The sequence below is a fragment of the Hylobates moloch genome, unplaced genomic scaffold, assembly GCF_009828535.3.
Source record: "Hylobates moloch isolate HMO894 unplaced genomic scaffold, HMol_V3 SCAFFOLD_1, whole genome shotgun sequence".
NCBI lineage: Eukaryota > Metazoa > Chordata > Mammalia > Primates > Hylobatidae > Hylobates > Hylobates moloch.
The window spans coordinates 13,551,416-13,815,699 of NW_026652276.1; the positions used below are offsets into that span (position 1 = coordinate 13,551,416).

At 38.6% G+C, this 264,284-nt stretch overlaps 1 protein-coding gene and 1 non-coding gene across 6 annotated transcripts; one reads left to right on the forward strand and one right to left on the reverse strand.

Annotated features, from left to right (window-relative positions):
• Window positions 1–15,952: 15,952 nt before the first annotated feature.
• On the forward strand, window positions 15,953–210,546 carry SPHKAP (SPHK1 interactor, AKAP domain containing). Of its 5 annotated transcripts, none has more exons than XM_032754081.2 (13): window positions 15,953–16,405; window positions 49,483–49,561; window positions 66,376–66,481; window positions 89,575–89,682; window positions 164,060–164,119; window positions 166,070–166,204; window positions 169,574–169,829; window positions 171,382–175,135; window positions 194,854–195,039; window positions 195,392–195,418; window positions 199,217–199,269; window positions 199,359–199,543; window positions 208,659–210,546. In XM_032754081.2, exons 1-13 carry the CDS (start codon window positions 16,378–16,380, stop codon window positions 208,800–208,802), a joined length of 5,121 nt encoding a protein of 1,706 aa, XP_032609972.1. In that variant the 5' UTR covers window positions 15,953–16,377; the 3' UTR covers window positions 208,803–210,546. The 5 variants fall into 5 exon arrangements, with proteins under 5 accessions (XP_032609972.1, XP_032609968.1, XP_032609975.1 ...); XM_032754077.2 differs by lacking the exon at window positions 195,392–195,418 and adding an exon at window positions 196,918–197,004; XM_032754084.2 differs by lacking the exon at window positions 195,392–195,418 and having other exon boundaries at window positions 15,954–16,405.
• Window positions 28,109–28,211, reverse strand: LOC116809791 (U6 spliceosomal RNA). The gene has a single exon (XR_004369976.1). It is a non-coding gene; the product is annotated as a U6 spliceosomal RNA (small nuclear RNA).
• Window positions 210,547–264,284: the final 53,738 nt, after the last annotated feature.

Consider the following 264,284-nt stretch of genomic DNA (forward strand, 5'->3'; position numbering starts at 1 on the left):
ATTTTTATTGCTATATAACATTTTTATATAAATCAGTGTTGAATTTAGACTTATTTTTCTTTAGAGACTAATAGCAGCATACCTGTTGGCCATTTATATGTCTTCTTTATAGAAGTCTCTATTCAGGCCATTTGCTCATTTTTTAATTGAGTTCTTTAATGTCGTTGCTGTTGAATTATAGGAGTTACTTACGTATTTGTGAGATTAACCCTTATCAGATATATGATTTGCAAATTTTTTTTCACTTAGGATGTAGCAAGCTGAAAAGAGCCTCATATCCATTCTATCAACAACAAAGCAGACAAACAGTATGTTTATGGCTTTCTTTGAACCCCTCAGAGATCTGAGAGCAGTGGATCTTCAACTGGTCTGAAATCCAAGAGACAGTTGCCTGAGAGAGAGAGACAGGGAGTGAGTATTTGCTGACCTGGACCAGAAGCTGCCAGACAGAAAAGTTCAGCTAGATAGTTGTGGCATTGGTGGAGGCTAAGTAAAGTCTGGCAAGAGAGTGAGTGTACACCCTCTGGGAACACAAATATATAGAAAATTCTCACCCTCTTGCACGCTTTTATCATGGATCCCTTAAAAATGTTTGGTGAGAGTCCTGAAAAAGTTACCCTATATGCAGGCCTGGAGGAGAAGAACAGCAGCTGCAACATTAGGTGCATAAAACCCACCTACACACTTCTCCCTGTCTACTGTAAGAAACAAAACAACCCCATCAACAAGTGGGCGAAGGATATGAACAGACACTTCTCAAAAGAAGACATTTATGCAGCCAAAAGACACATGAAAAAATGCTCATCATCACTGGTCATCAGAGAAATGCAAATCAAAACCACAGTGAGATACCATCTCACACCAGTTAGAATGGCCATCATTAAAAAGTCAGGAAACAACAGGTGCTGGAGAGGATGTGGAGAAAGAGGAACACTTTTACACTGTTGTTGGTGGGACTGTAAACTAGTTCAACCATTGTGGAAGTCAGTGTGGCGATTCCTCAGGGATCTAGAACTGGAAATACCATTTGACCCAGCCATCCCATTACTGGGTATATACCCGAAGGATTATAAATCATGCTGCTATAAAGACACATGCACACGTATGTTTATTGTGGCACTATTCACAATAGCAAAGACTTGGAAACAACCCAAATGTCCAACAATGATAGACTGGATTAAGAAAATGTGGCACATATACACTATGGAATACTATGCAGCCACAAAAAATGATGAGTTCGTGTCCTTTGTAGGGACATGGATGAAGCTAGAAATCATCATTCTCAGCAATCGCAAGAACAAAAAACCAAACACCGCATGTTCTCACTCATATGTTGGAACTGAACAATGAGAACACTTGGACACAGGAAGGGGAACATCACACACTGGGGCCTGTTGTGGGGTGGGGGAAGGGGAGAGGGATGGCATTAGGGGATATACCTAATGTTAAATGACGAGTTAATGGGTGCAGCACACCAACATGGCACATGTATATATATGTAACGAACTTGCACGTTGTGCACATGTACCCTAAAACTTAAAGTATAATAAAAAGTAAAAAAATAAAAGAAACAAAAGCATTAATATCGGGGCTGAGGGAGAGCACCACTATCATATTCAGGGCACTGGGTAAAACCCATCCCAGCTGGGAAAGTAAGCAGAACAAATGATTTCCCCTGGAGAGAGAGCTATTCATTTTTTGCTATTGAATTATAGGAGTTCCTTACATAATGACGACATTAACCCCTTATCAGATATATGATGTGTAAATATTTTCTGCTATTACACAGGTTGCCTTTTCATTCTGTTGGTTCCTTGATTGTGCAGAAGCTTTTTAGTTTGATATTATCTTACTGGTTTATTTTTGTTTCTATTGTTGATGCTTTTGGTGTCATAGCCATGAAATCATTGCCAAGACCAATGTCATGAAGATTTTCTCACTTTCCTTTAGAAGTTTTACAGTTTCAAGACTTAAATTTAAGTCTTTAATCCACTTTGAGTTGATTTTGTATCTGATATAAATAGAATGCATCATTTTATTTCAAATAATCTTTTTAAAGAGGATTTTAAAAATCAACAAAAGCCATTTTTCACGACATGAAACATCTGTAAAATAGTAAATTAAAGCTAACAAAGAAAGAGGAAACAAATGGCATCAAGTGTTCATCAGTGAACTTTCCATACATCTATTTTAATTATTCTGCATAAATAAGAAATGATAACAATTACATAAATATATAAAAATTTTCACTATCTTTTCTGTATATATCAATATCACACCTACATAGTTTTTCCATCTGGATCTACAATATTTTATGGAAATTACTTCACAGATAAGAGGGCTTTTTTCCTCACTACCAGATATATCCTTAGCTATTGCACATGTATATGTGTTTCTAATAATTAGAATTAAACATTCAAAGTGCATTTCATCTCATAAGACAATGTAATATTCCAAATGCTAAAGAAATAATATCTTTCTTATGAGGATGAATAATTCAAAACCACAATTCCCAAATTAATATAGAAATTCAGTGCAATCCTAAATCATACCAGCAGGCTTTCCCATAGAGATCTGTTAAGAACTGAATATTTGTGTTTCTTCAAAATTCATGTGTTAAATACCTCCAAAATGCATGTGTTAAAGCCCCAACTAGCAATGTGACTATATTTGGAGTCATGGCCTTTATGGGGATACCTAATGTTAAATGAGATCATGTAGAATTGTTGTCCTTATTAGAACGGACACCACAGAGCTAACTTTCTCTCTCTCTCTCTACCATGTGAGGTCAGAGTGAGAAGGAGCTTTCTGTAAGCCAGGAAGGGAGCCCTCACCAAAAACCAAATCAGACAGCACCTTGATCTTAGACTCTCTCAGAACTGTGAGAAATAAATTTCTGTTGTTTAAGCCACCTAGTCTATGGTATTTGGCTGTGGCTGCCAGAGCAGACTAATACAGTATCAATCAGCTATCTCTAAAATTTTTTGTTGAAAGAACTAGAATAGCCAAAAGAACTTTGATAATGAAGAACAAAATTGGAGGGCTCACACTAACTGATTTTAAGGCTCACTATAAAGCTACAGTAATGAAGACTGTCATAGAACTGACAAATGGATAAACACACAGATGAGTATAGCAGAATAGAAAGTCCAGAAATAGACATACACAAATATGGTCAACTGACTGTTGACTAAGTTACAAAGACAATTTAATGGACAAAGGATATTCTTTCTAACAAACTGTTTTGGAACAATGAAACATTCACATGAAAAAGATAACGTCAACCAATATCTTATTCTTTATACAAAAATTAATACAAAATGGATTATAAACTTAAATGTAAAATGCAAAATAATAAAACCTTTAGAAAAATAAGAAAATTAGGCCAAGGAAAGAGTTCTTCAAAATGACACCAAAATCATGCTTCATCAAAGAAAAAAATTGACAAATTAGACTTCAACAAAATGAAAAACTTTGTTACTATGAAAGGCCTGTAAGAGAATAGAAACATAACCTACAAACTGGAAATAAAATATCTATTAATTATATATCTGAAAAATTTGGTATTATATTTAGAATGTGTGTGTGAATGAGTGTAAAATCTCAAAATTCAACAATGTTTCAATTTTAAAAAAAGGAAAAATGGGTAAAACTTTGAACAGACAAATCATTAAGGAAAATGTGTAGATGGAAAAGAAGCACAGAAAAGACGTTAAACATCAGTAATCATTAGTTAAATGCAAATTGAAACTACATTGGCATACCACTACACACTCATTAGAATGGTGAAATTAAAATAAAATTGATACTATCCAATATTGATGGGAATGTAGAGCAATAGAACTCTCCTAAGTTGCTGGTAAGAATTCAAAATGGTACAGTCACTATGGAAAATAGTTTGGCAGTTTCCTATAAAGTTAAACCATAAACTTACCATATGACCCAGAAATTGCACTCCTATGTATTTACTTTAGAGAAATGAAAGTGTATATACACACAAAAACTTCCACCTTGGTTTTATGACAGCAAATTCTTAATTGTTAGAAAACTGGAAATATACCAAATGTTCTTCAGTAAGTAAATGGATAAACTGAGGTGCATTCATACAACAAAATACAATTCGGCAATTAAAAAATGTGAATTATTGTTAGACACAATGTCTTAGTCTGCTTCTGCTGCTGTAGCAAAATACCTTAAACTGAGTAATTTTAAAACCATAGAAATTTATTTCTCACTGTTCTGGAAGGTGGGAATTCCAAGATCAAGGCACTAGCAGATTTGATGTCTGGTGGGTACTGCTCACTGCTTCCAACATTGTGCCTTCTTGCTACGTCCTCACATGACAGAAGAGGGCAAAAAGGAAAGAATATTGTGTTCTCACATGGCAGAAGGGATGGAAGAGCAAAAGGCACTAGAACACTCCATTCGAACTCTTTTATGAGAGCACAAATCTATTATGAGGACAAAGCCCTCATGATTTTAATCACTTCCTTTAAAAATAAAAAAAGCCCACCTCTTAATACCATCACCTCGAGGTTTACGTTCCAACATAAAAATTGTAGGGAGACGCGTACATTCAAACCATGATATGCAACAACCTGGATAAATTTCAAGTGCATTGTGCTAAGAAAAAGAAACCATACAAATGATTTCATACTGCATACTTACATTTATGTGACATTCTGAGGAAAAAAATCTACAACAACAAATTTTGGAATGGAGAATAAATCACTAATTGCCAGGGGTGAGGGGTGGTTGAAGATGGTTGAAGGATTACAAAGGTATAGTATAGGGGAAGTTTGGAGGAGAAGAGGGAATGATCTTGTATTCTGATTAGGTGGTGGTTACCTGACTTGATAAGTTTGTCAAAACACCCAGAACTCTACACACTCAAAAGAAAGGAATTCTACTCTGCGTAAATGTTTTTAAACAAATTTTAAAATTACCTTTAAACAAACAAAAAAATATCTTCAGAATGTTCCTAGTTCTCACCCCTGCCCTGATGCTCCCATAGATGGAGCGCTTATCTTCTCTCCTGCTTCTGCGGACTCTATTCCCACATCACAGCAAAGCTAATCTTTTGACAACATCAATCACATTTCACTTCTCTGCTCAAAACCCTCCAAAGGCTTCCCATTTCATTGAGAATAAAATCAGAGTCTTTAAATGGTCTACAAGGGCTTTTATGATTTGCTCCTCCCCACCCTCCTTCCTATCCTGCAACTTTGCCTTGGAACCATTCTGTCTGTTCCCTCTGCCTGGAAAAATCTTCCCCAGATATTCACTCCCACTATCCTTTCCTCAGTGATCACTATCTCAGTAGGGCCAAACCCCACCACTCTGCTTAATACTAAAAGTACCCAGTACTCTCAACACCTCTGCTCAACTTTTCCTCCTTAAAAGTACATATCACCTTCCATTAAACCAATTCATGTACTTCTATGAGTGTTATTGATTGTCTGCCTTCTCCAAGGAGAACATATAAAAAAAACAGGAGGGCAAGGGTCTGTGAATGTTTTATTTGCTAATGGAATCCAAGTACCTAAAAAAAGATCAGCTATTGAAAAGGAACTCTATAAGTATGTGTGGGCTGAATAAATTATCGAACATTGTGAAAACCTATAAAGTTTGCTAGGAAATACAAGGATGTATAAAGTAACCCCTTAAAGACTTGTAAAAGCAAAATTATATTTGCCCTATATGACCTGGCACTTTCACTTGAACGGCCATGGCCTCTTCTAAATGGCAAGATTTAGAATATTTCTATTCTAGGCCCAGCAGTGCGTAATGTCTTAAGCAAGTTGTCTTTTCCCTAGGCCTGTGATCTGTTCTATGAAATAAAATATTTGAAAACATATCATTTCAAGGTCTTCTGTAGACTTAGTAAAGGTTCATATAGACTTTGCACATTAGATTTACCTCAGAAACCTTTATAAAATACAGATGCCTGGGCATCATCTCTAAAAATTCTAAGTCAGTCTTTGAAGGGCTTAAGTATGGATGTATAGACAGGGTTGAGACCCATTGGCCCAAAGACTATTGTTCAGCCATGCTCAAAAGCCATCTTCCAAAAGTGTACGTTAACATATTCAGGTGCTTACTGTTAAAGCTAAATGTTGATCACTAAGTTGATCATTTTCAGATGTGTTCTGTTGACTTGATCAGTGTCATCAATACTGCAGACACTAGGGAGGGATATTAGGAGGCCGCATGGATAAGAGTAGCCATAACTAGACTATGTAAGGGCTTCTTCCCATTTCACTGCTGCCTCTGAGCATACTGGCTCCTTAAGCTGCTAAATAAATATCACATCTCACTTGTTTCTTCTCTATGCCTATATCTTCAAAGCTAAGTAGGGCATTTCCTTATGCCCACACAGGTAAATCTTAGTCATTTTCACCTACTCTTAGAAACTGTTCAGGCCCTGTATGGTAATCCCTTCAAGTTCTATGACTATCATTGAATCTTTGATATGAAACTTCAGAATTCTTACATTCTAGCTCCTCACAACTCTTCCAGAAATCAGAATGAAATCTACTGACTTCTGACTCTGTTTTGAGACCACATTAAGAGAACAGCACCTGCCACCCTCCCAAACCTTGAGATGCTCAAATTCTGACAGCTGCCAACCAGAATGATCAGGCTAATTGCATCACCCCTTCCTGGTCTCAGAATTGGTAGAAGCTTACATTTTGGAGAGCAGTATCACAGGGACTATTTGAGAACTTTGCAAAGCTGAGAAACTCGAAAGAAAAAATTCGGTCAAACCAATGATTTGAAGAGTTCCATAATGCCCTATTCTCCATTTGCTTTTTTTTAAAAAATAAATTTTCCAACTGTTTATTTTAACATGTTGCACAAAAAGTTGCAACTATCTCCCATTAATTTGTTTGAACCTCATTGCTTAGTTGTTTTGGCAGGTTCAGTGATCATTGCAATTGTGAAACACAAGAATGTTCTATTTTGTTTTGTAAAGTAAGGCTCTGAACCTCAGTAATCAAAAATTTTTTAGGACTTGGAATGTACAGACATTTTCTTTGTCTCTTGGTAAGGACTATACTCTAATGTGTGACATGTAAATTACAGACTGAACCACTTCCCTACAGCTGTGATTTCTCTCCTGATATTTTTTCTTTCTCTTTTATTTTTAAGTGAAGATGTATATAGTATACCTGTCAGATATCTTGGGAGAAAAACCTCAGTGTTAGTCAGTGATCAGGACTATTATTTGAGATAGTCATGAGGATGCCATGAGACTTATGGAAAATGATGGGGAGAAAGTGAGAAGAATACTATGATGCTCACTTCTCAGATTTGTACTCAACCTCAGAATGGATTGTGAAGTGCAAGCTTTAGCTGGCCAAATCCTACATATGGAAGAGGAAAACCATCACAGAAAAAGACAATATGCACCAGCCTTCTTTGTACACGCCAAGACATCAAGTTCATCCTTCAGTTAGGCCTGATTCAGAAATTATTCCAGTAACTGTTTGTTCCCTCTGGCTATTGGCCACATCCTTCCCTCTAGACTTGTGTACATCTTGCTTTTTCTGTCTGGAATGAGTGTAAATGTTCCCTTTTGAGAAATATGTTCCCCACCAGCCAATCCACAGTTACCCTGCTGTCCGTAATTTATACTGTACATCACTGTCTAAAAGTCTCCCATTTACTCTGCCCTCTCCTTGAGAAACTAAGCTCTGGCCAGGCGCAGTGGCTCACGCCTGTAATCCAAGCACTTTGGGAGGCTGAAGCGGGCAGATCATCCAAGGTCAGGAGTTCAAGACCAGCCTGGCTGATATGGTGAAACCCCATCTCTACTAGAAATCCAAAAATTTAGCCGGGCATGGTGGTGGGCACTTGTAATCCCAGCTACTGGGGAGACTGAGGCAGGAGAATCACCCCAGGAGGCAGAGGTTGCAGTGAGCTGAGATCGCGCCATTGAACTCCAGCCTGGGCAACGAGAGCAAAACTCTGTAAAAAAGAAAAAGAGCAAGAAAACGAAAAGAAAAGAAAAAGAAAGAGAGAGAAAGAAACAAAGAAAAGGAAAAAAAAGAAAGAAAGAAACTAAGCTCTGTGGGCATAGGCAAGGACTTGGCTGCACCTGTTATTAATACCTCTTAGTATGCACATCACCCACAATAGTACCTGAACCATGGAACACACTCAGTGAGTACTCTGGTCTGAATATTTGTTCCACTCCTCACCCCTACACACAATTCATATGCTGAAACCCAATCACCAATATACTTAGTATTAGAAAGTGGGGTCTTGGGAGGCAATAAGGTCATTCCTCATAAATAGAATTAGTGCCCTTATAAAGAGGTCTCAGAGAGATGCTTTATCCCTTCCACCAATGTGAGGACGCAGAAAGAAGGTATCATTGTAAATGGAAAGCAGGCCCTCACTAGACACTGTATCTGCCAGCACCTTGATCTTGGACTTCTGAACCACTAGAACTGTGAGAAACAAATGTCTATCATTTGTAAACCACCTGGTCTATTGTATTTTGTTGCAGCCACCTAAATGGAGTAAGACAGTGAGTATTCATTGTTGAATAATGAAAACATGAATAGACCAAGGAAAGGAGTGAAAGAAATCAACAAGTGCAATCCTTTAGAATCTCCAAAACAGGGAGATGTGGGCCCAGAGACAACCTGGGAATAATTGCAAAGCAGGGCACGTCCAAGAAACAACAATCCTGGCATGGCTGTGCAATTGAGACATACGGCCTTCCTTCCGTACCCACCATGCCAGCCCACCAAAATGGCTGATCATGGCAGTCAGAATAACAGAACCCAAAAGACAGTCAGACACTCATGCCTCAGTCCCCAAAACCTGTGAATATGTTACCTTATGTGAGCAAAGGGGCTTTGGTGATGTGATCAGATTAAGGATTTTTAGATGAGATTACCCAGGATTATCCAAGCGGCCCAATCTAATCATGTGAACCATTAAAAGTGGAAGAGAAAGGCAGAAAAGTGGGCCTGAGATATAGTGTGTATGAAAGACTTCACCCACTATTGCTGTCTATGCCAGTGGAGAGAGAGAGGGCTAGGAGCCAAGAAACGCAGCTGACTTTAGAGGCAGAAAGTGGCCCCAAGTTTACAGCCAGCAAGAAAATGAGGACCTCGGTCCTACAGCCACAAGGAGCTGAGTTCTGTCAACCATCTGAATGACCAGGAAATGGATTCTTCCCTACAGCCTCCAAAACAACATAACCTGTTGATACCTTGATTTTAGCCTGATGAGAACAATAATGAACTGACCTCCAGAACTGTAGGATTATAAGTTTTATGTTGTTTTAAGCCACTACATTTGTGATATTTGTAATAGTCTGATGAGAACCATAATTAACTGACCTCTAGAAATGTAAGATTATTAATTTTGTTATTTTAAGCCACTAAATTTGCGATAATTTTTTATAACAGTAATAGAAAACGAATACACCGATCACAAAAGCCTTAGATCAGAAAAATATAGTAGAATGAAATGTAAGTAAAACCAGTGTCCCCATATGGTGCAGTGTGTATACTTAGCACCGCACTCTACCCCTCTGTTGCCAAGATGTCTCTTAGGAAAAAAAAAAAAGAAGAAGAAAAAAAGAAAGAAACAGACCTGGATCGTTTCGCATTCAACTTACAATGGCGCTGATCTTTCAGAGAACTTCTCCAACAAAATGGAGCAGTTCTATTATTATTATAGTCAGGATTGATTTCATTCTATTATTCTATTCAGGATTGATTTTAAAGCACTGAAAGCGTTTTAAAATATTGATGATTGTTTTGTTAGCAGCAGTTATGCTACCACATCTCTTTATTCCACTGTGGCTAGGAGGGCTTTGCATCAGCGTGCGCGCGCGTGTGTGTGTGTGTGTGTGTGTGTGTGTGTTCCCTTTCTACTTATCTCTAAATTCCCATTGATTGTGGCTACTTGGAAGGCAATCATTTTCTTTCTTTAGTGAAGACACATAATCTAGAGAAAAATCTTTAAATTTTTGTATAGGCTGTGCACTTAATCTATGTAATATACTAGTTGACAATATAAAAGCAGTATTTTCTTTCTGTTTTTTAATTCAATTTTTACTTGAAATTACTATTGTTTCACATGCAATTGTAAGAAGTAAGAAAAGCAAACTTATATACCCTTTACTCAGTTTACTCCAAGGGTAGCATGTTGCAAAAGCTATAGTATAATATTACACCTAGGATATTGACATTAATACAGTTAGGATATACAATATTTCCATAACCACAAAGATCCATCAATCATGTTGTCATTTTATATCCACATCCACTTCCCTTCTTCCCCACCTCTCCTTAGTTTCCAGCAATCATCAATCTGCTATTTCTAAAATTTTATTTTCTACAAATGTTATATGTATTTACATAATATATACATATATTATATATATTTACATAATATACACATATATTATATATATTTACATAATATATGCATATTATATATTTACATAATATATACATATATTATATTTACATAATATATACATATATTATATATTTACATAATATATACATATATTTATATATTATTATATATTTACATAATATATACATATATTTATATATTATTATATATTTACATAATATATACATATATTTATATATTATTATATATTTACATAATATATACATATATTTATATATTATATTACATAATATATACATATATATTTACATAAAATATACATATATTATATATTTATATAATTACATAATATATACATATATTTATATATTATTATATATTTACATAATATATACATATATTTATATATTATTATATATTTACAATCATATAACCACCTGGATTACTATTTTCACTCAGCATAATTTTCTGGAGATTCATCCATGTTATTTCATGTATTGATAGTCTGTTGTTGTTTTTAATTGCTGAGTAGTATTCCAAGGTATGGCTATACCAATTTGTTTAAGTATTTGCCAATGAGGGATGTCTTTGTTGTTTCTAGGTTTTGATTATTACAAGTAAAATGGCTATAAACATTGGAGTAAGAATATTTCACGGACAGGCTTAATTTCTCCGAGATAAATGCTCAGGAGTGCAATTGTGTGGTCGTATTCTTCGAGCACGTTTAGTTTTTTTATGAAATTGCCAAACTACTTCAGAGTGATTTTGATATTTTGTATTCTCACCAGTAATGGATGAGTGACTCAATTTTTCCCACAACTTTGTCAACATTTGGTTGTGTAAATATTTTTAATTTTAGCTATTTTGAAAGGTATAAAATGAAATATCATTGTCTTTCTAACAAGAAACAACACAAAATTAAAACTTATCTAATAGTAATGTTGAACATCTTTTCTTGTGCTTATTTGCCATCTATAAAACCTCTTCAATGAAATGCCTGTTTATATCTTTAGCTCATGTTCTAGTTGGATTTTTGTTTGTTTGTTTTTTCTTTTTTTGAGACAGTCTCGCTCAGTCGCCCAGGCTGGAGTGCAGTGGCTCGATCTCCGCTCACTGCAAGCTCCGCCTCCTGGGTTCACGCCATTCACCTGCCTCAGCCTCCCGAGTAGCTGGGACCACAGGCGCCTGCCACCACGCCCAGCTAATTTTTTTGTTTTTTGTTTTTTGTTTTTTTTAGTGGAGACGGGGTTTCACCATGTTAGCCAGGATAGTCGCAATCTCCTGACCTCGTGATCCGCCCCCCTCTGCCTCCCAAAGTGCTGGGATTACAGGCGTGAGCCACCGTGCCCGGCAGTTTTTTTTTTACAGTTGAGTTTTGAGAGGCTTTTAAAATATATTCTAGATGCTAGTCTTTTGTCGAGTATTTAATTTCCAGAAGTTTCTTCTTAGTGTGTAGCGTAATAATGTCCCAGAGATTTTGATATATTTTATCTTCATCTTCATTGAATTAGATGTATTTTTTAAATTTTCTTTGAGGCTCCCTCTTTGACCTATGGATTATTTAAATGGGTGTTGTATAGTTTCCAAGTATTTGAATATATTCTTCCTATCTTTCTGTTCTTGATTTCCTTTTTGTTCCCATTGTAGTTGGAGGACACACTACATATATGATTTCAATTATTTTTAATTTGTTGACATTTCCTTTTTGCCCCCAAATATGGTTTATCTTGGTGTATGTTCAATGGACACTTGAAAACAAAAGTGTTTTATATTTTTAGGTGGTATATTCTATAAATGTCAATTTGATCCTTTTGGGTGATGGTATTGCTGAGTCTTTCAATATTTTCAATAATTTTCTGACTAGTTTTATCAACTGTTGAGAAAAGTGGTTAACATCTTCAGATGTAATTTTGGATTTGTCTGTTTCTTTTTTTAGTTCTATTATTCTGTTGTTTTATATGTTTTGCAGCTCTGCTGTTTCTGTGTATACATTTAAAGTTGCTATGTCTACTTGGTAGATTGACCCTCTTATTATTAAATAATCTCCCTCTCTGTCTCTGGTAATTTTCCTTGCTCTGGGGTCTATTGTATGTTATATAAATATAGCCACATATGCTTTCTTTTAAATAATGTTTGCATAATATATCTTTTATCACACTTTTACTTTCAATCTTCCTATAGGGCTATATTTGAAATGTTTGTTACAGAGAGCACATAATTGGGTCATATTTTTAATCCACACTGCCAATCTCTGTCTTTAAATCATTCTATTTAGACTCTTTACATTTAATGTAATCATTGGTACATTAAGCTCAAAATTGACAGGGTTTTATTTTGTCGTTTCTGTTTGTTTTCTCCCTTTTTTGTTTTTGTTTCCTTTTTCCTCCTTTACTATGAGTTAAACATTTTTAAAAATTTTTAAATGATAAAAATCATTTAAAATGATTAAAATAAAAAAATTTTTAAATCAGTAAAACCAATTTTGACTTAGCCTATATTATTTTTGAGTATATCTATGTGCATAGCTTTATAATTTCTATACATGTTATATATATGTGTATGTATGTGTATATATGTATGTATATATATATGTACATATAAATTTAGTTTATTGGTGTTGTCAATTTACCAGTTTGAGCAAAATGTGTAAACTTTGTCTTACACTGTTTACCTTTCTCCCTTTAAAATAATTGTCTTAAATGTTTTCTCTATCTATATTTAGAAGGCTATCAAATATGCTTTTAAAGAAAGTCATAATCTTTCTTTAGATTTTCAAATATAGTTTAGGAAACTCAAAAGGAGAAGAAATTCTGTTGTATCCTTCAAATTTTTTCTTACTGTTTTCTTCTTTCCTGATATTCTAAGATGCCTGAGACTGTAAAGACAGTTTCATTGGTGTCTAGAGAATTTCCTTTAATCATTCTTTTAGGAGAGCTCTGCTGGAATCCTATACCATTTTCATCTTCATTTCTAATGAGTATTTTTATTAGACATAAGATTCTGTGTTCATAGTTGTCTTCCTCCACACTTGAAAAATGTTGTCAATTACTTCAGTCCTCCATGGCTTCTAGTGGGAAATCCACTGTTTTTGAACTATATTTCCCTTATGGGTAAAGTGATGTTTCTCTCCAACTAATAAAACAATTTGTGTTTTATTTTGGTTACTGTATTTTTCACTTCTAAAATCTCCATTTAGTTTTTCTCTATATCTTCTACTTATATGTGCTTAGATATCTTAGGGGCTGACTTTCTATTTTTTTATTTGTTTATATTACTTATTAAATTATTTTTATCATGGCTGCTTTAAAATCTTTGACAGATACATGTAACATCTCTGTCATTTCCATGTTATTAATAGTATCGATTGATTGTTTTGTTTTGTGTTGATTCTCATTCAGATCTGGTTTTTAATATGACAAATAATTTTCTATTAAAGTCTGCCTATTTGGGGCATTATGTTAGAACATTCTGAATTTTATTTAAAGAGCTGTTTTAGACGGATTCTCTTGACACTTCTCCTATAAGGCAAGGAAAATAAGGACAGCACTTCCTCATCACTACCAAGTGGGGGGAGAAGTCTGGGCTCCTCACTTGGCTTTTGTTGACACCTGACAAACAGGTAGTGGTATTCATTACTGTCAAGCAAGGGCAGGTGGGAGTTCAGGGTCCTCACTAGGCCTGCACTGATATCTCTCTGGCTAAGAGTGGTAGGAGTACCTAGTTCCTGCTTCCCATGTGGCCTTCTGTGATTGGGAGTGGGGGGCAGGGGATACACACAGGGCCTTATTACTTCTAAACTATGGTTTTTGACTCTCCACAACAATTCCTCTGACACTGCCTCAGTGTAGAGTGGAAGTGGGGCGGGGGGGTGCCAATTACTGCTCTGTGGATGTGAAAGTACAAGCTCCACTGATACCAAGGTGAAGAAGTGGTGCTTCTTCATCATTTTTAGGATTAAAAGTCCTGGATCCCATGGAACCAGCCCAAATGCCCATCAATCAACGAGTGGATAAAGAAATGGTGCTATACATATATATGATGGAATACTACTCAGTCATAAAAAGGAATGAATTAATGGCATTTGCAGCAATTTGGATGGAACAGGAGACTATTATTCTATGTGAAGTAACTCAGGAATGGAAAACCAAACATATGTTCTCACTCATAAGTGGGAGCTAAGCTGTGAAGATGCAAAGGCATAAGAATGATACAACAAACTTTGGGGACTCAGGGGAAAGCGTGGGAGGGAGGTGAGGGATAAAAGACTGCAAATTGGGTTCAGGGTATACTGCTCAGGCGATGGGTGCACCAAAATCTCACAAATCACCACTAAAGAACTTAAGTAACCAAATACCACCTGCTCCCCAAAAATCTATGGAAATAAAAAATATATTTTTAAAAAGTCCTGGCTCCCTACTTTGCCTTAATGCCACCTGTATGTGTGGAATGGGAAGGGGACTTCATTATTTCTGTGTGGATGTGGAAGTTCAAGCTCTTCTTGGCACCATGATGGGGGAAACGAGACATGAAGAGGAGAGTGCCGCCAGTGTTTGGAGGGGATGAAAGTCGTGGTCCCTACTTAGTCTTCTCTGACACCACCTGGCCCAGGGGACTGACTTACATCCTTAGAGCCTACAGATGGTGAAACGCAGGCTCCCTACTTGGCCTTTGATGGTGTAGTTGAAAAAGGGCCACAGGTTTTTTCTCATGGTGTTTGGCTCCATATTATTGTGTGTAAATTTTCCACCTTGCTAAGCTGCCTCTTTCCTGATCCTTTGGCTAGAAAGAGGAGTCCTTTGTCAAGGCTTTTCCGATCTCTGCCCCTTGACATTTCCGGGTTGTCCTCTTCTTTAGCCAAAGTCTAGGAGAACCACAGGAACCCATCATCATTCCATGCCTTGAGTCCCAGGATCTCTAGCTGGTCTGCATTCTTCTGTCCACCTTTTTCTCGTGCCTGTTTCATAGATAATCTCCGGGGTATTTAGTTGTACTTACTAGGAGGAATAGCTAAAAGTACATTGGCTCAACCTTCCCATTTGTGGAAGTCCCAAATTTTATTTTTAATTTGTTTTTTAATTGGAAAAAGAAGCAGATTCAACAGCGCCCTCATCTTAGCAGATACTTGCTACTATCCGTGTCTTTCTTCTTAAAACAACTGTCCATTTTGCTCAGGGAGATACCCAGCTGGCAGCTGGGGAAGTTTGTGACAGCTCTCCCTCCCAGGTTCTGAGTGCTGTCCTAGGATGGATGGCTGCTCTCATAGGTTTTGAGATTTCTATGTGCGTACACGGTTCTAACAGAAGAGAGAGAAGACTAAGTCACAGTTAAGCAAAATGAGTTAAAGAAACGTGAAAACCAAAACCAAGAGAGAAAGTCCAAATAAAGGGAAAAGACTTACGAGGTCAAAGACAGCATCATTCTGAGTGATCGACCATAACATGGTAGACCACAAACAAAAATGAAATTGAGACAGGAAGCCAGAGGAGTGGCGCGCGACCACTGGGGAGTGTGGGCATTGCCAGGAGTGAGGGCGTGAATGTGGGAAAGTGGGTGAACAACTTCAGGGCTCAGACCTGCTGTACACCAGAGAGAAAGGGAGGGGAGACCGACGGCAGTTGGGGAGAGAGGAATTTTGTCGGAGTCACCTATGCTTCTGGGCACGAATGAGCGACAGAGAAGGCTCCTGGAGCAACTGAGACTGGGGCCCGCCCTGCAGGAGGCAGGAGCCAGGCAGAAAGGTGGGAGCGTTGGCCAAGCCCTCCTGCAAGATCAGAGAGGACAGCGGGAGGGGACAGCGGGCGGTCGCAGCGCACAGAGCTTGCTGGCCAGGGAGGAGCGAGTCTCCGTGGGCGCCGCCGCCGCCCCAGCCTGCGCGCCTCTCTTCTGGCGCGCGCCAGTCTGGCACTCTGGGAGCTGGGTCCTAGCACCACAGACTTATCCTTCGCCTGCACTTTCCGTCTTTCTTCTCTAGGCGCCCATCAACAATGGATGGCAACTCCCTGCTCTCGGTACCAAGGTAAGACTCGCTTCTTTCTATGCCCAATACCATGCCTATCAAACTCCGTTCCGCGTTATGAGTCGCTCACCAACTTGCCCCAGAGCGCTTCGGTTTGCACCCGGCTCCCAGCGAGGAGACAGGGTTCACTACACTTGTAAATAAGTCCAGCCCAGCCTCGCTGGAGCTACAGGGGTCCCTGTCAACTGCCCCACAGGGCACGATGCTGAGTGGGGCCTGTGCGCTGGAGTGGCACGGGTTGGGGGTCAGCCCCGTGCCCGCCTCTAAGGCCCAGGGACAGAGGTCTGCTCTGCCCTGGGTGGACCCAGGAGCCGGACTTTCCGCGGACACAGCTTGGAGAGGTTTCACACCTTGTGGGGAGACAGATTCCAAGGTCTAAAACAGGAGGGAACCGGGCTAGGGCAAAGTACCCCCGCTTTCCTTCCACCTTGACCTGGGCAGGTGTCTGGGGCTGCTGGGGTGGGGAAGATTGTCCCTCACCCCTGACCGACACCTAGACTGCCCCCAAAGCGAGATCTTAACACAGGGCAGAAAAGACCTAGGTCCCCTGCAGTCCCACCGTCCTCCGCCGTCCCCACACCCCCTGCCAGTCTGCGAGTTCCTTCTTTAACACCTTTGGCTTTGCTCGTCCCCCACACCGGGGTAGGTCACGGACGCCACCCCAGGCGCTGCCGGGTGCGAGTAACGTGTTTTTCGGGGTTTCTTTCTCCTCTTTTTTGCCCCTGTTCCGCACTCCTTCTAACTCAGTCCTTTGAGAAATTAAGAACCTGAGATTTTTATGTCTTTCCCATAAACGTCTGGGTAAATCGGGGCGGTGGTGCTGGTCCTGCTCCCCCAGCCGGGCAGGTGGCCTTTGGGCTCTTTGCGCGCTCTGAGCCGAGGATGCTGTTGCTCCCAGGGACAGGGTGCCCTGGCTGCGGTGCAGCCCCACCTCTCCTCGGCAGCGGCTTAGCGTGGCTCTTCGTGCCATCCCTACTCCCTCTTTCCCCCAAGCAAACAGGTAGGTAGCTTCCAGAGGAGAGCACTAGGCCCTAGAATAAACACTTTAAGTTCAGATTCTTGGAGAGCAGCAAAACCCAATACCCACTGGCCAGGGCACACATGGAGTGATACTACATTGCTAAGGAGCCGACATGCGGTGGGAGGGGAGGTGGGGGTGGCGGAGGAGGAGAGAGACTGCTTTCCAAAGGCGTTAAAGGCTGCCATCTAGAGACCTGAATTATTTGTATTCCGCGATGAAATAACGCTTTCTCAGCTCCACAGGCACTTCCTCCTTAACCGTCCCTTCGCCGCGGGGGTAGCAAATGGTTCAGAAAAGGCCCGCGGTGGTTTCTGTGCACCCCTTGAAGCAGCTCTTAAGTGAAGTCTCAATCCCCACACTCCGGATCCCTGCCCCAGCGGAACAGGGTGAAACGATCACCACTGTCTTTCCATTTTGGCGATTTTTTTTAACTTAAAAAAAAATTGCCAGTGATATTTAAGCAAAGGCATTAAGGTGTTTGGAAAGTCATGTAAATTGGAAGCTCACTTTCTCCGCCTATCTATTCTACTATCTAGGGCAAATGGTCATTAGAATTGAAACGGTGAATTGGGTGGTCCTAATAATCTTCCAATAGATAACAGATTGATTGCTTTAATCCGGTTTTACAGACCAATATAGCTGTGCCTGAATCCTGACTATATTTCTATTCAAATACTGGAACATTTTCTATTTTAGACAATTACTAGAAACACATTGTGCCAGTAATTTATTAAAATTATTTGTCTCAGTACTATAAAATGACCTTATAAAGAGCAAAGCAACTCCGATGATATTGCTCTGTATCTTGTAGTAGCCTGTCAAAATGTTAACATAGGCTTAATATCAGCTGCAGCAAACTAAGCTTTATGAACCTGACTTTTTATTCACCAATTTCCACAAATCAGTGTAGTAATTTCGGGTATTTTATTAGCCATCTTAATCCACAAATCAGCGTAGTAATTTCGGGTATTTTATTAGCCTTCTTAATCCACAAATCAGTGTAGTAATTTCGGGTATTTTATTAGCATTCTTAATCATGTAAATTAACTCCTGTACATGAGTTAATTCAATCCTCTATTTCATTGTATGCAAGAAACACCATTCCTTTTCTATAAGACTTAATTGAAAGCCATAGGGATTGGTATGCAAAAAGTAAATTAAAATTTTTAATGGTGTAGACAAATCATGTATTAGTCATGCTACTTGTTCACAAAACATTGCATTTTAAAGAATTGACTATTGAATATTCCATGTAAGCTTTTCGAGGAAAACAACAATGATCAGCAAATATCAAATTGTTGTTGGTCAAGGCTTGTGATGTCCAAATCTGAAAACATTTTTGGTATCTAATAAAATTAAGTTGGTGGTTATAAATCATTGTTTATCTTAAGAATTAGAAAACAACTTAAGACATTCTACTTAATCATTAGAGAAAACAAAATGATTTAATAACATATTAATTATAGAATTTTTTTATGTTGGCTTTTCCATTTTCTTAGAATTTTCAATTAAACACAAATATAAATTACTGAAATTTCAATCAAGCAATATTCTGTGAAGATTGATATTAAAACTTAACTTGACTCATATACTTCAGGAACTGTAAAACATGTTGTTTTTTTTTTTTTAAGGAAGTGTTTTGGGTTCTTTGAGTTATTAAACTGTATTCCCTTCCTTCTGTGAAAACTCTAATTTATTTTTACTATGAATATTTTCATTTTTAAAGGTGCAGTAAATTATATGGATTGCATCACAGATTTCTTAAAATCACTTGTTATCAAAGCTGAAAGATATCTTCCATAAGGAAACCAAGCTGTGCAGAGATTAAATGTTTCCATGTTAGTTGCATTATAGACCCGGAATCCAAGTGTTTTCTGACTAGTAGTCCAATTCAAGAAAAAAAAATTTAAGACGGATTTTTTTTTTAATCTAAAAGCTTTGATAGAGGTTCTTTAGTCATCTGTTTTATGGAAAATTGATTTGATTTGCTAACTCGCAAAATTAGATATTAGAAAACCAAAAAAAGAATCAAAGGACTTCCATCCAGTGTGTTCTATAGTACACTGTATTACAATGCCGTAGTTTCCACTTACAGAAAAAAAATCAGTCTCACTTTTATATTGGTAACTAGTGTGTGTTTAGTAAGGTGTTGTCAAGTGTTATCTAATATATTAAATTATTTGATCATCACATCCTTGTAAGTCAATCACGACAGATATTATCATCTCCATTTCCTAGCTGAAAACTCTGAAGGCAAAGGAAATTAAATAAAGCAAATAATTGTATTAAAAAATCCATATAAATTGTATGGAGCAGAGCTAGGTCATCCACAAAATTTTTCTGCCTTCAAGTCCAGTTTTCTCTTGTGTACTGATTGAAAATCCATACTTTATTTTAAATGGAAGGAAAAAGAATTTCTGGTACACAATTTGGACACTGATACCATCAGAACAGATGGGGGCAGCCTAAAAGCAAGGAGACCATCTTTTAAAGCCAGCAAGTGCTAAAAATAATCTTTTTTAGCAAACAGAAATAGTTTGTCACCTTGACCATATCTAAGCTTGAATTTGAATGTTAAGAGAGTTCCCTGTTTTCTAAACGTTTGCATTGTTATACTGTATTGTTTTGTTCTTTTTGCTTGGTTTACTGGATTCTATTTTAATAATAAAATTTTTATATGGCACTTCAAATGATAAGATCAAAACTCATCAAATGTAAACTTTTGAAAAAACAATTTAGATTGATTTTCTCCATGTGTAATAATGTATATAGGCTTCCTGTCATTTTGTTTCAACCAATTCAAAGTTTAACGCAGACACATTTCACTAAAACTCATCAGAATCTCAAGATTTTACCTCTCAGTATGTTAGTTCCAGGAAAAATAAAATTGATTTTTTAAAATGGAACAAACAACCCAATACTGTATACTGGACTATGATCTTCCATCACCAAGTTTTTATAGAAAGGTTAACTGATTTTAGATTTGCACAAAGGGAGAAATTTAAGAGTATATTTAAATTTCTTTGTCCTATTTATGAAAAACTTTCAGAAAAGATTAATCCATTACTCTTAAGTTGAGGAACAGGGACAAATACGAAATACTGCCTTAAGAGTACACTTAACTTCATTCTCGGTCTTGGAATGCACACTGTCCTCAAGGCCAGCACTTAGCTGTGGGCACATTCCCCAAGTCTCACTCTCTTCTCAGGGTAACACTGCCCAAGAGGTACAATTTCCTATAGAGAAAGGAACTGGGAATTAGAAAGTCCTGGTGCCTCAAACTCTGAGAGTCCACGTTGTTGCTGGGTTGTGGATAGTTGGTTAAGAGACTGGAATTCTGAAGGCAATTCCCAATAGAAAAACAAAAAACAAAAACAAAAACAAAACAAAACAAAAAAACAAAGGCTTAAAAGACCAACATTAAAACTACACTTCGGATACTGGCAAGTTTTATGGGCCCTTGCTCCATCATCTTGTAAATGGGCCCTTACAATCATCTCATAAATGAGTGATTAGGATATATTTTGTTTTACAAGTGGCCTCCTTTGGCTAGTGCTACTCATTTGAATTGAGTTTTTTCTTGGTGTTACAGAGTTACAGCTACAAATAATTGTAAGGAGGGGAAGAGGAAACAGTGATGTATTTTTTTGTTTGTTTCGTTGTTTTGTTGTTTTGTTTTTGTTTTTGAGACGGAGTTTCACTCTTGTTGCCCAGGCTGGAGTGCAATGGCGCGATCTCCGCTCACTGCAACCTCCACCTCCCTCTGGGATTCAAGCGATTCTCCCGCCTCAGCCTCCCAAGTAGCTGGGATTACAGGCATGTGCCACCACGCCCGGCTAATTTTGTATTTTTAGTAGAGACGGGATTTCACCATGTTGGTCAGGCTAGTCTCAAACTGATCTCAGGTGACCCGCCTGCCCCGGCCTCCCGAAGTGCTGGGATTACAGGCGTGAGCCACGCGCCCAGCCCTGTATTTGATATTTGGAGACCTGGTGCTTAGTCCTGTTCTGAAATTAATGGCTGAGACTGTCTGGGCAAGTTACCTGACCTGTTGCTTCTCTGCCTCCTCGTGGATGTGCTGACGTGTATCTTGGATATACTTATCTTCTATGTCCCTCTTACTTTAGTCTTCTATAATGCCACAATCTGTATTGTAGCAGGTACTCTCCCTTGGGTATGATATGGATAAATGTCTTACTCTCTTGAAAGAGGTAGGTGAAATCAAGGCATTTAAAAGAACTGAAACAACACCCATCCATCCAAAAGAAAGCTTGTCTTCGAGAATTGGGCTGTATTGTTTTTAATGTTCCCCCAGAGGTGGAAAGCAGCATTATACTTACAGAAACTCTTTTGTAAAGAAGACAGCATAGTAATTAAGATCCCGGTTCTGTCACATATTAGTGATTGGTTATCCACTCTGGGGCAAAATGCTTACCTACTCTGTGATTTATTTTCATCATCTGGGAAATGCAAAAACGACTTCAAACATTTGAAAAGAATGTGAGGCTTGAGATAGTATTATGAAGTAAAAGAAATAGTCTTTAGCGATTGCTTCCCTTCATACTGAAGGAACTCCTCTAAACATGATGGTTTCATGATAGATTTTTAAAGTTAATACTAGTGAATAGCTCGCATAACTCAGAGATAAAGTTGACTTTATCTGATATTAGTGTAGATACCCTTTCTTCCTTTTGGCTTATTTTTTTCTATCTTTTTTTTTAAATCTATCTATCTCTTCAAATTTAAGTTGTTTCTTATAGATAGGGTATTGTGTCTTACCTTTTTATCTCATTTAAAAATCTCTTTTTTTTTTTAACTGATGTGTTAAGACCATTCGCATTTGTTAAGATTGTAGATGGGGATAAATTAACTTGCTATTTTCTATTTGTGTCATATGTTTTTTATTCTTTTTTAAAATTTCTGCTCTGCTTGGGTTAAATGAGAACTTTTTTGGGATTCTCTTTTACTTTCTTTATTGATTCATTTTTGTCTTTTGTTAAAAAATGTGTGGTTGCTCCAGGATTTAGAAGATGTTTTTTATTAAGCAGAATCTACCTTCAAATTTTAACATACCACTTCACATCCAGTGTGAGGTTTTTACAAGTATACATTCCAAATTATCTCGTCTGATCTTTTGTGCTAATATCATCACATATTGTATTTTTACAAATGTCATAAACACACTATCTATTTTGCTTTAAATCATCAGATATTTTTAGAAATATATTTCTAATTCTATAATTAGAAATATGAGAAAAAACCTTCATTTATTCCATTTCTGACATCCCATTTGCATAGAGCCAAATTTCTGCCTGTTATTAACTTCTCTTCTGTCCAAAGAGCTTCTTGGATCTGTGATTTCATGCCTATTATTAATTCTGAAAAAAAAATTCAGCCATAATTTCTTAAAATGGTTTTCCTATCCTGTTCTGCTTTTTGCTTTTCCTTCTAGAATTTTAATTGCACATATATTAGAATACAGCTCTTGGATGCTCTCTTATAATGTTTTTTGTTTCCTTTTTTTTTCTTTTTTTTCAGATGGGTAATTTGTATTGACATATCTTTAAGTTCATTGATTCTTTCCTTGGCTGAGTTCATTCTACTGACATATTTATCAAAGGCATTCTTCATCTGGTTACCATGCTTTACATTTTTCACATTTCCATTTAGCATTTAGTTTTACCTTATAGTTCTTATCTCTCTGCTGTAACTACTCTACTCATGCGAGCTTGCATGCTGTCTGCTTTTTCCATCAGAACCTTTTAAATTATAATCATGATTTGTAATTCCCTGCCAAATAGTTCCAACATCTGTGCCATGCCTAGGTCTGGTTCTGTTGGTTGCTTCATCCCTTGGAAGTGTTTTTCTTTTTTCCTTGCTTTTCAATAGGGCTCGTAATTTTTTGTTGAAAGCCAAAAATCTTGTGTAAAATAATAATGTCTCCAAATGGAAACTGGGAGTCAGCATCATATTCCCATGTTAAAGACGAGGAATGAAGCGGAGAAAAGTTAAACGACTTGTCAAAGGTTACTCATGTAGTGAGTGACCGAGACAGAACTTGATCTCTAGGATTTCAAACTCAAAGTCTAATGTTAACTCCATCACTGTTCCTCTCAGTTTTCTAATGCCAGTACATTTCCACTCTGGAGTCCTTCAAGACCGTCTCATGCCACATGGCTTTGTTTATTTCAGACATTTTTCACCTCAAATTCTAAGAATGTCATTGAAGCATATGAGAAAAAAAAAAAAGATTCCTGCCTGTGATTATCTTACTATGTAATCTCAAGATATCACCTTCTTTCTGAATGTCTTTTGATTCAGTCTTTCTCAAAATATGGTCTCTGAATCAAAAGCAGCTACAAAGATGGGTGGATGCTATAAGAGGCTTTGACACAGCCACAGGAAGCAATGGAAACACAGGGAGTGACAGCCAACAAAGTTTAGCATGTGAATTAGAAAGTTTGTATCTGTTCCCAATAGAGCTAAGAATTCAGACACTAAAGCCTCTACCTGCATGCCAAGCCACATTTCTCCTCAAGGTAGAAGAGGTGGCATATTCTGCCACACGGTTTAACAGAGTTTTTCTCCAAAGAAAATAATAATAACATGCAGACCAATGTGCCTCCTTTTATTTCTTTTAACTACGTATTACAGAGCCAAGTTATTGAAATAGTGTATGAACTTGTTAGAGTAGACATGGTTTTTGAAGTACAAGTTAGTTCAAAAAACATAAAGGCATCGTATTGTTTTTCTATTACTGCTTTTAAAAATTGTCAGAAAATGAGTGGCTTAAAACAATACATTTATCATCTCACACTTCTGTAGGTCAGAAGTCTGACATGGATCTCACTGGGATAAAATCAAGGTGTGGCCAGGGCTGAATTCCTTTCTGGAGGTTTTGTAGGAGAAATGGTCTTATTGCCATTTCCAGCTTCCGGAGGCTGCTTATATTGCTTGCCTCATGACTACCTTTCTCCATCTACAAAGCTAGCAATGGAGGGTTGAGTCCTTCTCTCCCATCACACCATCTGACTTCTGACCTCCTCTTCTGCCTCCCTCCTTCACTTTTAATAAAACTTGTGATTACATTGGGTCACCTGGATAATCCAGCATAATCTTTCTATATTAAGATTGGCTGGCTAGTAAACTTAATTCCATCTTGAACCTTGATTTTGCTTTGTCATACGATGTCACATATACTACACATTTCAGGAATTAAGATATTGACATCTTTGAGGGAGTTCATTCTTCAGTCTACCACAGGCATTAACTGAACAAAAAACTGATCATTCTGGTCATCAAATGACACATGAAATTCTGCTAGGACTAATTTCTTTCTCGTTTCTTTCCCCTTGTTTCCTTCTTTCTTTCTTTACTAAATAAAAGGGAAGAGGGACAAGACTATTTGTTCCTCCTCTGTGAGACGTGAGTCATTCAGTCATTCAGTCATTCAACTAAAGATCATTCAAGAACCTAAAACCAGATCAGGATGGAAACCCTATTCACTCTTTGGAGCGTGTTTATTGCAGTGGTCATTAATGCTATTCAGCAAGTTTTCCAATTGTACTCCTAAGCATAGGGCAGGCTTGTACTTGCTCTTCTCCTTGATATAAGACATAGTGACATGATATGATTTGGCCAATGCAAAGTGCATAGAAGGGATACGTGTCTCTTCCAATGTAAGTGTTAAAGATCTCATGTGTGACTTGCTTCATTTCTCTTACTTTCTGCCATGGTGACTAACAGATCTCAGGTTGTGGCTGTTCCAACAGCCTGAGTCTCAGAATGAGCTTGAATTGGAGCACAGCCCCAAGCCAGTCCATGATGGACATGTAGCATGAGTAAGAAATACAAATAAGCCTTTGTGGTCTTAATCTCCTGGGGTTTTGTAATTGTGTGATATTGTAGTATAACCTAGCCCATCCTGCCTGACCCGGCTACCCTCGGGGTTGAAATGGTAGGTGATCAGATGGGCTTTGCATTGGCTTGTGAAGATTTCCAAAGGATCTCACAGAACTCTTTGTGCTCTAGACTTCCAAAGACCCTTATCACTACCTAACAACATATTCCTGGATGTATTGCTATGAGGATGAAGTTGGAAAAAGGGAGAAATGAGTCTCACCCTGACCAGTTGTGCAAGTAGTCAGGAGGTATGTCCTGTGGACCAGCTCCAGATAATAACAATAAATACCATGGCCTGTAGGCTTCTCCTAGAGACATGGAGTGTGAACTGGGAATCATACTTATCCTGTTATCAATTCACACATTGCCCATTTCATAGTCCACAAGCTAGCTGCTGCTATTTAGGGATGGAATGGTGTTGTGTCATATATGCTTTTAACTCTTGCAAATATGGTGCTACATTATCATTTTCCTTTTTTTATTCTTTCATTTCTCTTTCATCCTCATATGATTAAAAATATAGTAAACATATTTAACTTGTACATTTATTATATATTATACATCCTTATATAGGATATACACACACACAACTTTATAAGATTTTTTCACAAAATCCAACATACCATAATTTATTGCCCCTTAAGAGATTTTCAAAGGTTATTTTGACTCCAAAAATTTTCAAGATAAACAATGACATCAGATGCTAAATCTCACTTTAGATACATCTGTGCTGCACAGGGGTTGACAAAACACTGATTTTGGTAGCAGGTCAATAGGAGTAAGAAGAAGATTGAAGAGTCAATTGTCAGTCAACATTTATTGAGCAGACACTCTCTCCTGACACCTTCAAGACTCTCAATGGAGTAAGAAAGACCCAGTTCCTGCCTTCCTTACATTAACAGTGTGTGGGTCCAAGAAAGTGAGTACAGCTGGGACCACAAATCAAAGGATGTAAAGAGACATGCTAGGAAGTAGATACCCAGTACACCAGGAAGTTGATACTCATTCCACTCTGAAATTAACTTTTCATTTCTTGAGTGATCTCTCGCAAACAAGCCAAACTGATCAGTCCTTCTCTTATTTAATTCTTAGGAGCATTCGACATAATTGACAGGTGACCCCTAACTTAAAACTATTTCTTCATAAGAAGAGACTCACCTATACAATATAGGCAAACTTATAAAAAGGCAAACTTGGCTTTTTAATTAGCAAGTGCTATTCTCTATGTTGGGAAAATGGGAACCCATTGGATATGGGATATTAGAATTACAAAGGACTTGAGTGCAGGTCATCTTACCCAATCCCCTTCCTTTACAGATGAAGAAACCAAAGTCAAGAAAAGTTAAATGAATTACTCAGATCACACAAATATTTAGAAGTTAAGCCAAGAATAAAATGATATGCAACAGATTGTACTTAAGACTGCACTGGATTTACTTAAAATAATAATAATAAATCTCTGAAACAAAATTGGAAGCACTTGAAATTTTCTGGTACAGAAAAATATGTCTATCATCCACGTCTAAATACCTTCTTTACTTTTCCTTAAGAACAAGTAATATCTATACAATTTCTCACCTACTTATTTCACTTCAGCTGCCAGAAGTCCTAGTAACAAATTCAAAGCTCAATTATAACAACAGTGTAGAAGTTTATGACCTGAATATTTGTGTTGTTGTTAACCATGATATTGACCTCTTATTATAATTTCTAGTATTTTTAGCGCTGAGTTCTAACTTGTGTTTTCCCACTTTATTGCATATATCTTTTCTGTTAACGATCACAAATTCCTAGAGAAACAAGATGGAAAGGAGATATACCCCAGCGATATGGTAGGCTTGGTTCCAGAACAATACAATAAAGTAAATATCATAATGAAGTAAGGCACAAATTTTTTTTGGTTTTCCAGGGAATACAAAAGTTATGTGTACTCTATAGCATAGTATATAAAGTGTGTGATAGTATTATGTGTAAAACCATAATGTACATATCTTAATTTAAAAAACTATATTAAAAAAGTGGTAATGATCACCTGAACCTTCGGAGAGTTCTGATCTTTTTGCCAGTGGCGGGTCTTGCCTTGATGTTGACAGCTGCCAACTAGTCAGGGTGATTGTTGCTGAAGATTGGGGTGGCTATGCAAATTTCTTAAAACAAGAAAACAAAAATGCTTGCTCCATAGATTGACTTTGCTTTTCGTGAAAAACTCCTCTGTAGCATACTATGCTGTTTGATAGCATTTTGCCCATAGTAGAACTTTCAAAACTAGAATCAATCCTCAATCTCTGTCACTGCTTTATCAGTTAAATTTATGCATTTAGAACACCTTATCAAATTAAGTTTTCTAAACTCTTTGTGGTCATTTCAACAATGTTAACAGCATCTTCACCAGGAGTAGTTCCATTGCATAAAACCCAATTTATTTGCTCATCCATAAGAAGCACTTCCTCATTCGTTCAAGTTTTATCATGAGATTGCAGCAATTTAGTCATATCTTCAGACTCCGTTTTTAATTCTACTTCTTACTATTTCTATCAAATTTGCAATTACTTTAGTCACTGAAGCCTTGAACCCCTCAATGTCATCCACGAAAGTTGAAATCAACATCTTCCAGACTCTCATTAATGTTGATATTTTGGCCTACTCATGAATCATGAATGTTCATAATAGCATCTAGAATGCTGAATTATTTCCAGAAGATTTTTAATTTACTTTGCCCAGGTCCATCATAGGAATCACTATGAATAGCAACTATACCCTTGTAATTTTTTTTAATTTTCAAAAATATGGAATGCTTCAAGAATTTTCATGTCATTTTTGTGCTGGGTCCATGCTAATCTTCTCTGTATCATTCTAATTTTAGTAAACATGCTGTGTAAGCAAGCACAAAATGTACTTTTTAAATCATAAGACTTGAAAATCGAAATTACTCCTTGATCCTTGGCCTACAGAATGGATATTATGTAAGAAGGCATAAAAACAACATTAATTTTCTTGTAAAACTTCATCAGAGCTCTTGGGTGACAAGGTACATTGTCAATGAGCAGGAACATTTTGCAAGAAATATTTTTCTAAGCAACAGGTCTCAGTGGGCTTAAAATAAACAGCAAACCGTGCTGTAAACAGACATGCTATCATCCAGGCTTTGTTCCATTTACAGAGCACAGGCAGAGTAGATTTATCATAAATCTTAAGGGCCCCAGGATTTTTGGAATAGTAAATGAGCATTAGCTTCCACTTAAAGTCACCAGCTGCATTAGCACTTAAAAAGTGAGTCAGCTTGTCTTCTGAAGCTTTGAAGCCAGGCATTGACTTCTCCTCTCTAGCTATGAAAGTCCTAGAGAGCATCTTGTTATAATGTAAGGATTTTTCATTTACATTGAAAATCTGTTGTTTATTGAAGCCACCTTCATCAATAATCTTTGCTAAATATTCTGGATAATTTTCTGCAGCTTCTCCATCAGCACTTGCTGCTTGACTTTGCACTTTTATATATGGAGAGAGTTTCTTTCCTTAAACCTCATGAACCAACCTCTGCTAGCTTCAAACTTTTCTTCTGCAGTTTCCTCACCTCTTCCAACCTTCATAGAATTGAAGAGAGTGAAGGCCTTGCTCTGGATTAGGCTTTTCCTTAAGGGAATGTTGTGGTTGGCTTGATTGTATGTCCAGAACACTCAGACTTTCTCCATATCAGCAATTAGGCTGTTTCTTTTTCTTATCATTCATGTATTCCCTGGATTAACACTGTTGATTTCCTTCAAGCACTTTTGCCTTTGCATTCACAATGTGGCTAACTGCTTGATGCAAGAGGCCTAGCTTTTGGCCTGTCTCATCTTTCAATATCCCTTCCTCACTTCATCACACCCAGTTTTAGAGGTAAGGTGAGATATCTGTGACTTTTCCTTTAATTTGAAGACCTACAGGACATTTTAGAGTCATTAATTGGCCTGACATCAATATTATTTTGTCTTGGGGAATAGAGAGACCCAAGGAGAGGAAGAGAGAAGGGGTAACTTCCAGTCAGTGGAACAACAATCAGACCACCATTTGTTGATTAAGTTCGCCTTCTTGTATAGCCATGGTGTGTGGTGCCCCAAAATAATTAAAATAGTAACATCAAAGATCACTAATCACAGATCACCATAATAGCTGTCATACTAATAATGACAAATTCTAAAATATTGCAAGAATTTTCAAAATGTGACACAGAGACATTAAGGGAACACATGCTGTTTGGAAAAATGATGCCAATAGGATTACTGGATGCACAGTTTCCACAAACCTTCAATTTATAACACAGTATCTGCAGAGCACAGTAAAGTGCAGTAAATTGAGGTCTGTCTATATCCATTATTAAATCAATCAGTCTATAGATCAATCATTTTCTTTAAAACAACAGAAAAAATAATTTTCTTGTGGCAAGTTGAAGCTCATAAAAATTATGGTCTATTCATATTTAATTTGACTTTAATGATAAACTGTATATAAAAAGTTGTAAGTAGTTTCTTTGAAATGATTAGTGCATTAAAGTAAAATCAAGTGTTTTAAAATAAATATGTAATAAGATAGAATGCCAAAGTTTTGTTGGATATTTTCCTGAATTATTCATTAAGCATAATATTACATATACATTTTAAATATGTGTGCATATATATCAGTGTATACTGAAGGTATTAATGTATGAGAATGTCTTTTTCAGTTTGTACATTTTATACTTTAGTGTATTTTTCTCAGATATTACAATGAATTAAATAATATGATAGAAACTTTAAAGTATCTAATACTACTTCCAAAGATACTAAGAGAATTGATTATTTCCTTTCTACATACTTCAGTATTAATATAAGTTACATAACATATCTTATTTCTTTTTGTCCTACAAGCCTATAATTTTGAACTAAGAACATAAAAAGAATTCAGTAAAGTACTTTTGGTAGACTGCATATATGAATAGACTTACCCATTTATTTTCACTTGAGTACATAATTCTTCCACTTAATTTACATAGACAAATACATTAAAGAATTTATCTGGGTAATTCAAACCAAAAATAAAACTCAGATAAAAATAAATTAAGAACCCATTGAAGTCATTTTTCTCTAAGCAAAATCTTGGCCCCATATAATGTGTTCATTGCTGACTCATGGATTTAATGTATCATGAATGTTTTTAATTTTTACTTCAACTTTTTTAAATAAATGAATCAACAGTGCTTCAATATAGTGATTAAAAAGGTACATTGACTTCACTTGTGTTAATTATCGGTAGATTGGTGATCTGATCTGGCATTCTGTTACACTATTAGTATTTCTGTCTTTGCAAAGGTGAAAAAAATGTGGTGACTTCATGAGAATCAGATAATATAGAAAATTAGCTGTAGTTTCATCACATGGATCATTATAAAAGTATCAAAGAAAGAGATTCACTATTCAGAAAACATCCTAACTAGATAAGTTGTTATCACAATTGATATAGTTTGGATGTATGTCCCCACCCAAACCTCCTGTTGAAATTTAACCCTCAGTGTTGGAGGTGGGGCCTGGTGGGAAGTGATTGGATCATGCGGCCGGGTTTTTCATGAATGGTTTAGCACCATCCTCTTGGTGCTGTCCTCATGATAGTGAGTTCTCGCAAAATCTGGTTGTGCGAAAGTGTATGGCACCCTCCCCTCTCTCTCTGGATCCTGCTCTCACCATGTGATGTGCTAGCTCCCGCTTTGCTTTCTGCCATGACTGTAAGCTTCCAGAAACCTCCCTAGAAGCACATGCCAGTTCTATGCTTCCTGTACACCCCGCAGAACTGTGAGCCAATTAAACCTGCTTTCTTTATAAATCACTAGGTCTCAGGTATTTCTTCATAGCAATGCAAGAATGATACAATAACCATAATAACACTCAGCTCTTATAGATCATAGTCATTCATCATGCAGAAGAAATGTGTGAAAATATTAATGAACATTTTCCTCAGTATTTCTATTGTGTCAAAGACATTTTCCACAGGATAAATAAGAACATATATAAAGAATGAGGCAGGAAAAGAGAAGATATGATCCAAGTTTTAACCTTGAAAATTAATTATGTAGGATAGGTATGGATGATTGAGAGTGGGCAAAAAATCAGGGGAACACCTTACTTATTTGAAAGGAAGAGATAAAACCTAGTGACTTGAATGTAGTCTTCATTATGTGAGGGTACAAAAACCTGGAAAAAGGTATGTAAAGTAAATTTACTACAAGGAGGTCTAGGTGTCATATTAAATGGTGAACCAAGTTAATATGTTTGGGCATTTCTCTTTCAAAATAATATAAGGGAAATTAGTTCATTTTGTCAATAGTTTTTAAGTAAATATGAATTATGTAATAAATAATGAATTAGGTGTTGATTAATAGATCATAATTTTCCCTTCAAAATTGTATGTAAACATGGCCCTTGTGTCACAAGATCATAAGCACCTCATAAACAGTCTCATCAATTTTGCCAGCACTCCCTTTAATTCTTTGATTCTCAGATCTGTCTCTTTGAGGCACCTATCATGTCATAGTCCTCATGGGTTTTCTCCTCTTCTGACATTAACTGTTCTCACTCTGCCAGACTCATTTGGTGGTAGTTTGACACGTGATTAAAGAGTTCTCTAACTTTACTTTCTTCTTTTTTTGGAAATCCTTCATCTTCCTCAAAGTTTGCCATTCCAGTTGATTAGCATTTTACTTAAATAAAAGTCACAACCTCTCAAAGTATCAACAGGCAACAACCACCAATATGTTGATGCAATGGACAGAGAGACATTCAAGGTAGGTGGGGTGAGAACTTTACTGGAAACTAATTGTTAAATGTTCAGTACATTAGTTAAGACAACTCTTGCTTTCTTACACAATCTTGTAATTGCAGAGACTGGCTTAACAATAACAAGGACACCTGATCTTTTGGGGGATCATTTGCAATCACTTTAAGTTTATCAGATTTTCTCCAGGGAATGACATTGCCAAAAATCATTTTTATTTTCACAAAGGTTATCTGTAGAGGAGTGAGTTATCTCACTAAGCAATGCAGGTGCAATTGAATATTTCAAAAACTCAATCCTCTAAGAAATGTTCTAACGTAGTTAATATTACAGAGGTCTTTATGTTTCCAAAATACCTTACAATTATTATTCTATTTTTAATGCACTGGTAGTTATTTCAACTGAATGTATGAAAGGCACCAAATGGTGTTCCAGGAAGAAAGTAGGCCCTTGATAAATATCAATACCCTTCTCTTCCCTTTGGATAAGACCACAGTGTTATTCAAAGTCTAAAAGACAGCACATAGATCAATTGGATTAGAACTGTGTAGTGGGACTTCTAACAGTGTTTGAAGTGACAAGGACTTTGGGGAAATGGATACATGTCTAGTCTCTCAGAGTTACCAAGTCACTCATTGACCCCTATAGTGGGTTCCAAATGCCTGTGAGATGGGTAAAAAAAAAAAAAATGCTGCCACAGAAACAAGTCTCTTTATAGAGAGTTAAGGTCAAATGTAAAATAGATATAAGCCTTGGCAAAACAGAATCCATTCATCCTTTTATTTATTCAGTATTCAGTACCCATATTGATCCTTTATTGTATATCAGATAATATCAGCTGAAATGCAATAATGAACACAAGTAGAGTCCACCCGCTTCTCATGGTACCAATGGAGAGAAAGACAATGACATCAGTGGACATACAGCAAATTGACATGTGTGCGCCAAGGAAAACGAACATGGTCTTTAAGAACATATGACAATGAACAAGACTTAAGCAAGAGAGCAAAGCAGAGTGCATTCTCATGAGGAAGAGTGCTCTGGCAGCCAGACCAGCAGCTGGAAGAGTCCAGAGGCAGGAGAGTAATTGAGCATTTAAAGAGCTCTAGGTGTGTGCCTGAAGTACAGGAAATGAGGAAGAGATGAGTGACAATGAGACCTGAAAGGTAGGGGCCAGAAGAGGTTAAGTCTTGGGGACCATTGGGTATTCCTTCTAAAAACAATGTGACGTCATTGATGGTTTTCAATGTAGAGGTGGCTGGAAGCCCTAATTCATATAAAGGTTGTAGCCCAGTTTGTGGCATATTGTAAATGCTTCATAAACAGAAACTGTAACTATTGCAATAATCACTGTTGAAACTATAATTTCAATACCACAATGTTTGGGGGCTGTATTAGTCAGGGCTTTCCAGAGGGACAGCATTAATAAGACATATGTATGCATGAAAGGGAGTTTATTAGAGAGAACTGGCTCACACGATCACAAGGCAAAGGCCCACGATAGGCCATCTGCAAGCTGAGGAAAAAAGAAGCCAGTAGGGGCTCAGTCAAAGTCTGAAAGTCTCCAGACCAGAGAAGCCAAAAGTGCAGTCTTCAGCCTGTGGTTGAAGGCCTGAGAGGCCCTGGCAAACCACTGGTGTAAGTCCAAGAGTCCAAAGGCTGAAGAATCTGCAGTCTGATGTCCAAGGGCAGAAGGAAGCATACAGCCCGGGAGAAAGAAGGAAACCAGAAGGCTTAGCAAGCAAAGTTATCCCATCTTCTTCTGCCTGCTTTGTTTTTGCTGTGCTGGCAAGCCAATTGGCTGGTGCCCACACACACCGGGAGTGGGTCATCCTCTCCCAGTCCATTGACCCAAATGTCAATCCCCTCTGGCAACACCCTCACAGGCACATCAAAGAACAATACTCTACCAGCCATCAAGGCATCTTTCAATCCTATCAAGTTGACAGCTAATATTAACCATCACGGGGGCATTCCTGGGGAGAGCTAAGATTACAGGATCACCAGAATAGGATTATTCAAAAGTGGCAGCTGTCATTAAGATGACATTTTAAAAGCATCTTATTGAGTATAAGGACATCTGGAAACAGTCACCCAACAGGTTGGTCATATGTCATGCAAATAAGAAGGCAACCCAGAGTATCCCAAAGGGCTTCTTCATAATATTTGTTGCTATATTTCCGTGTTCTCAACAGCACATAGCAAGGGAGGTGGAAATACTGCCCACATCTGCAAACAACCATGTTGACCTGTGTAGGTTATAAATAGGTACAATCATTCCTCTTCAATATTACGGAGGAAAGGATGGAGTGGGATAAAATAAGAAGGAGTAAAAGAGAGAGAGAATATGTAGATGGGATGAGGAGGAGGAGCTGGTAGTGGGTCACTTAGTACCTTAGTCTGCATCTTGCATAGTGAGCATAAAAGCTATTGGAATTCAATCAAAAAATTTTTGCCCCTAACATTTGATACATGTATAATAAATATTATTTCTTTATTCTAATTAAATCTCTCTCTCATCTCTCTGTCTCCCTGGATCCCCATGCCACTCAGTTGGCTTAATAATTGCAGTCATTCACTGGGGTAGTGCAAAAATCTAAGGCCTACCAGAAAAACACTGGGTTGTATTGGTAATCCCCAGCCTGTCATTGCTGCTGCTGATATCCAGTTGCTCATTGACACGCAATTGCTTTCTCCTCGCTTTAAAAGTGGGACAGCAAGATTTTGTCTGAGAGCCCCGGTGCTTAATGATTCTGTTTCTGTGGCTGTAACAAAGCTGTTCCTCCCAGTTTTGCTACCTCCTCATGGCACTGGCTTTAAGAAGGGCTTTGCGGCCAGGCGCGTGACTCACACTTGTAATTACAGCACTTTGGGAGGCCGAGCTGGGTGGATCAACTGATGTCAGGAGTTTGAGACCAGCCTGACCAACATGGTGAAACCCCGTCTCTACTAAAAATACAAAAATTAGCCAGGCATGGTGGCATGTGCCTGTAATCCCAGCTACTTGGGAGGCTGAGGCAGGAGAATCACTTGAACCCAGGAGGCGGAGGTTGCAGTGAGCCAAGATCGTGCCATTGCACTCCAGCCTGGGCAACAAGAGTGAAACTCCGTCTAAAAAAAAAAAAAACCAAAATAAAAACGAAGGACTTTGTTTCCTCTCCTATGTATTCTGCCAACCTCTGTGTCCCTCTCATCCTTTTACCTCTCAAAGTCAGATTAATATAGCAATATATAATTTATGTGTGCTATACAATCCCTGTTGTCAGTATTAACAACTAATTTCACTGAACACTTTTCATTGTATATTGACAACTTTTGAATAGCTGCATGAATATAATGTTTTTAAAATGGCCAAACCACTGGTCTTGTTCAAGTTTAAACTAAGATAAAGCTTACCAATCAGTAATTAAGGGGAAGGATCCACTTGATTTGGCCAATTAGAATGCTTCAAATATAAGAGACATTTCCACAAGATATTACTTATATCAGAATTGATACCTGAAATTTAACTATTAATAAATTCTCAAATTTAGCTCTTTTGATTCTGAAATGCAGATATAAAAAGGCAGGAAGCATCTGAAGAGTTTCTCATTCTGGAGATCAACCTGCTTCTCCAACCTCATTTGTTTGGAAGGACAGTACACAGAAGCAGCAAACCTCAGCCTCTGAAGGGGCCCAATTCCTGACTCTACATGGCTCAAGGGCTATTTCTTAGCAAAGAATATGTATAGGTTACAACCAACATCTATCAAAAATAAAAACAAAGCAAATTCCTAGTAATTGGTAAATGTCTTCTATTTTCTATTGACTCCTTCCTCTGGGCCATGATTTTTTTGTTAATAAATTGTACTTCTGAAGGAATATGAACTTGAACCATGCTCTGATTTAATAACACAATAGATAGAAAGCCTAGGAATATTTCTGAATCTAGTACTGGCAGTCCTATAAACAAGGCATTTCAACTGATTGCCACATACTTAATAGGACATAAAAGCTTGGAGTCCAAGGTGGCAAAAACAAACAAACATTTCAATCAAGGGCAATTCGTAAGAGTGGATTAGATGTAATGTAGATTTGTACTTCTAAACAAACATCTATTTTATTTTATTTTGTTTTAAGTTCCGAGATGCATGTGCAGGATGTGCAGGTTTGTTACATAGGTAAACGTGTGTCATGGTGATTTGCTGCACCTATCAACCCACCACCTAGATATTAAGCCCAGCATGCATTAACTATTTTTCCTGATGCTCTCCCTGCCCCCACCCCTATGACAGTGTGTATTGTTCCCTTCCCTGTGTCCACGTGTTCTCACGGCAAAGCTCCCACTTTTAAGTGAGAATATGCAGTGTTTGGTTTTCTGTTCCCTGAGCAAATATCTTATGAACACTTTTTTCTTCATTGATGGCTGAAACTCATGTAGCAAATGAAAATATCATTGTTTCTAGATTGGGCCAACTCAGTAGCCTCCCACTTACATCTACTCTGAACACCTCAAAGGTCTCATATGAGCTCACCTTGTCTTCCTATCCAGGCTTTTCCTGACTTTCACATTCTCTCACTGTCTATGCAGTAGCTAGACTGACCTACTTTTAGTTATTCCTGTCCACTGGGTCTCTTCACCTAGCTAATTCCTGTTCATCCATTATAAGCCAGATTCCCAGTGAAGCTTTCCCTGGACTTCCTTTACTAAGTCAAATCCCTGCTAAGTGTCAGTGCCTCACAGTTCATGACACTTATACATTTGTATTTGTTTATGTGATTATTTGTTTAACACCTGCCTTATCCACTCACTGTGAGCTTGTTGAAAGGAAGATTCATCTAAGTTTTGTCACTCTTGCATCTACAGCGCCTCATCGCATTTGACACAATGTCAGATCTAACAAATGTTTGTTAGACAAATAAATGAAACATAAATGTTATCTGGGCCAAGTTTACCTGTGAGTGCAGAGAACTTAGATGCTAATATCTTATTTGGAAGGCCAAGAAAGTCAGTATAAGGAAAGGAACACTGAGTCCAGAGCACTGAAAGTAAGTATTTATTAACTCACAAATATGCAGAGGTTTAAAATATGTTGAAAAAGTTCACCTAAAAGCAGTCATTGTCCCATCAAGTATCTTTGATTGGTGAGATGATTTAGCTGTGTCCCCACCCAAATCTCACCTTGAATTGTAGTTCCCATAATCCCCAAATGTCATGGGAGGGATCTTGTGGGAGGTAATTAAATCATAGGGGCGGTTACCCCCATGCTGCTGTTCTCATGATAGTGAGTGAGTTCTCACAAGGTCTGATGGTTTTATAAGGGGCTTTTCCCTCTTTGCTTGGCACTTCTCCATCCTGCCATCATGTGAAGAAGGACATGTTTCCTTCCCCTTCTGCCATGATTGTAAGTTTCCTGAGGACTTCTTCAGCCATTTGGAACTGTGAGTCAATTAAATCTCTTTCCTGTATAAATTACCCAGTCTCAGGCAGTTCTTTATAGCAGAGTGAGAACAGACTAATACAATTGGTATATAAAAGTTTACCCCTAACCAAGTAAATATATTAAAGTATTTCGTTGAGAAGGTACTCATAGATCTAGCTAAAGAACATTTAAATTTTATAATCATGGGGAAGATGGACATGATTGGTACAGTGTTCCACCTCCCCTGCTTCCATGCCGGATTCCACTGACAGCATCAATTCTCAGGTTCATTGAAAACACCAAATTAAGCTGAACTTCCTCCACTGTAATTTGTATTTTGGCTGGTTTCTGTCTTCTTCAAAGTGATGGAGGTTTTTCTGTTAAAGACCTTGTTTGGCAGCTGAGGGTAGGGAATGTCAGGTTCCCTTGACTTCCTCTCCAAATGAACAAGAAGCTCCTGGCTCCAGGCTCCTAGCCCCAGACCAGATTCCTAGTAGCAGTCAACAAACCACAGATTGGTCTGGAGGGAGATTGCAAAGATGCCCTCACATAAAAATTAGTTCCACAGAGATAGTGATGATGACACAGAGGCAAAATACATAGTTCTCTGTGGTGAGAAACTAGAGCAGAGAGGAAGGGAAGGGCTTGATTATTGAAGCCCCCTGTAGTCTATAGAAGATGACCTTAATATGTCCCTCAGTTTGGCCAAACTTCACATATACTTCCTGACTCTAGGCCCAGACCTCTATTTTCTTAAAGGAGTTTCTCTAGAAAATGTGTAACTGTAAGTTATTTCTTTAACCTGTTGTGATATAAATCCTTTTAAAAGCCTCTTTTCAATTTTTTTTTCAGCCTATGTCTATGTGTTTGTTTGTTTGTTTGTTTGTTTGTTTAATACTTTAAGTTTTAGGGTACTGTCTTTCTTTAAAGACCCTGGAGCCACCTCCTTGAAATGCAAACATGCAGGGAGATAACACCCCATCTCCCAGTTTCTGTGGGAGGGTAGGAGCCTAACTTCCGTAGGTGCGTTGTTTCCAGTTGTAGTTTTGCAAGCCCCTCCTCTCATGAAGATATGAGAAAGTTTACTTTTCCTTTAGATAAGGCCAGTTAACAAATACAGATGGCCTATGGTTTTCATTCTTACCCCCAACCCTGCTCTTAAAAACTCCCCTGCTCTTTGTTTAAGCAGAAATGAGTTCCATTTCCTATTTAAGAAATGGAGTTCTCCTCCATTGCAATAGCCTCGAATAAAATCTTTCTTATCCATTTAACTTTGGTGCAATTTTTGCCTTCACACCATATTTAGGAACCTGGACAGTGTCTGAGTTAGTAGAGGCAGGGTGGGACAGCAGGGGAGAGCTCAGACAGGGGAGAGGATGGACCCTACAGTCCAGACCGGAACCCTGACTCCATCACAGCCCATTGGTAAATTACTTCATCCATCAGTCTTGGTTTCTTCATCTCTGCCACATAAGGAGGGATTGAATCCATTCAGTGATATTAAGAACAGAAAGAAGGGGATGGAATGCAAGACATATTTGGAGAGAAAAATTGGAAGTATTTGATATTTGACTGGGGTGAGGGAAAAGAGATTCAAGGGTAAATTCAATTTTTCTTTAGTTTAGATAACTTGGGCTAATTGTAATGCCAAAAAATGAGCAACAAAGTCCTAGGGAAAGGCAGAGCAGACTGAAATAAGTTGTATTTGAAATAGATGTGAAATATATAGACGTAGCCATCCAACAGGCCATTGGGTATTCAAATCTGAAGCTCAGGGGAAAGATCTGCAGTGAGAATATAAATCTAGACTGAAAATCTTAGAGGTATGTGATCACTTAGGTGAATTGGTTAAGAATAGCTCTCCCTTTTTCATTCCCAATTCTATTCTTCTTGAATTTTGAATCTTTTTACATTTTTCTTATTTTCCCAGTGGGCCCCAATTTCACTCCATAGAATTGGCCAGAGAATTCAGTGTCTAAGACTTTGACCTTTCATACTCCAAGGACACAACATAAACTTGTCTCTGGTTCTTCCCACTCCTGGCTACTTTAACCACTTTCAGACTGGAGCTGGGATGTAATTGCTCTCTTGGCACTACTCTAAGAGGTAAAATCACATAGACTATGCTAAAAAAAAAAAAGAGAGATAAGTAAATTACAATCACAATTATCTTATATATGTGTATTGTATTTTCACACAGCCTCTCTGGTCTTAAAAAGAGCAAAGTGGGTAAAGAATGCAGATAGTGGAAAATTTGGGCAGTAAATTGGAGTTGTTTGAATGTATGGTCAACATTGAACAGAATGCTGATGAATTTCACTGAATAATGGCTCAATTCTCCATGCTGCTTTGCTTGAGTGCACAGTCATGGAAGAAATGAATCTGTGTGTTGTCCATTCTGCTGCACACTTCTTGACCTTTTCCAAGTGTGTCAGTCACAGTGAGCTTCATTAAGCTTGACATGCTGTTGTGCCCCTGGCATTTCCACATTGGTCTCATGCATTCTACAGCAGGCTAATAACCATGGCTTAATAAAAAGTAAAACTATCTAAAACTTGGTGCCTTGTTTTCTTGGTGACTTTTTTTTAAGACTCATAATGATCCAACTTAAACAAAACAACTACTACACCTCTGTGGCCACCTAAACAGTCTGAAAATATTTCACCCTCCGTGTTTTGCTTCTAAAACTCTCCAATGAAGGCATTTCCTGCAATTGTAAAACAGACTCATGTACTATCCCTTAGCTTTCTTCCGTAAGCTTCCCTGCAAAATCACACCTCCTTTACTCATACTCATACTCATAAACCAAGGTAGTAGAAGTGCCTGCAATGAGACAAATAGACTCAGAATCCCTCTGAAAGAGAAGTCTATTAAAAAAATGACAACTAAAAAGGAGGAATAACAGGTGTTCTATTGCTAATTATCCAGCTGCTCCATTCCATTCTTATTAATTGGGTCCTGCCTTTTTCTTTTTTGAGGCTATGAGTAGAAAACCTTGGAATATTCAGATATACATTCAATATTTCAGATTATTTGAATCTTTATTTCCATGATATTCAATATTCACCTCTCTGGAAACATGTAATTTACTTTTGGTGCTGTGTAGGCAGTATTTTGTAATGGAAAAATCCCAAGGCATAAAATTGAAAGACCTGGGTTTTAAGAGCATATTCTATGACCTACTGTGTGACTTTGGCAACATTAGTTGACTACGAATGTGTTTATTAATGTTTCCTGACCTGATTCTTATTATTTGTGTACAAACTATCAACTTATGTGAAAATATTTACAAGAGTAATATTCAAATGTTATTTTCCTTCATATCTTACATATTTTACTTTTATTTATTTTATTGCTTTTCTGTCTCTCTTCTCCAGTACAACATAAACTCCATGAAGGTAGGGATGTTTGTCTGCTTTATTTACTGCAGTATCTTGAGCTCCTTGCACAGTGCTTGCTGTCCAGTAGCTGTATTAATCTGTTCTCAAGCAGCTAATAAAGACATACCTAAGACTGGGTAATTTATAAAGGAAAGAGGTTTAATTGATTCACAGTTCCATATGGCTGGGGAGGCCTCACAATCATGGCAGAAGGCAAAGAGGAGCAAAGCCACCTCTTAGATGGTGACAAGCAAAGAAGGCATGTGCAAGGGACCTCCCCTTTATAAAGCCATCAGACCTCGTGAGACTTAGTCGCCATCACAAGAACAGTACAGAAAAGACCCACTCCTATGATTCAATTACCTCTCACAGGGTCCCTCCCACAACACATGGGAATTATGGGAGCTACAATTCAAGATGAGATTTGGGTGGGGACACAGCCAAACCATATCAGTAGCTATTTGTTGAAAGAATAAAAGAATGAACATGCATACAAATTTCTACTTGGTTTTACAATTGCTTAGGAAGGATTATGTTCTTTCTGATTGTTGTACTTTTAAGTTGTTTATGGAACTGTTAACAAATCATTAGAAAGACATCCCATTTTGATTGAGTGTTTAAGGAGAAATGAAATGCTTGTGTATTTATAGAAGACTTTACCTCAAAAAATGAGGAGCTTAGAAATAAATTTGAATCAGTGACAAGAAGGCCCGGGACATATAACCATGATGATTTATTGTTGCACTGGTAATTTTGCTTAAAGCAATAAACTTCATTCCATCTACAGTGGAGAAGAATTGAGCCAGTACATTAGGAACACTAATAAAAATAAAGCATCCTCTCAGTTCCTGTGGCTATTCTATCACAATTGGAATGTAACTACATGTGAAACATATATGTCGGATTTGGGGGTCAATTTTAATGTCAAAACTAGAAGTATATATAAAAGATCTTATTACAAAGTAGGTCTTGAGGGAAAAATAAAAGAGTCTTGTTCTCTTAGTTGGCACATCTTAGTTTAAATCCTTCACAAGGGAAGACATTTCTAACCACAATGCTCTTCTATATAGGACACATTCAGTTCCACTCTGCCTAGAAGCTGGCTAATAAACTGGATGGCCTGCTGAGCTTTCTCCCTGAGCTACAACAAACACCAGCTCCTAAATTTTGAGGTTTTTCTTTGCCCTCTTTGCTTGCATCACATAGAAGCTCTCTTGCCTGTTTGCAACTATAATTTGCAATAAATATTACATTTACAGGATTTCTCTCAGAGACATATGTATAGCACTTTTGGACATTTTAGGAATAAGAGAATCATTGTTTTAAAGTACTAAGATGCCTGGAAGTCTCTTTACATAATCACCATAGTTGGACTTGCTCACGTTTTGCTCTTAGTTCAGTTTTCTCAGTGGCATCTAATGAGGCAACAGCATAAACCTGCTGTGCCAATGGCTAGATTGTCCTAATAATGATGAAACACCTCATCTGCTCAGCCTCAGGAAAATTTCATGCTCTGCTTCCTCCAGAAAAGATGAAATGTGTTTTCCAAGAACAAGTCAAAGTTTCTTGAACCTTGGCTATTTGGAAATATATGGAGTTTTAAAACCTGAAACACATACTTATATTATATTTGGTTTATGGTCTTCTTAGTGAGTAAACTTTTTCTGTTTTTATGATTTATATGGGGCATAATGCTTAAGGTTGCCATTAATAATAGTTGCATATAGGTTATGGCTGTTTAATTATCTCCATTTCAATTATTTTATTACTCAATTACTTTATTAACGATCTACCTTTAGCAAGCAAATAATTCGTACTCCATGAACTTTTGTCTCACCCAAAAAAAATGAACAGTGGTAACTGCTGAATGAATAAAAAGGGTAATCATTGTTAACCATTAAACAGACGTACTGGTCCCATCTCAGGTATTGATTTCATCTTCTGAAAGAAAATGAATTGAGCAAAGGTACAGCTAGGAACTAAATAAGAAAACTTTCAGTGAAACCACAATAATTGAGATTAACTTGGATGAAAAAGTATAATTAAACACCTTGCTAAATGCCTAATGGTACCTGGGAAATGCATTGTAATTAGAAATATAACTTACACAAAAAGGAGGAATGTTGCTGTACCATTTTTTAAAAATGGTTTTCTTGGGTGAGTTAAATAATAACCCTTGTGAATGGGTAATGGGCTTAAAAATAGTTTATTTACGGCTGGGCGAGGTAACTTAAGCCTGTAATCCCAGCACTTTGGGAGGCCAAGGTGGGCGGATCACGAGGTCAGGAGATCAAGACCATCCTGGCTAACATGGTGAAACCCCGTCCCTATTAAAAATACAAAAAAAAAAAAAAATTAGCCGGGCATACTGGCGGGCACCTGTAGTCCCAGCTACTCGGGAGGCTGAGGCAGGAGAATGGTGTGAACCCGGGAGGCAGAGCTTATAGTGAGCCTAGATTGTGCCACTGCACTCCAGCCTGGGCGACAGAGCGAGACTCCATCTCAAAATATATATATGTATATATAAATATATACATATATAGTTTATTTACAAATTTTGCAAAAATAGAATTTAATAAGTAATATTGACTATTCTAATTTCTAAAGTGCTGTCCAAATTAAAACTACCATTCTTAACTAATTTTTTTCTTCAAATATAAAAACTAAGGGGAATCCTATAAAATCTCCCTAATATTCTTCACAAGTTAAGAATGTTTTCAATGTTGATTTGGCTCATATACTTTTTTTTCATGAAATGGAAAATGCAGGTATGTTTTCCCCTTGTAAGCGCAATGTCTTTAAACATTACAGTTTAGGACTTACATGAAGATTTGCATTTTGTCTGTCGTTTTATTAATTATTTATTTATTTATTTTTGGTTGAATTTATGTGAGAAAAGAGAAAGTAGATGGTTGATTCTATTTTTCATTTTTGCATCTCATTCTAAAACCTGATCGTTTTTAAGTTACTTTTTTAACTGAGTGAGAGTGAGGAGTCATCAAAGATTGACATCCTATTTGCCATTCTTCCCTATCCAACTACTTCTGATTCTTTCTGGGAAGCTTTTCAGGCAATAGGCCAGTTCTGTCTAATTTAGTCTTTTCTGCTCACAAATATTATTAAGTCTCTCTTATGCTATCCACATTTTTCTTTAAGCCTGCTGGTGTTATCCTTCTCTGTGTTTTTCCCAACACTGTCAGATAAATGTTAAATGCCTGTGAATTTCTGTTCCAGAAATATGACAAAATTATTCATCAGTCCTCTTGCTGAAAATGACTAAAATTGCAAAAAAAAATTTTTTAACATTTTTAAAGTATTGAAAAATTGATAAGAAAATAAGGAATTACCGGCTAAATATCATCAGACCACCAAAGATAAACAGAAAATCTTAAATATCAGCCAGAATAAAAGACACATGACCTTTTAAAAAAATAACTAGACTCATACTTGACTTCACAGAAATAACAATGGAATTCCAAAGTTAGTAAAGTGATACTTTCAACATGCTGAAGGAAAATAATCGCAGTTTAGAATTCGGTATCAGTGAAGAGATCTTGCAAGAATAACTAAAGATATTTTTATATAGACAAAAACTGAGAAAGTTACTTCTCACTGAAGAATATTACACAGGATTTACTTCAAGCCAAAGAAAGACAATCTCAGATATGATGTCTGAAATACAAAAAGAAATAAAGAATGAAGAAAGTTTTAAATATTCAGCAAATCTAAGCAAATAATGATTGTATAAAACAATATTAATAATAACCTATGGGGTCAAAAATAATAAAAATGTAGGCAATAATGTAAGTTAGGAGGGTGCATTAGTCCGTTTTCACACTGCTGATAAAGACACACCTGAGACTGGGTAATTTAAAAAGAAAAAGAGGTTTAATTGACTCACAGTTCCATGTGGCTGGGGAGGCCTCAAAATCATGGTGTAAGATGAAAGGCACATCTTACATGGCAGCAGACAAGAGAGAATGAGAACCAAGTGAAAGGGGAAACCCCTTATAAAACCATCAGACCTCGTGAAACTTACTACCACAAGAACAGTTACAGGGGAAACTCCCTCCATGATTCAATTATCTTCCACTGGGTACCCCCTCCAGAGACATGGGAATTATGGGAGCTATAACTCAAGATGAGATTTGGGTAAGGACACAGCCAAACCACATTAAGGGAGTTAAAATGTTCTAAGATCCTTGTATTTACCAGGAGGAGGATAAAAATGTTAATTAGTTTTAGAACATGATAAGGTAAGTATACATATTATATTTTTAGGATAACTACTAAAAGAAAAAAAAGAAGGTATAACTTCCACACTAGGCCAAAAAATAATAAAACTTGATTAATGAACTGAAGAAAGAATATAAAGAAGAGATGGGATCGGAGGAAAGCAGACATTAAATGGACCCAAATATATCAGCAGTTACATTAACAGTAAATGAACTAAATGCTGCAAATAAAATACAAAGATTATCAACTGGATTTTTTAAAAAATTAAACAAAGTAAGACATATTTAAAACATGAAATACTAATAAGTATGGAAAAATATATATCATCCAATGGCTAACCAAAGAAAACATTCACCTGGGCAAAATGAACTTTAAAACAGAAAGACATTGCTAGAAATAAATTATAATGGTAAAGGCCTACATTGCCAGCAAGATATGTTAAGTTTCTATTCACCTAATAAAATTCCCTCAAAAATAAAATAGCAAAATCAAACAGAATTACAAGAAGAAATTATTCAAAAATTCAAGGACTTCATGTCTAAAACACCAAAAGCAATGGCAACAAAAGCCAAAATTGACAAATGGGATCTAATTAAACTAAAGAGGAAACTACCATCAGAGTGAACAGGCAACCTACAGAATGAGAGAAAATTTTTGCAACCTACTCATCTGACAAAGGGCTAATATCCAGAATCTACAATGAACTCAAACAAATTTACAAGAAAAAAACAAACAACCCCATCAAAAAGTGGGCAAAGGACAGGAACAGACACTTCTCAAAAGAAGACATTTATGCAGCCAAACAAACACATGAAGAAATGCTCATCATCACTGGCCATCAGAGAAATGCAAATCAAAACCACAGTGAGATACCATCTCACACCAGTTAGAATGGCCATCATTAAAAAATCAGGAAACAACAAGTGCTGGAGAGGATGTGGAGAAATAGGAACACTTTTACACTGTTGGTGGGACTGTAAACTAGTTCAACCATTGTGGAAGTCAGTGTGGCGATTCCTCAGGGATCTAGAACTAGAAATACCATTTGACCCAGCCATCCCATTACTGGGTATATACCCAAAGGACTATAAATCATGCTGCTATAAAGACACATGCACACGTATGTTTATTGCGGCACTATTCACAATAGCAAAGACTTGGAACCAACCCAAATGTCCAACAACGATAGACTGGATTAAGAAAATGTGGCACATATACACCATGGAATACTATGCAGCCACAAAAAATGATGAGTTCATGTCCTTTGTAGGGACATGGATGAAACTGGAAAACATCATTCTCAGTAAACTATCGCAAGGACAAAAAACCAAACACCGCATGTTCTCACTCATAGGTGGGAATTGAACAATGAGAACTCATGGACACAGGAAGGGGAACATCACACTCCGGGGACTGTTGTGGGGTGGGGGGAGGGGGGAGGGACAGCATTAAGAGATATACCTAATGCTAAATGACAAGTTAATGGGTGCAGGAAATCAACATGGCACATGGATACATATGTAACAAACCTGCACATTGTGCACATGTACCCTAAAACCTAAAGTATAATAATAAAAAAATAATAAAATAAAATAAAAGAACTTTGAAGATTTGTATGTCACAACCAGCTTAACTTAATGTACCTATATAGAATACTACAACCAAAACCTTTAGAAAGTATGTAACATTTACAGAAATTGGCCATGCATAGTGGAGAGTAAAGCAATTCTCAACAAATGCCAAGGAGTAATGTCATGTGAAACATGTTATCTGAGTACAATACAATTCAACTAGAAATAAAGACAAATTGAAAATTTCTAAATGGATAAAAAATTTTAAATACCCTTTTACTAGCATACAGAACTACAAAACTGTAATGAAAAGTAGAAAGTAATTTGAATTTAAGGATAATAAAAATTCCACATTTCAAAACCTGTAGAATGAAGATAAAGCCATTTTAAGAGAAAAGCATATAGCCCTAAAAGTGTACTTTTTTAAAAAAAAAGGCTAAATATAATACTAAATATAATAAGCACCTATTCTCTGAGATTTCCAAAACAACAACAAAATAACTCCAAAGAAAGTAAAGAAAGGAAATGATAATAAGACCTGAAATTAATACAAGAAAAAATAACCAGCCTTGTAACAGAGTGAGATCCCATCACTACAAAACAATTTTTTTAAACTATCTATGCATGGTGGTGCTTACCTGTAGTGCCAACTACTGCGAGGCTGAGGTATGAGGATCGCTTGAGCCAAGGAGATCGAGGCTGTGATGAGCCATGATGGCACCACCGCACTGCAGCCTGGGCGACAGAATGAGACCCTGTCTCCAAAAAAAGAAACATAGACTATGGAGAATAAATGAATCAAAAGTTGGTTCTTTGAAAATACAAATCAAATTGACAAATGCCTGGTATCCTTAATTTTAAAAGAGGGGTGGAAGCCCATAAAACAATGATAAAAATGAAAAAAGTAAACATCATTATAGATATTACAGACAAAAGTATTATGAATAATATAACATTATTAAAATGTTATGCTGATACATAAAAATAAGATTTAGATAAAACAGGCAATTTTGAGTACAAATATAACTTACTAAAGTAACTCAAGAAGAAATGGAAACCACGAATAGTCTATAGACATTAATTTGATTCTGTGATCAAAAACCTTCCAACAGAAAATTTCTTCTCCCAGATAGCTTTACAGGAGAATTCTGCCAAATATGTGATAAATAGGTAATTCCAGTAGTGTACAAATTCTCCCAGCAAGTAGAAAAACAGAAATGTCCTGAATTAGCTTGACAGGGGAACAAAGGAAATATAGCAAGTCTCATTCATGATCAGAGGAATAGCTGCCCAACCAAAGTATTAGAAAGTTGGGTTCCACAACGTGTGAAAAAGATAATATTGTTATAAAACTGAGTTTATCTCAGGAATTCAAGCCTGGTTTAACATTAGAAAATCAACTATTATAATCAATCAAATTAACAAATAAAATTAAAGCACTAGAAAACCACAGACAGACAAGAACTTCCTTAACTTAATAAACAGTATCTACAGAAACCTATAGCAAGCATAATACATGGTGGTACAACTTTAAGGATTTTTGCATTACTCTATTCAACATTTCCTGAAGGTCCTAGCCCAAGCAGTAAAGCAAAAATGAGAAACAAACAGTAAAACATTTAGAAAGGAAGAAACCAAATCTGAGCATTTCCTGTTTATTTGATTGTGCACATAGAAAATCAAAAATAATCTGCAGATAAATTATGCATTATTAGACTGAACAAATAAATTTAGGATGGTTGCTGACTATAAATCAGAAAATTTACATGAATAATATTTTTTCATATGAGTCACAAACAAAAAGGGAAAATTTTAAAAAGGAAACCATTTATAATGCTATCAATAAATATGAAATTTCTAGGAGTAAATCTAAAAAAAGCATGCAAGACCTTTCCAGAGAGAATTATAAATGGCTTAGATTGGAGATCCTCTTCTGTGACTACAGATGGTTGCTCCTTCATCCCTAGTGCTCTCTTCCCCAATCCCTCCACACAAGGCAGGTATCCTGCCTTTATGTCTCTGATATTGTACTACCTTCTCTGGCATTCTCATTCACAAGGTAAAACTGTATTGAATTGTAATGATTTACCAGTGACTATCAGGCAATGAGATGCAAAGATAATTTCGCTGACTACATCTTATTCACTTCTTGCTTCTATATACATTGATATTATTGATTTTTTCATAATTATAATGACTTTTTAGCTTTTGAGATTTGAAGTAATATCCTATTGATCTGCATGATTTGCATTGCAAAAAAGAACCAGAGCATGCCTTACAGGTGAGCTTTGTGTAGAGACTTAGTTAAAGTAAACAAGTCATACAAAAAGCTGAAATAAATGCTCATAAACTATGTGGTCTTAAAATTCTCTCTACTAGAATATTAAGCCTGAGAAACACAAAGTGTGTTTCTTACCCAGATATTCACAAAACAAATTGGAAGGCCCTGAAAGTTTTAACCACATGATGTAAATTACCTTTTTAATGCATCAATTATATGAAGCTCGATCAGATACAAATCCAGTGTATTACCCAAGACAGATGATATCTGGAAATAATCTGCAAACTTTCAACTCTTTCCTGAGTTTTAACAAAATTATTACATCCTCACCATCTAGCTACTTGTGTTCTTTTTAAAACAGCATGGTGAGATCTGCATCTTTCCTCTTAAATAATACTAAAACTTCTGTTTCTTTTTTTCCCCCTACCCTCTCCTCTCTTGCTTCCTCTCCAAATCTGCTGGTGTTTGTAACTCCCTTATTGTGGGTGTGGTCCTCTCCGTCAGCCATGTGGGTAGTTGAACCAAACTCACCTACCTGCCTCTCTGCTGCCTTGCCCACCAGGAGACACTCCCAGGAATCCAGGTTGGTTGTGGGGTGTGGGGTGTGGGGTCCAGGGAATTACAAAGCCAAGTCGTGATTAGAGCCTCCTCTTCCATTCCAGCATCCCATGAGCCCTCTGGGATCCCGGGTCTCAGGTTTTGGCCCTGCCCTTGCAAGCTTCCTTGTTTAGGGAACTTCAGCCAGACAGCAAACTGTGCTGCACACCTTACCCCTTCTTTACTATCAAATTTTACCGATTCTGTGTGATCCTACTACCTTCAACTAGCTTAGATGACTGTAAGGAATTAGGGATTTCAGCACAAGACTAGACAGGTGGCAGACATTTTCAATTAGGCAGAGTATTCCTCATTCCTCAAATGTCAAAAGGTGGATGGTTTTCTACTTGCATGGAAACCTAGGACTGGTGGTGTGTTTGGGGGATACCCCTCAGTGACCCAAGTATCCCTCTTCTCTCAACAAGAGTAGCCATACAACCTGGTGCAGCCAGAGAGGCAGCTTCTTGTGCTAACCCTCACTCGTGTCTGCATTGCTCTTCTCTGGGCTCCAATATCTCAATAAAACCAGAGCCCCCCAAAGAAAAACAGTTCCAAAGACAGTTAGTATGGGACAAAAGTACCTTGTATTCTGTGAGGAAAACAGGGCGTCCAGGAAAGAGCACAGGCTGGAGTCAGTTTCGTCTACGTTCGGATTCCAAATTAAGCCTCTTGATTAAATGCAACTGAGTAAACCAAGTTGCACTTGATTAAGTGCAACTGAGTAGGTTCGGATTCCAAATTAAGCCTCTTGATTAAGTGCAACTGAGTAAATGCTAAGCCTGAGTCTCAGTCTCCTTAGAAATGTAACAGTCGAATAGCACCTCCCCTCCTGTGATGCTGTGAGGATTTAAAGTGGCAAATATAAAAATCCTGTCACAATGACTGGGGCAAAATAGGTGCTCTATAAAGTATGTTTATTACCATTGACTGAAGTTATCTCCCTTTGGTAACAACAAATCTTGTAAAGTGAATCATATGAGTCCCGTTTAACAGATGAGGAAACTGAAGCTCCGGGAGATTAAGGAATTTTCCCAAGGTCAAACTCTTAAAAGTGACAGTCGGGACCCAAGTTCCAGTCTTCTGACTTCTACATAGTAGCATCTTCACCACACCTTATGGCATAAGAAATTTTCAAACTTTGACGTATTTACATTAACTGCCAGTCTTCTCAGGTGGCATATATATTTAATGTGTAGATACTGTTATACATTGCCTCATTAATTCTACTGGTTTTAAATATTGCAATTGTAAACTATATCATCTTGTATTGATTTTTAGAAAACAGAAAATATGAGATTTCCACTCATGGTTTATATATATGATTTCTACTTATCCGATAGATTCACTAACATTGGTATCTCAGGACTATAGACTCTCACAGACAAAAGCATGGAGTTATAATTAAAAGTTCATCTTTACTAACTTACTTAAAGATAAATCACAAGATTTTTTAAGTGGTGCCATTATTGACCCTACCACATTTATGGAGCACTGACTAATTGTCAGGCATTGCCCTAAGTATATTGTGGAGTTCAGTAGTGAATCAGATATTTTCATCACAAGAACTAAATAACAAATTTAGAAATAAAATATGGCAATTTTAATTCAACTCCACCTAAATTGGAAAATCCCCCTTCAATCTAAAATGCAAATGTGCCTTAAGATGGAGATTGGTACATATTAACATTGAGGGGTGAAGATATACTTACTGAATTTTATTTTTATAGATATTGTCTCCAAGAGGAAGAAAATATCCAATTCTTTGTCAGATGCATAAGTAGCTTGCTGGCACTATTCACAATAGCTAAGACATGGAATGAACTTATATGCCCATCAATGACAGATTGGTTAAAGAAAATGTGGTACATATACACCATGGAATATTATGCAGTCATTAACAAAGAAAAGGTCATGTCTTTTGCGGGAACACGGATGGAACTGGAGGCTATTATCCTTAGCAAACTAATACAGGAACAGAAAAACCAAATACTGCATGTTCTCACTTATCAATGATGAGAACACATGGACACAAAGAAGGAAACAACAGCCAATGGTGTTAATTTGAGAGTGGAGGAGGAAAAGGAGCAGAAAAAATAACTATTGGGTACTGGGCTTAATACCTGGGTGCTGAAATAATCTGTATACAAACTCCCATGACACAAGTTTACCTATGTAACAAACCTTCATGTGTAACCCCAAACCTAAAATAAAAGTTAAAAAAAATAGTAATAAGTAGCTTGCTAGAGAATTTGTAGGACAGTGAAAATACTCTCACTCTGTTTAATACTATAATGGTGGATATATGTGTCGCTTTTCCAAACCTATAGAATACACAAGGCCAAAAGTGAGCGCTAATGTGAACTGTGGGCATTGGGTGATTACGATGTGTCAGTAGGGGTTCATCCATTGTAACAAATGTACCACTATGGTTGGGGATATTGACAATGGGAAGGATGTGTGTGGAGGAGCAGGGGGTACATGGGAACTCTCCGGACCTTCCTGTTAAATTTGCTGTGAACCTGAAATTGCTCTAAACATAGTTTTGAAAAAAAAGAAAACCAAACAATTTCTCTAATGCGAAAGGCAAAAACAAAAGCAAAAAAAATCTGAGGGGAGAAAACCTAAGATGAAAAATACATCTGGGATGTTTGTTATCCAGGGATCATGTAATTAAATATTTTCCAGGCCAATGATTGTAATGAAAAGGAGTAGGCTCACAAGCCACACTTTAGAGGGGTCCCGAGTTTGCCAGTTACTGCCCAGTGTAGCCCCATTTGCCACATTTTCCAGAGAAGACAGAAACTCAGTATTTTTTAGGTACATTCTTTCAGTCTTCAATTGTTAGCTAATTTAAAATATTTAACACTGTGCAGGCCAACATGGCTCCCGCTTTCTCAGTTCTGTTTATACTCTCATTGCTAAGTGTTTTTGATATAAAACTACTTCTATTTTAAGTTTACTATATTTTTATTTATAATTTTTAATATCTAACAAGCTGTACTTTTTAAAGTCCTAAAAGGAAAATGCATTCATGATGGGAATTTAAGTTAACTAAATTAAGTGGAAATAATGTATAATTGTAATAATAGAAACTCCAGGTACATTCTGGAGAACCATTCATTGAATCCTAATATGCCTGCCAAAATGAGAGCCAAAATCACCTGGGCAAGCTTAGCCTCCCAACCCTTTCTTAACGAATATTCTTTAATCCCATTTCAGCATGCTACATGTTTGCTTCTTCTTTAACAATTTTTCTACAGGCTTTAAATATTTTCTAAATATTCCCCATAATATATACTAAATGTATAGAAAATATAGAAAGGGACAAGAAATCCAATAAAGGGCTCAATAAATCCTGGAGTCCACTAAGGTACTTAAAGAAAAATGAAACCAGTAGTATTGGCCATTCTTACACATTAGGACATTAGAAGATACTGCTTTTAAGAGCATTCCTTGTTGTGGTATGATGATGTTGTTGTTTTAAACTATGTAAGAAACTCTATCCAGCCGATTCCAAGAGGTTTGGCTCTTGGTTTAAGTCTCGTTATCCAGAATCCGTGAAGTGCTCCATAGTCAGAGATATGGGGGCGGCAAGATATAGACTCATAAACAATTATCTGTGATAAAGGATCCTTCTCAGGCAGGACTAAAGCTTTTGCCATGGGATGTTATCTTTGGCTTTAAGGCAGTATTTGCTGGCTTTATTGGTCTTGTCGCTTTTTCTAGTCACATCAGTCCCCTTTACTATGGCAGCTAAATTATCTGTTATCTTTGGTGGGACCCATGACAACTCATCATCAAAGCAGTAACCTATATATTAAGACTGAAAATTTCATTTGATTTGAAAGGAAAGCATTATTTAATAATCAGAAAATTTCCTCAGAACTCTTATGTGTAATAGAATTTCACATTTCCTGTTTGTTCATTTCACATGCCTATTTGTTTATATGCACTAGATTTCAAAATATCTTTGTATCACCCATTTTAAAATAAAGAACTTTTTCTAGTCACAAAATAATATATATTAAATATATAAAAAATATAGAAAAGGGGCAAGAAAAAATATCACAAATAGCTACATTATCCAAAGATAGCTGCTATTAACATTTTCATGGTTCTATGTATATGAAACTATGTATGTATTTGTTTTAATGAACTCATTGATTCAACAAACATTTCCTGAGCATCTACGATATGCCAGGCATTATTCTTGGACTGGAACTACATCGTGGAAAACCAAAAAAGGTAAGTGCATTCATGAAATTTATAATCTGTAGGCCATGGGGTGGGAGCAGACAAGGACAGGCACATAAAATAAATAATAAACACAGGAAACAAATACATTCTATAGAACATTGGAACATCGTACTGATACTCAGAAAAATACATCAGGGTAGGAGAGACTGGGCAAACAGAGATAAAGAGCCCTGCGTGGCAATTCTAGTTAGGGGAGTCAGAGGAAGTCTCATTGAGAAGGTGACATTTGAGAAAGAGCTGAAAGAAATAATGAAGTAAGATGTGCAGATCACAAGGCACAGAGCATTTCCAGCAGAGGCAACAGTTAGGGAAGGCCCTAAGACAGCAACTGTGCCTGGCCTGTTTTAGGAACAGCAGAGAGGCCAGTGTGGCCAGAGTGATTTGATAGAGAAGGCAAAAAGACAAGGTCACAGAGGTAACAGAGGGTCCATGCATGCAGGACTTGGTAGTCCGTGGTAAGGACTTACAATTTTGCTTGAAGTAAAATGCAGAGCTTCTGCAAGATCTTAAGAACAGAAATGACCTGAATGTCTGGGCGTGGTGGCTCACGCCTGTAATCCCAGCACTTTGGGAGGCTAAGGCGGGCAGATCATCTGAGGTCAGGAGTTCGAGATTAGCCTGGCCAACATGGTGAAACCCTTGTCTCTACAAAAAAAAAAAAAAGCCAGGTGTTTTGGCTTGGCGTGCACCTGTAATCCCAGCTACTTGGGAGGCTGACGCAGGAGAATTGCTTGAACCTGGGAGGCGGAGGTTGCAGTGAACCAAGATCATGCCACTGCACTCCAGCCTGGGCGACAGAGTGAGACCCCCATCTCAAAAATTAAAATTTAAATTTAAAATTTTAAAAATTTTAAAAGAAAGAAATGACCTGAATGGACTTATATTTTTATTGTCATTATTATTATTTTAGAGACAGGATCCAGCCCTGTCGCCCAGGTTGGGGTGCAGTAGTATGATCATGGCTCACTGCAGCCTGAAACTCCTGGTCTCATGTGATCCTCACACCTCAGCCTCATGAGTAGCTGGGACCATGCCATGATGCCCAGCTAATATATGTATATACATATTATTTCGTTTCACCATCTGTCTGCATAAACAACTAGAAATCATTTGACAGCCTCATCCCTCAGAGATATGGGGGAGGCAAGATATAGACTCATAGACAATTATCTGTGATAAAGGATCCTTCTCAGGCAGGACTAAATATATATATATATTTTTTTTTTTTTTCATAGAGACAGGATCTCATTATGTTGCCCAGGCTGGTCTTGAACTCCTGGCCTCAAGCTATCCTCTTGCCTTGGCCTCCCCAAGCACTGAGACTACAGGCGTGAGCCACTGCACCTGGCCCAGTCTTATATTTTAATATTACACAGTGTAATAGTTACACATATCAATAGTTACACATATCAATAGTTACACAGTGTAATATTTTGCACTCACCTGTGTTCAGTTAACACGGGAACGTTTTCCCATAACATTTTTGAGGGCAAAGGGGCATCGTCTTCATGTCTGCATACTAACCTTATCAATGTACTTATTGGTGAACGTATTTCTAATGTTTAGGATTTTTTTTTCAATTAAGAATAACAAATTGAGTATCTCAGTGTGTAAGTCTTTTGTTTGGTGTCTATCATCTAAAATAGATTCCTCGTGGAAAGCATTGCTGACTAATAAGCATGCATGGATAAGAGTTGTGGAAAGTATGGGCAGGTGGTTTTCAAAAATGTCATATGAATGTGTACTCCCAGAAGCAACATGCAAAGCAACACTCTTTTTTTAACTTTTATTTTAGGTTGGGGGTACATGTGAAGTTTTGTTATATAGATAAACTCATGTCATGGCGGTTTGTTGTACAGATTATTTCATCACTCAGATATTAAGCCCAGTACTCAGTAGCTATTTTTCCTTGTCCTCTCCCTCCTCCCACCCTCCACCCTCCAAAAGGCCCCAGTGTGTGTTGTCCTCATCTAGGTGTCCGTATGTTCTTGTCATTTAGCTCCCACTTAAAAGTGGTAAAGTGCAGTATTAGGCTTTCTCTTCCTGGGTTCGTTTGCTAAGGATAATAGCCTCCAGCTCCATCCATGTTCTCACAAAAAAACATGATCTTGTTCTTTTTTGTTTTATGGCTGATAATATTCCAGTAACACATAATCTTTTTTTTTTTTTTTTGAGATGGAGTCGACTGCTCTGTTCCCCAGGCTGGAGTGCAGTGGCGCCATCTCGGCTCACTGCAAGCTCTGCCTCCCCGGTTCATGCCATTCTCCTGCCTCAGCCTCCCATCCAGTAACACCTTATTTTGATTAACAGAATACTATATGTTTTCTTAATTTCAGAGAGCAACAAAATTCATCCCTTCACTTATTTATCAACAAAGATTTCTTAAAATGTACACTCTGCCCGGCAGTCCCTGGGCACAACAGAATGGTGTACGCTTATGCTCTTCACATGCAGCTACGTTTCTTCTCTCTCCTCTTTTACTCCCCTTCGCTTCATTATACCATTTTCATATGACTGCCTTTAACTGTAAATGATCAACATGAACGTCTCAAGCCAGAGTCCCATTCCATGTCTAACCTTCAGTAACATTTCCTTAATTCAGTTCCATTTGGTGGTGTTTGTGATAAGTGAAGCAGGGCCTCCACAGAACCGTAACTCCCGGAATACCTAGAGGGGAGGATTTGCCAATCAAATTAAGAAGGCAAACAGAAAAAGAGAAATAGACATTAAATACAAATAGTTATTATATATTTTTAATGTAATCATTAATTTTTTTCCAGTAAAACTAACATTTTAGCAATACAACTACTTTTCTCTGGAGACACTTTCAATTCATGTTTTTCACTAATATCAGATTAGTCTTCTGTAAGCTTTAGAGCTTTGCTTTAATGATCTCAATATTTTCCCATGATAATTGATATAAAATTGTACGCATGAACAGGCTGCACCTTTGTATTGTCTTAGAATAATTGATTAAATTCTGTGTTCTCTTGGATTTAAAAAAAAACCTTTGTTATTCTTCATTTTATAATCTAATGTTAATAGTTAATAGTCAGCAGAAGAATAGGAATTTCTCATTGTATATGTTTTGGAATCCTAGCTCTAAGAAAAGTGTCACTATAATAAATATTTATGCAATTTATTCAAAAATGTGCATATATTAATGTTGAATATCAAAGTGTGCTGAAAACCTATCAAGGAGTAAATAGATTTACAGGACTTCATGTGGTATTATTTCTCAGTTTCATATTGAGTACTCACCTGTGCTAGGTGCTACATGACTCCTTTACAGGAAATAGCACCATGAAACCACCACAACAGTCTCATGACAAAGCTTCTATTATCATCTGCATTTTACAGATGAGAAAACTAAGGTTTAGAGAGGGTTGAGTAACAGATCCAACTCCATCTCTCTAGTAACTGGTAGAAATGGAATTTGCCCTTAGATTCTTGAATGCCAGCACACTAGGAACTGGCTTTATTTAGACTCATTTAGATGACATGGTCACAGAAGCAAAGAATTTAAAGGAGTGTTAGAGATCACAGTGGAAAATAACATGGTGTGGTGTTGAGAGCAGCAACTGAAATCTTAGGTCTGTTATTTGGCAGCAATATAATCTTGTTGTATTAGGCTGTTTTTTTGCTATAAAGAAATACCTGAGACTGAGAAATTTATCAGAAGAGAGGTTTAATTGGCTCATGGTTCTGCAGGCTATACAAGAAGCATAACACTGGCATCTGCTTCTGGGGAGGCCTCTGGAAGCTTACAATCATGATAGGAGACAAAGGCAGATTGGGCATATCACATGGCAAAAGCAGAAGAGAGCGAGAGGGGGGTGTCATCCACTTTTAAACAGCCAGGTCTCACAAGAAGTCACTCACTATTGTGAGGACAGCACCAAGGAGATGATGCTAAGCCATTCATGAGAGATCCACCCCCATGATCCAATCACTTCCCACCATGCCCCACTTCTAATACTGGGGATTATAATTCAACGTGAGACTTGGGAGGGGACACATATCCAAACTATATCACTTGGATTACATGTTAACCTTATCAATCCTCAGTTTCTCCTCTATAAAATGGGTATAATGAAATTAGTATGTAAAGCACACTATAGAGTGCTCAGCACCTGCTGTGCATTAAATGAGGGTAAATTCTGTTAGAAGTAGCATAAAGAAGATCATATATCAGAGTGAAGCACCTGCTCAAGTGGTTTGATGGAAGAACACAGGAATATGAAGCAATTATGGTAGCATACATTCTGAATGTCCCTGAACTACAGTATAGATTTAGCAGAATGCAGTGATACACATAGTGTGCTTTGACTATCTGAAAACTATATACCTCATTTTTTTTTTTTTTTTAGAAATAAATAACTCTAGGCCGGGTGTGGTGGCTCACGCCTGTAATCCCAACACTTCAAGAGGCCAAGACAGGCACATCACCTGAGGTCAGGAGATCGAGACCAGCCTGGCCAACATGGTGAAACCCCATGTTTCAATACAAAATACAAAAATTAGCCGGGCATGGTGGTGGGTGCCTATGATTTCAGCTACTGGGGAGGCTGAGTCAGGAGAATCACTTGAACCCAGGAGGTGGAGGTTGCAGTGAGCTGAGGTCATGCCACTGCACTCCAGCCTTGGCAAAAGAGCAAGACTATCTCAAAAGAAAAAGAAAAAAGAAAAGAAAAGAAAAGAAAGAAAGAAAGAAAAAATAAAAAAATAAAGAAATAAAGAACTCTAGGGATAAATATTTCTATAGTAACCATCTAGTGGTATTCACGTATAAATATGCACATATTCATGCAAAATTAACTTAGCAGCAGGAATGTGTACTTTCCATCTTACATTAAAATGATGTTTTTATACACATTATTTGTAGGACACACATTTTGAAAAAATTCCCCCATAGCCTTCATTAAAAAATGAAAGAGAAAGAGAAAAAGGCTAAGTCATCATGCTCACTTGCTTGATCCTTTTTCAGAATCAGGGATTATAGTTGGGGTCTTGGGAAAGCCTGAGATTGTGAAACAGCTTTTAAAGATATAAAACTAGTCAATCTATAAAGTAGTAATCAAACCATAGGAAATAACTTGTTATTGTCTCCTTAATGAGAGATAATATATCAATTTACAAAGCACAGATTGTTCAATAAGTGTGATTTTATATTGTTATATAATCTCCAATAATATTCTGTTTGGAAGTACAGCTGTTTTCTTACATTAGGAAGTTTACTATTTGATTGTCTTTTCTAATGTAATCCAGATATTTTATACAGTATCTGTTTAAAAAGAGATTTTACTGCATATATCTGATAGATTTAGAGTTGCCTAAATAAAAAAGCATTAATTGAACAATATTCAATGTAATGTTTTAGAGAAAACATTATATTGGCTATTGCTGAAAAAAGATTTCAGAACTGAAAATAGGGAATTTATCTACTGTTGGTATTTACAAATTATATCTCAAATGAAATAACAATACTAAATAGTGTCTTTGCTTTTCATCTTTTTTTAATAATCAAGATTGAATTAGAGGATAGCTAAATTTGAGGCCACTTTCTTCTAAGAATGGGATACTTGTTTTATGATTAATAATGAATGACCTGTTTATATTTTCTTTATTGCCACTTACCAATACCTCAAAAAGTGAAACCCAAACTCAGGTCTGCAACAACATTTTCACCAATCTGAAGACAAAAACTGTAATAAAATGTTTTCACCCATCTTTTCTTGAAAAGAAATATCCTTCATTCTTGGATAATACATCACAGTTTCTTGCTACACTGTTACAAAGCCCTTTATTTGAAGAATGATGGTTAAAGCAGAAATATAAGGGGTTTTCTTGAAGTTTATTTGGGAAAATAAAAGGCTGGGCCCTTTATAACATTATTCCTGCCATGCTTATTTTAATTTTACTGGTCTAGGAGATGAAGAAGTCTGGAATTTATTTTACAGCTATGAAGCCACCTTTAAGTATTGAAACAGGACATACAATGATGGCTTCTAAATATTTTCAAGGTTTGGTAATAGTTTCCTATGACACATTTTCTAAAATCCTACAGAATAAGTGAGAACTTTGTAGGTCTTTCAGCTACCAATGAGTTGGTGACATATTTAATTTGCATGAATGACATGACATGTCCAACCTAGGAAAGAAAGAAAAAAAACCAAACTTCTTACCTAGGAGATGAAACCAGAAAAATGTACACGGCAGTAAATGAAAAATTTTGCACTGGATACATATTTAAATTGTTAAAACAGATTTTATGCAAGCTATTGCAGCAGGAGAGAGAGCTGTCGGTGCAGAACTGAGGTTAACTCCTAATACAGCAGGGACAATTGGGGATTTATACCCCACAGGCAGAGTGAAGGCGTCAGGGTCAGTGAACAGAAAATTACTAAGAGGGGATGTCAACAGCAGGGGATTCTTACTAAACTGTCCTAACGAGGTGCTTACTACACAGGCCAAGGACTTAAGTATCAAAAGTGGGTGGATGAGGAAGTTGATCAGATATTTGGATGTGAGAATTCTTTCTAAGCTGACTTAGCAGGATCCTTCTCTACAGCTGGGCTCAGCAGGCCAAGGTCCAGGCCTAGCTGAGAAGATGTCTTAAAGGAGCTTGCCTAAAGTTTGGTCAAGAAAAGAGTCTTTGTCAAGATTGGTTAGAAGAGGAAGATAGGAGACACTAACACCTCACATAATGTTTAAAACAAGTCAGTTTTTGAAAAATTGACCTAAACCTCTGGGCTTCATGTAACAGGTAAATTACTTTGGGTAATTTAAGAGGGTAAAATAAGGACATTCACTTGAGAAAATTTTCATTTTGAACTGAAGTGAAGGCATATTTTAAAATCCTCTCAATTTTTGGTTGTCATACGTTGTTAAATTCATTTTAATGACAACATCTCAATTCGTTGCTCAAGATCTCTTCTGGTAGTTCTGAGTTTTAATTTTTTTTTCTAGTGTTGGGATTAAAGGATTTAATATAAAGCTCAAGAGTAGATATCCCTAATAGGGTTGAGACAATCAAATGAATTATAATTACTACATTTCACCAAGAGCATTCTTTAAGGAGGGAGAAGACAAGAGTGAATCTTAATCTTTTAGAATCTGTTAAAATGGTTTAACTTTACACTGTGTTTACTTGACATTTTAGCAAGCATAACAGCAGAATCTCTTTTCATTAGAACTATCCTGGGAAATTCTTTAAATTATCTTCTCAGATGTGGCTTATCTCACCATCTGTCAGCACTGCAGAAAATTTAGCATTAAATTCAAACACTTGTTTGTGCCTAATTTTTGAGGTTAACCAGGATGTTCAGAAAGATAAGAACAAACAACCTCAATAAGTGCTTGTTGGGCATCTCCCACTGACTGGCACTGTCTTGTGTCCTAAGTGATCCCCTGCCCTTTTAGAACTTACAGCCTAAACTGGAAAGAGACAAATATTACAGAATTGCATGCCTTTTGGACAAGTGCTAAAACAAGATATGGCTCAGAGTGCTGTTGGAATACACAAGAAGAGTGTCTCTCTCACTTCCTGGGTTGGAGTGGGGTGGGAATATGTGGGTGGAAACGAGACAGGAGCGTAAGTGTGTTTGTGTGTGCATGGGGCACTGGAGGTGTGTGGGAGAGGAGAAGTGGCCTCCTTGGCAGGGGGAAGAGAGAAGGGAGGTACCAGAGGTAATTTATAAGCTGAGACCCAAAGGATAGAGTAGGAATTATCAAGAAGGGAAGGTGGGGACTAGGTAGAATATTCCTAAATGAAGTAATATCATGAGGATATTACACCTAAACCTCTTTATCTCTATTTGCCCAATCTCTTTTACTCTGATCTATTTTTCTCAGTATCAGAATGGTGTCCCACAGGCAAATGGAAGGTTAATTCAATTTAATATGTTATGTAAGTGTTTCTCAAACTCTAATGGATGTATAAATTACCTGAGTTTAATGTCACTATGCAGATTCGGATTTAGTAGTTCTGAGTTTCTGGGTGTCTAACAAGCTCCCAAGTGACACCAGTGCTGCTGGTCCCTGGACCAAACTTTGCATCACAATATATAGACAGCTCAGTTTCCAGTAACTGGATACATCTCTCTCTAGGGAAGTAACTGGATATTCCCTAGTCTATTTTCACTATTGATGTGACCTACTTCTTCATACTGCATGAGTCACTGCAGTGGTAGCAGTACAGTGGCAACTTAGCATCTCATTTATTAATATATGAAATTGTTCTATAAAGAAAGCTGCTTTATGGAAGTCTGGTTTAAAATCACTACTTCCAATTTGGTTTTGTGCCTTCTTTCCCATGTTTATCTACATCCTCACTGAAACACACTTAACGGTTTCAGCATGGAACCAGTCTGAAAGGTTGTGCTTAATAAATATTGTCAACACTTGTCAAAATCAAAGGAAAATCTCCCAGGGAAGAATTTGCCGCCTTACCCATTAGGAGCAAGTTATAAAGCTGTACTGTATCTTGACAGCAATTCTTTTAATGTCAATTTCAGCTCATTTTGATAAATGTATGAGTTTCATATCACTGCCATCTCTGCCTCATCCTGTAACAGCAAATGTTCTGCTTCTCTAGAGATCAAGGACAGCATCATTGTAAATACTCTAAAAATTCTTTCTCCATCCAAAAGGTATGGGAACAGACTGGGCCATGTTGTAAAGTTACCTACTAGAAATGCACACTCACGTTACATGCTTTAAAACATAAGCCTACCTACATTTTCTTTGATATTAGGCATCATTAAAGTGATATACAATGTGTTTCACAAGATGCATTTGCTTTAAATATGGGTGCAGTGGAGTTGCATTACACTTGTCATCTAGTAATGCATTAACTTTTGCCCCACCATGTGACTCAACTTCTTCATTTAATACTCACAACGATGAACAACTACATATGTGCATATATATATAGTTAAATTTATTTATGAATGCTATACAGGCTTAGCATTAGAACAAATGGCATCAGCCTTGCGGGCAAGCAAAAAAACATTCTAATTCCCTTCCATACCTTCGTTTTCAACTAGGATTGTACAGTCACCTTAGAGGCAGAAAAACTTTCATACCAAGGTATCTGTAGGTAGACTTGTCATTACTTCCTTCTATTAGATGAGCTCAGCAGTTCTTAAACTTTTGGGTGCATAAAACGTACTGTAGCAGGTTGTCTATCTAAAGCCATCAATAAAAGTGCTTCATGGGCAAATAAGTACTTTTCAAGGCTGACCTTTTAGTTTTCTCTATTTTTACATTACCCCAATTTTGGACCTAACCATCTCTGCCTAATTTAGATGTGATTTCCTTCTAGAGTGACCAGAGGCTGTTGTTGAAGTGCTTTTTGGCTTTTTTTTTTTTTTTTTTTTTTTTTTTGAGATAGAGTTTCGCTTTTGTTGCCCAGGCTGGAGTGCAATGGCGCGATCTCGGCCCACCACAACCTCTGCCTCCTGGGTTGAAGCAATTCTCCTGCCTCAGCCTCCTGAGTAGCTGGGATTACAGGCATGCACCACCATGCCCAGCTAATTTTGTATTTTTAGTAGAGATGGGGTTTCTCCATGTTGGTCAGGCTGGTCTCGAACTCCCTACCTCAGGTGATCCAAGCACCTCAGCCTCCCAAAGTGCTGGGATTACAGGCGTGAGCCACTGCACCCGGCCTCAAAGTGGTCTTTCTACGATATTTCATATCTGGAAGAAGCAGCCTGAGATCTGTGTCAGCCTTTCTTCTCAGTTTGCCCATTTCCTACTCCTGCAGTCTCTAGCCCTGTGAAAAGTCATGGGAGATGTCTTAGCGTTGGGCATAAGTCCAGGGATGGCCTGCATGGAAGGGATCTACTAGCCCATCAGAGCTGCCTGGAGGACACAGTAGCAACAGGACACAGAGCTGTGGGACCCTACATCCTGTCTCCCTGAACTGCACACAGGGCCTTCGCTGGCTCCTAGAAGGAGTCATATAACTTGACTTAGAGGTCAAGTTTTTATAGATCAAAATTAGCTTGGTGCATGGCCTTATCTTCCACATGTAAACTGTTTAGAACCTAACAATGATAGCTGTTTGGCCTTTTGGTAAAAGCCAAACTGTCCTGTGGACAAGAAAGCATTCAAAGAGATGTCCACGCTTGGGTTTGAAGTAAGTGGCAGCCTAAAAAGTTATAGGCCCACATGGTAGGAAACCTGTAAAGATAGGGGCTGAAAACTTAGGTCATCTCTGATATTTCGCCAAGTGACTTCCAGAGCTATGAGGGAACCACAGACTTTAGTCCAAACATGTCATTTATAAATGATGAGGCTAAGACTCAGAAAGGCTAGGTGGCAGAATAGGTCGGGATTGGCAGCCAGGAAATGGAGCTAATTTCTTTTTCTTGCTTTCTTCCTCTGTTTCTTTCCTTCCTTCTTTCTTTCTTTCCTTCCTTCCTTCCTCCCTCCCTCCTTCCCTTCCTTCCTTCCTCTCTCCCTCCCTCCTTCCTTCTTTCTCCCTCCCTTCTCTTCCTTTTTCTCCTTCTTTCTTTCTCTTTCTTTCTCTCTCTCCCTTCCTTCATCTCTCTCTCTCTCCCTTCCTTCCTTCCTTTCTTTAATTCTTTCTTCTTTCTTTCTCTTTTCCTTTCCTTCCTTCCTCTCTTCCTTCCTTCCTTTTTTTATCTTTCCTCAGCTAAGCAAAGATAATATTGGTGTTATCCTTTCATGTACATTAGGTTCACTCTAGCCCTCAAGTGACAATTGCTCAAAAAGTAATATATAAAAAATTTTAACAAAACAGATTTTATTTGAATTACTCTGTGCAGATTTTGCCTGAATCTATGATTTGTTACACAGCACAGTCAGTGGTCATTTTTTAAAATGTCATTCCATAATAATGGAAATGCCAAAAGACTATACTAATGCCCTGTTTGACTTATGGTTAATTGAAAATTGATTAATTTAGTGCTTGAAACATGAGAGTTATAGGTTAGTTAGAAATAAATTGTTTATTTAACTGATCTTTTATTTAGCACTTGTTTTAAGAGAAAACATCTACATGTTGCATTGAAAATTTTATACAGAACTATCAGATCATACTCCAAAAGTACATGTTCCATGTGGTCAACAACAAAAATTAAACCTATAGACTTAAGCTATCAGTAAATTTTAAAAGTCCAAATTATTATATTTTCAGAAGAAGAATATTTAGAAATGCATATAACATTTAGTTTTTTTTATATTTACATGAGGTTTAATTTTGAGTTTCCAGTCATATTATTTTAAAAGTTTGATAATAATTTTCATTTTTATCACATGTTGAAAATGTAGAAGTTATTTATTTATTTATTTATTTTTTTGAGATGGAGTCTCACTCTGTGGCCCAGGCTGGAGTACAGTGGCACCATCTCAGCTCACTGCAACCTCCGCCCCCCGGGTTCAAGCTATTCTCCTGCCTCAGCCTCCCAAGTAGCTGGGACTACAGGCGTGCACCACCATGCCCGGCTAATTGTTTGTATTTTAGGAGAGATAGGGTTTTACCGTGTTGCCCGGGCTGGTCTCAAACTCCTGAGCTCAGGCAATCCACCGGTCTCGGCCTCCAAAAGTGCTGGTATTACAGGCGTGAGCCACCATGCCCAGCCTTTTTTGTTTGTTTGCTTTTGTTTTTTTGAGATAGGGTCTCACCCAGGCTGGAATGCAGTAGCGGGATCTCAGCTCACTGCAACCTCCACCTCCCAAGTTCAAACGATTCTCATACCTCAGCCTCCTTTGTAGCTGGGATTACAGGCATATGCCACCTCACCTGGCTCATTTTTTTTTTTTTGTATTTTCAGTAGAAACAGGGTTTCACCGTGTTGCCAGGCTGGTCTCGAACTCCTGATCTCAAATGATCTGCCTGCCTCAGCTTCCCAGAGTGCTGTGATTACAGGCATGAGCCACCGTGCTCAGCCAATTTTAAATATTTTTAAAATATTTATACAGCTCTGTACATAGTCAAGCCCATTAAGATTTGACACAGATAGGGGAAGGGATATAAGTCTATAATTTTAGAGACAGAGAATTTGAGGAGCTATCTCCAGCCACAGGAATGGTAAAGACATTACCTGCATTTTCTAAAGTCCACATTTTTTTAATGGTACTATTCTGAGTCCAGACTAAAATTATATTTTACCTCCATTTTAAAAAATAAAATGAATATTTTGTTATGTGTTGGTGTTTTCAGAGCTGAATTAATGTGGCAATTGAGAAAAATTTATTTGAGTTTTAAAGCTGCTTGCTTAAGAGAAGATGCTAACAAGAATAGTAGTCAGACAGATGCAAAGATGTCCATCAAAGCACTGTGGAAGGCATTGGGCTGCACTTTTATGGTCACAGTAGGATCATCTGTAGTGGTTCTGCTAATTAGAAAAGTGTATGCAACAAAGAAATGTCCATTTCAGCAGGGGGATTTGCAGTGTTTAATGCAATCTGAAAAAGATGATTTTTGATACACCACATTGTGATTTATTTATTATTTATTTCCAAATATAGATATGACTCACTGGAATGTGTTTTTGTGTTTTGGGTCACAAACAGCAACTTGGAGTCATCACGGATGTATGACGTTTTAGAACCGCAGCAGGGCAGAGGCTGTGGCAGCTCAGGAAGCGGCCCGGGGAACTCCATCACAGCCTGTAAGAAGGTAACCTTGCCCTACGCCACTTTCTTCTTGCCAGTTGAACTTGAACATTCGTTTAATTTGAAATTTTAAGCACTCTTCCTAAAGTAGAAACAACAATAAAAACAAACAACAAAATGGTCCACGGTTTGCTTTCCCAAGTAAGCCTTGATAACATTAAAATTTTAATTCATGGAAATGATGAGAAAATTCAGGCATAGAAAATTATAAGCCTCCACTGCCGTACTACTCAACCCAAGACTTTTCACCAGTAGTTCTTCTTAAACTTAGCCATAAATAACAGTTTCTTGCATCTCCTTTCAGAAAAATGTTCATGCATTTTGAATGACTCAACATATTTTATTAAGTTACTAAATCTGTATCTAAGAAAACTTTAGGGCTGTTTTGCTTTTGATATTTCCATAAAACAAAGGGTATGCTGGTCTTATTTTATTAAGAAAAACAGAATTGTATTTTCTAGAACATAGACTTAAGAGCTGATAAAAAAAAAAAAACTATGCTCTAAGACACTTGCAAAAACCCTTGAACAGCATAAAATCATAGAATTTAACTACCTCATTTTTCCAGCCAATCAAAACTAAGGCCCCAAAACTTGAAGTAGAATGCCCATGATCCTGGTTCCCCATCTAATGCTTTTGTCACTATTTGATGCTGAATTCCAGGGAAGTATATGTTTCTTCTCATCCCAATTCAGAAGCAATCACACTGAGTTATTTCATTTATTGCAAAAATATTAAATTATAAAAAAACTTATAGATGTAAATTAACACAAATGCTGTTACTAAGCATATTGTTATGTGTATGTATTGTGTATATATGTAATATACATTATATGCATGCATATATATACACATATATGTATGTATATATACACATATATGTATGTATATATATATACACATATATGTATGTATATATATACACATATATGTATGTATATATATACACATATATGTATGTATATATATACACATATATGTATGTGTATATATATATATATATACACATATATGTATGTGTATATATATATATATATACCCAGTTAAGCAGCATTAATAATTCTCTGCTTGTGTGACTTTTGTATAAGTTTCTAGTCTTCAAGTATTAGAAAAATTAATCTGTACTGAAAAATATACTTATTACAGAAGGTAGAATTAAACATAATTTTACAAAAGTATTTGCAACCATTCATTCATAACCAAATGTGAAAAAACTGTCTAATTAATTAAGGATTCTTACTAGCACATGTTGTATGCTCTATTATTCTTTCTCCTCTTATAAATTCTTACAAAGGAATTGGTGCTATAAATTCCACTTTTTAATGCAGGGAACTAAGGCACTATAATTCAAAATGATTTCAAGTTATTCATAAAAGAGCTAATAGTTTATAAAACTATTTATAAAAGAGGTCTCCAAGCCTTAGGTATACTATGTTGAACTCTATAACTCCAAATTATAAATGCTTCATCATATGCTGTACATTTTACAGAGCTAAATAACTTTAGCTTATTCTAATTTTTTAAAATACGTATATGTTTATTGATACAAGGTTGTGTGGTATTTAAAAGAAGAATTGAATCCAGAATGCCTGAATTTAACAGCCAGTTTCATCATTATTTGTGTGATATTGAGCAAATGACTTTACTTCATATCTGAATTTCCTCATGTGAAAATTGAAGAAAATAGTATTATCTATTCTGTAAGATTGAAGCAAGGACTCAATGAATTAATAGATGTGAAATGTTTATAGCAGTGCCTGGCACACTTCATGCACTCAAAATAAAGATCCCTATCACTAATATTACTCTACAGAAGAATATTATCAGCAAGCATACAGTCACAGAAAATAATTCCATATAGGTATTACCATTCCTAGAGAGTTAGGGATTTATGATCTGTTATCTCAGCTACAGTTATTTCCCTGGAAAAGAGGTGGCCACATTTATTTCTTTAAAAAAGAAATCCCATCTAGAAGCTACTGAACTGAAAGGGCTGTTTGGGCCTGGATGTCTACTCAGAAAATTAAAACTGGCGCTGGGCACGGTGGCTCACGCCTGTAATCCCAGCACTTTGGGAGTATGAGGCAGGCAGATCACCTGAGGTCAGGAGTTCAAGACCAGCCTCACCAATATGGTGAAACCCTGTCTCTACTAAAATACAAAAGTTAGCTAGGCGTGGTGGCAGGTGCCTGTAGTCCCAGCTACTCGGGAGGCTGAGACAAGAGAATTGCTTGAACCCGGGAGGTGGAGGTTGCAGTGAGCCAAGATCACGCCATTGTACTCCAGCCTGGGTGGCACAGTAAGACTCTGTGTCAAAAAAAGAAAAGAAAAAAATTCAAAGTAAAGCTAATCTTTAATTCTAAATGACTTCATTAGCAATATATATATATATATATATATATATATATATTTGCGTGTGTATACATATGTTTAAATGTGTGTATGTATACATAAACATATACATTTACAAATAAGAATGTAAAATTTTAACATAATCTGACTCATTTCACAATTATTTCTGGAATAACTACTGGGAAATTGAACCATATTGAATTGTCTTTTTTACAGATCACAAATGATCAAACATAGGCAATTTTTAATGGCCCAACCTAAATGCATTCAAAACTCTGTTAGATCTTGGGGAGAAATACAAAGATAGATCATAAATGACCCTCACCCTTAATGAATTCACAGCACGCTTTGGGATATAATACTGGTTTCTCTCATAAAAAGTCATATAATAATTCATAAGTTAAACTATTATGTGAGATAACAGGCATTCCTTATTTTACTCTACTTCACATTATTGGACTTAGCAGATAATGCATTTTTTATAAAATGAAGTTTTATGTCAATCCTGCATCCAACAAGTCCATTGGAACCACTTTTCCAACAGAACTTGCTCACTTAGTGACTCTGGGTCACATTTTGGTAATTCTCTCAATATTTCAAACTTTTCATTATTATATCTGTTGTGGTGATCTGTTACCAGTGATCTTCGACGTTACTATGGTAATTGTTTTGGAAGCCATGAACTGCACCCAAATAAGATGATGAACTTAATGAATAAACGTGTGTGCTCTGACTACTCCAAGGACACGCCATCTTGTTACAGGCTAATGCAGCTGGTAACTTTAAGTGACAGCCAATGCTCATTTACTATTCCAAAAATCCTAGGGCCCCTATGTATTATGCTAAATCTACTACCTGGGTTCTATAAATGGAATAACAAAGCCTGGATTACAGCACATCTGTTTACAGCATGGTTTACTGAATATTTTAAGCCCCCTGTTGAAGCCTACTGCTCAGAGTAAAAGATTCCTATCAAAATATATTACTGCTCATTGACAATGAATCTCATCACTTGAGATCTCTGGTGGAGATGTACACGGAAATTAATAATGTTTTCATGCCTGCTAACACAACATCCATTCTGCAGCCCGTGATCAAGGAGTAATTTTGATTTTCAAGTGTTAATGTTTAAGAACTGCATTTAATAAGGCTATAACTGTCATAGATAATAATTCCTCTGATGAATCTGGGCAAAGTAGGTAGAAAATCTTCTAGAAAGGACTTACCATCCTAGATGCTATTAAGAACATTTATGGTTCATGGAAGAAGGTCAAAATATTAACATAAACATGAGTTTGAAAGTTGATTCCAACTCTCATGAATGACTGAAGGGTTCAATGCACGTAGTTGAAATAACAAGAAAACTGTAATTGAAAGTAGGGCCTGAAGAATGACTGAATTGCTGCAATCTCCTGATAAATCTTGAAGGAATGAGGAATTACTTCTTATGGAAAGAAAGTGGTTTCTTGAGACGGACTCTACTCCTGGTGAAGATGCTGTGAACGTTTTTGAAATGACAACAAAGGATTTAGAATATTACATAAACTTAATAACACAGCAGCAAGTTTTGAGAGGATTAACTCCAATTTTGAAAGTTCTCCTTGGGTTTAATGCTATCGAATAGCATTGCATGCTCCAGAGAAATATTTCATGAAAATAGAGTTCGTCAATGTGGCAACGTTCACTGTTGTCTTATTTTAAGAAATTGCAACATCTACTGTAACCTTCAGCATCCAACACCTTGATCAATTAGTAGCCATCAACCTGGAGACAAGATCTTTCACCAGCAAAAAGATCACAACTCACTAAAGGCTCAGATGATCGCTAGCGTTTTTTTAGCTACAAAGTATTTTTAATTACGCTACATACCTTTTTGGTTATAATGCTATTTCACACTTAATAGACTAGAGTATAGACATAACTTTTATATGCATTGGGAAACCAAAAATTTTGTGAGTCCCTTTATTGTGATATTTGATTTGTTGTGGGGGTCTGCGACTGAATCCACAATATCTCTGAGATGTGCCTATATAAATCCATAGAAAACAGATATTGTTTTCATTAAAAGCTACAAGCCAAGATCGTCCTTATATCTGCAATAGACATCAGCAAGTTCAGCAGAAGGTACTCAGAAGGATGATCAAGTTTTGAATTTAGAAAGAGAATATACACCCAAACTTGGAAAGGGCTGCTGCAAATTAATGAAGAAGTCAGTACCTTTCCTGGTAATGTATTTTTTAATATTTATAGCACATTCCTTTCATTTCAAATATTCTGTCAAGCTTACATAATAATTGCTTTTAAAAGACAATTTAGTAACTGTATATGCCACCGTGGGGCTGTCATTGCTTACCCTCTCTTCAAAAGAGTAGTTCACCAATGTTTTCTTCTTCTTTGTATCCAGAACAAAAGCACCCAATAAAAAGTCATTTAATATTGAATGGTTTTATGCCTTTATTGATTATTTTGTTATGAAATAATATTGCAAGCTAATTCTTTACAATCTTGTTAATCACAGATTACAGAACAGAGAAAGTGAAGGTCCGTGTGTTAAATGCACATGCAATGTATGTTCTGTACAAAAAAGGCAAAAAGAACAGGGACAGTTACATCTGAGAAGTAGCAAGGCAGTCCTGATAAATCACCACTCTTCACAGTCAATCAACCTTCACTGAGAGTAACATGGATAATTGAAATCTGTCGGCAATTCCCCAATCTCATTTCATGTAATCGTGTCATCTTTTTCCTCATCAAATCTTTTTATTAGAACTGACATATTGCTAAATTAACCGGTGGGAGAAATAAAACAAGGGCCCACAAGAGAATGCATTAGTTGGATAATCAGCCTCCAGAAAAATTGCAAATAGACTGAATTCCTTTCACATGTTTCATAGTGAATCTCTAAGGGTTTCGGGAATCCTACCCAGACACAATTGCTTGTGTTCCTCAAATTTCCTCTGTAGTATTGGAGAAATATGGTCCCGGGAAGCCGCAGCTCTGAAAAAGCCATAGCATCAGGAAAGAGACTTTGGTGTGCTTAGGGAGGAACTCTTCAATATATATTTTTGGTAGTGAGAGATGGCCTTTCCCCAGAGCTAAGATGACCATTTTCATATACTGTCCTGGTATTTTGTTAATAGACCCCCATTTGCTCTCAAAAGTGCTTTGGTGTGCAAAATAACTTATATGGTCATCCCATCTCTGGCTTCGGAATTATCTTTTCTCTCCCTCTCTCTTTTTTAAGAGGTAGGAAAGTTAGATAAATTCACACTGAGGTTTTAGTGATTGCTTAATGGAGTGATGACAAATAAATTATGTTTGCTACTACTATTACCCCCCTCCCTTAACTGACATTGATAATTGAGCCTACTGAACCTGGACATGACCTCAGAATTCTACTTATTACAAAGCTCTAAACAAACACTTTCAATCCATCCAGGTTGGAAAGTGAGCTAACCTCTATGTCACCCTAATTAATGTGCACTGAGACACAGGGGCAGTTTTAACGTATGCGACATGATTTCCCAAAATAATGCATTTAAAATTATAGAATCACAAAATATTACAAGAAAAAATGGAAAAGAGCTGCTGGGTAGGGAGCCCTAAAGTTCTCCCCCTAAAATCCCTTGAATTATATTTAACATAAGCATTTTCTGATGCCCCCATCTCATACAACCACTCCTTTTTGTTGTTGTTGTTGTTGTTGTTGTTGTTGTTGTTGTTGTTGTTGTTGTTGAGGCATATCACTCTGTTGCCCAGGCTGGTGTGCGGTGGTGGGATCTCAGCTCACTGCAACCTCCGCTTCCTGGGTTCAAGCATTTCTCCTGCCTCAGCCTCCAGAGTAGCTGGGATTATGGGTGGACGCCACGACATCCAGCTAATTTTTTTTGTATTTTTAGTAGAGATGTGGTTTCACCATGTTGGCCAGGCTGGTCTCAAACTCCTGACCTCAAATGGGCCACCCACCTTGGCCTCCCAAAGTGCTGGGATTACAGGCATGAGCCACCATGCCCAGCCCAACCACTCCTTCTTATAAGACAAATACAACCACCATTGCTAAACTGAATCTTAGGGATTTTACACTGAATGAGCTAAATGATTACAAGTGGCATTCTTTTATATTTGTTTAAAACTAGGTGAAAATTCTTCCTAGTCTCTTTATAATAAATAAAAAACTGTTATCTCCAGGGCAGCATTGGGATGTTGTGTATCAAACCTGGACTTGGAATTGAGAGACCTGAATTAGATCCCAGATTTCTCTTCTCACTATATATGCTTGGGCCAGTGATGTCACCTGTCTGACTCAGATTCTCTAAGGCTAGTGTGATACTTACATACAAAAAGGTTTGTGTACACCATTGGCACATAGTTGATGCTCAATGAATATTAGTTCATTCCAAATAAATAATCTTTTAGACAAGGGAAATATTTATTTAAATGAAATTTAAAAACGGATGTAAATGTAGCATGCAATGTGCCTCCATTATATTAAGTATCTGTTAGATTTTCCTTTCCTCTGAAAGCATTATATTCAGTGTCACATTTCCACAACAGCTGGGCATTTTCAATCTATGCTTTACTTAGACTGAAAGTTTGCTATTTGGGATATAGTGAAACCGAGTCTCTGCGTAGGATTCATGTGAGGAAAAACTTGTTGGAGAAAAATCAACACCTGGAATATCCTTCTCTTTTCATGTCATGTTAATTAAATCCGTCTTAAACTTGGACTTATCAAAGGTGGCAGACTGAAAACACTTCAGGTTCCCAGAGGCAGAGTTTGATCTTAATATGACATCTAAACAGCTTTTTGAAGTTTCAAGAGCATTCTTGGCCATGATTCCCGCATTTAAACAGACTTAAATTTGCTGTCAACAGTGGCAAAGATATATCTGAAGAATGACAGAGTGGATGTCCCTGGATGTTTCATTTTATTCTGCAAAATACACTTTCATCTAAGCTCATATCTTTTTGATAAGATGTAATTAATGAAAGCAATTTAATTAATGTGTTCAGGCACAGGCATACAAATCGGAAGGCTTTTTCACAGTCTGATCCATATTTCTAGAGACATTTTTTTATTATACTTTAAGTTTTAGCGTACATGTGCACAATGTGCAGGTTTGTTACATATGTATACATGTGCCATGTTGGTGTGCTGCACCCATTAACTCGTCATTTAACATTAGGTATATCTCCTAATGCTATCCCTCCCCCCTCCCCCACCCCACAACAGGCCCTCAGGTGTGATGTTCCCCTTCCTGTGTCCAAGTGTTCTCATTGTTCAATTCCCACCTATGAGTGAGAATGTGCGGTGTTTGTTTTTTTGTCCTTGTGATAGTTTGCTGAGAATGATGGTTTCCAGCTTCATCCATGTCCCTACAAAGGACATGAACTCATCATTTTTTATGGCTGCATAGTATTCCATGGTGTATACATGCCACTTTTTCTTAATCCAGTCTGTCATTGTTGGACATTTGGGTTGGTTCCAAGTCTTTGCTATTGTGAATAGTGCCACAATAAACATACGTGTGCATGTGTCTTTATAGCAGCATGATTTATAATCCTTTGGGTATATACCCAGTAATGGGATGGCTGGGTCAAATAGTATTTCTAGTTCTAGATCCCTGAGGAATCGCCACACTGACTTCCACAATGGTTGAACTAGTTTACAGTCTCACCAACAGTGTAAAAGTGTTCCTATTTCTCCACATCCTCTCCAGCACCCGTTGTTTCCTGACTTTTTAATGATTGCCATTCTAACTGGTGTGAGATGGTATCTCATTGTGGTTTTGATTTGCATTTCTCTGATGGCCAGTGATGATGAGCATTTTTTCATGTGTCTTTTGGCTGCATAAATGTCTTCTTTTGAGAAGTGTCTGTTCATATCCTTCGCCCACTTTTTGATGGGGTTGTTTGTTTTTTTCTTGTAAATTTGTTTGAGTTCTTTGTAGATTCTGGATATTAGCCCTTTGTCAGATGAGTAGATTGCAAAAATTTTCTCCCATTAGGACTTCATGTCTAAAACACCAAAAGCAATGGCAACAAAAGCCAAAATTGACAAATGGGATCTAATTAAACTAAAGAGCTTCTGCACAGCAAAAGAAACTACCATCAGAGTGAACAGGCAACCTACAGACACATTTTTATTAGTCAGAGTTTTATTGTTCTTGGACAAGAGCCCCACCAATACTTCTGAGAAGCTAAGAAGTACTTTCACTGTGTTTCAAAGCTAGATATTCACATGATGGAAAATAGATATAATATTCTGTATTTGTAGAAGCTGTTTCTCCCAAAGAAGCAAGGACTTTAAGTACAAATAAATAAAATTAAAGAAAGATCAGCATTATTGAGCTTATTCACATCTCTATAGAAGGAAGACACAAAAATTTCCCCCTGGGGTATAAACCACTCTCAAGTCTCAAATACTCTCTTCTGATCTAGCAGCCTGTCAGTGGTCTTCAGGCTGGTTTCTGATACCAGAGAATGGCCTAGCCAATTTTTGCAAAACAGCTTGATGTTCCGTTTTATCACCATTCTGCAAGAGTAATCAGAAGCATTGAAGAAACGGGGATATTTTTAAGAAAAGAAATAGAGAATTATCCTACTAAAAGTGACATTTAAAGAAAGCTAATCTGATCGTTTTCAAGAGAATTCCTTAAAACAAAGACAGCTTGCAATCTGGGATCTCAGGAGGGGAATACTGGGTGGGGATGGGGAGAGCAGAGGGGAGGGGAGGTGGAACCAGTGTAGGGGTAGTGGATGGAGAGAAAAAGAAACCTGGGGGAGATACATTTGGCAGTCAAGATCAGGAGGACTCTGGCCGTAAGGGCTGAACAGGAGAATGACTACTTAGGCTAAGATGTTTATGAGTGGTGGTACATCTGAGACCATTGGGAAGGGGGCACTGGGAGACAGAGAGGAGAAGCCATGAGTTCAGATTCAGCCCAGTTGCATCGAAAGAGCCAGCCACAACATTCCCTCTGGAGGCAATTTCATTCACCATCTAAGGAAACTTCTGTATGCCCTGAGCCACATCAACATCAGGGTTGTAGGGTTGTACTGAGGACAGAATGCAATAATAAAAGCTTTGATTAAGGGCTCATTTTCTCTTCCTTCAGCAAAAGCAGGTCAAGAATGGCTTCTCTCGCCTTAAAGGCAACCATGTCCACAGAGAAACAGAGAGGTGGACTGCCTGTGTTGCATGGTGAGCTCATCCTCTAGAAGATGTCAATGTGGTGACCCTAGGTGGGAAAATTTTAAGCCACAGGTTATGGTTGTTTTGCAGTTTGAATACAATTCAGCTTCTTATTCCCAGTCAGTCTGTTTGAGGACTTCTCTTCTGGACTCTGAACTCCACCCACTTCTCATTGCCTCCAGCAATTTTTTCTATACAGTGGTGACAGTCCAACATGCCAGCCTCGTTCTGTTCTCTATAGCTCAGTTCCTTGAGCATCCTTTTCACTGCGTGTGAAGAGCCCCTGGAAGGAACCTGCATGCTTTTACTTTTTTATTTAAAAAAAAAAAATCAAAAAGGGGGACTCTGAAAACTTAAAATAGCTTAGAACATTTTGTGGAGTTGAGGCTGATGCTGCACTGCTGGAAGTAGGCAAGTGATCTGTTTTTCTGAATTCCTGTGGTCATTACCCCAAGCCTTTTATATATTATGTATTAAATATACTGTCCAGAAACACAACAGGTTTACATTGAATATATCTAATCTGGCATTAAAAATTCTCCTTTTTATCTTTGAGTACTTAAAAAAAAAGACTAGCCAACCCTGCTCCCTAACACTAGCCTCAAGGTCTCCTCTGTTTTCTTTCAGTCCCTCCTCTAAGAAAAGTTCCCAGCATAGTAGCCTGGAGTAGACACTGCATTCCCCACCTGTCCTCATAGCATCCGTCTTTCTCATATCCTGCCAGACTCACCCTCCTGGTTAGAGTGCCAGTTTTCAGTCCTGCCAGTGTCAAAGTGGGAAGGAATAACATGGCTCAGATAAATTGGAATACCTCTCTACAAGGGACCTTCTGGCTCATGATCCCTTACAGTGAGCCCTCTCTTTTGCACACTAACATTCACTAGGCACATCTCTGCCTCTTGAGAAGGGAACTCACTCTGAAAGACTCGTATCAGGGCTCATATTCTCCAGGATGGAAAGCATCCAAGAAACAGATATATCCCTTCACAGACTATGTGCCCATCTGCATGCATCTTAAAAGGCAGTTGTTTCCTATAGCTTTTTCCCAAGAAGAGAAGAGTCAGAGAAAAGAGAACTGTCTCCTTTTTATTTTATTTTATTTTGTTTTATTTTTGTCTTGCTCTGTCACCCAGCCTGGAGTGCAGTAGTGTGATCATGGCTCACTGTGGACTTGAGCTCCTGGGCTCAAGCAATCCTCCCACCTCAGCCTCCTGAGTAGTTCAGACTATAGGTGCAAGGCACCATGCCTGGCTAATTTTTTGTTTTTATTATTTTGTAGAGACAGGATTTCACAGTATTGCCTGGTCTTGAACTCCTGGCTCAAGTCATCCTCCTGCCTCGGCCTGTCAAAGTGCTGAGATTGCAGGCAGGAGTCACCGCAGCCAGCCAGGTCACTTATATTTTAATTGCCACAGTCCAAAGGCATGCACCAATACTCAAGAGATGTGTGGCCATTAAATTATTTGTCCCTTTGTCTAGTGGCAAATTCTGCTCTACCTATACTTTGCATACCAACACAAAATAATCCAAAGTCAATGGAAGGCTTTCATGCACTTCATATACTTTCCTACGTGTGTGTTTCTTCTTATATTTTCCTTCTCTTAACATTAAAATCACATTCCCTTCACTGATAGTATAAATATTATAGCATCATGCTGACTCTAAATAACAATTAATCAGCTGTCCTCTATTTATGTGTCTAACTTGATTCTGCTTAAACCATTGCTGATCATTCATAAATTATACTATATTTGCATTTCCTGAGTGTATCTGTTTTTGTAACTCTTGCATTTTATACTTGAGGCTCAAACTCAGTTACTGCATTCGTGTGGATAAAGCTCTGATCAACTTTCAAAGCCTTCTTCAGCCAGCTGACATCTGTGTGATATGACAGAAGTAGTGTGGCTTGATACTTCTTTTCCAGTCCTCATCAGTTCCCAAGCTCTAACTCGTCCTCTGTACTCTTATTCTTTTGACAACATTAAGATACAGTGTAGCTTCCAGTAATTGAGTGGCACAAGAAAAATAGGGAGATATCTGAGACTGTACGGAAGCTATGCAGGTCATTTCTTGCCATCTTAGAATGCATCCTGACCCAGGGTAACATACAAAGTCTCTAAATTACATATATGGTGACATAAATTTCCAAGAAAGGAGGGCTTTTATTCATAAAGCATCTCCATTTTGTGCTCAACTTACATCCTTATGTGATATTTGTCAGAGATAAATGCTCCATAAATCAGTGTAATCCGTATTTATTTACCAGAAGCAAACTTAGACCAGGTATATATTGCAAAAAGCATTTCATAGATAAGGACTCCCCTACTAGAAAAACACAATTAGTTTATCTGAAGGTCATTCATTTGTATGTTTATCATGAGATGACAATTTTACCTTTTCTCTTCTCTGGTAGACTTCCCTCCTACCCCCCTTCACAGTAAAGGGAGAGAATGAATGGTAGGCTCACTAATAACCATTTCCTTCCTAACCCTTCCAACCAATCATACCTTTGATCTGGTAAATTTTTCTTGATAACGGAGAATCATTTTGTTCTAAGAGCTAAAAGAACTCCATTATTTTACAATACTTTTAAAATAATCAGTTACAAAATTTCTAAATTTTCTTAGGTGTCAATGGTATAATGCATGAATGCTTTACATCCAACCAAATAGAATTACAGAATATGTCATATGAATAATAAAATAATATTCATACTTTGGAAGTGATTTCTCCTTTTTGTCAAAGGAGGCTAATACTCAAGGACTCAGGCAGTCATCCAATAAGACCATCATTAAGAGAAAAATGTTATCCTAACATTTAATTAAACCTTGTGAGAAATAGAGACTAACTCACTCAGTTTCTGATGCCAAATTTTTTCTTCCACACAATAATTTTATTTCTATTTTCTTTTGTTGCTTCTTCTTAGTAGTTCAGTGTGCTTTAAATAGGCATTTCACAGTTTCCCTGTGAAATAATGGAAAACTATTTATATCCCAGAGTAGAAAACAAAAGACTATAGAATTCTCAGAAAGTTTGCTATGGCGTAAGCTAAATCGGCATGAAGTTAAATGTATAAAATTACATGAAACCTCCTGACTTCTAGTCCAGCATAAGTGTGTGTGTGTGTGTGTGTGTGTGTGTGTGTGTGTGTGTATACTAGGCTTTTAAACTATTATAAAATATTTAAGTCAGCAATTAAGCATTAATTAAGCCGGTGACTAAACTTTGCAAAATTATACTAAAAATGTTTTGTAGACTCTTAGAATGCTTCAGGACATTAAAGAATATCTGGCCCAGCGCAGCAACGAATTTCTTTTCATCTCTGCCTAGGAGGCTGCTCTGCCCTCAGATGGGAGTGTGGCTGGCTTCTCACTTCATTCAGATCTCTGCTTAATGTCATCCTTAGAAAGTCCTGCCAGACATACTTTCCAAAATAGCATCCCTTATTTCCTTATCCCTTTGTCTGGCTTTATTTCTTTTCATAGTAGTTTTCATTATCTGACATATATGCTTATTTATAATTTGTGTGATTATGATGTGTCCTCCTACAACAGAATGAAAAGGAAAATGGTTTTTTTGTTGTTGTTATTCTTGTTTTGTTCACCAATGCTCCAGTTAAATAAACAGCGCCTAGTACAGACAGCAGGTGCTTAACAAGTAGTCGAATGAAAGAACGAATGAAAACTTAATATGGATGGCATTATCCTTGTTTTATAATAGCATTCCAAAGCTAACATTAAATATAGAGTCTAACTAATACTTTTGAATGTGATATGAGCCAATATGGAATCCATGCTTAATTTTTTATTTTAAAACTATCTTCAAAAGAAAAAAGATACCTTAAAATGGAAAGGAAAACAAACCACAAAGAAATACCACTATCACCTGTTAGAATTACTAAAATAAATGTAAAAGCAAAAATTGACAACACCAAGTACTGACAAGGATAGGGACAAGTTGGACTCTCATACCTTGCTGGTGGAAATGGAAAATGGTAAACCCACTTTAAAGGACATTTTTTCAGTTTCTTATAAATTTATCATATGACTTAGTAATTTCATTCTTGGGTACTTACCCAAGAAAAGCAAAACCTTAAATTTAGATATAAACCTGTAGGTAACTGTTTATAGCAGCTCTATTTATATTTGCCCCAAACTGAAACAACCCAAATTTCCTTCAGCTAATGAATGGCTTTAAAAAAAAACTCTGTGTATCTCCATAGAATGGAATGCTACTCAGCAATAAAAGAAAACAAACAACTACTCATGCACATGATAATATAGGTGAATCTCAAACTTATTATGCTAGAAGAGAGAAACAGGTCATAAGAGGCTACATATTATAGGACTCCATCTGCATAACATTTTAGAAAAGGCAACATTTTAGGGATACAAATCAAATCAATAAATTAGAATAAGGCTGTAATATTGTGTAGGGATACAAATCAGATCATATATTAGAATAAAGCTAAAATATTGTCTTTTTATCTCTCAGTATGTCACAGTTTTTTCCCTTAATTTGTCACAATTTTTCACTTATTCAGGTCCTCTTTTCAACGCACCAATAAAATTTTGCAATTTTCTTTATTCACCTTCTACAGAAAAAAAAAAAGGAAAGGAAAGAAATCAGATCACTTGTTGCCAGAGGCTGGGACTTAGGATACATTTAACTGAAAGGAGAAGGATGGATTTGAGGAAGGTGATGAAACTGTTCTATATCTTGATTCGGCTGCTGGTTACACAACCATGTGCATTTTTCAAAACTCATAGAACTTTACACATGAAAAGTGAATTCTGTAGGAATGTGGTATCTCTATCAAGAAAATGTTACCTGGAGTAAAGATGTCATTATGTTGCCAAGTGAATAGGTCAAAGTGTCTTGGTACTTGCCTTCATTCCAATCATCTCTTCTCCATCTTCACCATTCACTATTCAAATCCAATGAGCCACTCACATCGCAGTCTTCTTGTGTAAGAAAATGTAACTGAGTGCCCTAGAAAGAGCCTAGAACTGCAACGGGAGCCTGCAGAGTCTCCTCTGAGTGATGCCCACGCCTCTTCCAATGGGTTTCTCTGGCTTCCTTTATTTTACTGCTCCTCTTGCTTTTTCTCTCCACATCTCCAGCACACATTCATTAATACTTCGTGTCTCATTCGAAAGTTAACATCACACTGTCCAAAGTTATCATCAAGTATAGAGTCTAATAAATGTATTCAAGATATGTTGATAAGAGATTTTGATGTCAAACAGCAAGCAGCTGCTCTGTACCAATGGCATGTAGGGAGAAAAGTGTGGGACACAAATTGAATACGTATATACTTATATAATACTCATATATACTGGGAAGCATGCACCTTCCAATATTTTGAGGAAGAAATTTTGTTTGTATTACAAAGACTTTACAAGAACAAAGAAATATTTATATTGGGACAGGCTCAGTTTCAGTTATATCTTGAGGGTTGGGGAAGAACATTGATGAAAACTTCAGGAAGCAGGTGGAATGATATGAAAAAAAAAATGTGTGCATCATAAAGGCTATATGGTAGAGCTGTTTATTAAACCCGTGGATTATAGCAGAGCATTTATGGAGGGAGATAATCTGAGACAAAGCCTAGGAACGTCTAAATTGGGCAAAATGCAGTATCTTAAACATTGGAGTTTAGTCACTGTTCATCAAAAGATTAGCAGGAGAGAGCTGAATTAGAATCTATTCTGTCTTGAATGCTAGCCTATTGTTTGGCAAAAAGCCCATAAAACTTTGGGCTCACCCACAGCAAATATTATCCTTCTGTCTTGTTTTGCAAAACCTAGCTTAGTTTCTGACAGGATTAGAAGGTCCTCAGTCATATTTATTGCCTCAGTCAGTTAGTCAATTGAAGTTAAAGTCTTATGAGAGAACTATATAACATTAGTAATAATATTAGTAATAAAAATAGCTACTCTTTGTGAGCACTTGAAATAATCAGATACTATATGCATTCATTATTTCTAATGTCTACAACAGATTCCTCATTTTGAGTAGAAATACCACCCTCATTTTTGGGAAAACTGAGTCTCAAAGAAGTTAAGTGACTTGCCTTGGGTTGAACAGCTAAATAATGGAAGAATTAGAATTTGAAACCAGATTTGTCTTCAAAGCTTACATTTTTATTCTTTATTTTGGTTTTAGTAAGCTAGATGGATTTCAGAGATAAGGAAGATAGAAAGATGAGAGAATTTATACAATACAAATACATATGACCTTTTTGTGTGTCCAGACTTCCCTAACTTCCTTTCTCAAGTATCATCTCTGTTTTAGTTTGTGAGAGCTGCTATCACAAAATATGCTAAACTGTGTAATTTGCAAACAACAGGAATTTATTGCTCACAGTTCTAGAGGCTGGAAAGTTCAAGATCAAGGCGACAGCAGATTCAGTGTCTGATGAAGGCTCATTCTCCATAGATGGTGGCTTTTTGCCATGTCCTCACATGGAAGAAGGGCAAAAAGCTTTCAAGCTTTTTTTTTTACAAGGGCACTAATTCCATGCATGAGGGCAGAGCCCTTTAAACCTAATCACCTCCCAAAGGCCTTACCTCTTAATGCCAACACATTGGGGATTCGATTTTAACCTATGAGTTGGTGGGGCGGGGTGGGAAGAGAGGAGGACATATTCAGACCATAACAATCCCCATCCCTTTTATTCCCTATCACTGCACTATGTTTATTTCTTCATGATACCCACCACAGTGTGTAATTAAGTGTGTACTTCAATGCTCCTTTATTTTCTGTTTGGCTCCCATGCCAGATATTAAGTTCCATAAATATGGAGATCAGTTACATATTACTCACTGTTGTATTACCTGGAGAGTAATCCATGGTATGCACTAAAAAATTGCTATTTTTAAGTAATTGAAAGAACTTAAGTAATTGCTAATTGTTAAGTAATTTGCTCTCCAAATTAAACTTTGGAGAGCAGACTATAAGACAGGAAATAGATAAAGAGATGTTCCAGATAGCACCGAATTTTCAAGCCAGGGTAACTGGGAGAATTGTCCTGACATCAACTGCAAATAGGGAAGTCAGGAAGTCAGGTTTCTTTCAGGCACTGGAAGTGGAGAAGGAGGTAGTACGTATGTAGACATGAATAGTCCAAGGTGACAGCAAGAAATCCAAAAGTAATAACTAACAGGAGTGCGAAAAGCCAAGCTCTACAGAAAGGTTAAACCTGGAGCTACAGATCAGCGAGTCATCCCTCCAGGTGGTAATTAATTCCCTGAGACTCCGTGAATGATAAGGAGATAAGGAAAATGATTGATGGGAGTGGAAAGACCAACACATTGATGACCAAACTATAAGGAATACTTATATTTACAGCACCTGGGGAGGAAAACTAGCTAAAAAGAGAGACATGTCATCTCCACCTGCCCTGATAAATCCAGACAACACAGATCCACCTTTCAACGCTCTAGTCAAGGGCAAAGCCCTTTGCCATCCCTTCCCCCAGGGAGAACTGACCAGTCCATCCTTGATGATAGCTGACCTGGATTGTCATGGATCAAAGCACCAGATTTCGTTTATCACAGTCAGGGTGCTTGTTCTTTCTCTAGTAAAGTTATCCCTCAATATTCTCAGTGCTCACATCAGAAGAGCTCAATGAGCATTGGTTGACTGACACTGACTGAAGGAGAGTAGGCAAGCAGGAGGAGAAAAATGAGAATGGAACATCACAAATAATAAATAAAAGAAGAGGAATTGTCAAATGTTGTGAAGATGCCAAGAAAACGTTCAATGAAACAGATACTGTCTAAATTTTCCTGCATTTCTGATACTAATAGCAACCATGTATCAATTGCATACTCTGTTGAGGCTAGCCCTTTACAAACATGTTCTCATTTGATCCTTAGAATAAACTTCTGAAATGCCTTTAATTATCTTCATGTAATAGATGTAAAAACTAAGTCCCACAGAAGTTAAACGACTTGCCCAAGCTCATTCAATAAGATGAAATGGGATTTAATTTCAGTTCTGCCTCCAAACCTCCATGACTAACCACCAGTCACTGTCTTCTCCAATTTAAATTACTTAAAAAATATTAAGACATTGTTCAGTGATGTTTGGGGCTGTGTCCAGGTTACTAAGAGTCTATTTCTCCCTCTCTGTCCAATCCATACTAAATTTCTTCAACTTGGTTCTCTATATAAAAAGAAACATAACTAATGTAGAGCAAAAGGATCTTCCTAACCTTATTTACTGAACTCATGAAATTTGAAAAGAAAATGTGCCATTATTATTTCAAATTTGTGAACACACAAAACATTCATTATTAGCTCTTCATCTAAAATAAGTAAGTCGGTAACTAAAAATAGCAGATAAATAAATGAGCCGTTGAGAGCCTGGTGAGTTTTTCTCCTTTCCTTCTCGGAAAGCGACTCTCTCAGCAGGGAGAATATATTCATAAAGCTTTGAAATTGTTGAATTCCCAAGCACATATTCTTCCTTCAAGCATTCTTCTTTTCCTGATGATTTGTCCAAGCCATGAAACTAAAAGCTTTTCGCAGGCTAAAATTGCTTTACATATGATGCTAAGTGGTTTACTGAAGTCTGCATTTTCATTCTCTTTTGCTTATTTGGCTCTCAATGCATACTATTTGAGAAAGGGAGAGGGAGGAGGAGCAAAAGAGGAAGGGAGGAGGAGACTTACATGATATTTGGTATAGAAGTGGCCTTCAGATCATTTGCTTTAATTGTTTACGAAAGGCAAAGGGAGGCCGGGAGCTAGTGGACTTAACTACACAGTTAACAAGGAGTCAGGACTGGAATTCAAGCCTCCTGAACACACCTGAGCTGAGAGAGAGAGAGAGAGAGAGAGGGATGGGTAAATGCATAGACTGGGATTTGGTAGAACCTGAAAATGAGAAGCCATATAATTTCAATGGAACACTGCCTCAGTGGAGGCTCTAATGTCTGGAAGCCTGACTGAAATTCTAGTTCTGCAAAAACTAGATAACTTATTGATCCCTCTAAGCCTGGGCAAAGGAAATAGTAACCATGATGATAGCTAATGCCTATCGGGCACTTAGGATGCACCAGGCACTGTTTTAAGAACCTTATCTATGTTAGCCTTGAGAATTTACCTCACAAACCTAGAGATTTAATTCAGATAATAGTGTAGGTTAGAGCATTAGCCCAGACAGTTCTCAATAAATGTACTATTATTTGGTCAATAATTAAAGAATATAAATATAAATATAATGAATCATCTAAATGCTAATGAAATTTTTGGAAAAATATATCTTATTTTAATTATTGATATAATCAGATGAACTAATTCTTAATGACGATAAAATTAAAATTTTAAAGTTGCATTTATGTGGCGAATGAATATTCTCACCAAACAAGAAGCTCTCGTCCAAACATTTCTTCTTAAGCACAGCAAGATTTAGGTTTTATTTTCAATTCCGGTTCCTTATTCTGCTGTTTCTGTTTCTTCTAAAGCAAAGATGTGCTTTAGGAAAGATGCACAGCATCCCAGGGAAATGGAAGAGTCAAATGAGAAATCTTTCTAGAATTTTTCATTGAATGAGCAGGTCTCTAAAGCACTTCACATTTTCCTCACTTCTAGGATAGGACAGAGCAAGATCTTTGTATATTTTTAGTTATTTATTTTTAAAATAGGTTCAAAAAATTAATATCTTTAAAATACCTGCTGAGGACTCGGCAGATTAATCTGTCTGTGCACGTTTCTCTGTTAGAGAAGTTAAGTGCAGGTGAAATCCCACAGGTAGCCAGCTCTTCTCCCAGCTAGTCTCATCTTCAGACAGCCCCTTTCATAGCTCTGGAATCTTCTCAGTGGGAGGTTTCAGACTGATGACTTTTGGCAAGTCCCCCTCTGCCTGTCTGTGTTTCACCAGGAAAATGTACCCACCCAGCACACCAATTTTCTGAGAGCACCAAGGGAATTGTATTTTGAACTCTGTCACCTTCCTAAGCCTGATACCGATAAGTGACAGTTGCTTTTCTCTGTTGAAATATTTTGTTGTAACCATGGTATTACGTGTCCTAAATATCTCAGAATGTAGACAAGGTGCAGGATATAATTTTGAGTAGTGAGCTCTAGAATGACTACGAAGTGATTCTTAGTCAGAATATTTGTTAAACTGCATTGTAAGACATTATTAACTACTATATTCATTTGATGCCTGTATTTTGCACTTGATCTTAGCCAAAAGGCTGAGAAGCGATGATGCTTGTATTTTAAATCTTTAATGTTCTTATGACGCAGAGTTAACGAGTGTTTTGTTTTACTGATGGGTGTTCTAAAATCTAGGGATCACAGAAAGGCAAGGAGCAGAAGCATGATAACATCAGTTGGCTTCAAGATAACTCAAGTAGGTGTAAAATCATCCTTTCCTTGGAGAAATTAAAATACTGATAATACTTGCCAAGTAGATTAATTACATTATATAATTTACATCACAAAAAGTTTCCTCTCTTTCAAGAAAATTGTCACCTCAGAATTTCATTAATGGAAAACTAACTAAAGTAGAAGTCCATAAGAAAATGTAGTTTTATTTACAAAAAAAAAATAGATGCAGATAAGATTTTGGAAACCTACCCCGAATCATACCCATTTGTATGGGTATATAAGACAGCCCTCTTCAGTAATTTCACATCCAAAGTCAGGTGCTGAACAACTTGGGGCAGAAATTCAAATCTTTCTGGGACTCAAGGTCTTCATTTTCAACCTGAAAATTTCTGTAAAGATTCGTGTCTTTAAAATAATTCCTACCATATAGCGTTGCAAAAAAGATTAAATGAAAAAGTAAAAAAATATATATATATATAGGAAAATTTTAGCACAACTTCAACATATTCTAAGCATGCAAAAATAGTAGCTGTAACTATTAATACTACAAAATGCATAACTAAAATTACACCTCAAACCAGAATATTTGCTAAAGAAAATTTGCCATCACACATCTGAAATATTTTCAGTCCTGTCATTTCAGACAGAAGGCATCCAATGTTCTATTCTCCTTTTCAGCCACCTTCAAATAGTAACAGTAAAACCCAAGTTCTGAGAGAATAGCTTACCGTTTCCATGGCACAGTGTTTCCCATATATCATCTCACTGAATATCCTCAGTGATCCCATCAGGTGAGTAGTATCCACATTCACAGCTGTGGAAACTGAAACTCAGGGTTTAAGTCATCTGTCTGAGGTCATCCTGCTACTAATGACCAAGTTAGGATTTCAACCCAGTTAGACCACTGATATTGCTGCTCTTAAACTCTGTTCTATGCTGGAAATAAAAGGGAAAGGCATGTGAATGGCATAAAGTGAATATGGATTTAGAGCTTTTTCTGCTTTAAATAAAGTTCATCTAGGTCAATGGTTTTCAATTTTTTTTAACTCAAAATTCTTTTGCACTCAAAATTCTTTTGCACTATAAGAAAAATATTAGGGACCTCAAGAAACTCTTGTTTATATAGATTTTACATATTGCTAATTTCCATATTACAAATTAAAGCTAAGAAAATTTTTATTTTATTTTCAAATAATAAAACAGAATTTAAATTAAATAAGAATTTATTATTTGACAAAATAATTTTAAAATAATAATAAACTCATTATCCTATATAACATATTTTTAAGAAAAATATTTGTTTTCCAAAACAAAACAAAACCCTTTAGTGAGAAGAGTGATTTCAATTCATATGTCTGCAAATCTCCTTAATGTCTGACTTGATATGAGACAGCTGAGCTGTCCTAGCTGCCTCTGCATTCAGTCTGTTGTGCTGTCACACATCATGTAACCTCTGGAAAACTCCATGGAATATACGTGAGACAACAAGAGCAAAAAGAACAAATAACATCTTAGTATTATTATCAAAGTAGTCTGATTGCTGCTCTCTCTGAAAGATTTCAGGAACCCTGAGAGGTCCTAGCCCACGCTTTAAGAACCAGTTTAGGTAAAATATTTAAGAGAACTGAGAAGTTCCCTAGCCAACGTCAGTCTGCAGTAATAGTCCAGGTTTATCATTCAATTACTTGCTCACCCACAAAGGGTCTCTTTGTACTGTTCTGGGAAAGAATGATGAAAATTTATTAATGAAAATTTATCATTAATATAATAAATGGTATTATTTTGATATATGATTATATTTTATATTCTTATAAATGATAATAACATTTATCATTAATAAATTTTCATTATTTTTAGATGAGTAATATTACTCATCTAAAATGTGTCAGAATTAGATATAGTTAACTGTATTCAGAGGCAAAAAGTAATGTATTTCTATCTTTACAGAAAAAGGGAACACAATCTTTTGTCATACAAATGAAATGTAATTGAAGTACCATCCTATTTTAGTGGCATTAACCAAACTGATTAAATCTGTTATGTTGTTTAAGTGAAAGTAGTAGTCAAGTATTAGCAGACATATACCCTAATAAAATAGAGAGTACCAGAAAATCACTGGGAATCTTTAAAAAGATGAAGAAAATGTTATACAATATTTGGCTTTTTTTTTTTTTTTTTGAGACAGAGTTTCACTCTTGTTGCCCAAGCTGGAGTGCAATGGTGTGATCTCAGCTCACTGCAACCTCCTCTTCCTGGGTTCAAGTGATTCTCCTGCCTCAGCCTCCCGAGTAGCTGGGATTACAGGGGCGCGCCACCATGCCTAGCTAACTTTTTGTATGTTTAGTAGAAACGAGGTCTCACCATGTTAGCCAGGCTGGTCTCGAACTCCTGACCTCAGGTGATCCACCCACCTCAGCCTCCCAAAGTGCTGGGATTACAGGTGTGAGCCACTACACCCAGCCAATATTTGGATAATTTAAAGACATTAGCAGTTATTGATAATATTTTATCTTCAAAATATCTCAGCCCCAAAATATGCTTGTTCTTCCTTGCTTTAAGAATCCAAGCCCAAAATAAGATATTTGTAAGTCATATTTGGTTTTGTTAATTCATGTGTTCCAATTATTTTTGCCATACCATGCTATTTCTAAATGGCAAATGGTATTTAATGCAATTTGTTTCTAAGTTATTTCTAACAACTTTTAAACTTAACATAGTACCTTAGGTGTTCTAGAAAAATTGTACACGGTTCAAAGCTATGTTAGCAGAACCAAAGAAGTGAAGAATCGATATCCCATCAAAGGAAAAACCCCACATTTTGTTAATTGAAAATATTTATGGAGTGTGAAAGAACACTATCACTAAACGAAATTTGATCCCCATTGCCCACAGAGCCATACCCCCCAAACAATCATTTGATTGCAAATTATGCAAAAGCTACACAATTGACATTTCTGGGTATTGGATTTGATGAGAGAACATCCGTGTTAACATTAATGTATTTCTCTCAAGCTAATTCTAGGCTGGATATTTTATACATTTTAGAGGTGCTATCATCCTGCAAGTTTTTTTCTAACACGCAGAAGCTCTGAGGAAAAGAAAACACCTACAGGTTTTTTTTATAAGAAAAAGAAAAAAAAAAAAAGCTGCTGTTTAGATAGAAAGCATTGCTGAATAAGAACTGAGTTTTTCTGGGTTCCCCCAGGTTCTTCGCAGCAATAGCCTGCTGGAGTCAACAGACTACTGGTTGCAGAATCAGAGGATGCCCTGCCAAATTGGTTTTGTAGAAGACAAGTCTGAAAACTGTGCTTCTGTAAGTACACAGAATTCTTGGGATGTTGTCTGATAAAGCAGGGAAACGGGCACATGTACCCATGTTTAGGACCAAAAGTTTCATAATTCATTAAATACCAAGTTAAAAAATTCCTTTGAAAATACATAGCTGGTGTATATGGACTGTTAACAAAATAGCATGCAGAGCTAATGTTTCTATCCCCATTTTGCTCATTTTAACAGGTAAGTTATCTAATAGAAAAAATGTTTATATTTTCAAAAATGACTGGGAAAAAGATTCAGAAATAGAATTGTATGATGAGAAGTAAAAAGCCATTCAACAACTCTCTTGTATTCTTTTCAGTATATTTTATATCACCTGCTAGTAGATATTTTCTAATATGAAAAGTATCTACAAATGTTCATCATTCTTATATGTTACAGTCATTATTTGAAAACCTTGAAAAAAACTTTCCAACCTGAAAAAAAAACAGGCATACATTTTAATATATTGAAGCTGAGCCTTACATACAAAACTTTCTTTTCCAAGGAAAAGATATTCTTCCAGATAAACAATATAATTCTTTTAGCTTGGAATGTGATTAGATATTACGGTAGAATATGTTCCTTCCTATATGTTAGAAAAAACTATATGTTTCATTTTGATTGAAATCACCTAGCTCTAATGGGGTCATGATTACAGAGATTGGGGGAGAGTGTTTCCAAAGAGGAGAAAAGTGTAATGTAATTCGCATGACTAAATTGAGAGCATCAGCTCTGAGCTATTCCTGGAGGTAAGTTGCATGCCAGCATTTCTGTTAAAAGAAACAAAAAAGGAAGCTGAATATGGGATAGGGAGGCTTTTTATATATAATGAGCAGAACTAAAGAACCAGAACTGGCAGACAGAGGATGTTACATTTCACACTGCACAAGAAATGCAGTCCATTCAATAGACTTAAGTCAATCCCCTTGTTTAGGCAAAGGTTTATGATTCTGCTACTTTTAGTACTTTTGATCCCTTATCCAGAAAATTCGTTGCTGGCTAGGATTCTTTGGGGAAAACACAAAGAATTAAGTGGCAAAAATTTAAGTGATATCTTCTTTGCAAATTCAGTTCCGAGATGAGTTGGAAAATCTAGGCATTTGCGGATACAGATCTCTAGTTACACAGCTATAAATTGTAAAATGGAGAGGAAAAGCCATCGGCAGACACACTTTGGTCAAAGTTGTCATTTGAACAGCTCCTAATAAAAAGTCTCTCAGGAGAACTCACTAAAGTTGAGGCACTAAAAATTGTGTAGTGAAGGGCAAAGAGTATATGTTGGGGGTCTGGATTTCAGAGCTACAATTAGAATGCTAACTTTAAATTTGTAGTCCCTTTATAGTGTCAGATGGTATCAGTGTGGTTCAGCTAGTTTCTCCCGCCTTTATGATTCTCCTTATTCCTTCCAAAATGGGAAAAACCTATACACAAGTAAGAGGCATATTGGAAGATTCATTTGCTCCCAATAGTTTGTAATAATTGAAACTTCCACAAAAATGAAAAATTGAATTAAAAAAAGTTGAACTCATAAAAGTAGAGAGTAGAATGGTGGTTACCAGGGGCTGACATAATGGATTCAGGGAAGATTGAGAAGATGTTAGTCAAAGGATACAAAATTTAATTTAGATGGAAAGGATAAGTTTAAGAGGTCTATGGTAGAACGTGGTGACTATAACTAGTAGCAATATGTTGTATTCTTGAAAAATGCCAAAAGGATGGATTTTAAGTGTTCTCAGCCAAAAAAAAATGAAAATTATGTGAGTTAATGCATATGTTCATTAGTTCAATTTAGCCATTCCAGAATGTATACACTGTATATTTCAAAATAGCTTGTTGTACACAATAAGCATATTCAATTTTATTTGTCAATTTAAAACTTAAAACATTTTTAAAAAGCATCCAGGACTCTAAACCTAAAGGGAATTTCAGGGTCCCTATGAAAAACTAACCCTAATCTCTCAAAAGTGTCCTGTAGTTGCTTTTCTTAATTTCCAAATCCCCTGTCTTTCTGGCTTGGCACATATTTCTAGGATGGGTAGAAGAAACTTCGATGTCCAGAGTTGCACATTCCTGAGGGAAATTATTACCTACAGAAGAAATAGAAGTAAACCGCAGAGGTGATGGACTAGGACAAGGAATTCATGAGCAAAATAGCTACACAGAAGCAGTGACCAAAATCGTCAAGGAATAAGGACTTAATTCCTTTTCAAAACCAGTTCTCCACATCAGCATGTAAATGAGAGTATAATTTAAACAGGGAAAATAGATTATATTTTAAAATAATATTCTCATTAAAGTTTAATTTTAAGAATAGTTTTATAAAATCATCCCAAACTTAAATGTCTTTACATATAATCACAAGAAAATCTGAGGAACCTGTAGCCATTCAGTTATTATTGCTTCGTAAGCTGTTCATAACTCTGGGGGGACCCAACTCCAGGTTATTCTTGCTGCTTTAACTTATTTCATCCTGACCAAATTAGTAGCCAATGTTTTCATATCCAGTTGTGATTGGTTTGGTATTCACTGTAATGAACTTCTAGTGTTTAAATGTGTGGTTTCTTTGATCTCAGTATGTCAGAGGTAGCAAAGTTTCTTGAATTCAAGATGACCACATAATATTTTTATTGAGGGACAGCCTCAGACTTGGAAAATATTCAGTGTTGTGTACATATTTCAGTGCCCCTGTTTGTTCTCAAGCATCAAATGATGAGTTATAGTCATTTCTTCAGTGGGAAACTGCACTCATTTCACAGTTAATATAAGAAGTCTTAGTGAAGAGCAGTTTGGAGCAGCTAGAAATATGATAGGCATGCAGAACAGGAACCACTATCCAGGAAGTCTGGCTCAGAAGCCCCTCAAAGACATCTTCAATAGTTTTTCAAAAGCTATGTGTGTTAGTCTGTTTACATGCTGCTGATAAAGAAATACCCAAGACTTGGTAATTTATAAAGAAAAAGAGGTTTAATGAACTCACAGTTCCACGTGGCTGGGGAGGCCTCACAATCATGGTGGAAGGCAAAAGGCACAACTCGTATGGTGGCAGGCAAGAGAAAATGAGAACCAAGCAAAAGGGGAAATCCCTTATAAATACACCAGATCTCATGAGACTTAGTCACCACCACCAGAACAGTATGGGGGAATCCACCCCCATGATTCAAGTATCTCCCATTGGGTCCCTCTCACAACATATGGGAATTATGGGAGCTACAATTCAAGATGAGATTTGGGTGGGGATACAGCCAAACCATATCAGTATCAAATATAAAAACTGTGCTTATGTGTTTCTAATTAAAGTCTCCTATCAAACAATATAATTTTGTTTCTTTTTCTAATTTGCTATTCTGAAAAAATATACTCATATACTAACCTTCATGGCATTTTTTAAACCTCATTATTTAAAAGAAAGGAAATGAGGGGTAAGATAATGAAATTGGAAGCCAATCTCCAAAACCCAACAGCTGAGACATTATCTTGATAGAGGTCCTTCACATAAGTGGTAGGAACTGGACTTATCAGTACTCTTGACTTTTTTTTTTTGATTAAAAGTTAAGTTAGGCCAGACATTGTGGCTCACGCCAATAATCACAGCACTTTGGGAGACTAAGGCAGGAGAATTTCTTAAGGTCAGGAGTTCAAGAGCAGCCTGGGCAACATAGTGAGATGTTGTAGTCCTAGCTACTCAGGAGGCTGAGGCAGAAGGATTGCTTGAGCTCAGGAGTTCAAGGCTGTAGTTAGCTATGATCCCACAACTGCACTCCAGTCTGGGTAACAGAGTGTGACCCTGTTTCAAAAAAAAAAAGAAAAAAGAAAAGAAAGAAAGCAAAATTTAGTTCTTTAAAAATCTTCTACTGCTTTTTCATGTTTACTAGAATTTAATTTTTGACTTTTCAGAAAACATCTTTTGGTTTAATACTTCATTAACATTACCTTGGCCATTCACATTATTTCTATTCAGAGTTACTCTCAGGCTGTTTTCGTATTGGTTATTTGAAGACTACCAGCTATCATCCTCCAAACAAATTATATCTTTTTTCTAGCATGCACTTTAATTGATGAATCACAGTATTTAAAAATGTGTTGTATCTGCCTTAAACTTGTAAACAAGCAAATAAAGCTCTCGAGCAGCCTTCAACATTCCTCACATGATATTGCAAAACTGAGATGTTTTAGAGCTGCTCTATGAGTCTTCTGTGCTAATGCAATCCAGTGGAAACAATGACAAACGACATCTCATATAATTCGTGTTTTATATTATTTCTCCAAATATACCTAGCCCTATTTGACAAACACCACAGTTGATAAGTTGTTCTATGGAAGAATCTAGACTCACGTGATCAAAGAAATATTACTATATATTATAATTTGAATAATTATATATTATATAATAATATAATATAATGATATATTATGTATAATATATAATAATGATATATATTATATATATATAATATATAATATAATGATATAACATATAATATATAGTCATTATATAATATATAATGTAATAATTATAGAACTGTGAAAGGACATTTTAAATTTTCTAGTGCAGATAGTTACCAAGTTTTCAAGAAGCTTTTAGTGTTTTTTTCTTTAAAAATCAAGTTTCAAAATTATTACTTCTTTAATTTTAGACTTACTGAAAAATTGCAATGAGTGCAGAGGATCCCCAGACTCCTCAAATTTTTCCACGTTTGCTTTATCCTTTTCTCTGCATGTACATGTGTTTCTGTGAAAATGTACATATATAATTTTTTTTAATGGAAACACCAGAGAATGGATTGCAGACATGATGCCCCTTAATTTCTACTACACCCTTCAGTGTGGAATGTAAATACATAAAACCAGGATTGAACCGAGACCTGCAGGAATCTTAGTTCAGTACCCATTGTACAGTGGGTACTGAATTAATTCTTTAAATACTTATTTAACAGTTTTTAAGAAGGAGCTAAATGTTGTCTTAGAAAAGTAAGAACCTAGCAAATGCTAATGGCAGAAGTCATCCAGCCTCTGAGCAAAATAAAGGTCCTATATTCAGCTGGACCCACTCACTTTAGGAATCAGTTTAAGCATCAAGAGCTACCTGAGCAAGCAGCAGGCTGTGGAGGGCAGAGTGAGAGGCAGCTCCCAGCCGCCACCATGGAGGGCTTATTCCTGCCAACTTCAGCCAGTACCACGCTCTGAGAGATACCCTTGGATAAGTTCTGTTTCTTCCATTTTAACGTATTTTCAAGAATTTTCGTGCCCATCCCCCTTAAGTGGGTGCAGAAGGGACCTACTTGGGAGGCTTGCTTCTTAATCCAGCTCTAGAGGAAACAGATAAAGCAAGGCAGCTGAGTGAGGCAGAGCGGGAGACCCCAAGCCTATCTGTGTGGCTTCCCCTTTGCAGCAGTTCCTGAGGCACCTCAGCAAATCCAGCAGGCCCAGAGGAAACTTTCTTTCAGTCAAATGAAATTTCTACTAAACTTTATCAAGCCTCTTGAAGACAATGAATTAGGTTTCTCTGGGGGGTTGGGGGAAAAGCATGACACAGAACATCGGTGGAGAAAAGAGTCACTCATCACGGCCAGGTGACTCAACATCCGTGAAGATTGTGCGAAAGAAACAGAAACCAAGAAAAGTGAAACATGAAACTGAAGAGTGGGGCCTGGCTCACACCTGTACTCACAGCGCTTTGGGAGGCCGAGGCGGAAGGATCACCTGAGCCCAGGAGTTTGAGGCCAGCCTGGGCAAAAGAAATGAGTCCCCCATCTCTACAAAATATTTTAAAAATTAGTTAGATGTGGTGGCAAGCACCTGTAGTCCCAGCTATTTGGGAGGTTGGGGTGGGAGATCACTGGAGCCCAGGAGTTCGAGGCAGCAGTGAGCTATGATCACACCATTGCACTCCAGCCTGGGTGACAGAGTGAGACCCTGTTTCAAAACAAACAAACAAACAAAAAATTGAGGAACTTTTAGTAAACAACTTGAAGGCTAAACTTGAAGTGGATTGCCAAACAATGCAGCGTTAATTTAGAGTATATTCAGTAAATACTGTATGGAGTGCAGGCTTTAGACTTACTCCATACATTTATCAACATCTTGGATCCTGAAACTATTAAAGAAAAAGTTTTTACAAATTTATTTTTATTTAAAATGGACTCCAAATTAGATCTTATGGTTGTAGGTAGAATTCTACATAGTAAAAATTAAGATCATTGACTTTGTTTTACTTGCTCAAAGAATTACAATATATATCTAAGTATTAGGTAAGTAGAGTGAGACTCCCAATAATTAATAGGATGAAAAGTAATTTATAGTGAAATATAGGTGATTGTCTATATGACTATTTAAGTATCATGCAACTGCAGAAGCCAATTTTAAAATGTCTATACTTCACTAAATAACATAAACATAATTTAAAAACCAAATGACAATTGTGTTTAGAATAAAGGTAAGCAATGTATCTGACAAACTCAAGTATTAATCTCAATACATAATGACTTTCTGTACTACAATATGAAAAAAATGAAAATTCCAGCACCAAAGTTCGCAAAAGCCATATGGAAAGATACAATTGTTGGCATACACATGAGAAAAATAAGCTTCTCTGGTAATCAAAGAGATGCAACTGTAACTATTATACCATTTATTTTGAGTAAATTGCTCAAGAGTTTTGAAATTATTACACCCAATTTAATGTAAGCACAGTACAGAGGACACTCAGCAACTGACAGGGGGAGTATAAATTGATAAAGTTGTATAATCTTCCTGGAGGATAATTTTGTAATATGTTTCACAGAAAGCATTTTAAATGTATGACTAGTGATCCACTTCTAGAGACATATTTTAAAGAAATGACCAGAGTTGCATGCAGACTGGTATAAAATATGGTTATGGTACAAAATGGTATGTCTAAGCAAACAGAATGGTTCAATTTAGAACCTGGGACTGGAGTCAGACCACTGGTTTGAACCCCATAGGCTCCCCTTTCCAGCTATGTAATATTGAGTGAGTTTAGTCTTTCTCTGCCTCAGGTTCCTTGTCGGCAAAATAGAGATAATAATTGTATTTACCTCATAGATTCAAGGATTAAGTGTGTTATCACTGGTAAAATGCTAGAACAGTGCCTACACACAGTGAGCATCAGATAAGTACTCAATATACTTAACAGCAGGTGATGGCAAGACTTAAGAGAGAATTTACATGCCCAGCAGTATAGGAATGGTGAAATAAACTTTGGACATCCACATCATGAAGACTCGTGCATCCTTCATAAACTAGATTTGCAAGGAATATTTAAACACATGGAAATTAAGGCCAATAATGTAACTGTATATAAAAAGTAGGCTACAAAATTGTACATGTATGTTAAACAGCATATGTTAATGAATTGCTTGAAGAAAAGAGAGAAATCAGGAATAACTACAATGATTATGGCTTCAGTTCCTAGGTGTATGGACGCTTCTAGTGTATGGAAGGGGAAGACTAAGGAGGGGAAGAATGGGCTGGAGGTAGGAAGTGGGGATGATGCTGGATGTCCTTTAGTCATTGAAATGGAGAAGTCAAGAAAATAGTTGAGTGTTAAGTTGGAGTTATTGGCAATATCGGGACAAAAGATAGACATTTGAGGGTCTTCAGAGTGACCATCAGAAAGTAAAGATCAGCCAACCAGGGAGAGTGTGTAGATAGAGAAACCGGCATGGGCTGAGCTCTGGGCCACTCTTATAAAAAGTGCTTGGCCATTCTCTCAGAGGTACAATGAAGAGCTGGTGCCAAAATCCTGCTGAAACTACTCCAAAAAATAAAGGAGTAGGGACTCCTTCCTAACTCTTTCTATGCAGCCAGCATCACTGTGATACCAAAATCTGGCAAACACACAATGACAACAACAAACTGCATGCCAATATCACTGATAAACATAGATGCAAAAAAACCCCAACAAAATATTAGCAAACTGAATCCAACAGCACACCAAAAAGTTGATTCACTACTATCAAGTAGGCTTTAATTTTAAGATGCAGGGCTGGTTGAACATATACGAATCAATTAATGTGATTCACCACATAAACAGAATTAAAAAGAAAACCATACTATCATCTCAATAGATGCAGAAAAAGCTTTGCATAAAATACGACATCCATTCCTGATAAAAGCCCTCAACAAACTAGGCATCAAAGGAACATACTTCAAAATAATAAAAGCCATTTCTGACAAACCCACAGTCAACATTATACTAAAAGAACAAAAGCTGGAAGCGTTCCCCTTAAGAACTGGAACAAGACAAACAAGACAAGGATGTCCAATCTCACCACTCCCATTCAACATGGTACTGGATGTCCTAGCCAAAGCAATCAGGCAATAGAAAGAAATAAAAGGCATCCAGATAGTAAAAAAAGAAGTCAAACTATTTTTCTTCTCTGATGATATGATTCTATACCTAGAAAATTCTAAAGACTCCACAAAAAGGCTCCTAGAGCTGATAAACAACTTTAATAAAGTTTCAGGATATAAAATCAATGTATAAAAATCAGTAGCATATCTACACACCAATAACACTCAAGATGAGAGCCAAATAACACAACACATACACACAAACACACACACATCTTAGGATTACATCTAACCAAGGAGGTGAAAGATCTCTACAAAGAGAACTACATAATACTGCTGAAATAAATTATAGATGACATAAACAAATGGGAAAATCATCCTATGCTCATGGATTAGAAGAATCAATATCACTAAAACAGACATACTGCCCAAAGCAGTCTATAGATTCAGTGTTACTCTTATCAAATTATCAATGTCATTTTTCACACAATTAGAAAAAAACTATTATAAAATTCATATGGAACCAAAAAAGAGCCTGAATAGCCAAAGCAATTCTAAGCAAAAATAACAAAGCTAGAGGCATCATATTACCCACTCCAAACTATACTACAAGGCCACAGTAGTCAAAACGGGATGGTACTGGTACAAAAACAGACACATAGACCAATGGAACAGAATAGAGAACCCAGAAATAAAGTTGCATATCTACCACCATCTGGTCTTCAACAAAAACAACAAGCAACGAGGAAAGGACTTCCTGTTCAATAAATGATGCAGGGTAACTGACTAGCCATATGCAGAAGAAAGAAACTAGAACCCTACATTTTACCATATATACAAATTAACTCAAGATGGATTCAATACTTAAGTGTATGACCTAAAAATATAAACATCCTAGAAGAAAACCTAGGAAATATCATTCTGGACATCATCCTTGGCAAAGAATTTTTGTCTAAGCCCCCAAAAGCAATTGCAACAAAAACAAAAATTGACAAGTGGGACCTGATTAAACTAAAGAGCTTCTGCACAGAAAAAGAGACTATAAAAAAAGTAAACAGACAACCTACAGAATGGGAGAGAATATTCACAAACAATACATCCAACAAAGATCTAATATTCAGAATCTATAAGGAACTTAAAGAAATCAAAAGGCAAAAAACAACCACATTAAAAAATAAACAAGCAAAAAACCACCCTATTAAAAAATCAACAAGCAAAAAACAACGCCATTAAAAAATGGGCAAAGGCCATGAACAGACATTTCTTTTTTTTTTTTTAATTGTACTTTAAGGTTTAGGGTACATGCGCACAACATGCAGGTTAGTTACATAAGTATACATATGCCATGGTGGTGTGCTGCACCCATTAACTCGTCATTTAACATTAGGTATATCTCCTAATGCTATCCCTCCCCCCTCCCCCCACCCCACAACAGGCCCCGGTGTGTGATGTTCCCCTTCCTCTGTCCATGTGTTCTCATTGTTCAATTCCCACCTATGAGTGAGAACATGCAGTGTTTGGTTTTTTGTCCTTGCGATAGTTTGCTGAGAATGATGGTTTCCAGCTTCATCCATGTCCCTACAAAGGACATGAACTCGTCATTTTTTATGGCTGCATAGTATTCCATGGTGTATACGTGCCACATTTTCTTAATCCAGTCTATCATTGTTGGACATTTGGGTTGGTTCCAAGTCTTTGCTATTGTGAATAGTGCCACAATAAACATACGTCTGCATGTGGAACAGAAACTTCCTAAAAGAAGACATACATGTGGCCAACAAATATATGAAGAAATGCTCAACATCAGTAATTATCAGAGAAATGCAAATCAAGATCACAATAAGATACCATCTCACACTAGTCAGAATGGCCATTTGTCAAGATTAAAAAAAAACATGTTGGCAATGTTGCAGAAAAAAAGGGAAAACTTATACACTGCTGGTGGGAATGTAAATTAGTTCAGCCACTGTGGAAAGCAGTTTAGAGATTTCTCAAATAAATTAAAACAGAACTGCTATTTAATCCAGCAATCCCATTACTGGGTATATATCCAAAAGAATATAGATCATTCTATCAAAAAGACACATGTATTCGTCTCTCTTCATCACAGCACTATTCACAATATCAAAGATCTGGAATCAACCCAGATTCCCATCAATGGTGGACTGGGTAAAGAAAATGTGGTGTATATACACCATGGAATACTACACAGCTGTAAAAGGAATAAAATCATGTTCTTTGCAGATACAGATATAGCTGGAGGCCTTTGTCCTCAGCTAACTACCACATGTTCTCACTTAAAAGTGGGAGCTAAACATTGGGTACACATGGACATAAAGATGGGAACAACAGACACTGGAGACTGCTAGAGATGGAGTGTGGGAAGCAGCAAGAGTTGGAAAACTACTTATCCGGTACTATGCTCAATACCTGGGTCATGGGATTATTCTCACACCAAATCTCAATGACACAGAATTTACCCATGTAACAAACCTTCACATGTGCCCACTGAGCCAAAAATAAAAGTTGAAAAAAAAGATGCATTTCACCAAAATAAAAAACAAGTGCTCAGTCAATAATCTGCATGTCCCAGGGTCCCCAAAATAGCAAGAGATGATTATTTTAGTATGTAAGCCTTAGTTTCAAATATATAATGAAATGTTTTATGTATCTGGACATTTTTGCCACTAAAAATATAATTAGATGAATACATCGTAGTGTGTTTTTAAAGCTTGGTTTTTATACCATTTCTCAACCATTTTTTAATTCATTTTGACAAAGAGTACATTATTAAAATAGCTCAGAATAGCTTCAAGTTTCAAATTTTATACAATTCCTGTGATTATAGCAATTATTCTCTGAGAGGAAAGCCTGTCCATCAAGAAAACCAATAATAAACAATGTTTCTCATTAAAATACCTTTAAACGTCAAGGATACTGACTACATAATTTTCTCTTTCTCTTCAGCAAAATTATTTGTTTGGATTAACATGTCTGTCTTAATCAGTTCTTCCAAAATCTTAGGAAAACTAGTTAGAAGTGATAGCTTAAAAAAGAAAAACACCTCGATTCTCAGGGTAAATTTTTAAAATAGAAGGAATTAAAGATGGATCTGACTAGTGACACCCCCAGGATGTATTTTTTTTTAGTTTAGAGACTCCAGAGTATGACTTCTTTCTTTTGTAAAAATAAGACAAGCTCACTCTAGAGGTTTGTTAGGAAATGAGAAAGTGCTAAAAGTAGAAGCAAAATTTCTGTCTTTGCAAACTTAACATATTATACTTCTTTATAGACCAGAGACAGCTTTCATTTTCTATTCCAGACAGCACCCAGCAGCACCACAGCATCTGTAACCTTGGTGGACACACAGGCAGACTCACACACACACACATAGTTGACCCCTGAACAGCATGGGTTTGAATTGAACAGATCCACTTACGAGTGGATTTCTTTCAACCAAACTCAGATGGAAAATAGAGTATTCATGGGATGCAGTTTTCGTATGGGCAAGTTCCTTCCAGGCTTGACTTCCAGACTGTGGGACTTGAATATGTGCAAGTTCCTTCCAGACTGTGGGACTTGAATATGCAGAGGATATTAGCATGCTCAAGGGTGGGGAGAAGGGCTTGCGGGGGTGGTGGTTTTGTTCTGGAACCAATCTCCAATGTACACTGAGGGACTGGTGTATATTTCTGTTGAAAGTGTGATTCTGATAAGCAAGCAGTTTACCTCATGAAAACTCAACCAAGAGAGTGATCCAAAAGATAAAAATTAATCCAGTAGGTATATTTGCACCCAAGTATCCAATTCAAAGTCTTCTACATCTGCCCTCTCCACACTGCCTCCTGATTAGCCCTCACTCCCAGTCACTGCCCTTTTCCCGGTTTCATTAGAATACTTGCCATTCTTCAAACATCTATGTTCCTTTGCCCACGTTTTATTAGTCTGAAGTCCCCTGGTACCCACTTGCTGCCCCATAAGTTCTTGCTGATGTTTTCAATCTACCCACGTTCATGCAAAATTTTTAAACATTACTTAACCCTTTAAAGCATTTCTTCTTCAGGACAGTTCAGTGACAATCATACCAAATTTTTTAATTCAGATTAATTCCTGGAAACTTACTGTAATTTCCTGCCCTTACTTTATTGGGAACTGACAGCTGGTTTCTCAATTACTTTAATATCATGCTCCTTCAAAACTGCTCTATCATAAAAGACAACAAATGGTCATCATTGTTAATGAAAGTGCTATTCACCACTACACTCATATTCTTGCATATAGTTCTCCATCCTATAAATACTTACGTTTCTCCAACTGCCCTCTAAAATCAAATAACAAAATAAATAACATTTTTCTTGACCTTCACTCCCTGTCAAACTGCCACTATGTCCCTTCTTCTTTTACTACCAAATTAAAAAAAATTAAAAAATATACTATCTCTACTCTCTAGCTCACGTTTCTTACCATCTTGCTGAAATCTCTCTTATTAGTGTCACCAAATCTACTGACATGTTTTCACTGCTTATATTACTTAGCTCTTGGTAGAACTGAACTCACACCCCCACACAGCTTGGAAAATTAGCTATTTTCTCCAGGGCTTTAAAAACACTAGTCTCTCTTTAATTCTTCTCCTGCCTTTGGGATCATTACTTTTTTGTCTCCAACCTGAACTTCTGTTTTCCCCACCAGGCACTTTAATGTGATGTTTCCCAAAGATTTGTCCAAAAGCCTGGTTGCTTCTCGCTCACTGCCCTCACTCCATATCCCCTGGTTTCAGCCATGGCTATTTATTCATAACCACCATCTCTGGACTGTAGACTTGATGCCCAAGTGCCTGTTAGGTATTCCCCCATCTGCACATGGCCAAAATGTCCTATTTCAACATGACTAAAGGTAAATGTCCAAAAATATCCTCTGTCTTTCAAATTTCCCATTTCTATTGACAGTTCTAGAATCTACACGTTTTTCCAATCTATAATCCTGAGAAACACACTTTCTCCCTCACCCTTCATCTTAAATTGATTATCAAAGCTGTTTTGATTTTGCAATTCTGGCTATGTCTTTTCAGCCCCAGTGTCACTATTTTGTTGCTTAAAGCCCCACATATTTCTTCTCAATATTTAAAATGCAAAAACCAAAAGCAAACAAACACAGAAAAAAGCAGAAAGACCCCAGCAACCTCGAAAAGTCGCTGGTATCTTTTTCTCCCAAAATCCTCTGCAGCACCTAATTCCGAGATATATTTTAAGGTTACCGTGGTATGAATAACTGCATTCCTAGTTCCCAACTGCCACCCTCAGCATCACATAATTCCTCCAGGGGCTGCTGAGTCAATCCAGTATCTAATTCAAGACCATGGCTCTTACTTTTTAATTGAACTGGATATTAATTCCAAAGGAGCTGATTCACCATCTTCATCCTAATTTTTTAAATGGCATGCAAAACGCCAGGCCAATGAAAAACACTTTGACATTGGCACATTTTGACACTGGAAACACTCTTACAATAATCATCTGTCAGATCCTAGTGATAGGACCAAAATAAAATATCAACTGGTGAATGTATTTGCACCATATGCTAAACAAATAGAATGTACAAGTGTTTTTCTATTCTGCCAAACTAAGTGACTAAGCTTCCATTTGTGAAATCGCAGAACCCAAGAGCTATGATAAACCTAAGAAGATATATCGCCCATTCTACTCATTTTTCAGGTGAGAAAACAAAACAGCAATGAAGAAAAGAGATTTCTCAAGGCCACAGAATAAATTAGCAGTAAAGCCAGGCCTGAAGCTTATATCCACTAGCTCTTAGCAGTGAATACATCACTTTTAAAATATTCCGGTTGATTCCTCGCTCCAAATATTATAATTTTAAGAAAATATTTCATAAGGTACAATTTATTCATTATAAGATTATCATGTTTATTTGAGGCTTAAGATATTTGCATTATTAATCCATGCTGAAAACCTAAAATTAGTATTATACAAAAGTACCTGGATATTTAGATTGTTGGTTATTCTCAATACACTCAAGATTGTCACATTTGTATCAATTTTAGAACTTTTTTATTACCTCAGAAGAAACTCCACTTTGCTTAGTCATCACTTCCCAAGCATAGCATCCTCCTTAGGCCTAGGCAACTGCTAATCTACTTCTTGTCCCAATAGATTTGTCTATTTTTCTCTCTTTTTTATTTTTTTTATTTTTTATTTTTTTGATATGGAGTCTTGCCCTGTCACCCAGGCTGGAGTGCAATGGAGTGATCTTGGCTCACTGCAACCTCCGCCTCCTGGGTTCAAACGATTCTCCTGCCTCAGCCTCTTGAGTAGCTGAGATTACAGGCACCCACCACCACTCTTAGCTAATTTTTCTATTTTTAGTAGAGACGGGATTTCACCATGTTGGCCAGGCTGGTCTCGAAATCCTGACCTAGTGGTTCCCCCACTTCAGCCTCCCAAAGTGCTGTAATTACAGGTGTGAGCCACCACACCTGGCTATTTTCTCTTTCCATAAATTTGTTTACTCATAAAAATGGAATCATACAATATGTGGCCTATTGTGTCTGGATTCTTTCACTCAGCATGTTTTCAAGGTGATTCATGTCATATTATGTATCAGTATTGTATTTCTTTTTATTGCTAAGTAATATTGCATTGTGTGGATTTTGTTTATTCATTCATGAGTTGAGGAAGGTTTGCATTGTTTCTACTTTTTGACTGTTATGAATAATACTGTTATAAACATTTGCATACAAGTTTTGTGTGGACATATAATTTTATTATTCTTTGGTATAAACCCAGAAGTAGAATTGCTGGATCATATGGTAACTCTATATGTAACTGTTTGAGGAACTGCCAAACTGTTTTCCAAAGCAGCTGCACCATTTTACATTCCCACTAGTGGTATAGGAAGCTTTCAATTTCCCTACTTCTTCACCAAAACTTGTTATTATCTGTCTTTTGGCTTACAGCCTTCCTAGTGAGTGAAGTAACTCACTGTGCTGTTTTATTTTTTTAATTTCCGTAGGTTTTGGGGAACAGGTGGTATTTGGTTACACAAGTAAGTTCTTTAGTGGTGATTTGTGAGATTTTGGTGCACACATTACCTGAGTAGTATACACTGAACCCAGTTTGTAGTCTCTTACCCCTCAACCTGTTCCCACCCTTTCCCCTGAGTCCCCAAAGAATACTGTATTGTTCTCATGCCTTTGCATCCTCTTAGCTTAGCTCCCACTTATGAGTGAGAACATGTGATGTTTGGTTTTCCATTTCTGAGTTACTTGACTTCAAAAAATGATCTCCAGTTCCATCCAGGTTGCTGTGAATGCCATTAATTTGTTTCTTTTTATGGCTGAGTAGTGATATATATCTATATATATATAATATATAGATATATGCCATATATATATGCCACAATTTCTTTATCCACTTATTGATTGATGGGCATTTGGGCTGGTTCCATATTTTTGCAACTGAGAATTGTGCTGCTATAAACATGTGTGTTCAAGTATCATTTTTGTATGATGACTTCTTTTCCTCTGGGTAGATACCCAGTAGTGGGATTGCTGGATCAAACGGTAGTTCTACTTTTAGTTCTTTAAGGACTCTCCACACTGTTTTCAATAGTGGTTGTACTAGTTCACATTCTCACTAGCAGTGTAGAAGTGTTCCCTTTTCACCACATTTATGACAACATCTATTTTTTTTTATTTTTTGACTATGGCCATTCTTGCAGGAGTGAGGTGGTGTCACAATGTGGTTTTGATTTGCATTTCCCTGATCATCAGCGATGTTGGGCACTTTTTTTATGTTTCTTGGCCATTTGTATATCTTCTTTTCAGAACTGTCTATTTATATCCTTAGCCCAATTTTCAATGGGATTACTTGTTTTTTTCTTGCTAATTTCACTTGAGTTCCTTGTAGATTCTGGATATTAGTCCTTTGTCGGGTGTATAGATTGTGAAGATTTTCTCCCACTTTGTGGGTTGTCTGTTTATTCTGCTTACTATTCCTTTTGCTGTGCAGAAGTACTTCAGTTTAACTAAGTCACACCTATTTATCTTTGTTTTCATTGCATTTGCTTTTGGGTTGTTGGTCATGAGGTGTTTGCCTAAGCCAATGTCTAGAACGGTTTTTCCAATGTTATCTTCTAGAATTTTCAGAGTTTGAGGTCTTAGTTTTAAGTCCTTAATCCATCTTGAGTTGACCTCCATTTTTTGTTTTAAAGTTTATTTTGCTTGATATTAGTATAGTCACTCTAGCTTTCTAATTCTTGCTTTTGCATGTTTTTTTATTTTTAATCTGTTTTTATCCTTTTACTTTCAACCTATTTATATCCTTCAAACTCCACTGTGTCTCTTATTCACACCACATAATAGGTTATTGCTTTTTATCCAGTATTACAAACTCTGACTTTTGATTGGACTGTTTACTCTAGCTGCATGTTACTACTATTTTTAATATAGATGAATTACAGCTGCCATATGTATTAGTCTGCTCTTCTGTCATTATAAAGGAATATCTGAGACTGGGTAATTTATCAAGAAGAGATATTTAATTGGCTCACAGTTCTGCAGGCTAAATAGGAAGCACGGTGCTGGCATCTGCTCCACTTCAGGTGAGGCCTCAGGTAGCTTACAATCATGGCAGAAGGCAAAGAGGGAGCCAGCACATTGTATGATAAGAGAGAGAACAAGGTGGGGGGTGATCACCCTTTGAAAAAAAAAAAAAAAAGATCTCACATGAACTGAGTGAGAACTCACTCATCATCAAGGAGTTGGGGCTAAGCCATTGATGAAGGATCTGCCCCCAAACCAAAACACCTCCCACAACACTCTACCTCCAAAATTGGGAATTACATTTCAACATGAGATTTGGAAGGGATAAACATCCATACTATATCATTCTGCCCCTAGCCCCCAAAATCTCATATCCTTCTCACATTGAAAAATGCAATCGTTACTTCCCTATAGTCCCCAAAAGTCTCAACTCATTTCAGGATCAACTCGAAGTCCAGTGTCCAAAGTCTCTTCTGAGACTTAAGGCCAAGTTGTTTCCAGCTATGAGCCTGTAAAATCAAAAACAAGTTATTTACTTCCAAGATACAATGGAGGTACAGGCATTGGGTAAATATTCCTATGCCAAAAAGGAGAAATTGGCCAAAAGAAAGGGGTAATAGGCCCCATGTAAGTCTGAATCCCAGCGGGGCAGGCATTAAGTCTTAAGATTCCAACATAATCCTTGATTTTATGTCCTGCTGCAAGGGGTGGGCTCTTATGGCCTTTGGCAACTCCACTCCTGTGGCTTTGCAGGGTGTAACCCCCATGGCTACTCTCACAGGTTATAGTTGAATGCCTACAGTTTTTCCATGCTGAGGTTACAAAATGCTGGTGACTCTACCATTCTTGAGTCTGGAGGAGAGCAACCCCCTTCCCACAGTTCCATTAGGCAGTTCCTTGGTGGGGACTCTGTATGGTGATGTCGATCCCACATTTCCCTTCAGCATTTCCCAAGTAGAATTTCTCTGGGTGCTTCTGGTAAGGGCTTCTGCCTCTGGGCACCCAGGCTTCCCCATACATCCTCTGGAATCTAGGTGGAAGTTGGCAACCCTCCTTTGCTGTTGCATTCTGTGCACCTGCAGGCTTAACACAACATGGAAGCTGCCAAGGCTTACAGCAGCTTACATTCTCCAAAGCAGCAACCAGAGATGTACCTGGGGCCCTTTCATCTGTGGCTGGAGCAGACAGGCCAAGCAAGGCAGTGGTGCCTTGTGCCTGGCCCCTGAAACCTTTCTTTCCTCCTGGGCCTCTGTGCCTGTGATGGGAGGAGCTTCCTCAAAGATTTCTAAAATTGCTTCAAGGCATTTTTTCCTTGGATATTAGCATTTGGCTTCCTTTTTGTCATGCTAATCTCTTTAGCGGGTGGTTCTTCCATAGCCTGCTTGGATTCTTTCTGTACCACTGGGTCAGGCTGCAAATTTTCCAAACTTTTCTGCTCTGCTTCCCTTTTAAATATGAGTTTCAACTTTAAGTCGTTCCTTTGCCCCTGAGTCTAACTGTAGGCTGTTAGAAGCAGTCACGCTGCCACTTGAACACTTTGCTCCTTAGAAATTTCTTCTGTCAGATACCCTATATCATCACTCTTAAGTTCATAGTTTCACAAATCCCTAGAGCATGGACACAATGCAGCCAAGTTCTTTGCTAGGACATAACAAGTGTGACCTTTGCTCCATTTCCCAATAACTTTCTTATTTGCATCTGAGGCCTCCTCAGCCTGGGCTTCTCTGTCCATATTACTATCAGTATTTTGGTCACAACCACTCAACAATACTCTAAGAACTTCCAAGCTTTCCAAACTCATTTTCCTGTCTTCTTCTGAGCCTTCTCAACTTTTCCCACCTGTCCCCATTACCCAGTTCCAAAAATGCTTCCACATTTTCAGGTATCTTTATAGCAATGCCCCACTCCTCAGTGCCAATTTTCTGTGTCAGTCCATTTGTGTTGCCATAAAAGAATAGGTAATTTATAAAACTAGGTAATTTATAAAAGACTAGGTAATTTATAAAGAAGAGAGGTTTCAATTGGATCATATTTCTGTAAGCTGTACAGGAAGCATGGCCCTGGTATATGCTCAGCTTCTGGTGAGGCCTTAAGAAGCTTACAATCATGGCAGAAGGTAAAAGGGAGCCAGTGCATCACATGGTGAGAGAGAAGAGGGAGGTGTCATACTCTTTTAAACAACCAGATCTCATATAAACTAACTGAGAAATCACTCATCACCAAGCAGATGGTGCTAAGCCATTCATGAGGGATCCACCTCCATGACCCAAACACCTCCCACAAGGCTCCGTCTCCAACATTGGAAATTACATTTCACCATGAGACATGGAGAGGATAAACATCCAAACTATATTGCTTAGTACTTCTTGTTTTTTATATGTCTCGTATTATGTTTGTTCCTCTACTCCTGCTTAACTTCTTTCTTTTGTGTGAAGTGAATATTTTCTAGTGTAACATTTTAGTTTCTAGAACAATTTTTACTGTATTTTTAAAATATTTTCTTAGTGGTTGCTGTAATACTTACCATTTACCATTTAATACCCCAGAATACATGGTATACATAACACTTTAGATATATACAAACTTAATTCTAGACAGATAGAAATGTTACTTCTCATTTATGTGTTTTTAATTATTTAATAATATTAATACATCTATATATATTCCAAATTCAACAGTACATTATTATAATTTTATGCCTATTAAAGAATCCAAGAAAAGAATAGAGAGGAAGTATATATTTATAGAATTTTTTATATTTACAATTTGTGGGTCTCTTTCATTTTTCTTCTGATTTTCTTTTACCTGGTCTCATTGTTTTCTTCACTGCAATACAACTCAGTTCTATCCCCTTTCTTTGTGATGTTTTTGTCAAATGTATTATATTTCTATATGTTATAGGTCTAAGAATACAACTTATGCATATTCTTTTTAAAATACTGCTTTTTGAAACAGCTAAGAAAAGAAAAACTGTGCATTTTTCAATAAGTTTGTAGTTTTTAGATATTATTTCTTTCAAATATTTGCTGCTCCTCTCTCTTTCTCCTCTCTCTCTGATATTCGCATTATATGTAGTTGGTGAACTTAAAGTGTGCCACATTTCTCAAAGTCTCTGTTCATTCTATTTTCTCTCTGATTTACAGGTTGCATATCCCTATCAATCTCTCTTTAAGTTCACCAATTATTTCTTCTGCCAGTTCAAATCTGCTGTTGAGCTCTCCTATTAAATTTTTAGTTTTATTATACTTTTCAATTCCAGAATTTTCATATGGCTCTTTTAAATAATCTCTCTTTTTATTTATATATTCTTTATCTGATGAAAAATTGCCCTCGTACTTACCTTTTTTTCTTTAAGCACCATTTCCTTTAGTTCTTTGAACATATTTGTAGCAGCTATTTTGAAGTCCTTGTCTGTTAAAACTGACATCTCACAGTCAGCTTCTGTTGCCTGCTATTTTTTCTTGCGTATGGGTCACATGTTTCTTTGCATGTCTCATAATTTTTTTGGTTGAAAACTGAACATCTTAGATAACATATTGTCTTTATCTAACAACTCTGGGTACTGATTCCATTCCCTTCTCTCTGGGGCTCATTTTGTTGTTCCTTCATTTTTCATTTGCTTTGTAATTTGGCTAGGTTATTTTAGTGAAGTCTATTTCCCCCATGCAGTGTGAAGCCTTTGGTATCATTCCTCAGAGGACATAGCCTTGAAACTTTGTACAGCCACCTAGGATGACACTGGTCTTAGCATGGGTCTTTTTGACTGTGTCTTTCCTCCATCTTTCTTTTTGGCTGTCTAGTTCATTTGGTATTATGTCCCTGAATGTTTGACCTCACTATTTGCCAGGTGATTGTGCTATCATTGTTTTCAACAATGCCCTGGGGTATAAATTGCTCAGCAATCTGATCCAATTAAATTTCAGCAGGGGTTACTTTTGGAGCTAGCCTTTGAATTTTGTTCTGACCCCCTGAGGGCTCTTCTTAGCGGTCTCATTCTCTAGTTCTCTCTAGGGTACTAGCTGGCCAATGGCTTAATTTGCTGCTCTTAATTAAGTGGGGCTATTGTTTTTGAGAGAACCCTTAGGCTTGAATTTTCCCAGACTCAGTTTCAAATACACTTAGTTCCTTTGAGGAGAGCTTCAGAGATCTCTTTCACAGACTATCTTTCCTCCTGGGCAAACTCTCTGAACCACTACTCTGAGCATGAGGTAGACTGGTATCCTCTGGTGTCCAGTTTGACTCTCTTAGTGTGGAACCTCTTCCCTCGAGCAAATTTGAGTGAGGGTGGTCATGGCATTCTTACCCTGACATATCTGGGGTGGTACCTCAATCTTATGGGTAGGACCTAGATGAAAAAAAGGAGTCCCCAGCTTCTTGGCTTCACTCACTGACAATTTAGTATCTTCAATTTGGAGTTAAAAGGGATGAGAAATGTGAGTAGCCCCTGCTTCCAGTGAGATACTGGAAGTAATTCTTGGCTGGGAGCTGAGGGGAGAGAAAGCATCATCTTCTTCGATGCCCAAATGGAGCTTCTGTCAAGTTGTGCTGGGAAGAGGGGAGGCAGGGGAAAGAAGGGAGTGGGTTGTGGTTTAACTTTCACAGGCTCTCTCTTCTAGCGGAGTTTTAGTAGATTTTCTTGAATAAATATTTCTTCATTTTCTATATGCCCTTAGTGAAATTTCTAGATAATTATATTTGTTTTCATAATTTTTGCCAATTTAATTTTTCATTTCACTGGGAAGCTGGTCCTCAGAGCTCTTCATACTGACACTCCAGACCTGAAACTCACTACTTTCTCCATTTCCAGTTATTTTCACTTTTATATTACATGCCTGGCCTTTGGAGATGTTTGAGTTTACAACTGAGGCAGGGTTTGTAAATATAGAGTCCGCAGTTTCATGTCTTCTGTTAAAGATAGTGTAATATCCTTTAGCATTTAGCCTCATTGAGGGTATGGCTGACCTCTCTCATGAAAGTTAAGGCATCTAATGTCAATGAGGAAGAACATCTCATTTTTGCATAAAGTTGACAAGTGAATATTTGTGAAAAGAGGCAAGATTTTTTCTCAGAAAAACAAACTCAGGGTTCCTTGTAATACATGGAGTCCAACTTCAAAAGGTGCTTTTGCTAGTCTTATTCTGAAAACCTGTAACGGAGGTCGCTTAATGTCCAGAGCAGCCATTAAAAGCCTTTTTCAACAGCATTGATTGTTTAACTTTAAAAATGCAATTTCAAGATAAGCCCATGAAATAAATTGTTCATAAAATGTTGCCCTTAATATGACATGTGTTGAGCTATAATACAGTTGTCAGCTAAAAGCTACTTAGTCATTAAAGGAGAATTGTCAAAGGGTGTTAAATGTTGAATAGCTAAAATTGAGTCATTCTCTGTAGTACCAACTGGACAGAAGACCAAATTGTCATTCATTTTTTCCAACATAATCATGTCATTGGCCTACAAGAGAGCTTAGTCCTATATCCTTGAAGTCATCAGAATGTTTACATATTTTCAACCAGAAATCCATGAATGAATATATCTGTATCAAAGAAAATTTACTGCAATTTTTGTCTAATAACAATGACAAGTCATGTGAGGTAGGTACAGGCAAACAAAAATAAACCTGACATTAAAGTTAACAGTGATATTTATTATTACAAATTCCCAAGTGACTTTACTATGTGAGCTCAAAATTTTAAGACCCTTTCCAAATGCTTATTCATTGTTCTTCACAGTGCAGTATCGGAAGAAAGTGATATTTTGCTTAATTAATGAGAACAGCATGATTTTTCTGCCTTTATATATACATTTTACACTGATCTTCAGCATGGTGTTCTGTTAACTCAGCAGATTGCTGCTGTTCTGGCACTTAGTCTGTGAAAACACATTCTGTTGAATTACCTAAAAGGCAAAAGAACTAGAGGTGTATTTTTGGTTTATCTCAGTAACAGCAAAGGAAATTCATCAATCAATGCCACAGGCTTCAAACCACTCTTATGACAATTCGATTTTATTGACTATTTTTCTTCCTTTGGTAAATTTGTCTGCAAAGATGCATTTTTTTCTCTGTTCAATCCAGCCCTTTCTCATTCTTTACCTAAGCAGAGCTCCCTTTGATCTAAAGAACAAGGAATGGCCAAAACACTGGACTCAAGCCTTTTTCATGTGCCTGGAAACAAAAGGGGAAATTAATTTGCTTAGGGATAGTTCACTTGGGTTTTTAGCATATGAAAGCACTTCTCAAAATTAATCAATGGTGAACATTTCAGAGATGGCCTAAAACAAAGCCCCACAGGACATTTAAGATGATACAAAATTAATGGATTCCTGTGGTGCATGAAAATTTACATCACATCATTTGTTTGAAAACAAAACAAAACTTATACCAATTTTTAATAAACAGTATTTATATATAAATGTATAAAAACATGAAGTGAATGGATCTATTTTCTTAGTTTGTTAATAATTATAGGAAAAATTTATGCAGCCTTTAAACTTAGCAATTTTCAGTCGTGCAGAGATTACCTTTCAGTTTGTAGTCATGTTCTACTATTGATATAACCATTATTAACCATTATTAACTATAGTAATATTTGGAATATAACATTTTGAATACTAATTATTAATGTCAGGAGGCCATTATGAACATGCACTGCCTATGAAAGATGACATGGGCTTGAATTTGCCAGTCATTCCTTTGAGAGGCAGACGACAGAAGGTTTTTTCAACAGCATTGCATTCTAGAAGCCTCCTCTAGTAGGCATCATTTCTTTTTTTTTTTTTCTTTTTTTTTAACTTTAAGTTCTGGGCAGTACATGTGCAGAATGTGCAGGTTTGTTACATAGGTATACATGTGCCATGGCAGTTTGCTATCCATATCAACCCATCATCTAGGTTTTAAACCCCGCATCCAGTAGATAATTGTCCTAATGCTCTCCCTCCCCTTGCCCTGCACCCCACGACAGGCCCCGGTGTGTGATATCCCCCTCCCTGTGTCCATGCGTTCTCATTGTTCAACTCCCACTTATGAGTGAGAACATGTGGTGTTTGGTTTTCTGTTCCTGTGTTAGTTTGCTGAGAATGATGGCTTCCAGCTTCATCCATGTCCCTGCAAAGGACATGATCTCATTTCTGTATAGTATTCATGGCTGTATAGTATTCCATGGTGTATATGTGCTACATTTTCTTTATCCAGTCTATCACTGATGGGCATTTGGGTTGGTTCCAAGTCAATTTGGGATGGTTACAATAAACATATGTGTGCATGTGTCTTTATAGTAGAATGATTTATAATCCTTTGCGTGTATACTCAGTAATGGGATTGCTGGGTCAAATGGTATTTCTGGTTCTAGATCCTAGATGACCGTTAAAAAGTGGGCAAAGGATATGAACAGACACTTGTCAAAAGAAGACATTTATGCGGCCAAAAAACATAAGGAAAAAAGCTCATCAACACAGGTCATCAGAGAAATGCAAATCAAAATCACAAGGAGATACCATCTCACGCCAGTCAGAATGGCAATTATTAAAAAGCCAGGAAACAATAGACGCTGGCGAGGCTGTGGAGAAATAGGAACACTTGTACACTGTTGGTGGGAATATGAAATTAGTTCAGCCATTCTGGCATCATTTCTTAAGGTGACAAGACACTGCCCATTGTTTTACTCAGGCTTGGAAATGTGTAGGAAGAGTGAAAGGAGGTAATATACCCCATCTATTGCTTTATTTTTTTCTTTCTTATTTTGTTTTTCAATAAGCTTTCTTGGGTTGAGAGGTTTATTTTTTCTTTGAGGAAATAATTTTCCTATATTAACAAGTGAAATAGTGAATAGATTATCTGTACTCAGAAGTTCTATATGAAGTAATGAGCTTCCTAATAAAGAAAGTGTTCAAACAGAGGTAGAGTGAACACAGAGCCATGACATCACAGAGGTGATTCCCACATCTAGTGGAGGGTGGTGCACTCAATCACTTCCGTGGAATCTTCCACTCCTAATTTATATGACTTCAGGAATCATTTCAATAAAAAAAAAGAGTTGATATTTACTTAATACTTATGGTCTGCCAGAATCTCTCCTAAGCACATTAGGTGGATTCATTAATTCCGACAGCATCTCTGAGGGGTAAGGAGTATCATTTTCTCCTGGGAAGGCTAACTTGAATGATGCAACTGAGTCATACAGCTAGTAAATAGTGGAGTCAAGAATAATCCACCCAGGGGGCCAGTCTCCCAGCCCTTCCTGCACTGCCTTCACACTATTTATACCCATTTTTAGCCCTGTGACTTCGTGGTGACTGAACAATATGCTTGTTCCTTTTTATACAAAGACAGAGGATCCCTCAATTATAAAAGTGACTGTTTAGCGATTTCGCAAATGTACATGCTTTTTATTGCTACCATTTTAGACGCCTTCCTCAGAATTTTTCTGCCCACTTAATAACAACAACTTCATCCACTTACATAATGCTTTCGTTTACAAAGTACTTTGACTAATATTTCTCCCTAAGTTTTTACAGAAACCCCATGAAGTAGCTGGAATACATACCATAAGTGAAGAAATGTGCATGGTTGTTGACAGGTTAAATGCTCGTCCAGGATTATAAAGCGATGGAATCTGAGCCTGAACTCAGGTCTTCCAGTTACAAATGCCAAGCAATCTCCTCCTGGCCATGTCACCTGCCAACTAATGGATTAATTGGGAAAATGAAATCTTATGATTTCATATCCTTGATTTTCTAGAAAAGCAGCTGGCAAAATACAGTCCTTGAACCAAATCTGGGCCACTGCCTGTTTTGTAAATAGAGTATTTATTTGTTTTTTAAATTGGTAAATAAAAAATTGTACTTATTCATCATGTACAACGTGCTGTTTTGATATATGTCTACATTGTGGAAAGGCAAAATTAAGCTATTAATATACACATTACCTCACATTGTTGGGGTTTTTTTGGTAGTGAGAAATTTACTTTCTTAGCAATTTTCAGGAATACGACACATTGATATTAACTACAGTCATCATCTTCTACAATAGAGTTCTCGAACTTATTCCTTCTTTGTAACTGAAATTTTGTGTCCTTTGACCGACATCTTCTCAACCCCACCCTCATCCTCAGCCCCTGAAAACCACCATTCTAATCCCTACTTACATAAATTTAACTTTTTAAAACTCTACACATCAGTGAAATTAAGTGGTGTTTGTCTTTCTATGCCTGGCTTATTGATACTTAATATCCTCCAGGTTCATCCATGTTGCCCCAAATGAGAGTATTTCCTTCTTCCTTTAAGGCTGAGTAGTATTCCATTGAGTATGTATACCACATTTTCTTTATCCATTCATTCATCGATAGACACTTAGGGTAATTCCATTTCTTAGCTATCATGAATAATACTGTAATAAACAAGGAATTGCAGGTATCTCTTTGACGTACTTATTTCATACCCTTTGGATTGTGAATGAAAAGTATATGAAACAGATCACTATCAGTTTACAAATTTATTTTGACAAGGTTAAGGACATGCCTAGAAGAAAAGAACATGGAATCAAAGAAACGGTCTGTGGTCTGTGCCTTTCTCCAAAGATGATTTTGAGGGCTTCAATATTTAAAGGGGAAAAAGCAGGCTGGAGGGGAAAGAGAGAGGATACAATAATCCACATGTTACAAGAGAAAAGGAGTAGGTGGGGGAATAGTCAATTGTGTATTTCTTGCACTCAGCACTTTACATAAGATAAGGCGAACATAGAGTAGCTACCTGTGGACATATATAACCTTTTCTCTGCAGCTGTTGGCTTAGGAGCAAAAGGAAAGGCAGCTTCTCGCATGACTCAGCTTTCAGCTTAATATTTTTTTTCCTTTTGGCAGAGTGAAGTAGGGTCCTTAGTTTTTATTTTCCTTTCCAAGGATACATACCCAGTAGTAAGATTTTTGGATCATATGGTAATTCTATTTTTAATTTTTTGAGGAACCTCCATACTGTTTTCCATAATAGCAGTACGTTCCCAACAACTGTGTACAAGGTTCTAATTTTTCCACATCCTCTCCAACACTTGCTATCTTTTGTCTTTTTAATAATAGCCATTCTAACAGGTGTGAGATGATACATCATTGCAGTTTTATTTTATTTTATTTTGTTTTGTTTTGTTTTGTTTTATTTTATTTTATTTTATTTATTTTATCTTGAGACGGAGTTTCACTCTTTTTGGCCAAGCTGGAGTGCAATGGAGTCATCACAGCTTACTGCAACCTCTGCCTCTTGGGTTTAAGTGATTCTCCTGCCTCAGCCTCCTGAGTAGCTGGGATTACAAGTGCCCACCAACATGCCCAGCTAATTTTTTGTACTTTTAGTAGAGATGGGGTTTCACCATGCTGGCCAGGCTGGTCTCAAACACTTAACCTCAGCTGATCCACCTACCTTGGCCTCCCAAAGTGCTGGGACTACAGGCGTGAGCCACCGCACCTGGCCATCATTGTGGTTTTAATGCATTTCTCTGATTATTATGAATGTTAAGCATTTTTTGTTCGTATACCTGTTGGCTATTTGTATGTCTTATTTTGACAAATGTCTATTTATATTATTTGTCAATTTTTGAATTGGGTTATTTGTTTTCTTACTATTGAATTGTTTGAGTTCTTTATATATTTTGGGTATTAACTCCATTAGATGCATGGTTTGCGAATATGTTCTCCCACTCCATATGTTGTCTCTTCAGTCTGTTGATTGTTTCCTTGGCGGTGCAGAAGCTTTTTAGTTTGATGTAATTCTATTTGTCTATTTTTGCTTTTGTTACCTATGCTTTTGGGTTCATATTAAAAAAATCATTGTTGGCCGGGCGCGGTGCCTCACGCTTATAATCCCAGCACTTTGGGGGGCCGAGGCGGGCGGATCACGAGGTCAGGAGATCGAGACCACGGTGAAACCCCGTCTCTACTAAAAATACAAAAAATAAGCCGGGCGTGGTGGCGGGCGCCTGTAGTCCCAGCTACTCGGAGAGGCTGAGGCAGGAGAATGGCGTGAACCCGGGAGGCGGAGCTTGCAGTGAGCCGAGATTGCGCCACTGCACTCCAGCCTGGGTGACAGAGCAAGACTCCGTCTCAAAAAAAAAAAAAAAAAATCACTGTTACTTCAAGTAACCATACTTTTGTTTACTTCAAGTAGTTTTACAGTTTTAGGTCTTACATTTTAATCTTTAATCCATTTTGAGTTTAGTTTTGTCTATGGTGTGAGATAAGGGTCTAATTTCATTATTCTGCCTGTGGATATGCACATGGTGTGGTTTGAGGGAGGCTTTGCTGCTAGCGTTCAGGGAGGCTTTGCTGCCTGAATCAGCAGGCACGTAGGCCTGGAGCCTGGGTCCATAATGATGGGCCAGAGGCCAGGATCCACTGGGGTGAATCTGATGATTAGGTTTGTGCAGATGGGTTTGGAGCCTGGGTATATGACGATGGGCCTGCAGCCTATATTCAAGGGGGCTTGCTGAACCCTAGGTCCATAGGGGCTGACCTGGAACTAGTGGGCCTTGAGCCTGAATCTGCAGGGGCTGGTCAGGCACTGGAATGGCCCTGACACATGCATCCACTGGGGTAGGCCTAGAGCTTGAGTTCACAAAGGCTGGCCCAGTGATGGGAAAGGTCTGGAGCTTGAGTCCCTGGGGATAGGTCTAGGCCTGGAGCCTGGATCTTGCAGGAGTGGTCTTGGAACCTTAGTCCATGGGGTCCAGCCTGCTGCTAGGGTCTACTGGAGCAGACCTGAAGCCTGGGGCCATAGGGGCCAGCCCAGCGCTATGGGCCAGGGATCCCCAACCCCAGAGCCATGGACCCATACCAATTGGTGGCCTGTTAGGAACCAGGCCATACAACAGGAGGTGAGTGGCAAGCAAGCGCCTGAACTCCACCTCCTGTCAGATCAGCAGCAGCATTCGATTCTTAAAGGAGCACAAACCCTATCGTGAACTGCATATGCGATGGATCTAGATTGTGCACTCTTCATGAGAATCTAATGCCTGATGATTTGAGGTGAAACAGTTTCATCCTGAAACCATTTCCCACCACACCCCTAAGCCCCACCTCCCCTTGACCTTCCATGAAAAAATTATTTTTCACAAAACCAGTCCCTGGTGCCAAAAAGGTTGAGGATCACTGCTGTGGCCATTAGGGTCGGCCTGGCAGTGCAGAGGCCCAAACACTGAGTCTGTGACATAGGCCTAAAGCCTGGGGCTGGGGGATCCTGCTGGGTTCTGGAGGGTGCCTGGAGGCTCTGTTCATGGCCTAGAGTCTGGGGCTGTGGGGGTTTTATTTGGAGGGGCCTGGTTTTGAGGTCTGAGGCAAAGGCTAGTGCTCACTTCCCTCTCATTCTTGTACTCAGTGGATATCTCTCTCCACTCTCTGCTGCCTGGAGTTGGGTGATGTGAGTAATGTCACTGTCCTTCCTACACTGTTCCATGTATCTTTTCTTATTTCTTATCTCTCTGCTACACGGGGATGCTGTAATCTCTCACCTGGTCTCCATAGCTCTTCTGAAGGTATTTTTGTGTGTGGAAAGTTGTTTGACTTGATGTTTCTGTAGGTGTAGGAGTGCTAGAGTCCTATTCCACCATCTTGTTGGCATCTATTTGTTAATAAAGTTTTATTGAGACACAGTCACACCACTCATTTACTTATTGTCTATGACTCTTTACACCACCACCACAGAAGAGTTGAGTAAATGCACCAGAGACCTTATGGTGTGTATGTTGAAAATACTTACTACATAGCCCCTTCCAAAAAAAAAAGTCTGCCAACATTTTTTCTAGAGCAAATAGCCAACACTTTGAAAGATAAATACTACTTCTCTGTGTTGATGGTTTGGTATGGACAAGCACAAGACTATTCCTGCTAAATCTGAGGAATCTCTCTGTCCTTTTTGCATCAAGTGTTTGAAGTACTTCACTCACAGTCATTGAGACTTTAATTGGCTGGTCTCTTTTATTAGTCCATTTTCATGCTGCTGATACAGACATACCTGAGACTGGGTAATTTATGTAGGAAAAAGGATTTATTGGACTTACAGTTCCAGTGGCTGGGGAGGCCTCATAATCATGGCAGAAGGCAAGGAGGAGCAAGTCACACCTTATGTGGATGGCAGCAGGCAAAGAGGGCTTGTGCAGGGAAACCCCCATTTTTAAAACCATCAGATCTTGTGAGACTCATTCACTGTCATGAGTACAGTGCAGGAAAGACCCACCCCCATAATTCAATCACCTCCCACTGGGTTCCTCCCACAACATGTGGGAATTGTAGGAGTTACAATTCAAGATGAGATTTGGGTGGGGACACAGCCAAATTATATCATTCTGCCCCTGGTCCCTCCCAAATCTCATGTCCTCACATTTCAAAACCAACCATGCCTTCCCAACAGTCCCTCAAAACCTTAACTCATTTCAGCACTAACTCCAAAGTCCACAGTCCAAAGTCTCATCTGAAACAGGGCAAATCCCCTCCACCTATGAGCCTGTAAAATCAAAAGCAAGTTAGTTACTTCCTAGATACAATGAGGGTACAGCCATTGGGTAAATACAGCCATTCCAAACAGGAGAAATTGGCCAAAACAAAGGGGCCATGCAAGTCCGAAATCCAGCAGGGCAGTCAAATCTTCAAGTTCCAATATGGTCTCCTTTGACTCCATGTCTCACATCCAGGCCACACTGATGCAAACGGGGGGTTCCTATGGTCTTGGGCAGCTCTTCCCCTGTGGCTTTGTGGGGTACAGCCTCCCTCCTGGCTGCTTTCATGGGCTAGCATTGAGTGTCTGCAGCTTTTCCAGGTGCACAGTGCAAGCTGTCCGTGGACAGTGGGGTCTGGAAGACAGTGGCCCTCTTCTCACAGCTCCACTAGGTGGTGCCCCAGTAGGGACTCCGTGGGGGTGGGGGAGGCTCTGACCCCACATTTCTCTTCCACATTGCCCTAGCAGAGGTTCTCCATGAGGACCTTGCCCCTACAGCAAACATACATCTGAAATCTAAGTGGAGGTTCCCAAACCTCAATTCTTGACTTCTGTGCACTCGGAGACTCAACACCGTGTGGAAGCTGCCAAGGCTTGAGGTTTGCACCCTCTGAAGCAATGACCTGAGCCCTATATTGGCCCCTTTCAGCCACAGCTAGAGCAGCTGGGATGCAGGGCACCAAGACCCTAGGCTGCACCTTACAGGGAGACCCTGGGCCAGTCCCACAAAACCACTTTTTCCTTCTAGGCCTCAGGGTCTGTGATAGGAGGGGCTGCTGCATAGTTCCCTGACATGCCCTGGAGACATTTTCCCCATTGTCTTGGTGATTAACATTTGGCTTCTTGTTACTTATGCAAATTTCTGCAGCCAGCTGGATTTCTTCTCAGAAAAGAAAATGGGATTTTCTTTTCTATTGCATTGTCAGGCTGTGAATTTTCCAAACTTTTATGCTCTGTTTCTCTTTTGGCACTGAATGCCTTTAACAGTACCCAAGTCACCTCTTCAATGCTCTGCTGCTTAGAAATTTCTTCCACCAGATACCCTAAATCATCTCTCTCAAGTTCAAATTTCCACCAATCTCTAGGGCAGGGCAAAATGTCCCCAGTCTCTTTGCTAAAATAACACAAGAGTCACCCTTTCTCCAATTCCCAACAAGTTCCTCATCTCCACCTGAAACCACCTCAGCCTGGATTTCATTGTCCATATCATTGTCAGCATTTTGGTCAAAGTCATTCAACAAGTCTCTAGGGAGTTCTAAACTTTCCCACATTTTCCTGTCTTCTTCTGAGCCTTCCAAACTGTTCCAACCTCTGCCTATTACCCAGTTCCAAAGTCACTTCCACATTCTCAGATATCTTTTCAGCAGCACTTCACTCTACTGGTACCAATTTACTATATTAGTCTGTATTCACACTGCTGATAAAGACACACCTGAGACTGGGTAATTTATACAGGAAAAAGGGTTTATTGAATTTACAGTTCCAGTGGTGGGGGAGGCCTCACAATCATGGCAGAAGGCAAGGAGAAGCAAGTCACATCTTATGTGGATGGCAACAGGCAAAGAGGGCTTGTGCAGGGAAACTCCCGTTTGTAGAATTATCAGACCTCATGACACTCATTCACTATCATGAGAACATGCAGGAAAGACCTGCCCCCATAATTCAATCACCTCCCACTGTGTTCCTCCCACAACACGAGGGAATTGTGGGAGTTACAATTCAAGATGAGATTTGGGTGAGGACACCGCCAAACCATATCATCTCTGATTCCCATTGCTTAAATGTATGATTTGTTTTGAAATTTTTATCAAAACAACCTTTTCATAACAATTTTGTGAATATCCTCCTATTGTAGTTTCACTTTAGTAAAGGCTTTCTTTCCTTCATCTATTAACTTCTTCTAATTTAACTACTCAAAGTGTCCTAAGAAATTACATGTTTTGCAGCATTTCCGCATGACTTACATCTGAGAATGAGAGAGAAACATTGCTTTTTCTTCTTTCTGAAGGGTGATCTGGCATCATTTTCAAGAATGATACTGGTTCCTGCATAAATCTAGCTTTTTTTTCCTTTAAGCTGTAATTACTAACAGTATTTTTAGTCCTATAAGCCCTAATTTGCCATCCCATTTTACTGTAGCCTGTTACAACCTATTAGAAATTTCAAAAGCTACTCAAAAGATTCAATGCATGGTTTGCAATTCTGAGAAAGGACCAAACACTGGTCAGCCTTTGAAAAAGAAAAAGAAGCAAGCCCTTGGTAATTCAAAGAAAGAGTAAACAGAGTATACATTTCCCTATTGCTGGGCCTCAGATTTAAGGATATAAGTTAACAAGGGCAGATGCATACACACCTGAGTCTAACTACGGTGTTACTCATTTTGAGAAACAAACACATCTGTATATACCAAAAGACAATGTGCTAAAATGTTACTACATTTGTGGCACAATAGAAATAATGCAGTTATTATAAAAACCCTCTCATCTTTGAGGTCCATTTTGGGGATGATATTCTATAATTTGTATTTATTTTCATAATTATGTTCTTCCTACTTTAATAGGCAATGTGCTACTCCCTGGAGCTACCATGGTGACTAAGATAAACATACCCTCTGCCCTTTCAGAACCAAAATTTTCTTGGCTTGGAATAGAATGCCCTCTTCTTCCTCCCTCTCCTCCTTCTCTTTTTCCTCCTCCTCCTCCTCTTCTCCCTTCTTTTTTATAACATTGGGTATCTCATGCTGTATTGAGACTCGATTGGCAGGAATACGTGTTGTCAAGTAACGAGAGAGTGAGAAGGATTGGGGGAAAGAGGAGAGAAAGAAGGAGAGAGAGAGAGAAGGAAGAAAAGAAGGGAAGAAAAAAATTAAAAAGAAGAAAGATAAAAGGAAGGAGGGCAGAAGGGAAGGAGAATAGAAACACAGACTCAAAGGAAATAAAAGAGTTACAAACTGTGAAGGGTGTACTTCAGAAGACTTCAAATAATTAGGATTAATTTTCTCTTGGGCTGATATGGTTTAGCTCTGTGTCCCCACCCCACCTTGAATTGTAATAATCCCCATGTGTCAATGGTGGGGCCAGGTGGAGTTAATTGAATCATGGGGGGTGTTTTCCTCCATACTGTTCTCATGATAGTGAGTGGTTCTCACGAGATCTGATTTTATAAGCATCTGGCATTTCCCCTGCCGGCACTCATTCTTTCTCTGCTGCCTGCTGCCATGTAAGATGTGTCTTGCTTCCCCTTCACCTTCTGCCATAATTGTGAGGCCTCCCCAGTCATGTGGAACTGTGAGTCAATTAAACCTCTTTCCTTTATAAATTAACCAGTCTCAGGTATATCTTTATTAGCAGTGTGAAAACAGACTAATACGTGGGCATTAATATAAAGTACAGATCATGGATCTGGAATTATGTCAATTTATAACCATTGTATACTTTGTGTACTTGAACACACTTTTTAATCACAGTATATGTTTACAGTAATTTTTTGAATTGCGAACACTTCTTTTTAAATTATCAAAAATACAATCTGCCTTAATGCAGACAATTACTTGGAGTACATTATGGAAACTCTGACCTTGAGGTTAAGTCTGCAGCAGTTTATCCTTATCCACCTCTATGGTGACTTTTGAAAACTGAATGTTGAACCTGCTTCAATTTATTGTTTTCTACATTGTCTCTGATATTTCACAGAGGGGTTCTCTCCTAATTATTGATAGGTCATTGGGAGTTTTTATTTGTTCCTCCCCATGACACTGTAACACAATTAGATCCAAAATTACCGATTTTATGCTTTTAAAAAAAGATGTTAAATGATAATAGAAGTAAATGTAACATAATCAAAATCACTTGCAGAGGGGCTGATGCTTGTAAACTGTCAGTCCATGTGGTTCTGAGGGCAGCAGGTTTGTTCGTCAGCAGATAAAGTGGAGTGACCATGTAACAACGGTTTAAGGGTTCACCAGAACATTCTGCTTTGAAAGTCTGTGATTATTGATATGTTGATTTAATTTGGAAAGGGTTGCAGCACAGTTTAAAATCTGAGCAATACATTCAGACACTAAGATTCCCGAAGTGTCAGGCTCTGTTTATGTTATAGTCTTTTAGCCCTTCCTGAGAGGCAGGCAGTACATTAAGGATGAATTTTTTTTCAAGACTACCCACTTAATACTTCTGGCAGAATCAGAGTTGGAAAGATTCCTCCATCTTCTATCCCCTACCTAACACCCACATACTTGCACATATCCATGTAATTACTGTTTTTCTAGACCGTTTCTGCCTAGTGTGTTTTCAGGCAGGCAGTGTCTCTTAGTGACCTCAGAGCTCTTTGGCCCTGACTTTATGCATCAAGTATCTGGAATTGTATGAACCAACACTCATTCAATTCGAAGCCCTTATCCTAATTCTGTAATTCATGTGTGGCATTCCATGCCAGACCAGCACCCTCCTTACATCATCAGGAGGGAAAGAACATTTGATCTGCCACTAATGAGCTGTTAGATTTGGGGTCAATTATTCTGCCCCTCTCAGCTAATTTCCTCATTTGTAAAATAAACTGCTTTGACTAGATGTTTTCAAAGTTTCTTTCCATCTCTGATTATCTGTTCCAGTTAGTATGGCTGAACAACAAATTAACCCAAAATTTAGTAGCATAAAGCAACCTCTCATTATGCGCACACAGTTTGTGGATAAGGAATTCAGCCAGGGAACAGGGCACGTGGCTTGTTCCTACTTCATACTGTCTGAAACTCAGCTGGAAGACTCAAAGCCTGGCTCCACACATCATCAGCTGTGTTGGCTGGAAGGCCGCGGGCTGAACCAACTGGAAGCTTGCTCATTCACATGTCTGACACCTGGGCTGGAAAACTGAGACTTCAAATAGCTGGGCATCCCCAGGCATCTCTCTCTGTCTCTTTGTGGCCTCTTCAAGTGTTCTTTCCAGCACTGCATCTTCAGTGGAGCCAGACTTCGTACATGGTGGCTCAGGATTCTCAAGGTACATGTTCCAAGAGCCAGCTAGAAGCTATGTTACATTTTATGGCCTATCTTCAGAAGTCACTAGGGCTATTTACAGTACAGACACAGCCCACCCAGAGAAAAGGGGAAGGAACCCTGACCACACCTCCTGATAGACACGTGTCAATAGTACATTGTAAAACATGGGTTTGGGGTGATGTATACTGGGGTCATCTCCTCTGGAAAATGCTGTGTCACATCATGCAAAAGTAGCTTCTCAATGTGTTTGGTCTAGCATGAATAAAACTAATTTTCAATGGTTCCTACCTTCTTGAATTTTTAGTATTAAAAAAAGATGATGCTAGATAAAAGCATGATTAGTAGACACTTATAGTAGACAATTATAGATAACTGCTTATACAATGAACTGGCTCATGTGATTCTGGAGACTGAGAAGTTTCATGATCTGCAGGCTGTAGACCCAGGAAAGCCAGTAGTGTAATTCAAAGGCCTGAGAGCTGATGGCATAGATTCCAGTTCAAGTGTGAAGACAAGAGAACAAGGAGTGATAAAAAGTAGATCAATGTTTCAGCTCTTCAGTTTCAGTCAGAGAGCAGATTCACCCTTCCTCCACTTTTTTGTTCTATTAGGGTCCTCAATGAATTAGATAATGTCCACCCACATTGAGGAGACCAATCTGCACTGCTCAGTCCCCTAATTCAAAGGCTAGTCTCTTCCAGAAACACCTCATGGTCACAGGTTCTGTAGAAGGCAGTCATCCAGAAATAATGTTTAACCAGCTATCTGGGCATCCAGTGGCCCAGTTAAGTTGACACATAAAACCAACCATCACACAGTTGTTGGGGATTCTTTAGCTAACTGGCATATGAAACCCCTTCCTGACATTACAAAAAAAAAAAAGGTTGAATCGCTTGATATGTACCACAGATAGAGGTCTGTAGCTGCAGTTGCCCACCACTCCAAGGTAAATAAATCCAGTGTAAGGACCATTATTAAAAAGAAAAGGAAATTTGTGAAGCCATTACTGCAGCTATGCCACCAGACAAAAAAAACCTTGCACTTTTTGTGAAATATCTCTTTATTTCATATTGAAAATGCAAATTTTATAAGAAAGGAATACTATAGACTGATATGACTCTAGAAAAAGTGAAGTCATTATATGACAAAGCAAAGGGAAGCCAAAGGGTGTAAAGCTGGAGAACTTAATGCCAGCAAGCAATGGTTTGAGAATTTTGGACAGAGGTTTGGCTTAAAAATGTCAAGATAACATGAGCAGTTCCTGCAGACCATGAAGCAGCCGACAGGTTCCTAGATGCCATTAAGAAAATCATTGACAAAAAATATGTATATGAACAGGTTTTTAATATAGATGAAAGTGCCCTATTTTGGGGGAAAACATGTCACAAAGGATATTTATTAGTAAGGAAAAGAAGCAAGCACCAAGATTTAAGGCAGGAAGGGATAGGCAAGCTACTGTTTCGTGCAAGTGCAGTCAGGTTTCTGACCAGGACTACCCATACTATAAAGCTGCTAACCCCTCAGCCTTGAAGGATAAAAAATATAGACACCAGCTTCCAGTCTTTTGGTTGTACAAGAAGAAGGTGTGGACAATGAGATCCCTTCTTCCAGATTAGTTTCATCAACGCTCCGTCCCTGAAATCATCATGTACCTTGCCAGTAAGGGACAATATCAACTCTTTTGATATTGAACAATGCCCAGGGCCACCCAGAACCCCATGAGTTCAACACTGAAGGAATCAAAGTGGTCTATTTTTTCCCAAACATAATGTCCCTAACTCAGTTTGTAAATCAGGGTGTCATAAGGATCTTTGAGGTTCATTACACACGGTATGCGATGTAAAGGATTGTCAATGCTATGGAAGAGAATCCTGATAAAAAGAACTTCATGAAAATCAGGAATGATTGCACCATTGAAGATGCCATCATTCTTATTGAAAAAGCTGTAAAAGCCATTGAGCCCAAAGATGACTTGACAGAGACGAGTGCTTCTGAACCAGTGCCAGACGATGAGAAAGACGATGTATTATAAAAGAAACAGTGCCAGAAAACAAATTGACATTAGACGATCTGGCATGAGGGTTCCTATTCTTCAAGACTGCTCTTGACTTCTTTTATGACATGGACCCCTCTAGGATAGAGGCACTGAGACTAAGACAGACTGTGGAAGAAGAATGGGTGTCATTTCAAAACATTTTTACAGAAATGAAAAAGCAAATAAGTCAGACAGAATTTACTATGCATTTCCACAAAGTTACACCAACTATGCCTGCTCCTCCTGCCTCCCCTTCCGCCTCCTCTACCTCGTCCACCTTTAATGCCCTTGAGACAGTAGGACCAACAGTTTTTCTTCCTCCTCCTCAGCCTATTCAACATGAAGATGACAATTATGTCTCTAGCTTATTTTATTATATGAATAATTATATAATATATATATAACATAAAAATACGTGTCAATCCACCATTTATGTTATCAGTAAGGCTTTTGGTTAACAGTAAGCTATTAGTAAAGTTTCATGAGAGTCTAAAGTTATATGTGGATTTTTTACTGCACGGGGGTTGACATCCCTAACCCACATTGTCCAAGGGTCAACTGTACTTCCTTTAGAAGTTGAAATGGACAGATAAGTCCCCCTTTTCCAGCTAGTGCATAGGCATCTGACCTAAGCTTGCCCAATCGTGTGTTCCTGATCCCAGCTGGGACACAGTGAGGTGGGGGCAGCACAAAACTTACTCTGTGCTGGCAACACCATGATGTATTGAATGGCAGTAATGCAAGTCACAACTACCAGTGTGACAATGGCAGTAGGACCTAATCAGAGTCTTCCTATGGCCTAATCCACATTTGATCCAGCCATTTATAATAGCTTCTTGTGGCTCCTATTTTCCAAGCTTCTTTCCTCAGGCTTCCCTCATCTGGTTCTATGTTACCCCTTGTCTGTGCATTAAATTTATTTGCTGTTAGTGTTAGCCAGAGTTCATTTCAGTTGTTTACAGACAAGAACCTTAATGGTTCTAGTAATTAAATTTTTTTTTAGAAAAAAAAATACTTCTTTTAAATAAAGAGGCCAGTACAGTGGCTCACACCTATAGTCCCAGTACTTTGAGAGGCTGAAGCAGAAGGATCTCTTGAAGCCCAGGAGTTCAAGACCAGCCTGAGCAACAGAGTGAGACCCCCATCTCTAAAATAAAATAAAATAAGGAAAAAAAAGAAATGTAGTAAATGTCAATAGGGCACTTTCTGTATACGAGGTACAGTGCAAGGAGTGGACAAACTAATGATAAATAAAAGTCAGAATATTTCTGGAAGGTGGCTTCAGGAGTCCTACATCATGTCTTTGCCCTGTTCTTGTTGTTGTTTTGAGACAGAGTTTCGCTCTTGTTGCCCAGGCTGGAGTGCAATGGCACAATCTCGGCTCACTGCAACCTCCACCTCCCAGGTTCAAGCAATTCTCCCATGTCAGCCTCCCAAGTAGCTGGGATCACAGGCACCCACCACCACACCCAGCTAATTTTTGTATTTTTAGTAGAGACGGGATTTTGCCATGTTAGCCAGGCTGGTCTTGAACTCCTGACTTCACGTGATCCATCTGCCTCAGCCTCCAAAAGTGCTGGGATCTTTGCCCAGTTTTAACCCCAGCCCAACTGCCTCTCTTGGGTGAGGGAGACACTGGGGCTTCCAGACTGGCCAGGCTTGGACAATAGAAAACACTTAAAAAAAACCTACTCACCACACGAAAGTGAATCCTTAAAACTGAAAACCATTATTTTAAAACTAAATATTTCAGGAGATGAGTTGCATGAAGGGCATTTACTACGGAGATTCAATTTTGTAGTCTGGGAGCTAAAACAAAAGAAATAATTCCAAACCTCTGACTTTAGAAAATAAAAGCACATCATACTTTCCAGTCTTAGATTTAAGTCTTCAATCCATTTTGATTTTATTTTTGTGTGTAGTGAGAGACAGGGGTCTAGTTTTATTCTTCTGCATGTGGATATCCAATTTTCTCAGCACCATTTATTAAAGAGACTCTCCTTTCCCCAGTGTACGTTCTTGGCACCTTTGTTGAAAATGAGTTGACTGCAAATGGTCAGTGTATCTGTTTTTAGGCCACTATCATGCTATTTTGGTTACTATAGCTTTGTAGTGTAATTTGAAGTCAGGTAATATGGTGTCTCCAATTTTGTTCTTTTGGTTCAGGATGGCTTTTGTTCTTCTGGGTCTTTTGTGGTTCCATATAAATTTTAAGGTGTTTTCTTTTTTTTTTTTTCTTTTCTATTTCTGTGGAGAATGTCAGTATTTCAATAGGGATTGCTTTGAGTTTGTAGATTGCCTTGGATAGTATGGACATTTTAACAATATGGATTCCTCCAATTCAACAACATGAACTGGCTTTTTATTTTTAGTGTGTCCTTTATAATTTCTTTCATTTATGTTTTATAGCTTCATTGTAGAGATCTTTCACTTCTTTGGTTAAGTTTATTCCTCGGTATTTAATTTTATTTGTAGCTATTGTAAACAGGATTGCTTTCTTAACTTCTTTTTCAGGTTGTTCACTGTTGGCATACAGAATTGCTACTGATTTTTGTGTGTTGATTTTGTGTCCTGCAACTTTACTGAATTTATCAATTCTAATAGTTTTTGGTGGAGTCTTTAGGTTTTTATAAATATAAGATCATATCATCAGCAAACGAGAATAATTTGACTTTTTCCTTTCCAGTTTGGATACCCTTGATTTCTTTCTCTTTTCTAGTTGCTTTGGCTAGGACTCTTTAAATTTTCAATCCATGTTTGATTGAATACATGATAGGGACTCACAGATACAGAGGATCAACTGTATATTTAATAACATGTTTAGTGATTATGCATGTATATTCGTAAACAATTCATATAAAACTCTGATTACGCCCTGGATCAGTGTCATCTTTTCTTCTAGCAGCAGAACACTTTCCTAAAAAAAAAATCTTACCTGTTCCTGCTCAGTATAAAAAAGAGAAAACAGAGACATGCATAAGTGCTCATTTGAAAGCTGAGAGCCCTGATTGGAATCAAATTCACTCACAGCTCTAAACCAGAGGCCCCTAGTTACATGATAGATGTCTCTGATCTTGTTGTTGATGGCTGGCTGTTTCTGGTTCAGCCCTCTGGAGAGCCTATCAATTTACAAGTCAAGATGGTCGTAATAGAGCACATGAAATAAAATACCCTCCTTTTCAGATTCCTAGCTCAGTGTAGGTAGCCTATATTGAATTTTATGTTGTGTAAACTGTTGCTTGATATTGAGCTTTTATTAGTTTTCTTTCATTGCATATTTTTTTTAAAAAATAGATCCATTTATGTTGCAATTGAGAGCAGCCATCAATGTTTTTAGCAGTTATCAGAGTCAATAGAATTCAAATAATTGGGACTTCTGCAGTGTTCAGACAGAAGATGCAAACGTTCCTGTCATTTCTCAGTTTGTTTTACTTCTGTGCTGAAACAGAGAAGTAGAATGGCTTTCTGCCCTGATGTCACCATGCAACAACACCACAAAAAACCAAGGTTGTTGAGTCTTTCAACATATATTCTTGGGATCTGCACTTTTTCAGTCACATTGATGGAGCTGAATTTTTAAACTAGGTGAGGAAAGACAATTCTGGATCTGTTTTACATTAAGGAGTAAACATAATGAAACAGGATGCATGAATAAAGAAATGAAGGTTAACAAACTGAACAGTACATCAAAAATACATTTACAGTTTCCAAAGTATTACCCTTCCATTTACTACCTTAGTTTAAAGGAATGCTAAAAACCATAGGCAAATTTGAAGAGATTATGTGATCCCATAAGTTTGTGCTGTAATGAAAATTTATCATGGAAGAATGGATATTCCTTTTGCTCCAAACAGCTCTACTAGCTGAGAAAAGTGTTCCCTTTTGCATGGAAACTGAAATGAGCATGATTTGTCACTGTTGAGCAATATGCAACCAAGAAGCTTTGTGCTCATTACAGCCCTGGGCTCTGGCTCCACTGCCCCCACACAGCCAGGGGCTCAGGGGACTCTGGCTTTTCTCTCTGGAAGGTGAAGGGGAACTTTGCATCTGCAGATTCTAACAGCTTGACTGTGAAAGGGGACAGAGGGTAATTGAATAACCTTTTTAAAAGAGGATAAACTTCAAATAGGCACCAATTACCATTTTCTAGAAAATGAATTACCTTGTGTCAAGGTGAGACCCAAGGGAGAGAGAGACAAGGCTGGAAGGTACAAAAAGAATGTGACCTATGGCTGACTATGTAGTCAGACGTTCATGGGCACTGGGATCACAATCCTTTCAAGTTTCAGAACACAGGCTTATTTCAACAGTAGAATGCACCATGTTTTTTTGGAAAATCTATTGGAGACAAAGTACAGGGAAAACATAAAAAAATGAGAAAGAACCATTTGGGGCTTCTCTGACACTTATTCCATTGTATAATTATTAGAAAAAAATAACTGAACCTCTCTTCTCTCTGGTAACTCTACAGGGTTTTGCTTGGTTCTTAGTCTCTAAGGACATAATTAAATTCCACCATGAACCATTTCCTTCAAAGCTAAACCACAGCCCCCCTGCCCCCCAGAATAAAGGATGCCATTTGAAGCTTCATCCCACTGCTCCTTAGCTTCTCTCACTTGTATTGTTCTGACAGGTTTTTGCACAGCTGCACCATTATTACCTCGTACCATTTCTGGAGCATAGTTGACTCACGATAATTTTGTTGAGTGCAGGCAGGGTATTCATCTCAATAGCCTGGGGCTGGTTTGCTCAGTGGAGGATTCATCCTAAGTGTCCAGAGGCAGCCTTGCCACAGACCCAAAAAGCAGCCTTCCCTCAAATCAATGCACTGTCTCTCTCTAGAAAATCATTCTGAGGACTCTGCCATCCTTCCATGACTAGAAAATAAATGGTGCTGGCTGGAGTTCTGCAGCCCACACTTTGCACAACCATCAGCAGTAGTAGCCTTAAATCAGGAATCACAAACTCAAAAGCCTAAGGGGGCCAGGCACAATGAAATGGCTAGAAAATGACTGTCAAAAATAGAATTTGAACCCATTTCTTCTTTTAGAGATTACTCTCAGTGCCCCCCTTTATAGCCAAACTTTTTGAAATAGTTTAGACTTGCTGTCTCCACTGCAGCAACTAAATGCTCTGCAATTAAGCTTCAGCTCTCAGCAGTCCATAGAAACTGCTCTTTGCCAAGTTTATCAAGAACCAATAGACTTTTTTTCAATCCTTGCCTTACTTGACCTCATGGCAATGCTGGTACCTCCTTTCTGTCAAGGACTGCAAAGGATCTGAGATTTTGCTCTGCTTTCAAGCTAATAAACTAGTCTGTGGCCGTTTCATATGTGTTGGAAAAAGACATGAGACTCTCGAGCCAGAGAAAAAGGACCCAAGGACTCTATTACTCACAGCACACAGTAGCCTGAGAGTTAGCCTGGTTGTGTTGGTTTCCCTTGCCTCCCAAAGAGCACGGCAGTGACATAGCTGGTTCCCAGGTATATGCCACACTCACAGTTAAGTTGGCACCACAGCCAGGAACTCCTGAGCTTGGAGAATTCGCTGTATTTACAGCAAGCCATACATGAACCTGCTTTTTGTTTGGGAAGGTGGGAAAATAATGTACCCCATCCTTCAAGGTTACTTGCTGCAAACACCATGCTGAGAAATGGCCCTGATAATAAGCAGTCAAGATGTGAAATTTTTGGCAGACCCAAGGCCATCCAGTGATGCTCAAGACTAATGGCAGTCTGTCCCTTCCAACAGTGTCTTTCTTCATCTACTGTAGTGCCACACTTTCCTGGTGTTTTGGCAACTTCTGTGGCTACTTGTGTTCTTTATCAGTTCTCTTACTCTGCCTCTCTGCCTCTATGTCACCATTTAAAGAGTACTGCATTAGCCTCTCCTCTCTCCCTTAAATACTCTTTCCCATCAAGATTTCATGCTTTCATTAGCATCTGTATCAGGAAATATAAACCCAAATACGGACAGGGGCAAGAAAGGTAATGTAAATGACCGAGACACCCCAGGAATAAAGCTAGAACTGCCAGAAATATAATCCTCAGCTGTTATTTTTACCGAACAGAAATGAAAATACTTAACATAATACAAACAGGTGTGATACTGAAAATAACATTTTCAAATCAAATATTTAAAATTATAGACTCTAAAAAATAAAAACATCACATTATTAAATGGTTACATTGTAAGTTACTAAAACTTGATCTGAAACTTTTTATTCTACGCACGATGTTAATGGCAGGTTTAATATTTCTATTTACAATGTGCAATAAATACCAAGTGGAGTCATGATTCCTCTGCCTGGTTGTGATGTTTACTTTTACTACTTTCCATTATGGAAACGGCTGGTCCCAAACACAAGAACTGCCAAGCCTGAATATGTTTTTTCATTTAGGGTAGCTATGCCTAGGAGAGTGATAGAATTCTGGTATTCCAATATTATCATTTTTAGATTCTACTACTTATGATTCTGACTTTAAGTAGTCTCTATTGATAGTTCTTCCTTCCCAATTTAAATATTAAGAGAGAAATCGAACTGAGCAATATCAACTAATTTTACTTGAAGTTTAACATTGACCAGAGAGATCCTGTTAAAGATCAGCCTTCAAAACCATAGTATGGAGAATGTAGATCAGTTTCATTTGGGTAACTAACATTAGCATTTAAAGATTGACCAATTTATGTCTTCCCAAATGACATCTCAAAATACATAATTTCAGGATGAACTGACCACTGAAATAATGCATTCCTATAACTATTCAGTGGTTAGACCAGTCATATTGGCAATTAAAGTGGTCAAATCATTAATGTAATCTTTGCAACCACAGATGCATGAATAAGTCAGTGTCTTTCAACAGCTAAAACTCTCTACAACACTTTGTCATAACAAAGCCACCTAAACTCTGTGTAGTGCTTCACATCCAGTTTATTCAGCAATATCATCTTGATGAAAGTTGTAGAAGCATAGTGAGCTCATGGAGTTCATTGCTATATTCATAATATTGTCCAGCTACAACTTTTTAACAAAAAAGACAGAAACAAAAACTAGTTCATAATGTGCCACATGAGCTAAAATTCTACGTTGTTGCAAAATGTTGCCACTGTATAGTTTCTTAGTAAATCAGACTTTAACACCAACCATAGCGTCAACAGTATGTCTTACTAATTTGACCAGTCTACAGTAAATTATTCACTCTGTCTCCTTATGCAAAATAAGTCGTGTCATAATATTATGTAATCAGAAGTGTTATATCCAAAAGTTCCTTGGTTAAATCAAAGTTGACATCAACACCAAAAACAAATATAATTAACTAGGCAGTAGTAGAATGGCAGATAAGTAAGTAGATAGGTAGGTACGTAGGTAGAGAGAGAGAGAGAGCGAGAGAGATATAAATCTATCTATGCTTTCAGCAGATGCCACAAATAACTTTTCCATAGAAATTAAATAGTAAAATCTTAGCACTAAATTAACATGCCAAGCAACAATATTCCCAGCTAGAACTTTATTTGTAAAGCTTGTTTCTGTTCAGAACACATAATTTCTGCTGTACTCAATAGACTTTAATAAAACTATCATCTGTAAAAAGCAATTGACCAACCAAGTTATTTTCTCTAATGCATAACTAATTCCCTAATGCATAACTAATTCTGCAATAGCACCAGTTATTTTACTCACATACAAAACAAATGCTAAGAAAATTTCAGTTCTTTTTTTAAGATCACTAGTTGATTCATTATGCTGCTTTTCTTTATATCTGTATGGTTCTCCATGATGGATTATTTCTAATATTATGATTTTGTTTTGTTTCTTTTGAATACAGACATACTTTGCATATTCAATATGTGGATCCAGGACTTTCACAAAGAAATAGAGTCTCTACCATTTTCTTAAAATACACAGCTTTGGCAATTTTTTTTCCATTTTTAATAAGACATGGTATGGAGACATATTTCTCTATTATTAAAAAAAAATGACTGTTCAAGAACAATGACAAAGAACATTTGCCATGAGACTTCAGTGTGCAAGATGTGATAGGAAATGGCAGAGACTGGGGGAACAGAGGAGCACATGCGACATTAAACAAGTCTGGGGAGGCCGGGTGTGATGGCTCACGCCTGTAATCCCAGCACTTTGGAAGGCCGAGGCAGGTGGATCACCTGAGGTCAGGAGTTCAAGACCAGCCTGGCTGACATCGTGAAACCCTGTCTCTACTAAAAACACAGAAATTATCCCAGTGTGGTGGCACACCCCTGTAGTCCCAGCTACTTGGGAGGCTGAGGCAGGAAAATTGTTTGAACCCAGGAGGCAGAGGTTGTAGTGAGACCGGATTAAAAAAAAAAAAAAAAAGAAAGAAAAGAGGTCAGGAGAGTGGTTGCCCTACAGAAATGCAAGCTCATTGTCCCCAGAGTCGTTTTTGGTTTTGGGGTTTTCTTGAGCCAAAAATCTGAGTTTCTTTATATGAAATCATCCAATTGTTTCATATTACCTTGATTTTGCTTAAAGCATAACCTATTCCACACTAAACATATTTCCAAGCTGGTTAACAGCTAATTTTAAACTGAGGGTACCAGTTTGTAACCTCTGAAAGGAATAGGGTGATATTCCTTATCTCACAGGCTAATAAAGCCAGAATCTGGATTCAGTCACTGGAAGAGCTCTTAGTCTTTAAATGAAAAGAGTTTTATTTTGTTTTGGTTTTGGCTTTTTTAATAGCCACAGCTAATGTTATTTTCAAAATATATATACATATGTATATGTATATATACACACATATGTATAGATGTATATGTATATATGTGTGTATATATACACACATATATACATATATACACATATATACATATGTATATATACGTATATGTGTATATGTACGTATATATACATATGTATATATATTTTGAAAATAACATTAGCTGTGGCCATTAAAAAAGCCAAAACCAAAACAAAATAAAACTCTTTTCATTTAAAGACTAAGAGCTCTTCCAGTGACTGAATCCAGATTCTGGCTTTATTAGCCTGTGAGATAAGGAATATCACCCTATTCCTATCAGAGGTTACAAACTGGTACCCTCAGTTTAAAATTAGCTGTTAACCAGCTTGGAAATATGTTTATATGTATACATATGTATATATATACGTATATATATACATATGTATATATATTTATTTCCTGGATATTCAGAGTATAAATACCTCAGCCCAAATATTATAGCCATTGTCAAGCAAAAATCTTTGTTTGAATTCTATATCGTAAAGCCTATTTACCCACTGATGGGTAAAATTGAGAATCCAACTAATAATGACCAATAATAATAATAATAAGGCCGGGCACGGTGGCTCATGCCTGTAATCCTAGCACTTTGGGAGGCCAAGACAGGCAGATTATTTGAGGTCAGGAGTTCAAGACCAGCCCAGCCAACATGGTGAAATCCCGTCTCTACTAAAAATACATACAAAATTAGTTGGGCATGGTGGCACACCTGTAGTTCCAGCTATTCAGGAGGCTGGGGCAGGAGAATCACTTGAACCCAGGAGGTGGAGGTTGCAGTGAGCTGAGATCACACCACTGCACACTCCAGCCTGGGTGACAGAGTGAGACTCCATCTCAAAAAATAAAAAATAAAATAAAATAATAATGATAATAACAGTAAAGTGAATTGACTTAAGTTCTTATCCCTGATCCTGCCATCCCTCGGATACACTTGTCTAGAACCAACAGAGCACACCTGCTGATATTATCCCCAATTCCTATGCTATGCTATTGAGGAGGTTTAACACTAAGAAAAGAAAACCCATGCGTATTACATCTGGAGCACACATATGGAAATGGAGTAGTTCAAAGCCTCCCAACAGTTCCAAGTTGGCCCCAAATCCAGTGAGATTCACGGAGCCTTTGTTATCAGCTTTGGCCTGTGTTCGCCTCTTAGAGATGAAGCCATCGCTTTCCCCTTTCAAGGGCTGTTCTTCCTCAATCACCTATTTCCATGGTCCTTTCTCAGTCACCCATTATACTCACAGAGCTTTCTGAGAACTTTGTTTCTTCCCAAGAAAAACCTCACCTCTCCCTGTTTCTCTGGGGAACGCCTCTTCCAAGCTCTGCCTCTCCATGTCAGCCCCTCATCAGGCTCTTTGTGGCTTTCTCCAAACTACCATTTGAACCCAACATTAGATGCCTCATGGAATGAACATTCCTCAACAAACATCATGTATTTGACTACAAATATATCAGAGCCATGGAAGTAAATGTCACTTTCCTATCACTAAGTCATGGTTACAAAGAAAAACACCCTTGTTGGCTACAGAAAAAGACATGCTGAAAATGTATCCAATTATTAATCAGATGAAAAACACTGTAACCATTAGAGACTAGGTTCTTTCACTCAGCAAAATTGATTTGTCCACTTTAAACCAAATGAAAATTTCTGTTTTCTCATTTCCAAGTAATGGTTCTTTCACTGCTTAATTACTGCAATCATGCAAAAAAGAACCCATGGGATTATTCTTTTTAAACTTAAATATGAGTTTTGTCACTGACCCCATAATTTTAGCAAACCAAGAGTGAATTCCCAGCATGAGTGAAAAGAAATGTTGCTTTTTTTGCTTTATGTTTAATAATTTCCCATTACACAGCTTTTCCAGAAAAAAAGCCATGAACTCTTTATTGAATACAGAATTTATTCAGTCTAGTCTACACAAACAAGCAGTAGACATATCCCTTCTATCCTATTTAATCTGTTCATTTTCTTTTCAGACCCTTTCTCATAGGGAAGGCATGGTGATGTAGTGGTTAAAAGAACAGACTATAGCATCACAATTGTCTTCAGACTTTTAGTTCTACTCTTTGTTGATTTTGTGGCCATGGGAAATGAATTAATTTCTCTGCCCTTCAATGTCCTCATCTGTATTTAAGTACAGGGTCAGGGTCAAGCTTACCTGGTTGTTATGAGGATTAAGTGAGCTAAGTTATGTACAAGCACTTAGCATAGAGCATGATAAATTGTGAAGCGTATTACTACTGTTGCTATAATAATCAACACAGATGGCACTAAGATAAGCCAACCAAACTCACTGAAGGAAAGAATCCTATGTTCTACATCTTTGTACTCCCTGTAACACTGAGCAGACTGCCTTCTGTATCTGTGAAAACATTAGTCTTTATTGGTAAGATAAAATATACCATCACTTCTGTATAGTAGCATCTGAACGAATGCTTTTTGCTGTATTTAAGTTTCATGTTACCTAAAGACAAGAATTGGAGGATAAAGTGGCAAAGAAACCCACTTCTCCTAGTCCACTTTAAGATTCTGTTTTTCAGAATCTCTCTCCTGGTATAGCAGCCTTTGCAGTCACTGGCTGGCATATTCAGCCAACCCATGCAGTATCCTCTGCAAGACCATGACTGCAGCTTAGCTTCACTACTTGTAGAAGTCGATATAGACAATGTTTATAGAGAGTCCGTTTTTTTTATGAGTACATTTAAAAAATTACAAAAACGAGTAAGTAGGGAATGAAAAATGTTATAGGCATTCTGGCGAACGGTTCGGTAGCTTCTTAGAAGTTGAATATGCACTTAGCATAGAACCCAGCAATCCCACTCCTAGGTGTTTAATCGAGTGGAATGAAAATTTATGCTCATGCAAACACCTGCATGCAATGACTAAACAAAGAGTGAATGGATAAACAAACCATGGTGCATCTAGACAGTGGAATACCACACAGCACTAAAGGGGAATAAACAACCGATACACACAACATGAATACACCTCAAATGCATTTTTCTGGGTGAAAGAACCCAGTATGAAAATAGTTACATACCATACAATCCCACTTATATGGCATTCTGGAAAAAACAAATCTATAGAAACAGGGAACAGATCAGTAATTGCTGGGGTTAAGTGTAGGGAGAGGGTCTGCCTATAAAAGACAAGCATCAGAGAATTCTTGGAAGTGTTAGTATTGTTCTGTATACTATGGTGGTTACAAGAATCTATACAAGTGTAAAACCTCATAGAACTGTTTGCCCAAAATGGTGAGCTATGCTACATATAAATTCAAAATGGAACAAAACATTGTAAGTGAATAAGCAGATTCTTCTATTTGGGAATTTATGAACTACTTTTAAAAGAGTCTTCTATTTATTGCCATGGTGCTACACAGAAACTCTTTAAAAGGATGCTAAGGCGAGCACAGAACGCTAGGAAATCCGTGTGTGTAGGTATTAAAAAAGTTAGCCCATTGGTTAACATCTTAATGCATGTTCTGGTTAGTGAACGGGGAGTGGGGTGCAGGTAACAGATCCCTCCAGCAACGTTAACAGCGTGATGAGAGGTGCAGAGGAAAGAAAACCCTGGGCATGTTCAGGAAACACTGTTGGTCTGGTAAGGCTATAATTTAAGGTTTAAGGTTGACAAGCAGAGTACAGTAAAATGCTAATGCCTATCTTGACTGGAAGTGATGAGGATTCAATTGCATAATGTGGGTTATAATGCATGTAGAATGACATAATGAATGTGAGGGTTAAAAAATACAAAATGTAACCTAATGTGTGTATAATGAGATATTGCACGTACGAGCATTTAGCATGCAGAGTGACTTTGCTAAGTTTTCTCTAGACATTACCACAAAAATGGAAGATTGACAGGCTGGGAGATGCAGGATGCAGAATGGGCTAGAATGGGGTAGCTGGAGTGGTGGATGTCAACTGCAGGCTTTTGTTTCTGGTCACAGAATGAAGTTCTGAATTAAGCAGTCAGCAGGAACAAAAAAGAAATGTAGTCCTATCTCAGCAGCTCTGTAGATGTACAAGGAACTGAGACTAAATAAGATCAATTAGTAATGGGATGTTGGGGATGGGGACAGGAGTAGAGTGGAGGGAAAAGAAACTGCCCACACAATTATGTCAACCTTCCTAGGGAAAGCAGGTACCATCAGATTATGTCACTATTCATCATAACAAAGCTCCTAACCAAATAAGAGCTTCCAACCAATGGGGCCTTTCTTCTCATTGGCTTCCTATTGCTTCCAAGATGAAGACAAGCTCTTCAAAATTTCCTTGTAGGAAATTGCCCAGCAAAATCTGAAACCTGTTCATCCCGCTGGCCTCAATATCCATCATTCTTCTGCTCAGTCCTTACACTCAACCACTCTTTCTTTCAATTTCTTAAATGCACTATGCTCCTTCTTGCCACAAAGCTTTGGCAAATGCTATTTGTTCCCTACCTGGAAACCTCTCTCCACATTATGAGCTTCCCGTGCATTTCCCAGTCCTTGCCCCCACTTGCCTCCGAGACCCTCAAACCTGTGCTCAAACTTCCCTCTCCTCTTTTTTGTGTTCAGTGTCCTCTGGCACACACCCCCTTAAATGCTATGGACTCTGTCTTGTAGTTGTGATTTCTCAGTTATTGCTCTCATAGGCATTCCGATATTTTCCCAAATGATGAATAAAACACCTCATAAGTTTTGAGATGCAGATAATCATGTAGAAACACAGAACCCCAGGAAAGGATAGAGTTTTGCTTCACATTTGAGTATTTTAATGCCTACTGTCCTCAGTAAAAATATCATCACTTCAACGATATTATGTGAAGGCATTTTCAGTTCATAATAGATAAGAGTTACATGAATACAAAGAACTATTTAATAATCATCAGCTAAAGTATGATTTATAGTATCTGGTTTTAATACTATGCTCTTTTAAGATATTATAGAATACTTCTAGAGGACATGACAACATTTTCTTCATTCATGATACAGAAGAGAACTTTAAAGAAAGAAGTGAGGGATAATGTCAAGTCAGGTTTTGCTTTCAGCCATGCCTCACTTCCTTATTGTGCAGTGGCATTTGAGAGTGCATGCTTAAGTTGTCAAATGCAGATATTTAATGCAATTTTCTCAGTCCATTGAACAAGTCAGATGTGCCTTTTTTGAGCACTGGTGATTCGTGATTTTCTTCCTTTCCTAAACGTGGAGACCATCCAGGCTACTCTCAGGAACACCAGTAGGCCAACCCACTTTAAATTATGCCTGAAAATACACATGTGCAACCATCCAAAAAAGTAGAGGCCTTCCCAATACAAGCTGCAAAGAGTATAAAGGTAATTCTCTCTATCCATACTTTAAAGTTGTCTGATAATTGGTTTAAAAGCACATTTGCCAATACTCTATAAACAAGCTTTTATTGACTGCATTTACTCCCTGTGGAAGTGTGATTTCCTCTGGCTCATGCTCATACATTATGCAATACTTCCTGGAGAGCAAAGATACATTTTTTTTTTTTTTTTGCTCATTTACTTTATCCCCTTGTCCAGATTTTGAACTGAAAAAGAAACACTTAACCTCTCAAGTCAGAAAGAATGAGTATTGCTAGCTCAGTGCCCAGGGAAAACAGGTACCTCCAGGTTATGCCATGACTTCATTGTAACATAGCTCCCAACCAAAGATGACCAGAAGGGATGGCCCAAAAAACACAGACATGGGCCAAAATGGGACATTTGATATGGCCACTTCAATATCTCTACATGTTCGTCTGTGACCTGTCCATTCTTCATTTAGCAGTTATTTACTGATCATTGGGGCGCTGTGACTTTGATAAGTGCTGGGCACATAGTGACAGACCATGGCCCCTCTCTTCATAAGTCCACCTCCTAGTTGAGAAAAAGCAGGGAATAACTAAACAACCATTTATATAAATTGTGATAATGGTGATGAAGGAGAGGCGCAAGCTGCTGTGAGAGACAATTGTAGCAGAGTGATTCAGAAAGGTTATTTTGAGGAGATAGCACTTAAGAGAAGGTCCGAAAGATGAGAAGGAATATATGCACCACCGTTTCTAAGCTCCATCCTGTCATTGAAGATGGAGCGAGATCTGTTGTGCACAACATAAAAATCTATCCTGATAGCAGCATCAGAACTATCTCATCAAACTGGCATTGGCCATTTCTCACCCCTGGGATCTCTGGATTGCTGGAGACAGTAGCAGCAATATGCCCAATGAAACTGGAGGAGGAATCTGGAATCCTGGTGTCTTGAAGATTCACGCTTAAGTTCTTAAAAATACTGTTGGAATTTGCAGAAAGAGGTTTGCCATTAAGCACAGCTTTCATGGGAGTAGTAGATTTTAGATGGCAGCCTCAGCTGCCGTCACTGGGAATCCCAGTGCCATCAGCTGTCATCAGTACGCAATAGCACTCTCTAAGAAAGGGGTCCCTAGCTCCCCTTAACCTCTGAGCTGGAACTCTCACTTGAGAATCTGTTGTCACCACTATTAATACTTTCTATAGTCATGGTGAGTGCAGGGAAGAGCAAGAATCTCCAAGGTGCCAGAAACAGCAGTTACTTTTTGGAGTCTCCCCAGAAGTCATTGCTTAGGGCTTCCTCTACAGATATAAGAGAAGTAATGGCATGAACCAAGGACCTGGGAATGAACCTTCCCCAATGACTGGGGGAAAGATGGTGATGCTGTTAATTACTTGGCATTTCATACTCATACTATCATTTTGCTTTGTTTTCCATTTAGTTTTAATATGCTCATTATCTGTTACTCTTATTACTCTACCATTTATTTATCCCCTTTCTTATCTTCTCCATTTCTCTCTTCTCATTGACATGGTCATTCTAGGAAACAAATAGGCTTAAATTTGCTTTATCTTCAGTCCTCTTCTATCTGTCCCTTGATCCTACAATCTTTCAAACCATTTTCTTTTTTTTTTTTGAGTGGAGTTTTGCTCTTTTTTGCCCAAGCTGCAGCACAATGGTGTGATCTCAGCTCACTGCAACCTCTGCCTCCCGGGTTCAAGTGATTCTCCTGCCTCAGCCTCCTGAGTAGCTGGGATTACAGGCATGCACCACCAAGCCTGGCTAATTTTTTTGTATTTTTAGTAGAAACAGGGTTTCACCATGTTAGCCAGGCTGGTCTCGAACTCCTGACCTCAGGCAATCTGCCTGCCTCAGCCTCCCAAAGTGCTGAGATTACAGGCAAACCACTTTTTATACCATAAGTTTTCATTCCATCTAGAATAGAGTGGTAGGTAAGACGTCAGTATACTAATTAACCGTCCCAACTCTCCCCACACTCAATGAATCTTGGGTAAGACATTTAATATTTCAAAACCTCCATTTGCTTTTCTATCAGCAGATAAGCTCTTTTCTATCAGCAGGTAAGCTCCGAATACACATCAGAGTCACCTGGGACCTTTTCCAAGGTGCTCTCCTGCCCAAGTCCCACTTTTAGAAATTCTGATTGTGGAGGTTAGTGAACCAAACGTGTATTTTACGAATCTCCCTGGAGAATTCTGAATCTCCTCTCTTCCCTTCTCCAGTTGAGGACAACTAAATTATTTACTCCCTAAAGTTATCTGATTACAAGTCTGTAATTAAGTGATTTATTGCCAAACTTCTCAAAATGCTGTTCTATACTTCTATTCTATACCATTCTATATTTTCTCCTAGCAACTCCTCAACCCATTGCAATGTCTCTTGCCCAAACCCTACAATTTTCTTAAATTTTGCTCTTCCATTATCATCTACATGCATTCTCCCACCAGAGAAAACACCCTACCCTCACCCTCATATGTATTTTATCTAAAGGAAAATAGTATTATTGAAACAATTCAGGATTTTTAAAAATGCGTAGAACTTTTTGACCACTCCTTCCTTTCTCCCATCATGTGATAATCAAATCCTCTCCAGATTGTCTCTGAAAGGCCTGCTTACTCTCTCCTGTTGTATTACCTTGACCGCTTCTACTGCCTATATCCAATGATTTCCTTTGTCCTCTTTTTCCCCATCACTGCCAAGACAATCATTTCAATGCAATAAATGAGGAAAAATGTATTAGCTTAAGAGCTGGCACCAGAATTCCATTCTGAAGAAATCTTGTCTTTGATGGAAAGAAATGTTTGAGGCGATGCATTAAACATAGATGATTAAATATATTAATTTATCTCTGTTCCCTCCTGAAACCATAAATTAGAACAAACGACGTATAAAACCACAAAGGACAAAAAAAATGGGACAATAGATGAGAGATGTGAAATTTTCAGAAAATGGAAACCAAATGTATTGTAGCAGAGATAAGAATGCTAAATACATTACAAGACTTCAGAGAGAAATGCCAAGTCATTTCACATCTAAAAATCCAGGAAATAACTAATAATTTGAAAATAGGTTTTAGACTTAGTGAAGTAGCAGGCACATAACCAGGACTCAACCAGTAGTTTTTCAAGAAATCAGAGGGACTAAAGGTTTATTCCACAGTAACGCTAGCCAGCATCCAGAGAAAGGTCGGGGAAATTATAGGCCTGAAAAATGAGTTTAAGTGAAAATCTATCCACTAAGACACTCCCCTCAGTCCCTGTGTACCACCAAGATCCAAGAATGCTGTAAGCCAGATTTGAACACCCATGCCCAGGCAATAAATTAAAGAATTCCTCTCTGGAGAAACAGATTGGTTGCAGGAAGTACAACCTATACATTGTAGACTGAATGCTTGCATTCCAATGAAATTAATATGCTAAAGCCCTAATCTCAACATGACTGTATTTGGAAATAGGGCCTATTGCTTCTCAGCTTTTTGGCTAAGATCAAGTGCAGAGATAGAGGCTTTGGGTGGTGATAAAGGTTAAACGAGGTTATGAGTATGGGGTCCTGATTTTATAGGGAGGGTGCCCTTATGAAAAGAAGAAGAGACACCAGGGGGAAGAGACATAAGAACTCTCCACCATGTGATAACACAGCAAGAAGATGGCTGTCTACGAGTCAGAAAGAGAGCCCTCAGCAGGAATCAAGTCAGCAGGTACCCTGATCTAGGACGTCTAGCCTCCACAACAATGAGAAAATAAATTTCTGTTGCTTAAGCCACCCATCTAATATATTATATTTTGTATGGCAGCCTGAACAGATTAGCTCTTACTATACAAACTATAGTAAGAAGTCTTCTAAGGATATGACTGGATCCCTTCCAATCAACCTAGAGAGAAATCCATTAGTTAACAAGCACCACTCAGGGGCCTCAAATCTGTTCATCATTCTTAAATATAAATGTATAACAAAGGACAGAGTTTTTAAACTCTCTAACATAAAAGGAATAAAACAAAACATCAAGACTCCGAAGAAAGAAAGAGAAAAAGTTTTAGGGAAAAAAGTAAGCTCTCCACAAATAAAGAGATATCTAGAATGTTTATCATTCTTAAAAAGTGTGGATGGGAGACAGCTTTAGGTATTGCTTATTTGAAAAGAGTCTTATTCTAACCCTCACCTTTGATTGATAGGTTGACTAGTATAGACTTCCAGGTTGCAAAAATTATTTTACTCAAAATTCAGTGATATTGCTCTGATGTCTTCTGGCTTCCAGCACTGCTATTGAACAGTGTTACATTTTTCTGATTCTTTTTGTTTGTTTGCATGGCTGTTGTTTAAACTGGAAACCATGAGAATCCTCTCTTTATCCCCGGTATTCTATAATTTCAAGATGCTAAGAATTAGCATTGGCCTATTTTGTGAGCTCTTTTAAGCAAAACTTTTCAGATCTGAAATATTTTCTTATGTTTTAATCATTCTGTCCCCTCATTTCCAATGTTCTAACTCTACCATTGCCAATAGAAAATAGATTGGATGTTGGATTTCTTGAATTGGTCTTTAGATTTTTTATTATTCCCTCTTTTTTTTGTTTGTTCTTTCTGGAAAATCCCCCTTGACTTTATCTTCCAATACTTCAATTAAATTTTACATTTTTGGCTTTCATAATCTTCAAATCCACACCCCCTTTTATTATATTGAAACAGAAAATAGAGAAAAATACTTAGTGGAGCTCACTTTTGTTGGGTGAGAATTGGTATGGTCTAAATGTTTGTGTCACTCCAAAATTCGTATGTCAAAATAATCTCCAGGGCAGTGGAGATAGAAGGTGGGGCATTTGGGGGTTGATTAAGTCGTGAAGGCTGAACTCTCATCAACAGGATTTGTGCCAGTACAAAAGAGGCCTAAGGGAGCTGCTAGGTGAGTAGGTGAGGATGAAGCAAGAAGGCATTTATGAGGACCAGGCCCTCACCAGACAGGAAATCTGCCAGTGTCCTGATTTTGGACTTCTCAACCTTCAGAACTTTGAGAAATATATTTATTTTATTTAAATATTACCCAGTGTAAGGTATTGTGTTATAGCAGCCTGAACAGACTAAGACAAGAATCAACCATTGAGTTTTAATAATAGCAGTAGACAGCAGTGTACTTCACCTGGGTCTTCAGGTTGTTTTACAGTGGGGTCAGGGGAGCAGCTTACCTAGGCTAGGCAGGCATTTCTGGATCTGGGTGTTCTGAGTTAACATTAATCAATTCTACATTTCAAAATAGCTAGAGGAGAAGAATTCAAATGTTTCTAGCATAAAGAAAATATAAATATTGAAGATGATAGATATTTCAGTTACTTTAATTTAATTATATGAATGTATCAAGTTATCACATGTAACATAAACACGGGTACATCTAATATGTATCAGCAAAAATAAATTTTTAACAAATCCACCATTGATGAGCACCTAGGGTGATTCCATCCGCATATGGTAAAAATTAAATCGGTAAGAACAAATTGTAGGTAAACGAAATATTGTGAATAGTGCTGCTATGAACAGTCAAGTGCATGTGTCTTTGCGGCAGAATGACTTATTTTCCTTTGGGTTTATAGTCAGCAATGGGATTGCTGGGTCAAATGGTAGTTTTAAATTATTTGAGAAACCTCCAAACTGCTTTTCACAGTGGCTGAATTAATGTATTTTTCCCACCAACAGTTTGTGTTACTTTTCTCCATACCCTAACATCTGCTATTTTTTGGCCTTTTAATAATAGCTATTCTGACTGGTGTGAGGTGGTATCTCATTGTGGTTTTGATTTGCATGTCTCTGAGGATTAGTAATGTTGATCATTTCTTCATATGTTTGTGGGCCACTTGTACGTGTTTTTTTGAGAAGTGTCTGTTCATATCCTTTGCCCACTTTTTAATGGGGTTGTTTTTTCTTGTTGAGTTATTGCAGTTTCTTATAGATATTGAATATCAGACCTTTGTTGGATGTTGGAGTTTGTGAAGATTTTCTCCCATTCTGTAGGTTGTCTGTTTACCCCGGATAAAGAAAATGTGGTACATATATACCATGGAATGCTGTGCAGCCATAAAAAAACAATGAAATTATATTTTTTGCAGCAACATGAGTGCAACTGGAGGTCATTATCCTATGTGAATTAAGGCAGGAACATAAAACCAAATACCACTTGTTCTCACTTACAAGTAAGAGCTAAACATTGGGTACATATGGACATAAAAAATGGGAAGATCTGGGGACTGCTAGAGGAGGAAGAGAGGTGGAAGTCTAAGGGCTGAAAAAGCTACCTATTAGGTCTTATGCTCACTACCTGGATGATAAGATCATCCATACCCCAAACCTTAGCGTCATGCAGTAAGCCCATGTAACAAACCCGGGCGCACATGCACTCCGTAAATCTGAAATAAAAGCCAAAACTATTGTAAATAAATACATAAATAATTTGAAGGGCTAAAAACCTCATTGTTTATAATGCGGCAATGTCTCACGTTTGTGATCAGTAAACAACAGTATACTGGAAGAAAGAGAAGTTAGTTTGGGAAGGGAATCACACTTTAGAAAGGGTGGGACAGAAGGCAGATATTTTTCATTAAGAGGCAAACTGTGTGTGTGTATTACTTGCATAGTTATTTAAAAGATTTTAAATAGCACAGATTTTTTAAAGTTAATTGTGTTTAAACATACATTGATGAGTGTTTGGAGAAGTAACAGTAACACAACAAAAGTATTTATTGAGCACTTCCTGTGTTTTAGACTTTATAAGCTGTATGTGTTTAAACCCTTCCAAAAATCCTATGAGATAGGTACTGTTGTTTTCCCCATTTTATGGGCAAGGATATGGAGCCTCCTAGTGGTTGCATAATTTACACAATCAATAGGAGCAGAGCTGGGATTGGAGCTGGTCTCTCAAGCACTGTCCCACACTCCCTTTCCTGGCCTGGGTTGGTGCAATCGCGTGTTGCTTATAGACAGGAATGCGTCCTGAGAATTGAGTCATTAGGTGATTTTGTCATTCTGCAAACATGGAGTGCGCTTACACATATATATAAGAAACTGCAACACCTCAACAAGAAAAAACAACCCCATTAAAAAGTGGGCAAAGGATATGAACAGACACTTCTCAAAAAACACATACAAGTGGCGCACAAACATATGAAGAAATGAACAACATCATTACTAGTTGTCATCGCCTACTACACACCTAGGCCATACGCTGTAGCCCATTGCTCCTCGGCTACAAACCTGTACAGCAGGTTATTGTTCTGAATACTGTTGGCAATTGTAACACAATGGTAAGTATTCATGAGTCTAAAGATACCCGAACATTAAAAAAATTACAGTAAAAGTACAGTATTATAATTTTATGGGAACACAGTCATATATGTGTTCTGTCATTGACAGAAATGTCATTATGAGGTGCATGGCTGTACTTCAGCAAAGAAACAGTTCTACATGATAAAGAGAAGAGAATTTAGAGGTCAAGGACTAGCCAGGAGGGAGTAGGTGAGAGATGAGGTGGAGGTGAAAGAATAAAGAGCAAAGGGTGATGGTAAATAGGTCAGTACTCCCCACCCATCTCCACCCCCTCTCTTTCACCAAAAGGTGTTCAGATAACCTGCTAAACTCAAAGACTTGAAATGAATGATTTATTTTTCTATGTAAACCAAAGAAGTGACTGAGTTTTACATCAGGGTTGATCTTCTGCAAGCAAGCTAACCTTGTGGAAATCTTTTGAGGGTGCTCCAATTTTGTGGCAGCGAATCGATGAATTAAAGGTAATCAAAATGGATTTCAAGGAGCATGGAGTCCCCTTCAGCCCCAGAGGACAATTAGGCAAAAATAAGATACAACTTTTTTCTCCTCCTCACTGTCTTTAGAAGTAAATCTCGTGTCACTCCCCAGTATTTAAAACGGAAAGCACAGAATCTTATCAAGACAATGGAATCTTCACCTACCAAATTTTTCTCCCAGTGTACTCTCCTTTCCACGTTGAATCCTAGATTAACTCATTCAAAACCCCAGCTGGTCTTTCTGAATTTCCATATCTTAGAGCACACCCATTTTCATTTGTCCAGACGTCAGTATCAATTTAATTTGTACCTCTGTTGTAGCACTCACTGGAGTCTGTCTTCATTTACAGCTATCTGATTTCAAGTTTCAGATCATCAAACAGTTAGACTAGTTTAGCCCACCAAACTGCAAGGAACCATGACCATCTCGTTCATCTCATCACTGCATGCCACACCTAGCTCTGTGAGCACAGAGGGGCTGCCCTTAAGTGTTCTTTAAAGGAATAAGTGAGTGAGTAAAGTGAATGAATAAATGAATGGACACAAATTAATGAATGAAGTAGCTGTGGGGCTTGGCATGTTTTGCTTAACTTATCTGTAATTCAGTTTCTTTACAGATAACATGAGAGAGTTGAACCAGATTTTTTTTTTGTTTGTTTGTTTTTGTTTTTGAGATGGAGTTTTGCTCTTGTTGCCCAGGCTGGAGTGCAATGGTGCAATCTCGGCTCACTGCAACCTCCGCCTCCCAGGTTCAAGTGATTCTTGTGCCTCAGCCTCCCAAGTAGCTGGGATTACAGGCACCCACCACCACACCCAGCTAATTTTTGTATTTTTAGCAGAGATGGGGTTTCACAATTTTGGCCAGGCTGATCTCGAACTCCTGACCTCAAATGATCCACCAACTTTGGCCTCCCAAAGTGCTGAAATTACAGGCATTAGCCACAGCACCTGGCCTGAACCATGTAATTTTTTAAGTCACTTTTTGTTCTCAAATTCTGTGGTTTATATTGAAATAAAAATACAAGAAACACATTTTCCTACATATACTCACTTATATTTTGGAGAATTATTCCACTTTTGTTTGTTATCTCATTCACGTACTGATACTGAAATTTAAAAATGTATTCGGCAAGAGCTATTTGAAGCCCAAGAATATTTTTTATGCTTTTATTCTGCTTTCAAGTGGGAAAATGTTAACTATAAGTTAACATTTGGAATCATAATGAGGTTGGGGAATGCCAAAAGGATAAACTTCAATGCTCAGCTGCCCTTGCCCAGATATAGGGGAGTCTTTTTGAGGCTTTTCTAAAGGTTCTGAATAGAGGCTTCACATATCCTCCAATTGCCTCCTGGAATTGTAAGTCTCAGACAGGAAAATATAATGATATTACAAAGAATTTTTCTTTGTTCTTTTTGTTTTTTTTTCTGAATATACTAAAGCCAGATTAATGAGTGCTTCAGGGAATAAAGTGAGAAACATTGAAATATGAAACAAACAAACAAAAAACTCAGTTCCCTATCCTGCAGCTGTCAATGATTTTTGGTAGCATTAAAGAATATGAAGTGTTGGCAAGCTTTTCAAATCACCTTTTTTAAGACTTGGTTCCACAACTGGAATTTAAGTGCAAAATTTATTCACCACAACTTAACAGCCTGAGCTCACTTAAGCTACTGCTTGCATCATAAAGGCCATTTTTCTAAAAGTCATTGCCTAAAACAAGTGAAGTTCAAGGGAGTAAATTAGACAAAGAACACAGAAATCAGGATATACATCGTTTTTACCAACAGAGGCCAAAAAAAAAAAGAATAACAACAGTATTCAGCATGCAGAAAATGTTTTGAAACACGGATTTTTATTTGTCTTAGTTTACTTTGAAATATTTAATAAACAAACAAAAATTGCATATATTCAGGGTATACATTTTGATTTGACATATGTATACATTGTGTACTGATTACTGCAATCTAATTATCACAGCCATCACCACCCATAATTACCGTATGTGTGTGTGTGTGTAGGGGGTGGGGTGAAGGCAATTAAAATCTCTCATCAAAATTCAAGTAACAAATATAGTACAATTAAGTATAGTCGCCGTGCTGTACATTAGATCTCCAGAACTGATTCATCTTAAAACTGAAAGTTTATTCCCTTTGACCAATTTCTCCCCATTTTTCTCATCCGCCAGCCCCATGCAATCACCATTCTACTCTCTGCTTCTGTGAGTTTGGCTTTTTTAGATTTCACGTATAAGTGAGTTAATACAGTACTTATCTTTCCGTACCTGGCTTATTTCATCTAGCATAATGTCCTCCAGATTCTACTTTTTTTTATTATTTAAGTTTTAGGGTACGTGTGCACAATGTGCGGGTTTGTTACATATGTATATATGTGCCATGTTGGTGTGCTGCACCCATTAACTTGTCATTTAACATTAGGTATATCTCCTAATGCTCTCCCTCCCCCCTCCCCCCACCCCGCAACAGTCTCCGGTGTGTGATGTTCCCCTTCCTGTGTCCATGTGTTCTCATTGTTCAATTCCCACCTATGAGAACATGCGGTGTTTGGTTTTTTGTCCTTGTGATAGTTTGCTGAGAATGATGGTTTCCAGCTTCATCCATGTCCCTACAAAGGACATGAACTCATCATTTTCTATGGCTACATACTATTCCATCGTGTATATGTGCCACATTTTCTTAATCCAGTCTATCATTGTTGGACATTTGAGTTGGTTCCAAGTCTTTGCTATTGTGAATAGTGCCACAATAAACATACATGTGCATGTGTCTTTATAGCAGCATGATTTATAATCCTTTGGGCATATACCCAGTAATGGGATTGCTGGGTCAAATGGTATTTCTAGTTCTAGATCCCTGAGGAATCACCACACTGTCTTCCACAATGGTTGAACTAGTTGACAGTCCCACCAACAGTGTAAAAGTGTTCCTATTTCTCCACATCCTCTCCAGCACCTGTTGTTTCCTGACTTTTTAATGATGGCCATTCTAACTGGTGTGAGATGGTATCTCATTGTGGTTTTGATTTGCATTTCTCTGATGGCCAGTGATGATGAGCATTTTTTCATGTGTCTTTTGGCTGCATAAATGTCTTCTTTTGAGAAGTGTCTGTTCATATCCTTCACCCACTTTTTGATGGGGTTTTTTTCTTGTAAATTTGTTTGAGTTCATTGTAGATTTTGGATATTAGCCCTTTGTCAGATGAGTAGGTTGCAAAAATTTTCTCCCATTCTGTAGGTTGCCTGTTCACTCTCCAGATTCTATTTTAATAATTGATTAGCATCATCATCAAAGGAAACAAATATGAAAAACTAGTTGTTATCTTACTCACGGTAATAGATGTTCCCTCTCGTATTTTGTTTTGTTTTTCTCTAATTGTTTTTTCTATGTATGTATTCATTATGTGTCAACTATAGTTCACAGAATTCCATTTTTCAAAGGCTTGAATTTAATGGTCTTTTTTTTTGAAAAGTGAGTTACCTCTCAACACTTGGCAGTCTGTTAGAAGATTTAAATTAATGAGTCTCTAAAGCATCCAATCTATAGGGATAGTACTTCAGATTCATGCCTTGGGCTAATGTTTTCATATGCAAACCTGGAGCAGGCCAAATAGAGTGGTTCTTAGAGTACCTGTGAAACTAAGAACCACTTGATGTCGTTTATTAATATAGATATTCAATCTGGATAATTCTGTTAAAAAAAAAGAAGCACCTCTCCTGCATTGCAGTTTTAGGACTAAATCCTCTAAATATTTTTCTACTTCCCTATGTGTAGAGTCACTCAAGTTGTGCCATTAGTCATTGCTATCGAGTTGTTGGGATTTTTTTTTTTATACTTTAGGTTTTAGGGTACATGTGCACAATGTGCAGGTTTGTTACATATGTATCCATGTGCCATGTTGATTTCCTGCACCCATTAACTCGTCATTTAGCATTAGGTATATCTCCTAATGCTGTCCCTCCCCCCTCCCCCAACCCCACAACAGTCCCCAGAGTGTGATGTTCCCCTTCCTGTGTCCATGAGTTCTCATTGTTCAATTCCCACCTATGAGTGAGAACATGCAGTGTTTGGTTTTATGTCCTTGCGATAGTTTACTGAGAATGATGTTTTCCAGTTTCATCCATGTCCCTACAAAGGACATGAACTCATCCTTTTTTATGGCTGCATAGTATTCCATGGTGTATATGTGCCACGTTTTCTTAATCCAGTCTATCGTTGTGAGATTGCAGCATTAATTATTAAAGATGCACAAAGTGTTTGCTCAGTTATACCTGAGGCTTCTTGGAGAGGTAAAGTTTGGAGTTATTTAGTAGTTTGGTTGTCAAACATATGAGAGATGAATGTTAGATGTTTAGTTTAGATAAACTATTTGCATTTTAAAATTAAGTTCACTATCACTTATTCACCATGATTCTAAGTATATAAATTGTCTTTTATCTATTCTAAAATAATTGAGCTGTTCAGATTACAAACATGACTTTCTATCTTTTTTTCATATTTTCTCTTTGCAAACGTGTGTGACTTTCAGAAGAGGGAGAAAGCAACCACTAGATGTCATGTTTTATTACTTTAAAGGTGAAAAAAAGTCTTTAATGGAAGCTTAGTGGGAGAGTTAAAACACAAAATTCTACAAAATTGTAAAGCATGCAATATTTATGTTCAATTTATCGTGTCTGTGGCATTTTTTTTTTTACTTTTTTTATTATACTTTGAGTTCTAGGGTAGATGTGCACAAAGTGCAGGTTTGTTACATATGTATACATGTGCCATGTTGGGTGCTGCACCCATTAACTCATCATTTACATTAGGTATATCTCCTAATGCTATCCCTCCCCCCTCCCCCAACCCCACAACAGGCCCCGGTGTGTGATGTCTCCCTTCCTGTGTCCAAGTGTTCTCATTGTTCAATTCCCACCTATGAGTGTGAACATGCGATGTTTGTTTTTTTTGTCCTTGCCATAGTTTGCTGAGAATGATGGTTTCCAGCTTCATCCATGTCCCTACAAAGGACATGAACTCATCCTTTTTCATGTCTACATAGTATTCTGTGGTGTCTATGTGCCACATCTTCTTTTTTTTCTTTTATTATTTTTTTCTTTTTTTAAATTTTATTATTATTATACTTTAAGTTTTAGGGTACATGTGCACAATGTGCAGGTTTGTTACATATGTATACATGTGGTCTATAGCATTTTTTCTTACACTATAGTCAAAGTTAGGTTGTCTCATTGTACCTGAGGAAGATTTTTGTCAATTATTTGATTAGCTTTTTAACATCAACGAAAACTACATCCTCGGCCAAGCGCAGTGGCTCACACCTGTAATCCCAGCACTTTGGGAAGCCAAGATGGGCGGATCACTTGAGGTCAGGAGTTCAAGACTAGCCTGACCAACATGGTGAAACCCTGTCTCTACTAAAAATACAAAAATTAGCCAGGCATGGTGGCACATGCCTGTAGTCCCAGCTACTCGGGAAGCTGAGGCATGAGAATTGCTTGAACCTGGAAGGTGGAGGTTGCAGTGAGCTGAGACCATGCCACTGCACTCCAGCCTGAGCAACAAAGGGAGACTCCATTTCAAAACAAAACAAAACAAAACAAAAAAGTGCATCCTCAACTAACTAACTCTTTTAAATGTTTAAAATAAAGCTAACCTATATATCCTTTCATACATTGTGTTGAGAAATTGAAATTATGCCTTGGATTCACATGTTTGATCTGCACATAAAAGCTGGCATTTGCTCATTCTGATCCAATATTTTTTTCTCTAATAATAAAAGATCTGTTGTCTGCAGGTCTATAAGTTCTCTCAGCATTATTCATATTTGAAATTTGATCAGTAATAATGACTAGGGATTGGTTGATATTTTCAACATGTCTATATTTCCGTTTTAAATTGCAGTCTTTTTGTAATTTCATGTATGTAGTTGGATACCTATTGCACATTCCTTGCAATCATGCCCTGGTATTGTAACACATGATAACAGGCAGCACCCATAATGCTGGCATCCATTTAAATCCATTAAGTCATAAACACCTCTGGGAACAAGATGGAAGTCATTTCTTAATTAAATGTTCCATAGCCCTGAAAAACAAAATAACATTCTGTTCTTACACATAAGTAATAAAGGTTTAGAAAAGGCAATTTAATTTCTTAGGTCAGTAGATAACATTTATGTAATTAAACAGAAATAAATACTTATGCCAAGTAAATAGAATTTGGGTGGCAGAAAAAAATAATTACAGGCAAGGAGCCAAATTTTAATTGTTTCATGTTCTCAGAAATGGCAGTTCTTTATAAATATTCTATCTCAGTCACCAAAAAACTACATATTATTCTATTTATATTAAATTTCCAGAACAAACAAATCTATAGAAATATAAAGTAGATTAATAGTTGCCTAGGGCTGGGAAGAGGGTATCTGCGGGAAATGGAGAATGACTGCTAATGGATATAGCTTCTTTTAGAAACGATGAATATACTAAAAGTTATTGAATCACACACTTTAAATGGATACATCATTATGGTATGTAAATTACATCTGAATAAAGCCATTATCTTTAAAAAATAAATATATAATAATAGTAAGAATTGATAAATAATTGAGTAAATATCCCCAGGCCCCAACTCAAGAGATTTTGATTAAATAGTTGTGGTTCAGAGCCCAGGAACATACAAGTGTAAGAACGCCGTCCAGATGATTCTGATGTGCCATGCAGGCAGGTTAAGTGCTCCTACTCACAGAGCCAGTTGGTCTTCAGACCTAAATGCAGCTCCTTCCAGGAGTAAGCCAGTACCTGTGACGCTCCATTGGTGGTTTGTTTGTTTGCACGATTGCTTGTTTTTATGTTGTTGTTTGTTTGTTTCTTTTTCTTCTGCTCTCTCCTACTTGGGCCCTTTAATTTCCACTTTCCCTTTCTTCTCCCTTTTCCAGGAAACAAGAGTAGTCCTCATAGTTATGGCTCGGCCTTAAGACTGCCGACTAGTAGAAGATGACTAGCTGCTCTGTTTCTAAGACTCACCTGACAATTCACAAGCCACAGCACATGGCTCCCATCTCCTTTCCTCACAACAGCATGGGAGCTGAGAGCACAGCCAGCATCTGCACCTCCGCCAGTGTCCTCCACTCCACAATACCACCTAGATTCATTCAGCAAATCTGCACTGTATTACATAGAGTAATACAATTACTCTAAGCCAAGGTTATACCTTCTAGTGATCATAAGATTTCAGAGAATGTAGAACTTTTTTTTTTTTTTTTTTTGAGACAGAGTCTGACTCTGTCACCCAGGCTGGAGTGCAGTGACACGATCTCTGCTCACTGCAACCTCCTCCGCCTCCTGGGTTCAAGCGATTCTCCTGCCTCAGCCTCCTGAGTAGCTGGACTACAGGCACACGCCACCATGCCTGGCTAATTTTTGTATTTTTAGTAGATGATATCGATTCTTCCTACCCATGAGCATGGAATGTTCTTCCATTTGTTTGTATCCTCTTTTATTTCATTGAGCAGTGGTTTGTAGTTCTCCTTGAAGAGGTCCTTCATATCTCTTGTAAGTTGGATTCCTAGGTATTTGATTCTCTTTGAAGCAATTGTGAATGGGAGTGCACTCATGATTTGGCTCTCTGTTTGTCTGTTATTGGTGTATAAGAATGCTTGTGATTTTTGCACATTGATTTTGTATCCTGAGACTTTGCTGAAGTTGCTTATCAGCTTAAGGAGATTTTGGGCTGAGACAATGGGATTTTCTAGATATAAAATCATGTCATCTGCAAACAGTGACAATTTGACTTCCTCTGTTCCTAATTGAATGCCCTTTATTTCCTTCTCTGCCTGATTGCCCTGGCCAGAACTTCCAACACTATGTTGAATAGGAGTGGTGAGAGACAGCATCCCTGTCTTGTGCCAGTTTTCAAAGGGAATGCGTTTCAAAGGGATTACGTTTATTGATTTGCGTATGTTGAACCAGCCTTGCATCCCAAGGATGACGCCCACTTGATCATGGTGGATAAGCTTTTTGATGTGTTGCAGGATTCTGTTTGCCAGTATTTTATTGAGGATTTTTGCATCAATGTTCATCAAGGATATTGGTCTAAAATTCTCTTTTTTGTTGTGTCTCTGCCAGGCTTTGGTATCAAGATGATGCTGGCCTCATAAAATGAGTTAGGGAGGATTCCCTCTTTTTCTATTGATTGGAATAGTTTCAGAAGGAATGGTACCAGCTCCTCCTTGTACCTCTGGTAGAATTCGGCTGTGAATCCATCTGGTCCTGGACTTTTTTTGGTTGGTAAGCTATTGATTATTGCCTCAATTTCAGAGCCTGTTATTGGTCTATTCGGAGATTCAACTTCTTCCTGGATTAGTCTTGGGAGAGTGTATGTGTCAAGGAATTTATCCATTTCTTCTAGATTTTCTAGTTTATTTGCATAGAGGTGTTTATAGTATTCTCTGATGGTAGTTTGTATTTCTGTGGGATCAGTGGTGATATCCCTTTGTCATTTTTTTATTGTGTCTATTTGATTCTTCTCTCTTTTCTTCTTTATTAGTCTTGCTAGCAGTCTATCAATTTTGTTGATCTTTTCAAAAAACCAGCTCCTGGATTCATTGATTTTTTGAAGGGTTTTTTTGTGTCTCTATTTCCTTCAGTTCCACTCTGATCTTAGTTATTTCTTGCCTTCTGCTAGCTTTTGAATGTGTTTGCTCTTGCTTCTCTAGCTCTTTTAATTATGATGTTAGGGTGTCAATTTTAGATCTTTCCTGCTTTATCTTGTGGGCATTTAGTGCTGTAAATTTCCCTCTGCACACTGCTTTGAATGTGTCCCAGAGATTCTGGTATGTTGTGTCTTTGTTCTGGTTGGTTTCAAAGAACATCTTTATTTCTGCCTTCATTTCGTTATGTACCCAGTAGTCATTCAGGAGCAGGTTGTTCAGTTTCCATGTGGTTGATTGTTTTTGAGTGAGTTTCTTAATCCTGAGTTCTAGTTTGATTGCACTGTGGTCTGAGAGACAGTTTGTTACAATTTCTGTTCTTTTACATTTGCTAAGGAGTGCTTTACTTCCAACTATGTGGTCAATTTTGGAATAGGTGTGGTGTGGTGTGGTGCTGAGAACAATGTATATTCTGTTGATTTGGGGTGGAGAGTTCTGTAGATGTCTATTAGTTCCACTTGGTGCAGAGCTGAGTTCAATTCCTGGGTATCCTTGTTAACTTTCTGTCTCGTTGATCTGTCTAATGTTGACAATGGGGTGTTAAAGTCTCCCATTATTATTGTGTGGGAGTCTAAGTCACTTTGTAGGTCACTAAGGATTCGCTTTATGAATCTGGGTGCTCCTGTATTGGGTGCATATGTATTTAGGATAGTTAGTTCTTCTTGTTGAATTGATCCCTTTACCATTATGTAATGGCCTTCTTTGTCTCTTTTGATCTTTGTTGGTTTAAAGTCTGTTTTATCAGAGACTAGGATTGCAACCCCTGCGTTTTTTTGTTTTCCATTTGCTTGGTAGATCTTCCTCCATCCCTTTATTTTGAGCCTATGTGTGTCTCTGCACGTGAGATGGGTTTCCTGAATACAGCACACTGATGGGTCTTGACTCTTTATCCAGTTTGCCAGTCTGTGCCTTTTAATTGGAGCATTTAGCCCATTTACATTTAAGGTTAGTATTGTTATGTGTGAATTTGATCCTGTCATTATGGTATTAGCTGGTTATTTTGCTCATTAGTTGAAGCAGTTTCTTCCTAGCCTTGATGGTCTTTACAATTTGGCATGTTTTTGCAGTGGCTGGTACCAGTTGTTCCTTTCCATGTTTAGTGCTTCCTTCAGGAGCTCTTTTAGGGCAGGCCTGGTGATGACAAAATCTCTCAGCATTTGCTTGTCTGTGAAGTATTTTATTTCTCCTTCACTTATGAAGCTTAGTTTGGCAGGATAGGAAATTCTGGGTTGAAAATTCTTTTCTTTAGGAATGTTGAATATTGGCCCCCACTCTCTTCTGGCTTGTAGAGTTTCTGCTGAGAGATCAGCAGTTAGTCTGATGGGCTTCCCTTTGTGGGTAACCCGACCTTTCTCTCTGGCTGCCCTTAACATTTTTTCCTTCGTTTCAACTTTGGTGAATCTGACAATTATGAGTTTTGAAGTTGCTTTTCTCGAGGAGTATCTTTGTGGTGTTCTCTGTATTTCCTGAATTTGAATGTTGGCCTGCCTTGCTAGGTTGGGGAAGTTCTCCTGGATAATATTCTGCAGAGTGTTTTCCAACTTGGTTCCATTCTCCCCGTGACTTTCAGGTATACCAATTAGACGTAGATTTGGTCTTTTCACATAGTCCCATATTTCTTGGAGGCTTTGTTCGTTTCTTTTTATTCTTTTTTCTCTAAACTTCTCTTCACGCTTCATTTCATTCATTTCATCTTCCATCACTGATACCCTTTCTTCCAGTTGATCACATCGGTTACTGAGGCTTGTGCATTCATCACGTATTTCTCGTGCCGTGGTTTTCTGCTCCATCAGGTCCTTTAAGGACTTCTCTGCATTGGTTATTCTAGTTATCCATTCGTCTAATTTTTTTTCAAAGTTTTTAACTTCTTTGCCATTGGTTCGAACTTCCTCCTTTAGCTCAGAGTAGTTTGATCTTCTGAAGCCTTCCTCTCTCAACTCGTCAAAGTCATTCTACGTCCAGCTTTGTTCTGTTGCTGGTGAGGAGCTGCGTTCCTTTGGAGGAGGAGAGGCACTCTGATTTTTAGAGTTTCCGGTTTTTCTGCTCTGTTTTCTCCCCGTCTTTGTGGTTTTATCTACCTTTGGTCTTTGATGATGGTGACATACAGACGGGTTTTTGGTGTGGATGTCCTTTCTGTTTGTTAGTTTTCCTTCTAACAGTCAGGACCCTCAGCTGCAGGTCTGTTGGAATTTACTGGAGGTCCACTCCAGACCCTGTTTGCCTGGGTATCAGCAGTGGTGGCTGCAGAACAGTGGATATGGGTGAACCACAAATGCTGCTGCCTGATTGTTCCTCTGAAAGTTTTGTCTCAGAGGAGTACCCGGCCGTGTGAGGTGTCAGTCCACCCCTACTGGGCGCTGCCTCCCAGTTAGGCTACTTGGGGGTCAGGGACCCAATTGAGGAGGCAGTCTGCCCGTTCTCAGATTGTGTGCTGGGAGAACCACTACTCTCTTCAAAGCTGTCAGACAGGGACATTTAAGTCTGCAGCGGTTATTGCTGTCTTTTGTTTGTCTGTGCTCTGCCCCCAGAGGTGGAGCCTACAGAGGCAGGCAGGCCTCCTTGAGCTGTGGTGGGCTCCACCCAGTTCGAGCTTCCCAGCTGCTTTGTTTACCTACTGAAGCCTGAGCAATGGCGGGCACCCCTCCCCCAGCCTCGCTGCCACCTTGCAGTTTGATCTCAGACTGCTGTGCTAGCACTGAGGGAGGCTCCGTGGGCGTAGGACCCTCCGAGCCAGGTGAAGGATATAATCTCCTGGTGTGCCATTTGATAAGCCCGTTGGAAAAGCTCAGTATTAGGGTGGGAGTGACCCGATTTTCCAGGTGCCATCTGTCACCCCTTTCTTTGACTAGGAAAGGGAATTCCCTGACCCCTTGCACTTCCCGGGTGAGGCGATGCCTCACCCTGCTTCGGCTCACACACGGTGTGCTGCACCCACTGTCCTGCACCCATTTTCCAGCACTCCCCAGTGAGATGAACCTGGTACCTCAGCTGGAAATGCAGAAATCACCCATCTTCTGCGTCGCTCACGCTGGGAGCTGTAGACTGGAGCTGTTCCTATTCAGCCATCTTGGCTCCACCCCTGTTGATTTGAAAAACATACTTTCAATAAAAAATTGGAAGCTAAAAAAATCAGTCAACCATATCAGAGGAAAACTGGCTTATTTTTCTAGTTTCTCTAGAGAAGATGATATTTCAATATTGCTTTCACATAAAGAAGTGACCAAAGAGTATTAGTCAAAAATGTAAAAAAGACAAAAAATATTATGGAGGTGCATTGGGAAGTTGATTAGATATCGTATTTCTGGCAGTTTTTATGTTTTTAATATTTGCCAGCCCTTTTAAGTTCTAGCTTTCTTGTGATTCCGTTTTTCCTTCTAAATAAGTAAATATTCACTCACACCTAATTTAGAATTTTTTTTGTTACTCCCTTTTTTTTTTTTTTTTTTTTCAGGCTGGAGTGCAGTGGCATGATCTCAGCTAACTGCAACCTCTGCCTCCAGGCTTCAAGCAATTCTACTGCCTCAGCCTCCTGAGTAGCTGAGATTACAGGCGTGTGCCACCACACCCAGCTTATTTTTGTATTTTTAGTAGAGAGGGAGTTTCACCATGTTAGCCAGGATAGTCTCAATCTCTTGACCTTGTGATCCTCCTGCCTTGGCCTCCCAAAGTGCTGGGATTACAGGCATGAGCCACCGTGCCTGGCCGTTATTCCGTTTCTTAAAGAAGGCCTCCCCACATTGCGTGCACATCAGGCCCTAAGAAGCCTGGATCATTCCCTACTACCAAGATATTGAAAGATGTGCATGAGAACTATAACCAAGAAGTTGGTTTGTGTCTTGCTTTGTTTTTATCTTGGTTCAGCTAGCAAATGTGGAGAGTATCCTCCAGGTGTAGGCAGAGTTTCATATAGTAGCCTAAAATGGGTGAAAAGAGAGTTCATCCTCAGAGAACTAAAGAAAATATTGGAGTGCAGAAAAATTGCTACTATAGTTGCCTTTCTTTGCTCTCTGATCTCTGCTTTGCCCTCTCCCACTGTGATGCAGGATAATAAAAGCTTCGTCATGCCCAGGGGCAAGGTAATGGGCCTTTCTTTAAGGTGAATGGAAAATCTTCTCATCAATTCAATACCTCCAGTGCCAACTGCATGTTATTTAGAAGTCCCTGAGGACTGATGGATAGTGAACTAGTTTTCCAAGGGCAAAATTTCAATTATTATATGAATATTCTCAAACTTCCCTAGATCATGAACTGCTTCTGAGCTCCATCTTCTATTTATGCTTCCATTTGCACTGTCTGCAAAGGGACTCATGCCAATTTCTTCCTATTTTTCCATCTTGTTAACCCAGAGCAAAAAGAACTTCTGAATGAGCGTGTGGGTCCTTTCATGCCCTTTCTTCTCCCTAATGCCCATCAAGTTATTCTTAACAGGCAGATGGTGCATCCTAGGGTTGCACTTCAAGGATCTTGTGAGCCCATGAAACTTGAAGAAATCTCTTATTCTTTGGGACTAAAGCAGTAGTGATCTTTACACTTCTATTTCAGTTTTTAAGATCTTTCTCAAAACCTTTCCATTATTTTTTTAACCTCAAAAAGAAAAAAGATGGACTAAGAAACCATGATCCCAAAAAGTAACTAAGATCAGAAAGCCCCATATATTTGCAGGCATCTGAAAGTTCAAATGTCTAACTAAATTCCAGGTAATTAATGTTCTCAGTTTTGTATCATCAAATCAACTAGTTAGAAATAAAAACCTTTGGATGATTGCTAGCAAAGTATTAGAGAACCTCATTTGCATTTTCTCATTTAGCACAAACCTAAGTAGACCTAATTACCAACACTTCCCTTCCTCTAGGCCTGCCTGCAATCAGATTCTCTTATTCCCTGTGGCTTGACAGTGTTACACTTTCTCACCTCAAAGTATTAATCATGCTGTCTGTCCAACCCAACCCGCTAGTGATGGTCCTCACCCATTGCCTACCCAACAAAAGTCTTTTTATCTTTCAAAAACATAGCTAACCTCTTTGAAAACTTTTTCTTTTCTCCAACCCCATCTGAATGCTTATAGTAGTTTTCTAACTGTGTGATATATTTGGGATTTAAATTACAGGCATGAGTCCCTTACTGTTGGGGACATGTTATGAGAAATGCATGATTAGGTGATTTTGTCACTGTTTGGACATCATAGACTGTACTTAGACAAGTCTAGATGGCATAGCCTACTGTACCTCTAGGTTATATGGTATAACCTATTACCTCTAGGCTATAAACCTGTACAGCATGTTTCTGTCCTAAATACCACAGGCAACTGAAACACAATCATTAAGTATTTGTATATCTAAACATATGTAAACATAGAAAAGGTGAAAACAGTAAAAATACGGTATTATAATCTTAAAGGACCACTGTTGTATATGTGATCAGTCCTTGACCAAAATATTGTTCATTATGCAACATATGACTTTATAACAATGTTTCATTGTTGTTCAGATTTATTAATATTATGGCTATTGTTTTTAGACTAACCCATTCAGATGTTTATCCAAGATAGCTAACAAAGAAGCAAATTGTACAACAAGGTTAAATAAAGTAAAAGGAACTAAAACAATGTGGCAAAGAGGAGTCCTGGCTTATTATGCACTACATTAAAAGTGGGTAGAGAAAAGGAGCAAAAATGAGAAGAGGAAAGGAGAAAATAGAGAAAAGTATTTATTGCAATTACAAAAAGACTTAGAGCATGAAAAGTTATTTTTCCTATTTCATGAGATTTGATAACACCTTATAAACTTGAAGATTTTGTTGTAACTGTTCTATTGGCTCTAATACAAGCAGACTTTTTTAGTATGTTGGGCCATGAAAGGAAGAGGGCATTTGTTGTAACCAGTGGGAAGCTGAGTAGGGTGTTGGAGAGCTATTTAGAGGCTCAAAAGTGAAATGACTATTTCTTTTTTTCTTTCTTTTTTCATTTTTTTTTTTCTTTTGAGATGCAGTCTCACTGTGTCGCCAGGCTGGAGTGGGCATGACCTTGGCTCACTGCAACTTCCGCCTCCCGGGTTCAAGCAATTCTCCTGCCTCAGCCTCCTGAGCAGCTGGGACTACAGGTGCCTGCCACCACACCCAGCTAATTTTTGTATTTTTAGTAGAGACAGTGTTTCACCATGTTCGCCAGGATGGTCTCGATCTCTTGACCTTGTGATCCGCCCGCCTCAGCCTCCTAAAGTGCTGGGATTACAGGCATGAGCCACCACGCCTGGCCTGAAATGATTATTTCTACACCAAACTGTCTAAGATGTGGAAGACTCCCAAAGCATTTGCCCCAATTGATTCCTGCTTTCTTTCTTCTAAAAAGACAGTCAGGTTTTTTACTTTAATGTACTATTTTTGCCCTCTTTCCCAGGTTTGCTTTGTGAATCTTGATGTGAACAAGGATGAATGCAGTACAGAGCACCTGCAACAGGTAACATTTGAAACTCAAGCTGTCCGGGAGGTCATTACAAGGACTAATCAACTTGATTTCATCTGTAAATAATGCTCATTTTGTAGGAGACTCTTTAGTTAGATCGTTTCATTACAGGCCATTTCCCTGACCCTTTCCCTAGCACTTACCCTTTACCGTTTGCCCTTTTTACGTTTGTGAAACTTGCTTTCCCATGTAGGCAGAACTGTCCAAACAGGCACACATCCTCTTGCCCATCAGTGCCTTAAAATGGCTATTTGTAAATGACTTTTCTAAGAATTTTCCAAAACCTGCTGATACCAGCCAACCTTCCCCTCTGTCTCTCAGATTTGCTTCTTCCTGCTGCTTTCTTCAAATGCTTTACCTGTACCCTTGGCTTGAACTTTTTGCATCCTGTTGCAGCTAAAATTCCCCAAGCACATCCAAGGCAGTGACGGCCCTGATGTAAATGCTTGACAGTATGCAAGGACTTGAAGATCTATTCAGTCCTCTGGAACTAGAGCCTGCTGATACAATGGGAAGAATTAAGTGCTGTAATAAGGTTGCCATTCCATGCCAAAAGCAGACAATGGTTTGAATTTACCATTTGGTGTAACACTGTTTAATGTATAACAGCACACGATTTGCCACTTGATTTTCACAGAACAGTAGACCTGCAATTACTTGGTTATTGACAGTTATTCCCATATTGACAATGCTGCACTTCAAGCATCTCAAACCCAGTTTCCTACACAGCTAATTTATTACAAATTTTCACCGAGCCCCAAATATCATCATCTGTGTAGTACTATGGAATTTTCAAAAGAAATTGCACATACAATTGTATTTGATAGAATTACGGTGCAGAGTCCATCAAAGGGGAGAGCAGGGAGGGCCAAAGCAAGTTGGCATCTAAGAGTAGTGTGGTTGAAGAGTTTACGTGAGTGATTTGAAATAATTGTCTGCTATGGCTAAGAGCATACAGACACCTTGGCACTGATTTAGCTACATGAACTGTGCAAGTTACTGGGCCTGGTCCTGAGGCTACTTGTGTATAACATGAAAGGAATAATGGTACCTAATCCATATAGGGTTATTGTGAAGATTAAATGTAGTCAGATTTAACATATATACAGGCTCTAGCATAGTGCTTAGTACATAGAGTAAAATCAATGCTAGTCAAATTTTATTAATTATTATTCTTAAAAATTAGAAAGGAAGAGGTATTAGTCCATTTTCATGCTGCTGATAAACACATACCCGATACTGGAAAATTTACATAAGAAAGAGGTTTATTGGACTTAGAAGAAAGAGGGTTATTGGACTTACAGTTCCACCTGGCTGGGGAAGCCTCGCAATCATGATGGAAGGCAAGCAGGAGCAAGTCACATCTTATGTGGATGGCAGCAGGCAAAGAGAGAGCTTGTGCAGAAAAATTCCCACTTTTTAAAACCATCAGATCTCATGAGACCCATTCACTATCACAAGAACGGTGTGGGAGAGACTCGCCCCCAGGATTCAATCATCTCCCACCAGGTCCCTCCCACAATACGTGGGAATTATAACAGCTACAAGATGAGATTTGGATGGGGACACAGAGCCAAGCCATATCAGAAGATTATTAGTTAAAAAAAATCTTTTATGCAAGGTCTTAAAAGGGAAAATTTTTCCAAGTTACTGTTTATACATGGTATGATAGTAATTACTATCATAATGTTTACTTCGTTTACTCTGTAAAATTTTTACTTTTGTAAAATGTAGAACTAAAGAGTTTTTAAAGCTTGTATTTTCTCTTTCAATCTAAACTTGCATGCTTCCATTTTATAAAATTTCTTCTAGTAAGAATCTTAGTAGATTAAGCAATCTATATGTATGAGCAGTTATGAGTATTATTTCTGAAGGTAAAGTAGTTTGTGAGTAGTATTTGGTGAAAAGAAATCAGCTAAACTAATAAAGATTCTTGCTTTACAGAAACTGGTCAACGTTTCACCGGATCTTCCAAAACTTATCAGTTCCATGAATGTCCAACAACCAAAAGAAAATGAAATTGTCGTCCTAAGTGGGTTAGCCTCTGGAAATCTCCAGGCAGATTTTGAAGTTTCACAGGTAAGACATAAGTTCTTGTTAAGCCATTCACTTACATCTATAGTTAGCTCAGCACAGATCAGTGTAAACCCCAAAGAGATGCTACACATAAGCTTCTGTAACATAGGAATCAAAGTGTCTTTATATTTGAGAAAAGTCTGCATTTGTATTTCTCTTAAATATCACCACTTAAAGTTTGACAGAGCTTTTCTCACATCAACTCCTAATTTCTATTATCTTCTCAAATTCCTAAGTTGTATTTGAACTAGAGCAGATACAGTAGGCATTGGTTACTTAGCTTTGTTTTCTACAAATCTACTGGATAAACAAAAACAGAATCATCTTCTCTTTTAGGAGCAGTACGAAAATTCTATTTCAGAATCCCACAATATCATCTTTCAGATGTTATGTATTCCTTAGGAGGTACCAAACTAGCCAAGCTAGTAAATCCAGGATGGCAGCTTCAAGGATGGAAAGAGAGTGTCTTGGGCCCAACGAATAAAATATCCCTCCTCCAAAACAAATGTTATTAAAAATAAACAGTAACTAAAATACTACTATTATCATTCCGTGCACTCATGTTCGCTCCTATTATATAAATCACTATAACATTATTTATTTGAAGATATGTAAGTAAAATTGTTTAATTAATTTACAAGAAAAATACACATAATGTACATTACAGTGATACGTAACAGCTCCAGATTAAAATGATGAGCATTTGTTTTCCACAAATTATTCTTCCTTAGGTTTTAATTTCACTGTCAATTTTTAAAGTCTTCTTTTATCCTTCAACTCTTCAAAATCTCAAAAAGCCCAAAAGTCTCCAAATTTCGAGAAACACAATACAGTGTGATAAATCAACTAATAAACGAGGAGGCTTTATTTCCAGGTAATCACATCTCCCTGACTTTGTAGCTACTAACAAAGCTTGTGTCCTATAAATTTTACATGAATCCTAGGTAATTTGTGGCTTGTCAAATAATTGTACATTATATCTTTGAGAGTGAAGACTTTATTTCCGTTTTCTTTCTAGAATTCACAGATTTAAAAAAAAAAAAACTGCCTCTGCATTATAGAACACTTTTCCTAGCTTTTGGCAAGTACAGGTATTACTGAGAAATTCCAGCTTTCTTTCAATACCTCTATGAAAATTGGTATTGACATTAATTGGACTTGACCTTGAGTTTAACTTACTAGACCCTGATTAATCCCAGTTAGGATTCTTAATTTAACATGGCAGAAAATTAGCTTAAGCAAAAAGAGAACATATTGTTTCATGTAACCAGAAAAATCCAGGAGTAGATTAGAGACTTAAACAATGTCATCAAGACATGGATTTTTCTCTTGTGGCCTCTTTCCTGTTTTCTCTCCGTTGGCCCCATTATCAGACAAGCTCCTCCCACAAGGAAGCAAAATCTCTTTGGGTTCAAGTCGGGAACGAGTGAATGGGACGTCATTTCCAGGTGGTTTTCAGCAAAAGTCTCATTGCATCCTATTGGCTCTCATATGTCACATGCCCATTTCTGAACCAATCACTATGACCCAAGGAATGCATTGTTCAGATTGGCCAGGCTTGAGTCACATGATCACCCCTGGAGCTGGAGGTGAATCAACTCCATGTGAATCACTTGGACTCTGATGAGGTTGACTCACTGATAGTATAGTGTGCCCTTCTCCCCAGGGCAATTGTCTGATTCATGTTTGCACCTCCTTGCATAATTTGCATACAATAGGCACTCGGAAAATACCGGGTAAGTTTCAGTTTAGTGTAGTGTGTCTAAACTCAGTGGAAAGAAAATTAAGCCAACTTCTGCTTACTCTACAACAGCAGTTCCTGTCCATTCGGGGGATCACAGATACTTTGTGAATTCAGTAAAAGCTATAGACCAGTGTGTCTCAAATGCTAATGGATGTACGTATCTCCAACAGATTGCTTGGAAACGCAGATTCTGATTGAGTAGATCTGGGTTGAGGCCTGAGAGTAAATATTTCCAACAAGCTCCCAGGTGATGCCATGGCTGCAGGTCCATACCCACACTTAGAAAAGCAAGGCAATGGACCACCTTCTTTGAAAAATAGACCTAATCACATATGCATATAGGGAAATTCTATTTTTGAGCCCCCAGGGGATTCCTAAACCCCTTGGAGAAGGATTGAATTTTTCATTTTATAATCATCTCTCCTAGAATTATTGGAACCTTTTATTACTATTCCAATGAGCAATAAATAATATGAATAGTGACAATGTGTAGTGGAGAATGAGGATATGGTTTGTAACCCTAGAACTGAACAGAATTAACAGGTCTAATTAGTACATGATTCTATAATTTGGGCCTCTTTATCACTGTTTTTCCCATACGCTGGTCTTTTAGAGATAATTAGTTCACTTCCTATGGATTTCATTTAATTTCATGTTGACTGCTTCTTCAGATAAGCAATACAAATTATAGAATCTAACTAGTTGATAGAACACTTACTGTACATCTGAAGTACTAGTAGAGGTTTTACTGAGTATCTTCAAGGCAGAGAAAGATACTGGTCTGAGAAACTGGGACTCAATTTAATCAAGAGAGGTAACCAAGACAGCGCTGACATTCCCGTCAGCTTGACCAAAATTTAGACACGCTCCTTCCTGACTCTAGACCCTGACTTCCCTTTTCTTAGAGCATTTAATCTAGAAAATTTATAATTGTAAATTCCTCCTCTGCCTTTTTGAGATGTAAATCCTTTTGTAAAAGCCTCTTGCCAGCTTTATACCCAGAAATGTCTTTCTCAAGGACCTGGGAGCTGTCTCTTTGAAATGTAATCATCAAGGAAGATAGTTCCCTTAAAGTCCCCAGTCTTTATGGGAGCGTAAGAACCTAACTTCAGTGGACATCTTGCTCCAGGTTGTAAACCTACCTCCTGTCATAAAGATACAAGAAAGTTTACTCTTTCTTTGGTAAAGCCAATTATCAAACACAGATGACCTACGATCTCCCCCGTCACTCTAGCCCTTAAAAACCCTATTGCCTTTTGTTTCACTGGAGTTGTGGTCCAACTTAATTCTGGCCTCTCTTCCCTATTTTAATAGCCTTGAATAAAAATCTTCTTTGCCTGTTTAACTTTGCCCAGTTGAATTTTTGCTTTGACCAAGGGAAACTAAAATATGTGATACAGCCAATCTATTTTCCCCTAAGTCAGGCTTTCTCCTAGGTACCTTGTGTTCCCAAACATCACTTGAATTTTTTTCGAATAGTTTATTAATATAATCCCAGAAGACCTTTCAAATATTTTAAAGGTCCCCACTCCTATTAACAGGAGAGCTTGGTGGAAAAGGAAAGGTCAGAGGCAATAGTCTTTTATTTTCCCTTTTGAATAAATGCCTTCTTTTCTCTCCACTTTTAGTGCCCTTGGCTGCCAGATATCTGCTTGGTCCAATGTGCAAGAGGGAACAGACCAAACAGTACCAATTGCATCATCTTTGAAATCAACAAATTTCTGATCGGTCTGGAACTGGTGCAGGAGCGACAGCTCCACCTGGAAACAAACATCTTGAAACTGGAGGATGACACGAACTGTTCCTTATCCTCAATCGAAGAAGACTTTCTCACCGCTTCTGAGCACTTGGAGGAGGAAAGCGAGGTGGACGAATCTAGGAACGGTGAGAACTTTCCAATTAGTGCCTCCTGAAATTAGTCCCCATATAAAAATGTCTGGGCGAGATTTCAAAAAAGTTCCAGGCCACATCAGTTTGGCTGACACATCACAGTCTTTACTTGCTGAATTTTAAGGAAGGAAGGAAGGAGGATACGAGAACGCTGGTGAAGATACTGACAAACGCACATGGCAGACTTAATGGTTGGATGGATCCAGACTCCCAAAAGATGCCTTAGGGATAGTGAAGGGAATTTGTGTACTTTAAAGGAAACTCCTCCTGCCTGCCAAGAGATGGAGGCTATCATTGGGAGGAAAGTTAACTTCCCTAAGACTTCCATAAAAGCCATATATTAGTTGAAGCCAAGTTGGACCAGCCTGGATTTGAATCCCAGCACTGCCACATTGAGGCTGTGAGATCTGGCGCCAGTTATCTGATGTTTCCTAGCCTAGTTGCTTTGTCTAATTTGGGAGTACGATCATGCCTATAGCTAATGATTTTTGTGAAGACAGAAAGAGATAATCCAGGAAAGTGCTTAGTACCCCTTTCTTCAGCTCTTCCTGTTGACCCATTCACAGAGCTCAATGAACAATGCGTTCCTCCTCCCCACTTTTAGCCACAGAGGAAGGGTACCCCAGATGTTGTTGCCACTGTCCCTGGGACAAGTCTCATGCAAACTTTAGAACAAATCTTTCCAACCAGTCCCACTACTGAGGTTGCTGTAAACATCCTCCCTTCTCCTTCTGTACCCAATGGGAAGCTCTAAGATCCAACTATCTGGGTTGCCTTCCCCTGAAAAATGGTGGCAGCCCTCAGCCCTCAAACACCTCCTACTTGCATTTGTATCCCATATGGAAAGCCATTTTGTTGGGTGGCATTTTATCATGAAATTTGAAAGCCTTTTCAGATTCATTTTTCTTGAGGAAAACCATTCAAACTGTTATTCTTGAAGGGGGAAAAAAGTTGATGCTTTATTTTTATTTATTTTTTATTTTTTTATTATACTTTAAGTTCTAGGCTACATGTGCACAACGTGCAGGTTTGTTACATATGTATACATGTGCCATGTTGGTGTGCTGCACCCATTAACTTGTCATTTACATTAGGTATATCTCCTTATGCTATCCCTTCCCACTCCCCCCCGCCCACAACAGGCCCTGGTGTGTAATGTTCCCCACCCTGCATCCAAGTGTTCTCATTGTTCAGTTCCCACCTATGAGTGAGAACATGCGGTGTTTGGTTTTCTGTCCTTGTGATAGTTTGCTGAGAATAATGGTTTCCAGCTTCATCCATGTCCCTACAAATGACATGAACTCATCCTTTTTTATGGCTGCATAGTATTCCATGGTGTATATGTGCCACATTTTCTTAATCCAGTCTATCATTGATGGACATTTGGGTTGGTTCCAAGTCTTTGCTATTGTGAATAGTGCCGCAGTAAACATACGTGTGCATGTGTCTTTATTGATGCTTTATTTTTAGAAAGTAATTATTGCTTAAGACTTATGGTAACCTGCTATCCAAAAAGTAATAGTGCCCCTCATTTTCTCCTCACTAGGTTATGAAAATATAAATGTCTCAGCCAATGTTTTGGAAAGTAAACAGCTAAAGGGAGCCACCCAGGAGGAATGGAATTACAACAAGGAAAAGTGGCTTTATGCTTTGGAAGACAAATACATCAACAAATATCCCACACCATTGATTAAAACAGAACGATCTCCAGAAAACCTAACAAAGAACACAGCCTTGCAGAGTCTAGATCCCTCAGCCAAGCCATCACAGTGGAAAAGTGAAGCTGTGGGGAATGAGAGACAAGCCACACATTATTATTATTCAGAAGCTTTTAAAGGTCAAATGGAAAAATCACAGGCACTGTATATTCCAAAAGATGCTTATTTCTCCATGATGGATAAAGATGTACCTTCTGCATGTGCTGTGGCAGAGCAGAGAAGCAACCTAAACCCAGGAGATCATGAAGACACAAGAAACGCTCTCCCTCCTATACAAGATGGAGAAGTCACCGCTGGCAAGTATGCTACAAATTTAGCAGAATCCGTGCTGCAGGATGCATTTATTAGATTATCTCAGTCTCAACCCACATTACCCCAGGAATCTGCAGTCAGTGTTTCTGTAGGAAGTTCTCTGCTTCCCAGTTGCTATTCCACAAAAGATACAGTGGTTTCTCGGTCATGGAATGAGCTCCCCAAAATCGTCGTTGTTCAGAGTCCAGATGGCAGTGATGCTACCCCACAGCCAGGCATCTCCTCATGGCCTGAGATGGAAGTCTCTGTTGAAACCTCAAGCATCCTCTCTGGAGAGAACTCCAGCAGACAACCCCAGAGGAGTGCTCTAGAAGTGGCATTAGCTTGTGCAGCCACTGTGATTGGAACCATTTCCAGTCCACAGGCCACAGAAAGACTCAAAATGGAACAAGTGGACTCAAACTTTCCCCTAGGGGGCAGTGGTGCGCTGCAAACTCAAGCACCCCAAGGACTCAAGGAACCTTCCATCAATGAGTACTCCTTTCCATCTGCTTTGTGTGGCATGACTCAGGTGGCCAGTGCCGTGGCTGTCTGTGGTCTGGGTGAAAGAGAAGAGGTGACGTGCTCAGTGGCTCCAAGTGGTGGCCTCTCGCCTGCAGCTGAGGCTTCTGAAGCCATGCCCCCACTTTGTAGTGTAGCAAGCATGGAGCTTGGCAAGGAAGCCATTGCCGAGGGATTGCTCAAGGAGGCTGCTCTGGTTTTAACAAGGCCTAATACCTACAGCAGCATTGGAGACTTTCTGGACTCCATGAACAGGAGAATCATGGAAACTGCTTCAAAGTCTCAGACCCTGTGCTCAGAAAATGTCCTCAGGAATGAACTGGCACATACCCTGTCCAATGTTATCCTGAGGCACTCCATTGACGAAGTTCACCACAAAAATATGATAATCGACCCCAATGACAACAGGCATTCATCTGAAATTCTGGACACCTTAATGGAAAGTACAAATCAACTGCTTTTAGATGTGATATGCTTCACGTTTAAGAAGATGAGTCATATTGTACGGCTTGGTGAATGTCCTGCTGTCCTTTCTAAGGAGACCATCAGAAGGAGGGAGACAGAACCAGACTGCCAGCCATCTGATCCGGGTGCTAGTCAAGCTTGGACAAAAGCCACTGAATCCTCCAGCAGCTCTCCACTTAGCAATTCACACAACACGAGTCTTGTCATCAACAATCTTGTGGATGGCATGTATTCAAAACAAGACAAGGGTGGAGTGAGGCCAGGCCTCTTCAAGAACCCCACACTGCAGTCAGAATTATCACGTAGTCACAGAGTGCCCGATTCTTCGACTGCTACAACATACTCCAAGGAAATATATCCGAAAGGAACAGCAGGAGAGGATACCAAAAGCCCTCATCACAGTGAGAATGAATGCAGAGCCTCTTCCGAAGGACAAAGGTCCCCGAGGGTCGGCCAGTCCAGAAGTGGTTCCCAGGAGGCTGAGGACAGTATCCACCCAAACACCCAAGAAAAGTACAACTGTGCCACATCTCGCATCAACGAAATTCAAGTCAACCTGTCCTTGTTAGGGGATGACTTGCCTCTTCCTGCTCAATCCACGCTTCAAACAAAGCATCCAGACATCTACTGCATTACAGACTTTGCGGAAGAATTAGCAGACACGGTCGTCTCCATGGCAACTGAAATTGCAGCGATTTGCCTTGACAACTCCAGTGGAAAACAACCCTGGTTTTGTGCATGGAAAAGAGGGAGTGAGTTTCTGATGACCCCCAACGTACCCTGCCGATCCTTGAAGAGGAAGAAAGAGGGCCAGGGGAGCGGGGCCGCTCTGAGGAAACACAAGCCGCCCCGGCTCAGTGAGATCAAGAAGAAGACAGACGAGCACCCTGAGCTTAAAGAAAAGCTGATGAACAGGGTTGTGGATGAGTCCATGAACCTTGAAGATGTCCCAGATTCTGTCAATCTTTTTGCCAATGAAGTGGCAGCCAAGATCATGAACCTAACAGAGTTCTCTATGGTGGAAGGCATGTGGCAGGCGCAGGGCTATCCCCGGAATCGGTTACTGAGTGGCGACAGGTGGAGCCGGCTGAAGACCTCCAGCTGCGAAAGCATTCCTGAGGAAGACTCTGAGGCCAGGGCCTATGTCAACAGCCTGGGCTTAATGAGCACGCTGAGCCAGCCGGTCAGCAGGGCCAGCTCTGTCTCCAAGCAGTCGAGCTGTGAGAGCATCACCGATGAGTTTTCCAGGTTCATGGTGAACCAGATGGAAAATGAGGGGAGAGGATTTGAGTTACTGCTGGATTACTATGCTGGCAAGAACGCCAGCAGCATTCTGAGCTCAGCCATGCAACAGGCGTGCCGGAAAAGTGACCACCTCAGTGTGAGGCCTAGCTGTCCCTCCAAGCAGTCCAGCACAGAGAGCATCACTGAGGAGTTCTACAGGTACATGCTGAGGGACATCGAAAGAGACAGCAGAGAAAGCGCCTCCTCCAGACGGAGCAGCCAGGATTGGACAGCCGGCCTGCTGTCTCCTTCTCTGCGATCCCCAGTATGCCACAGACAGTCGTCCATGCCAGACAGCAGATCCCCGTGCTCCAGGCTGACAGTGAATGTGCCCATCAAAGCCAACTCTTTAGATGGCTTTGCTCAGAACTGCCCACAAGATTTCCTAAGCGTGCAGCCAGTCAGTAGCGCGTCCTCATCCGGTCTCTGCAAATCTGACTCTTGCTTGTATCGGAGAGGTGGGACTGACCACATCACGAACATGTTAATTCATGAAACGTGGGCTAGCTCCATTGAGGCTCTCATGCGCAAGAACAAAATCATTGTGGATGATGCGGGGGAAGCTGACACTGAGTCTGTTTCTGGTGGCTATCCCTCGCAAGCAGAGAAGTGTGCAAATAGATTAGCAGCGAGCAAGATGTGCAGTGGGCCAACTCTGCTTGTTCAAGAGTCTCTCGATTGCCCGAGGAAAGACTCTGTTACCGAATGTAAACAGCCCCCAGTGTCATCTTTGAGCAAAACTGCTTCTCTTACAAACCACAGCCCTTTAGATTCTAAAAAAGAAACTTCCTCAGGCCAGGACCCTGTACCAATAAACCACAAAAGGCAATCACTTTGCTCGAGGGAAGTGCCTTTGATTCAGATTGAAACAGATCAGAGAGAAGCCTGTGCTGGGGAACCTGAACCCTTCCTTTCCAAAAGCAGCCTCCTAGAGGAAGTAGAAGAGCATTCGAATGACAAAAACAACCCAGATGTGGTGAGAGGTGGAGACACAGCCGTGAGCACTTGTCAGATCCATAGGTGAGTGAATAGTCTCTTAGACTACATAGGGTGCATGTGACTGGAGTTTGCATCTTAATCAGTGTTTAGTCTAAATTTTAGACATAAAGGATTTGATTGGTGCAAGAACTAAATTTTCAAGACCAAAAAAAAAAAAATGACCTCCTAGGTTAATATGCATTTATGGTAGAGAGTTGAAAGTAAATTTCTTCTTAAAATCTCCAAAACAAATTAAATTCATCTATATAACCAAAGAAGTAAGATATCATTCCTCCCATTAAAATTAATCTCCTATGGTTTCCTACCTTTTAAAATTCATTCATGGCAATTTTTAAGCAAATAATAATATTAATAATATATGATGCAATAATATTAATAATAAATATGCAACTTATTCATTTGAAAACAGTTAAATTTAAATAAATATTAGTATTGGCATTTGACATTAAATATTTTGGCATCATTTTTCTCTCCTCTCATTTTTCTTCTCCATAGAGTCTCTCCTTTCAAGTTTTGCTTTCTGTTTTTGTTTTTTGTCTTTTTCTAAAGATCTTGCCAAGGACACTGTGTCCCACAAGGGCTGGCCTTTAGATGCCTGGTATAATTCTGGCAGTGTAAATGCAAAGCAACACTGAAGTATTGTTATTTAAACAGCCTTTCCAGAAAATTATGACGTAGTTGACAATCCGTTTTGAATTTGACGCAGGGTAATAATTTCTCTGAGGCTGCTTAAAGAACTCTCCATTCCTTTTACAACTTACATTTTCTGTAGAAAATTTATCAGATTCTTGAATATGAGACCACTGTATCATTTCTTTAGCTTTGGTTTGTAGTTAAAACAGGAAAACAAAATAAAAAATTAAGCTACTGGCCTTGGAAAACCTAAGTTGGAGAAGTCTTTTCAGAGACATCTGCCTATATTTATTATTTACCAAGAGTGGCAGTCAACAAGTTGAACACAGCCTTCATCAAATTTCAGCAGCTCTCTGAAAATCCTTGATACTTTTTCACTTCCACCAGGGAAGAAGGGATTCATCCTCAGATACCAGTGCTCCCCATTAGAGGGCATCATTACTGGTGTGGTTATGGTTGAGTGTATTTGGTACCTAGTGTCTAGGTGGATTTAAATATTTCTTTTTTAGCCACTCAGTACTAAGAACTTAACTTTCCAATTGTATGAAATCCTGGAAGAATAAGGAGAAAGCATGGAAACGTAAAAGCAAAAGAACACAAAGCTAAATCAAATGATGTAGGCAGAGCTAACCAAAAAGACACATTTTTATATATCAGTAGTTCTCCAGCTATAGACAATATTCATCAAAGCATTTTATCTAGGTCATATGGAGTATTACAAATTTTTTAAAGCGATCCGAGTTAAAGAAACAAATTATCTCATGTGTAATTCTTTAGAATTACCTTAACCTGAAATACAAGAAAAGGGAAAACCCTTCTTAGAGAATCCAGATGCCTGACTTGGAGTCTTCTTTAACACAGATATCTTAAACCCAGCTGAGATTTTTAACCAAAGAGTGACTAGTTAGGGAACGTTCATGAAATAGTAGTTCAACAAGATTTAGGGTTGTAGGCTGAGATCAAATAGCAATTGTCACTGAAGTTGAATAAAATTCATTATACAATTATGAATTGAATGTCACCGATATTATCCTTAAAATAGGTACAATTCAATGCTATTTCCAAAATATATTGGAAATATGTATGAATAAAGTCCCCAAATGACTTAGGTTTGTATTAGTAGAATGACCCAAGAACACACCCTCTCAGATCATGATTTCCGGTTTGGTTTTCCACCAATAAAACAAGAAAGAATGTGGAGTCATCAACCCTAGAAATTCAAGACCTACATGTGCTTCCAAAACATAAAAACTAAATACTGAAAATGTTTTTCTTTGTGGAACAATATAAAGAATTATTAAAGAACATGGATTTCACTAACCTTGTAACTATGAGCAACTTTTCTGTTTACCAAAGTTTACTCACCTATAGGTGGGAATAATAATTATTTTATAAAAGGATCTTTAAGGTTTTAATAAGGAAATGCACATAAATCTCTCAACTCAGGGCCTTGTCTCTTGTAATAAATGCTTGCTTTTTGGTTGTTGTCATTGCTGTTTGGAGTTAGGATATATGATTGCCCTTATTCCAGGAAAGTTTTTCCAAAAGAATTATCTTAAAAGCTGGGTGTAGTGGCTCACGCCTGTAATCCCAGCACTTTGGGAGGCCAAGGCAGATGGATCACGAGGTCAGGAGTTCAAGACCAGCCTGGCCAAGATGGTGAAACCCCATCTTTAGTCTCTACTAAAAATACAAAAATTAGCCAGGTGTGGTGGGGGGCACCTGTAATCCCAGCTACTCGGGGGGCTGAGGCAGAGAATTGCTTGAACCTGGGAGGTGAAGGTTGCAGTGAGCCAAGATCGTGCCACTGCACTCCAGCCTGGGTGACAGGGCAAGACTCTGTCTCAAAAAAAAAGAAAAAGGAATATCTTATAAACATTACGAGGATTTTATTAAAAAAGAGGATTTCCAGGATTTGCTAGAGGGAAAATTAACCATATTTAGATTACATTTTCTAAGCTCAGAGATGTTATACGATTTGATTAGTCAAATAGCTAAGTACAAAACTCTCTTCTCTGTGAAACAGTTCTACTCCCTTACACACAAATAAGGTAAGTGGCATATGCACTCTTAATTTTGTTTGGAGATGGGGAGGTGTCATGTCCTGAAAATAATTTTAGGCTACTTTCTTTAGGCATGTTTTCATGATTCTTACTTTAAAAAAAGTTATTTACGCTCAATATATTGAAATAAAAATCACTTCTTACTTTTTTGATAAAAGAATAACAACTTCAGAATTTATTGGACTCCTTGATAAGTTGAGACCACAAAGTATAAACAACAACTGACAATTCTGAGCATTCACATGCTGTACTTACTGACATAATCTTAAGTTTTAGAAACATATTTTAGGTTGTGTATCCATTTATATTTGCTTCAAGAAAAAAAATTATTCATCCAACAAATATTTGAGTGCTTATTCTGACAAGCAGTTGGCCTTGGGGCTGAAAACACAGAAGAAAATAGAAAGACTTGATATCTACTCTCATAGTTCTTACACACTAGAGGGAGAGACAGGGAGACTACATAGGAAAACCTTTTGAAAACAATATTATTGTACAGTGTGATGAGAGAAAAAATAAAAAGTAATGTGGTAGCAAATAACTGCTAGGGAAAGTGGATACTTAGGATGTTGGCATTGAGATAAGACCCAAACGAAGAGAAGGTGCCAGCCGTGGGAAGAACTAGAGTGAAAGACTTGGATTTTAAGCATTATGGTGATCTAGCCAGCCTGAAAAATGTTCCACTATGAATCACCTAGAAATCCTGGATTAAGTATAATTAACATCCTTTTAAGTATGAATCTGATCTTTTTTTTTTTTTAAGGAAGACAGGCAAATAAGCTTTAGTGATCTATTGCCCAGAATGGTGAATGTAATAAATAACAATGCATTGTATATTTCTTTTTTTTTTTTTTTTTTTGAGATAGCATCTCACTCTGTCACCCAGGCTGGAGTGCTGTAGTGCAAACCACGGCTCACCGCAGCCCCAACCTCCAGGGCTCAAGCAATCCTCCCATCTCAGCCTTTCAAGCAGCTGGGACTATAGGTGTGTAACACCATGCCCACCCAATTTTTTAATTTTTTTGTGGAGATGGAGATCTCACTCTGTTGCCCAGGCTAGTCTCAGACTCCTGGGCTCAAGTGATCCTGCCACCTCAGCCTCCCAAAGTGCTGGTAGTACAGGTGTGAGCCACTGTGCCTGGCCTGTATATTTCAAAACTGTTAAAAGATTAGATATTAAATGTTTTCACCACAACAAAATATAAGTATGTGAGGTGCTAGATTTTTTAATTAGCGTGACTTAATCATTCCACAAGGTAAAACTATATGAAAACATCACAGTATACCCCATATAATAGATACAATTGCTGTCAATTAAAAAAATTGACAAGCAAGTGTGATATATTCCCCATGGATCTGGATGTTTGGCACCCCCGTCTCCAGAGAGATGGAAACAGAATGCTGTCTGCCATTTATGATTTGCCCTCGTTTCTATATCCTCAAGAATTATTTTATTTACCCTTATTTGCAAGGCTAATCTTAACAATAGTAATTACAGAAATTTCAGAGGTTAAAAAAAAGAAAGAATTTGAAAAGGTAGTAAATTAGAGCTGACTCTGTGCTTGCCCTTGAGGGCATCTACCAGTCTCTGTAGCCTAAAAATTCATTTTCTAAAGGCTAGTGGAAACCAGGAAATGAGGGTCTGCAAATGGTAAAAACTTGGAACTGAGGCAGACTTCCACATCCTGAAGGGTTACAACCTCAGTAAAGGTGTGAACTATGGAAAAAGTTCACCCACCAGAACAGTGAACTGATTAAAAAAAGAAAAAAAGAAAAAAAAGGCATCTTTCAGGATTCAGGCTCTGGATACGAGGAGAAAACAATCCCCTTGAGAATTTCTAACCACAGCTTACCCTAATGCATTTTTGACATTCTAATTTGCATTATACGTGTGGTCCAGGAAATCCCAAGCTGGTGAGTTACCTTAAAGCAATCTCAGGTTAACAACCCTATGAGAGCTTGGCAGAGACAAAAGTAAAATCTCTGGAGAGTTAAGCCCAGTCTTAAAGGATTTCAACAAATAAAGCCCCATCAAGTATAAGCTCAGAGTCTTAAACTGAAAGACACACAAGGAATCAAGGCACTGTAAGAAAGACTCAGCACAAACATGAGGCAGAATTAGCCCTATCGAAGTTCTCAGACACTGGAATTATTAAATACGGAATGTAAAGTACTTATGTTTAATATTTGGAAAAAAATGAGACATACAAAATAGGAGCAAGAAACAAACTACCATCAGAATAGAATAAGGTAGACATAAAAATCAATAAAATACTAGTACAAAGACGAAAAGTATAATGAAATTAAAAACCACTAGATAGAAAAACATATTAATTATTGAAATCAAAATCACAATGGCATACCTACAGAGAGAGCTTTAAAGATAAATGTGAAAGGACTTCTGTTTCTACTCACAATGAAGTTATTGAAACTCAATTTGCTCTCCATCTGTGAATAATTTTTTTCTTTTGTTTTTGAGATGGAGTTTCACCCCGTCACCCAGGCTAGAGTGCAGTGGTGCAATCTCGGCTCACTGCAATCTCTGCCTCCCAGCTGCAAGCGATTCTCCTGCCTCAGCCTCCCGAGTAGCTGGGACTACAGGCACATGCCACCACACCCAGCTAATTTTTCTTTTGTATTTTTAGTAGAGACGGGGTTTCACCATGTTGGCCAGGCTGGTCTCGAACTCCTGACCTCAAGTGATCCACCTGCCTCTGCCTCCCAAAATTCTGGGATTATAGGCATGAGCCACTGTGCGTGGCCCATCCTTGAATAATTTTTTTAATGGGCAGAATTAAACAACTGATTTCATACATTGTACAACAAGCAGCACATTGAGCGAAGGGAAACAAACATGATTAGCCCTATAATTGCCCTTACTTTCTATCTGGATTGCCTTTTCAGACAATAATGCCAAGAGGGAAATCCAGAGTAGAGTTCAGTGGGCACAATGAGGTGAGGAGACATAGACTAGAGGGAGATATGCAGAGAAAGAAGAGGAATCTGCACAGGAAGCCCCTTGACCTGTTGCTGGACACTGAGGCATGAATCTATAGGTACAGCCCTATGACGCTAGAGAGTTGTAAGCTGGACAATGCCACAAGCTCGCATAGTACTGGAAGATGTTTAGTCCCAACTAGCCAGAGTGAAGAATCCATGTTACATACACACAGTACTTAGTAGAGACCCTAAAAACATCACATCAGAGAATTAAAGCTAAACTAGCCCTAAAAATAAAGGCTAATCTACACTTGTTCTAACAAAACTTAAAAGCAAGCATCAAAAAGATCAAGCTGAACTGAAACTAATTTAATCTGGAATAAAGTTCAACATTGTTTAAAGAAAAGACAACAAAATCTAGTACTCAACAACATAAACTTGCAATGTAACATCCAAGCAAAAAATGCTACACAAAGAAGAAAAATATCACTCATAATAAGGAGTATAATCATCAAAAGAAACATATCCAGAAATTAGAGAAGATGAAATTAGCAGACAAGAACTTTGAGCGAAGGGAAACAAACATGATAAAGAGATTAAATATCTCTTATAAATATGCCAAAAGATTTAAAGGTACACATGAATGTAAGATTTGATGAAAGTTATAAACTCACAAATTAAGAAATATAATGAACTCTAAGTAGGATCAACAGAAAGAAAATCACATCAAGGCACATGATAATCAAATTATTAAAAACAAATCATAAAGAAATTGTCTTAAAAGCAGCCCAGAGAAAAACATTATATACTAAGAAGCACAAATAAAAACTGCAGATTTCTTGTCAGAAACAATGTAAGATAAAAGACAAAGTATGACAACTATACTATGCTGAAGGAGAAAAAACTGTCAGCCTAGTATACTTTATCCAGCAAAAATTCCTTCAAAAATAAAGGCTATTCATTAATAGGAAGATTCAATATTTTCATGATGTCAGTTCTTCCCAGTTGAATCTATAGATTCATTACAATCCCAATCAAAATCCCAGCAAGTTATTTTGCAGATATCAACAAACTAATTCCAAAGTTTGTATGGAGACCAAAAGACCAACAATATTGAACACAAGATTGAAGAGGAACAACAAAGAGGATTGAGACTACCTGACATGATGATTTACTCCACAGCTATAGTAGTCAAGAGAGTGTGGTATTGGCAAAAGAACAGATAAATCAAGCAATGGAACAGAACAGAGAGCCCAATAATAGACACCCACAAATAGAGTCAGTGGATCTTTGACAAAGAAACAAAGGCAATATATTGAAGAGAAGATAGTCTCTTCAACAAAGAGTACAGAAACAACGGGACATTTACATGCCAAAAAAAATCAGACACATTACACCCTTTGAAAAAATAACACGAGTGGATCACAGACCTAAGTGTAAACACAAAGCTATATAACTCCTGGAATGGCTGGGTGCAGTGGCTCAAGCCTATAATCCCAGCACTTTGGGAGGCCAAGGTGGGTGGATCACCTGAGGTCAGGGGTTTGAGACCAGCCTGGCCAACATGGTGAAACGCTGTCTCTACTAAAAATACAAAAATTAGTTGGGTGTGGTGGTGTGCCTATAATCCCAGCTACTCGGGAGGCTGAGACAGGAGAATCTCTTGAACCTGGGAGGTAGAGTTTGCAGTGAGCTGAGATCACACCACTTCACTTCAGCCTGGGTGACAGAGCAAGACTCTCTATCAGAAAAAAAAAAAAAAACTCCTAGAAGATAATATAGGAGAAAAATCTAGATGGATCGTGGGTATGGCAATGACATTTTAGATACACCAAAGGCACAATATATAAAAGAAAGGCTTGATAAAATAGACTTTATTAAAATTAAAAACTTTTGCTCTGTGAAAGACACTGAGAAGAGAATGAGAAGATAAGCCACAGATTGGGAGAAAATATTTCTAAAATACATATCTAATAAAGGACTATTACCTGAAATATACAAAGAACTCTTAAAACTCAACAACATAAAGATAAACTGATTTAAAAATGAGTTTTTAAAGTTTTTAAGTCATGGAGTTTTTCAGCTATGTTTTCTTCTAGTAGTTTTATAGTTTTAGTCCTTACATTTAAGTATTTAATCCATTTTTAGTTGATTTTTATATAAGAGGTGAGAAAAGGATCCATTTTTAGTCATCTGTATGTGGATATCCAGTTTTCCCACACCATTTATTGAAGAGACTATCCTTTGTTCATCATGTGTTCTTGGCACCTTTGTCAAAAGTCAGTTGATCATAGATATATGGGTTTATTTCTGGACTCTCTATCCTATTACACTGGTCAATGTGTCTGTTTTTATGCCATTGCCATCCTGTTTTAATTACTACTACTTTGTAATATATTTGGAAATCAGGAAATTCTGTCACTTGTGACAACATGAATGAACCTAGAGGATGTTATGTTAAATGAGATACACCAAGAACAGAGAGACAAATACAGTCTGATCTCACATATGGAATCTTGAAAAGTCAAACTCACTCATAGAAGGAGAGAGTAAAATGATGATTTCCAGAGACTGGGGACTGCGGGAGGTGGACAGAGAAAGGAAGATTCTAGTCAATAGGTAAAAAGCTATAGTTAGACAGAAAGAATATGTTCTGGTGCTCTATTGCACAGAAAGGTGACTACAGTTAATAATAATGTATCATATATCTCAAAATAGCTAAAAGAGAAGGTTTTAAATGTTCTCATCAAAAATAAATAATAAATATTTGACATGATGGATATTCTTATTACTCCAATTTAATCATTCCACAGTGTATACATATATCAAATTATTGTATTGTACCCCATAAATAGATATAATTATTACTTGTCTGTTAAGGATAATACAAAACTTGAAAAATGATCAAAAGCGGTTCCAAGATGGCCAAATAGGAACAGCTCCAGTCTGCAGCTCCCAGCGTGAGCGATGCAGAAGACAGGTGATTTCTGCATTTCCAACTGAGGTTTGAAGAGAGTAGTGGTTCTCCCAGCACGGAGTTTGAGATCTGAAAATGGACAGACTACCTCCTCAAGTGGGTCCCTGAACCCCGAGTAGCCTATCTGGGAGGCATCCCCTAGTAGGGGCAGACTGACACCTAACATAGTTGGGTACCCCTCTGAGATGAAACCTCCAGAGGAACGATCAGACAGCAACATTTGCTATTCAGCAATATTTGCTGTTCCACAGCCTCCACTGCTATACCCAGGCAAACAGGGTCTGGAGTGGACCTCCATCAAACTCCAACAGACCTGCAGCTGAGGGTCCTGACTGTTAAAAGGAAAACTAACAGACAGAAAGGACATCCACACCAAAACCCCATCTGTACATCACCATCATCAAAGACCAAAGGTAGATAAAACCACAGAGATGGGGAAAAAAACAGAACAGAAAAACTGAAAATTCTAAAAATCAGAGCACCTCTCCTCCTCCAGTGGAACACACCTCCTCACCAGCAACGGAACGAAGCTGGATGGAGAATGACTTTGACAAGATGAGAGAAGAAGGCTTCAGACGATCAAACTTGTCCAAGCTAAATGCAGAAGTTCAAACCCGTGGCAAAGAAGTTAAAAATCTTGAAAAAGGTTAGACAAATGGCTAACTAGAAAAACCAATGCAGAGAAGTCCTCAAAGGACCTGATGAAGCTGAAAACCATGGCACAAGAACTACATGATGAATGCACAAGCTTCAGTAGCCGATTTGATCAACTGGAAGAAAGGGTATCAGTGATGGAAGATCAAATGAATGAAATGAAGTGAGAAGAGAAGTTTAGATAAAAAAGAATAAAAAGAAATGAAGCCTCCAAGAAATATAGGACTATGTGAAAAGAACAAATCTACCTCTGATTGGTGTACCTGAAAGTCACGGGGAGAATGGAACCAACTTGGAGAACACTCTGCAGGACATTATCCAGGAGAACTTTCCCAACCTAGCAAGGCAGGCCAAGCTTCAAATTCAGGAAATACAGAGAACACCACAAAGATACTCCTCGAGAAGAGCAACTCCAAGACACATAATTGTCAGATTCACCAAAGTTGAAATGAAGGAAAAAATGTTAAGGGCAGCCAGAGAGAAAGGTCAGGTTACCCACAAAAGGAAGCCCATCAGACTAACAGCAGATCTCTCAGCAGAAACTCTACAAGCCAGAAGAGAGTGGGGGCCAATATTCAACATTCTTAAAGAAAAGAATTTTCAACCCAGAATTTCATATCCAGCCAAACTAAGCTTCATAAGTGAAGGAGAAATAAAATACTTCACAGACAAGCAAATGCTGAGAGATTTTGTCATCACCAGGCCTGCCCTAAAAGAGCTCATGAAGGAAGCACTAAACATGGAAAGAAACAACTGGTACCAGCCACTGCGAAAACATGCCAAATTGTAAAGACCATCAAGGCTAGGAATAAACTGCATCAACTAATGAGCAAAACAACCAGCTAACATCATAAGGACAGGATCAAATTCCCACATAACGATATTAACCTTAAATGTAAATGGGCTAAATGCTCCAATTAAAAGACACAGACTGGCAAATTTGATAAAGAGTCAAGACCCATCAGTGGGCTGTATTCAGGAAACCCATCTCACGTGCAGAGACACACATAGGCTCAAAATAAAGGGATGGAGGAAGATCTACCAAACAAATGGAAAACAAAAAAAGGCAGGGGTTGCAATCCTAGTCTCTGATAAAACAGACTTTAAACCAACAAAGATCAAAAGAGACAAAGAAGGCCATTACATAATGGTAAAGGGATCAATTCAACAAGAAGAGCTAACTATTTTAAATATGTATGCACCCAATACAGGAGCACCCAGATTCATAAAGCAAATCCTTAGAGACCTGCAAAGAGACTTAGACTCCCACACAATAATAATGGGAGAGTTTAACACCCCACTGTCAACATTAGATAGATCAATGAGACGGAAAGTTAACAAGGATATCCAAGAATTGAATTCAGCTCTGCACTAAGCGGACCTAATAGACATCTACAGAACTCTCCACCTCAAATCAACAGAATATACATTGTTCTCAACACCACACCACACCACACCTATTCCAAAATTTACCACATAGTTGGAAGTAAAGCACTCCTCAGCAAATGTAAAAGAACAGAAATTAAACTGTCTCTCAGACCACAGTGCAATCAAACTAGAACTCAGGATTAAGAAACTCACTCAAAAACAATCAACTACATGGAAACTGAACAACCTGCTCCTGAATGACTACTGGGTACATAACAAAATGAAGGCAGAAATAAAGATGTTCTTTGAAACCAACCAGAACAAAGACACAACATACCAGAATCTCTGGGACACATTCAAAGCAGTGTGTAGAGGGAAATTTATAGCACTAAATGCCCACAAGAGAAAGCAGGAAAGATCTAAAATTGATACTCTAACATCACAATTAAAAAAACTAGAGAAGCAAGAGCAAACACATTCAAAAACTAGCAGAAGGCAAGAAATAACTAGGATCAGAGCAGAACTGAAGGAAATAGAGACACAAAAAACCCATCAAAAAATCAATGAATCCAGGAGCTGGTTTTTTGAAAAGATCAACAAAATTGATAGACCTCTAGCAAGATTAATAAACAAGAAAAGAGAGAAGAATCAAATAGACACAATAAAAAAAATGATAAAGGGGATATCACCACCAATCCCACAAAAATACAAACTACCATCAGAGAATACTATAAACACCTCTACGCAAATAAACTAGAAAATCTAGAAGACAGGAATAAATTCCTCGACACATACACTCTTTCAAGACTAAACCAGGAAGAAGTTGAATCTCTTAATAGACCAACAACAGGCTCTGAAATTGAGACAATAATTAATAGCCTACCAACCAAAAAAAGCCCAGGACCAGACGGATTCACAGCCAAATTCTACCAGAGGTACAAGGAGGAGCTGGTACCATTCCTTTTGAAACTATTCCAATCAATAGAAAAAGAGGGCATCCTCCCTAAGTCATTTTATGAGGCCAGCGTTATCCTGACACCAAAGCCTGGCAGAGACACAACAAAAAAAGAGAATTTTAGACCAATATCCCTGATGAACATCGATGCAAAAATCTTCAATAAAATACTGCCGAATCCAGCAGCACATCAAAAAGCTTACTACCATGATCAAGTGGGCTTCATCCCTAGGATGCAAGGCTGGTTCAACATGCACAAATCAATAAATGTAATCAAGCATATAAACAGAACCAAAGACAAAAACCACATGATTATCTCAATAGATGCAGAAAAGGCCTTCAACAAAATTCAACAGCCCTTCATGCTAAAAACGCTCAATAAATTAGGTATTGATGGGACATATCTAAAAATAATAAGAGCTATTTATGACAAACCCACAGCCAATATCATACTGAATGAGCAAAAACTGGAAGCATTCCCTTTGAAAACTGGCACAAGCCAGGGATGCCCTCTCTCACCACTCCTATTCAACATAATGTTGGAAGTTCTGGACAGGGCAATCAGGCAGGGGAAAGAAATAAAGGTATTCAATTAGGAAAACAGGAAGTCAAATTGTCACTGTTCGCAGATGACATGATTGTATATCTAGAAAACTCCATCGTCTCAGCCCAAAATCTCCTTAAGCTGATAAGCAACTTCAGCAAAGTCTCAGGATACAAAATCAATGTGCAAAAATCACAAGCATTCTTATACACCAATCACAGACAAACAGAGAGCCAAATCATGAGTGAACTCCCATTCACAATTGCTTCAAAGAGAATAAAATACCTAGAAATCCAACTTGCAAGGGATGTGAAGGACCTCTTCAAGGAGAACTGCAAACCACTGCTCAATGAAATAAAAGAGGACACAAACAAATGGAAGAACCTTCCATGCTGATGGGTAGGTAGGAACAATCAATATCGTGAAAATGGCCATATTGCCCAAGGTAATTTATAGATTCAATGCCATCCCCATCAAGCTACCAATGACTTTCTTCACATATTGGAAAAAACTACTTAAAAGTTCATATGGAACCAAAAAAGAGCCTGCATTGCCAAGTCAATCCTAAGCCAAAAAAACAAAGCTGGAGGCATCATGCTGCCTGACTTCAAACTATACTACAAGGCTACAGTAACCAAGACAGCATGGTACTGGTACCAAAACAGAGATATAGACCAATGGAACAGAACAGAGCCCTCAGAAATAATACCACACATGTACAACTATCTGATCTTTGACAAACCTGACAAAAACAAGAAATGGGGAAAGGATTCCCTATTTAACAAATGGTGCTGGGAAAACTGGCTAGCCATATGTAGAAAGCTGAAACTGGATCCCTTCCTTACATCTTATACAAAAATTAATTCAAGATGGATTAAAGACTTAAATGTTAGACCTAAAACCATAAAAACCCTAGAAGAAAACCTAGGCAATACCATTCAGGACATAGGCATGGGCAAGGACTTCATGTCTAAAACACCAAAAGCAATGGCAACAAAAGCCAACATAGACAAATGGGATCTAATTAAACTAAGGAGCTTCTGCACAGCAAAAGAAACCACCATCAGAGTGAACAGGCAACCTACAAAATGGGAGAAAATTTTTGCAATCTACTCATCTGACAAAGGGCTAATATCCAGAATCTACAAAGAACTCAAATTTACAAGAAAAAAAAAAACCCCATCAAAAAGTGGGCGAAGGATATGAACAGACACTTTTCAAAAGAAGATGTTTATGCAGCCAACAGACATGTGAAAAAATGCTCATCGTCACTGGCCATCAGAGAAATGCAAATCAAAACCACAATGAGATATCATCTCACATCAGTTAGAATGGCCATCATTAAAAAGTCAGGAAACAACAAGTGCTGGAGCGGATGTGGAGAAATAGCAACACTTTTACACTGTTGGTGGGACTGTAAACTAGTTCAACCACTGTGGAAGACAGTGTGGCGATTCCTCAGGGATCTGGAACTAGAAATACCATTTGACCCAGCCATCCCATTCCGGGGTATATACCCAAAGGAATATAAATCATGCTGCTATAAAAACACATGCACACGTATGTTTATTGCGGCACTACTCACAATAGCAAAGACTTGAACCAACCCAAATATCCAACAATGATAGCCTGGATTAAGAAAATGTGGCACATATACACCATGGAATAGCATGCAGCCATAAAAAATGATGAGTTCATGTCATTTGTAGGGACATGGATGAAGCTGGAAACCATCATTCTCAGCAAACTGTCACAAGGACAAAAAACCAAACACCGCATGTTCTCACTCATAGGTGGGAATTGAACTATGAGAACGCTTGGACACAGGAAGGGGAACATCACACACGAGGTCCTGTTGTGGGGTGGGGGGAGGGAGGGATAGCATTAGGAGATATACCTAATGTAAATGACGAGTTAATGGGTGCAGCACACCAACATGGCACATGTATACATGGGTAACAAACCTGCACATTGTGCACGTGTACCCTAGAACTTAAAGTATAATATATATATATATATATGAAAAATTATCAAAAGACCTGAAGAGACACTTCACCAAAGAACATGTATGGATAGCATATAAGCATATAAAAAGATGCTCAACATTATGTCATTAGGGATTTGCAAATCAAAACAATCAGATACCACCACATACATATTAGAATCCCAAAATTCAAAACACTGACAAAACCAGATGCTGGCAAAGATGTGGAGCAACAGAAACTCATTCATTACTGATTGGAATGCAAAATGGAGCAGCCACTTTTGAAGACATTTGGGGAGTGTTTTACAAAACTAAAGATACTCTTACCATACAACCCAGCAATCCTGCTCCTTGGTATTTACCCAAATACATTGAAAACGTATGCCCGTATAAAAACCTGCACACAGATGTTTATAGTAGCTTTAGTTAAAATTGCCAAAACTTAGAAGCAACAGGGGATTCGTCAGTAGGTAAATGGATAAATTGTGGTACATCCAAACAATAGAATTTTATTAGGCACTAACGAAAAAGAACTATCAAGCCATGAAAAGATACAGAGGAACCTTAAATGCATATTATTAAATGTCGTCAGTCTTTTATTTATTTATTTATTTTATTTTTATTTTTATTTTTTTTAGATGGAGTCTTGCTGTCTCCCAGGCTGGAGTGCAGTGGCGCCATCTTGGCTCACTGCAACCTCCACCTTGTGGGTTCAAGCGATTCTCCTGCCTCAGCCTCCTGAGTAGCTGGGACTACAGGCACCCACCACCATGCCCGGCTAATTTTTTGTATATTTAGTAGAAATGGGGTTTCACCGTGTTAGCCACGATGGTCTTCATCTCCTGACCTCGTGATCCACCTGCCTTGGCCTTCCAAAGTGCTGGGATTACAGGCATGAGCCACCGTGCCCGGCTGACTAATTTTTGTATTTTTAGTAGAGACAGTGTTTCACCATGTTGGCTAGGCTGGTCTTGAACTCCTGACCTCAGGTGATCCACCTGCCTTGGCCTCCCAAAGTGCTGGGATTACAGGCGTGAGCCACTGCGCCTGGCCAAATGTTGCCAGTCTTAAGACGCTACATGCTATATGATTCCAACTATATGACAGTCTCAAAAAAGGCAAAACTATGGACACAATAAAAAGATCAGTGGTTGTCAGAGGTTAGAGGGCAGGAGGGTTGAATAGGTAGAGCACAGAGGATTTTTAGGGCAGTGAACTTATGCTGTATAATATTAGTCATTATACATTTGTCAAAGCCTATGGAACATGCAACATCAAGAGTGAACCCTAATGGAAATTACAGGCTAGATGGTCTCTAAAATCTCTGCCAACTGAGAGAGTAGATCCTATGATGGAATTTGATATGACATAGTCTTCTGAATCTCTGTGGATGACATGTAAGATAAGAAGGGGGAAGCCATCTGCATGCATCTGCACAACACCTCTGTGCATTATTCATAAATAAATGAGCAAAACTATAAATTTCTCTCAAAATGAAAACTAGTGTTGTGGATAATGATTATTCATTCTGAATTCCTAGTTATGTGACATGGAACGTGAGATTTACTTTAAATAGAGCATGAAATTGAGATAAAGTAAAATACACTGACAGACTCATTTTTTAATAAGGATGTTGGATGTCAATCACTGAGATTTAACTTCTTTAGTAAGAAATAGCCTGGAATAAATGTTTCTAATAACAGGAGATTCTAACTTAGTAAGAAATTGGTCCAGGAAATGACTTTTTAACTAGGCAAGTGAATGGTTTGGGAACCTTCTCCTTTGTATCTGGTCCTTGGCTCATTTGCACTGTGTTGGGAATATGTGTATTATTTCCATTTGTCATCAATGAACTATTCTTTCATTTGAATTTAAGTCCATGCTGCCTCTTTGGCTGCACCATTCTCCTCCTTCCTCCCTGCACGATTTGGAAAAATCTCAATACTTCAAAAAGAAAAACCAAGCAAGGACCTTCTTTCACAAAGTGTTAGCAGCATAGCATACTAGAAACAGCCACACCTCCATGCCAAACCTACCCAGAACGCTGTGAGAAGGGCTGTCAGGATCAAACATCCAAAGCCGTTTGTAAAACTCCTTAGGTGACAAGTTCACACATCAAAAAGGAGATTTTTAATCACACTCAAAAAGTCATGCATTTGAAACTCTGCTCTCTATATGAGAACCTTTTAAATTTTTAAAATGTAACCATTCTCAGAGAAGGGATAACAGTGCTCATTCTAAGATTGAGGAAAATTACATAGACCTTTCTGCAGCCAATATTTTACTTTAAATGAAAGAGGCCACCTGTCTTAGGTTGTATTCCCTGGGAACAGACTCTGAGAGGGAGAGTTGCAGGCAGATAATTTGTCAGGGAGTTCTCTGCAGAAATGTATGCATACCCATGTAAGGAAGTGGGAAAGGCAAGATTGGCCAAGAGGAGAGGTCCTTCCCAAACGTGTTTGCAACTGAGCCCTTGGCACATCCTGCAGGAAACCCCGAAGGTGGGATGGTCTGTCAGTCTTGATGCAAATGGAAGCAAGGAGTGGGCTTTTGTGTCTCTGTATTGGCCAGACATCAGGATCCTCACTGGGAAAGGATCTAATCGATCTAATCTTGGCAAGGCAATTCCTTCACTGAGGCTAATTCCCAGTGTGTACAGCCAGCAGCCTGTGTTCTCCACAGTCAGGGTACCATGGCCCGGAGTAAAACATTCCAGCAGCTACTAGATCAAGTGACTCTATTTTCACTGTCAATAGCAAAATATGCTGTTGCTTTTTGTTTGCAGTCATTTAAGTCTGTTAATGTCAAAAACATAAATACTGTTAGTTTTCGATGACCCTGTAAGTAGTCTGCAGACAAATTTCCATGAACGTGTTTACATTTCTGTACATCAGAGTTTTCTGAGCAAAGGGCACTGATACCTGAATTAAAGGGTGATTGAATATTAACCCTAAAGGCCAGGCGCAGTGGCTCATGCCTGTAATCCCAGCACTTTGGGAGGCCCAGGAGCGCAGGTCACTTGAGTCCGAGACCAGCCCAGGCAACATGGCAAAACCTATCTCTACTAAAAATTAAAAAATTAGCCAGGCGTGGTGACACATGCCTGTAATCCCAGCTACTTGGGAGGCTGAGGCAGGGGAATTGCTTATATCTGGGAGATGGAGGTTGCAGCGAGCCGAGATCACGCTACTGCACTTCAGCCTGGGCAACAGAGCAAGACTTTGTCACAAACAAACAAACAAACAAAAAACTATCAGCTTGCAAGTAGTGAAACATCTCAGATCTTTCACAGTTTACAACTTAACAAGTGGAGCTCTCTAGACTGAGAGTGTGGCTCTACTTATGAAACTAGACACTTTTAGCAATAACATATTCATCTGAAGAATATGTGTTCACAGCTCTGTTCTTAAAATACAAAAAAGTGCAAACTTCTTAATAACGAATATTATATACACAAATAACCATATGTACTAGAATGTGAGTCAGGAAGCCTTCCATTTCACCAAAAAGAAAGAAAAATGGATTGCTTCAACCATTCAAGGGAAACAGCTCCAGCTAAAGAGACTAAGAAAGGCCTTGGGGAGGTGGGAGTGTCTTGGCTGAGGCTTGAGGGGTAGTGAGAAGCAAAGATCAAAACAGCATGTTATTAGACATTATTCTTAACAAAAGCATGTTATTAGACTTAATGAATTCTATAATTTATTAATAAAGAAGAAGAATACTTATTGGATGCTTATATACAGGCACTAAGCTAAATGCATTAAATGACTTTTTTTCTAATTTATGTCTTCCAAAAACTTTTATGAGATGTTACTACTTTTCTTGGAGAGATTTATTAACTTAGGTTGAACAGGTGACAAGTCGTGGAACAGGAATCTACCACAGTTGGATGGCAGAAAGTATGCTCGAAGCACACTCTTCCACCATTTGGTCAGAGGACTCAACTAGGCAAAGGCTGGGAGGCAAGAAATCCCTGCAGTTTTGAAAAACAGTGGATAGTTTTGTCTGTTAAGTAGTGATTAGGGTTGAGGCACATGAAACTTGATAAGCAGGGGAAGCCCATGACGGATGGAGTTTGGCTTCAGGAAGTTCCTGAAGGCTCTTGACAAGAGCAACCAACAATATGCTTGAGGAACTTTCATCTGGCACCAGGGTTAAGAAGGTTTTGAAAGTGGATGACTAGTTGAGGCACAACCGTTGGAAGGCTGGTGCACTACAGTCCAGGCAAGCACACAAGGTCTAAATGTCTAGTACCAACTCCAGTTTCAGGATAAGCCCTCCAATCTCACTGAGCTTCTGGATCTTCATCTACAGGAAATCTTCCTTCCAAATCTGGAATTCTAGCAATTTAGAAAGACAAATTAAACTATTATGTTGGTGTAATAGTAATTGAGGGTTTTGCCATTAAAAGTAATTGCAAAAACCGTAATTACTTTTGCACCAATCTAATAACATCATGAACACGGAGACAGGGATGAGTGAGTACGTAAAAGATACTTTAGAGTTGGAACTGAATGAACAAAGAAATTTATTGAATGTAAAGGGCAAAGAGGAGAAATTTGAAGACTGCAAGATTTTACGCCTAGGCACGCAGAAAAGTCAATGGAAATAAGAAGCCCGGGAAGAGGGTGGGAAGGCAATTAGAATTCGTTTTAGATGTATTGATTTTGAGATGTTAATGAGATATGCAAAGGACCCGCTTATAAAGGAGCCCAGAATCCAGAAGAAGGGTCCTGGCTGGGATCCAGACTTGGAAGCTATTTTCATAGAAAGGCAAGTAGATGAGATTGCTTAGGAACCGACTGTGGAAAGGAGGACAGGAAGTCAATCAGAGCCAGCTATAGCTACACTTAAAGGAAAAACTGAGAACTGGCTTCCAGGCAGGAAGGGACCAGAGAGACAGAAATTTACAGGAGGCCAGGGAGGAGAAGCTTCAAGAACAAAGTCTTGTCAGATCAAGGGTTAAATGCTCTGGAGAGCTCCTTGGTCCAAAAATGCAAGTGCTCATCCAGAAGAGTGGTGCTGATATAAATCAGGGGTTTCAGATAGAGGAGATGGGGTAAAATACAGCATAAAATACAGTGCAAGTGCAAAATACAGAGGCATGCGTATCAAAATATAGAGGCATCTTGCTTTTTACCAAGTCAGTGCAAAATGACTTGGTAAAAAGCACCAGAAACAGGGTAAGTATTTTTCTAACGATCCTCTTGCATTACAATCAACCGGGAGTGATTGATGAAAATGCAGATTTGTGGACCTCCTTCCAGAAACACTGAATCATAATCTCTGGGGTGAATTCTTTGTGTATCTTCTTTTTAAACATCATTGTCCCTCAATAACTCTTTTATGTGTAGGCCAGGCTACATACATTCAACCTGTTTTTCAAATGATTGGAGGGAGTCAGTAGAAAGAGGTTAATAGAAGAGATAGAAAAGCTGGCTGATGGGGAGTAATCCTGAAAAGGCAAATGGGACCTAGGGCACCAGCAGAAGGATCAGCCCAGGGAGACTCTGCCTGTGTCCAGTGACATCCTGTTTACTGGGACTCTACAAAGTGGCTCTGTGAAGTTCCTGTGTGTGTGTATGCTGCCTCTCTTGGTACTAATATCTTGCCCTCTACAGTGACAGCCTTGATGCCAGAGATGTACCAGAGGCTGAAGCCTCCACAGAAGCCAGAGCCCCCGATGAGTCCCCCAACCCTCCAAGCAGCAGCGAGGAAAGCACAGGCAGCTGGACCCAGCTTGCCAACGAGGAGGACAACCCGGATGACACAAGTAGCTTTCTGCAGCTCAGCGAGCGATCCATGAGGTACCTGCTCTTCCCTTGACTTCCCAGGGAAACTGGTCTCAACACAGATTCTAAAAATGCATTTTAGTGGTTCTCTGCAAAGGGTCCCTAATAAAGAGAGAAGGAGAGAACAAAAAAAGGAAAGCTCCTACTATGTCAAGGGGCCTGCCTGTCATGATTTGTGCTGAGAGGTGTCTTAATATCCAGTTATGGCTTAAATTACTTCGGTCGTGATTAAGAATGAGCTGTGTTCCTTTCCCTGCACGCCCCAGCTAGAACATTCAATGATGACAGCTGTAAATGTTTTTAAATGGTGAGCTGCTTTTACACCTGGTGTGTTTGATACTCTGTCTCTGGTTCATTTGTATTTCAGATGCAACACAGGCTGGGTTTACACGAGGCAAGTGTTTCCACACTGTGTTGTATTGTTTGGCCTGACTGTTCTCTCTCTATCTCCCCTGCCCTCTGTATTGTTCCTCCCACAAAGCTAGAGAGGAGATTAGGAGACATCGGATTTGGAAGGGCTCAAGCCAGTCAGGAGACATTAACTAAAAACTATTCCTCGCTGAGGGGGAACCTCTAAAAGACTCCCTGTGTTTCTGCCCAAAATCTCATTTGATACTGGATCACAAACTTTGCACAGAGGCCAACTAGAAAATGAGATCAGCATCTGGGTGTATGTATGACTCTTGGAAAGGTTTATTTCTGGGAGTTTAGTCTGTTTAGACTTAATATTTTGCAATGTAAAACAGTTTGTCAAAACTTCTAAAACTAGTGGAAAGTATTACAAGATAGAAACAAAAAGCAAAGAGAACTCAAATCTTTGGACTCAACAGTAAGGTTTATAAGGTTGATTATCTCCAGTGCAATTTTGAGTCATCAGGTTTCAATACGTGAATATGCCTGGTGCCCCCCTCAAAAGCTAAGACTGATTTAAATTTGAGGGCATCCAGTTGATATTTTCGACTTTTAGAGTACCATCTACTCTTGGTATACCCAGGAGAAAACTGTCCCACTACACGACACACCACCACTCACCCTTTGAAAGCCTTGCTTGAAAGAGACATCACTGGAAACAGAGAAGGTGTGAGGAGACTGAGTGGTTTGGTAAAATTGGATATATTTCATTTCACATGCACAGAGCCTAAAAATTGGCTCAACTTTGCTGTGTTTCAGTCAGTAAGTTCCAGGCTAGTAACTAGACCATATGTTGATTGTGCAGCCTATGAACATGATGCAATCTGTGGTCCTCCTTCTCTACAATTAAAAAAGGTACCAGGTGTTGCTCTTTCTTGAAGATTGTAAGATAAAGGAGTGATAAAACATCGACATTGCCCAGATTTGTACTTGTGGTTCTGTAGTCTCATAGGAAAATAACAAACCAGATGCTCAGCCTATGAAATCCTATGGAATGTCCCTGAGAAAATCCCCCAAATGGCAAAGGGAGAACGTGAGTTCACTGGTTTCTGTCAAAACTGGTTTCTGCCAGCCCGTGTTTTCAGAAGTTCCTTCATCTCTGCAGGTGTCCCCAGAAGCAAGAAGTCTCTTGCCGATAGATAAATACCGTCACTGTAACTAGAATGAAGAAAAGAGGCAGACTGATTGTTACCCCCAGGTCTGATCTACCAGTTGTGGTACCACTTCAGAAAGTGGTTTCACAACTTATTATTATTCACAAATTATTATTAGTATTATTATCTGCTGAGCTGGTTAGGCCTATGTCTCATTATGATTTCTCTTAATTTGGTCAGAAATAAATATGAATTGAGGTGTCCTAGGCACAAAGCGATATTTTTCTGGGGACCAAAGGAAGGAGCTTGTACAACAATGGAACATCACTGTCAGCAGCATGTTAGAGGGTGGAGATGGGCATTAATATGTAAACTTTTGCTTTGTCAGCAATGGCAACAGTAGTGCCACTAGCAGTCTTGGCATTATGGACCTGGACATTTATCAGGAAAGCATGCCATCTTCTCCCATGATTAAGTAAGTAGCCACTGAGATGCAGTGATTGTGAGACCACTACTCCAATTCCATCTGGCAATCCATTTTGATCATTCAGGTTGTGCCCAACCACTGACCTCATCATGTCTGTACTGCTGTGGTTCCATGTCACTGGAGCAAGAATTCAAGCCTAAAATAGGCCCTGCCCTACCACCACCTGCTTTCTGGGTTTCAAATCTGCCCCCTGTGGAATAATCATTTCAGATAAAACTTATCAATATAATCTGAAGTGTATGTCAGTTTACCTACCTAGAAACAGAAGCAAGAATCCATTTAAATTATACCATGCCAACTAAAGAAGACTACTCAATAGTCTTCACTATAAAACATAATCATTTCAATAAAATCAAACGTGAATGGCTTTTCCTTTACATGTAGAAACCTGGGATTATCACTACTAAATGTGTCTAATATTATATGGTTGTCATGATGGATATGTGTCATTCCCACCCAGTGACTATGCTCTCCACAATATGGGCACTTCCTTAAGACGAAAGGAAAAAAGGACTTAGAGAAGGACAAGTACTTTTAGGAAGTACATACATCCTAAAATATGGCGCAAAAAGAGAGGGTAACATGAGGTCGGGACTACTTCTAGAATATGTGGTTATTCTGGAAAATTTAAATGATTGAAATCTATTTTTGATCATTGTGATTTAGCTTATGATTTGGAGATTTCTGAAATTTCAGAGCAATGATAAATAAGTATAGGCTAAAGTTGTTCCCTGACCTATTTTCTCAATCACTATCTATAACTACAGCACTTTTATTTCACCATTTAACCAGTTGTGTTCCTCAGTGATTGAGGGTGACAGTGGCTCCTTTGTTGCTCCACCCAGCCACTATTCACAAGTAGAGATGAACATACACATTATCTTGTTTTTTTGTTTTCTTTTCTTTTCTTTTCTTTCAAGGAGAAACCAAAAACCAAAACAAACAAAAACTACCTTGGGGCAAATTTATTTTTCTCTTTCAGGAAACATTTATTTAGCTACTTTTCCCAACTTTCTCTGCAATATGAGCCTATGACCCTAGACCCTAGGGAAAATCTGTATTCTGACGAAGCCAAGAAATCACCTCCATGGTCAGCATCCTGCAGCTCCAAAACAGCAGAAACTGTGCCTCCCATTTGTCATACCCCCATGTCACTTGCATAAAGATCTAGAAGAAAATCTAGATCCTTGAAAAATTGCATTTCTGCAAATAAATACATATGAATGAAAGAATTACTATACTCTTTCTCTCAACATCAGGAACACAATGGAATTTTTCAGCCATATCTTAACAGTAGCAGAATGAGAGAATCATCTGTCATCAAACAACACATTTTTAAGGGCTCCTGTACTCTTAATTTCTAGACGCGACAAAAATATAGGACAACCACAGGCTTCCCAGGATAGCCACTTCCTTTCAGCTGCTGGCCATATGTTCTTACTTTAGAAACATTTACCAAGTCCTCCCACTACGTGCAAGGCTCTGTAATAAGTACATACCACATGAAAAACACCTCCAATATTAAACTCTACCATATCTAATGAAATACTTCAGTTATGAGTCCCTCATTCTAAACCACCCAGCCTACTACACTTCCCCAATAAAAAGAAAGAAAAAGAAAAATTTTAATTGTGATATTTTGCTGTCAGATTTAAGTTCTGCAGTTTGTTGGTTGTCTCTTTTCTTATTTCAGATCAAAGAACCATATACATGTAAAATTATTTTTTAAATAAAATAAAAGCTATGTTGCTATTGTAGTATAGAAAAAAAATATTGTGACAAGATGGGAACATATGATTCATTAAAATGAAAGTAAAATGCAGAAGAATAAATCTCCAAATCAGAACTAGTTACCCACAAAATCTCTCTTTGATTGTTTAAACCTATGAAGGTTTATGGTAAGGAGGTTGAAGAGAAGAGAAGGATGCATCTCTCAGTCTCCCACACCAGCTATCCTAACTAAAGTAACTTGAGTTACATGGCCTGTTGTTGTTGTTGGAGGAGGACATTTATTGCAGACCCAGTGATCCTACATAATAGCCACATTGGTATTTTCTCAGCATTACTCCACTCTACAAAAACAATAAATCCAGAATGAACTTCAGAAGCTTTTAGATCAGTAAGACCCATCGCCTCATCTTTCATTTACAGCTTACTCTTCTAAACATTACCAACCATATACTGTTGTTTTCTCCCAAAGTGAATTAGTAGAAGAAAAGGAGATTCTTAAAGGACAGTCAGAAAGCATAGAGGGTAAGCCACCTTCCCATACTTTTGACACACAATTGCCTGGGCTGTCCCTTTGGAAAGAAGGGTAAGGCTGTGGTTGTGTCTGTTCTCAGCACCTGCATCTGGACTGCCTATGGGAACAGCCGGCCCCCAGAGGAGCCTGCTGGTGATCAACTTTGACCTGGAGCCAGAGTGTCCAGACGCCGAGCTCCGAGCCACTCTGCAGTGGATAGCTGCCTCCGAACTTGGGATTCCCACCATCTACTTTAAGAAATCTCAGGAAAACAGAATTGAAAAGGTATCATGTTCCAGGTTTGGGTAGAGTATCAATAAAGCTTTGTGTTTTTATCACCACTGGAAACTCAGTAAATGCTCAATTAACCTATTTCCATTTGAATTATTTGATCCTGACTGTTCTTGATCTTAAAATTGTGGCTAGAACATTGAAATCTTCCACCTCTGTAAATATAATATACTTAGTGTTTCTTTGATCCTTACTTTCTCTTAGTAGGTGGTCATGAGAAAAGTAAATTGAGGGGATGGGAACTTTTTTAGAGTCTGGTTTTTTTTGGTGTTTTCTTGCTTTGGGACAAACTTCTCGATAGTACTCCTTTAAATAAAAGAAAGAAAGAAGAACCTGATATATAACAGAAACCAAAGTGAGACCACACTGACATCTAAAACAGGCCAAGAGAAGGCGTTTTTAATTCCCTTCCAAACAGGTTCATGTTAGGAAGACTTTTTATTTATTATTCTCCACCTACCAGAAATATAAATCTAGGGAAGAGATCCTTGGCCAACCTCAAAATTAATAGTAACGATCACTCTAATTCTATATCTCTAAGACCTACCATTAACTGTGGTAGAATCTTAGCTATTAAGAGTAAGGCATGAATCTGTCTCTCAGTGTCTTCAAGCTCAATTTTCCATAATTTAAAAGTAGACTCGTTTTAAAAGATTTCAAATTAATAATAGCATATTAGTTTTCTATTGCTGTGTAACAAACTGTCACAAATTTACCAGCTTAAAACAGCACTCATCTCTGTAGGTCCGAAGTTAGGGTGAGTTCTACTGTAATCTTTGCTTTAGGTTTTACAAGGTGGAAATTAAGGCGTTAGCCTGACTGGGCACTTATCCAGAAGTTCCAGGGAAGAGAGAGTCCAAGCTCGTTCAGGTTGTTGTGCTAATTCAGTTCCATGTGGTTGTAGGACTGAGGTCCTGTTTCCCTGCTGGCTGTCAGCAGAGGGCCACTCTCAGTTCCCAGAGGCCACCCACATTCCCTGTCACATGGCTCCTTTATGTCCTTTTGGTGTCAATCTCCCTGATACCTTCAGCCACCAGCCAGAAAAAGCTCTGTCTTTAAAGAGTTTGTGTGATTAGGCCAGGTGCGGTGGCTCATGCCTATAATCCCAGTCCTCTGGGAGGCCAAGGTGGGCAGATCACCTGAGGTCAGGAGTTCGAGACCAGCCTGACCAACATGGTGAAACCCCATCTCTACTTAAAAAAAAAAAAAAAATTAGCCAGGTGTGGTGGCAGGCACCTGTAATCCCAGCTACTTGGGAGGCTGAGACAGGAGAATCGCTTGAACCCAGGAGGTGGAGGTTGCAGTGAGCCGAGATTCCACCACTGCACTCCATCCTGGGTGGCAGAGTCAGACATTGTCTCAAAAAAGAATATGTGTGATTAGATTATAATCGCCTGATAGGTTTCTGATTAACTCAAAGGTAACTGATAAATCCTTTTTGCCACGTAAGGTAGTGTAATAAGGGCATGATATGTCATCCTATTCATGGTCCCAGGGACTAGGGTGACAAACCTTGAGTACTGTTTTAGGATCCTGCCTATCAAGCCACCAGGTAGGATTTTCATGTCTTATTGTCACAAAGTACCTCCATGTGCCTCACCCTACTTGCTTCTCAACAAGCCTGTGAAAAAAAACAGAACAGATATTATTGTTCCTTTTTGACTAAGGAGCAAATCGGGTACATGAGTGATTTCCCAGGCCAAGTCCCTGCGCCCTGCATAAACTACTTCTCAATAGTTCTTTATTTTAAAAGGATCTTTATCAAGTTAAATGACTGTAAGCTTACAATCTGGATTTTTTTAAACCGTGTATTTGCACTTTAATTCTCAGTGCCAAAGTCTAGCAGCCTGAAATGAAATGTTCTTTACCTTCTTGCCCCTGCTTACAGTAATTAGCACAGCTTCTCTATTTCTGCATCACTAGTCCATGGGATCAGTTACAGGAAAAATTGAAAAGGAGACCTAATTCATTTTTCATACCCTCTCTCACTTCAACCTTTTTCCAACTGGTAATTAACACTTCCTTTCATGCCTATGCCTGCCTGCTGTTCTACCCAAAATTATCCTAGGCACCTTCCTATACTTGTCATACTTTCATGTACAAGGTGTTGAGCGGTTCACTATTTGATAAATTATCCTCCGACCTTACCACTCAGCTGCAAAGGGTGCAATTAAAGAGCATAATCACATGTGACCCTACCCCTATGCCATATACCGTCCCAAAGACCCCCCGCTACATAGAGGAGAGAAAAACATTCTCAGAAATACATTCCCAGGCTCATGGGAAAATGAAAGATGAGCTGATTCCAACTGTATCTCCTGCCACTCCCTGAATAAGAGCATGACATGGTAGATTTTCAGTTGGTATCTTAATGGAATAGATGTTTGTACAATGTATCTTCTTGAAGAAACAATGTTATGTGAATACATGTCTTATAAATCCCCATTCAGTACAAGGGTAAGAGGTGTCTCACAAACACCTGAGTTACACAAATCATGCCCTGACTTGGTATTTGTTTATCCCGACCTGATTTTCGATTCTCAAAGAGAATGCTTGTTTTTGGATATAACTATTTTTCTGAGAAAATAGACATTCCGCTAATGTTATTAAGAAGGATATTAAATGATATTTCACTCATTCAATTAGCACCAGCTCAAGAACCTTAATTCTAAATAATGTAATTTTAGGAACAAAATCTCCTAATTTTTCTTTTGAGTCATCTAAGACCCTCTGCTCATAGTGGCTTTTCCACGAATATGAGTACCATTTGTTGTCTGTGACTGAACTGGTTAAAGAAAAAAACCCTTAAGCAACATTTTGATAATCTTTCTTTTATCCATAGTACTTTTGGGGACCTTATTCTGGATGTTATTTAATTAGCCAGGTAGTTAAATGACCATTTTCAAGTGGTGTACAAAAGACAGTATGTCTTCCATGGAGGCTGTGTCATACGAGAACAGCAGTGTCTCGTTAGCTTCTCATCAGCTTAGAGAAGGTTAAAGAAATGTCTTTACAGAGTCCAGAAAATGTCATCTTCCCACTGTCACTAGGGTATTGGACAATATTCACAGATGAATCCCTGAGTTCCTATTTGTATGAATCCTGAAATTTTTTTGGGCTAATTAGTCTATGTGTTTTATTTTACGGTGTTCCCAATTTACTAACTTTCCTGCCTTGTGAAAAGGGAGGTATGTGCTAGGGAACAGGGTCTCATGAATTCATAACGAAACAGCTCATCTTTCCCACCACTGCCCAGGAACTTGGCCTTGGAGTTGGAGGGCACCTAAAGGCAACTCACCACTAATTCCATCCTTTGTTCAACTCAAAAGGCAAATTCCAAACATTCTGAGTGCCCAGTATACTCCTCTCGTGACAAATGGTACTTCATTTTCACATTTTCCCTTTCACTTATGTTTTATCTAATTATTAAAAAGCTAAATGCACCTGAAAATCATACATTCAGAACATTCATCAGGTCTTAAGCATCTACAAATGCCAGGCACTGTTATATGCCCTGGAGATACAGTGAGCAAGAGACATCACTTCCTACCCTCTTAGATTTTACATTCCAATTTAGAACAGACCGAAGGTAAAAAGAATATAAATGGAGAGAGGCTCAGATTGTAAATAGCAACCTTGAGATATGATGGGAACTTATTCTGGACAAGGGAAATAAGAAACACACAGAAAACAGTATTTCTCAAACTGTTCCCGTGAGCCATGTGGGCATGAAACAGTCATGTGGGACAGACATTTATTCACAAATCAGATTGCTAGGCCCCTTCTAGGACCTGATCACTTTCTGGGAGTGGAGCCTAGAAATATGCATTTTTAACAACTTCCCACAAGTGATGTGATTCTGATAAACACTCAGATTTGAGACCTCCTTCCAGAGAAATATCTTAGACAAGCGGCAGAATTTGAGGTGGCCTTAAAAGTATCCTAAATCCCAGGGGAAAGACTGCTGAAAATCCTAACATCCAATAATCTAAAACACTCTGTAAACCTTGACATCAGTCAACTTTAATCTAATTAATCCAAGGCCAATAAAAGACACGCACATGGCTAATGGTCCTGGTTTTTTAGATCCAAAGATCATTGCTCTCCAGCTCTTCTCTGTTTGAATTCAGTGAGCTTCTCTGAGCTGGGGTAGCTGATGACTTGCCTCTCACAGTAAATTGGTATGTTTCTCATCTTTGAACCTGCATTGAGAATTATTTCCTTTTTATGGGGGCAGTGCAGAGAAAGGAATGCGCCCAAGGAGGAAATGGATATGTGCTTACCTTCCTAAGAAAGTGGGGGTCAGAAGAGGAGTGCCCCCCTCTAATTTCTTATTCTATTTTACATACAAAGTGGTGGAAGAAAAATGAAGGAGAAAATTTTGATGGTATTGACATTAAAAAATTTTTTTACTTCCATAGGTTTTGGGGGAACAGGTGGTATTTGGTTATATGAGTAAGTTCCCTAGCAGTGATTTGTGAGACTTTGGTGCACCCATCACTCGATCAGTACACATTGAACCCAATTTGTATTCTCATCCCTCACCTGCCTCCAACCCTTTCCCCCAAGTCTCCAAAGTCCATTATATCATTCATATGCCTTTGCATTCTCATGGCTTAACTCCCACTTATGAGTGAGAACATATGAGTTAAGTAACATTCCTGAGTTACTTAACTTAGAATAATAGTCTCCAACTTGATGGTATTGGCTTTTGACTTAACTTTGCAAATGCAAAGACAAAAAAACTACAGTTAAGGTTATCAGTTTTGAAGAAACTCATTGGAAAGGAAGGGGAAAATTAGAAGAATTCGATACTGAGGCGCTTCATCTGTAATCATAAGAAAGTGCCTTGAACTTTCTTTAGTCAGATTTGAGTCCTTTAGTCAGATTTAGTGCATGTTAGAGTCACGTGGGGAGGTTTTACAAACTCCAGTGCTCCAGCCAATTAGATCAGAATCTTCTCCAGGGATACTGCCCAGGCATCAGGGTTTTGTAAAGGTGCCTGAGGTTCCAGGGTGCAGCCAAGGCTCAGGCTGATAGTTCTACAGGCCTTAATTGCAGGAGCAATATAGGGACCAACTCACTTATGCTTAATGCAATCTAATTCTGCCTTGGAGCAAAAGAAGGTAGTTGCTTTCAGAAATCTAAGTTGAATGTTTCCAAAAAATTGCACAACTTGAAACAACTCCCATAGATTTCATGATATAATTTTGTAAACAATCTAATTTATTAAATGCACCTAAGAATATAAAAGTTATCTCCTATCTTATACTTTTCTTCAAATCTCTACAGATGATATACCATCATATAGTTTCTTAAGACAAAATATTTGCTCAAAGAAATGCCAACTATGATCTATGGGAAGGGAACCTAATTATTAATAATTGTGAAATGGCAGAAAATGAAATTATTTTCATTTTTATTTTTCAATGCAGTGGAAAGAAAAACTCAGATCCTGACTTGCTAAGGTTGATCGTGAAAATACCCAGGCAATAGCATGAACAGGCACAATGAGAGCTCTAGGACTCGCTGCTAAATAGAACATGGTTTTAAAAGCCCAGCAAAGAACTAAAATGTCGTTTTCTGACTTCTTCACAATCTTTTTTCATTCTTATCTTTTTTTAATGGAAGAAAATAAAACATGAGATCCTCTTGCTCATCAGCCCCAAAGATGTTTCCAGATCTCAATATCTAAGATTAAGTCATCACAGCCTCAGAGCATGTTCTATTTAGTAGGGCCAGACCATTTTTAAATGCCACTTTATTGGGATATCAGCCTGGACTTAGAAATCATGACAAATTCCAGCTTGTGACCACACCACAGACTATACACAGAGTGGCTTAGCTGGTGGGTTATTTTGACAACTTTAGAGAGACTCTCCTTCACAGGCCCCAAATAGATGGAAAGAAGCTGGTGTTAGGGCTTCCAGAAAGGTATGAGGCAGGGAGAATTCTGGGAAGAGTTTAGCAAATATTGGCATCTGCTCTAGAGCTTTGATTCTTCCCCCACCCAGACAGTGACTCAGAGGTAAAAGTTGGGGCTAAGGTGGTGGTCCTGTGAGCCACGGTTTACAGAAAGGAGCCAAGGCAAATGTCATGTTTCCATCAGTGGAATCTTTACAGACTTGCTAAGTGAAAGGAGGCACCAAGACTACTGGGGATACCTGAGAGAAGTCTCGAGAAACAAATCAACAACCTGTGAGCCTCTCCCAGTGAGACCTCAGAAACCCAATGTCCAGGCCTTCTGCACTAGGAACTCTACTTTCTAGATTTCCAGTAAGAGCTGGAGAGTGAGGAAAAGCCTGCTTAGTGGAATCATACAAAAGCTGTCATTTTAGCCTTTCTCCCCTTTATTCCCTTCAAGACCGCTATTCCGAAGCCTCATGTCATCATCCCTTTGTTCAGTCAAAATCATGGCTTGGATCTTACATACACTCTTAGATATAACAGTTCAAAAAATTATTTTTATGTATCTCCATAAATCACTAATAGCTGCTTGAAATGTTCCCCTTCCCAAGAGTATTTTCCTCATTAGCAAAGCCTTAACCTAAAGGGTTTGTAATCTGTTCCTAAAATGTCAAGAATCAGACAGACAAGAAGCTAAGAAGTGTTGCGAGAGGTCCCAGGCAATGAATACTTTCTCTGAAAATTTTTTTCTTTTCTTTTTTTTTTTTTTTTGAGATGGAGTCTCACTCTGTCACCCAGGCTGAAGTGCAGTGGTGAGATCTCAGCTCCCTGCAACTTCCGCCTCCCAGGTTCAAGCGATTCTCCTGCCTCAGCCTCCTGAGCAGCTGTGATTACAGGTGCACGCCACGACACCCGGTTAATTTTTGTATTTTTAGTAGAGACGTGGTTTTCACCACATTGGTCAGGCTGGTCTCGAACTCCTGACCTCGTGATCAGCCCGCCTCAGCCTCCCAAAGTGCTGGGATTACAGGCGTGAGCCACTGCGCCCAGCCTCTCTGAAATTCTAACACCGAGACTGATGGGAGTGAATGAGCTGGTCCACCATGGCTGTTACCATGAGCATGAAGCAGCCCCACATCTCACCCCAACAACGTATATGCCCACTCAGTCACCACGTGATAAGAAACGTGCCCCATGACCAGCTTTTATTTTGCTGCTTGCCCATCACTCTCCCACTCCAGGCTCTGTTCAGCCTTTTCCTAGATCTATAACCTCCAATCACTTTTGAGGAGCACTCCTGCAGTAGAAAATTATTGAGCAACAGCCACAAGATATGCATGTTTAAATTACATATGTGAAAATGCATTGCCTAAAACTCAAGAATGAATACTTAGTGAAAGTTCATCCTCAATGATGCTAAATGTTTATCCATATTCCAAACAGTCTTCTTGAGATCTTTGAATGTATTTGTCTCATGCTTGGTCTTGCATCCCTTCTGTCATTCAGCAAATATGCATGCAACACCTACTATGTGCAGGCATGGGATATGAAAAGATGGCTAAGATGTTGTCCTTCTGCTGGGAGACTGCTATCTATGGTTGCCATCTGCCTCCCATCTGTCTCCCTTTTCACAACATCTTAACGCTCTTTAAGACAATGTTTATGTTTCCAGGTATTAAAAGTTAAGGATGTCATTTTCCAGCCTAGGAAATTGCTTTTTTTGATTCAGCCAATACAAGCCAAATGAGTACAATAAAGCACTGATTACTGTAACTGTGCAAATAGTTGGTACCATCACAGCTGGGAGAAGAAACATCATTTAACAGCGGATCTCTGTGAGACAACTTCTCAGTAACTGAAATGAATTAACATACTCAAACTGGCAAGAAATTAGCATTCCAGTTCCTGGCTGATCTCTAAAGTCTGAGCAAACAAATACCAAAAAAAAATAATAATAATAATAATTAATTTTTTAAAAACCTAGAAAAAAATTGAAGAAATAGTAACTGAACCACAATCCTCATCTTTTTAGCAAATAAGGCTGTCTTCCTCATAAAACAATGCCAAATTTCCAGCCTATTTTTCTCCCAGTGCTCCAAGTAAATATCAAGAACATAGGATTTACTTATCCATATTCCAAACAGTCTTCTTGAGATCTTTGAATGTATTTGACTCACACTTGGTCTTGCATCCCTTCTGTCGTTCAGCAAATATGCATGGAGCCCCTACTACGTGCAGGCACATAGTTCTGCCACCAAAATGCAGAAAGGTACGATGGTAGAAAGAGCATTGGATGGAAATGTTAGAAGACCATGATACTACTGACAATTTTTCATCTTTCGAGCCCACATCTTTTTCATTGCAAATGCTCACACCATAGAGTTGTGACAGAATTGAATGAGATTACATGTGTTAAAATATTTCCTACAGTTCCTGGCTTTCATTACATCTTTCCTCAAAAAAGTACCTAAGGAGTTAGAGAGTCCTTCACACTGGACTTCATCAGTTCCATGAAGAGAATGACTTATAATTATTTCCCCATTTTTCCTCCCTTCGAGCCCTCAATTTCACTTGCAGTCCAGACTTTCTCTCTAGGTTGTGGCCAATAGAACTGGTACCAATGACCAGGTGACAAATCTAAGGTGTTTCCTCCATCTTTCCTGATCGTGTGGCTGTGGAAAGCCAGCCTTTCTTGATCCTTGGTCTTAGCCTGGAGGGTGAGGGAGTTGCTTCTCAGGATGGAATGAGGAACCAGTAGGTGGTCCTGCTTCAAAGCTTACCACTTGATTTATTTGGCCTAAATTTACACACCCAATGAGATCCTATGTGTGATAGAAATAGAAGGGACTGGGAACTGTAATACACAGTCCTAATACAGAAAGTCTAACCGAGAAAAAAGCAGACCCGAGAAAACACTAAATATCTAAAAGACTGGCTCTTAAAAAAAGAATTAGTCTCATTCCACCTCATCCTCTGCAATCGATGAATGGCAAACTGCTGTGAAAAAAAAAAATTCAGTTGATGAAGCTTGGTAATAATCTGAAATCTTTAAAAAGAAAATAGATTATCCTGGAAAACAGTCCTCTGACACTAGAGACGTTTAAATAGAGACTGGAGAGCCATTGGCTTTGCGAGGGTGGTTGAATGAGGTGGCTTTGAGGACCCTCTGTGCTCTGTGAGCCTTAACTCTGTTTTATTTTAGTTTCTAGATGTCGTGCGGCTGGTTCATCGGAAGTCCTGGAAAGTGGGTGATATCTTCCATGCAGTTGTCCAGTACTGCAAAATGCATGAGGAGCAGAAGGATGGGAGACTAAGTCTCTTTGACTGGCTCTTGGAACTGGGATAATAAGGCAGTCTGCTCTATAGATCATTCCTTCCCTTTATTACAACTTAGATTACAGTGGTTTGTTCTAAATGCTCTAAACATTCTCAAAACATCACATCACATTAGCAGAACTATAAAAAAAATCTGCTACTCAAATCCACTGCATACAGAATAAGTCAGAGGAAAAGCAAAATGTAGGTCTGTCCAAATTCATACAACTTGTGGGTGAGTTCCAAAGAGCTTGGATCAGAAGGGCTGGACAAAGAGAAAATTCAATGAGACCCAGTCTTCAGGAAAACAACGCTCACATATCTTTAATCATATAAAATGATTTGTAATGTCTCTAATTAGATGAATCAACGAGAAACAAACTCAGTGGTCAAAGTGATTTTTAATAGTATTCTGTAACCTATATTTTACTTTTCTGATTAAGGGGCTGCCCAGCCTGGAGAAATACTTAAGATATGGGTGAGAAATCCCCAGGCTTTTATACAGAAGATTTCCACTTTCAAATCAATGTCAGTGGACATTGATAAAAGTATATAGCAGCATCCTCTACTGAGGTAATTTCATTTATTCCCTGCAGCCCACTGATAAGTATCCTACTTCTCCCAAATAGTATCTGGGCTCCCAGCTAAGCAGAAAACTATCGTCAATTGGCATTCAACTGAAGAAGAAGAAGATAAAAGATTGTCTTGTTTCCATCACTGTATTACTTGCGTAACATGATTACATAATTCTTATCCTAAGAGAAAGCTTTCATATTTTAAAAAAAAAGTCTTTTCAGATAAAATCTGCTTGTGTCTCGAATAATATGAAGTACAAACTTTCACTTTATTTTATTGTAAATTATAGAGATTATTGTCTTAAATAATATATTGAGTTAGCTTTGAGCTTCCTAAAATATGAAGAGATTGTTGTCTAAAGTCACATATTGACATTGAGCTCAGTGGCTTGTTTCATCATGTACAGCAGACACGCCACTCCAGTGACATTTATAATGACAGAAGCAGGGTAATGGTCTTGTGTTTGACACGATCAGTTAGGATCATAGACTTTGCCTGACTCGTAGATATTAGCCTTGAATTGGGGGAAAAGAAGACTTTGTCACATTTTAGTTATTTTAATAACAGAGATTTACTCTTTTGAAAAATAAAGGTATCTAATGTCCTCCTAATAAGTCTTCTTTCCTTCCAACTAAATGACCTACACGGACTTTTATTTTCTTGATCAAAGAGGTGTTTATTAAGGATTTCTGGATATACTATACTTTTACTCTATTTTTTAAAGATCACAAAGTAATTTTAAATGTGAACAGGTTCCCATACCATGAATGCTGGCCTCACCTGCTCTATCATCCACATTTTGAAATGCAAAGAAAGCTCCCTTGTAAGCCTTCCTCACTCCCATCCTAGGATACTTCCTTCCCCACTCCCATCCTAGGATACTTGCCCAGTGCTCATTAGGCATTTGTTATTCAAATAGTCCAAATTTAGGTTATTATGCTTAATTTGACATGTTAACCAAATGCCCAGTTTTAAAATATATCCATCAATTCACGCTGAAATGTGCTTCTTTGTGCTATCAAATGGAATAGAATACAGTTATTTTTAAAACAATCCCGGAATATTGTGTGTAGACTTTTGTTGTGCTCGAATAAATGTTTACTTATCTTACAAAGCACAAATACTGGATTGTAACCATGTGATGAAGTTATCTATGTTGTACCTAACGTTGCAAATTAATCAATAAATCTCTGTTGTCAGATTGTCGATTATTTTTTCTGCAAGAGCTTTAAGCACCTCATAGACAAAACAGTCCTGGTACAATTGGATAAAGGCCTATACATCCCTTAGAAAAGTTTTGTTGTCCTGCTTTCATTTTTTTGAAAAAGTGTATGTTCTTGGCTTAATTTGTTAAAATCAGTAATATTCATGGAAATCAGTTTCTCAAACTTGGCACTATTGACATTTGGGACCACCTCATTCTTTGTTGCAGAGGGTTATCCTGAATATTGTGAGATGTTTAGCAATATCCCTGGCCTCTACGCACTAGATGCTAGTAACTACCCCCTCACAGGTGTGATAACCAAAAATATTTCCAGCCTTGCCAAATGTCCCCTGGAGGCCAAAATCATCACTGGTTGAGGACCACTGTTGTCAAGAATGCATTGAAGGACCAGGGCCTGAGTCTTCTCTACGAGGTGTTAAAGGAGGAGGTGCGTTCAGCCGCTTAGGGAATCCCCATAAGGAGCCTGAAAACCGGGCATTTCCCTACCCAAGGCCCATGGAGTGTGGCTTTTACCTTAAATCTGGGGAATAGGAGAAAGAGGCACAAGACAGACAAGGAGTCTACATACCTGGGGATAAACCAACCTAGACTCAAGTAAGCTCAAAGTAAACTCATCAGGGTTAGAGGTAAGTGGATGATGCTCTTTGAATTCAGGAAATAAACTATTAGAATATATGCAAATAGAACATTGAGAATCACGGGCACTTTGTTTTATTCACTAATAAGGAGGCATGAACATGCTTTGAATTCTCCAGTCAGCCAGGGGATATTGTTAAATAAAAGCAAACTCTGGACATTGGCAAAGAGAGGCTGTATTTAGACAGATTATGGTAAGCGGGGTTGGGGGACTCTTTCAGTGGAGGATGGAACTATTGCAACGACAAGAATGCTCCAACCACAAGATCTGCAAATGTGTTAAGGGTTAGGCAAAAAGGAGTTTTTTGTCTGTTTTGTTTTGTTAGAAAGAGGAGTAAATAAGGCTAGAATGAACCAGGTGTGGGGAATGGGATGGACAGGGTGAGCCAGTGAGGTGGCGTGATCACACAGTAGATTAGAGAATGTTTTATCCTGAGATCAGCCTTGTCTCAGGAGGGGTCTCTTCAGGAAGGGCTGTATGCTGGATCTTACTGAGAAGGGGCCAAAGTTCAGGGAACCAAGGAAAGGAGAGAAGCTTAACTAAAGTTTAGTTACAAGCGTTTGTTCCAGTTGGTCAGTGGGTACAGTTTGGCTAATTCTTTATGAGATAAAAAACGAGAATTTGGAGGGTCTGTCTGGCCTTGTTAGAAGTAAACCAGAGAGTGATCCACGAGTCTTAAGTCATCTGTGGAAAGATGATTCCTTACACTAAGCTATTTCTGGAACATACTGGTTGAGGGAATTTCCCTAGCCATGGCTGTTTACCAGCATCTCAGTTGTCTGTATCAAAGACTCAGCAGACAGTCATTAGGAAGCCATTGTCCTTGACATCTTCCTAGGGCCCATTGTCTTCCTTTCACAGTGTAAGTGCATGTCCCTTCATTTAATAAACGTTTTCCTAGGAATTACTGGGCATTGGGCACCATGCTAGAAGTTGGAATGAAGAGCTGAATCACACGGCATGGCACTTAGGAGCTCACAGACTATAGAGGAAATGTACACATCAAAGTCTAACAGAACAACATAATAACGGCTATAATGCAACTCTATATGGACTGGCAAGGCAGGGAACACAGGAGAATATTCATTGCTATGTGGTGGAGAAAATATTTCAGCTCAGCTTATGGGGTATGAAGGAGTCATTTAATAAGCAGGGAGAAGAGACCCAAAACTACTGAAGAGAAGACATTCAGAGCAGAAAGATAATTAGCAGCAGTCTGGATATGCAGCCTGAGACACGGCTGGAAATTTGATGCAATTGTAACACAGCTTTGAGCTGAGGGAGGCACCAGGTGTGAAGCCGGAAATAGAAAACAAAGCCACATTTTAAGAGGCTTTCCATCTATGCAAAGGAGTCCAAAATATATTCTTTTTTTTCCCCCCATAGAGACAGGGTCTTGCTATGTTGCCCAGGCTGGTCTTAAACACCTGGCCTCAAGCAATCCCCCTGCCTTAGCCTCCCAAAGTGCTGAGACTACAAGCATAAGCCACTCTATTTGTCCCAAGATGTATTATTTGAGCATGAATCCTTTTAATCAAAGGAGATGGAAAATCAGATGTACATGTAAGAAAAATTATATATGTGAATACATGTGTGGGCCACTGAGTTTATCTTACATTTGAGATAATGCCATGGAAGACAGCTTTGTTGATGGGCATCTTCATGGGTAGAGGGGTTCCCCACAGTTCTATGATATGATTTGTTTTTCTTATACAGCACTCTGCATCAGGGGTCTCCAAGACCAACCTCAGACTCAATGATACACTGGAAGGACCCACAGGACTCAGAAGCCATGTATCCGTGGTTATGACTTATCACAACAAAAAGGAATGAATTAAGCTCAGCAAGGGGAAAGGGCACATAGAGCAAAGTCCAGGAGAAATAAATGCAAGCTTCCAGGTGTCCCTTCCCAGTAGAGTTGCGCAGGATGCACTTAACTCTCCGATAATGATACATGGCAACACATGCAAAATGTCACCAACCAGGGAAGCCTTAGTGTCCAGGTTTGGTACTGGAGGTCAGTCATGTAGTCATGCAGCACCCACGTGACTGACCTCGGCTACTCATGCTCCAGCCCCTACTACACACCAGAAATGGATGTTTATGATACATCCCATTATTAGAGTAAATTATGTGGCCAAAGTGGTACAGCATGGCCCAAGACCTCAGGCATACAAAACACTCTTACCAGGCAGAACATTCCCAAGGCTCAGTGCTTAGCTCTTAGGAACCAGCCAAAAGTCAGTCCTGGAAATAGACCTCTTTGGGGAATGTGCAGGGTTGGAACAACCCAGGCATCATGAGTTAACCCTTTCCTGCCCAAGCGCTTATCGCCATCTGCCTTCTAGCATGGCTCATTGCGTACAGGTGGTCTCCATTGCTGGTTGTGAATTCCTGGAGGATGAAACCACATTTTACTCATCTATGAATTCTGCCATAGTCCCTAGCACAATAGCAGACATTATGTAGACTGGAAAACTAATAGGCCTTGGGGAACTGAGGCCTTGGTTTATATCTGATAAAGTTCAGCCATTAATTCTAAAACTACAGTTTTATGTTTATGCTCTTCTTAAGCTTATTAGAGACTGCTATCTGGCATATAAAGCTGCTCAGAATTTTCTTATGAAATTACTTTTGGAATCAGGAAAGTGAAGCGTTCTACAAACATTTGCATGTTATTGGAATTGTATAAGAATGTTTGACGTAAAATATTTTAATACCACAAAACTGAGAATATTTTAGAGGTATTAGAATGAATTTAAGTGATATCAGGACATTACCAGCAGAACTTGGAATTCAGTCAAGTGCAGGCAGGTTCGAATGAAACAAACAGAGGAAGAAAAACATCCTTTGAGCCTCCGTTGCTACCAGCAAAACTTGTTTGTGCACAAACAAAACGTTAATCTATTTTTATTGTTGCAGAGATCCTTTAACCAGCTAAACTTTTCCTAAATAGTTCCTTCAAAAATGCCCCTTGAAAGTCCTCTAATTTCCCATTCTTCTTTTCAGTGTTCACAGCTCCTTTCTGCAAAAAGTTAATGGAAGCCCTTCTGTTCCTTGGAGATGGCCTTCCATTAAACAATTATCAACACGTTTTTATTCCTTTTTGGAAGATTCCCACCACTTTGTTGAACTCCATCCCATTACTATACCCTTCATTCTGCCAGTTTCTGGTCCAGAACATGGCAGGGACTCCGGATTTTACAATGATGCTCTGAGCACTCAAAACCCAGGTGCAAAGATTGTTTTATGGCAAATTGTGATGTCCTTGGGCTGAACATCTGGCCCAAATATTTATACACACACAACCTGTCTCTCTCTTAGTATGTCACAAACAACACATCATGCAGGACAGATAAAGCAGAAACAAGAGTTTCTGTTCTTACAGAGGGAAGTAGAATTAATGGCTCTTTGTTGAGACAGAATAAAGGCAGATGAAATCAAGACAGCCTCTAGCTTTAAGGGCCATGGATCCTTCTCCAGGCCCATGTGTGACATTTGTGAAAGATACTCTTGCCGACTATGTCAAGCAACAGACACAATCATTTTAAACCTAGCAATATTTTTACTAATCAGGGCAGTAGACCACGTGTTGATCTTTTATGAAATGCACAGAAATACCAAAAGAAACCCACCTCACTGAATTAGATCAGTTATTACCCTCTGTATTTTTCACAGCAGAATCTTATTTTAAAAATTCGTTGCAGGTATATAGTATTGGAGAGTTCTAGGCTCTCCAGTATATTTACCAAATGTTTTTGACACTTCATTTTTAATGTATGTTTTAATATAACAAGTCATGAATAATCTGATATATAAGACCATTTCTAACTGAACACTTTATACATTGCTGTCTGTCAGAGAGTTGATACCAAGGAAGGAGCAAAGCAATTGTCTGCGGTGTGGTGTCTAAGCAACATGAAGGTTAGAAGAGGCTTGCTTCTAAACATCCAGGAACAGTTTGTTTCTTTGTTTTCTAAATGCTTGGGGCAAGAGGCAGAGAAATCAAATTTTGAACAATTATTCCCAAAGAGGTGAGGAAAACTCTGAGAGTGTTAAGTGAGACAAAGAAAAAATGTAGCTATAATTCTTAACATTTTTATGGCATAAGCTTGTATTAGTCCTTTCTCATGCTGCTATAAGGACATACCTGAGAATGGGTAATTTATAAAGGAAAGAAGTTTGACTCACAGTTCTGCAGGGCTGGGGAGGCCTCAAAAAACTTACAATCATGGTGGAAGGGGAAGCAAACTGTCCTTCTTCACATGGCGGCAGCAAGGAGATGTGCAGAGCGAAGTGGGGGGACAAGCCCCTTATAAAACCATCAGATCTCATGAGAACTCACTATCATGAGAACAGCATGGAGGTAACCGCCCCCATGATTCAATTACCTCCCACCAGGTCCCTCCTACAACACATGGGGATTATGGGAGCTATAATTCAAGATTATTTGGGAGGGAACCATATCAAGGCTCTTTTGAAAACCTGAGGAAAGCTGCAAATACACAAAATGTAGAGGTTATTGGTAGAACTTCAGGGAGCTGTTCAAGCCTTCTACATAACTCAGTTCTAGTTTCTGAATAGTAGGGCTCATGTCTTCTTCATTTACTTTCACCTTCCAGACCCTGCCTTTGGTTCCTATCCTCAATTCTTGTTTGTTTGAAGAAACCCCACCCTCATTTATGAGGACGGCAGATCAAAAAAGTCAGATTCTGATCAGAAGGAATGCTATTTTAAAGGTTTTTGTTTTTTGGTGTCTGTAGAGCATGTTCTCATCAAGATTACTACAGAAATGCAAATTAAAACCACAGCGAGATACCACGAGTCAGAATGGCTATTATTAAAAAGTCAGGGCTGGGCATGGTGGCTCAGGCCTGTAATCCCAGCACTTTGGGAGGCTGAGGCAGGCAGATCACTTGAGGTCAGGAATTCAAGACCAACCTGGCCAACATGGTGAAACCCTGTTCCTACTAAAAATACAAAATTTATCTGGGTGTGGTGGAGCGTGCCTGTAATTCCAGCTACTTGGGAGGCTGAGGCAGGAGAATTGCTTGAACTCCGGAGACAAAAGTTGCAGTGAGCCAAGATTGCACCACTGCACTCTAGCCTGGGTGACAAGGTGAGACTCCATCTCAAAAAAATAAAAATAAAAAAGTCAGAAAATAATAGATGCTGGCAAGGTTGTGGAGAAAAACCCATTCCATTCATTAGCCACTCGTTCCACCAATACTTATTCAACAACCAAGCATGCTGAGCACTGTTCTAGATGATGCAAAGAAATGCAATGGAGAACAGAGAGGGTTTTTGACATTTGAGAATTTTCACTCTAGTAAAGGACATAAATGATGAGCCGTAACAAAAATACATTAATAATATATAAAACTTAGTTGGGCATACAGCATCAATAAAAAATGCTGGAAAAAACTTTAATTTAAAAGCAGAGTAAGGTTTAAAGGGTAGTGAAAAGTGTTCATTTACATCATGCCTCCCCTCAGTGGTTCCAAGGGCCTTTGAGTAAATTTGAAAGTTTTTGAAGAAGTCAAAGAGTGACACTTGAGATGGCCCCTGAGGACTGACTCGCTAGTCAATTTCAGCATGTGATTGTTGGTACCAAGTAAAGAGGTGGTGAGAAAGCCAGCTATTGCCTGCGTTTTATCAACTGAGAGGGTCTGTGCTTGCTTGTTATAACCGTGAGAACAATGCTGGAAGCGGGGATGAAAGAGTAAACTATGTATCAAAGGACAGTAGTGTACACGGAGCCAACGCATCTCTATTCTTTGGACAGTTTTTCCTCTCAGCCCCATGTCTCTTTGGTGATATATTTTTCCCACCTTCATTCTCTCCTGATGTTTTCCAGCTGTCTCCAGCACTTTCTGTCCCTGCATGCTGCATTTGTTTGTCCTGTGCTGCCACACGGGCAGGTGACACAGAAGCGCAGGTTGCCTGAGTCATGGGGTCTCATCCTTCAGAATGTCAAGGGCAATACCATCATCACTGGAACTCCCCTGACTGGTGAATAAACATCATTTTAAAATAAACACATTTGGCCAGGTGCGATGGCTCACACTGTAGTCCCAGCCCTTTGGGAGGCCAAGCCAGGTGGATCACCTGAGGTCAGGAGTTCAAGACCAGCCTGGCCAACATGGTAAAACCCTGTCTCTACTAAAAATACAAAAATTAGCTGGGCATGGTGGCGGGTGCCTGTAATCCCAGCTACTGGGGAGGCTGAGGCAGGAGAATCACTTGAACCCGGGAGGCAGAGGTTGCACTGAGCTGAGTCTATGTCATTGCACTCCAGCGTGGGCAACCAGAGTAAAACTGCATCTCAGAAAAATAATTAATAAATAAGTGAATAAATTTATTCATGGAAGAAAATGAAGTTTCCTGACTCAGCACGGAGGTTTTGGCCAGCCCTTCAGTTAAGATAGTGACATCTGCTAACAAGTATCTCACAGAAATCCGAGAAAGGTCAACTTCTAATAGTTCTGGAAAGCAGGACAGCCTTGCAAGAAGCTTCCCGATGCTAATAAGCCAGTGTTTTATTAATGATTTCTTCCTCTGTGCTCCTTGTTCAGGTCCATGTACTTATTTGAATGTGGGGGAAAAAATTGAATGTAATTTTATAAGTAAGCAAATCAAGATGCAGAGATTTGAGAGGACCTGAGCAAGGAAGCGGAAACAGCAACAACTAGCATTTATGTGAGCACTTGCTCCATGTTCCAGACACGATTTGAAGCGCTGTAGGTGTATTGACTGACTTACTCTCTGCCATAGCTCCCGGAAGTCAGTACTATTATTATCACTTCATTATTGAAAAACTTGGAGCATAAAGAGAATAAGTGACTTGCTTAAAGTCACAAAGCCAGAAACAGGCAGAGCAGGATTGATCCCAGCAGATGAGCCTCAGAGGCTGCACTCTTAGCTTCTGCTGCAAGGTTGTTAACTGGCATAAGTTGGAGGCATGAGAAGCAATGGAGGTCAGAGGACGGACAATGCACAGAAAAAGAAGCAGAGTCATAATCCACAAATCATTCTTTCTCGATTGTATTATGTATTTTCTCAGCCACCATGACTCTTCTAAAGTAAGAAGAGAGAACAGTGAATAAAACTGTGTTACTTACTTGACATTGAGCAAAATTAAGGCTGGGAAAGTGGAGCTGATGGCTATTTATACGGTTGGGTTGACTGTTTGAGAGCACCCCTAGGGATGGAGCCTCTGCTTCTAGACCATTCATATAAGCTTCCTCCAGGCAAACACTGCATTTAACTGCAGCATGTAAAGATGCTCTCAATCTGGAAGAACACCAGGTTATGTTATCCAAAACTTTGAAATTTACAATTTAAAATAAAAGTTTCTTCATAAGGCACCAAAAAAAAAAAAAAGTTTGGCTTCCCTCATAATGCTTTTAGAAGTATTTTTAAATGTTATATTATATGTAACCTTTAAAACGCTATATTATATTAAATACTCAATGAATAATGCTGTGCCATTCATCTGTTCAAAAGGGAAAATTAAGCGGCCAACCAAAAAGCAGAATTGTTCAGTAGATCGCAGAGGAAGCGTGCACGAGCCAAACACTCAACATGGGAAGAATGAACGAATCCTAAACACGCTGGGAGATGACTTTCAAATTCTCTTTTTAGAACTTGACTCCAGGAGGCAGCGAGAAAAGAGAAAAAGTAACAGGAGGTTATTTTTCAGAGCAACAAATGCCAATGTGAATTCATTACACGTCTAGGAGTTAGAGGAATCTTCCCTTTAGACAGGCCGATGGAAAGAGGGTATGCACAACGTCACCACAGTACACAGACCTGTTGGTCACTAATTACACACTGCAAATGACAACTGTCCTGTCCCATTCTGGGCATTCATAGTGACTATGAGTAATGGAGGGGATCTTTGGCATGAAGCAATCCAAAGAAAATTGGTTACACTCACAAGGGCCACATGGGTCATTGCCAAAATGGAAGCAGATGATTATCACATATGGTGACACCATGTAGTAGAGGCTTTTTGTCCCCTAGTCAGCAGGATGCCTTCTCTCTCTCCTTTTTACCTTTTTTTTTTTTTTTTTTTTTTTTTTTTGTAGGCATCCACCTTCCTGCACATAACCTATGTGATGCAAGAGAAGCTGACTCTATCCCAGCTCCCAGGGTGGATGCAGGCTGGACCAAGCCCACCAGAGTTTTCCCTTATCAGAGCATTTAGCCCAGAAATAGACACAGGACCTAAATTGTTCCAACCTGAAGGGAAGGAATCATACAGAAGGTTCTTGCTCTTTCTCCCTCTCTCTCTGTCTCTCTCTGTTTCTTTCACTCTTTTTCTCTTTTTCCCCTGTTGCTCCAACTTCCTGGGAATATTGAACAGAAAATCATTTCCTCAGCAGTCGGCTTGCAAATGTAAATGGTTTATTAAACAACTCGAACTATGTGAGGCAGACAAAAATAGGATGCATTTTTAAATTTCACCAACTATGAGGCCAACCGTATTCTGTCAAATCTCTTTTCTGCCGTTGTATTATGAATCTATGGCAGATCCCATATCTTCTGGTCACTTGCATTACTAAAATCCTCAGTCAGTACAATCCAATTTATAGACCTGGCTTTTGCACACAGCTTATTGCTCTTGTCTCCCTTTCCTAAGCGCCTGGCTAGCTTTGGCCTGAGGAGCTTGAAATAGGAAGAGGGGTGGTGTCTGTGGTTTTGTTCTTCTCCTGCCTTCTCTAGTTCTATTTCCACTAGTAGTGGGCACTGGGGGGACAAAAGGGAAATACAGCAAATATTTCTTTCTTTATCTGGAAGTGCAACTGCAATTCTCTGACAGCAATTATTGCTTCCCTGGTTAATACAATTGCTGGCAATGTTCTCCTTGGGACAGAAAGCTAAATGTCTGCCATCTCATGAATATGTGTGTGCATTTTGTGGAGGGCCCTGTGGGGTCACTTCTTTACCATTTCTCTGATGTGGGAGACACTACCCCAACTCCAGCTTTACCCCTTCTCCCTGCAGCTGATGACCCAGCAATCCCCATCTCCCATTTCCCCCAGTACCCAACAGGCAGCCCTCTTGGGCAGGATACCCACAAAGCGTCTCAAGCACAATGTGATGGTTAATTTTATGTGTCAGTTTGACTGGATCAAGGGATATGCAGATAGGAAAAACATTATTTCTCATGTGTCTGCCACAGTGTTTCTGGAAAAGATATGCATTGTAATCAGCAGACTGCATAATGAAGATCCACCTCACCGACGTGCACAGGCCTCACCCAATCCATTGAGGGCCTGAATAGAACAAAAAGGTGAAGAAGGGAAAGATATCCATCTTCTTGAAATCACTTATGCAAAATTATGACAGACAAATCTGACATAGCTGACTCTATCTTGCTTCTGACCACCAAGCTGTCCTTGGTCATTCTTGGTCATAGGCCCAGCTAACTTTGGGAGGAATTTATAGTACAACTTTGAAGCAAGAATAATAAAGTCCCTCCCTAAAATAATTTACCTCCCTTTTCCAGGACTGAAATCACCTTTATTTTTATTTATGTATTTCTTTTCGAGACACAGACTCGCTCTGTCACCCAGGCCAGAGTACAGAGGCACTATCCCACCTCACTGCAGCCTTGATCTCCTGGGCTCAAGCAATTCTCCCACCTCAGCCTCCTAAGTAGCTAGGACTACAGATGTGTGCCACCATGACTGGCTTTCTCTTTTGTTTTTGGAGAGACAGGGTCCTACTGTGTTGCCCAGGTTGGTCTTGAATTCCAAGGCTCAAGTGGTCCCTCTCGCCTTGGTCTCCCAAAGTGCTAGGATTACAGGTGTGAGCCACCATGCCTGTTCTGAATTGCTTTTGTAAGACTAGTGAAAGGCCACAAGATTAGATTTATGGAAGGGGCCTGAATTCTGCTAAAATGTAGGCATAGTTTCTGTAGTCTCAGGAGTCATGTGGCTCTAGTTACATGATTTGTAACTTCCCCAGTTGTTCCTGTAGATAACATCACTATTGTAGAACCTAAGATTGGCTTTTTGAGATGTTTTTTAGACTGATTCCATCACCACCAGGCCTGCCTTACAAGAGCTCCTGAAGGAAGCACTAAACATGGAAAGGAATAACCGGTACCAGCCACTGCAAAAACATGACAAATTGTAAAGACCATTGATGCTAGGAAGAAACTGCATCAACTAATGAGCAAAATAACCAGCTAACATCATAATGACAGGATCAAATTCACACATGACAATATTAACCTTAAATGTAAATGGGCTAAATGCTCTCATTAATAGACACAGACTGGCAAACTGGATAGAGTCAAGACCCATCAGTGTGCTGTATTCAGGAGACCAATCTCACGTGCAAAGACACACATAGACTCAAAATAAAGGGATGGAGGAAGATCTACCAAGCAAATAGAAAGCAAAAAAAAAGCAGGGGTTACAATCCTAGTCTCTGATAATACAGACTTTAAACGAACAAAGATCAAAAGAGACAAAGAAGACCATTACATAATGGGAAAGGGATCAATTCAACAAGAAGAACTAAATATCCTAAATATATACGCACCCAATACAGGAGCACGCAGATTCATAAAGCAAGTCCTTAGAGACCTAAAAAGAGACTTAAACTACCACACAATAATAATGAGAGACTTTAACACCTCACTGTCAACATTAGACAGATCAACGAGACAGAAAAGTTAACAAGGATATCCAGGACTTGAACTCAGCTCTGCATCAAGTGGACCTAATAGACATCTACAGAAGTCTCCACCCCAAATCAACAGAGTATACTTTCTTCTCAGCACCACATCTCACTTATTCCAAAATTGACCACATAGTTGGAAATAAAGCACTCCTCAGCAAATGTAAAAGAATAGAATTCTTAACAAACTGTCTCTCAGACCACAGTGCAATCAGATTAGAACTCAGGATTAAGAAACTCACTCAAAACCACACAACTACATGGAAACTGAACAACCTGCTCCTGAATGACTACTGGTTAAATAACGAAATGAAGGCAGAAATAAAGATGTTCTTTGAAACCAATGAGAACAAAGACACAACATACCAGAATCTCTGGGACACACTTAAAGCAGTGTGTAGAGGGAAATTTATATCACTAAATGCCCACAACAGAAAGCAGGAAAGATCTAAAATTGACACTCTAACATCACAACTAAAAGAACTAGAGAAGCAAGAGCAAACACATTCAAAAGCTAGCAGAAGGCAAGAAATAACTAAGATCAGAACAGAACTGAAGGAGATAGAAAAAAACCCTACAAAAAAATCAATGAATCCAGGAGCTAGTTTTTTTAAAAGATCAACAAAATTGATAGAACCACTAGCAAGACTAATAAAGAAGAAAAAGAGAAGAATCAAATAGACGCAATAATAAATGATAAAGGGGATATCACCACTGATCCCACAGAAATACAAACTACCATCAGAGAATACTATTTTCACCTCTACGCAAATAAACTAGAAAATCTAGAAGAAATGGATAAATTCCTCGACACATACACCCTCCCAAGACTAAACCAGGAAGAAGTTGAATCTCTGAATAGACCAATAACAGGCTCTGAAATTGAGGCAATAATTAATAGCCTACCAACCAAAAAAAGTCCAGAACCAGATGGATTCACACCCGAATTCTACCAGAGGTGCAAAAAGGAGCTGGTATCATTCCTTCTGAAACTATTCTGATCAATAGAAAAAGAATCCTCCCTAACTCATTTTATGAGGCCAGCATCATCCTGATACCAAAGCCTGGCAGAGACACAACAAAAAAACAGAATTTTAGACCAATATCCCTGATGAACATCGATGCAAAAATCCTCAATGAAATACTGGCAAACCGAATCCAGCAGCACATCAAAAAGCTTATCCACCACGATCAACTCACCTTCATCCCTGGGATGCAAGGCTGGTTTGACATATGCAAATCAATAAACAAAATCATTCACGTAAACAGAACCACATGATTATCTCAATAGATGCAGAAAAGACCTTCAACAAAATTCAGCAGCCCTTTGTGCTAAAAACTCTAAATAAATTAGGTATTCATGGAACATAGCTCAACATAATAAGAGCTATTTATGACAGACCCACAGCCAATATCATATGAATGGGCAAAAACTGGAAGCATTCCCTTTGAAAACCAGCACAAGACAAGGATGCCCTCTCTCTCCACTCCTATTCAACATAGTGTTGGAAGTTCTGGCCAGGGCAATCAGGCAAGAGAAAGAAATAAAAGGTATTCAATTAGGAAAAGAGGGAGTCAAATTGTCCCTGTTTGCAGATGACATGATTGTATATTTAGAAAACCCCATCGTCTCAGCCTAAAATCTCCTTAAGTTGATAAGCAACTTCAGCAAAGTCTCAGGATACAAAATCAATGTGCAAAAATCACAAGCATTCCTATATACCAATAACAGACACACAGACAGCCAAATTATGAGTCAACTCCCATTCACAATTGCTTCAAAGAGAATAAAATACCTAGGAATCCAACTTACAAGGGATGTGAAGGACCTCTTCAAGGAGAACTATAAACCACTGTTCAATGAAATAAAAGAGGACACAAACAAATGGAAAAACATTCCACGCTTATGGATAAGACTCAATATCGTGAAAATGGCCATACTGCCCAAGGTAATTTCCAGATTCAATATCATCCCCATCAAGCTACCAATGACTTTCTTCACAGAATTGGAAAAAACTACTTTAAAGTTCATATGGAACCAAAAAAGAGCCCCCATTGCCAAGACAATCCTAAGCACAAAGAACAAAGCTGGAGGCATCACACTACCTGACTTCAAACTATACTACAGGCTACAGTAACCAAAACAGCATGGTGCTGGTACCAAAACAGAGATATAGACCAATGGAACAGGACAGAGTCCTCAGAAATAACACCACACATCTACAACCACCTGATCTTTGACAAACCTGACAAAAACAAGAAATGGGGAAAGGATCCACTATTTAATAAATGGTGTTGGGAAAACTGGCTAGCCATATGTAGAAAGCTGAAACTGGATCCCTTCCTTACACCTTACACAAAAATTAATTCAAGAAGGATTAAAGACTTACATGTTAGCCCTAAAACCATAAAAACCCTAGAAGAAAACCTAGGCAATACCATTCAGGACATAGGCATGGGCAAGGACTTCATGTCTAAAACATCAAAAGCAAGAGCAACAAAAGCCAAAATTGACAAATGTGATCTAGTTAAACTAAAGAGCTTCTGCACAGCAAAAGAAACTACATAAGAGTGAACAGGCAACCTACAGAATGGGAGAAAATTTTGGCAATCTACTCATCTGACAAAGGGCTAATATCCAGAATCTACAAAGAACTTACACAAATTTACAAGAAAAAAACAAATAACCCCATCAAAAAGTGGGCAAAGGATATGAACAGACACTTCTCAAAAGAAGACATTTATGTAGCCAACAGACACATGAAAAAATGCTCATTATCACTGGTCATCAGAGAAATGCAAATCAAAACCACGATGAGATACCATCTCACACCAATTAGAATGGTGATCATTAAAAAGTCAGGAAACAACAGATGCTGGAGAGGATGTGGAGAAATAGGAATGCTTTTACACTGTTGGTGGGAGTGTAAATTAGTTCAACCATTGTGAAAGACAGTGTGGCGATTCCTCAAGGATCTAGAACTAGAAACATCATTTGACCCAGAGATCCCATTACTGGGTATATACCCAAAGGATTATAAATCATGCTGCTATAAAGACACATGCACACATATGTTTGTTGCGGCACTATTCACAATAGCAAAGACTTGGAACCAACCCAAATGCCTATCAATGATAGACTGGATTAAGAAAATGTGGCACATATACACCATGGAATACTATGCAGCCATAAAAAAGGATGAGTTCATGTCCTTTGTAGCAACATGGATGCAGCTGGAAACTATCATTCTGAGTAAACTATCACAAGGACAGAAAACCAAACACCACATGTTCTCACTCATAGGTGGGAATTGAACAATGAGAACACTTGGACACAGGGTGGGGGAACATCACACCCCAGGGCCTGTCGTGGGGTGGGGGCAGGGGGTGGGATAGCATTAGGAGAAATACCTAATGTAAGTGACGAGTTGATTAGTGCAGCAAACCAACATGGCATATGTATATATCTATGTAACAAACCTATATGTTGTGCACATGTACCCTAGAACTTGAAGTATAATAAATTAAAAAAAAGAAAATTAGCTCAAAGCAGTCTGAGCTACATGAGGTATGAAAAATGTATCATGCCCAGAGTGGCATGAGTGTGAGACTTGAATCTCGACCCCCTCCACATACACATCTATGCCTAGGGTCAGTTGTTTAAAGGCATTTGTTGTTTATTGTCTTGGAGTTGCACAAAGTGACCCTCACCCATTATCTTCATGTTCCCGAAATTTGTGATACAAAGAACAATGTATAGCCAATCAATAGCTTATGCTATTTTAATGAATCAATGTGAGAACTGTCCCTTATTTTTTTCTTTGAAAACCCACTTGTAACTGCTGCTAATTGGACAATATATTTGGGGCAATTTGAATCTGTTTCTCCTGTGTCGTGGTCCTTAAATTTGGCCCAAATAAACCCTCTACTTATATTAATTTTGCCTCAGTTTCCTTCTTAGGTTGACAGGATCAAGGTCCAGAGAAGATTGTCAATGGTCAGGGAAACAGTGACAACCATGACACAGAGTGTTTCAAAATTGGCTAGATAAGTAGAATATTATTCTTTTTTCTTCTGCCTCCCTTTCCCTCCAACCTGTTGGAGAAATTTGAAACCAAGAAAACAGCACAGCTACATCATCAGCAAGCCCCAGTGCAAAATGAAAATGTTTTCTAAAATTATTCAGAATTTCAAGATGACAACAGCAGAGCATTAAACCAAGTGCATGATTTTACAAAGTGTAGGGCCTAGGTGGCTACACGGGCGGCACACCCATGAAGCCTGCGGAAAAGTAAAGGAACAAATAAAACCATGCCCTCTTCTCCTTATAGTTCCTTCAGGGCATAAGCGAACCTGAGTGATAAGAGGAGGCAGTAAGACAGGTATTTAAAATTGGTTTGGAAAAGTAAATGGACAACAATTAAATACTTGTATGTTTGTAGCCTGCAGAGTTCATATTGCTTAATAAACCCAATTATAAATGCATGAAATCAGTTTGAGGACAATATCCACATTTAAGAAATGCAACTTGCGATAACATTTTAGATAATTTATCAGCTCATCTACAAACTACAAGGAAGACAAGAACGAACAAAATGCCTTTAAACAATTTCCTCTGGGCATGAGTGTGTATGTAGAGGGGGTCAAGACTGAAAATTTGGGGACAGGTACTGCTGAGAAAACTACAGAGGACCAGATCTAAACCCTCAACTTACCCTGCTCAGAGCTGCCCTATGTCTACCTATATAAAATCATAAAAGTCTTCATTATTGTTTTATAAGTAGAAATACAGATATTTTAGTATCATTAACTACTCTAACGAACCTCAAAGCAACGTAAGTGTATTTGTCCCTCACTTACCAGTTCAGTGAGGTAACTTTTTGAATTCAGTGAAAATGATATTACACAGTTCTGGTTGTGGCCTGCAAAAGGCCTGCCAGTCTTCATATTCTCTTGGGGAAAACTAGCAGCAATGTAAGTATTGTTAGTACTAGGGAAATGTATCCGAGTCACACAGCACTGAAGTATGTCAGCAGCAGTGAATCCCCACAGGTCTGCAGCAACGTTAATTCTTGCCATCTCAGAAGAAAGAATTGGACCAAGGGGCATAAGGCAGAGTGAGAGACCGAGGCAAGTTTTAAAGTGGGAGTGAAAGTTTATTAAAAAGCTTTAGAGCAGGAATCAAAGGGAGTAAAGTATTCTTGGAACAGGGCCAAGCGGGCAACTTGAGAGATCAAGTGCACGGTTTGACCTTTGACATGTGGTTTATACCCTGGCATGGGTGCAGGGGGTTGCATCTCTTCTCCCCTGACTCTCCCCTTAGGGTGGGCTGTCCACATGCACCTGGCCCTTCTAGCACTTGGGAGGGGCCTCGTGCACAGTGTTTCCTGAAGTTATGCACGTGCTCCCTTGAGGCATTTTTCCCTTACCAGTCAAGTTACCAGTTACCAGTTAAACTCCGCTGTTTTGTCTCCTAGTGCATATGCTTGAGCCTACTCACCCATTTCCTGAGATCTTATCTGGAAGCTGCTGATCATCAGTTCCTGGTGTTTCTATCTATTGGGAGACTACCTTTCCCTGGCACTGGCTGTGACCCAACTATTATTTTAGAGAGGCAGTTTAACGACCACCTGACCATCACCTGATGGTTGCCTGACATCCCTTGGAGTTGTCGGGTGGGGGCAGGGGGGCTGTCTCCTGCCCTGCTTCTGTCTGACTACCTACTGTAACAGTATCACTATCCTGAGACCACCATACTATAAGGAAGCCCAAGCTGGGCATGTGAAAAAAGAGGTCATGGGGAGGAGCACCGAGGTGACAAACATGGGAGGGACTCATTCTTGTATCTTGCATCCCAGTCCAGCCCAGTTGTCAGCTGAATGCTGCCAACACAGTGACCAGCTGATGCCACATGGAGCAGAAGAACTAATCAGCTGAGCCTTGCTCAAATTCCTGATCCACCAAATCATGAGAAAAAAAAATGATGTTATTTAAAGTCATTATGTTTGGGGGTAAAACAGTATGTTACTTAGCAATTGATAACCAAATCACAGTTATCCATAAAAAATGAAAAATATTTAATAAAATGTAAATATTTTAAATATCTTTAAAATAATGGAAGTTATTTTTTAAATTTGAGTTGTATAGTCAGAGGTACTCCTCTTAAATGAGACAAGAGAATAAGCACATATTTAACTAAATAAATTCAGTTAAGTTGTATATTTAGGTAAATTTAGTTAAAATGTTATAAACTGTATAACAAAACACTATATTTATAATATACACCATATTGTACAAGAACAAATCATGCTATTTAACGCTCCTAGAATTGAGAAATAAAAAAATCTCCACAGTAAGTGGACAGAAGATAATAATGACAATTAATAAATAGTGAAAGAAAAAGACCAAAAAGCATATGGAAAAATTATCTGCTTCTTCAGCCATGAGGAAAATGCAAATAAAAATAAAACTAAGATATGATTAGCAACAATTTAAATCATTGATAACATTCAGTGCTAACAAAGGTAGAGGGAAACAAGTACTCTCATGCAATGCTGATGGAAATGCAGAATGCTAAAGCTTTAGGGGACATTTTTGGCAGCATTATTAAGATATGTACACAAATAACTTTATACCTCTTAGAGAAAGTTACATTTAACCAGTTAAGAACCATCTGGCCTGGTTGGCAGTGCTGGACTTACTTCTGCAACCTAAGCCAAGAAGCTTGGTTTGAAGACAAATAAAAAGGTAATTTATGAATTACGCCAGAGAAACCATGAAGCTGCCATCTGCCTTGCTCTCATCACATACACATTCTGAGACAAAGATTAGACATAAATAGAGTTAGTGACATAGTTTGAGGGATCAGCGGGGAATAATGACTGTTAGAGTCTGTGTAGACTGTGCGTAAACTCAAGTCAGATGTAGGGAATCAGAAATGGAAGAGGTGTAGCGAAGATACAAAAGAAAGAGTGTAGGCTACAGTAGGGGGACTCAAAGCTGAGACAATATAGGACACAGAGTGGGAGAATGGGAGGACTCATGATTCCGAAGTGCTTGGAGTCAAAACTTAGAAGGCCTTGAACAAACAAGTAAGAATGTAGGATCCATCCATACAATGCAGTGTTTTATTCACACTTGGGTGGTTTTTGTTTTGCTTTGCTTTGTGTATGTGTTTTGATAATTTTCTTTATTGAAACCATAGTGTTCAACTAAAAATTACAGTTGACTCAAATAACACAGGTTCAAATTGCATGGGTCCACTTATACGTGGACCCATGCAATAAAAATATTGGAAAATATATTTATTTTGGAGTTTTGTGACAATTTGAAAAAGGATGCAAACTGCACAGCCTAGAAATATGGAAACAAGAAGTCAGGTATGTTATGAATGCATAAAATATATATAAATACTAGTTTGTTATATCATTTGTTAGCATAAAATATATATAAACCTATTATAAAAAAATTTATCAAAACATACGCACACAGATTGTACGTGATGTCATTCACCGTCAAGAAAAATGTAAACATAAAGATGCAGTATTGAATCATAACTGCATAAAAATAACTGTAGTACTTACTGTGCTACCATAACAATTTTGTGTTCACCTCCTGTTGTTATTGAGATAGCTCAAGTGTTGCAAGTAGCCTCTTAAAAAGCTATGTGATGCCAATCATCTCTGTGTGAGCAGTTCATCTCTCCAGCAAATTGCATAGCACAGTAAAAAATGATCTCTTAGATTTTTCATTGTGTTTAATTTGGTACTGTAAACCTTCACTAACAGCGTGGGACTCATATAAAGTGCCACTAGTGATGCTGGAAGTGGTTGCAAAAAGTAGAGAAAAGTCATGGCATTAAAAGAAAAAGTTGAATTTCTTGATATGTATCATAGATGGAGGTCTACAACTGTGGTTGCCCACTATTTCAGACAGACAATTCATCTTATAAACAGACTGCATAAACGTATTGTATCAAAAAATATGGCATAATACTGTAAATGTATTTTTTCTTCCTTATAATTTTCTTTTTATTTAATTTTTAAAGAACAGATGTATTTTTTACAGTTCTAAAGGCTGGGAAGTCTCCTTATGATTATCTTATAACAGTCTCTTTTCCCTAGCTTACTTTATTATGAGAATACCATGTATAATACATACACTGTGCAAAATAGATGTTAATTGACCATGTTATTGTTAGGCTTCTGGTCAACAGTAGGCTATTAGTAATGTTTTTGGGGAGTCAAAAATTATACATGGATTTTTGACTGTCCTGGGGGTCAGCACTGTTGACCCCTGAATTATTCAAGGGTTAATTATACAACGAAAATAGGTAATGTGTATTTATTATTATTCTAGTATTCTGGGTATAGACAAACTATTGCCATAATTCCAGTTACATAGAGTAGCTTAATATACGATGCGGGTTCTGTGATTCAAATTGTACTTTGATAAATGAGAAGCTCTAGTGATGTCTGCTTTATTTTATTTTATTTTTTGAGACAGAGTCTCACTCTGTCACCCAGGCTGGAGTACAGTGGCACAATCTCAGCTCACTGCAACATCTGCCTCCTTGGCTCAAGTGAGCCTCCTGCCTCAGCCTCCCAAGTAGTTGGGACCACAGTCATGCACCGCCACACCCAGATAATTTTTCTATGTTTTGTAGAGATGGGGTTTGCCACGTTGCCCAGGCTGGTCTCGAACCCCTAGTCTCAAGCAGTCCACCTGCCTCGGCCTCCCAAAGTGCTGGGGACTACAAGTGTAAGCAACCATGCCTAGCTAACATCTGCTTTACTGATGACAGGAAAGAGCATCTGCCAAAGGAGGGCTGGACTTGGGGTAAGAAGTGTGACCTTGATTCTCATAGGTCACTGACCATCTGTGAATCTTTGAGAAAATTATTGACCTTCCTGAGCCTCAGTTTATCCTTCTGTAAAAGGGTTATCAGTATACCTCAATTACAGGGTTGTTGTAAGTAATCAGTAAAACAACATTCACAAACACATTTTGTGAGCAGCAAGGTGCAGAGCCAATGTGATTCCTGAACCCTTGACTCTGTTTTGAAAAGGTCACCCTAAATGATGTCTGCTTAGAAAATGACATATTAGTCTACAGAGACAGAGTTAAAAACAGGCTGAAGTATTTATAAACCTAGTTTTCACTTGGGTAAAGCATATTTTTGACAGGTAATTTTCAAGGGAAGCTTTCAAGTTTCAGGTTCATAGACCCATGAATAGAGCCTGTAATTGAGGGTAGTCAACGTTAGCTTGAAGCAGAGTTACTAAGATCTTAGAGAACATAAATCAGGTTTTTAAGAATTAAGCCTTTATATAATACGTTTGTATTGTACCCTCTCATTCTCTATTTTTCCAGAGAATATTGAGATTTCTCCTATCTCAGCTCCATAAGAATACAGGTCTCTGGTTTATTTTGAAAAAGTGTTGTTAATGAAACAATTAGGGAATCTCCTTTTAGTGTGACATAATTATAGTCTGGTTCCCGCGATTTCAGTGGCCAAGGATGTTAGATATTATTTACTCCAGTCCTAACAGTTCCTTGCCATTTTCCCCCAAATGATCAATGATCTTGCAGAACCTTACATAAGCTGTTTGCTCTGCCTGGAATACACCTTCTCCCATCATGGACACTTGAAGGTGACTCTTCTTGCATCTATTTTTCCCATCCCAATGACTCCTAATTTTCATCTATGTATCTGCTTGCTTAAGAGGGAAACTAATAGCTTTCCAGCCTATAGGGGTTGATGTGTACCTAGATTAAACCACTCACTGCATTATATTTCTTTGGCCAAGAGGTTGATTTAAGGGTGAACATATGACCAAATCTAGAGGGTTGGGCTAGATTTTGTTGACTATTGTGGTCTAATTAAATTGATTGGTCAGGATAAATGGGCTTTTTTCTTTATTTTTATTTTCCATTTTTCTAACTTGTTCACTAAGTATTTGTGGCATTTCACATGGTTCTATTGAATTAGGGTTTCTGGGACTAAAATGTATTTCTTTCTAAATATTGGGAAGATCATTCTATCTGTTTATATAGTTCAACTAATACTGGAGCTCAACAGTTAAAGTGATTAAAAGTCTCTCCAAGAAGTCTTGGTATTTTGCTGCGGAATGAAACTTGCATAAGCCAGGGATATCTCCTCTAGTAACCGGTAGTTCCACAAATCTATTAAAATAGGTATTCAATAAAGCACCATGAAAATCATATCAGACAACTTGGTTAAGTTATTGCAGTAATTCATGCTACTAAGAAGATTTGTCCTTAGTGTGCATACAGCTTTTCCTAGTTTTGATAAGGTGATTTTTTTATTTTTATTTTATTTAGAGAGGGAGTCTCACCATGTTGCTTAGGCTGATCTCAAACTCCTGGGCTCAAATGATCCACGTGCCTCAGCCTCCCAAAGTGCTGAAATTACAGGTGTGAGCCACTGTGGCCAGCCCAAGGTGATTTTTTTTAATGCAGCTGATTTTTCGACACTTCTCCAATTGACTAGTGTCTATGTCCGCTAAGCTTGAATTTAGGTGGGGTTCTGACTTCTTCACACACAAGTGTTTGGTTGAAGTGAGGTAATGTGTCTCCTAAAGCTAGGTCATCAAACACAGTGCATCTTCTGCCTGTTGCTCTTGGGTGTTCACCATAAAAGAATCCATCTGCCATGTTTAAAAAAACAAAACCAAACAGATCAGCCTGAAACTACCATGTTGGAGAAACCAAGTAGGCACTCCTGTTGACAATCCTAGCGAGCCTATCTTTCAAGTCATCCATCCCACTCACACATGCCATTGATCAGAGATAAACTATCCCTGCTCTGACTTATCTAAATTCCTAACCCACAGAATTTGTTAGCATAAGGTTGTTGTTTTGTGCCATTATGTTTTCAGTGGTGTGTTATGCCACATAGTAACAGTAATATTTGCCTTTATTCCTCTTCAAGAATAGATTAAGATTTTTCTTTGATATGTTTCAGCTACTATGTGTGTAGATATGGTTTTTTAAAATTATACTTAGGATTTAATAAACTTTTTGAATCTGTGATTAGTTTCTTGAATAGTTCTGAAAAATTCTCAGCCATTTCTGTACCCTTCTCACTCTCTCCTTCCTTTCCATGTCTCCAATTAAACATGGTAGATTTTTCCACTGTGTTTCATCCACCCTTCTAGTATCTCTCCATGCTAGATAATTTCTTCCGACCGTTTTCCAGTTCACACGTTCTCTCTTCAGCTTAGCCTGCTGTTAAACTCATCAATTGTGTCTAAATTTCAGTTACTGTTTTTCAGTTGTAGAAGTTCTATTTGGTCCTTTAAAAAATCTATTATGTCACTTTTTATTATAACTCTCTATTCACTAAATACATTTCCAAGTATAGATTTTTTTTTTTTTTTTTTTTTTGAGACAGAGTCTCCCTTTGTTGCCCAGCCTAGAGTGCAGTGGCATGATCTCAGCACACTGCAACCTCTGAGTAGCTGGGACTACAGGTGTGTACCACTACACTCAGCTAATTTTTGTATTTTCAGTACAAACAGGATTTCACCAGGTTGGGCAGGCTGGTGTCGAACTCCTGACCTCAAGTGATCTGCCTGCCTCGGCCTCCCAAAGTGCTGAGATTACAGATATGAGTCATGGAGGCTGAACCCAAGTTTAGATATTTTAAATGCTTCTTCAAATAAGTATAGTCAGTTGTCTTTTGGTTTGTGTCTAATAATTTGTTGATCTAAAGTCTATTTCTGTGGCCTGTTGTTTTGCTGGACCTCATTCATGTCCCCTCTGTTCTCTGAGCATCTGGTATCTTTGATAGCATGTTAGATATCTACTTTAAAAACTATCTATACAAGTAATTTTATTCCTGTGATGATGAAACCATTCTCTTGTGGCAATTTTTGTCTGCTTCTGCCAGGCACATGAGAAATCTTTCAGTCTGAGACCTCCTTAAGATAATTTTATATTTTATCCAGTTCATTTTAGTTGTTTCATTGGAGGTTTTGTTCAAACTACCTAGCTCATCATTACCTAATAAGTTCAGGGCATGGTAGACTAATAGAGATCATAACCTCTTAAACTTTAACATGCATACGAATTACTTTGGTGTTAACTAGTGGAATTGTCAACAGTAATTCAGATTCCAATTCAGTAGGCCTGGAGTAATGGCCAAATTTCTATATTTTTAACAAGCTCCTAGATGAAGGCAATGCTAAACTTTGAATAGGAAGAAGGCAGATACATTGTAAAGCTGGATAGGAATATTAAATGAGAGTTGGGGGAATTAAAACATATGCCAACTTAATTGTGTAGAACAATATGGTGCCCCAAGTCAAACATGTTGAAACCTTTCCTTTGCAATACAATAGATATCAACATACCTGGATACCTAGATCTAATATACTAGATATCTAAAACCTAGATACCAAGGTACCTAGAGACTGAAGCATGTCTGAGAGTACCTGATGCAATGGTGAAGTTTCAGTGGAGATGATTTGCAAGGAGTGAGGAATTTATAGAGGATAGTAAAATACTTGCTCCCTACTCTACCTCTCACAAACAGGTATTTAAGCCCTGAAGAGGGCAGGTTGTAGACAAAAGCTGAAGAAGCTACATTCATGTTTCATGAGACACAGGAGTATAAGGAAAAGGCCCCTTATCATCAGGACTTGAAGCTTTGGAAACTCTGGAAAACCTACCCTTTACCCATTCCCAGTAACTGGTACCTGTACCACATACTATGGAGGCATTAAAAAATACTGGCTGCAGCTGGGCATAGTGTCTCATGCCTGTAATCCCAGCACTTTGGGAGGCCGAGATGGGTGGATCACTTGAGGTCAGGAGTTTGAGACTAGTCTGGCAAACATGGTGAAACCCCATCGCTACTAAAAATACAAAAAATTAGCTGGGTGTGATGATGCTTGTCTGTAATCCCAGCTACTCCAGAAACTGAGACAGGAGAATTGCTTTAACCCATGAGCCAGAGGTTTCAGTGAGCTGAGATCGTGCCACTGCACTCCAGCCTGGGTGACAGAGTGAGACTTTGTCTCAAAAATAAAATAAAAAGAAAAAACACACATGCAAATACTGGCTGCCCTGACTCTTAGTGGTGGATCAAAAAGGAAAAAAAAAATTAAAAATACCAGGTGACTGAATGATTTGCAGAGTGTATTAGTCAGTTTTCATACTGCTGAAAAAGATATACCTGAGACTGGGAAGAAAAAGAGGTTTTAATGAACTTAGAGTTGCATGTGGCTGGAGAGGTCTCACAATCATGGCAGAAGGTGAAAGGCACGTCTCACATGGCAGCAGATAAGAGAAGAGAGATCTTGTGCAAGGAAACTCCCCTTTTTAAAACCATCAGATCTCATGAGACTTATTTGCTATTACAAGAATAGCATGGCAAAGACCAGTCCCCATGACTCAATTACCTCCCACTCGGCCCCTCCCACAACATGGGAATTATGGGAGTACAATTCAAGATGAGATTTAGGTGGGAACATAGAGCCAAACCATATCACAGAGTGAGTGGTATTTCTCAGGTTCAGTCCAAGGACATAGTCAAGACAGTCTAGAACTAAACATCTTAACTAAACTCTGCATTGACATGAAACATCTCCAGGGGCCCCTAGAAATCATTAGGAGAGATTTTAAATTGAGATCCTTCAGAATACAAGTGAAGATAAGAAGGCAATGGAATTTGAGCAATTATTATTAATATTGACCTTATTTGAACCAAGGAAATGAAGAAGCCTGGGGATTAACAATGAACTGTAAGCAATTAATCTATCAGATACCATCAAGGCACTGTGCTCCTGACAAGTCTAACCAATGTTTGCAGCAGATATAAAGAGCATGAAACATTGACTCTATCCTCAAGAAGTTGTAAGATTAAGAAGAAAAAATGTATTAAACACTAAAAAACTATAGATATAGACATAGTTATAGATATCTCATTTTTGGCATCTCAAGGCCATCTATATTAAATTTCAACATGAGGGGTAATTCTTAACTAGTGGAGGTAGTACAGTGTATCGGAAAGTGTACAAGATTTTAAAGCAGACATTTCAGGGTTCAAATATGTGCTCTGTCATCACTAGTTGGGGTATTTAGGGTTGGTTAGCTAGGTTCTTAAATTCCAGAGAGTTTGCGAAGTTTAAAAGTGATAACCTTTACAAACCACTTCCCACATATTAGACATTTAATGGCAAATGTAAATATCTTTACTTCTCCCTTTCCTCAGTGTATTAGCCTGTTTTCATGCTGCTGATAAAGACATACCCAAGACTGGGCAATTTACAAAAAAAAAAAGAGGTTTAATTGGACTTACAGTTTCACGTGGCTGGGGAAGCCTCAATCATGGCAGAAGGCAAGGAGGAGCAAGTCATATCTTACACGGATGGCAGCAGGCAAAGAGAGAAAACTTGTGCAGGAGAACTTCTCTTTTTAAAACCATCAGATCTCATGAGACTTATTCACAATCACGAGAACAGCACAGGAAAGGCTTGTCCCCATGATTCAGTTACATCTCACCAGGTCCCTTCCACAACACTTGGGAATTCAAGATGAGATTTTGGTGGGGACACAGCCAAACCATATCACTCAGAATCAAAAACTTAAAAAGATGTTTAAACTCTAAGTTTTCTACAATTAGGATTGTAATGACAGAAAATCTGGACTATTTTGAGGAGACATGCTCTGAAAAATCAACCTCACTATTGCATAAAAAATTAAAGCAATAGAAATGTAAGTCCTCTTACTTCTCTTCACTGCGTTTTTAGAAAACCAATGCAACAGGCCAGGAGCATTGATTTATTTGGTCACACCATTCCAAAATTGAAGCAAACAGACCTGAGATAATTAACTAATAAATTTTGTTCTAATTTAATAAAAAAGGAAAAGGATAATTCTCTCCTATTCTCAAAGTAGATTATTCTCAGATTTTTTTTTAAAAGCAGATGTAGGGGGTACAAGTGCAGGTTTCTTACATGCATATATTGTGTAGTGATAGAGCCTGGACTTTTAGTGTACCTGTCACCCCAGTAATGAACATTGTACCCAACAGGTAATTTTTCAACCCTCACCTCCCTCCTGCTAAATCTTTTTTAATATAAATGTGGTAAGCATAAATGATAAACTTTTATTATTTAGAAAAGACATAAATGCTAAAATGCAAATGTAATGCTCTCCTATATTTTTACCCTGACCAGTTTGGACATATTTACTAATAATTACTTGTGAAAATATGCTCCACAAAGCATATCTTCCTAGAACTACAGTGCACTTATTTATCCCAGCAGTAACCACATTCTGGTGCTTACCTAGCATCACTGGAAATGAGTATTCAGCATCAACATGTTAAGTTTCAAATTGGAATCCACTTTAGGTAATGAAAAGTCCATATTCATACTGCAGTAAAGAACTGCCCGGCTGGGCACGGTGGCTCATGCTTGTAATCTCAGCACTTTGGGAGGCCGAGGCGGGCGGATCACGAGGTCAGGAGATCGAGACCACGGTGAAACCCCGTCTCTACTAAAAAAAAATACAAAAAATTAGCCGGGCGTGGTGGCGGGCGCCTGTAGTCCCAGCTACTTGGAGAGGCTGAGGCAGGAGAATGGCGTGAACCTGGGAGGCGGAGCTTGCAGTGAGCCGAGATCGCGCCACCGCACTCCAGCCTGGGTGACAGAGCGAGACTCCGTCTCAAAAAAAAGAACTGCCCAAGACTGGGTAATTTATAAAGGCAAGAGGTTTCATTGACTCACAGTTCAGCATGGCTGGATAGGTCTCAGGAAACTTACGATTATGGCAGAAGGCAAAAAGAAAGCAAGGCACCTTCTTCACAAGGCAGCAGGAAGGGCTGCTGAGCAAAGGAGGGAAGAGCCTATTATAAAACCATCAGATCTCATGAGAGCTCACTCACTATCAGAGAACTGCATGGGGGAAACAACCCCCCTGAGATTTGGGTGGGGACAGAAAGCCTAACCATTTCATTCCACCTGCCCTGGACCCTCCCAAATCTCATGTCCCTTTCACATTTCAAAACCAATCATGCCTTCCCAACAGTCCTCCAAAGTTTTTTTTGTTTTTTTTTTGTTTTGTTTTTTTGGTTTTTTTTTTGTTTGTTTGTTTTTTTGAGATGGAGTTTTGCTGTGTTGCCCAGGCTGGAGTGCAGTGGCATGATCTTGGCTCACTGCAACATCTGCCTCCTAGTTGCAAGTGATTCTCCTGCCTCAGCCTCCCAAGCAGCTGGGATTACAAGCATGCACCACCATGCCCAGCTAATTTTTTGTATTTTTGTAGGGATGGGGTTTCACCATGTTGGGCCAGGCTTGTCTTGATTCCTGACTCAAGTAATCTGCCTGCCTTGGCCTCCCAAAGTGCTGGGATTACAGGCCTTACCCACCACACCTGGCCTTAAAGTCTTAATTCATTCCAGCATTAACCCAAAAGTCCAAGTGCAAAGTCTCATCTGAGATGAGGCAAGTCTCTTCCACCTATGAGCCTGTAAAATCAAAAGCAAGTTAGTTTCCTCCTAGATACAATGGAGCTACAGGCATTGGGTAAATACAGCTGTTCCAAATAGGACAAATTGACCAAAACAAAGGGGCTACAGGCAAGTCCGAAATCCTGTGGGGTAGTCAAATGTTAAAGCTCTGAAATGATCTCCTTTGACTCCACATCTCACTTCGAGGTCACACTGATGCAAGAGGTGGGCTCCCATGGCCTTGGGCAGCTCCACCCCTGTGGCTTTGCAGGGTATAGCCCCCTTTTTGGCTGCTTTCACAAGCTAGCATTGAGTGTCTGTGGCTTTTCCAGGTGCACAGAGCAAGTTGTCAGTGGATCTACCATCTGGAGTCTGAAGGATGGTGGCCCTCTTCTCACAGCTCCACTAGGCAGTGTCCCAGCAGGGATTCTGTGTGTGGGCCTACACCCCACATTTCCCTTCCACACTGCCCTAGCAGAGGTTCTTCATGAGGGCTCCACCCCTGCAGCACACCTCTGAAGCCATGGCCTGAGCTGTGCCTTGGACCCTTTTAGCCATGACTAAAGTAGCTGGGATACAGGGTGACAAGTCACTAGACTGCACAGAGTAGAGGGGCCCTGGGCCCCACCCATAAAACCGTTTTTTCCTTCTAGCCCTCCAGGATTGTGATGGGAGGGACTTCTGCAAAGATCTCTGACATGCCCTGCAGACATTTCCCCTTTGTCTTGGCAATTAACATTTGGCTCCTCCTTGCTTATGCAAATTTCTACAGCAGGCTTGAATTTCTCCTCAGAAAATGAGTTTTTCTTTCATACTTCATTGTCAGGCTGCAAATTTTCTGAACTTTTATGCTCTACTTCCCTTTTAAACAGGAGTTTCAATTCCAAATCATATCGTTGTCAATAAATAAAGCTGAATGCTTTTAACAGCATCCAAGTCACGTGTTGAATGCTTTACTGCTTAGAAATTTCTTCCCCTAGATACCTTAAATCATCTCTCTCAAGTTCAAAGTTCCACAGATCTCCAGGGCAGGAGCAAAATGCCACCAGTCTCTTTGCTGAAGCATAGCAAGAGTGACCTTTACTTCAGTTCCCAACAAGTCCCTCATCTCCATCTGAGACTACCTCAGCCTAAATTTCATTGTCCATATCATTATCAGCATTTTGGTCAAAGCCATTCAACATGTCTCCAGGAGGTTTCAAACTTTCCCACATCTTTCTGTCTTCTTCTAGCCCTCCAAACTGTTCCAACCTCTGCCTGTTACCCAGTTCCAAAGTTGCTTCCACATTTTTGGGTATCCTTACAGCAGCACCCCACTACCTCAGTACCAATTTACTGTGTTAGTCTGTTTTTATGCTGATATGAAGAACTGCCTGAGACTGGATAATTTATAAAGGAAAAAGGTTTAATGGACTCACAGTTAAGCATGGCTTGGGAGGCCTCAGGAAACTTATGATCATGACAGAAGGCAAAGAAGAAGCAAGGCACTGTCTTCACAAGGTGTCAGGAAGTAAAAGTGCCGAGCAAAGGAGTCAGAGCCTCTTATAAAACCATCAGATCTCGTGAGAACTCACTCACTATCATGAGAACAGCATGGGGGAAATGACCCCCATGATTCAATTACCTCCACCTGGTATCTCCCTTGACACATGGGGACTGTGGGGGTTATCAGGATTACAAGTCAAGATGAGATTTAGGTGGGGACACAAAGCTTAACCATATTATACACTTTCAAATTAGCCTTCCTAAATGTCCTCAATTAAATCTGAACTCTTAATTTTTTATATGTCAGAAATTATTAATATGGGAGCTTGGGAAAAGTGTATCTTATAACAGATACTCAGTTGGGCATACAAAAATTGACATCCCCAGAATTTCCATATAGTAGGAGCAGCTTAGTAGGAAAAAGCTGTGCTTGAAGTGAAACGTACTGACTTTATGAGTCTTTTACGTTTGTCTAAAGGGGCTTTAAGCAATCCGTTGGTGGAGGAAGAAAGCTTTAGCCTTCCCCTGACCGCAATCCCTTGGTGCTCACAGGTCTGCAAATATATTTTCTTTCATGAAAAGCAACAGGCCCTTATGAGAATACTTATTCAGTAGTCATTTCAACTCTCATCAATTGTTTCAGTGAAGGAGAAAAACATGTTAGAGTTGAAGCCTAACATCTGAAGATCCTTTTCTGGCAATAAAAGAGAAAGTGTGATTTGTATGTGCCTCTTATCCAGATCTCATTATAAATAAAGAGACAAAGTCTAAAGATAGTTAGACCCAGATAAAAGAAGAATAGAACGTTAACTTTTTTTTTTTTTTTTTGAGACAGAATCTCGCTTAGTTGCCCAGGCTGGAGTGCAGTGGCACGACCTCGGCTCACTGCAACCTCCGCCTCCTGGGTTCAAGCCATTCTCCTGCCTCAGCCTCCCAGTAGCTGGGATTACAGGCACCTGCCACCATGCCCAGCTAACTTATTTTTTTGAATTTTTAGTAGAGACGGGGTTTCACCATGTTGGCCAGGCTGGTCTCAAACTCCCGACCTCAAATGATTCACCTGCCTCAGCCTCCCAAAGTGCTGGGATTACAGGCGTGAGCCACTGCACCTGGCCAGAAGTGTTAACTTTTATAATTCCACATAAAATATCCTTTAAGTACACTGTAAGTATAGCTTAATGCTTGGAAGGGGAATTTGGCGGCCTGACTGAGCTTTAACTTGAATGCCACTTTGTTAGAAAAGCACTTATTAAGTATCACTGTACCCAAGCATCCTGGGAACGCCAAATATAAACAAGGTCCCTGCTCCACTGAAAAGCATTCTTGTAAACAAAAAACTATAATACACAGAGACTGGTCAAATGGCTCATCTGTTAAGTACTAAAGAAACTCTTTTATCTTCTTTTCTTCTCTTTGATGATGTTCAATTTTATAATTAGATAGTATGGGGGGGTGGTGTGTACAAGTTTGACATTTCCTATGAAGATGTGCTAGCTCTTGATTTAAAAAGGTCCATTTAGAATTACATCAGAAGCATAAATAATATAGTACCTGAATCCATTGCTTCAAGCTGGAAACTTTCATCAGAAGACTCAAGCACAAAGAATAAATTTCTAGCAGGGTTCTGTCAAAGCTCATTGTTCAGAATAGGCTGTATCTGAAAATGCTGTTATTCACCTGTCTTCGTTACCTTAAAACTAAAGACTTCCACCCAGATAAAATTATACCTTTCCTGCTGGTTGATCTTTTAATAATATACACAGGTGGCTAAAGATTTATCAAAAGTGATTGCTGAAGTAATTTAGGGCCGTTTCCTTTGAGAAATGCATGTCTACCTGTTATTTTGCTATTGTGTTTTTGATAGAGCAAAACATGAAAATTATATTTAAGATTCAAAATTTTATATTTGTCAGGCTAAATATCTAAAAGGAAAACAAGACACCTCAGATTTGAAATTTATTTTGAATTACACTAAGTCTCTCTTTGACACATTTCCAAAATTATTAAATCATAAAATTTTAGAATTGGAAGAGACATGAGCAGAGCCAAAAAAAAAAAAAACAACAGTCAGTCCTAGGTTCAAATATTGCCTATAACATTTCATTGGTCTTGTCTTAAGTGGCTTTCAGGTGATACCATTTCAGAAATCACAAAGCTGAATTCATGCAAAAGAGAGTATATCAAATTCACGTTGCAGGAGTTAATGGAGGAGTTAAAGAGCCCTTCAATCTTCTTTTTCTTTGAAGAGGTATAGAAACAAAATTCACTCAAGGTGAAACAAGTTAAGATTCAAAGGTTATTTCTGAAGCTACAAATAAGTAATGGATAAAATTAGAAATCATTGAACAAATATTTGAGTGTCTTTCACAGAAAGGCCTTGGGTGATATGTCCAAGGCCCTGGACTAGCAAGGAGTCTAGTCTGGCAGTCAATCAATTGGAGTCAGTATGACCCACCTTTGCAAAGACTATAATGAGAGAAAGTTAGCATGGCCGACTCTATCTTACTTCTACCCTTGCAAGCTGGCTGTCCTCACTCATTCCTGTGTGTAGGATGCAGGTCAAGCTAACCATGGGAAGAATTTAGTTTATAATTTAATTTTGAAGCAAGGATGATAATAGTCCCTCCCTAAACCTAACCTCTCCTTACTACTGAAAAGCTAAAAGATTAGGATTATTGGAGGGGCCTGGATTTTGCTAAAATGTCAGTGTAGTTTCCTTTTCTCTTTTTTTTCTCTTCTTTTCTTTTCTTTTTCTTTTCTTTCCTTTTTCTTTTTTTTTTTTTTTAACAGATGGGGTCTCATTATGTTACCCAGGCTGGTCTTGAACTCTTGGGCTCGATTGATCCTGCTGCCTCAGCTACCCAAACTGCTGGGATTACAGGCATGAGCCACGATGCCCAGCCAAGCATAGTTTCTATAAACCCTTATCGCTCAGGAGTTATGGCCATAGGTCACAAGATTTGTGACTTCCTCAATTGCTCCTATAGATAACATCGCTATTGCAGAACTTAAAGTTGGTCTTTTGAGATGTTGTTCAGACTTGTGCATTCTGACAACTGATGGACCCCACCCGGACCTGTGACTCGTGACTCAACTGGTGCTGTGCCCACCTCTACCCAGAAGCAGATTCAGTACACAAGGACCATTTCCCATGCCCCTAAAATTTCATCACCAACCAATCAGCAGCACCCATTCCCTAGCCCCTTACCCACAAAATCATAAAAACCCAGCCTCTGAGTTCTCAGGGAGATTGATTTGAGTAATAAATCCAGCCTTTCTGCTTGACCAGCCTTAAGTTAATTAAACTTTTTTTTTTTTTTTTTTTTTTTTTTTTGAGGCAGAGTCTCACTTTGTTGCCCAGGCTGGAGTTCAGTGGTGCAATCTCAGCTCACTGCAACCTCTGACTCCCGAGTTCAAGTGATTCTTCTGACTCAGCCTCCCGAGTAGCTGGGATTACAGGCACATGCCACCACACCTGGCTAATTTTTGTATTTTTAATAGATACGAGGTTTCACCATATTGGCCAGGCTGATCTCGATCTCCTGACCTCATGATCCACCCACCTTGGCCTCCCAAAGTGCTGGGATTACAGGCATGAGCCACTGCACTTGGCCTAAACTCTTTCTTTACTGCAATCACACTGTCTCAGTGAATTAGGCTTATCTGTGCAGCAGGCAAGAACACATCAGGTGATCACAAATATGCCCATAAAGTATAAGACTTACAAGCTAGGTAGAGGAAAAGCAAATGCTGTCCACTGCCCTGACCTTGGCCATTGCCTTGATGTGGCTAGAGTTACAGCTATAAATATATCTGACTGCATTATGCAGAAGTGGTATTATATCTTCTATATCCATGCTGTCCAAAATGGTGGCCACTGGTGACCTATGGTTATTGAGTACTCAAAATGTGGCTGGTGTGACTACAGAATTAACATTTTCACTTTATTAATTTGATGTTAATCATATTGAGTTGACACAAGAATTAATGAATTTATTTAACTTGAATAAATGTAGTTTTGAAACAGATGCTTTTGCTTTAAGGTCAAATCAATTCTGGCTGGGCGCAGTGGCTCAGGCCTGTAATCCCAACACTTTGGGAGGCCAAGGTGGGCAAATCACTTGAGGTCAGGAGTTCAAGATCAGCCTGGCCAACATGGAGAAACCCCATCTCTACTAAAAATATGAGAATTAGCTGGGCGTGGTGGTGGGTGCCTGTAATCCCAGCCACTTGGAGGTTGAGGCAGGAGATTAGCTTGAACCTGGGAGGCAGAGATTTCAGTAAGCCAAGATCGCACCACTGTACTCCAACCTGGGCGGCAGAGCAAGACTCTGTCTCAAAAAAAAAAATCAATTCTTCTAAAAAAAGATATACCAGGCCTGTCAATGTGGGTGTGACTATTAAAGAAAAATGATTATTTGGTACTCAGTTTAGTTACTGGACAATTTTTACAACATGGTTGGAACGACTTGGATCACAATCTAGTTTTTCAACTGGGAATTTTATAAAACCTAAATACAAACAGCGTATTTCCAGTGAAAATTTAGTGTCTGAATGAATATGAGTCTGTCCTCATTTTCTCTCTACTATGAAAATGTTCTCATTCTAATTTGTCTCAGGAAAGAGGGTTTCTGGTGAGTTTGTCCTGTGGAAGTCTCTGTCAAGTGAACCTTCCTTTTGAGGTGATGATACCTGAACAGCTGGGGTTGGGAAGTGCAGAAGCTTGGCAGGTCACTGGTAAGTTTCTTGAGAAGCCTTGACATCGGGACAGCCTGTCTTTCCCTTTCTAGTCAAGCCACCATTCTCCAGAGCTATGCAGATCTGGGGATGCAGGGACAGCACTTGCCAGTGGTATGCATCTGACCAGGGGAGCAATCCAGGAACTACATTACTGACTCACGACAGAACTTATCTGGGTTTGTTGCAAAATGATTCCTTTTTGTCTATAGAAAATAGAATTGTCTCCTCCCTGAAACTTATTATGATATTTTTGAATAATGTGTTCACTGTTCTTCCCAAGGTGGGTCAGTTTTATGTGTCTACTTGGCAAGGCTGTTGTCCCCAGTCATTTAAATACTCTGGAAATTCTATTTGCTTTTTTATTGAGTATAAATGAGAAAAGTCTGAAAACGTGAGTGAGGATCAATGAGTAGTTGGAGTGTCTGTGGTGTCAAGGGAGCTTCTCTTCAGTGGCACTATCATTGTGGTTGAGGTCACCTTGGATCTCACAGCTATAGGTATGGGAATCCCAGCTCTGCTTTTCCACTCCCAGAGGTAGCAAATCTGCAGAGCTATAGACTCGCAGAGCCAATAGGCTGAGATGCACCTGCATGGAGAGAAAAACACACATGCACACACATGCATGAATGCACACAATGATGCATAATCTCTAACAGTGAAGAAAATGTGGTACAGTAGTTTCCCCTTATCCACAGTTTCACTTTCTGTAGTTTTGTTACTCAAGGTCAACTGTGGTCCTTGAGTAACCAAGGACCCAAAAATAATCAGTAAAAAGTTCCAGAAATAAACAATGTATATATTTTTAATTGCTTTCCATTCTGAGTAGCATGATGAAATCTTATGCCATCCCACTCTGTCCCATTTGGGAAGTGAATCATCCCTTTGACCAGCACGTGGCTGTAGACACTACCTGCCCTCAGTCACTTAGTAGCTGAGGGAAAAGAGAGATCACATTCACATAATTTTTATTATAGTATATTGTGATAGCTTTTCTAACTGTTCTATTTTATTATTAATTATCATTGTTAGTCTCTTACTGTGCCTAATTTATAAATTTAACTTCATCATAGTATGCATGTACAGGAAAAACATAGTATACATAGGGCTCAATATTATATATGTAGGTTTCAGGCATCCACTGGTGATTGCAACTTATCCTGTAAGGATGAGAGGGATAACTTAATGTGGATTTCTGAATATCTAGTAAGCTCTCACACTATGAGAGTTATTGGGTTAAGTGCAGAAATATAAAACCAAACAGACTAGATATTACTAATGTTCATCAGTATCTATTTTTCTTCAACTTCCATGTACTCAAAGGATTACATTCCTTCCCGCCTTTTTTATAGAGACAAGTTCTCACTCTGTTGCCCAGATTGAAGTGCAGTGGCACAATCATAGCTCACTGCAGGCTCAAACTCCTGGGCCCATGTAATCCTCACCCCTCTCCTGAATAGCTGAGACTACAGGCACATGCTACCTGCCTCGATAATTTTTTTTCTTTTTTTTTTTTTTTTTTTTTTGTAGAGACAAGGTCTCACTATGTTGCCCAGACTGGTCTTGAACTCCTGGACTCAAGTGATCCTCCCACCTTGATATCCCAAAGTTTTGGGATTACAGGCTTGAGCCACTGTGCACAGCCCTTCCCCCCTTTTTTTGAAGTTATGTATGGCCAGGTGACCAAAAAACTGAACAGAAGTGTCACGTGTCAGTTGTCAGTTCTGAACTCTACAACCTCTCCGCCCTTGTCTCAGTGACCCTGAGACCATATGTTGATGTGGAGCAGCACATGAGTCATCCACAGAGAACTGGTGCCCTGAAGAGTCACCTAGAGTCACAGCAGACTTACTTTACGAAGTGAGAAATAAACTTCTGTTTTGTTAATCATCTAAGAATTGAGAGGGGAGCAATTTGTGTATTTTGTGTTTGTTTGTTTGTTTGTTTCTATAACAAACCTTGCCTATCCTAATGAGTGTCTAAGTAACACATGGTATCTGCCCTCCATGTGCTTACAGTCTAGGAAGGTGATTTCAAGTGTCTCAGTGGCTTTAATAACATGTATTTACTTTTACCGAAATAGTTATTTCCAATTTATGAAGGCATTTATTTCCAAAGATGATGGAATGATCATTTCAATATCAAAACATGTATAAAACAGGAAAACCAAAAAATTCAAATATATTTAGAGCATTTATTCTCAACCTTGGCTATATCAGAATCACCTGGGAACATTTTCAAAATACCAAGGTCAGGGCCCTGTCAGAGATTCTGATTTAATTGGTCCACAGTGGAGCCCAGGCATTGGTATTTTTCAAAGTTCCCTAGTTTCAGATTCAATGACTTTAATAATTGCATTAAGCTCCTGGGATAAGTCTTTTAAGTAGTCTTAATATTAAACACTAAATTAAAAATTAAATTTAACTTTAGTTAGCTTCCAGTTATCCAAAGGAAAATAGAAACACATTTCCCAACTGACACGTGATTGAAAAAAAAATGGCAGATAGGAGGCAGTACTAAAGTGCAGCTCCCACTCTGGATGGACAGAGCAGAATGTGGAGACTAGCATTGTGGGCTTTTGCTCCAAAAACTACTGCAGGAGTATCCCAGAAAAGCCAAGAGAATCCACAGACCTTTTGAAGGAAGTGGATTGCTCCTGCAGGATCCAGGAGACATCTCAAATGCTGTGCTTATATCCACAGCTGAGAGAACTGAACACAGTTCACCACACAGGACTCTGTGCAGACACCCCCAGTACCAGCCCAGAGCCTGGTAGCCCTGCTTGCTGGCTAGATTGAGAAGAGAAATAACAATCACTACAGTTTGGCTCTCAGGAAGCCATATCCCTAGGAAAAGAGGGACAGTATTACATCAAGGGAGTACCCGTGGCACAAAAGAGTCTGAACAGCAGCCTTGAGCTCCAAATCTCCCCTCTGACATAGCCTACCCAAATGAGAAGGAACCAGGAAAACAATTCTGGTAATATGACAAGAGAAGGTTCTTTAACACCCCAAAAAGTCACACTAGCTCACCAGAAATGGATCCAAACCAAGATGAAAAATCTGAATTGCCAGAAAAAGAATTCAGAAGGTCAATTATTAAGCTATTCAAGCAGGCACCAGAGAAAGGTGAAGTCCAACTTAAGGAAATCAAATAAATGATACAAGACATGACGGGAGAAATCTTCGGTGAAACAGAGAGCATAAATAAAAAACAATCACAACTTCAGGAAATAAAGGGCACACTTAGAGAAATGCAAAACATACTGGAGAGTCTCAGCAATAGAATTGAACAAGCACAAGAAAGAACTTCAGAGCTCAAAGACAAGGTTTTTGAAATAACCCAATCCAACAAAGACAAGAGAAAAGAATTTTGAAAATGAACAAACCCCCAGGAAGTTTGGGATTATGTTAAATGACCAAATCTGAGAATAATTGGCATTCCTGAGAAAGATCAGCATTCCGGAGAAAGATCAGCATTCCGGAGAAAGATCAGCATTCCAGAGAAAATTTAAAATTTGGAAAACATATTTGGGGGAATAATAGGAAAAACTTTCCCCAGCCTTGCTAGAGCTCTAGACATCCAAATATAAGAAGCTCAAAGAACACCTGGGAAATTCATCACAAAAAGATCATCGCCTAGGCACATTGTCATCAGGTTATCTAAAGTCAAGACAAAGGAAAGAATCTTAAGAGCTATGAGGCAAAGCATCAGGTAACCTATAAAGGAAAACCTATCTGATTAACAGCAGATTTCTCCCACCTTGGCCTCCCAAAATATTATGATTATAGGCATGAGCCACTGTACTGGGTCTTATGAAGGTATTTTGTAGAGGTGATTACAATCCATAATCAGCTGACTTTAGGTAAGGGCAATTATGTTACATAGTCTGAATGGCCCTGATTCACTCAACTGAAAGATCTAAAGAGAAGAATAAAAGCCTCTCAGGAGAATGAGATATTCCACCTGTGGACAAAAGTTTCAGCTGACACTTATCCTGATGGCCTTCCCTAAGAATTTCAGACTTGCCTAGTCAGCCTCACAATCCTGGAAGACAATTCCTTACAGTAAATCTCTTTATGTTTTCTACTTACTCCGTTCATTGTTTGTACCTCGATTGATATACTCCCCCACCCTCACTAAATTGTAAACCGTCAGGGAGAGGTGTCTGTCTTCCTTTTTATGAATCCCAGTACCTAGCAACATGCCTGGCCCATAACAGGCACCCAGTGAACATCAACACAAACAAGGCTACTCTGTGATCATGATGTGGGCCAAGACAAAAGACAAAACAAAACAAAAAAAATCACCGTACAGCCATCTGAACAGACACAACATGAGCATTGTCCAAGCCATAAAAATGACCAAACAGCCCCCTCTCCTGGCTGGTATGAGTGACAGCTGCTCCTTTACCAATTACAACTTTAACTTTGCTCTAGTTTGCTTTCTCTATGGATAATTTATGAAGACACCCAATCACATAAAATTATTCTCACTTTCTGAGAGTATTCCATCTAAAGCAAAGAGCAAAGCTGGAAATAGGAAGGAAGAAAGGAAGGAAGGAAGGAAGGAAGGAAGGAAGGAAGGAAGGAAGGAAGGGGAAGGGGAAGGGAAAGGGAAGGAGGATCAATCTGGCTGAAGAGGTAAAACATGCAACATAAAGGGCGGGCCTTGAGACACAATAAATGCTATTGGAATTCAGCATAAGGAGTGAGCACATCTGGCCATGGAGATCAGGGAAGATTTATAATATGACCTGGGGTTAAAGGATAGAGAGTGGGGGAACAAAAGTGTACAGATTAGAAAGGGCATATCTGGACACATCGTACAAGCTAAACTAAACAAAGAATTCATGTGAGCAAGTGAGGGAAAACAAGTGTGGAAGAATAGATCATGACCAGATTTTGCACAATTAAATGCAGAACTTCATTCTTTCAGCCAGTGGTTTCTTGCTATCTATCTATTTAACTATCTATCTATCTATCTGAAGATTCAAAAAATTTTTCTTCAAATGCATTTTACTTGGAGACTAAAATCAAAGACAAAAAAAAGTGTTTTTAATGGCACTCCGCTGGCTAAAGCGCAATGTGGAAGACAGGATTCCGTGTACTCAGCTCCTCACTGACTGAGCTTTAACAAAATAGCTGAGGCTCCATAAAGCTGAGTTTGAAAATCAATGCTAAAGTCATGAGCCATGTTAGTATTAATTCATTCATGTATTTATTCCATCAATCAATCAATTAATTCACTATTTAGAGCACTCTAACATGTCACATTTTGGAGAAGCTCCCAGTAAGAAGAGAAGCTTCATCTCCTGGTGGTGGGACCAGACTGAAAAGGGACAATAACACTCCTGAGGTTGCAGGTCTTTCTGGACATTACTGAGGTCCAGCAGCAGCCTCCAGGTCCTATGAGGCTTATGCCAAAGACAATGAGTCCCTGACAGAGGAGGCAGACTGTTGTGAACACTGTGGATGTGTACTAGCCACATTTTTCCTGACCTCTTCTCGCCTCCGTGAACTTGTGCCACAGCCCTGGGGAGATAAGTTAAAAACAAAGTGCTCCATCATAAACGTCTCTGTGAAACATTGGGGCAGCAGCAAAGCTGCTTTACAGCCCACACAGCAAACTGCTAAAGCAGTGCCAAAAGGCACTTGAGGTGGAATAGATTTTTAAAATGGAATATGAGAAAATTTTATCTATCTGAACAGGAAAAGGTGGTGATCCCAGTGGACAGAGATAGAAGCACTTGTCACTTCACCTGCATCCTGTCTTGGATAAAGCAGGAGGTTTGACAAATCCACAGAGTCTCAAGGAGAATTCAAAGTCTATTTGCCTGGACCTTCTTGCAAGACTTTCCATTTTTCCCCAACCTCCTTATTTCCAATGGCCTAGGCTCTTTCCAGCCAACGATCTTCCCATCACCCAGCAGAGCTCAGAACATTCTCTAAAAGATATCTAGTCTCCTCTTTTCTTGGTGGTTAGTCTTTTCATATTGTCTTTATTCATGGAATAGCCCATTCCTCACAGGGAACCAACAGATCTGTGCTCCCTGGCACTTTCAACTCTGAACTCCTGTCCTTTGTCCTGATCCCTTTGTAAACACCCCAGCCCAGGGCCGGTGTTAGGATGTGTCTTCTCCACACCAGTGCTGCACAGCCTAGCCCCATGGGAGAGAATCACACAATCGGAATGCTGATCGCTGCAGTAACTCCATCAACTCCAACTTTGGCTGCACCTCTGATGCTGCCTATCAGCCCTCTATGATTCTCTTCAGTGACTATTCTCTCCGCAAAAAACACCTCATTCTCAGCAGACATCACCAGAAAGCAAAGTCATCAGGCATTAATTATTCAGGTCTTGGTGTTGCTACTGGCCTGAAACTCAGAGCCAGGCCTGGTGTTTTCCAGTTGAGCACAACTTCACAGAACATCAACGTAAGCAAGGCTACTCTGTGATCATGATGGACATCAAGACCAAAAACAAGGCCACGCTAGAGTCATGTCTGAACAGACAGAACGTGAGCATTGTCCAAGCCACAAAAATGACGAAACAACCCCATCTCTTGGCTGACATGAGTGACAGCTGCTCCTTTACCAATCACATTAGCCTTGCTCTAGTCCGCTATCCCTCTGGATAATTTATGAAGTACCCCATCGTGCAGAATTATCCTCACTTCCTGATAGCATCCAATATAGAGCAAAGAGCAAAGTCCCTAAACCTAACCTAACACAAGCTCACATCCTATAATAAATTCTCTCTAAAATTATCTGAGACATTCCATGCTTTCCCAGGGAGTGCATTTTGTCTCCAAGGCATCATCAACCAAATTCGTTCAACTATAGTCATGTTCCTGGTGGTCTTCAGCTGGAGGATATTGACAAGAGTGATTAAAAAAAAAAAAAAGATTGCTTTTGTTGGGTTCTGTACTAAGTAATTTACATGTGTTATCCATTTGATCCTTTGATGATAGTGAGGATTTGTACCCATTGTAGACATGGAAACACTAACACTGAATCAAATAAAAAGCCATCTAGGCCAGGCGCGGTGGCTCATGCCTGTAATCCCAGCACTTTGGGAGGCTGAGGCAGGCTTTTGGGCCTGTAATCTCTCCTTTGGGAGGCTGAGGTCAGGAGATCGAGACCATCCTGGCTAACACGGTGAAACCCCATCTCTACTAAAAACACAAAAAATTAGCCGGGCATGGTGGTGGGCGTCTGTAGTCCCAGCTACTCGGGAGGCTGAGGCAGGAGAATGGCATGAACCCAGGAGGCAGAGCTTGCAGTGAGCCGAGATATCGCCACTGCAGTCCGGCCAGTCCGGCCTGGGCAAAAAAGTGAGACTCCATCTCAAAAAAAAAAAAAAAAAAGCCATCCAAGTCACAGATCCAGCATTAAGGGTAATGGGATTCAGGAGTCTGGCTCCTGAATGAAATAATGTATACAGTGGTCCGTTTCCAAGACAAAGTGCCTTGAATTGGCTTAGGTCAGCAAACTACAGAAGAAACAGAGTATACTGGGCCCCTGCTTGGATAGCCGATGCCTGCTTGTCAGCCTCCCCCTCCCCCCGCGGCAACTTAGTTGCCTTTACCCAAACCAAAGAAGTTTAGTCTAAGATGAAAGTTTACTAGCCTGCAAAATAGCTCGTTTTGTCTGTTATCAGCCTGCGCAGCTACTTAGGTCATTAAGTCAAATACTTGAAGAGCCCCTGAGCTAACTAGGATTGCAATGCATTGTGGGCTGCAACAAAATGCAGCAAGACAACCCTAAAAAAAAAAACACCTGAAGCCCCTGTGCAACAATTAATAGGTGACATCTGGGAAGATTGTGACCCCATAGTACTCAGCCTAGGAGGAACCAGGGGAGGGACCTGTGCACTAGGGGTTAAATTGCTTGTGGAAACTGTGCTGGGTGTGCCTGCCTATCAGACACCTGATCTTGTAAGATCCTCATTAAAAGTTTCATGCTGTTCTCCGGGTCTCTGAGTCCATCCTTTGGGTTTGGACGGGTGAGTTTGTCTCATACTCCGGAGCTCATGCTCTTAATGATTTTAGAAATAAAAACAAAGAAAATTTAGCAAGACCATTGTCTTCCTCACATCCTCTCCTCCAGTCTCAGAACAGGAGCTGTTTCTCCTTATAATGTCAACCTCCCCCTCTGTCTGCTCTTTCATCCCTCTTCTTCCTCCTTAAGTAACTGGCTTCAGCAAATACCAATTTTCTTCTGATTCTTCATTTCTCTTTCCCCTAGGACCATCTTCTCAGTCAGATGTAAGCCTTTTTCATTCTAAAAACAAACCACAGTTACCTCCAATGACCCATGGTTCCTTCACCTTTTCCATCTCCAGCCCAAGTTCTGTAAACCCTAGTCTACATTTGCAAGAGAATAATTAATAGGCATGCATGAATGGAATCTGGGAAGCCTATCTTTTCCAGTGTGGAGGGCAAGAGTCGGGAGAAACTCAAAAAAGAGTACAAGAAAATAATGATATCTGCAGCAAATTCTAAAGTATGAGGGGATAAAATTGTCCAGTTGTAGGGATAGGAAAAGGAATTTTAGAGTAGTTAGGTAAAAGTAAAATCACAGAGAAAGGAAAGCATGGCACATTTCTGAGACCTAGTGAGTAGTCTATCTGCTGTATTAGTTTACTAGGGCCGCCATAACAAAATACCAGACTGTGTGGCTTAAACAACTTGTTTACTCACAGTTTTGGAGGCTAGAAGTCCAAGATTAAGGTGCTCCCGTTTCTTCTGAGGTCTCGCTCCCTGGCTGGCAGATGGCACCTTCCCACTGTGTCCTCACATGCTCTTTCCTCTATGCATTTGTCTGCCTCATGTTTCCTTCTTTTCTTATGAGAACACCAGTCATTGGATAAAGAAAATATGGCACATATACACCACGGAATACTATGCAGCCATAAAAAATAATGAGTTCAGGTCCTTTGCAGGGACATGGATGAAGCTTGAAGCCATCATCCTCAGCAAACAAACACAGGAACAGAAAACTGAACACCACATGTTCTTGCTCAAAAGTGGGAGGTGAACAATGAGAACACGTGGACGCAGGGAGGAGAGCATCACACACTGGGGCCTGTTGGCGGGGATGGGGGATAAGGGGAGGGAGAGCATTAGAACAAATGTCTGATGCATGCGGGGCTTAAAACCTAGATGACGGGTTGATAGGTGCAGGAAACTACCTTGGCACATGTACACCTACATAACAAACCTACATGTTCAGCACATGTATCCCAGAACTTAAAGTAAAATAAATAAATAAATAAATGCTTGAGGGGATGGATTTAAAAAAAAATGCCAGTCATATTGCATTAGGACCCGCCCCATCCCCGGTGGTCTCATTTTAACTTAATTACCTCTTTAAAGACCCTATCTTCTAATAATTACATTGTGAGGTACTGGGGGTTAGGACTTCAACAGATGAATTTTAGGAGGAACACAACTCAACCTATAACATCTGGGATATACAGGAGTAGGGAAGATGGGGCCAGAAATGCAGATTAGGATCAGCTCACAGATGCCTGGGAATGTAAGAATGGGAAACTTGAACTTCTTTAGATAGTGAGCTATATGAACACCTGAGATGACATACTTCACTCATTTAACCTTCAAAATTGAAGGTTAAATATGCTAACATGATTCATTTACAAACAAATTATCTTTGAATGTTATAATGTGTATTTTGAGAGCAATCAACACTTCCCTCTAAAGAAACTTGCTTTCAGATATATATAGATATATATATCTATATATATCCACATTCTCCTATTTTTATCCTCTTCTTTCAAACCAACCCTAAGAGGAAGATCTTATAGACAGCAAGAGATTATCTGAAATGTACATATAGCCAACGCTACAAAAAGGTTTGGACTAATACTCACTAAGTATTAGCTCAAATTCTTGGGAAAGCAGCTAACGCTATTCTAAATATAGACCACCTGCTTTCCCCAAGGGAGTCAGTAAAACCTGAGTGACTCAGAAGCACACTGGAGAGAGAAAGGCTCTGCTGCAGCAGCAATGAATGGTCTTCAGACAGGCAGAGGAGCTGCCCTTGCACTTTGCAGGAAGGGCAGTGCATGCAAGATCTTCCCTCCTGTCACACAGACAGAACTGATTCCAGCCTTGAAATGGCACATTCTCAATGGAGAAAGGGAAGGTCATTTTGTAGGTGAGAAAACTGAGTCACAAACTGAATTCTCAAGGTCTCAGAACCAAAAAGTGGTAGAGCAGAATATTAAAACAGGCATTCTGATTCCAGACTCGGTATTTTCAATCACCAAAATACTGTCACTCATGAGAAATAGGCTGTAATGGCAGCCACCCCTCCTCTCAAATAAAAACCATTATGACAGTTTGATATCAACAAAGCACCATTGACCTCCACTTATTCCAGGAAGTGGCCACCACAGAAAACCTTCCACCCATAGCACTGAGCAATCCTTAAAGAAACTGCCAAATGTACCTGAAGACCAATTAGAAAGTCACCCCACTTCCAAAGCTCCTGTCTTCATAGAACGCTTATTAATGAGAGGCTGCCTCACATTTCCTCTTTTTACTCAATAAAACGGATTCTCCTCTGAACCTCTGATCGCCTGTGAAACGCAAGTGACAGCAGATGGTTTCCCTGTCTGGTCTCAGACTTACTTTTGTCTTTGACAACCAAACACAAATCAGTTTGACCCTTTAGGTTTATAGTCATGTAAAAGTAATCAAATTCAAAGTACTTACAATTATTACACACTGAATCCACTGAAAACACAATAAACTTTATTAAAACAAAAATAATCCATGTCATACTCTGATCAGATATTAACATTAAAAGACATAATTGAGTGTTGAATTCCCTGAACACATGTGGTAGTCATGACTGAATCAATCCAGCTTTATAGTAACTTTTCCCCTTTGTAAATCTCTAAACCTCTAAGTAGCTTAAGAAGCCTCCTCCGTTCTACAAGCAATGGAAATCATTGTTTATGAGGAGGAAGATGTAAATATCATTAATTAAGAGCAACTGACAAATCTTGAAATCCTCCTCCCAGTACTTGAGATGATAAAGCATTTTTATAAGAAAAATTAGAGGGAATTCATCAAATACTTTAAAAAATATATTAAGGGTAAAAGTATTTCCCAGGGTGTTCTCATGTTTTAATTTGAACAGCAGTCCTGTAAAATAAATGATCATAACATGGCTTTCAACAGAGGGGCCTTTGAAGAAAAATGGAACTATCACTTACTCGCCTTATTGGTCTATGTCCTCACAAATGGATTAGAAGATGTCTCTACAGTGCATCAGGATTAAGAAGACATGTCATTTGCCCCAATCTGCCAGTGTGGTCCTAAGTTTAACTGAGCATTGTTATGTATCCACCCATAAACCTGATCTGTAAGGGACACAATACAAAGCTTACTCTATATTCTTCATGAGTAGCTGCAAGAAAAGAAGCCAGCGCTTACTTATCTGCTGGAAGATGAACACTGACACCTGCTGAGTAAGAGAACTAACAAAATGTGCAAAGTTATGCACTTTTAAAACAGTGACATTTTCTAGTTTTCATTAGTGAGAGCAGTAAAAAGTATTCGCTTCGTTGTTAAGTGAAATACATGAACATCTGGCCTGTTGTGGTGACTACTTAAGATCTTACAGTCCCAAGAAAATAGTAGCAAAGGCAACTTTTTTCAAAGCAGTCCATCCAACATTTCCCAAAAGGTATGACAAAGAGCAATCTTCACCTTCATGGTATTTACAGCTCCCATAGAGCCTTTCTGGAATTCCCATTGTTTGCATGGCCACAAGTACCCACATACTCATTTTTAAGCTTCTAAGTAACACAACCTGAAACTACAAAGCACGAGAGAAAATTTCGGACTAGAGAGAAAGTGGTGGTTTTGCTCTGATGTGCAGCATTCACAACTGTATCACTTCCCCTTCATATGCTGAATCGATATTCATACTAGGAATTTCTTATGTAGACCAGGGTGTTCCAGAGGAAAGGCAAGGAGAAGAAGGTGGGGGCGGGTAGTAAAAAGGGATAAAAGACTCAAAGTTATACCACCTCCTAAACATGTGTTTTCGGCTTAAATTAAGGCTCTAAGAATTCCTACTTTGTTCCTATTATTATTATTTTTTTTTTTTTTTTTTTTTTTTTTTTTTGAGACAGAGTCTCGCTCTGTCGCCCAGGCTGGAGTGCAGTGGCGCAATCTCGGCTCACTGCAAGCTCCGCCTCCCGGGTTCACGCCATTCTCCTGCCTCAGCCTCTCCGAGTAGCTGGGACTACAGGCGCCCGCCACCACGCCCGGCTAATTTTTTTGTATTTTTAGTAGAGACAGGGTTTCACCACTTTGTTCCTATTATTAAATGAACTAGTTTATCCAAAAGTCTCGTAAATTGTAAAATATACAGATATTTGGAATTTTTTCTGATTACATTAGAAAGAAGTAACCTGGTAGGGCAGGAGGAAGCTCGGGCAATTAGCTAGAGGATTGTTTCAGTTTCTAGTGCCAGGGTGATAATGAGATTCTAGATTCTAGATTAAAATGGAATAAGACTGCGTAACTAGCATTTTTTAATTGAGGGAAATCTTTATGATTTGGGGGCCAGATAGAGAAAATAAAGGAAAAAGAGAATGATAATTCTGTTGTTAGCAGAAATAGCATTGCTGAGATGATACAGAAAATGGAAGGAATGGGGAGGGGAGTAAGTAGTTCTCTTTTAGCTATGATGAGATTAAAATAGACGGCAAGATGCTTAAGCTAATAAAGCTGTGTCCTCAATCTTGCAAGCAGGAAGGTTACTCAGGAGGACAGAAGCCAACATGCTAAGTTTGGAAAAGTGGAAAGTCACCAAACTCTGGATCCTTGAGTCCTCGTGCCATCGCACAGTCACCTTCGGGACTACCTTGTTTTAATCATGGTATTAATCGTGGTATTTAATCATGGCAAGTATTCTGTTGCTTGCAACAAAAGCATTTCTAACCAAGACAACAGCGAATTTGAATTCAGCAAAATATAAAGTAATCTTGGTAAGATAACAGTTTTTTTTTTTTAACTTCAAATTTTACTCCTTTGGAAACTTAAAAAGATAAATTGTTTTAGAGTAACAGTAGCAGTGAAAACACAGAAGATAAATTCACTTCTAATTTAAAGATGATCGGTGTGTTTTTAAATGGCAATGTGAGACATACATGTATAAAAAGCATTGTTTAGTTCAAAAGTGTGTTTATTTTAATTTTAAAATGGGAATTATGCTAAATCATGAGCTAATATATTTTTATGTATGAGCTGTTAGAAACTCTCTTTTTATAAGAATAATCCTCTCTCATAGACTCATGTAAGAAAACTAAACATATGAAGAAGATGGATTAGATCATAATAGTCTATATTGATGATTTCTTTACTTCTCAGTTCCTCTGTTCAATACAGAACCTTTAAACGGATAATACTCTAAGAACCTTAACTTTTATTTCTAATTGATAAAAAATTGATCTAGATAATTCTCCTTACAATACCTATAACACATTAAAATCAGTTATATCTTAAGTATGATTTCTGAGGAAATAATACCATGTTCTTTCTGAAGAAATGTGTTTAAATAAGATGACTAAGTTCTTATTCATAAAAATAATAGTAAATGTTGGCCAGTACAGGGGCTCACACCTGTAATCTTAGCAATTTCGGAGGCTGAAGTGGGCAGATTGCTTGAGCCCAGGAGTTCAAGACCATCCTGGGCAACATGGCCAGCACTCATCTCTACAAAAAATAACAAAAAATTAGCCGGGCGTGATGGCATGTGTCTATAGTCCCAGCTACTTGGGAGGCTGAGGTGGGAGGATTGCTTAAGCTCTGGAGGCAGAGGTTACAGATCACACCCCTGCACTCCAGCCTGGGCAAGAGAGTAAGACCCTGTCTCAAATAATAATAATAGTAAATGTTGAGTACTATGTTTATTATGTGCCAGATATTCCATTTTTTTTTTGAGACAGGGTCTCACTTTGTTGCCCAGGCTGGTCTCAAACTCCTGGGCTCAAGTGATCCTCCTGCCTCAGCCTCCCAAAATGCTGGGATTACAGGTGTGAGCCACCGCACCCAGCCTGTGCCAGCTATTCCTAATCCTAAAGAAGAGAACTATTATTATCACTTTTTAAGTAAGAAAATTGAGACACAGAGGAGTGATCAGGTAACTTGCCTATTGATTAAGAGCTGGAATCAGAATCCACATGCAGGCAATCTGACTTCCAGACCCCACACATACTGCACTACAACTCTTCAATGCCTTTTCCTGCAAATGAAAATAAAAGTGGGTATATTATCACTTTTCTTATGATTGTAAGTATTCAAACACTTATTTTAAGTAGGTTGGAATATCTGAAAATCATAATAAATATTAGGAAAGACTTCTTCAACATATAAAAACTACAGAAATAAGCCATTTTCTGGCCAATGCTTTCCTACACCTAAATTGGTCTATGGGATGTTGGATCTCAACTATCATACATTGGCTGACTCTTTTGAATGACGTAACAAAACAGTATCACCCTTCCCTAAAGCAATCAAAGAGTTAGATAGGCAAGAGTCAGCATCTGCTTCTGTTTTTTTTTTTGTTTTTGGAGTTTTAAAAGAAGTAACCACAATGGGAAAAGGATAGTCTCTTTAATAAATGATGCTGAAAAAACTAGATATCCACATAGAACAAAAGAAATTGGATCCTTATCTTACATCATACTGAAGAATCAACTCAAAATGGATTAGAGATTTAAATATAAGGCCTGAAACTGTAAAAAATCCTAGAAGGAAACAGGGGGAGAGCTCCACAGAGTTGGTTCTGGCAAAGATTTTTTTTTTTTTTTGGTCATGACAGCAAAAGCACGGGCAGTAAAAGCAAAAAAAAAGCAAATAAGATTACATCAAACTAAAAATATTCTGCACAAATAAGAAAATAATCAACAGAACAAAAAGGCAACCATAGAATGGGAGAAAATATTTGCAAACCATATGTAAGATAAGGAGTTATGGTGCAGCCATTATGGAAAATAGTATGAAAAAAACTCAAAGAATTGAAAATAGAACTACCATATAATCCAGCAATCCCACTTCTAGATATATATCTGCAGGAAATAAAATCAGTATCTCAAAGAGGTGTGTGAACTCCCATGTTCACAGCAGCATTATTCACAATAACCAAGACATGGAAACCACCTAAGTGTGAATGGATGGATGATGGATAAAGAATATATGATATCTATATATCTATATAGATATAGTGATACATATGTCTATATCAATAAAGAAAATATAATATATATGTATCTTTATCTGACAGTGTAATGTAAGAAAATCTAATACACATATATGTATATATCTTTATCATATATATATATCACATTTTATTTATTCATATGTTCATCAATGAACACTTAGGAGGTTGTTTCCATATCCTGACAATTGTGAATAATGCTGCAATGAGCACAGGTGTGTAGATGTATAATATAGATGCAGGCAGACCTTGGAGATATTGCAGGTTCAGTTCAGATGCCTGTGGCAGTTTCTTAAAATAAGACGGCAATAAAGGTTGTTGCATCAATTGACTCTTCCTTTCATGAAAGATTTCTCTGTAGCATGTGATGCTGTTTGATAGCATTTTACCCACAGTAAACTTCTTTTAAACTTAAAGTCAATCCTCTCAAACCCTTCTGCTGCTTTATCAACTAAGTTTATATGATATTCTAAATCCTTTGTTGTCATTTCAACAATGTTCACAGCATCTTCACCAGGAGTAGATTCCATCTCAAGAAACCACTCTGTATATCTGGAAGAAGCAACTCCTCGTCCATTCAAGTTTTATTGTGGCATTGTAGCATTTCAGTCACACCTTCTAATTCTAGTTCTAGTTCTTTTGCTATTTTGAACCACATCTCTTGAACCCCTCAGTCATCCATGAGGATTGAAATCAACTTATTCCAAACCTTTGTTAATGTTGATGTTTTGACCTCCTCAAAATGATTCATCATTCAAGATGAATCATGAATGTTCTTAATGGCAACTAGAATGGTAAAACCCTTTTAGAAAGTTTTCAATCTACCTTGCCAAGATCCATCAGAGGAATCACAATTTATGGCAGGTATAGCCTTACAAAATGTACTTCTTAAATAACTAGACTTGAGAGTCAAAATTACTCCTTGATCTATAGGCTACAGAATGAATGTTGTGTTAGCAAGCATGAAAGCAAAACTAATCCCCTTGTTCATCTCCATCAGGGCTCTTGGATGACCAGGTGAATTTCCAATGTGCAGTAATACTTTTGAAAAAAAATCTTTTTTATTGCTGAGCAGTAGGTCTCAACAGTAGACTTAAAACATTCAGTAAACTATGCTATAAACAGAAGTGCTGTCATCCAGGCTTTGTTATTCCATTTATAGAGCACAGACAGAGTTGATTTCACCTAATTCTTAAGGGACCTAGGATTTCAGGAATGGTAAATGAGCACTGGCCTCAACTAAAGTTGCCAGCTGTCTTATCCCTTAGCAATAGAGTCAGCTATCCTTTGAAGCTTTGAAGTGAGGCACTGACCTCTCCTCTCTAGCTATGAAAGTCCTACATGGCATTTTGTTCTAATGAAAGGATATTCATTTACATTGAAACTCTTTTATTCAATGTAGCCACCTTCATTAATGATCTTAGCTAGACTTTCTGGATAACTTTCTGCAGCATTTGCTGCTCACCTTGCACTTTTACGTATGGAAGCAGTTTCTTTTCTTAAACTTCATGTACCAACTTCTGCTAGCTTGAAACTTTGCTTCTGTATCTTCCTCACCTCTCTCAATGCTAATAAAATTGAAGATGGTTAGTACCTTGCTCTAGATTAGGCTTTGGCTAAAGGAAATATTGTGGCTTGTTTGATGTTTTGTCCAGACCACTAAAACTTTCTCCATATCAGCAATAAGGCTGTTTTGCTTTGTTATCATTCATGTGTTCGTTGGAGCAGTACTTTTAATTTCCTTCAAGAACTTTTCCCTTTCATTCACAAGTTGGCTATTTGGCATAAGAGGCCAAGCTTTCAGCCTGTTCCGGCTTTCAATATGCCTTCCTCATTAAGTTTCATCATTTATAGCTTTCGATTTAAAGTGAGAAACGTGTGACTCTTCTGTTCACGTGAACACTTAGATGCCATTGTAAGGTTATTAATTGGCCTAATTTCAATATTGTTGCATCTCAGGAAATGGAGAGGTCCAAGGAAAGAGAAAGAGATGAGAAATGGCTGGTTGGTGGGGGAGTCAGAACACACACAACATTTATTAAGTTTGCTGTTTTATATGGGCATGATTCATGGTGCCCGTAAACAATTATAATAGTAACATCAAAGAATACTGATCACAGATCACCATAACAGATACAACAGTTTGAAACAATGTGAGAATTACCAAAAAGTGACACAGAGACACAAAGTGAGCACAGGCTATCGGAAAAAATGGCACTAACAGACTTGCCCCAGGCAGTGTTGTCACAAACCTTAAATTTGTTTAAAACATGTAATATCTGAGAAGTGCGATAAAATGAATTGCAATTAAACGAGGTAAACCTGTATAAAGATATATGTAATATTATTTAGCCTGGACAAAGGAGAAAATCCTTTCATATACAACAACATGGATGACCTAGAGGACAAAGTGAAATAAGCCCAACAAAGAAAGACAAATACCGTACTATCTCACACATGGAATTTTTAAAAGTAAAACTCAGTAGAAACGGACTAGAAGGGTGGTTACCAGGGGTCAAGGAGTGGGGAAAATGGGGAGATGTTGGTCAAAGGGTACAAACTTGCAGTTTCAAGATGAATTAGTTTCAGAGATCTAATGTACAGCTTGATGACTATAGTTAAAGAATATTTGAAATTTGCTAGGAGAGTAGATCTTAAGTATTCTCTCCACAGGGGGGAAAATGGTAACTGTGTGAGGTGATGGATTTGTTAATTAGCAGTTTGACTGTGGTAATTATTTCATTTCGTGATATCAAAATATCACATTTTATACCTTGAATAATACAATTTTTATGTGTCAATTATACCTCAATAAAGCTGAAAAAACTAATAAAGCTTAAGAGGTTTGCTTTTAGAAAAAAAAGAAGCAGCCAAATTTTGGCAAAGTTTTCTCCAATCTAAGTTCTTGGCTTCATCATGTTGGAACCTCCTCTTCCCAACAGTCCCAACAAAGGTTTGGTTTATTTTCTTTTGTGTTTGTTTACTTAATTTTTTTTCCTTTATTTATTTTTTTTTGAGGCAGGGTGTCACTCTGTTGCCCAGGCCAGAGTGCAGTGGTATAATAACAACTCACTGTAGCCTCAACCTCCCGGGCTCAAGCAATCCTCTTACCTCAGCCTCCCAAGTAGCTGGGACTACAAGCCTGCACAATCAAACATGGCTAATTTTTTAATTTTTTGTAGAGATGGGGTCTTACTATGATTCCCAGACTGGTCTTGAACTCCTGGGCTCAAGGAATCTTCTGACTTCAGCCTTGCAAAGTGCTGGGATTACAGGTGTGAGCCAGCACACCCGGCCTGTGTTTGTTTTATTTTTTTCTTCTTGAGGGTTAATATCTATAGATAATCCAAGAAGTAATTCTCACTTCAATTCATCCTACCTTTACATCTGATTCTCCTCTCCCATATTAAATCTTTTCTACTTAAGAACACAGTGTAATGGAGCCAGCATCCCTGGTTTCTAAAACCAACATCACCACCTAATATCCAGATGCCCTTGGCAAATACTTAACTTCTCAGGGACTCACTTTCCTCGTTTTTAAATCAGGGCTTGTATCTACTTTGTAACAGTTGTTAGGAAGATTAAATGAGATGTTCTACATAAAGTGGTTGGGCATTACTGGCACATGGTAAGCACTCAGTCATATTGGTATTATTCTCATTATTAAGAAAATGAGTTCTAGAACACTTTCTGGGGATTTGCTGTACACCACAGTACCTATAGTTGACAATAAAGTATTATACACCTTGAAATATGCTAAAAGGATAGAGCTCACGTAAAGTGCTTGTACCAACAAACAACAAAAATCACAAAACAACACAAGGAAATGGTTGAAGGTGATGAGTATATTTAGTACCTTGATTTTGATGATGGCATCATATATGTCCAAACTCATGAAAATGTATACATTAAATATATGCAATATTTTATATATTGATTACGTATCAATGAAGCTCTTTCTAAAAAATGATTTTATAAGATTTTCAGGCAGTCTCTTGCTTCAGATTCAGGCCTTATTAGTGCTTGTACTTTTCTTTTAACATTAATTTTAATATGCATTTGGGTACTTTTACACAAACCAAGCTTTTAAAAAACATTTTAAAATATTTCAGCAGTATTTAGGTTGGTGTTTGATCATTTTCTCTCATACTTCGATCGTTTTCCACCCAGATTTTATTTATTTATTTATTTATTTATTTATTTATTTATTTAGTGTATGTGTGAGATGGAGTCTCGCTCTGTCACCCAGCCTGGAGTGTAGTGGTGTGATCTCAGCTCACTGCAACCTCCACCTCATGGGTTCATGTGATTCTCCTGCCCCAGCTTCCCGAGTAGCTGGGACTACAGGCCCCCACTGCCATGCCTGCCTGATTTTTTTTTTTTTTTTTTTTTTTGTATTTTTGGTAGAGATGTGA

Bases quoted from the DNA above. Each gene is read 5' to 3' on its own strand.
- SPHKAP (XM_032754077.2), top strand. From the start codon at position 16,378: ATGGCAACTCCCTGCTCTCGGTACCAAG. The intron at 16,406-49,482 runs GTAAGACTCGCT...CCTCTCCGTCAG, and splicing joins TCCCTGCTCTCGGTACCAAG to CCATGTGGGTAGTTGAACCA. The intron at 66,482-89,574 runs GTAACCTTGCCC...GGGTTCCCCCAG, and splicing joins CCATCACAGCCTGTAAGAAG to GTTCTTCGCAGCAATAGCCT.